The sequence below is a fragment of the Eretmochelys imbricata genome, chromosome 5, assembly GCF_965152235.1.
Source record: "Eretmochelys imbricata isolate rEreImb1 chromosome 5, rEreImb1.hap1, whole genome shotgun sequence".
NCBI classification, from domain to species: Eukaryota; Metazoa; Chordata; order Testudines; family Cheloniidae; genus Eretmochelys; species Eretmochelys imbricata.
In genome coordinates, this window is record NC_135576.1 from 16,346,904 (window position 1) to 16,635,261 (window position 288,358).

Below are 288,358 nucleotides of genomic sequence, written 5' to 3' on the forward strand. Positions count from 1 at the left end.
CCGAGCGGCTTTAAAACACGCCCCGGCCAGGCTGCAGCGGGGCGCCCCCGGAACCCAGCAGGAGCCCGGCTCGGGTGCCCGGGAAGGGCAGAAAACTAAGGCGCCGGGTCCCGAACCCCCCGCTCCAAGGGGCTGCGGCCGGCAGCCAGCCCGGGAGCCTCCCCAAAGCGCGCACGGGTGGCGAGCAGGGGGTTCCCCCGGGGTAGGGGTGGGGTGTTCTAGTCTCTGATGCAAAGGCCCCGGCCCCGCTCACCTTGGTGTAGAGCTGGGAGACCGACATGTCCTGGCCGGGACCCCAGCGGGGCGCAGCCCGGGATGGAGAGCGCAGTAAGCCGGGGGGGGGGGGGGGTCAGCCCCGGAGCATCCAGCCCCGCCGCGAGGCTGCTAGCGCCGAGGGTCCCGGCTCACACGGGGCCGGGCGACATGGCTGCAGGGAGCGTCCGCAAATCTCCGCTCCGGGGCTTCTCCCGCTGCGCAGCCCGGACGCGACCTTCGCACCCTCCGCCGCCGCGGCTGAAGTTATTTATCAATCGGAGGAGGAGGCGGGTGGACGCGGCAGGTCCAGCTCCGCCTCGCGCGCCGCTCCCAGCGCAGGTATGGGGAGGTGCGGGGCCGCCCGCTGGCCTGGCTCGGCAAGCTGCGAAGCGGGGCGAGCAGCGCGCCCAGCCCGGCTGCGCTTCTGCTCCCAGGTGCCGCGGGTGGGACCCTCTGCGTCCACGGCTCCCGGGCGCGCTCTCCCCGCACAGGGCAGGCACCTAGGTAAGGGCCGCCCCCTGCTGGCCAGAGCGCAGCCCCCTCCTTCCTCCCGAGAGGGCAGGGCGCCGCAGCCGCGCAGGCCCTGCGGCGTGTGGCCGTCCCCTCCCGCCCCCAAAGAGGGAGCCACGAGTGGGGGAAGCGGCTTGAAATAACGGGGGGCGGTTCAGTTCTTCGCCACGTGAAAAGTTTTCCTGCAATAACCCCGTTTCACGTGTTGAGGTCGCGTTTGGATCGCTGAGGATTGTCCCTGCCCATAGGTGCTGGAGCAAGGGGTGCTGCTGCACTCCCTGGCTTGAAGGGGTTTCCAGCACATACAGGGTTTACAGCTGGGTTCAATGGCTCTCTGCACCCCCTGCCTCTAGCAGAGACTGTTCTACCCAAACGGCACGCTGCTCAGCCTGTCCTGTGAAGTTCTCCCACTCACCCGGGACCGGTTTGGGGAAATTGTTTTTGTTTGTTTGTTGTGGGTCCACTAAATGTTATTGGGGAGGGTTGTTTGGTTGTGGGTTTTTTGTTTTGCTTTGTTGTTGTTTTGTTTTTTCTTTGGCTTTGTTTTGTTTGCTTCTTTGCTCACCCTCCCCCTATCATGGAACACCATGGTAAATAGCTGGAAATGAACCAATGATGTGCCTGGTCTAGCAAATCTTGCTAAAGCTGAGCTAAACAGTCCCTGCCTAGAGTGGCTTTTACCACTGCTTCCTAAGCATAGTTCAGTAGACAAAAAGCCTGATCCTGCTCTCTCCTAAATTGGTGTAAACAAACCAGGGTTAATGCCACTAAAATGAGTGATGTTACAATAGCATAAAACTATTGTGAGAGATGAATCAGGGCCTGCCCTTTAGAAAGTACCAGATTACATCAAATGGCATGTTATTAAAAAAAAAAATCCTGTGTGGGAAGGATGATACCTGTGAGATGCCCCCTAAATGATCTTTATACCCCACAGCCCACACAAATTACTCAGCTGAATGTTGCTGATGTGTCAGTTTTTTATACTAATGAACAAGGTAGTAATGTAGTAACCAGCCATCTATATATATCACAGCCTTTATCATGGTAAATTTATATCTAAAATGATCAGGATTCCTCTGCTGGGTCTAATAAGGTGCATTTGGGGGATCTAGTATTTTTAACCAGAATGCTCTCTCTTTCATTTTCTCCTTCCATCTCATTTGGAATTTTGCATATTTTCCCCTGATCACCAACCATTCTACAAGCAGTATAGGCCCACTGAAAACTGCCTCTTGGCTGCTGGATTCTATATTGAGCCAGTACTTTTAAGGAAGATTACTTTCCTATCACTCTTTCTTAAAATTACTAGTAAGTGATAAGTCTTTGCCTTTAAATCTCCGTATCTGAAGATATCCTCTCACAGGTCTCAGTCTTGGGTCTCATGCTCCCAGCACCAGCCATGGTTGAATTCCCCTAACTCTGCCTCCCTGGGTTAAAAGTCCTGTGTGTTAGTGGAGTTCTGCCCTTTCTCAGACTGGGAGCATGAGATCAGAGACTGAGAACCCTGTGATGGCAGTCTCTTTAAAGAAACTGTCAAGGTTCCTCCCCCACTCTGAATGCTAGGGTACAGATGTGGGGACCTGCAAGAAAACCTCCTAAGCTTATCTTTACCAGCTTAGGTCAAAAACTTCCCCAAGGTACAAAATATCTCACCCTTTGTCCTTGGATTGGCTGCTACCACCAAACAAATACTGGTTATTGGGGAAGAGCTGTTTGGAAAAGTCTTTCCCCCCAAAATACTTCCCAAAACCTTGCACCCTACTTCCTGGACAAGGTTTGGTAAAAAGCCTCACCAATTTGCCTAGGTGACTACAGACCCAGACCCTTGGATCTTAAGAACAATGAACAATCCTCCCAACACTTATGAACAATCCTCCCAACACTTGCACCCCCCCTTTCCTGGGAAATGTTGGATAAAAAGCCTCACCAATTTGCATAGGTGACCACAGACCCAAACCCTTGGATCTGAGAACAATGAAAAAGCATTCAGTTTTCTTACAAGAAGACTTTTAATAGAAATAGGAGTAAATAGAAGTAAAGAAATCCCCTCTGTAAAATCAGGATGGTAGATACCTTACAGGGTAATTAGATTCAAAACATAGAGAATCCCTCTAGGCAAAACCTTAAGTTACAAAAAAAGATAGACAGAAATAGTTATTCTATTCAGCACAATTCTTTTCTCAGCCATTTAAAGAAATCATAATCTAACACGTACCTAGCTAGATTACTTACTAAAAGTTCTAAGACTCCATTCTTGGTCTGTCTCCCACAAAAGCAGCATATAGACAGACACACAGACCCTTTGTTTCTCTCCCTCCTCCCAGCTTTTGAAAGTATCTTGTCTCCTCATTGGTCATTTTGGTCAGGTGCCAGCGAGGTTACCTTTAGCTTCTTAACCCTTTACAGGTGAGAGGAGCTTTCCCCTGGCCAGGAGGGATTTCAAAGGGGTTTACCCTTCCCTTTATATTTATGACAGAAACATTGTAATTCCTCCAGTATGGCACTGGAATAGTTCAGCAGGAACAGCCTGGGGCTTCTGCCCACTCTGGTGTTGCTGTGCAGTGGTGGCACGGCTCCAGGGTTGATCTCTCAAGTGGTTCAAGGATGGGCCTGTTCCTGACTCACGATGGGAGGTGAGACTAAAACCGGGCCTTCCTTGTTTTGGAAGGCGAATGTCAACAGCAGTCCTGGGTGTCAGCCTTCAGCTGGGAAGTACAATATGTTTTATGGCCCCATACGGGAGTGGCCTGAACTGATTCCACATGCTTTCATCAAAAGAGCTAAAGTTTTGGTAGCCGCACACAAATCTGGGCTCGTCGGACAACTGATTCCAACTCATCCTCTTCGGAAACAAAACTAAACTCCCTAGCTTGAGGGTTGTAATATGCAAGGTGCCACGTTCATCCCTGGTCTAAGCAAGTGCTACCAGTGGCTCCAATGGAGTTATGCCCACTTACTTTAAGATCACGTGTGGCCCAAAGAGCTGCTAGGTATGTCACCGTTTTGTCCTGCTGATAATCAGAGTGCAGCAGTAGCATCCAGAGTTAAAGTTTACTTCCTCTATTAATCCGAAAGGGAATGGCAGGTACTGTAAAATAGGGGAGAGGTGCTCGATGACAATGGAAAGATCTTCCAACTGCCTCCCCGATAAGAGGCCTGTGTGGCATTTCCTTATGGAGGGAGCATGGTTTAGTGGTTAAAGCAGCAGATTAGGAGGGAGAAGATTGGGGTTTCCATCCCAGCTCTGCTATTGACTCACTATGGGACCTTAATAATGATGTACCTAGCTCTCTTCTAGCACTTCTCATCAGCAGATCTCAAAGTAGTTTACAAAAGAAGTCAGTATCATTGCTATCATTTTACAAGATAGGGGAAACTGAGGCACAGATAGGGGAAGTGATTGCCCAAGGTCATCCAGCAGGTCAGTGTCAGGGCCAAGCAGAGAACCCACCTCTCCTAAGTCCCAGTCCAGAGCTCTATGGACGAGGCCACAGACAAGTGACTTAGTCTTTCTGTGCCTCAGTTTCCCCACCTGTAAAATACGGACACCTTTGTAAAGTGCTTGGAGCTCCTCAGATGACAGGCACTAGTTAAATGAAACTATTAGAATGTACTATTATTTGCTCAGGAAAGGAGCATAGACTACTGGCTGAACAACAATACCGGGAGTCAAGAGTTTGTGGTGCTGCTACCAGCTCTTCCACTGACTTAATGGGTGACCTGGGGCAAGCCACTGAGCTTTTCCATACTTCAGTTCCCTCCACTGTAGAATGAGGATAATAAGATGCATCCTGCAGAAGTGTTGTAAGGCTTAATTAATGGGTGGAAAATGCTTTGAGATCCTGGGAAGGAAGATGCTATGGAAGTGTAAAGTATTATTAATTTTCATTGCAAAGACTTTGCATATGGGGGCAAAGAATGTGCTTATTAGGGCTTGTGCTCTGCCACAGTTGTTCACTCCTTCACTAACTTACAGGGAATTTTCTTTAAATCACTGTAGATGATGTTTGCTGCATTGCCTCAGTATATTGTGCCTTTATTTAATATAATATTGACATTATCTCACCACAGCAAACATTCACGTTTACTGTCTTCTCCCTTAACTCCTCATCCCTTGAGGCAATGTAAATTCCTTTCTTTTCCTTAGCAGCAACACATCATCCTGTTCTTTAATCCTGCCCTTCGTACAATTGCTGCATCTGAGTAGTACACAGAGAGCCTTCACAGCATATCCTAATGTTTCTGCAAGGCTGGCAGCTGGGAAAAGTTGTGAGCACAGTAACGCTGCTGTGAATAAAGTCATGCAGGGGCTTCCCATCTCAAACAGGTTCTATCTGGAGCTTTTGTATGCCCTCTTCTGGGATGTCTCAGTGTCTGCAGCTCTCTCTATTTGGTCATTTTGAAAGGGATGTGTCTGTGGATGGCACTCTCTGTCCTTCAGCCTTTTGTATTATCCTGCAGGCCCCAGCTGCAAGGAGAAATGGCCACATACAGAGGCAAAACATGTTTTGAGAACTATGAATTTACATTCCAAAGAAGGGATCACAACACCACACCTCTGGCTCACAAGGTAGGAGTTTAAGACTGAAGGGACCAAATCCAACCACCCAGTGTTCCTGGGGGCGACGACAGCAGTAGCGATGGTCCTTTATGATAACCTGAGCAGAGAGTTGCGTGTCAGCGTGGCTGAGTTCTAGATTTATCTGTGCCACTCAAGGCACATCTACGTTACTGTTTTTTTAACCACTCTGCTAATGTGGCTGCAGCAGTGCAAACCCCTACTGTAAATAAGCAGCAGGAGTGTAGGTAGACTGGAATTGCACCAACATGGCTTACTCCACTCTGGGAATTAAACTGGGCAATATATTTGACTCATGCCCTATATTTATTTTATTTTTTTATGGTATTGCATTTTGCAATTCCCATGGAAATCCAGACTAATACCCGTCATCCTATTTGAAACTCTGCCTTAGATGAATTTGAGTACATTGCAGGTATACTACCAAATGCCCTCTCTAATGTAAACTCCACTTACTCTTGCTCCTTCATTAAATCAAATATGGAAAAGAAATATGAAATACAAGCATATTTAAGAACAAGAATTCAGATGAAGAGTGGGCAGAGAACGTCCCAGATGCAAAGCACAGCTATTCACAGGAAATATATATTAGTGCAATACATCATTTTAAATTGAGTTTATTATTCTTTAAAACTTTAAGGAAAAAAATCAGAAATTTGTCATAAAGTGCTGACTTGCAGGAAATTGTCTTTTGCATCTGATGTAGGAAGATAAAAATTTCTTTCCACTCTGGAATCAAACCTTTATGCTCATTTTGAGGATGTCTGATGTGAAGGTAGAGCTTTTCACCAAATGTGAAATAGTCATGGGTGAGGACAAACTCACAAAGTTCAGCCACCAGGTTTGCCGTGACATTATCAGGGATACTGTTCCTGATGGCTTGTAGTCAGGACATCAAGAATTATAACATTCAAAAACCAGTTGGAGAACACTTCAGTCTCTCTGGTCACTCGATTACAGACCTAAAAGTCGCAATTCTTCAACAAAATAACTTCAAAAACATACTCCAACGAGAGACTGCTGAATTGGAATTAATTTGCAAACTGGACACCATTAAATTACGCTTGAATAAAGACTGGGAGTGGATGTGTCATTACACAAAGTAAAACTATTTCCCCATGTTTATTTCCGCCCCCCCACCCCCGCTGTTCCTCACACTTTCTTGTCAACTGCTGGAAATAGCCAACCTTGATTATCACTACAAAAGAGTTCCCCCCCCACCCCGGAACAGCTCACCTTACCTGATCACTCTCATTACAGTGTGTATGGTAACACCCATTGTTTCATGTTCTCTCTGTATATAAAATCTCCCTACTGTATTTTCCACTGCATGCATCCGATGAAGTGAGCTATAGCTCACGAAAGCTTATGCTCAAATAAATTTGTTAGTCTCTAAGGTGCCACAAGTACTCCTGTTCTTTTTATGGAGTCCAGAGCCATCTGTATTGGGTCCTTATGTCTCTGCACATGCTCTCAATTAGAATAATAGAATATCAGGGTTGGAAGGGACCTCAGGAGGTCATCTAGTCTAACCCCCTTCTCAAAGCAGGGCCAATCCCCAATTTTTTCCCCAGATCCCTAAATGGCCCCCTCAGGGATTGAACTCACAACCCTGGGTTTAACGGGCTAATGCTCAAACCACTGAGCTATCCAATTGCTGTCAGCTTTCTTTTTCAGGGGCTCCCAACTGGCTGCTACCCTGGTACTTCCTCACAGGCTTGCCATAATATGGTAGGGAGACCCAAGTAAACCATTCTATCATTACCATTAACTGATAAAAGGCCACCGGGGGGTTGGGGGGGAAGGGTTAGGTTGTGCATGCCCCTGAAAAGCTCTCCCAGCAGCCAAGCCTCTTCTCATCTGCCCAATTCTGCAACGTGATCCCAGAAGGAAGGAAAGAAACCAACCCAAAGAGGTATCAATCCCCTGTTAATATAGTCCCCTGCTGTTTCTCATTCTGAAAATTCTGGTATTCTACAGGGAGAGCCCCAACAGATGTCAATTGTTACTGCCTTGTGTGGGGATACTGATGAGGGACCTGACACCAGTGGCACACCTTTTAGCTGCTCTAGATCAAGTTTAACCGGTTCCTACAAAGCATGTTTTGAGTGTGTTTCATTTCAAATAGCATCCTTTGGACCAGAATTTCCTGTCATGCTGGAATACTTGCCGACATGGTCAATTGCCACTCAGCAGTACAAACAAAATGCTAAGAATAGCAATAGCAGCAGGAGCTCCGCCAGGGTCATCAGCCACTGACAGAATCATTGATCTGACCAGCAATCTGAAATCTGATTCATGGTGCAGGTTTTTTTTTTATGGTGGGAAGGTTAAACAAAGATGCTCTTTTCTGTAAATAAAACTAATTTTGTTCAACAGTATTGGCATATTTAGATGGAACTTTTGTATGTTCAGTTTTGCTAACCAATACACTTCTTTCATGTTTCTTTCAATTCAAATGCAGCCGTTGACTCGCATTATCAAATGATTTCCTGTAACATATGTTTTGGCTTTACCTCATGGGCATTAAGACTAGAATTACGGCTCTCTGCTGCCTTCTCTAAAGTATCTATTTCTAATCTGCCATTGAAGTCAATGGAAGTTTTTTTTCCTCCTTTACTGTAATGGGAGCAGAAAAGCTGGGTTTTCTGTTTTTCCTTTAGTTGTACAAATATTTGGAACTGCTCCCTCCAGCTCCTACCAGTCCTGTGTACATATTGTGGGTGCTTTCAGGATGATAGCATGTTTAGAACATGAGTCGTGAGCAAGCCTTGAACCACATTCTACTGCATTCACGTGTCCAGTTCGCTGCAGGAACAGGGAAGATCAAAGGAACTAGAAAGGACTAAGAAGTGGAAATCAGTAGGACTAAGGAATTGAAATTCTTTAATATTGACATGAAACCTCACTCACTGCATTGTTCAGCTGGACAGAATTTTTAAGAGGCATTTAAATGATGCTATTACAGCGGTCAGCTTGAGCCTCTGCATTCAGATGTTCAGCTGACTCTGGTGGAGCTTACCCAGCCCGACTGGAATCACTTTAAGTATGCGATGCAGTGAAGGCACCAGACCCTCTTGTACTAGTCACATGATGCATGCCTTCTCCCAGAAGATTTTGGTTACACTGAGCTCCTTCCAGTTACCCAGTGGGACTTCAGGCTTTCTGCAGCTGAATCCACTACAGTCTGATCCTGTAGTCCTTGGGTAAAATTCATGGGTTTTGCCTGCAAGATTAGGACCTAATAGATCTCTAGGAGTTTTGACCCTCACCTTAGATTCATTTTAAATACTTGATTAATCTTGCTTCTGCTTCTGAACCTAACATTTGCACCGAGACAGTGAACACGGGGTTTCTATGTATCCAAGTACTTCAATGGCCCCCCATCACTGTAGCATCTCACAATCTTTAAAGTAGCTTTCATCACAGCACCTCTGTGAGGTAGGGAAGTTCTGTTATCCCCATTTGCCACAGTTGGGGAATTGAGGTTCAGAGAGACTTGACTAACTTGCTCAGGGTCCCATGTGCAGTCTGCAGCAGAGCAGGGAATTGATCACCAATCTCTCAAATCCCAGGCTAACAGCCTAGCCACTGAATTATCCTTCCTCTCTTGCTGGTTGCAGGATTCTCAAGTTTATGAATAATCCCTACCCCAGTTACACATGGGAAGCGTATTCTTATTGTACGTATCTACTGAAGTCAAAGCACTGACCAAAACCCAGTGTATACTCTACTTTTGAGTTAGTATTATGGGAGACTAAGCTTGGTGTATTGTTCTCTCTTCTGTCTGTAGGTTCACACAAAGTTTTGTGTGTGGAAATAGGGCAGGGTAAAATTGAAGAGATAAGTACCCAGTGCTGTAAACTGCCCCAGCAGGACTAAAATTGCAAAGCCAGATTCTGCTCTCATTTATACTGGTATAAACCTGGAGTCACTCCACTAAGATCAATGAAGTTATTTTAGATTCACACACCTAACTGAGATAAGAAACTGTCCTTTTCCAGTCCTTTCCCTGAGAGATAGATACAGATTGTTGGTTCAGTGCCCACTGTAATCTGAGAACACAAAACACATATAGAAGCATTTTATTCTTAACACATTTAAGGCTAGATTGTGTTTATACAGTCGTGGAGTTGTGCTGCCCCAGAAACACCCTGGAATGCTGCAATGGAAAGGATGCAAAAGCTGAAAGGGAATAATTGAGTTCAAACTAAAATTTGTTTTCATTTAGCTTTGACAATAGTTTTATGAAAACATTTCTGATCAGGGTTTGTTTGGTTTTTTTAAACAAAAATCTCCATTTTAGTGCTGAAAAAGTTCTCTCTTTCTATTCGTATACACACACACATATAATTGTAGTAGTGTGGCTGGAACAATGACAACCCCTTGGAGTGACCTTCCAGGCACCGCAACCTGACCATAGGTCTCCTGGGGGTGGCAGGGGAGGGAGGGGAAAAGGACTATCTCTGGAGTCCACTAAGGCAGGCTCTGGTCCACCAGCTAGTTGTCCCGTCAGTCTTATCCATGTCTGAGGATGGGGATATGGGGAGGGAGGGGGCTCAACCCCAAAATGTACAGTAATAAAAAGCAAATGTAACTCAATATTGGGCCAGGCCCCCGGCTTCCAGTGCACCCCTACCCTTTCCTTCCAGCTTGGTTCCCAAACAGCTGTTCCTCCCCAGTGGCTGCTCTGGCTAGCAGGACTATCTTTGCAAGTCTGCAAGCGAAGCTCGCTTCAGGCAGAGCTCCATCCTCCTTCCTGCGCAGTCAGCTCTGAACTGAACCAGGTTCTCTCCTTTTATTCCCCCTCCAGGCTCGGCATTGGTCGCAGGTAGAGCGGAGTGGGGCTAGTTGGGCTCATAGGCTCTCCTTAACCCCTTGTCTGCTGATATAGGGCCTCTCTGCCCCCTCATGCTATTACTATTTTTACTGATTTTTAGTTTCTCATCATTGTGAACAGTGACTAAAATATTAATAACTGAGCTAATTAATTCTTGGCAGCTGGTTTGTCCTGCTCTCATTGTAGCTCATTTTATGACTCGATGTATGTTAGGGTATGTCTATACTGTGGAGACTATATCAGCCTACTCCTGTACTGTAGATACAGCCTACGTGGACGGAAGGAGTTTTTCAGTCAGTGTAGGGCCACCTCCCTGAGCAACAGTAGCCATGTGGATGGAAGCATCAACATAGTTGCATCTACCAGGGGTCAGCCTAGCTACAGCCATCAGCCACCCAAGAACAACCCCACCCAATCTTTTGGGTCTGGACTGGGGTGGCTAGCCCAAGACACTGTAACATTCACATTGATTAGCATGTTCAGTACCAGGTTTACAATGGTGCCCATGGCACTGGGCCCACACTCAGAAGGTTCCCCACCCCACCGTACTCTGCCCTTGAGGCCCTGATCACATCTCACTCCTCTGCCCCCTACCCTCTATGTGAGTGGCAGGTGGGGCCTCAGGGGCAGAGAGGAGTGAGCAGGACCTCAGGGGCAGAGTGCAGGGGCAGGGCCACAGTCTGGGTGCCAGGGCCCACAAAAAGTTAATTCAGCCCTGAGCATCCTAGTTTGAGCAGAGCTAGCATGTGTCTATCAACCTGGGCTGCGAGACATGTCCCCAGCTGCAGTGTAGACATATCCTTAGAAGTCTGCTATCCATGATGAGAATAGATTCATAGATACTAAGGTCAGAAGGGACCATTATGATCATCTAGTCTGACCTCCTGCACAACGCAGGCCACAGAATCTCACCCACCCACTCCTGCGAAAAACCTCACCTATGTCTGAGCTATTGAAGTCCTCAAATTGTGTTTTAAAGACTTCAAGGAGCAGAGAATCCTCCAGCAAGTGACCCGTGCCCCAGTGTGTGGTGATACATTCTATCAGCTCTTCTCTAGTGGTCCAGGGGTTTCTGCACAAGCTAAGCACTTATATTAAAAACAAGATAGAGAAAATTTCCAGCCCTTTTGGTTAAAAAAATTCTAAATGTAACCCAATACTGCAGAAACAACATCGCTCCCCACATGAATGGAAGTCTCTGGACACAGCAGAACTGCTATGACTTCTCTACATGGAGGAGTGGAAGGGTAGACTGCAAACGGTAACTTTGTATGGACAAAGGGCTTAAGTGGCCACCATATAGCTCCACAGGCCTTACCTTCACCAGTAGGGAATGCACAAGAGACCCAACTGCTCCTACAGCTCATTAACAATGGTAGCAGTCATGGCTACAAAGCTATTCCAAACCGTCCTTCTTGGTTGCCACTTTTGGTTGGACGTATTCCTGGAGATTTCATCACACGACATAATCTTTATAATTAAAGATTAATCTTTCATTCCTTGAGACTGCAGGTCAATCCTGGAGGATTGGCAACCATATTGTCGTGGTAGACTTCTCTCTCAGCCCTTGTCCTCAGGCTGTGTGTGAAGGGAGGAAGGCAGCACTTCATTCCAAACCAGGTGCTACCTGCACCAGTCATCTGAATGGGGTTTTAGCTGTGAAGACTGTAATACTTAACTAGTTCACTGTGCCACATGTTTTAGTAGAAACATCCAGAAACTCGTGGACTGTGGATGGATCTAGAGCAGAGCGCTGCTACTTTCTTACCCGTCCCGCAATCTCACCACTGGTTAGGAGCCCAACTTTTCATTCACCCCCTTCTGGCCAAATAGGTCTTCATTCTCTGTTTTCAGCCTTTTGGGGGGCTGAGAAGGGTGTGTGTGGGCAAAGCGTATAAAGTGAATCTTTCCTGCCCAAGTTTTGCTCTTCACATTGATTTCATCCATCATCAGCTATGAGTGACTCAAAGAGCTCATTGGGTCTGTATTTGAATGGGTTCATATCGGCCTACAACAGGAAACTGAATAACTTGAGGCTTTTCTGTTGGCTGATTACTCCCTCCCTTCCTGGACTTCTCCAGACCATTTGAGAGTTGGAGGATGGATTGTCCAGTATCCTGTTTTATGACTTGAGGAAATGTGCTTCTCTGTTTAGGATAAAGTATCTAACAGGTTTGGCCTCCTGTTTTATCCATTCACGAACTGGAGAGCTGCCTTGTATATGGGAGCTGTGATAGAACATACCCCTGTATTCACATCCTACATGCTACTGTAATAATCATTGTAAAAAGTATGCCTTGTATCATTTGAAAACTCATAATTTGCTGATTGGTACCATCCTGATAAAATATGTGTGGCAACATTGTATGTAAAATTATAAGATTCCACTGTATGGCAGTGTTACCATATGTTCCAAACAGTCTCAAATCAAGGAATGTGTGCTTTGCTTAATTTGCATCAAGCAGGAAGGGAACCAAAGGAAGCTCAAACAGGTGAAGAAAAAGCAGCAGGGAACATCCTTCCCTAGAGACTTTTTGTCTCCTGGTACCCAGCTGGAAATGTTTTTCAAAATGGGGACTGAAATTATAAAATGGAGGGACAAACACCTCAAGGCCCTCCCACCCCATCCCCCTGTCCATTGATTCACTGCACCTGAAGGGATAAAATAAGTAGCTGTTGGACTAGGGAAGGGGTCCCACTCTAAGAAGTTCAGTCAGTACGATTGTTGAGAGCATGTGGTGAGAAAACCTTGCTTTGAATTTAACACAGTTTAAGTTAGACACTGGTTGCATTTTATCTTTAGTTTTCTTGTAACCATTTCTGACTTTTATGCCTTAGTACGTGTGCTCACTTAAAATCTCTATGTAGTTAATAAACTTGTTTTATCTAATCCAGTGTGTTTAAATTGAAATGCTTGGGAAACTCCATTTGGGGTGGCAAGATGTGTGCATGTTATTTCTATTATAAAAACAACAGACTTTTATATAAACGTGTATTGTCCAGGAGAGGGCTGGGACATACATTTCTGGGGGGAAAAATCTAAGATTGGGAGTGTGTTGGGGGTCACCCTGCAGTATTAGCAAGGCTGGTGAGAGCCAGAGTGTAACCAGGCTGGCAGGTTGCAGTTACACACAAACACTCAGGGTGTAGTTTGCATGCTGGAAGGCCGTTTGTGAGCGGCCCACGTGGGAACTCCTTCAGCAAGGCATTGTAAGGCACCCAAGATTGTAGCGCAAGGGTAGCACAGCTGCTCATTAGTCTAGATCGTACCTTGGTATGTCCCTTCCTTTAAGCTAAATACAACAGAAAAACAAAGCATTGTGTGTATCTCAGTTCATTATTAAAGCATAATCAATCATGAAGACAAACACAAGAGAAAATCCTATTTGTTTTAGTCCCAAACAGAGGAGCAGATGACAAGGCATTAGTAAAAATATACAGATGATGGAGCAGGATTTCCCCTAGGAAAGGACACATATCCCATGCCTACAGCCCTACCAAATTCATGGTCCGTTTTGGCCAATTTCACAGTCATAAGATTTTGAAAAATCGTAAATTTCATGATTTCAGCTATTTAAATTAGAAATTTCATGCTGTAGTAATGTTAGGGGTCCTGACCCAAACAGGAATTGTGGGGTGGTCACATGGTTATTGTAGGGGGGGTTGCAGTACTGCTCTTCTGCGCTGCTGCTGGCGGGGGCACTGCCTTCAGAGCTGGGCAGCCAGAGAGCAGCAGCTGCTGGCTGAGATCCCAGCTCTGAAGCCAGAGCTGCTGCCAGCAGCAGGGCAGAAGGAAGGATGGTATTGCCACCCTTACTTCTCCGTTGCTGCCTGCAGAGCTGGGCCCTCCCTCAGCAGCTGCTACTCTCCGGCCACCCCCCTCTGAAGGGGAAGCAGGTGCTAATTGGGGAGGACTTGTGGATGGGAAGCAAGAGACAGGGGAGAAGAGAAGCTTCCCATCAACCCACTGCCAAAACCCTTCTGCACATGGATATAACCATGTATTGACATTTTTCCAGTTTTTTTGCTTTAAGAATCTGACCATCCTGTTAGTAGTATGTTAGGGAGCGTGCCACTGGCCCCTGGGCTGCCTGTAGCTAGGTGTGGTGCTGCAGGTGCTCCCTGCCTCCATTTCCCCTAATATGCCATCAATAAGTTCAATGAGGCTTTACATAGGGAACAGAACTCTTTCTGAGGGGTCTAGTTTATTAATCAGTGCCCCAGCGAGACTACAAGCACACCTTCACCTAGTGTCTTAGCTGGGAGTCAGTCAGTTTATCTGTTCCCACCTGAGTCCACCTCTCCCCTCTATCTGGGTTCTTTATCAGCAGAGTTTTCTTGACTCTGCACTCTTCTCTGGAGTCAGGCCTCTTCCTACTACCTCGGTAGAATCCTTCCCTGGAGCAAGAGTTGGCAGAGATCCGTCAATTGAATCCCTTCTCTGGGACAGCATGTAGTTCCTGATGGGCTGTGCGTCCCACCACTTTTTGGGAGATCCTTTTTCTGGGACTAGGCTTTCTTGGAGGGCTGCCAGCTGTAACTTTGCCCTCAGAAATCTCTCCTCTCTAGAAGCACATCTAGGGTCGTTGCTTACATAAGCCTTCCTGATCAGCTGTCCTGGGAGTTCCCTGTCTCCAGGAGCACATCTCCTAGCTTCCCTGCTGTTATGGGCTCTCCCTATCAGCTTTCTTAGGAGCACCTCTCCTCAAAAACTCCCTGTTTCTAGAAACTCCCATCCCAGTACTGGTACCCCTTTATCAGCCTCATTAGCTGCCTGCCTGCCAGCCAGCCAGCCACATGTGTCTGGATTGGCTCATTTTCCCTTACAGGAGCCTGTCACAGGTAGGCTGGGCCCTGACTCCCCTTAAAGGGGTCAACCACCCTGCGACACAGCCTGATCCTCTGTATCTTGTGGAAGCAAAATAAAGTATTTGTGAACATCTAGGGTATGCAAGAAATGCAGGAGTGAACCTGCAGGTGGAGAATACAGGTGGAGAATACCCTTTTTGGAAGAAAGGGTGATTTTAGTCCTATTATGCAGTAAATCTATCCCAGCAACGATTTCACAGATCAGTTTTGGAGATCCTGAAGTTCCATAGATCCTTGTTAGCCACCAGGGTCTATAAAGATTTATATTTACTAGCCCTTTGAACGAGTCTTAGAAATAAAGTGGACACACACTACATATTTTTCAAAGATACTAAAAATGTACATCTAGTGTTTTTGTTTAAATATATAATTAAAATGACCCTTTAAAGGCTAAGCTATTTATATGGCCCAATTAAAGTTTCCTGAAATTCTTCTACAAATGTGTCTTTCTGTAGATTTTGAGGAATGCTTACATGCAGTTCATGTCATAGATGCTATTCATACACAATGTTTTATTTAAAATGTAAAAATTTCTGAATCTAAAACAGAGGAAAAGTTATTGTCTCAAAGAAAATCCAAAGGGGAAAAATTAACCCTTTGAAAAGGTGTCTAATTCGTATATATGCTCCTTAAAATGATTTGCATACAAAAACAGGGAAAGTGGAACCAGATATATTAATTAGTATGAAAAGTAAAAATTCATATATACTGTTTTAAATAGTCTAAAGGGAGCTGAAGTTGTATACATCACAATAAGTAAATGCTATACTTGCAGATTAGACAATTTTCTTCTCAAGGGATGGATTTCTGATAGTTTCATGTAGGGTCTTGATAGAATGTCTTTCATCTTTTCTTGGTAAACTCTCTCTGCTACCAGTCCTGATTCATATTCTCGCTGCTTCTCTTCTTCCTCAGCAATATGGGCCTGCTGCTGATAGGTAATCTGAGCCTGCAGCTGCTCCCGATATTCCTTTGCCTCCTGCATTCGTCTGCAAATGACATGGCGAATGTCTCATTTAGGCTATGTCGACACTGCCACTTTCAGCACTAAAACTTTAGTCATTCAGGGGTGTGAAAAAACACCCCCCTCAGTGACAAAAATTTGAGCACTGAAAAGTGCCAGTAATGTGGGCAGTGTAGACATACTCTTAGAAGATAAAGATAGAAAATGAACAGCTCAGATTTCTTGAGGTATCATTGATCAACCTTATGTGAAATACTGCTTAAAACTCCTACTTGTTATCATTAACTAGTATTCTAATGAACAACCACTACATTTTAATAAACTGTAAACTCTTTGGGGGCACAAACTGTCTTTACTGTGGCTTATAAATCACAGAATACAATGTCAGTGCTTAACAATGATCAATGAACAAACAATCATTAATCAAATAACAAGTTTTATGCTTTCCCCCCACAAAAATCTGTGTAACTCTTTATCTGTCTGTTACTGCGGTGAGGAGATGACAGAGGATTATGTGGAATATACTTAAATGTTAGGTCTAGGTTTTTATCTGGCTATGGTTCACGCCTGTAGCACCCTAATATCCAATTTTCCCTCTCTTGTTTTTAAGATAACTCCATTATTGTACTTTCATCTAAGAAGGCAGGCCAGAGATTCCTGCCATGGTCTTATGCTAACATTACTCTGAGAAATGGTTTGCGAGAAGAAATTGTGTTCTACGCCAAGACCTGCACTTTACCTTTGCTATCCTCAGGAGTGCTGTTTGAACAGCCCACCTACCTATCTCAAGTATTTCTAAAGCACCCATCACCACGGTACTTAAGTGTCAAGAGTTTCCTCAAAACCAGTGCTTTAATGAGATGCTGTGAGAGCCATGTGGCAAGACTTTGCTTTCTGACACTGACAACAAAACGCAGCACATCTATTTTAAGTGATATGGCCAGCACCTCTTCCTCCACAGTGTGCGACTGCCACCAAAGCCAAGAGATGGTCTGAGAACTTTTCTGTTAACCGTAAAGTTGTTGCCAAAACACCATGAAATGAAAGAGATATTGGCTCTGGAAGGGGCTACTCAATTACTTTCTCCAAATAAGCATCAGAGTGGGCAATAGTATGGAAATGGAATCATGTGGATAAAACATTATGGATAGTAAAAACATGAAACTGTAAAGGAAGGCCTGTGTACATGACATCTAGAACTGGAGTATTTCAGCTAGTGCTAAGTACTAGTATTCTTTCCTCAGGCAATGATAAGCTAGTGAGAATTTGTTCTGATGGTGTGGTCTTGTGTTTCAATGCCTGAATGCAGTCAGCTGATATTCTTCAAGGGTGGACAGAGATTTGCAATAAGCCAGAACATTCCAACTCTTATGCTTAAATAGCTAAATTAATCTCTCTAAAAACTCAGCTAATGTTACAAACCTTAATAACTTTTATTAATAGAATTTAAGGAATACACGTCTTAAATCACAGTGTATGGGTATGTACTTACTAAAAACAACCAGTAAGCTCAAGACAATTACACTTGGTGGAATACAACTGTGTATGAACAATCAGGTTTGGGTGGTTGCGTAATACCAATTTCAGTATAACATAGGTACTACTGAATAGTCAATAGCAAATTGGCTACACAGCATAGCACCTGCAGAGAAAATTTGCACAGAATAAAGCCCATTGCTATTACACTACTACTTCAACATGAGAATTATTCAATTCTGAAGAGTTTAAGACCCAACTTTATTACAAAATGTACTGACAGCATAAGGAAAAATACCTTAAATATTTTTCTTCTTCTATAGAATTGAGTTCTTTGATGGCTTCAACTAATAGTTCCTTGTCCTGAGCAAGTTCTTCCTGGTGCTTTGCATTTCTCTCCACTGCAAAAGGAAAAATAAATGCATTGCTAACCTTGGAAGAATGTAAACTTAAATCGAAATAGCTTATTCTTAATGGCAGGCTTGAGCCTTGCTGCTTCTGGAAAGGCACAAAAGCAACAGGAGAGATGTTGTCGGTATTTTTCAACCCACATCAGTCACTTAGAAGAGAGGATTTCACGTATACAATTTCAGAATGTTCTGAAATAAGGGCTTACTCCTATAATCTTTATTTGATTAGTCTTTGTTCCACTCATGTCAACAGGATAACTCGCATGAGTAAAGACTGTTTGTATGAGTAAGGCTGTACCACTGGGCCCTAATGCAATAGCACTGTTTTATCTGTTGTAATAATGTCTATGCATTGTGTGTCCCCGATTCCTTTGTGTGCCCCCCTCAATGCTGCATACCAGGGTCCCCCATTTGTCCCCCACATGCACTTGGGGCCAAATTCTGCTTTCAGGGAAAGCATGTGACACCACAATTGACTCTGACAGGACTTGCATTCACTTTACCATTGGCAATACTTGACTACAGACTAATTGTGCTGAAATTTCTTACACTTCTCTTCAATCTGCAGTCGTCTCGTATCCAGGACATCTTTCATTAGCCGTTTCCTAGCTTCCTTTTCCAATCTCATTTGCTCAGCCTTCTTAGCCCAAGACTTCTCCATCTCTTCCTCCAGCAGCTTGTCCATTTCTTTCTCTCGACGCTTCTCCTCTTCCAATTGTTGAGCCAGATATTCCCGATACATTTGCTGCTCCTTCAACAGCTCTTGCTACGAAATGTGGACGGGATATAGACTTTCAATAAACTAGTTCAAAAAGGCATTTCAAAAGTCATTTTATTCATGGAAAGCAGTGTCTGGTGACGGACTGGGAAAAAGACTGGGAGCACGTCTATGCTGCATCCGAGAGCAAGACTCCCAGCCTGGGTCCACAGACTTCCGCAAGTGCACTAACACCAGCTGTGTAGACACTGTAGCTCAGGCTGGAGCTTGGCCTCTCAAGCCACCCCACATACTTCAGACCCCAAGCTCCCAGCCAAAGCTGCACCGTATATACAGCTGTTTTTAGCGCACTAGCATGAGCTCCACTAGTACAAGTCAGTTGACCAGGGCTGGGAGGCTTGCACAAACATGCTCAGATGTAGCACAGACATGTCCAGATGCAGCATAGACATGCCCTTGGCTTCTTTTCCAAACTCTGCCACATCTCGCTGTCACATAATCACTTTGTGCTCCAGTTTTACACTGGTCATTCCATTGAGTTCAAAAAGAGTTATACTGGATTTACACTGATGTGAGAAGCGACTCACGCCCTATGACTGAAAAGTATTATTATCAGATCGTGGTGCACTTCATACCATCTGTAGGACAAGCTCATTGTACACAACAGGGGCTCCTAGCATCCCTCCACAGCCTGCATAAACTCCTTGTGCTACCCTCCCTCTATTTCAGGGACCCCTGCAATCCCCCACCCCTCCATCATGCTAGGGGTTCTGTGTGCTCCACACTCCTTCCTCCCCCCATACCAATGTCCCTCATTCCTCCCGCATGCTAAGGACTCTGTTTGCTGCCTCTTTGCCTGGTAGCAGGGGCCCTGTGTCCCTCCCAGGTTTCCCTTTCCCCCCATATCATTGCCCCCCCCACATTGGCAGCGGCTGTGTATTCCCCCTCTGAAGCTGATGGGTCTGCTGATCAGATGCAATGGGCTGTGTGTGTCTCTGGCAAGGTTTTGGTCTTTCAACAGCGCCTCTTCGGGAGGTGACGGAATTGTGTGCTCACTCTGTGTCCAGTCACTCAAGTGGGGTGCTCAGTAGCACTCTGAAGGGTATGGCTCAAAGTCCACTGGTTCCCTAGCACAAGGAACAGGATACAGGGCCCTTCACCTCAGGGAACTTAGGCCTTCTTTTAGGCAAGAGTGTAGGCTCTGCTCTCTTCCAGGCCTCTCCCTGGGAGGTGGGAAGCTCAGCACTCTGCTGTCATCCCAGAGCTGCCCAGGAGGTAGTGAACTTCCCCAGTGTCAAACCCCTCCTCCATTCCTGACATGACTTGTAGGTGTGGCAGGGCAGGCCACTCCAGCCAAGAGCAACTCCTTAACTCCTTCCTGTGTGATCCAGGGTTCGTACACCCTGTCACAATCCCTATTCCGCCCTGCCAGTTTTCCCATTCGTGCCAAAATTAATAGGATTCTGCCCCTTGACACCTACAACACTCCCTGAAATTTTGGAATTGGCTGGATTCAGTGTTCAAAAGTTATTGCATTACAAACAAACAGACAGAGAAATGCCATCAAGTTGAATGCAGGAACTCACAAACTTGGCCAATTACTGTAAAAATAAATTAAACCTGAATTTGAAACAAAACTCAGTTCAGATTATGAAATATTTCCAGTATTATTGCACCTAATCAAGACTGAAAACGTTTCTTTAGCATCGGAAGCATCATTAGGCTAAAATTAACATTTTTGATGAAATCAAGAAAAAGGTTTCTTAAAGCATAATGTAATATTTTGAATTAACAAATCTAGACAGTAAATTTGAACAAAGAAGAATAATTTGAGCCGGCATGATCCAACTTAGTTCATCTATAGCACTTTCTTCTGTAGATCTCAAAGCTCTTTACATTTTTTTGTAATCATGATCCTCATTTTGCAGCTGGGGAAACTGTGGCATTAAGAAATGAAGTAACTTGCCCCAAGTCACACAGCAGCTTTGTGGCAAAGCCAGGAATAGAACCCAGACCAGTGACTTTTAGTACAACAACCTTCTTTAAGTTGCTGGCAAGAATACTGTGGGAGTACCAGAAAGGTGGTTCCAAAGAGGATGGATCTAGACAGTTCTCAGTGGTACGAGATGACAGAACGAGGAGTAATGGTCTCAAATTGCAGTGGGGGAGGTTTAGGTTGGATATTAGGAAAAACTTTTTCACTAGGAGGGTGGTGAAATCTCCCCTTCCTTAAAGGTTTTTAAGGTCAGGCTTGACAAAGCCCTGGCTGGGATGATTTAGTTGGGGATTGGTCCTGCTTTGAGCAGGGGGTTGGACTAGATGACCTCCTGAGGTCCCTTCCAACCCTGATACTCTATGATTCTATGAGCCTATCTTCTAAAGACACTCTAGCCCTGTTTTCAAAGTAAACTGCAGTGCTTTTAAATATGAAAAAAACTCCTTACAACCTTATGGTAAATCATTAATAGAATACGCAGACTCATTCACACAAATACATACATTTTCTAACTGCATCGTTCAAAATTATTTTTTCTTTCAATTACGTGCCAGAATCTGAGTTTAGGACTCTGACTTTTTCCTATAACAGCCAATAACTTCACCAGTCTTGTCTGAGCCAGAAGCTTTGCAAAAACATCCCACTGTTAATAACACCAGTTCAGCTCCACCACTGCTAGCCATGCTGGGTACCACCAGTGTTTTAAGCACCAAATCATCTAACTTTGCTTTGAACTGGTCTAACTGACATGGTGCTTTAAATGCCAGTGGCAGACCTGTACCTTTTCTATACCAGGGTTCCCACTGTTGCCTAACCCCAGTGGAACTGAACGAATGCTATGAATGTAGGAAATATTTGCAACATTTCCCTAACATGCACTAGCTTATAAACACCTAAAGCAGAGTAAAGAGTACAGTTCCTTGCTTGGCTTTAAAGATAACCTGCAAAAGATTTTTTTGTTTCCAGGCAGTGGTGAATCGACTTGTTTTTACTTTAAGAAATAGCAGGTTTCTTGAACTCAGATGTTTTCAGGAAACAGAGATGTTTATTACAAGCTTTAGCACCTTAACTGAAGGAGACAGGTGTTGAACTTTAACAGAAACATCCTTTTAATACCAGGAAAGGAAACTGGAGATAAATAGTTGTTAAAAAAATAGTTGCGAACAGCCTGATTAAAAACAAGACTTGAATTTCTAAAGTAAAAAGCAAGCAGGATTCCCTTCCCTTTTTTCCTTCAGGCTATCTTTATAAATCATAAAAAAGTAAAAGCCCAAAAGCACAATGCAAGACTGAACCTTAAGTGCTAGTGACCTTGTAGAGAGACAGAGACGTCTGAATTCAAGTCAGCTTGTGCCATTTAAAACATTTCAATTGTAAACTTAAAACTACATATATGGCTAGCTAATAATTAAAGATTTTAAACAATTTTGTTAGTATTGTAATACATTTCATTTCAGCTAAAATAAGATTTATTTTTCTCTGCAGTTACAAACATCCAGTCAACAACATCCATGAAATTGCAGAAAGCTTAGCATTAGGCTTTCTAACCTCTATTCCCAGCCAGGTTGTGTAAAACCCCAAAAGAGCCACTGACTTGAATCCGATCTCACACCTATGTAACTCCACTGCGGTCAATGGAAATAGTCCAGATCAGGAGATCAGACATTGTCGCACAATTTGAAAAAGATCAAATACCCTTTTCCCTTACTTTTCTTTGCTTTATTCCCTCTGTGTCTTCCTGGGATTCATGGAAAAGTCGTTCTAGGATCTTCATGTCTAGAGCAAGTTCCTCTTGTTTTTCCCGATTAAGACGCTTCATCTTTGCCCGAGCTGAGTTAATCAACACGTCCCTTTGTTCCTTCTGTTTCTGTAATTTCTCCATCTGAAGTCGCTCATTTTCTAGTTTAAACAGCTTCCTTTCCTCTTCCTGCAACAATAAAAGAAGAGTAGCCAACTTGCAAGATCACTGTATAACTTCAACAACAAACAACAACAACAACAAAAAGATGGCTGGGATTAGTTTAATTGGAACATATAAGTGGGAAGATAAATATTGAAGATTTTGCTCACTGACGCTAGGGGATTTCAAATTTACTATTGTCATCTAATACAGTTGTTAAAGCGTGAACATTTTAGCATATTCATTAGAATTCAGGATTTTCTAATTATCATGTATGTTTCATTGCCAAGTTACTGGAGAGACTGGCACTCCCTCTAAACAGTTACGATGCACAATGATTCATATATTGTTGCAAATCAAGAGTAGCAGCAATTCATTATTTGTATATGAACACTTTCAAATTTTCACACAAAAGAATCTGTGTACAATAAATATTAACCATACCCATGTCTAATAATGGAGCCAACCTCTGCTTCCTGTTACACCACTATAAATTCAGAATAGCTCCACTGGAGACAGGAGTAACCCCAGTGGAATTGCACAGCATGTGTCATGGCATATCTACATACCCATTTGCACACATAGTTACCAACTTTGCATGTGTAAATGCCAGTTTTGCATGTATATTCTCTATCCATGGCTAAACCACTTGAGATAATCTATTTTATATTTGAGAGAGTCAAAGTGTAGACAGTAAAGTTCTGGGATTTAAGGAAAGAAATAATTAAATGTGTAGGATTGAAACCCTACAAATGTATGTTCAGGATTATTTAACCTAACCCATTTCTGAGAAACCAAAGAAAGAAAGTCATACTCTTAGTGACAATTCCTGTACATACCACATATGAAAGAGTTTGCAAACCTAGCTGCATCCAAAAACAGCATAACACAATTTGCATCTGCAATTAACATGCTTTGGAACCACGCTATAGTTCTGTTCAAATCAATGCTAAAACTATTTTGGTGGTAAGCTATAGCATGGTTTTAAGTAAAAAAAAAAGTAATTTCCTAATGTGAATAAAGACTCCAAAGTGTGTCCACAGAACTGTTACAACTGGTCCTCCCAATTTTCCCCATGTAGAATTATAGAATCATAGAACTGGAAGGGACCTCGAGAGGTCATCTAGTCCAGTCCCCTGCACTCATGGCAGGACTAAGTATTATCTAGACCATCCCTGACAGGTGTTTGTCTAACCTGCTCTTAAAAATCTCCAATGATTGAGACGCCACAACCTCCCTAGGCAATTTATTCCAGTGCTTAACCACCTGACAGGAAGTTTTTCCTAATGTCCAACCTATACCTCCCTTGCTGCAATTTAAGCCCGTTGCTTTTTGTCCTATCCTCAGAGGTTAAGAAAAACAATTTTGCGGGGAGCTGATAGTGGGGCTGCCAGTCCACCCTGGTTCCAAGCCCCCCACCAGCTAGCTCCAAGGGGCTGCCCATTCTGCAAGCAGTGGACAAAGCAGGCAGCTGCCAAACAATGTTTGATTAAGGGAGCACTGCGCAACTGTAAACAAGTATGTTCCCTAATTGATCAGCAACGTAACAATGAAACAACGTTAACCGGGATGACTTTAAGTGAGGAGTTACTGTACAGGATGTCAGAGAAATCATCTGAAAATAAATGACAACAATGGAATAAAGATCAAGGGTGGGACAGGATGAGGAGTGAATTAGGAAATACATCTCTAGTAACAACTGTAAAATTTGCCAACATATGATGGAGATGCTAATGCCAGAATTATTCACCCCATTTAGTCCAAGCTTCCTTAACACCAGCAAGCAAATTATCTGTTTAGGCATTTATCCCAAACTCATCACAGTAGCCAGAGTCCAAAACATAAATGTTTGTTACCCTTCTGCAACATCAGCCAAAGCCATATCAATCATCCCACTGACTGATATCCCATCTGCCAACACCAAGTGTGCTAATGTACAACACTCTTCGTTTAGGGGTACCCTCCTCAAAACAGATGCAGGATGCAGACAGATTAGTTTGCCAGCTACACTCTCTCAGGGCTCCAAAGGGTAGATTGAGAGTCTAGTATTTGATACACAGCATACACCACACTCTACTGCCAAAACAGGCCCATGAGATAGAACAGAGCTGTACAATAGTAACAATGCTGGAGCAGCTACTACCCAGGGTATTTAACCTCCCTGCTATCAACTGACTTCTCCAACTACAAGCAGTCTGATGCCTATGAATGGCAAAAAACTGAGCAGTAGCAGCTGTGACAAAGGACTGATCTGCATCCGTGCTGGATAATGTCTGCAGTGCACTGCATCCACTGTACGACAGTGTGGCATCATCATGTGATGGCAGCACAAAACTCCCAGACTGTTTATCCTCTGGAGGATATGGACATAGTTTTAGCAGGGTTGAATGTAGACATTCCAGAAGGGCTGAAGCCGGGTTCTGCAAAACACAACTCTACACCATGCATGTAAATCACGTTAAAGAGAACAGCACTTAGCAACCATTTTCTAAGAGCTACAGCTAGCACAGGTTGGTGCAGTAAGATGGACAAGGTCCAAGACCGCAAAGATAGCATGATTTTTCTCCCTAAATAATCAATTTCCATTGCAATGGCTAGTAGAAATTGGCTATACCGTGCCTATTCATCAATTCTGCCAATGCATTTCTGAACATTAGAGGACTTTAATATGAGGCGCAAAATTGTCTTTAAAGCAATGAAATACTATGATATTATTGGAGAGAGAAAACAGCTTTCAAATAATTTGTGGTAGGCAATCACATAAAAATGTTGATAAAACAAGGATACAAAGACCTACCGTACTTTGCTGTTCATTGCCTGTGCTAAACCCAAATGAACCCTCTCAGTAGGAGTAGCTGCAGACACAGTATTAAAAAAATAACGTTGCCAACTTCCACATCTTCTTTCATGGAAATGACTTTTAGAGCAGGCTGCAAAGCCTATCTGTTTTAATATTTTTTTCCCTAAAGAAGCACGTTGAAAGACAAGTGATTTTAGTCTGGCTGGGTGTGCCCTGAAAGTTGCCCTGGAGCAAACAGAAATTTTCCTGTGTGTGTTTTGAAATGACTGAAATGGTACATGGACTGTTTACTGCTACATGGCAGAGATTTTCGAAGAGACCAAAGGGATTTGGATGCTTAATTCCCATTACTTTAAATGGAAGACATGATTTATAATCTGCATCTATTATTATCATCGAGTGCTCAGTATTATTTGTATTACAGCAGTGCTTTAGGCCACACCCAGGTTCACTGTGCTAGATGCTGTAGAAATATAGGCTATTTTCAGAGCAACCTGAGGAAGCTGGATGCCCAATTTCCATTTTCTCTTTGAAAATTACAGCCATATACTAGTAAACAGCCCCTTCCCCAATGCTAGGTTCTGAACATTTCAGTCATTGAAACCCACACATAAGAAGATTCTATTCACTCCAGGGTCAATTTTCAACCACTCCCAGCCCAGTCAGACTAAAAACATTTATCCTTCAACCTGTTCCTTCAGGAACATTTTATTAACATAGCTTTGTAGCCTGCTGTGAAAATCAGCAGAAGATTCAAGTAAGGTGCACACTAATTTAAATATCTATGGAAGGTAAACCTTTAATTATGACCCTGCATTGAAAACTATATCAAATTACCAGTAATCGTGCCTCTTCTTCTTTCAGTCGCTTTGCCTCCTCTCTTTGAGCATCCAGTGCAGCTACCTGAGCATTAAGCACATTCAGCAATTCTTCATTCTGTTCGGATTTTTTCTGGAAGTCCTCTATCCCTCGTTTTTCCTTGGCCAATCGGTCCTCTTCCCAAAGCTCTGCAAATATCTGTTCCTCTCTCTTCTCTTGCTTCTTCAATTCTTCCTTAAGAACCAGTTGGGCCAGTCGGTCTGAACACACCTCCTTCTGATGTCTCCGACTCCATTGCAAACGAACCTCCTCACACTGTTCTCTGAACATATATATAAAGACAAAAAGAGTCATAAGATAATAGGCAGCTAGTTTGGTGACTTTTGATGGAGACAGAGTCAGGGTCCTATGATCTGAGCAGAAGACACAGAGCCAGAAATTGCTGAATTCTAAAACTGGTTCTAACACCAACACTTGCTAAGGCCTGGGAAAGTCACTAAGCACCTCATCCTGCACTGGCGAAGTCAACAGAAATTTTTCCATTGACATTAATGGGAGAAGGCACAAGTCCTTAAGCTACATGGCTCAGTTTACCCACCTGTAAAATACAGATAATATATAATTACACACATTCCAAATTTCTGTCTTAGCATTTGCTAATAACTCTGACACTGAATCACATTCAGAAACTGATCACCAGTGTTGGAATCTCTGTTACACTGTTCAGTAAGAACATACCAGATTTTATTGACCCTGGGACCTCTGGAGCCAAGGTGACAGCTGTCACACAAGAAACTAATCATACATGCTTCTGAGGATCACTGCTTTACATTGTAGGGTTTTTCCTTAACTGAACTAGTTGATGGCAACATTTTTAGTTAGCAGGGTTAGCACTGATGGCCTTGAGGGGAAACGTGAGTTTTAAAGAGTGATCTATGTGAACAGAAGGTGGAACACCTGGTGCACAGGGATAGGGACTGAAGGGAGGAAGCATGGAAGAAGGCATGAAGGTGAGGGTGGGAGAAGAATCTGGAAGGAGTGGTGCAGCAGCTAAGTTATTAGGGAGAACTGATAACCTCTCATCTAAGCCAACAAAATTGGGAATCTTATATATGTTCTCTGGGCATTCCAGAAGCTATAGATAACCATGGCCTTGATATCACATATGATAAATGAAAGGCATAGACATTTGAGGCCTTGCAGTAGCATGCATTCAGTTTAAGAGCTTGGACAAATAAAGCTTTTAGACATTGCAAGTCTGGCTGCCCACACTGATGTTGCTTTGTGTTGGCACTTCAAGTTAGCAGCAGTGCTCAGCACCTTTCCAGCTTGTTGGATGCTTTGGTTAACGTGCCTTACAACAACGTTTTAGTTCCAGTTGCCTTTTCTCACAACAGTCTTTTTTTGCTTTTCATAGAGCTCAGTATGGCTTGTAAGGCAGGTGAGAGGAGACTGAACAAGATGCAAGTTCTGTGATGATACAGAGATTCTGAGTATTGCATAAAGAAGTACTTGCTGATAGATCATTTTCCAGGAATTACACTTTTGATTGTGGGCAACATTTGAGTAGGTGGTGGAATATCCAGTTCTGTGAAATAGAATCACATCTCCTTTTCTAACAAAAATATTGAGTTTTAGACATTTAAATTATGACTTAAAAGGAGCATACAGAAGAACCAAACTATTTATTTCATATCCTGACTTTTTTTTTTTTAATTTTTATAAAAGTCCACAGATGCCTTGGATTGTGTTTAGTTATCTCTAGCACTCCAATTGATACCCTGCCTTAATACAGCTAACATGCCACCATCTGCTACCACCACATCTAGGGAGATAGCATGAGGGTGTGGTTAGGACATTGGACACTTCTTGGACTTAAATTTATTTCCTCCTCTGCAACGAAAGGATTTAGAATACTTCCCCTTTTCATATGCTGTTCTGAGGATGAGTTCAGTTCTATAAAATGCTCTGAAGGTATGAAATGCAAGGTAAAGGCTAAGAATTATAAATTAGGCTCACTGGCATCTTGCTGCATGTATGAAGTATTAAACAACTATACAATGCTGCTTCCAGTTCTTTTGCATTTTAGTTACAGTTAACAACCTGCATTTTAACTGTAGGTGTAACCTAATCTTTGGAGAGGCTTGTCAATGGAAAAGAAAGAACGATCAAAATGATCATGTGAGGTCCACCAAGCACAATGTATGGGCTTGTCTACACTACCACGTGGGGTTGATCTAAGATATACAACTTCAGCTACGTGAATAGTGTAGAATTTTGGGTAGAATTCAGTGACTAGACACTAAAAAAATCAGTATTAATGAGAAAATGTACTGTTTCCATAGTGTTCCAAAGGAAATGTATAGTTCTTGAGATCTGAAAGGTATTATCCTAAGGAAAACTATACTCCCTCAATACAAGGGGTTCAAAGTTCTCTCAGCCATAAAGGGATTAAAATTTTGTTATTTTATTTCATGCAATCTGAATTTAGTAGTTTTAAGTAATTTAGTAGTTTCATGCAACTTGAATTTAGTACAAATCTCAAGGAGAAAAGTTTGCCATGGTTAGAATTTTAATATAAAATAACTGTAAATTGATTGATTCCATCAAAATAAGTCCTTCAAAGCAGCTTTAACAGCAACATATGAACATCTGCTCCCCCAGATGGCTGTTTTACTTCTTCACTTTGCTGACCTAAGCCTCTTAACATTAAAAATGCAGACTGTATATAGTAATTTTGAGAAGACAGAAGCCAAATTTACTTCCCTCACAATGATTTATCCATGTAATGGATCTGAGACAAAATTGCTGTGATAACAGCCTTCTGAGTGAGATGCCTGTAGTGTTAACACAGGAAAGAGGGGAATACCATCTTTTTATGCAAACTCTGGCATTGTACATGTCTCTAAAATATATCAATAAGGAAAGTTCTCTTTGGCTCCAACTGATAGGATGGCGAGAAAGGGAAAATGGAATAACTCAAAAATTAAAGTTGCCAGTGATTTATTTAAAAAAAAGTTATAAAACCATATTTTAATAAATAACCAGGCCCAAAGCAGCAGAGATTAGCACCGCCCCCTAAGTTACAAGAATCTTTCAAAGCTAGATGGAAGGTGATATCACACTGTTGGACAGTTCTTCAAAACATTCCCCTCTTTCTACAAAGGTCATCTTTCCTAGGTTTAACTTCAGTGAGATGTCCTTCATCCAGGTTCCAATCTCATTTAGGCATCAAGATAGCTAGGATAAAATGTTTCCAGAGATAGATGTGATAGAAATAGAAACTGTTGTTGTTCACATTATTAATTGCTCACATTTGAGTTCATAATTTCTCACCAACACCCCCTGTGGTTTCATGAACTGGGTGAGAGAGAATATGAAGCTTTGCAGAACTACACCCATGAGAGTGATTATGGCTGAGGTACAACTGGCTATTACAAGCTTCTGAGAGAAGCCCAAGTAAAAGAACAGGCACCATCTCTACCCTGGCCATTGCACTGGCTCCCCAGGGAATCCAGGATAAAACTCAAGGCCCTTGTTCTTCTTCAAAGTTTTCCACTATCTGAGCCCAAAATATCTCAAGAATAACCTCTCTCCCATGACCAGACCCTAAGACAACAACCAAGATAATCTGAAGCAATGGAAATATTGCTCATGAGTACAGGGGACAAAGCTTTAATTCATAGTGATAGAGTACCCTACCACAGATTAGAGTGACATCAGCTTTTGAAGACTTCAGGAGGAAGAGACCCTTTCTCCCCACATACCATGACACTAACCACCTTCACTCAGTGGGGAAAAGAAAGGATAAAGAAAAAAGGATTCAAAAATACTAAGCAAATGCATGAAACTGGAAGAAAGAAGGAAGATCATAGAATCATAGAATATCAGGGTTGGAAGGGACCCCTGAAGGTCATCTAGTCCAACCCCCTGCTCGAAGCAGGACCAATTCCCAGTTAAATCATCCCAGCCAGGGCTTTGTCAAGCCTGACCTTAAAAACTTCCAAGGAAGGAGATTCCACCACCTCCCTAGGCAACGCATTCCAGTGTTTCACCACCCTCTTAGTGAAAAAGTTTTTCCTAATATCCAATCTAAACCTCCCCCACTGCAACTTGAGACCATTACTCCTCGTTCTGTCATCTGCTACCATTGAGAACAGTCTAGAGCCATCCTCTTTGGAACCCCCTTTCAGGTAGTTGAAAGCAGCTATCAAATCCCCCCTCATTCTTCTCTTCTGCAGGCTAAACAATCCCAGCTCCCTCAGCCTCTCCTCATAAGTCATGTGTTCTAGACCCCTAATCATTTTTGTTGCCCTTCGCTGGACTCTCTCCAATTTATCCACATCCTTCTTGTAGTGTGGGGCCCAAAACTGGACACAGTACTCCAGATGAGACCTCACCAATGTCGAATAGAGGGGAACGATCACGTCCCTCGATCTGCTCGCTATGCCCCTACTTATACATCCCAAAATGCCATTGGTCTTCTTGGCAACAAGGGCACACTGCTGACTCATATCCAGCTTCTCGTCCACTGTCACCCCTAGGTCCTTTTCCGCAGAACTGCTGCCTAGCCATTCGGTCCCTAGTCTGTAGTGGTGCATTGGATTCTTCCATCCTAAGTGCAGGACCCTGCACTTATCCTTATTGAACCTCATCAGATTTCTTTTGGCCCAATCCTCCAATTTGTCTAGGTCCTTCTGTATCCTATCCCTCCCCTCCAGCATATCTACCACTCCTCCCAGTTTAGTATCATCCGCAAATTTGCTGAGAGTGCAATCCACACCATCCTCCAGATCATTTATACCCGTCTTAAGAAGGAGGTCAAAAGATAATTCATTCAATCTGTTGACAGTTTGTGCTGGCTGTATTGTATTTTTTAAGGCACACACATAAAACACAGTTGAGAGAGATGGAATTCACTGCTGAGCAATGTTCCCTCTAATTTTTGACAGGCTGTGTGCGCAAAAAAATTTTTCTGTGCAAATTTTTGTGCGTGCAGTGTTTTGCTGTGTGCGCGGGGTTTAGGATCTGTGTGGGCGCACACACGCGCACAGCTTAGAGGGAACAGTGTTGCTGAGTTGTACTTCCTTTGTGCCAGCAAAACCAGTGGAAAGGGTTACATGCAGTCAGGGGAGAAGGTTTCCATGTGCAAAAGGTCCTCTCCTCCCCCAGGAGATCCAGCACAGAGGGCGAGATAGGAGAAGGAGGGAAATAGCCAGAGTTTTCTTATGTCTAGGGCCAGATTTAAGAGCAGATGACCCAGGTGACTGCCTGGGGTGCCAGGCTTGGGGGCACTAGGCTTGGGGTGCTGTTTTTGATGTTAGCAACAAAAGGGAAAATAAAGGGAAGTAAAATGTTTCAGGTATTCTGTTTGTGGATTCATTTTTCACTAACCAACTAGAATGTTCTGGACCTTTGTAGAATCTCATGGAACCTTCCAGACTTTTTGAGAACTACCTTAAACCTTTTCCTTGAACCTCCTAGAATGTTGTCAGCCATGCCCTTATGGGTATAGAAGGGGCACGGTGTCAGTCAGTCAGATACAAGAACGAAGTGAAGTGAACTGAGAGCCCAGTGAAATCATTGTGAACCTTGTTTTACTGTCTAATTGTGAAAGTGTACTTGTGTTTTAAGACTTGAAGAGTGTAAGTAGCGACTAATAAAGGACATATTTAATGAGACACCAGAGATAGCTATCAAACCCCTATCTATGCAACAATATAAAAGAAATACTGTTTTACTTCTTTTGCCGTGCTGAACACATAATTGTGACTTTCTAAGATGGCAGAACACAGACACATAGATGCTGACACATGTGGAATGTTCAGACGTCAACGATAAACATCTCTGTCAAATTGGACAACATCACCCACATTTGCAACACATGAAGCACTTGCTACTCCAAGTTCTCCAATTCATTCATGATGCAGAGCTGAAGGACACTTTTCCTAATGTGTGGATAGCTTTGAGGATTTTGTTCATGCTGCCCAGTCACAGTCGTGAATGCTGAGCGCAGCTTTTCAAAGCTCAGGTTCATTAAAACATATCTTCAAATCGGTGGTGGCCAACGAGAGACTGAAGTTGCTTGCTATTTTATTACTTGAAAAATACCATTAGCCAGTGTTTGGATCTCTCTGAAGCTGTGCCTCAGTTTGCAGGAGCAAAGGCGAGAAAAGCAACCTTTTGAACTAAAGGACTAGAGTTAACATTCTAAGGCTGTCACCGACTGTAACACTATTTAATACTGGTCCACAGCTCAATTTCTTGCTGTTAGTCCATTTCAGTTATTCTTAAAATTAAAAAGTTTCTGTAAGTTTATAGGAAATGAATATTTTTATTTGATTATATAGGACATGAATAAATACAGATTTACAGATTCTAGCATGCAAATTTATCATCTTATATGACAGGGATAAATTATGCATGCAAATCATGCATCAAAGTCGTGAAATAGAATACAAATGCAATAAAAAAAATGAGGTATTCAAAAGTTTAACAAATGGCGGGAGAGGGAGGTGCCGAAGATGCCCCTTGCCTGGGGCGTCATTTGGGGTAGGGCTGGCCCTGCTTTTGTTCCAGTGATTCTGTATCCCTAGAATGATCCATGTGGCCACTGCAACAAAGATGCAAATTAGGATAGCCCTGTGGGCTGCTCGAGTTTATACCGGGAGCCACACTGGCCCCAGGTAGTTCAAGAACAAGGTGGGGGCAAGGTCCCTCTCAGTGCAAATGCAAAGATCTACAGAAAACGACAATGGTTAGGCTGTCGCTGTGCAGAGACCACTGCCTGTCATGCTCACCAATACTATCTGATTGTTTATTTGTACTCCTGGGTCTGTTGTCTTGTCTTATATTTAGGCAGAGGCAGGAGCTACCTTTCTATTCCTTGTTTTTACAGTGCCTAGCACAACGGGGCCCAGGTCCATGACTAGGGTGCCTAGTGTTACAGTAACACTAATAATATTGGACAAAGACTGGAACTCTTCTCCTGGGAGGTTGATACTTCAAGTTTAAAAGTAGCTACTGCTTCCTGTTAATGCTGCTATGGGAACTTGCAACAAATAGGCACTTTAACCAGAGAAACTCTAAGATAGTTTGTATGTGGGGATCTATAAGACAGGAATTGTACCCAGGACCAGTACAGAGGTCCTGGGAGGAGAAGAGAAAAAGTAAAGATCCCAAGATAAAAGGCCATAGAACAAAAGGAGAAGAAAAAGTGAACATCAAAACAGAAGAGGTACCAAGAGTAGGATGGGAGTGAGGGAGAGAGAGGTAACTAAGTCCTACGAAAGGCTGAATGTGAGACAGAAACATCACTAGAGACGGTGCAGGAAAAAAGATAAATGATAGCTTTGCATATCACAATTGACTGTCCTACTGCCTCAGGTGCCATCAGAATCCTCTCCATCACATTACATCTTTGTAGGTTACACTTACCTTTTCATTATCCTATAAATGAGCTTAGTAAATTCTGAGCAACAGTTCAAATATATTAACACAATATGATTACCCCAAACCATGAAGTGACTAATTAAAATGCTCATACAGCACTGCAAGAGCTGTAGTACAAACAAAAAAATGCCCAAATCCCATGTTCCAGCATAACTATTTAGGAATAAATTATATGTGTTAAGAAATGTTTATTATCCAGTAAAAAGTTAATTTTTCATCTAAATATTTTGACTCAAGTGATAAGGGATGATTTGAGGGATGACAACCTTCTCTGATCATGCACAGCAAAGACATGCTGTAACTGATACAATCATCATTCATGGACAGAGCCTATTCTTTCATTTCCACTTTGGTAGTATTTTGTATTCCATTGTTCAAAAACTAGTCCAACTCCAATTGTCTTAGCTTTATGTTACTATCTCCAATGCTAGATGAATGGCAACTTTGTAAATCTAATTTTCTAAGGCCTTCCAAAAACAGTGACCCACTTCTGACACACAATTTGAACAGTTCACCATGCAGTTTACTTAACCGGGGTATGAAAATGGTTGCATGTGCAAACTACTAAGGCAGTCAGGAAATGTGACCTTGGAACAATTTTAAGATCAAAGTGAGTTTTAACAGCTTAAATTAGGAGCTGACAGAATGGAGGGATATAGTATAAATTGCAAGGGCCTCATTTTTGAGTCTGCATCTGAATTTGCACCTGCATATGTTGCATGAGCACCTATCCCAGCACACAAGATCAATATCTGAGAGAGTAAAAGGACATTTGTTTGTCTGAACTGGGTACTTGGACTTTAAGGAGGGGGTACGCTCAAGTCTTCCTTGATTTTCCTCTCCAGCTTCTATATGTTAGAGAGTAGGAGCTAAGGATTCCCGAACATTGACGTTTGAGAGGGACCCTTCAGAAAGAATTATAATTCACCTACATGTGAGTTATTTCCATCTCTTCCCCAGAAAACTAAAGATTTCAAAGAACTGAACTAGTTAGATTTATTGTGCCAACACCTCGGGGTGATGAGCACCTACAACACTCACTGACTTCAAAGGAAGGTGCAGGGCTCAGCACCCATGAAGATTTGGCCCAGAATGTTAGATCACGCTGTATGAGAAGGAAAAAAGTTAGATCCTTAGCTCAAAATGGCCAGTTATATCACTTCTAAAGAGTTGTTCAATGAATTTAAACCCTGATTTTTTTTGGATAGTTTCAACTTTTTCTCATTGAAACTCATGAAAGAATATATTCAGCTACACAAACCTATTTTTAGGCCACATTCACTTCTGGGCATTTACACACTGCATGTACCAAACTAAAATATAACTTTACATCCTATTGAGGAACCACAAAAGTGATTGAATTTGCAGGGTAAAGTGCTAAGACAGTCACATGTGAAATGATTTTTAGTCTTTATAAATGAAAGAAACTTCCATTGTTTCTGAATGTTTGAATCAAGGGATGGTCAAAGTGCAGCTCAATGTGGCCTGCTGCCGCCATGTTCGTTTAGAATAAAATGTGTAGTTTACACACAATAGGGAGTATTGCTTGCTAGGAGCTATCTTGATCTGGACCAGCATTGCAAGCTTGGACCTCTTGTCCTCACAGGCTGCACCTCTTTATTGAAAATAAGGACTACAATCTGCTCCACTGTATTCAAGTTAGGTGAGGCCCTTTAGCTCTTGGTAAGTAGTCAGCATGGCCATCAACTGGACAAAGTTTGGACACCTCTGTCATAAACCATGTTGAAACTTAAATACACATCAATTCAGTTATATTTATCTTTCCCTCCTTAATTTACAGTCTCCATTCCTGTCAGATTATTTACTTACCACTTTCAGTCTGAGAAGATTTTTTCACTGAGTTACCTGAACTGTTGCTCTCGCTTTAGAGCAACCAATTTTTGTCTCTCTTCCTCTCTCTTCTCTCTCAGCACTTTTGCTCGCTCTCTCATTTTTGCTTCTCTTTCCAGCATGGTTTCTTCCATTGACTCCATCTCAGTGAAATAGCTCTTTTCTTCTGCTTCCAGAAGTGCCCGAAGCCTGAAAGGAAGAAAATATTTCAACAAAAGCTAAACAATCCTGTCTGTTGAATGCTGCAGCTTTAGTACATTTACTATGAAATTATCCGATTGAAAGTTTTTAGTTAATCTTGTCTAACAGAATCTATGCTCAGAAGTGTGTGTGTGTGTGTGTGTGTGTGTGTGTGTGTGTGTGTGTGTGTGTGTGTGTGTGTGTGTATAATAGATTATACACAAACCATGAGAGACAACTAGCTCCCTCAATCATTTTCTTATCTGATGGCATGTCAGTTTAGCATACGGACAAAGCAATAGATAAATCTCTATGGTCATTTAGGGTCCACTCAAGCATTGGTATGAAAGGAATTATGCCATCAAAATTCTGATATCACCTGAGAATGGACAGACCCTTGTGCATCTCTGCTGGGTCTGTTGCTCTAAAAGATGAAGCAGTTAAAATATGCTGCCATTTAAAAAAAAAAAAAAAAAAGTAAGGGCATTGTTCAGAGATCAAATCCTTGGAAATCTGCTAGACAATGATGCTTGAAATGTAATTTAATTTTAAACATTACAATTTGTAAAACGCACGTGGTTAAATATGACATTTGGGCCAAAATATGACATACTTCAGAAGTGTTGTAATTCACTCTGGAATCAATGGATCTTAAAGAGGTGGGGAACAAGTCTACTGCCTTCTTGTGGAAGCCATCAGTACAAAAATCAATGCTAAAATAGACAAAAGACAAAATTGGAGCTCAAGTTCTCATTGTAAAAAGTGAAAACAAATACAACCCAAACGACTTGTTCTCCAAGGGGGTCACTTTCAGAGCTGGCATCACAAACCCTAGTGCTGGGGTCGGCTCAAAGTGCTGTACCTCAATATCGAAGGAAGTTCAGTGGCCAAGAGGGATGTCCTCCTCCAGTTGGCTGTAGAACACAAAGCACTCATCATCTTGCTTCAGGAAACATCCTTTATCACTGTTTCTCAACTTGTGCCATTATGTCTCACCTCCATCATAGGCAATATGGGATAGCATTCTACATCAGGGAAGGTAATCTAGCAACTCCAGTCTAATCATCAGGTCAAAGTGATGTCACTGAATGGTAGGCTATAAAAGTGAAGGACCTGACTCTTATTTATGTCTACAAACCTTCATCTGCCAACTGGCCAACTCCTATGTTACCCATCTTTTAAGGATCTTCTGTCCATTGTGGTGCTTTTAATTCACATCATTCCCACTGGGGATACACAGATGATGATATGGATGGTGTGAGGCTAGAGGGGGAATCAACGGTCGATATGCAGCTTTTATATGATCCTAAGCTGTCACCCACTTTCCACAGCAAACAATGAACCTCAAATTCTTTCCTCACCTCACTTTAAAAAACAAAAACAAACAACAGCTGGTCAGTACTCTCCAGTGGCCACAGAGCATAAACTGCTTGATATGCTTCCTCGAACCCAGCATCAGCCTAATCACAACAGGCACACAAATTCCAACAACAAGGGGCCTTTGGAAACCTCAGTGGAATTTCCAGAAAGCAGCATAGGATCCGTTTCATTCTGAGTTCAAGCTGTCTGAGTCTTTACCCACACAGCCCATAATTGGAACAACATCAGTGCAGTCTCCCAAGTTTCTGTGATAAAATTCTGGCCACCACAAAGAAATATATACCCCTCCACTCCCCCCAGGATTTTGTCAACAATTAATTCCTGGACAGTCATCTGATGCAACCAGACTGTATCAGGAATTTAAATCCAGTAAGAATGAATAGGTTTGTGACAAAAAGCAGAGACCTTCTTTATCTTCTAGCTCAAACAAGGCAAAAGCGATGGAAAGAAACTATCTCCAAATTGAACTTCACACTTTCCAGTTGCAAAGTCTAGCAAACTATTAAGAGATTGAGTGGAGAGTCTTGGCTGGTCAAGAAGGAATACCCAGCCACAGCAAACTCCACCACATCCCAGCTGGTAGCCAATTGCAGAGCTCCTAATCAAGACAAAGCTTTCAGTCACACAGTTAAAATGATGGTTCCTGAGAAATGGCAGGTTCAGGGAGCGGATATGAACCTGATGACTCCTTTTACTCATCAAGAGCTCAACCTGGCTATACATCAACTGCAGCCTAATAAGGCTCCTAGTCCAGATACCATTCACAATGAGTTTGTTTCTCAATTTTGGTCAATCAGCAAAAACTGGCTGCTTCAAATTCTGAATTGTACTGAGAATTGCAGTATTCCAAAACCCTGGTGCAGAGCAGAGGTCGTAGCTGTTCCCAAGCCAGGAAAACCATTGACAGACCCAGAGAGCTACTGACAGATTTCTCTGCTGTGCGTTAACGACAAGCCGATGAAGAGATTAATCCTGATGTGGATTAATGAGGTAGTCACTCCTCAGCTGCCTCGCCTTTAGGCTAGATCCAGATCAGGAACTTTATCTGACTCAAAATATAGAAAATGCATGAAAGTCTGGAAAGAAAGTTTGGGCAGTCACTATTGATCTGACAGCAGCCTATGACACTGTGTGGCATATTAACTTGCAGCAGCTTAGCAGTCAGCCTATTTCTTGTAGGCTAATGATGCAGTTCATCTGAGAAATGGTTCGCAGCTAAAACTTCCTCCTGTAAATTGGGCAGAAAAATCAGTCACCTTAAATGTCTCCATAATGGCCTTCCACAAGAGTCAGTTTTGGCTCTCATTTTGTCCCAGAGATATACCTCCAACTTCCCTGAAACACAAGCCGAGAAGTATATGTATGGTGAGAACATCTGTATTGCTGACACTGGAAATTATTTCCCCAGGATCAAAGGGAATCTCAGTCAGCGTGGATATGCTGACAATTTACCTCCAGCCATGGAGACTAATCCTAGTGAAAATAAGACAGTAGCAACTACTTTCCATCTAAACAATCGTCTTGCCAATTGACCGATCTCAATCTGTGTCCATGGATGACTGCTGACGTTCCATCCAGTTGTCACATACTTGGGAGTAAAACTCGACCATAGCCTGACATACCAGTCCCACTTGGAACACCTGCAAATGAAGATTTCTTCCCATACCACTTTGATATGAAAACTATCAGGAGCCTCCTGGAGAGGAGACCCTTCAGTCCTTCATTCATCTGTATTGGCCTTTGTGCTTGTTCCAACTGAATGCTGCTCTGCAGTTTGGGGGCACAGGTGTCACACTCAAGTTGTTGACACTGAACTGAATTCAGCCACTCATTATTAGCAGCCGCTTGAATTATAGACCAATTTTCAGTCTGTATGTGCTAGCACACATAGCTCTGCCTGATCTTCGACCAGTTGCCCTTTCTGTTAAGTCTACCTACCTGGACATCTGTGACAAATGAAACCAACCCATTACATCTCCCGTTGACTGATGCTCCATTCTCAGACAGGAAAAACACAGCACCAAATCAAAGGTCTGCTGGTATTCTGGGAAGGAATCACACCCCTGTGTGACACCACAGCTGATCACTACTCCCCTTTGCTATGTCAGCACATGCATTCTTGGATAAGAGTGCTACTGGCCCTTTACCATGCTCGAATGATCAGCTCTGCCAGAGAGCTGAAAACTACATTCTTACAGAGCAGAGAGCATCAGCGGGAAAGAGAGTCTAAAACAGTAAATAAATTTAGGAGTCCATCGCTGCACCTGCCTCCTTATCTACTTGATCTTAGATCCTGCATCAGCTCAACAGAGTACTCTGAGGATTGTCCAGAGTTGCTGCAACTATGCTCTGGCTTAGCCTGGTTTCTTCCCCATGTTGTGACTGGGAAAGCATTGCAGTCAATAACTCATGTAGTGATGGGTACTCAACCCAACATCTAGAGGGCAGTTTACAACACCTAGCCTCTCTTGATATAGAGGGCATCCTCTGGTAACGGAACTTGGACATTGAGCTCCGATGTCTGCATATGAGAGAAAGAGAGGTGGCCAATTTCAAACGAATTGTAAAGGCAGTATTACACATTTGTAGGTCTGTGAAAGTATAAGCGGCTTCATACTAGACTATTTTATGTTTTGAGGGGATGTTTTACTAAGAAAAGCAACAATAGGGTATAAGAAGTAAGAGAAGTGTCCACTTTACCTGAGACATTCTAACAATCACCTGTTACTTGCTTCTCCTGGTACAATACCTTTTTGCTCCCTGAACACATAAATTATATCAACCACTTGTAATATGCATCACCATTTACCTCTGTATTTGGCCCAAAAAGCACTGAGAGAACATGGGACTGAGAGCCAGGAACTCATAAATTTTAATCCTAGTTCTCACAATGACACCTTTTGTGACCTTGGGCAAGTCACTTTTTCTGCCTGTAAAATGGGGATGACACCACTTACTTACATCACAGGAGGACTTCTGAGGAGACTGGTAAATATAATATTAGTTAATATTTGTAAAGCAAAGTATCTAACAACAAGAATTTTTGCTCTAAGGACTCACTGGTGATGGACACTGAACTTCCTTCTCACTACACATGGCCCCTCCAAGTCAGGGTTAAGTCATGCTTGAAAGACAGCGTACGAAACGTGTACTACTAGTCACTGTGCAGTGCCTACTCTCGGAACGGACAGAAGATTAATCTTCAGGGCTATCAAACCAGCATTTCTCACAACACTGAATTCGCTTAATGAAAAAGATGTACACTGACTAAGAAATTAAAGCATTTGACTATTTTCTAGGATGATTCAAGTTCAGTTCTACTCCATAAAAACATAAAATGGCATCATGAAGTCTCGTGTGTATTGTTTATCAACAATTTCTGGACTGAATTTACTTACTCACTAGGAACAATATTTTTTTCTAACTGCTTGCCCTGCAAGTGGGCCCTGGGATCTAAAAGTTAAATTAAAGACTTTGTATTGGCATAACTAAGAACACAATTTGACTGTTGTGACACTAGTAAACCAGGTGTCAGCTCTTGCCATGGCTCAAATTCATAGCTGGAAAACAGACCAGCTCACTTGTATGTTAATACTGTTTGAGACAGATGATGAGCTTGTAAGGATGTGTTTAGACTCTATAAAATGGTTGTCAGTTGCTGCATGCATTAATCTTACTTCTTTTGTCTGTATCCCATGCTATAAGGTAATATGTAAGTTTTGTTTTATAATTGTAAAAATGTCTGCTCTGAGCTTGTGAACCTAGGCAGGAAAAGTGGTTTCCCCATCCATCCAGAAGAACTATCAAGACTAAATGGACCATCCAACACAAAGGCTCATTTAATGGCCTTCTTACACCCATGAAGGTTCTACATGTCAGAAAGCACATCCTATCAATTTGAATTCTGGAACAGATAGCTGACATGAAGATTTTTCATCTCTTTTCTGTTCGGTCTCTTTCAAGGGATGGAGCTAAGAATCAAAACACAGAGACCCCATGGTCAACCTGGGTTAGCCCTAAAAAGACAGTGCTTTTAGAACCCTAGACCGAACTCATTTGCATATATATGCTGCCTGCTTTAACCTGTAAATAACGACCTTGTTTCTTTTTCCTAGTTAATAAATCCTTAATTGGTTTATTACAGGATTAGCTACCAGCTTTATGTCTGGTGTGAGATCCAAGGTACAAACTGATCTGGGATAAGTGACTGGTCTCTTGGGACTGGGAGCAACCTGAATATTTTGTGATTCTCGGTGTAAGAGACCATTTATCACTAAGTCCAGCTTGCCCAAGTGGCAAGATAGACTGGAGTGCCCAAGAGGACTGTCTGTGACTCCATGCTAACTAAGACTGTTACAGTGATCCAGGAGTTAATATTTGTTACTGAGTTGGTGAAATTTAATTATATAATATACCACCACTTTGGGGTCTCTGCCCTGCTTTTGACAGTCTGCCCTGATGGTGGCACTCATGGTCATGAACCACTCCCAAGAGCATGACAGCCCTGCAGTTGGAAGTTTTAATAACTGTGTTGATACATGAGCCAGAATGCAGTTCACTCTCTTAGCCCTAAAGAACCAAAAAAGCTAACTGGAGTGAGGAGTGCTGAAAACATATTTTCATCAGTGAATTCAGCAGATATGACCCTAACACACTGATTTAGCGTGTGTGGCCACATCTGTCTCTAATGTTTGGCCCAGTAACTGTACAGCCTGCTATTTAACTGACAGCTAAATTAGTTCTCTTTTAGTGCAAGCAGTCTATGCTTCTGCCCTGGGGTCACCGATAAAAATAGCATTGCTATTTACATGGCCCCAGTTCATTACACACACACAGCAGAAATCCATTGAGTGATTTTGTTTTGGCAGTCACTATACTGAACATACTTGAAACTTTAAGTTATTAGGGCACGTTTCTTTTGTTCCCATCGATATTATTCTAAATCAATTTTGCTTGCTTTTAAGCATGGAAATGAGGATGAGAAGAACCTGAAATCCATTTATCAGTTGGCTCCAGCTTTTTGATTTGTTACCTCTCTCTTCTATCCTCAGTTCCTGCCAGGTACTCCTGCATTGTCTGATCGACCTTCTTCTGTACAATACTGTGAAGCCTTCTGCGTTCATTGTGATTCTCCCACTGACTGACCTGCAGACCTCTGTTGTGAACCTTTGTGAAAGCCAAGTATTCAAGACGTTCTTTTTCTTTACGTCTGCATTCCAAGATGAAACATTGAAACTTATCAGGTTTAGGAAACTTGGCCCTCTGTAAAAGAAAACATGTTTTTAACAATGGAAACAAGACCAATGGCTCTCTTTTAGTTTATCATCTCAAACAGGTAACGACCAATCATAAAGCAGGTATTAATAGGAGTTCAAAGTAATGTTAAATATAAAATTCAAAAACTACACTTTTCAGTAAATGCAAGCCACCATTCTAGGAAGGACTAGATAGCTCAAGGGATAGGTAATGGGATTAGGACCCATTCACCTCTAGGTCACAGAGACCATGGTTTACTGTGCTGACTAATACTGACTCACTACTTGGGCTCTGTCTACATTACAGCCTATGTCGGCATAACTTATGGCGCTCAGGGTTGTAAATAAACCACCCCGTGAGCGACATAAATTACACCAACATAAGCGCTTGTGTGCACGGTGCTGCAGCTTCTCCCACTGACATAACTTCTGCTGCTCAGACGTGGATTTTTTACGCTGATGGGAGAGCTCTTGCCCATCAGTATAGCGCACCTTCACAAGATGTGCTGTAGCAGTGCAGCTGTATCGGTTCTGCTGCCCCACTCTAGTGCTGTATGTATAAACATGGCCTCACTCGTACTCTACTTATCTACTTTTCTGTCCGCATCCATTTGTGTCTCTTGCCATTGACTGAGACTGTAAGCTCCTTGGAGCAGGGACCTTCCTTTATTGATCTTTGCTGGGGTCCTGGTCCAGGACTAGGGCTCCTAGTCGCTACGGTAATACAAATGAATAATGATAACGATAATAAGTTGCTCTCATCCGACAGCATGGTTGTGGCCAGTGACCCACAGCACCATAAACACTGCAAACCTCTGCAGGCAGCCCTAGGAGTAGAGTCCCGCTGCCCTTCGCTGTAACGCAGGGGAGAGGCTGAGTTGTCCCTGCCCCACACCGACCTGGCGGCTGTGTGGCCAAGTCCCCAGCTCTGGGGCCCTCCACCCTGCAGAGGAAACATCACATGCTCTGCGGTCCTGCCCTGGGGTCTCACCACTCCACCACGCACAGGGATTCCCTCCCCATCCCCCGAATTTCTTTAACCTTTCCCCCCCCCCCCAGTTTTGTAAACTAGTTACATGCAGTGTTGCCTGTTTAGTGATTGTTTGGAAATGTGAATTGAAATAGAAACGTTAATACACACTTTAAAAGCATATACAGTGTATGATAAAATATGTGTATCTGAAAAAGTATAACAGATTTGAAAAGTATAAACATAGACTAGCTTCCTTATACAGCTGTTGTTTTTTATGACAATGTCCGTGCATTCATTTCCGTGATGTTGGCCAACCTAATAATTTCAAATTATGATTTGTAAGCAAAGTCTAAATGAGCTCTCCTGGACAGCTAGTGATGAGCTAGGGGGAAAGTCTTCAAGACCAGATTGTATTTACATTCACACCTAATCTACCTAGGTATCCAGCAAACAGAGCTGCATTGGCCAAGTGATAGATTGGCTGAGGTTGGGTTACAAATCACTTGAATGCGGGGGGCGAGGGGGAGGAAATGAAATGTTCTTATTCTTGTTGTCTGAGTAGAGGGCAGTAGAACTGCACTTAGCCTATGCTGATTGAGGGCATCAAGAGAGAGGGTAGGGACAGGTGTTTTGCTTGATGGTCTGCCTGAGTCACAAGTACTATTTAACCTGCCCCTCTCCACTCTTTAAAGACAGAGCTGATTAGGCTCCATAGATAGGCTTTTGTTTTCTTAAGTAACCACTACAGCTGAAATCAGGTCTAAGTGCTTAGAACTGCTGTAGGACAGTGTTTCTGTGGAAGAGACGGCCCAGTCTGCACTAGCAGCGAGGTTCCCCCACCGAGAGCTCAGCTGAAATCACTGAGAGCTGGGTGGAACCTCAACAGACCAACTCGCAGAGGTCACAGTGGCAGGTGGCAGCAGAAGGTGACGGCGCAGCGCCATTGGCAACATTGCAATGGAGTGAACAGTGGCACAACGAACAACAGAGGCCAGAGCTAACGGTGAGCAGCTGGAGGAACGAGCAAGGTGCCTTCTTGCCCCCACCTGGGAGGTGAACTCATGTGAACGCACCTCTGAACTCCGAGACTCCACTGACCAAGGACAACACCAGTGAGTGTTAATGAGGCTGTTAAGAATGCTGGAGACACAACACAGTTCATCTGACCAAACATGGCTGTGGCATCATACACTCTATTTAAGCAAGATATATCACACACTACAAACTGGATGCCAATGTTAAGTGCATTGTCACTTGTTCATCCTGAAGCTGAACACTGGTTCTGAACAAGACCAGCATATACTCACTATCTTAACTGATTTCAGAGTAACAGCCGTGTTAGTCTGTCTTCGCAAAAAGAAAAGGAGTACTTGTGGCACCTTAGAGACTAACCAATTTATTTGAGCATGAGCTTTCGTGAGCTACAGCTCACTTCATTTATCTTAACTGACTGGCTAGAAGCATGTGGTGCAACAGTGAAAGACTCAACAGTTGAAAAAGTGAAGAACTCTCTCACCACAAAAAAAAATTTGCACACATGGCTGATGAATGCATCAATGCAAATGGGCATCAAGGATTAAGTCATTGTGTATGTTTTCTTGATGTCAGTGGTAGGCCAGTAGATGCGTTTCTAGATGTTCAAGTTATAGAAGACACATTGGCTGCATCTGTGACAACCCACACCTTAGAAGAGTTAAATGCTTGTCAGTTGGACCCCAAACAGATGGCTGCTTCTATATTTGATGGAGCTGCAAAATTCTCTAGAAGACATGGTGGAGTACAAGCTTTACTCAGAGAAAAGTGTAACCCTAATCGCTCCTATACACACTGCAGAGGTCATCTACTCCAACTAGTGCTAGTACGAGCTGTAGACTCTTCAAAAGACATTTAAAAAGCTATAAATTTAATGTCTTCATTATATTCCTTTTTCTGCAAGAGTCCAAAAAGACTGAATATCTTGGAAAATATAGAAGATACACTGGGACTCAAGTTCAAATTAGTCCAACCTGGGAAAACCCTCTGGCTTTCTCATGAGCAATCCTTGGCTGTTGTCTTAAAATTACGCCAGCCATTATTATTGGCTTTGGAAAGTATCTACCAAGATGGGATGGATCTAAGTAGTGAGGCTGGTGGATTACTTTTGTTACTACATTCAGAGAAGATTATTGTCATTCTCTCCCTTGTAAGTCTACTGTTGAAACCACTTGGGTCATTAAACAATGCCATCCAGGCATCTGCTACAACAGTAGTAGATCTTTGTCCAGCAATAGAAGCTACATTTGGATCAATCAGAGAGCTATCTATTGAAAAACTACTGGAAAAAGCAAAGACTTCAGTCCTTAAGTTGAGTAATGAAGGCATTTATATTGAATCCTTAAGTGAAAAGGACAAGAAGTGTTTGTTAAGACAAAGTACACAGACTTGATTCTTAAAAATCTACAACAGCGACTTATAGATTCTACTCAACCTCTATGTAGCTTTTACAGATCCCTGTCCTATAAAACACCAAGAGTTGAGTGGAGTGAGGCACAACCAGCAATGGGGCTGCCATGTGCTCAGGACAGAATAGAGAATTTGAACACAAAGTGGAATATCATACAACAAATTAATGAAGATTTTACTTCAACTTTCAGAGGCTCGTTCTCCTGCACATCTACCAATGTGATATGTGCCAGCAATGCCCCTCTGCCATGTACGTTGGCCAAACAAAACAGTCTCTACGTAAAAGAATAAATGGACACAAATCAGACGTCAAGAATTATAACATTCAAAAACCAGTCGGAGAACACTTCAATCTCTTTGGTCACTCGATTACAGACCTAAAAGTGGCAATTCTTCAACAAAAAAACTTCAGAAACAGACTCCAATGAGACTGCTGAATTGGAATTAATTTGCAAACTGGATACAATTAATTTAGGCTTGAATAAAGACTGGGAGTGGATGGGTCATTACACAAAGTAAAACTATTTCCCCATGTTTATTCTCCCCCCCTACCCCCGCACTGTTCCTCAGACGTTCTTGTCAACTGCTGGAAATGGCCCACCTTGATTATCACTACAAAAGGTTCTGCCCCCCGCTCTCCTGCTGGTGATAGCTCACCTTACCTGATCACTCATTACAGTGTGTATGGTAACACCCATTGTTTCATGTTCTCTGTGTACATAAATCTCCGCACTGTATTTTCCACTGAATGCATCCGATGAAGTGAGCTGTAGCGCACGAAAGCTTATGCTCAAATAAATGTATTCATCTCTAAGGTGCCACAAGTACTCCTTTTCTTTTTTATCATCGCTAGTGGCTTGACCCAATCTTTGTGCTATGTTTCCTGAGATGAAAGAAGTAGGAATTCATCTCTTGTTACTCCCAGTCACAACAGCTACATTTGAGCATGCTTTTGACTCATTGAATAGAATTTTGTGTTCTGAAAGAAGTCGCCTTCTGCCTAATCATGCGAATGATCTAATGAGCGTATCAATTGAAGGAATGGAAATACCGGACACACGAGTGGCCACCAAAGATGAACGCATTGCATTCAAGAAGTTCATTAACAGAGTTGTGCAAAATTATAACACGAAACCAAGAAGGATCAAGATGTAGTGCTTCATAGAAGGCTTGAGTAGCCAATTTTAATTTTTGTGATGATTTTAAAACATGAGTTAAATCTAATTAAACGGTCAGGAAACATTTTTCAGTTTTTACTGTAGTGCCACAGAGCCACCTTCAACCTCACAGTCTCACCCCTCATCAGCCCTGCCCCCCCCCATAAATTTGAACACCTCCCTCCATTTCAATGCCTGGGGAAAACACTGGCCACGCACCATAGTGCGGTGCCGGCACCCAGTGATGAACTGACAAAATCTTAACAACCGGTTCCTTCCTCACCCCACGAGGGGGTCATGGCCCACTCCCACCCCCCCCGGGACTCCTGCCCCATCCAACCCCCCGCGTTCCTTGACACCCCCCCCAGTCCCCTACCCCATCCATTACCCTCGCCTGTCCACCCCCAGAACTGGGCAGGAGGGTCTCATGGGCCACCGTAGTGGGTGCCCACCCTGCCCCTAAGAGCCAGAGGGACCTGCCGGAGGGGGCAAGGTGAGGAGTCCCGGCATTGCTTACCTGGGGCAGCTCCCAGGAAGCATCCGGCAGGTCCCTCTAGCTCCTAGGGGCAGGGTAGCTGCTCCCCACACTGATCACATCAAAAGTGATGCCTTAGGCACCGACTCCGTGGGTGCTCCGGGGCTGGAGCACCTACGGGGGAAATTTGGTGGGTGCAGAGCACCCACCGGCAGCTCCCCGCCCCGCTCTGTGCCTGGCCCCAGCTCACCTCCGCTCCGCCTCCTCCCCTGAATGCACCGCCCCGCTCTGCTTCTCCACCCCCAGCTTCCCACAAATCAGCTGTTTGCAGGGGAAGCCTGGGAGGGCTGAGAAGCAAGCAGCGGCTTCGCGCTCAGGCCCAGGGAGGCAGAGGCAAGCTGGGGCAGGGAGCGGTTCCCCTGCGCCCCCCCCCGGGCCCGGGTTACCTGCTGCAGCGCAGGTGGCCCTCCTGGTGCCCCCAGCTCACCTCTGCTCCGCCTCCCTGGGCCTGAGCGCGAAGCTGCCGCTTGCTTCTCAGCCCTCCCAGGCTTCCTGGGTGAACAGTTGATTCACGGGAAGCGGGGAGGGGGGGGCGCGGAGAAGCAGAGCGGGGCGTTCAGGGGAGGAAGCAGAGGCGGAGTGGAGTTGAGCTGGGGCCGGGCAGGGAGCTGCTGGTGGGTGCTCTGCACCCACCAAATTTCCCCCGTAGGTGCTCCAGCCAAGGAGCACCCACGGAGTCGATGCCTAAGGCGCCACTTTTGGCCGGTTGTTAACTTTAGAAGCTGTCAAGGTTCCTCCCCCACTCTGAACTCTAGGGTACAGATGTGGGGACCTGCATGAAAAACCTCCTAAGCTTATCTTTACCAGCTTAGGTCAAAACTTCCCCAAGGTACAAAATATTCCACCCGTTGTCCTTGGACTGGCCACTACCACCACCAAACTGATACTGGTTACTGGGGAAGAGCTGTTTGGACGCGTCCTTCCCCCCCAAAATACTTCCCAAAACCTTGCACCCCACTTCCTGGACAAGGTTTGGTAAAAAGCCTCACCAATTTGCCTAGGTGACTACAGACCCAGACCCTTGGATCTTAAGAACAATGAATAATCCTCCCAACACTTGCACCCCCCCTTTCCTGGGAAATGTTGGATAAAAAGCCTCACCAATTTGCATAGGTGACCACAGACCCAAACCTTTGGATCTGAGAACAATGAAAAAGCATTCAGTTTTTTACAAGAAGACTTTTAATAAAAAAAAGAAGTAAATAGAAATAAAGAAATCCCCCCTGTAAAATCAGGATGGTAGATATCTTACAGGGTAATTAGATTCAAAAACATAGAGAACCCCTCTAGGCAAAACCTTAAGTTACAAAAAAGATAAACAGACAGAAATAGTTATTCTATTCAGCACAATTCTTTTCTCAGCCATTTAAAGAAATCATAATCTAACACATACGTAGCTAGATTACTTACTAAAAGTTCTAAGACTCCATTCCTGGTCTATCCCTGGCCAAGACCCATACAGACAGACAGAGACCCTTTGTTTCTCTCCCTCCTCCCAGCTTTTGAAAGTATCTTGTCTCCTCATTGGTCATTTTGGTCAGGTGCCAGCGAGGTTACCTTTAGCTTCTTAACCCTTTACAGGTGAGAGGAGCTTTCCCCTGGCCAGGAGGGATTTCAAAGGGGTTTACCCTTCCCTTTATATTTATGACAGAAGCCCTTTTAGAACCGGTTGTAAAACGGTTCTAAATTTAACAACCGGTTCCAGCGAACTGGTGGGAACCGGCTCCAGCTCACCACTGCCTGCACCCAGCGCCGCTGCCTCCCCACCCTACCGCAGGGCCTGCGCCCACCAGGGGCACTGGAACAATGTGTACAGCGGGGCAGCCGAGAGCCATTGAACCCAGCTGAAAACCCGGGACATGATGGAAACCACTTCGTGCCCGAGGGTGCAGCAGCACCCCCCGCACCCCTCAGTTCCAGCACCTATGGCCCCCTACCCCGCGCCCCACACCGTGCCTCTGCGCCCACTCCCGTCCCCCGGCCCTGCGCCTGCGCCTCAGCCCGAGCGTCTCACCAGCGCCACTGAGTGCGGGGTGGGGCCCGTCACCTCCCGGGGGCGCTGGCTCCACTGGCCCAGCATCACTCCCCCGGCCGCCGCTGGAACCGCGGGGAGACTGCCCGGCCGCCGCCACTTCCGGGACGCGCGACCCGTTGCTATGACAATTGGCGGAGCATAGCGGAAGTGACCTCAGGAGAGAACGCTCTGTGAGCCGTCTCCTGAGGATCACGCGTCAGCAAGCGTGCGGCGCATGCCCACGAATGGGCGGCGAGAAAGCTCGGTTCGTGGGGGGAACACAAAGGCAGCAGTAAGCATGCGCATAATGACGTTGTGATTCGTGGTGGAAGCCCAGGCCTGCCGTGGTTGCTAGGTGCCCGCAGTCAGTGCTCAGGGACGCAGGGGGCGGGGCCACCACTGTCAGAGCAGGGCCTTCTGCAGGGCGGGCAGCCTGGGTCTCCTTCCCTAGCGCAAAGCTGCAGGCCAGACTGTCCTGTATGCCATGGGGCTGTGCTCCCCACACTACAGCAGCCTGCTTTGCTCCCCCTGTCTATCGGGCCACTGAGCCCTGGCCCCAGTTACACCAAGCATGTTCCCACCTGCACACACAGCACCGCCCCTGAGCACAGGGCCTGCCAGCCCTATCCCCTCGCCAGCACACATAGCACCCCCATATATGGATGCAGACCACAGAGCCCTGCCACCACCATTCACCCACCAGCCAACACACCACCACTACCGTGTATGGGGCTGTTGGGTCCAGGGTGGTGGTATCGCTGTACTCCCACCAACACACAGGGCTGTGCGCCACCACTCTGCTCCTGCCAGCACACACGCACATACTGCCACCATGTAGGATGCCACCAAGCCGGGAGCCTCGTCACCACCATGCTCCCATCAGCACATATGCTGCCACGACATATGGAGCCATTGCTGCTAATACCGTGCTCTCACAGACCCATGTGTTACCACTGTGTATGGAGATAGCACTCCTAGGGCACCACCACTGCTCCACTCACTACGAAAATGTACGTTTATGTGACTTGCCTAGAGTCACATAGTGAGTCAGTAGCAGAGTTGGGAACAGAACCTTTATGTCCTCTGATGGAATATGTTTTACAAGGAATGTAATTTTAAAAATACTGTAGCTCTGATCATCAACATTTAATACATATGGACATACATATATTTGAGAGCTAACATCTAGGTGCGCTTTAGCGTTATAAAATGTTTAGAATATTGCTTTTAATTTAGACCCTTTTTCTCTGTAGATAATGCCGAATCTGGGCTTTTTGTCAGTTCATGCTTAAACCAAGGTCCTACAGCATAGTGCTTGCTCTTTTCATTTCAGCTAAACCTCTTCTATGATGCGTTATTGACATCTAGTGGCCAAATGATTCATTGTAGTTGTGCAGTCTGGAAACGCACAGGATGATACGGTATATGAATCATAGAATATCAGGGTTGGAAGGGACCTCAGGAGGTCATCTAGTCCAATCCCCTGCTCAAAGCAGGTCCAATCCCCAATTAAATCATCCCAGCCAGGGCAGTATCATGAAGTAGTATCATGAAGTAGTATCATGGCACAGGAATGTAGAAATTACAAGATTAACCAAAAAAAACCAAACCCTACTAGCTTTACTATCCTCTTGCAAGGGCAGTATATAGTCTCCTGTGACATTATGAGTGTAATATAATATCTCATTGAAAGGTGACAGGGCCAGAAAGAGTTAATTAACTCACAGTCTGACCTGATCCTTGGCCAAACTTTAAAGATGGGTTAGGAAGATATGTAAATGATTAGAGATTTGAAATGCAAGTCTGCATTGTTAGAGATAGAAGGGTAGATGTTTGTTGAGGTCTTGTGATGTAAGCAAACAAGTCTTGTCTATTGTTATAGCTTTGATTCAAAGATCAAAAAAGGAGTATTAACATTTAGGAAGACACTTGAGTGAAATCGTATTATTGTCAACATGTCTCTCTGCAGGTTGTGGTAACCTGTAGCTGAACTGTTTAATGGATAAGTTACCCTGTAATAATTGCCATGATGTTTAGGAGAAGGAAAGTTAAGGCTATTGTTTTCTCAGGCCAAAAGGCTGCTAGAAATGTATAAAACCCTTGGGACATGATCCTTCTTCATCTCAGATCTGCTTTGGGTTTCAAGAAGGGGAAACCCTAAGCCATAAGGATTGAGATCCCCAGTCACCCTGAATATGGACATTGGACTATAACCTATGGACTATTTCTAAAAGGACTTTTGGCAACTACAAGCTCATCTCTGCTATGTGTCTGAACCTCAAGAATTGCATTCAAGTCTGTACATGTATTGATCTTTTAACCAACACTCTCTCTCTTTTCTTTTTTAATAAATTTTAGCTTAGTTAATAAGAATTGGCTATAAGCGTGTATTTTGGGTAAGATCTAAGTTATAATTGGACCTGGGTGTGTGGCTGACCCTTTGGGGTTGGAAGAACTTTTTCTTTTATACGATGAGATAAGATTTTCAGTAATCATCATCATATCTGACATGTGTGTCTGGATGGAGGCCTGAGGCTGGGTACTTTAAGGGAACTGCATTATTTGGACTTCTGAGTAACTAGTGAGGTAATACAGAAGCAGTTTTGTGCTGGCTTGGTAAATCTAAGTACTGGAATATCCACCAGCGTTTGGGGTTTGTCTGCCCTGTTCTGTTTGCAGTTCACCCTAACTGAGTGACCTCAGCTGGGCAGCATTGTCACACTCCTTAGAGCCCTTAAACCTCTAACTGCCAGAAGCCTGGACTGGACAATGGGGGATGGATCACTCAATAATTGTCCTGTTTTGTGGATTCCCTCTGAAGCCATCGTTAGAGACAGAATACTGGGCTAGATGTACCACGGGAGCATACGCTCTCCTGCTACCCTATTCTCAGGTCCTTCCTGTGTCTCTTAGTTCTTTTCAGTCCATCCTCATCCATCAACTAGGCACAGTTCTTTTTACTGAGGTCTACTCTAGAGTAATTAATTAGAGTTTCAATAACCACAGAGCTGGCTCAGCTGCTATTCCCCAGTTCACTGTCACAGGGTGCCTTGTGACTTAGTGGCTAGCTGACTGGGAGATCAGACAGATGACGAGAAAGATTAAGGTCTTTGGTTTTGTCAAGAAGCACTCTATCTTATTTTGAAGGAAGACTTTGTCCCTCTTCCACATACTCAAGCAGGATCTTCCTGTGGTTCTTCTATACCAGAGGAAAAGGGGCTCTCCAGCCCACCCACACCTTGGAGCTCAAATCTAGGGCCCAGGAACAGAGTAGTAGTTTGAGTTTTCCTTTCAAGTGTTCCCACTCTGCCTTTACCCATCATGTTCCCTAAGAGAGACCCCAGAGTACAGGTAAGCTTTCAACAGTTTGGAACAGTCCCAGTTTTTTTATTCTACCCCCTCATGAAAGGCACTAAAGCCTTCACCAGATGGAAATTAACTGTTCTCCCTGGATCCTCTCACTTCAAGAACGAATCAAAGACCTTCACAAGTAACAGATACATGGCTCCTTTTTGCTCCAGAGGAGAATCCAGACTCAGGGCCTGATTCCTCACTGCTCTGCACCTTGTGTAGTTATTTACAGCTAGTTCAAAAATCAAAATAATAGTGTTTTATACTTTTTTTCCACAGGTGTAAAGAAGTACACAAAGATTAGAGCAATAGACTTTAGCAGAGCAAATCAGTTTCCTAGTCTATACCCCCCTCTCTAAAGCCCTTTCTGGCCAGAAAAGAAAAACCAAACAAGGTCTGTAGGTTCTCCCTGCTCCAGGAGGAAACAGACAGAGCCAATTCCCTAGTTGGTGTAATCAATGAAGTTAATGGAGCTACAATGATATACACCAGCTGAGGATTTGGCCAACAGTCTTTCTATTCATTCTATAACTCCTTTCAGAAAAGAGCTTTCACTTCTTCCTCTGGAAGAGAAACAATGTCTTTTAAATTAGAACCAACCTTCTTCCCTGCCAAAAACATACCTGTTGTTGGCTCTCCATGTCCTTTGTGTGATAGCATGGCTGTTAATCCAATCCCAGCAGCTCTAACATCTGATTTTCTCCTTCCTCGTGAGGGTTCCAGGCTGAGTATCTCCACGAAGTGGAGTTTGAGCTCCCCTATGGCTTTTTCACCCACTCAGACTTTTAATGCTCCTAGGCCTCTGACAGGTAATATATTCCATCACGTTCTCATAAACCCTCAGTAACCGTGGCTGCAGGCAATATTTGATTGTACACTTGAGGAAATCATGCCTCCTGGATTCTTATGTCTGTCATCAGATTTGTGTGTGTGTATGATTGGCAGAGTTCCTCCCTACTGTGTGATCAGACCCACATGACTGGCTGAAAGGTCAGAGTGAGTCAGAAATTTTCATAAGCATCTATCTATGGGCATATACTATGTGTGTAATAGGGATTTCAACTTTTAATATCTCATATTGTTTGGTCATAAGAAAAAAAAGGGTTGGCTTCTACTCGTTTGGTATAGTTAATGCTTGCAGACCAGAAATATGCCATTTTGGGTCTCAGCTGAAGTGCACAAGGCCATACACAAAAAGCACAAGTCCATCCATGGAAGGGTGTGATATTTCCAATGATTAAGTCCATGCTCCATGGATTCTACTCTCATGGAGTTATGTTAAATTTACACTGGTGTAAGTGAGGTGCTGATAATTAATTAAAGAATTAATGATAATGATGTGCCACTGCTTCTGGAAGTAGCATCAAGTATCAGTTTTACTTCTGGGTTAGCTTTAATAAAGCAGTTACTTCTGTTGGAATCATCTGTGTCTTTCTGTGCTCAGTCCTCTTGGTGGCCCCACAACATGACAAGTGAGAGGAAACCAGCTGGATAGTGCAGTAGAGAATGTGGGGATAACTAGTTCTCCATGTTTAATCAACTCAGTGCTCATAAGAAGCTTAAAGGAGTTGCTGTGAGAAGCAGCAGCCATCCTAAAGCAGCTGGCTGAGCCTCAAATGTTAATTGCGGAGGCAGTTTTGGGATCTGTGAAATTGCTGACTTGGAAGAAATTGTTGATTGGGTGAGATGTGGGGCAATTAGTGGAAAAGTTCTAAATTTGACCAGGGGTTTGCTACAGTCTGAGTGCACTGATTGACGCTCTGATATTTGTGCCTACGTAAGGGGACTGTTGCCCCCTTACTAATATTCAGTGGGGGTGTTGTAGTTCCCAATACTAAAAGGGGGAAGGGTCGATGTGGAATCAGGACCTTGAGACTGCCAGTCTCTAGGAGCAATGGGGAGAGGCCAATGCTCCAGGTCAGCCTGAATGACAGGGCAGGCAGGTTAATTAGGGAGTCAGGAGGCTAGGGAGGTCCCATCCTCCGTGTGAGCTGGAATTGCCTGGATTAGACAGAGTGAGGCCAAGCTAAGGAGAAAGCAGGGGCACAAGCTGAGCTGGGGAGCAGAGCTGCAGCCCCAAAGCCAGAGGCACAGCCCAAAGAGAGCAGACTTACCCTGGGAGCAGAGCTACAGCAATCAGAACCAGAGGGGCCAGAAAAGCAGCCCACGAAGCAGGTCAGTGCTGGGAGCAGAGTCACAGAAGCAGCCTGCAGAGCAGACCTGTCCTGGGAGCAGAGCTGTAGCAACCAGGGCCAGAGAAGCAGCCCAGGGAGCTGGAGGCAGAGCAGTAGCCGTGCTGAGGCAGAGTGGAGCTGGAACTAAGACAAAGTGGAGCTGGAGCCGGAGCTGGGGCTGGAGCAGTCCGGAGCCGGGTGTCATGCGCAGCTGCGGAGAGCGAGGGGGGACCCTGGGCTGTGGGCCCAGCACAGGGAGACCCCTCAGCCAGGAGGCTCTGCAGGTCGGACTCGGAGGGGGATATGTAACCCTGACAGGGCGGGGGCAATGCTGGGAAGAAGGGCCCTGCCACCTAGAGCCTTAGAGTATGTGGCCACCACCAGAGCGAGTGTCCAACCCACAGTATCCCTGCAGCACAGCCAGGGCCTGAGAAGAAGGCCTGGGACTTACAAGGAACAGATTCCAGAGTAGCAGCCATGTTAGTCTGTATTCGCGAAAAGAAAAGGAGTACTTGTGGCACCTTAGAGACTCACCAATTTATTTGAGCATAAGCTTTCAATTGAAGTGAGCTGTAGCTCACGAAAGCTTATGCTCAAATAAATTGGTGAGTCTCTAAGGTGCCACAAGTACTCCTTTTCTTTTTAAGGAACAGATTGTTAACTGCCCTGACATTCCAGAGACACTGTTTGTGATGTTCCCTGCCACAGAGTGGGTTGATGTGTTGCCTTTAACCTTTCCCATTTTCCCTTATTCTTTTTAAAATTAATTGTTGATTAAATAACTTGCATTTGCTTTCAGTTGTATGTAATGGTTAGTGGGTTAGAGAAGTGCCCAGTGCAGAGAGAGTACCCCAGAGTGGGGACACCCTAGCTCCTGTCCTAGGTGACCACAGCAGGGTTGGGGGTCAAGCCTCCCAGGAATCCCAGGCTCAGCCTTGTTGGGGTTACGAGGACTCTGCCAGACAGGAGAGTGGGAGAGGAGTCCTCAACGACAGGGAGGCCACTGGGTAAAGGAAATGGCAGCAAGGATTCCAATCCTTTCGCTAGCCCACTTCACTGGGGTAGTGCAGAAGCCAGGAAAGTTCCCCAAAGTAGCGGGACTATTCCCCCGCTTACACCTAGTTTAGGGCAGCACAAGATCAATTTGCTTTGCTGGCATGCCCTGGGAAAAGTCCTGTCAGTCAAGCTTTCTCTCTTACCCTAACCATCACATGGGGATGAGGAAGATCAGCTGCTCTTTTCTCTCCCCTCACTGATAGATGGAAAAGCTACTATTCTCATCTCTCTCTCAAGCATGGAGGGGCACAGGATAACTAGAGAAAAGGGAATGAAAAGGAAAGGCGGGAGGAATGAATAATCCCAGCAATGTCAATATGATATGTATTAAATCATAAATACAATATGATGTGTCCTAATATACATTAGAGCCAAATGTGTTTGGAAGGTATTGTGACACAGTATGGTTTAGCTGGTAGTAATCTCGCTGCTGGGCTAGTGATGTTCAAGTTTCACATTAAGACGTGGGCTCCTATCCAATGCTTTTATTTCAGTGCAGTACTATGGGGATGGTGTAAATTAGAAATGTCTCGTCAATGAGACATTAACCTGGGTCCTCCTTGCTCACCATCTCTGTGGAGATTACAGATGTCACTTTTAGGAACAAGTAAGGTTTGTGCTTTGGCCAAAATTCCCTCTCACAACGAATCAGAGTTGAATGGCCAAAGTTGTGTGTGAGCTGTTGCAGAAAGCATCACTATGGTTGCTGTCGGGTTTGTCTGCACAGTGTATTAATAGTGTCTGATGGCTCTGTACAAATACTTTGGATATTTGGTTGTGAAAGATGCTACAGGAAACGAAATTCTATTTTTAGTGAAGTGATGCCCTTTGAAATGCAAGCAAACATACATGAATGCACTGATGAATGCAAATGCTGTGATGTTGCAGTTTAGTGTTTTATAAAGACTTCATACTTGTCAGTACGCAGAGTCCTTGGGTTATTAGCTAAATACAGTATTGCAATAATTTGTCTATTTTAGAAATGAAAATAAAGAAAAATTGCTGAGAAAACACTTATATTTTTACTACTGGGACATAAGTTGATGAATCTGTGAAACCAGATGGGAAACTTAAACTGAAAGAAAAGGAGTACTTGTGACACCTTAGAGACTAACAAATTTATTTGAGCATAAGCTTTCGTGACCTACAGCTCACTTTATCGGATGCACTGAATGATAGCTGAGGATTTGGCACAGGGAATAGAGGAAAAGTACTTTTTAAAAATGGCTTTTCCCCCTTGCTGAACTATTTAGTTCCTAATAGGCAGCCCTTACTGAGTCATGTCTTCCCTTTCCCTAAACAGGAAAACAATTTATTCCAGTTCCATTTGCTGGACAGCACATAGGTTTTCTGAGTCACCAAACAGTTTTCCTTTTTAGCCCTGAATTTTGAGAAAACCTGACCCTGAAGCTTCCACAGAGCATCCCTGGCTTGATCCTGAGCTCAGATATTCAGACAAAGTACCAGGAAGCTTGCAAAGGGAGTGTATTTTTATTTTATTTTACAAACAAAATAGTTCAAAGCATCAATTAATACTAGGAATTGAGGGCAAGATTTTTTATTTATTTATTTTAAATATAAGAAACCTTCTCTGAGCTAGCAGAGTATAATATAATTTGACTTTTATTAATATTAAGATTCCCCCCCCCTTATACTTCATTATGATAGCTGTTACTGTCAGATCAATTAGCCTCTGTCTACTTTTAGCTCCTTCCTTGGCACCTCTCTAATGCAAAGATCACAGTTTTCTATATGACAGCAAGTACATGGGCTGTCATTTACAACCATGTTTTCTGCCTTTTTGTAGAGCGTTGAAATTTTATATATAAAGAACAAAGAGACTTTCAGTCTGAATGACTTTCAGTTTAGGTTAAGATAAAAAAACCCAAAAGTAAAGTCTCTGGGAGAGAGCACTGTGTGGGTCTCATTTGTATGATTTGAACATAACATGAAGTGAGCTGTAGCTCACGAAAGCTCATGCTCAAATAAATTGGTTAGTCTCTAAGGTGCCACAAGTACTCCTTTTCTTTTTGCAAAGACAGACTAACACGGCTGTTACTCTGAAACATGGCTGACAGTGTCGTAGACAAACCTTTTGGAGAATTAAAGGTGCAGTTAACACAGTACCTTAACAATGACATAGCTATGTCCATGTCTAGAATTTGATCTTCAAATATTTCACAAAAGTAAACTTTAGTCTAAAATGTCATTTACCCTGCTCCCTTCCAAACTGGGTTACTAGGTGCCAAAAAGCCATTATCAAGAAAGAAGGCTATGCTGGTTAAAAAAAACAGCCTGTTTTAGAGGGGAAGTGAAAGCAGTTGTAAAAAATAAAATATAACCAGTAGAAGGAAGGGGAAGTTGATATTAATGAATATAAATCAGATGTTGAAAACTGACAAGGAAAGCGACTCAAGGAGAAATTTATGGCTATCAGAATTAAGGACAAGAAGAAGGAGTTTTTAAAATATATTAGGAACAAAAATAATCCAGACAATAATATTGGTCTGCTACTAGATGGATATGATAGAATTGTCATTAATAGTGCAGGAAAGATAGAAGTGTTCAATAAATATTTCTGTTCGTATTTGGGGAAAAAACAGATGGTACAGTCTCATCATATTGTGATAACATTCTTTCCATTCCACTAGTATCTCTGGAGGATATTAAACAGTAGCTACTAAAATTAGACATTTTAAATCCTCAGATCCAGATAAGTTTTGTCCAAGAGTTTTAAAAGAGCTGGCTGAAGATCTTGATGGACCAATTAATGTTAATTTTCAATAATACTAGGGAGGTTCCAGAAGACTGGAAGAAAGCTAATGTGTCAGTGTTTAAAAAAATAAACTGGATCACATGGGTAATTATAGGCCTGTCAGTCTGAGATGGATCCTGGGTAAGATAATGGAGCAACAGGCATGAGACTTGATTTATAAAGAACTAAAGAAGGGTAGTATAATTAATTCAAATCAACATGTGTTTATGGAAAATAGATTCTGTCAAACTAACTTGATATTTTTATGAGCTTACAAATTTGGTTAATAAAGGTTATACTGTTGCTGTAATAGACTTTTTAAAGTGTTTGACTTGGTACCACATGACATTGTGACTAAAAAACCTAGAATTAACATGACACATCTTAAATGGATTAAAAACTGACTAACTAATAGGTCTCTAAATGCAAATGTAAACCAGGAATCGTCATGGAGATGGTCAGTTTCCAGTGGAGCCCTGCAGGGATTGGCTCTTGGCTCTATGCTATTTAACATTTTTGTCAATAACCTGGAAGAAAACCTAAAATCATCGCTGATAAAATTTGTAGATTACACACAAATCAGAGGAGTGGTAAATAACACAGAAGACAGGTCACTGATTCAGAGCGATTTGCATTGCTTGGTAAACTGCGCACAAGCAAACAATATGCATTTTAATACATCAAAATATAAATGTATTCATCTGGGAATAAAGAAGGTAGGCCATACTTACAGGATACGAAACTCTATCCTGGGAAGCAGTGACTATGAAAAAGATTTGGGGGTTATAGTAGCTAATCACCTGAACATAAGCTCCCAATGTGATGCTATGCCACAAGAACTAATGTGATCCTGGGATGCATAAAAATCTTGAGTAGGCATAGAGAGGTTATTTTACCTCTATCTTTGGTATTGATGCGACTGCTGCTGGAATACTATGTCCAGTTCTGGTGCCCACAATCCAAGAAGGAGGTTGTTGGGGACACTGGGGCATGGCCACTAGGTAACTCGAGGGGATGGAAGACGACGAGTGTCGATGAAGCCCCCTCGCACTAGGCCCAAGTGTCCTTGGCCCCCCCTCCTGCCTGGAGGTACTCGCAGCAGCTCTGCGTACTAGGCCCAAGTGTCCTTGGCCCCCCGCGCCTGGAGGCACTCACAGCAGTTATGCTGAAGATCTGCAACAATATGTTGCAGAGTCAGACTGCCTGAAACTAAACAAGGCCAAACAGGGCAGATATGGAAGAAAAATGCTGAATAAAGCAGCTTTATGTATAGTTTAACAAATGATACAAAAAACAAGGGAACTAGCTGGTAACTGGATTGGCTGGCTATATGGATACTTAAGGCAGCTTGCTATTGGATAAGTATGCTGAAGAAAGGATGTATAAAAGTCTGTGTAACTTCCTGCTCTGTGTGCAGGATTTGAGATTCTAATCTCCCTGTACCTTTTTGAAGCTTCAAATAAACTTTTCTGCTTCTCCACCCCGTTGTGATTATTGGGTGAAGCACACCGGGTAGCGAACCAACCCCTGCTGTTGTTTTACCTCTCGGCACTGGGTGCTGGCAACAAGGTTGATAAATTGCAATGGGTTCAGAGAAGAGCCCCAAGAATGATTAAAAGATCAGAAAACATGCCTTATAGTGACAGACTCAAGGAACTCAATTTATTTAGTTTAACAAAGAGAAGTTTAAGGGGTGAAATTATTCCAGTTTATAATTACCTATGTGGGGAACAAATATTTGGCTCTCCAATCTAGCAGAGAAAGCTATAACATGATCCAATGGCTAGAAGTTGAAGCTAGACAAATTCAGACTGGAAATAAGGCATAATTTTTAAATGCTGAGAGTAATTCACCAATGGTTTACCAAGGGTCGTGGTGGATTCTCCATCACTGACAATTTTTAATATCCAGATGAGATGTTTTTTCTAAAAGATATGGTCTAGGAATTATTTTGAGGAAGTTCTATGGCCTGTGGTGTATAAGAAGTCAGACTAGATGATCACAATGGTACCTTCTGGCTTTAGAATCTATGAATCTGTGGAACAATCCTGTTTACATATTTTCAGTTAACTCTTCTTTTGTACAGCTATACAAATCCATGTAGCACTTTCCTAGATAAAGTTCCAGTAATGTACAACTGAAAAGCTCACACTAGATGCGTCATTTGTGCAATGAAGAGTGTGGTTCTTGGTTTAACAAATAGTAGCAATCCTACGTACAGCTAATCCAAGTTAGACTGACTTTATAACACGCCAATAGCTCAGAGATGGGCTATTCAGTTTACTGCACTGAATGCAGCACATATGATTACCTGCCATGTGAGCAGGTGGCATATGTGTGCATTCTGTGCAAAGAGGTCATAGTCCTCAGAGACTCAGTATAGGCTCTTGAGACCAGAGTGGCTGAACTGGAAGAGCTAAGGGAGACAGAGAGGTACATAGATGAGATTTTCTGGGATGCAGTAGAGCAGTCCCACCCGCAGCCTGACAGCCGCTGTGCTTTTGGGGAGGATGAAAATCTTGGGGAAGGAGAACATTAAACTAGAGCAGAGGGAAACAATCCTAGAGTTGGGACCCTCCTTCCAGATGATATCATGGTATCCTTTCACACTGAGGATATCTCTCCAGGGGAGGGAATCCCAGTTATTAGAAAGAGACAGGTAATAGTAATGGGGAATTTGATCATTAGAAATATAGATAGCTGGGTTTGTGGTGACCAGAACAACATGGTGAATTGCCTGCCAAGTGTGAAGGTTGCAAATCTCTTGAGACATCTAGACAGACTTATGTGCAGTGCTGGGGAGGAGACAGTGGTTGTGGTACACTTAGGTACCAGTGACATAGGGAAAGGTAGGAGAGAGGTCCTGGAGACCAAATTTAGGCTGCTAGGTAAGAGATTAAAGTTCAGGACTTCCATGGCAGCATTTTCTGAAATGGTTCCAATGCATGCACAGGGTCCGTAAGACAGGCAGAACTACAGGGTCCCAATGCATGGATGAGATGATGGTGTAGGGAGGAGGAATTTAGGTTATTAGGAACTGGGGAACCTTTTGGGAAAGGAGGAGCCTATACAGGAAGTGTGGGCTCCACCTAACCAAAAGGGAACCAGATTGCTGACATGTAAAATTAAAAAGGTCATAGAGGATTTTTTAAACTAAGGACTGGGGGGGGAAATATGACAGGTGTGGAGGAGCACATGGTTTGGAAAGAGACATTCATTAGGGGTAGATCTATTAACGGGGATTTTCTATATCCTAGTAAAGATGGGGTGATAGAAGTAGACAAAATACAGGTACGAACTGAATACAAACAGTCAAATGAAAAAGAATTCCATCCAATTACATCAAATCAAAGCAGACAACTAAAAAGTGACAAATTGTATAAGTGCTTCTATACAAATGATAGAAGTCTAAATATGAAGATGGGTGAACTACAATACCTAGTATTAAGTGAGGATATAATCGGCATCACAGAAACTTGTTGGAATGATAATAATCAATGGGACATGGTAATATCAGGGTACAAAATATATAGGAATGACAGAGTAGGTTGTGCTGTTGCAGGAGTGGCACTATATGTGAAAGAAAGCATAGAGTCAAATATACTAAAAATCTTAAATGAATCAAACTGTACCATAGAATCTCTATGGATAGAAATTCCATGCTTGAATAATAAGAGTATAGCAGTAGGAATATGCTACTGACCACCTGACCAAGATGGTGATGTTGATTGTGAAGTGCTCAGGGAAATTAGAAAGGCTATTAAAACAGAAAACTCAACATTAGTGGGGGACTTCAACTATCCCCACATGGATTGGGTACATGTCACCTCAGGATGGGATGTAGAGATAAAGTGTCTAGACACCATTAATGACTGCTTCTTGGAGCAGCTAGTCTTGGAACCCACAAGGAGAACTGGTTGCCAGAGGATGTTGTGAAGGCCAAAAGTATAACTGAGTTCAAAAAAGAATTAAATAAGTTCCTGGACGATAGGTCTATCAATGGCTATTAGTCAGGTCATGTCCCTAAACGTTTTGCTGCCAGATGCTGGGACTGGACAACAAGGAATGGGGGGTCTTGCTGATAGCCCTGTTCTCTTCATTCCCTCCGAAGCATCAGGCATTGACTACTGTCAGAAGACAGGAAACTGGGCTAGATGGACTATTGGTCTGGCCCAGTATGGCCATTCTTATGTTCTAAATTACAGGTTGTTTTTTCAAAGTTTCCACCACAGAAAGGATATAGGCAGAGGTGGCCAACCTGAGCCTGAGAAGGAGTCAGAATTTACCAATGTACTTTGCCAAAGAGCCACAGTAATAGGTCAGCAGCCCCCCATAAGCTCCCCTGGCCCCCAGCACCTCCCACCCACTGGCAGCCCCGCTGATCAGTGCCTCCCCCTCCCTCCCCAGACCTCCCAATCACCTGTTTCGTGGCATCCAGGAGGCTCTGGGGGGGAGGGATAGGAGTGAGGGCACGGCAGGCTTAGGGGAGGGGGGTGGGAAGGGGTGGAGTGGGGGCAGGGCCTCTGGCAGAGCCGGGGTTGAGCAGTGATCACCCCCCAACACGTTGGAAAGTTGGCGGCTGTAGCTTCAGCCCTGGAGTCGGTGCCTTTACAAGGAGCCGCAGATTAACTTCTGACGAGCCGCATGTGGCTCCAGAGCCCCAGGTTGGCCACCCCTGATATAGGGCATTATTTACTTCAGCGAAATTACACCAGGAATACATTTGGCCCAGTACATTTGGGCTGTGGCTTGTATGTTAAGTTTCAGCCTGAGAATGAATTATAAATCTCTGTTGTATTAATGTCCCTCCCAATTTTCAAATTTGTGTCCAAAACTCTTGACTCACTAGAGCTATTAAAATAAAAGCTTGGAAACTTTTTTTTTTAAAAAATAATGGGAAAAGTGTATGTCCCCTCCCCACTTTTCCTACTCAAATCAGCTGAACTCTTCAAACTTAAAACACAAGCACACTTTAAGGCAGAGAGCAGACCTGAAAAATTTCAGCCTGAAAGGTGACTAACCAAGTTACAAGCAACTGCAAAAGGGTGTTCAGAATGGAAATGTTTACTGTGCCTCAACAAGAGCTGCCCAATGCACTCCAGATATAATGCAGCTGCAAAAAAAAAAAAAAAAAAATCCCACAAAACTTACATGAGAAAGAAAGCTTTCTAATTTAGACTCCTCAGCACCTGCATAATAGTGAGCCCCCATCCATCCAGCAGGGATTCAATTTGCCCTGGTATAGAGGGTCTCATGGTGGGCTGCGGAGGGGTAATCACATGTGAAACAGGCATGGGGAAGGAAGAATCATGTAAGGGAGGGCTGGAAAGAAGGTAGGCCTTGGGATTAATGTTAAGAATCAATTCAGTAGCCCTAGCACTCCATGTAAACGGTGCAGGGGTGCTGTGGCTGGTTGCTATTTCAGCCATAGACCTTTAGATGAATGACTTGAATATCACCTGCTCTGATTTAAATATAGGGTTGCCAACTTTCTAATTGCAGAAGACCAAACACCCTTGCCCTGCCCCCTGTCCCACCCCTTCTCCAAGCCCTTTACCCCCACTCACTCCATCTCCCCTCCCTCCGTCGCTTGCTCTCCCCCACTCTCACTCACTTTCTCATTTTCACCAGGCTGGGGCAGGGGGTTGGGAGGCAGGAGGGGGTGAGGGCTCCAGCTGGGGAGTGCCGGCTCCAGGGTGGGATCAGAAGTGAGGGGTTCAGGGTGCGGGAGGGGGCTCTGGGCTGGGGCAGGAGGTGGGGGTGTGGGAGGAGGTGAGGGCTCTGGGGTGGGGGTTGGGATGAGGGATTTGGGTTGCAGGAGGGGGCTCCAGGCTGGGGACTGGGGCCAAAGGGTTTGTTGTGTGGGAGAGGGCTCCAGGCTGGGGCAGGGGGTGGGGGTGAGGGCTATGGGAATGAGCAGTTTGGGGTGCAGGAGGGGGCTCTGGGCTGGGGCCAAGAGGTTTGGAGTGCAGGGTGGGGGGTTCGGGCTCCGGCCTGGGATGCAGGCTCTGGGGTGGGGCCAGGGGTGGGGGGTTCGGAGTGTGGGAGGGGGCTTAGGGCTGGGGCAGAGATGCGGGAGGGAGTGAGGGGTGCAGGCTCCAGGTGATGCTTACCTGAGGCAGCTACTGGGAAGCTGCGACATGTCTCTGCCACTCCTAGTTGTATGGGTGGCCAGGGGTCTCTGTGCACTGCTGCTGCCCCCACTGCAGGCACTGCCCCTGCAGCTCCCATTGTCCACAATTGCCAGCCAATAGGAGCTGCAGAGCCGGTATTCGAGGTGGGGGCAGTGCGTGGAGTCCCCATGGTTGCCTCTATGCCTAGGACTCAGAGGGAGCTGCCGGCTGCTTCCTGGGAGCCGGGAAGGGAGCCTACCAGCCCCGCACCAACCGGACTTCTAATGGCCCAGTCAGCTGTGCTGACTGGAGCTGCCAGGGTCCCTTTTTGACCCTTTTTGAAGTGGACACCTGGCAACCCTATTTAAATATGATCTTTGCCTTGTAAAACTACCTTTAGGTTACAGTGATTATATTATTGTAACTTGTATTTTGGCTTGTATTCATGTGTTGACCTGGTGGAAAATTTTCAACTGGAATGTTTTTCCTTTGGAAAATATTGATTCATTGAAACTGAAATGTTCCACAGGAACATGTCAATTTTGATTAAATGTCTTTTAGAAATGTATTTTCTCTTTTATTTTATATTTATATATTTTATAAAATAAAATAAAGATAATGCAAATTAAAATTTAAAAATATAAAATAAAACACAAATGAAACAAAAAATCAAAATTTAAACATTTTAATCGACCTACAATGAATTTTTTTTTTTCAATTCAGGAATTTTTGAAATTTGACATTTTTTTTCCAGTTTGGTATACTTCCTTTGGTACACTTCCCCCTTGCAAAAATTATGGAATTTCCCATGAAAGAGAAATTCTGGTTCCCAAACAGCTGTATGAATTTCCTTTCTTTTCCAATATTTCAACCTGCTTCATTTCAAGGAAAAGTGAAATTGTTGCAATGTTTTTTCTTATTAATAAAGTAATCATGACTATATAAATTATGAATAATAATCACTTCAATAGCTATGGCTTCCAGACAGCGACTGGCCTGAGCCAAAACCCAGAATCTGAACAACAATGAACTTTGGAGATATTGGTATCCAGGTCTGAGTTTGGTTGCTTGGGTTTACCCCTACCTGCAGCAAAGAGTTTCTTTTCTGGAATCAGCCTTATTCCTGACCTCATTTCTAGGGTTATTCATGTCTCTTTAATTCTTCTGGAAAAGCTGATTTGCCTAACATAAGAAAGCAGTCAAGTGTAAACTTGGAGGGATCTCTGTGCCTGAAGGGAGCCTGGGATAGGAGTGCTAGGTACCCAGAGGCACATGTCACATTGTTATGGTCAGATTTCGTTATGGACAACATTCAATTCGAAGTAAAATATCCAGGCTTCATTTCTTCAGAAGTTAATTTAAAAGCCATATAGAGAAGAGGTACCCAATCCAGAGTGTGTATTACATCCAGTGTCATGATGACTGGTGTCGTGGTTGCAGGGCTAGCTGTATCTCTGCCCTTTTCTGGTTTCTCTGAGTGCACCCCCACAGGTGTCAGGCATCATGCCTTTACCTATCTTGGGGTGGAATTTTGCAATCCTCCCACTGTTAGACCAGTCTCTGGGCTACAGTACTCTGTGTATCAACCATGTTTACCCTAACCCAGCAGATCCATGTGAGTTTGAGCATCTGTGATTCTTCCTTTCTTGAATCTGTGACCAGTGATGAACAGAGTGACCAGATGGCTTTCCTAAACCCAGGCACTGTTAATTTTAACAGTAGGACCAAAGCATTTAGAGGAAAAGGATTTAAAAACAACCAACAGTCTGCACACAATGTCTGTCTTACCTAAAGTCTGAGCATCTCCTCATGGTAACCTAGGCAGGCCTAACTTCTTCAGATGTCACAGGAGGTCCCTGTGTCTCAGCCTGGATCGGTCCAGTAACTAGTATCCTCTCTTGAGAGTGTGTGTTATAAACCTGATCAAGTTCTTGTGATCTCCTGTGCTCGCAGGTCTTTTTCTGTTTTGGTATTGTCTCTTAAGTCTCATGTGTTTGCTGAGAAGTGGCTAATCTTGAGCCATTCTTTCCATTCCTGCTTGTTTTTCCTGACAACCCGTATTGAACTAAACCAATATATTTATACAGTAAACATCCCAGTAGCCAGGTTAACATACAGTATTCATACATTTATTACAGAGCAGTGTCAAATCTGTCACAACTGGATGTAACTGATTCTCCATCGCAGTTCACACCGTTGTAGTCCAGCTTCCTGACACCTTGGAGATGTCTGCAACTATACACAAAAAGTTACTGGGTGGACACTGGATAATCAGCATGATGAGGTAATTTCACCTAGTTACAGTGATGATTAGTGATTCATAATTAACTGATTATAAAGCCAGACCACTTTCTGATCATCTACTTTAACCGCCTGAGTAACACAGGCCATTTAAATAATTCCTGTTTGAACTAGAACATATCTTTTAGAAAAAGATCCAGTCTTGATCTAAAAATTGCTATTGATGGAGGATCCACCACAATGTAGTGCAGTGAAAATGTCCTAACAGAAGGCGCTGGATATGGTGAAATATATGCTCTCAAGCAAAGCAATGCTGAAGTCAACTGATATGACAAGGGGAGGCAATCTTAAATTGGAACAGTCCTGGGTGGGGACATCCAAGTCTTTTGTCATGGAAGGGGGCTTCTTAGATGGCGCTGCCTGCAGAAGAGGGCTTCTTTGCTTGACAGTGGCTTCAGCTCAGATTTCTTCACTCTGACCCTACATAAAATTAATCCTAGGGTACTTAAGGAACTAGCTGAAGCAATCTCAGAACTGTTCGCAATTATCTTCGAGAACTCATGGAGGATGGGGTGAGGTCCCAGAGGACTGGAATAGGGCAAGCATAGTGCCTATCTTTAAAAAAGAACAAAGAGGAACAGGGGAATTACAGACCAGTTATACAACTTCAATACCTGGAAATATACTGGAACAAATGATTAAACAATCAGTTTGCAAGCACTTAGAGGATAATAGGGTTATTATGAGGAAGAGCCAACAAGGATTTGTGAAGAACAAATCACGCAAAACTAACCTAATTTCCTTCTTTGGCAGGGTTACTGGCCTAGAGGATAGGATGGAGGCAGTAGATGTGCTAAATCTTGATTTCAGAAAGCCTTTTCACAGAGTCCCACGTGACATTCTCATCAGCAAACTAGGGAAATGTGGGCTAAATAAAATTACTATAAGGTGGGCGCACAACTTGTTGAAAGACCATACTCAAAGAGTAGTTATGAATGGTTCACTGTCCAACTGGGAGGGTGGGTGTATCTAGTGGTGTCTTGCAGGAGTCAGTCCTGGGTCTGATTTTTCTTCCTCCTCCTTGTAACAACCTTTTACATGCTTGAAAACTGTTATCATGTCCCCTCTCAGTCTTCTCTTTTCCAGACTAAACAAACCCAGTTTTTTCAATCTTCCCTCCTAGGTCATGTTTTCTAGACCTTTAATCATTTTTGTCGCGCTTCTCTGAACTCTCTCCAAGTTGTCCACATCTTTCCTGAAATGTGGTGCCCAGAACTGGACACAAGACTCCAGAGGAGGCCTAATCAGTGTAGAGTAGAGCAGAAGAATTACTTCTCGTGTCTTGCTTACAACAGTCCTGCTAATACATCCCAGAATTATGTTTGCTTTTTTTGCAACAGCATTACGCTGTTGACTCATATTTAGCTTGTGGTCCACTATGACCCCTAGATCCCTTTCCGCAGTACTCCTTCCTAGGCAGTCATTGTCATTCTGGGATGTCCAGGCCACCTGGCCAGTGGCTTGGCATGAGCAACTCTAAGGTTGGTAACTATGATAACAACCTTGCAGAACCTGTGTGTGTGTGTGTGTGTATGAATGAATGTGTGAATAAATATGAAATTGAATGGAATGTTATAGCTATAACTAACTGCTTACTAAAAAGAAAAGGAGTACTTGTGGCACCTTAGAGACTAACCAATTTATTTGAGCATGAGCTTTCGTGAGCTACAGCTCACTTCATAGGATGCATCATCGGATGCTGTAGCTCACGAAAGCTCATGCTCAAATAAATTGGTTAGTCTCTAAGGTGCCACAAGTACTCCATTTCTTTTTGCGAAGACAGACTAACACGGCTGTTACTCTGAAATCTGATAACTGCTTACTATGATTCTTTCTGTATTCACAATAAATGTGGTATTTTGCCTTTTCCCCTTTAATAAGATCCTGCTGGTTTTTATTTTATTGGTATAACAGTGTGGGGAATCTGATAACAACCTCCAAATATGTTTAAGGGCTCTTATAAAGAGGATTGTGCTCAAGTGTTCTCCATGCCCACTGAAGGCAGAACAAGAAGTAATGGGCTTAATCTGCAGCAAGGGAGATTTAGGTTAGGTGTTAGGAAAAAATTTCTAATGATAAAGGTAGTTAAATTCTGGAATAGGCTTCTGGAGGTTTTTTTGAACCAGGTGGACAAACACCTGTCAGGGATGGTCGAGGTTTATGTGGTCGTGCCTCAGTTCAGAGGGCTGAAGACTTTCTTGAAGTCTCTTCCAGCTCTGTGGTTCTGTATGGAGAGGGGTTTTTGACTCTATCAAGACTTTGATTGAGGTATCGGAGTGGAATGGGGAGAGGAATGGATGGAGAAGGAAGAAGTGCTATAAAATGAGGCGAGAGAGAATGTGGGGGGGGAAGATGGAAAGAGAAAATGAAGGAGGATAAATTAGGCAAGAACTGAGAGAGAGTGAAAAAAACCTAACAAAGGTGTGAGAAATAAACACAGGGAGGGATGCATAGAGGGAAAAGGCTAAAAGAGGTGGTGTGTCTTTTGCGCTTTACACAACAGAAATAATATTGCTCCCAAATATATCTGGATCCCAAAGAACTTCTACACACAAGCATGCAAGCCCTACTTAATAGATACTGCTACTTTGACTGGTTTCTGGCAACTTGTAAAACATAAAATGCAGTGAGCATCACTCCAGGGATCACAAACTATTTAAAGGGTTATTACCTGTGACAGGGTGACCGGCCCCTTTAAGAGTGCCTCACTCAGGAAGATCACAGACTCAAGAGTGGGTGAAGGACAAGAATCCATATGGCTAGCTGTATGTAAGCAGAGACTTGGCTCAGAGGGAGAGGCTTTCAGGATGGCCTTAAAAGTTCTGTTAGATTTGAGCCTTACTTAGTCTTGATCTACTCCTGCAAGTGTGGCAATGCTGGCGAGGATTATGTTGTGGTGGCACTGCTATTAGTGTCTATATGGTAAACTACTTAGTTGTAGTTGCAGAGCTAGTTTAGCAAGTTTACGGTAATCTCTTTTAGACTGTCAGACTACATACAGTAATAAAGAGGAATAGGGTCCTGATAGGACACTACTGTAAGATGTTGTTTTGCTCTGTACGCTAAGGAGCATGTGACTGGTCCAGCGAGTTGCAAACCACGTGATAGCTGAGCAGGCTCAGACAAGAAGCTGAGAGGTGTGGGAGAGAAGCTTACAGAAATCTGACACACACAGACTCTGCTGAATAGGCAGCAGAAGCCACCAGATCTTTCTGCACGCAGCTCGATTGCAAGGCCAGCAGGAAACATGGACTGTGGCGTGATCACCTCCAAGACAGTGCTGCTGCTACTCAGCCTCATCTTTTGGGTAATTTGATAGAAGAACCTCTAGTTTGATAACTTTCCCAGACTGTCCTCTGGCTGGTGCCACTACTAGCTTCCTGTGACAGTCCTCACCCCTTTCTCTCTTCACTGACCTGATTTAACTGCAGATGTTTTCAGATATTCAGGGACTGATCCTGCAGTTCTTACTCAGGCAAAATTCCCCACTGAAGCTGATGGGGAGATTTGTCTGAGTAGGAACTGTAGGCTTGGGGTCAGTATCTGTACTTCTTTTACTGTAAAGAACTTAGTATGCTACATGCTCTAGAAACAAGGTTAATTGTTACGCATTATTACTTCTTATTACTGCCTTGAGAGTGTTAACACTAATATGATCAACTGTCCGTTTTTACTGGGCAAATTAAAGAAAGATCAGAGAGCAATGAGTGACCGTCAGTACAAAGCAGATGTGCCTTAAAGAGGAACTGAAGGGGGATTTGGTATAGAAATGCACATTTAAGTCCATTGATCTACTTTTGTCTCACAGCAAGGAAGCAAACTTGCTAATGTAATTTTGTACACATAACTGTTTTTTTTTCCCAACTAAACTTTTAAAAGTAGTTTTATTAGCGAAACCAAGCGCAAGAGGCTATGTAAAGACAATGAAGAATGTTAACTATAGGCAGGTGGTTTCTGCCTCTGCCCAGAACTGGTCACTTCAGGGTAGTAAGGTAGAGATTTCATATCAGAGTTTTCAGTAATTAAGTGAGATTTTATGAAAGACAGAACGTGAGGACACCAGAGAGTTAGGGGGGCAGATACCCATCTGGTGTAAAGCAGCGTAGCTCCAGCTGAATATTGTGTGATATCAGAGACTGGAGGTGAACTGCCAGGTGGGAAGCAGACTTTCCTCCCTGGGATGTTGGCCATAGATAGGGCTTTCTCCAATTAATGCATGTTATACTATGGTGTAACTCCATTAGTGTTAGCTACACTCTATTTATTTCAGTGTAGGGGAGATCAGAACTGGGCACAAAGTTTCTTATTCTCTTAAAATCTTTAGATAAGTAATGGGCTTCAGTCTCTGAAAAATGATGTTTGTGGTTCATGACTTTATCTGAACTGTAGCTAACACAGTTATTGATCTCTTGCTTTAAACGCTATCACAAAGTTTTTCTTTAAAATTAACTTTTAATTCATGAGAATTTGTAAAATAATTGTTTTTAATAGAAAACAAAATCCTGTGCTCATTTATGAAATTCAGATCAATATAACTGAGTTTTAATTCATTCTAAACTCAAAGAAGAAAGATTTTGATTGATTAGTTTTAAAGAAGAAACATTTAAACGGTGAGGATATTATAATGTTGTACACATTATTTTATCCATTACTTTTGCAAATATATTGGTATCCATGCATGCTAGCCATTTCATTATGCTCTTCTCTGCTGGCTGGAACGAGAACTGATTTCCTGTGCCATAGACCGTATAACACTAAAAGTTAATGGAGATTACTAGGAAAATTAGACCCAAAGTATACACAGTTCTCAAACCCTGGTCGATGAACTCCTTTCTGGTGATCAGGGAGCCAAGCAATAAACAGAATGGGATGATAGAAGGGAAAGCAGGTCCATGAGAGGATTTCATTCTTATAAAATGGTGAATGGAATGAAATGGCTGGAGAACCCCTGCAGCATACTCTACAACCTAGGAAAAGCAGACAAAAATCTTCATATGCTACTTTATGGTTCCGGCTGCTGCACTTCATTTCTGCTCCAGCAGTGAAGCAGTTCAGATCTGTTAGTGCTGGAAGCACTTTCAAGTAAAAATGCAAGTTTCACTGTTCATTAGGCATTGATTTTTGGACTCTGCTGAGCCTGGAGTGTGTCTAGCACCCATAGCTGACACAGCTTCTTGTATACATTGATTTTGGGCTTTCTTAATTTACTTTCAATATGAAACTTAGAAGTTTGAGTGTAGCACACTTGATCATTTCATACGAATGAAATTAATTGAATGGTTATTTTCTGGAGACAGGCAGTCCTGAACCAAAAGCCCAGATCTGGACACTCAGTTCAGATCTAGATCCAAATGTTACATCCCAGGCATATTACCAGGTGTTTTTTTGACTTTGTATGGAGAACATTTAGTTCCGGAACCCAAGACAAATGCATGATATTAAGAGGATCCAATTAAGTGTTTAAGTTTCTGAAGTATGCTCAAATAGAAACAGTGCATTTGGCAGCTTCCTTAGTCTTGCAGCTCCTAAAAGGTTAGTGGACACATATAAATGAACTGTGCAGGTTGCAACATCAAAACCGTTTTACTAAATGGGGGGTTGGCTGAATGAGGGAGCAATGAATCGTGCACATTGTGTTAGGGGACATGACCACGTTTTGGTTAACCAGGACTTTCAGCCAACCGGTTAAAGAAACATTTGGTTAACTAGGGTGTGGTTAAATATGCTGTACTTGTGTACAAAGTCCTTGCTGAAGTGGTTTCATAGAGTATTATGATTTAGTTATATATCTGCTAAGTTTGTGAGTAAAAAATTACTTTGACTTTTAGAACCGTATAGTAGTTTGTCTTTAGCGTTTCTGAAGGTAAAATTGCTGTTAAAAACTGAGAAGTAAAAGTATAGCTGGATTATACAGTTGGTCTCATGGCAGCTGGAGTACTGGACTCCTCTGTGGGTTTATCAGTTTCCAGGGGCACTTCAGACCTCATTTTCCATAAGAATTTTCAGGCTTATAATTTTCTCATCATGTAGAAAGATCTTTGAATAGCTAGAGTTCAGATGCCAATGTTTGCCTCACAAACAGAACATGACATCTTTTTGAAAGTATTAGTCAGGAAAATAACAGGTCAGGGGAGGGAAATGGTTCAGGTTGTATGAATGTAAGTCAAGAAGACCTTGGTGTAAAATTTGTGACCACTACCCTCCACACCCTTTTCAGATCCCTTCACTGTTAACAGTGACCAAGAAGTCCACATAAAAGCTACAGCTTTCAGTCATGATTCTCTGCTATTTTTAGGGATAAAACTCATGTGAGTGTGACTGCAGTAATATAATTTAATGGCAGTAAAGATTCCAGTCAGTATTTTGGGACTTTCCTGCCAAGTGGGAAAGTTTGAGTAATTCAGTAATAGACTGAAAGAAATGAACCGGATAGATCACTTCATTCACAGAAGTGAGCTTTTCAGAAATAAACCCCTTTGTGGTGAGCTGTGCTCAGGGCTTGAAATGTAGCAAAATCAGAAGGAACTCAAGTCCCTTTGTTAAAGTGAAATAATCTATTGATGAATGTACATTGGGGAGGACAGAAGAGATGGAGAATTCCCCTTTTTGAATTAACATTCATACCTTCATTGTGATCATCAATGGAAACCAAAGCTTGGATTTCACAGGCCAAAGTGTCCCGCCCCCCAGAGACATGCATGAAACTCCCATTGACCGACTTCAAGTCATCAGCATTTCTAATGTGAAGCACTTTTCTTCCTCTTGGATCCTTCTATGGATATTTCTGTATTGTCAGTAGTGGGATTGGTGTGCAAATATTAGAGAGAGGGCAGCGTTAAGCATGATGTGTGAAAATGGGACTGACACTTTTGAAATATCAAATGTTTACTAAAGTTTTCAGCATGTGCAAGAGAAAGTGTCCAGATTGAGACTGTGATCCAACAAGCAGTTCAGCACTTGAAAGAAAGGAGGTCAAGAGCCCCGAAACCTGGTGTCTGGTTTTACAGTCCTGTTTTCATACAGTGCATAAAGTAGGAACCATTGAAGTGTGTTAGTTTGCTGTGCAGTTAATTATAATTGCTGTGTGCTGTTTCCTGTTTGAAGCATAGGGAAATGCTGCAGTACTTCATTGTAAGCAGATGGAAATTACCCCTGCTTTGAGAGGAACTACACAATATATGTAGCTCAGATTTACTCCTTTACTGTGTTTGTCTTTATTGGAACTCAAATAACCACCAGCAGCATAAACTTCAGTCTAATTTTGGCTGTTCTTAGGGTTTCCTTGCAGGTTTCTAGCATGTGAGCTTACAGTGCCACAGAGAAGCTCTCCATTCCTAGGCACAGTCTTAGAACATGACAACCTGTTGTATTTGGGTAAGAGAGTGGGGTAACTTGGTTAACATGCTAACTTGTTAATGATTACCATTGTATGTGTTAGTGACTTCAGCTCCTGCAGGGGAAATGCAGAACCTTGAATTCAGGTTTTGGCAGATAGGTGAAGGAGGAACTGATTTTTCAGCTTTTAGAATATGTTAATTTGCGATAGCTTGGTCTTTACATGTAGCTCTGATAATCATCTAAGAACTCCTACAGGATTTACAAACAGCATTTCAATTCGCCTGTAAGCAATACCTCTCTTGCCCAAGCACTGAAAAACTGCACATCTTACCCAGATTGAAAATGATTGTGGGAAATAATTCAACTTACGCCTACATAATAGAAGCTGCAGCTACAATGCCTTGGTAGGAATTACTGTGTAGAGGTGAACTGAAATGCTGTCTAAAAAATGCAGTAAGCCTTGTATAAGATCCCAGATCATTATCGTAATGCCTGTCTACATGTGACTATTACAAATAAAGAGATAACAGATTAGTTTCTCTTTTACTTACTTACCAAAAATACAGCATTAAGTGACTCCCCTAAAGGAGATGCTGATGTCAAAACACATACTGGTATTGCTACTGTGAAGGGGGAGTTTATTGGGAGTTGTGTGTGCTCAGCACCTCTGAAAAGCAGGTCACTTAGTTAAGGGCCCAACCATAGACTGAAATGTCTAACTTTAGTAGCTTAACATAGTCAGGGATACTGGAACAATTTGTATAGTGGGGGTGCTGAGAGCCATTGAACCAAACTGTAAACTCTGTATATGATGGAAACCACTGCAAGCCAGGGGATGTAGCAGCACCCCTAGAACCGCTAGTTCCAGCACCTATGAACATAGTTTCAAATTTTAAAATGTTTAATCTTAATTCTCTCTGCCTCAGATGCACATTTGTGAACAGAAATGATAATGTTGATCTACTTCACATGGGGTCTGGAGAGGTTCAATGTCTTTAAAACACTTGAGATCTTCTCATGAAAGGTGCTGTAGGAGGGCAAGGTAAATTACTATGACTACATCGGACCTTTGCTCAGCTCTAATTAGGAGTCACTTTATTTAACACAGCACCAGCACATCAGGGGTGAATTATTCTCAATTTTATTCCTAGAGGGTTGCACACTTGACACTCAAGCTTCTTCTCGGACCACCTGCCTTTTCAACCCATCCCCACAGCCAGGCCTCACTCCAACCTGTTCCCACAAAACAGGTGGGCCCCTTGGCTTCCCACTCCGACAAGTTCTCCTCCTCCCACTCTCTCTGCCTTTCTTTGCAGTAGAAATGTTGGACAACATACAGGACTTTCAGTGAAGTGGCCCGTGGCACTCTGTGGGCCTGGTTTTAGTGGAAATCAGGCTTTTCTGGTTTTCTGACTTTTTTCACCAGAACCAATATTGTTACACAGAATATTTGCTGAAATATTCTGGAATTAACTTTTGAAAATCACAGCTGGCCATCCTGTTACAGTGCCCTATGAAAGGCTATGAGAGCATATACTGAGTCACAGATAGTTTTTAGTAATGGTAGGGTGGGGGAGCTTCATTTGTGAACACCTTCCCTGCCCACATGACTAGTTCTGGGAAATGTTAAAATGCCTCAAAACCCTTCTGGCATCTTGACATTACTGAATTTCAAACCAGAGCTGAGAAAGTGCTTTGCATTTTACACTAGATGAATCCAATATATTTCTGCATAGAGGAGCTGAGCTATTTTTGTTAAGAGGATTTGTGTCCAGCATCCCTTTAGGGTCTGACCCTGCATTCTTTGTATACCCCAAAACATCCACCAAAATCCAGAACAGGTTTGGATGTGTGCAGGCTCGACTAAAGCTTACTCGAACGCCTCACTCCAAGACACCAGAGAGATTCTGAAAAAAATCCTCCAGAAGAGCTTCAGATTAAAAATTGAGTGAACAGTAAGGACCATGCAGGAGACTTTTGATAATGGCAATTGAATTTGCTTTTGTTAAGTGAGACAGTGTGGTCTGGGGGATGGGTCAAGATATCAGGAGAATGGGTTATTCCCAGTTTAGCTCTGGCTGACTTAGTGTCTGTCTTTCAGCAAATCCTTATTTCTTCATGCCTCTCTTTCTTCATCTGTAAGAATGGGGATAAGTGATATTCCTACATTATTAAAGCCTTTTTGAGATCCTTGGCTGAAAAGCACACTATGTCAAGGTTCCTTCCCCACTCTGAACTCTAGGGTACAGATGTGGGGACCTGCATGAAAGACCCCCTGATCTTATTCTTATCAGTTTAGGTTAAAAACTTCCCCAAGGTACAAACTTTGCCTTGTCCTTGAACCGTATGCTGCCACCACCGAGTGTTTAAACAAAGAACAGGGAAAGAGACCACTTGGAGACATCTTCCTCCAAAATATCCCCCCAAGCCCTACACCCCCTTTCCTGGGGAGGGCTTGATAAGAATCCTCACCAATTTGTACAGGTGAACACAGACCCAAACCCTTGGATCTTAAGAACAAAGAAAAATCAATCAGGTTCTTAAAAGAAGAATTTTAATTAAAGAAAAGGTAAAAGAATCACCTCTGTAAAATCAGGATGGTAAATACCTTACAGGGTAATCAGATTCAAAACACAGAGAATCCCTCTAGGCAAAACCTTAAGTTACAAAAAGACACAAAAACAGGAATATACATTCCATCCAGCACAGCTTATTTTACCAGCCATTAAACAAAAGGAAATCTAACACATTTCTAGCTAGATTACTTACTAACTTAACAGGAGTTGTGAGGCTGCATTCCTGATCTGTTCCCGGCAAAGCATCACACAGACAGACCAAGCCCTTTGTTCCCCCTCTCCAGATTTGAAAGAATCTTGTCCCCTCATTGGCCATTTTGGGTCAGGTTCCAGTGGGGTTACCTTAGCTTCTTAACCCTTTGCAGGAGAAAGGATTTTGCCTCTGGCCAGGAGGGATTTTATAGCACTGTATACAGAAAGGTGGTCATCTTTCCCTTTATATTTATGACAGATGTGTAAACTAGTACTAAATGTTGTGATACAAAAAGTACACTTGGTCTCATAGAAATAATCCTAACCAATTACAAGCCCTGCCCTATTCCTGTTGAAGTCAATAGCAGAGGAAACACTACATGCTTAGTAAGGGATGCAGTTCTTAAACATAAACATAGAACTATAGAAACTGAAGAGACCTCAAGAAGTCATCTAGTCCAGTGCCCTGCGCTCGGGCAGGACCAAGGAAACATAGACTATCCCTAACAGTTGTTTGTCTAACACATTTTTTAAAACCTTCAGAGATGGGGATTCCACAACTTCCCTTGGAAGCCTATTCCAGTGCATAACTACTCTTATAGTTTTAGAAAGTTTTTCCTAATATCTAACCTAAATCTCCCTTGCTGCAGATTAAGCCCATTACTTCTTGTTCCATCTTAAGAGGACATGGAAAACAATTGATTACTGTCCTCTTTATAACACCCCTTAACATATTGGAAGATTGTGATCAAGGCCCCCCCCCCAGTCTTCTTTTCTCAAGACTAAACATGCCCAGGTGTTTGGGGGGGTTTTATACCTTTCCCTATAGGTCAGGTTTTCCAAATACTTTCTCATTTTTTTTGCTCTTCTCTGGGTCTCTCTCCAGTTTATCCACATTTCTCTTAAACTTTGGTGCCCAGCATTGGACACAGTACTCGAGCTAAGACCTCCCCAGCTCTGAGTAGAGCGGGACAATTACCTCCCTTGTCTTATATACAACAGTCCTGTTAATATACCCCTGATTGAAATTAGCCTTTTTCACAATTGCATCACATTGTTGACTCATTCAATTTCTGATCTACTATAACCCCCCCGGATCCTTTTCAGAAGTATTACCACCTAGCCAATTATTCCTCATTTTATAGCTGTGCATTTGATTTTTCCTTCCTAAGTGTAGTACTTTGTACTTGTCTTTATTCAGGTTCATCATATCTATTTCAAACCAGTTCTCCAAGTTGTCAAAGTCATTTTAAATTATTGAAGCCCCTCCCAGTCTAGTGTCATATGGAAATTTTATAAGCATACTCTCCACTCCATTATCTAAGTCATTAATGAAAATATTGAATGGTATCGGACCCAGGACTGACTCCTGTGGGACCCTAGTAGATACGCCCTCCTAGCTGGACAGTGAACCATGGATAACTACTCTTTGAGTATAGTCTTGTGTACCCACCTTATGGTAATTTCATTTAGAACACATTTCCCTAGTTGGTTTATGAGACTGTCATGTGAGACTATGTCAAAAGCCTTCCTAAAATGAAGATATATCACATCTGTTGCTTCCCTTCTATCCACTAGGCCAGTAACACTCTCAAAGAAGGAAATTAGGTTGGTTTGGCATGATTTGTTCTTGACAAATCCATCGTGGCTCTCCCTTATAATCCTGTTATCCTCTAGGTGCTTACAAATTGATAGTTTATACTTTATTCCTGTATCTTTCCAGGTATTGACGTTAGGCTGATTATGTCTATAATTCCCTGGGTCCTCTTTGTTCCTCTTTTTAAAGATAGGTACTATGTTTGCCCTTCTCCAGTCCTTACACATACCAGTAGATCAAAAGAGTAAGAAGAAAATTTGGAGCAGACTGTGGATGGGAATGTGACAAGCTACTTGTGACAGTTGGAGTGATGTTAATTCTTTGCAGTCCTGATTTCAACACTTGCTAATAGAGTTGTCTCCATTAAATAGCCCATTTACCTTTTCAGGGTTAGTACATGAAACACGTGAGAACTTTATCTAAAAATACTATCAATAAAACAGTGATAAAGTTTTTTCCCCCTTTCAGTTGCGCGGTAGCAATGTTCCTTTCATTCATGTCTGCCTGAGATCAAAAAGTGTTTTGCGTACTTTAGGAGCAGGCGAAGTAGGGTAAATGTTCTGTAGGGATATGTAAACTGTTCCTGTGAAACATCTTAAAATCTTGACTAGGAGTGGCCATCTTTAACGAAGGGTGCAATCTTTAACCGCACAAGTGCGGTTGATTGTACTCCATTTTACACATCATTTGAATGTAGAACTCCAGGGTCTGCTCTGTGGCTTAGCCAAGAGGCTGCTAAAGCTAGTGAGGAAATGGTCTGGTGGATAGTTCGCTCTAGCGTGAAGGGCATTGGACTAGGAGTCTAAAGACCTGGATTTTATTGCCAGCTTTGCCATAGATTCACTGTATGGCTCTCAGCAAATCAGTTAAACTCAGGGTGAATTTGAGTGCCACTTGCTTTGTTTCAATGCCAGACTTGAGACACCTGGTGGCCTTATTTCTGAAATGGTGAGAATCTACAGCTCCACCTGAAGTAAACGTTGATGCAGGGGTTCAGTATTTATGAAAGTGAGACCTCAGATACCTCAAGTTGGCCATCCAAGAAATGGAAGCTCCCAAAAATCAGTGGGCACTTTCGCACAGTTTGCTCCAGGCTTCTCTGTGCTTTATTTCCTCTATCAATAAAATGAAGTTGATGATACCTTTGTAAAGTTCCACTTGAATCAGGGGCTAGCCTGTCAGTGCTAGGACCAGTCCTGTAGTTCATTGTCTCCTAAGAGGTGTAACAAGACCTCTGAAGCTCTAGCTGCTTCACTTTTAACTTTTGAAAATAGTTAATGGCTTTTAGTGAATTTAGAGCCTAGTGTTTCTAGTCTCAAAACAGGTTTCCAGTGATATGTTCATGTAAATATCTCTGACACAGAAGTTAGAAAATAATGAAAACACCTGGGTTTGTTCCTGAAAATCAGCCTGGATTTCCCACAACCCTGTGGCCATGACTTGTTGCTTTGGAGGCAGGCAAGGGAAAAGAAAACCAGTCACCTACTGTGCCTGGCCAGTTGTAGAGGGGCATATTTTCCAGGCCAATTGAAACCTGTGCCTTGTTTGCACAGGTCTGAAGAGTCCTTCATGCTTTTGTACAAATAAGCTCAATACATTTTTTTTTTCAGTTACCTTCCTACTGTACATTTTAAATGGGGGGACCGAGGTTTAATGAAGGTTTCAGCAGTGTTTGATCTTGGTTGGTTATTTGCATGATGTCAAAGGTAAATCTCTGCTGAAACTGCCAGTTGAAAGTCAGGAGTGCTGATTAGGATCCTATAACCCCAAACCAACCATTGCTAAATGTCTGAGCTTAATATCACTCATTCTACACACCCTAATTTCTTTTTTCCCCCATTCAGAAAATTGTGGGGAAACTAAATTTAATTCTTAGCCCTGATGATCCCATCCTGTGGAAAAACAATAGGAAAAGTTGATGAAAAAAGCTGGAGCCATGTGCTTCTGATAGTATTCACAAGGTTTGCAGGCTACGGATCTGCAGAGAAAGCAGAACAAAGCCATGTGTCTCCTGGGCAAACCCCTGGGATGGCCTTCCCCATGCTGCTCTCTGAAGCTCCCCTTGCCTTGAAGGTTGCGCTGTCATTAGCTACTCCCTCCACCCTGCAGCTATGCATCACCTGTCTCTCCAAGGGGGTCCAAAGCCATGGCGGGGAGTTAAATCTGCTGTGCTCTAAATGGCCGTAACCCTGCATGTCTGTCTGATTGGCACACTGAAGGCACACAAGCTTGTACTTCCAGCAGGTCAGAACTCAAATTATTTGCAGGGAGTACAGTGGGTCACACCCCACCCTGGAGAACTCTGAGTTCAGCGTTTGGGAAGGAATGCCCTAGACGTGTCAAGGACAAGCACTTTATGGCACCATGCCCATTCCAGATGGCAGAATTCAAATTCAAGACAGGAAAAGGGAAAGCAATCTACTATGTACAAGGGGGATGTACAGCCAAGAATGTGATGGTCCCACAATAGCTATTGGAGGGGGTAACACTGACTCACACAAAGCTACATGATGTGCGGGGAGCTTGTAGCTATCAGGACTGGCATACCTTGGAAGAGGAAAACAGAGAGGTTTATGAAGATATGCCTGCAGACTCTCGGGGAATATGCATAGATGAAAACAATGCCCCAAAAGTGGTGCTACTAAGAAGGAATTGGCAGCTGAAAATTAAGAAACCGGAAGGCATTGTGACACAACAGAATCAGTACTTCGGGCAGCCATAGACTGCAAAGGAAGTGCTTAAGGAAAAAGCTCAAGAAGGTACAGGAAAAAATGGATGGATTTTTAAACATGAGTAAAAAGATGTTAAGGCAGGCAGAAAATCAGAGGAGATTTTTCAAAAGTTCAGAATGTTGGCCTAGCTCTGCTTCCATTGACTCCCATGGTACAGCTCCCATTGACTTCTATGGGAGCAGAGTTAGGCCATCACTGAAGTTCTGCGAATCCAGTCCTGGGAGTGCAAGCAAAAATCTGGTGGGAAACAGACTAAGAAACAATAAAATGTAGCTGGAGCATGTGTGTATTGACAGTACAACAGCGCATAGACAGAACCAGGGAGACCAGTGCATCCTGCCTTCCGCTGTGGGTCACTGACAGGTGACAAAAAGGAAAACAAGTTGTTTTTGGAGGAAAATGTTGCATGAAACTGCCAACAGCCCAGAAGTCTGTGAGACGTTACGCCCCATATTCTTTATGGAAATATGGTTACGATATGAATATGGTATAACTAAGATATACTTTATGAAATATGGGTCTTGTAAGATATCACTGGAAAGGGGACAGGCTACATTGCTACAGGCTGGGGACCAACTGGCTAAGTGACAGTTCTGCAGAAAAGGACCTGGGGATTACAGTGGATGAGAAGCTGGATATGAGTCAACAGTGTGCGCTTGTTGCCAAGAAGGCTAATGGCATATTGGGCTGCATTAGTAGGAGCATTGCCAGCAAATCGAGGGACGTGATTATTCCCCTCTATTCAATACTGGTGAGGCCATATCTGGAGTATTGTGTCCAGTCCTGAGGCCTCTTTCAACCCTAGTCTTCTATGATTCTACTGTGTGTATTATGGATTAGAGAGGGACTCTGGTCATACTGTTTTGGAGAGAGCAGGTAATGGTTCCAATTCATTATTACCCTGCACCTTGTGTGGTCATTTATGCCATATCAGAATGGCAGCGTTTTACCCCCACTTTACAAATGACTGTCTGACTACACCAGGTGTAGGGCACTGGAGAAACAGCCCCAATGAATCAGATTGCACCCTGCCTCACTGATAATCAGTTTAGGAGGATTAGATTACCGTTGCTTCACCCTCTCTTAGCTCCATGTTCTCCACTCCAAGTAGGGGTTTTTTGGTTCTCAAATCATTTACAATCTCTCCTTTCAATCAGACTAATGCAGGGACGGGGTAAGAAAAACAAATCCTTCTGGCTTTAGCTGTGTGAACAATCCAAGCCATTATGGCTGGGGAAGCAGCAATAATCACAGCTTTGTTGTCTCTCAGATCAGCTGTGAAAGAAGTCTTCTGACAGAGATTTCATTCATCCATCTCTGTAGCTTCTTTTGTGGGAATGCTCATTCTGGGATTTGCTCTTCAAGTTTGAAAGAAGTATGAAGGAATTAGTTGAAGAAATTTTGGAGCCACTGGCAACAATATTTCCAAGCTCATGAATGACAGGAGAGGTCCTAGAAGACTAGAGAAGGGCTAACGTAGTGCCCATCTTTAAAAAAGGGGGAAAAGGAGGAGCCGGGCAACTATAGACCAGTCAGCCTGACTTCAGTATCTGGGAAGCTACTTGAGCAATGTATAAAACATTCAATTTGAAAATACTTGGAGGATGAATGGGTGATCACTAGCATCCAGCATGGATTTACCAAGAACAAATCATGCCAAACCAGCTTGATTTCCTCCTTCGACAGGGAAACTGATTTGGTGGATGTGGGAATGTGATGGACATAATATACCTGAACTTCAGCAAGGCTTCTGACACAGTCCCATATGACATTCTGATAAGTAAGCTGGAGGACTCGATGGAACTACCATTAAGTGGATACATAAATGGTTAAACAACCGCAAACAAAGTGTAACTATTAATGGAATTATGTGGACTAGAGGGAGGTCTCAGGTGGGGTTCCACAGAGCTCTGTTCTGGTTCCGGTTTTATTTAACATCTTTATTAATGACCTGGATGTAGGAGTAGAGAGCGTACTGATAAAATTTTCAGACGACACGAAGCTGGGAAGGGTTTGCAAACATTTTGGAGGATACAGCTAAAATTCAAAGGGATCTTGATAAACTGGAGAACTGGGCTACAGACAACAAAATGAAATTCAGCAAAGACAAATGTAAAGCGTTACACTTAGGGAAGAAAAACTAAATATCTAATACAAATTGGGGGATAACTGGTGTGACAACAGCGCTACTGAGAAGGATCTGGGAATTGTGGTGGCTCACAACCTCAACATGAGTCAGCAATGCAACATTATTGCAAAAAAAGCAAATGCAATTTTGCGTAGCATTAACAGAGGCATAGCATGCAAGTCACAGGAGGTGATAGTATCTCTCTAACTTGGCATTGGTTAGACCTCAGCTGGACTACTCTGTCCAGTTTTGGTCACCAATGTATAGAAAGGATGTAGAGAAACTTGAAAGGATCCAGAGGTGAGCGACAAAGGTGATCAAAGGGATGGAATGCAAGCAATATGAGAAAAGGCGGAAGTAACTGGATATGTTTAGTTTGGAAAAGAGGAGATTAAGGGGGAACATGATAGCGGTCTTCAGACACTTGAAAGGCTGCCATAAGAAAGATGGAGAAAAGTAGTTCTGTCTTGCAACAGAGGGCAGGACAAAAGACAAGGGTTCTAACTGCAGCATAGAAGATTTAGATTAAATCTCAGGAAAAACTGTAAAAACAGTAGGACAATGAAACAGACTGCCTAGGGAGGTTGTGGAAGTTCCTTCACTAGAAGTTTTCAAAGGAGGCTGGATAGCCATCTGGCTTGCATGGTTTAGACACAACGAATCCTGCTTCTTGGCGGGAGGCTAGACTAGATGACCCTTGCGGTTCCTTATGACTCTATGGTTCTATGATTCTGTGTTTCACTGGGGAGCCCTAGCAGGCAATCAAGGGAATACAAATCAGACTAGGGAGTTTTTGTGGGGGAGTGTTAGGTTGTCATGTCTTCCAAAATGCAGTCAGCCAATAATGCCTCTTCAAATAGCTACAATAGCTTTATGTAGATCAGAACAACAATAATAAAAATGAAGTAACAAAATAATCAGTTTGCTCAGTGAGAAGTTCTCTTTTACCAACTACGCCCAGCCTCACTTCATTCCTAAGTCTTGTCTAGACTTGGGATTTCAGCCATCAGTGGTTAGTTGCTGGTGTAACTGCACCACAGTGTGGACAGACGAAACTGGTATAATTGGAATTTGGACCATTGTGGTTTAACTTTGCTTTCAACCTAGTCACCCTTTTCTCTGGGGCTTCAAAATATTCACTTAATGACTTTAAAACCATGTATTTACCCATTCTTTCATTTTCAAGTGTCACTACACTTCCCATTTTTGCCTGGAAGCAGAACTGCAGAAATTCCATGAGAACAACCCAGCTCCCTGTATTTCCAGCATGACCAGAAGTAAGACGTAGAAGTTCCAGTGTGTGTTTTGAATAGTGGTTTACTTAGTGCTACTCTCAATAGGATTCATTTTTAGCACCTCGGGTGGAACAAGTATCTCAACTACCACTCCCACTGGCCAGACTGTACCTAGAAGATTTCCCTCTTCAGGGTTATCAACTAAGCACCTTTTTTCAATTGACATATACTGATAAATCACAACATACCTCCTTGGATTTTCCCAGAAATACTTAAACACACAATCTCAAGGAGTTTTAGAGAGCAAACAAGCCTCTTTTACCAGTTCCCAGACAAATCAGAAGCCAGCATCCTGTTGCTCTGCAGGCACACCCAGATTTAATTACAGTAAGCTGCAGAGCACAATGTCCCATAGCATTGCACCTTCAGCTTGTTCTGAGTCACTTCTGACTAATAGAAATACACAGCAAGTAAAAAGGAGAGGTACAAGTTACCAGTAACTATGCCAATATCTGTGTTATGCCTCTGACTATGCTTTGCATGAACTGGGATTGGGTGTGTGAGAAGATTTTGAAGAGTGCTCTGCACTGGCCTAGCTTTGCTCCTGTGGAAGTGGATGGGCGGGAGCAGAGAGAGGCCAATTCTGAGCGTGTTTGAAAATCCCAACCTCCATATTTAGAGTCAGACTGAGACAAGTGATTGTGTCGTTAACAAAATGTGCTGCACCTTCTCGCCTGACTCCTGCCTATTGATTAAGGCAGTTCAGAATTAATTAAGTATAATATTAAATTCTGGATTATAATATTGTACGAAAACTATAAAACAGCAAGCACCAAATTCACACACAGTTGTTGTGGTTTTGTATTTTTTAAAGAGAAATTAGGCAGAGGATGAATTAAAATCTTCCATGGGCCATTTTGCTCTGGCCCCCACAAAATACCCCAGGCCTTTTTGCCCTAACTCACCCTAGCGAGGCTGTCTCAGTATGCTGCTGTTACCAGTGTGGTTTTAGTTTGTCATATCTATTGCTGCAAAACTTATAAGGAAGACAGTGGAAAAGTACAATTTCCCTGAAGGATTTTCAGTTTCTGAATCTTCAATTTTCTTTGCATCCTTTACTGACCTGAAAGTGAATTAGAAAAGCAGAAACTTTGCTAAATCCGACATGTTCAAGAACACACAATGCTGGATACTCTTAAAGGAATTATTTCACTTGAATGACCTACTGCCCGGGTGGCTTTTAACTTTCCTGCACAGTGAGCTCTTGACATCCTTCTCCAATGAAGTCTAGTTCTAGTATAACCATCGGAGAGTGAAGTTTTTCTCTCTCCCTGACTAGGAACATTGAAATGTAAAATCTGAATTTTTTTAAATAAACCTGAAATTGGATTTTTAAAAAACAACTGGCTAATATACAAGTTTTACATTCAACCTTGACCAGATGTACTGCCAGTGTTTAGGGCCTGATCCAAAGCCTCTTGAAGTCAATGAGAGTATTTATATTGATGTCAGTGAATTTGGGACCAAGCCTTCACTACTTACCCCTCAATGCCATAAATGTGTAGCACTGGCTTTTTAGACCTTGTGTGTTACCTGATAGTCCTAGAAAACATTAGTCATAAAAATGTATGGTAAAGACTCAAAGCAAACACCAGCCATCAAATTCTGACTCTCTTCACTTCCTCTCTGCAGAATGAGTGCTCTGCTCAGCCTATATTTTATATTAGCCCAAGTGAACCTGCACAATTCCCTTCATGGCTTCCTGTGCAAGTTTCTCACGCCAGGACCACAACTATTCCAAGAAGGGAGAGTAGGTAATTGCCACAAATAGAGCTGGAGGCATGTGCTAGAATTGCAGACATCCTCAATTGACCCTTGATCCTCAAATACTGCCTTGTGGCTTAGCGCACGGAGGGGCTGCAGATCTCAACTCATAGGATTCTGGAGGAACCAGGATGGAACCTGTGGTTCCTCTCCCAGTTCCTTCACCATCATACTATGCGAAGGAACTACCAGAATTCAGCCCCAATGGAGCAGGGGTCTTGGAATGACATGGGAGCAATGTCTTTAATACACATAAAGAAAAGGAGTACTTGTGGCACCTTAGAGACTAACCAATTCATTTGAGCATAAGCTTTCGTGAGCTACAGCATCCGATGAAGCGAGCTGTAGCTCACGAAAGCTTATGCTCAAATGAATTGGTTAGTCTCTAAGGTGCCACAAGTACTCCTTTTCTTTTTGCGAATACAGACTAACACGGCTGCTACTCTGAAACCTTTAATACACATAAGGTTTAGTTCAACCCCAGTTTAATGACTCAGTGTATCTGATCTCAGTAATGTGTAGGTATGAGCAATGAACTATATAGCACCTGAGTTGTGTGGGATGAAAGGAGCTTTAGGTCTAAAATGAATGATGTGCCTTGCACTTGAAAATAAAGGCAGGACATGCAGCAGATATGGGGAAAGGAGGTTAACACATGGTGGAAACTATCAACATGTTTTAATACTAAATATAAAGGACCTTACTTTAAATTAATGTCAACTGGCAAACCTAATGGACCATAGGTTACACAGTCAAATCCAGGTGTTGCCTACATGACATGAACATGGTGGCTTTGATCCAGTGTCCATACACAGGTGCCAGCAACACAGAAATCATTGGCACCCTATTAGTGGTCTCAGCAGGGAGGCCAATGATTGAATGGAGGCATGAAGAATGAACTCTCACCTTAACCGGAGAGATGGTTTCTCCACATCAATTCTGAGACGTTGACAGGACACTGTGGGGAAGCTTTTGTGTTATGCCCCATGCTGTTGCAATCCTTTAGCTAAAGGAGTTCAATCTCCAAGACTGATAATCTGGTATCTTTCATCAGTAATAATATCACATACATTTATTTCATTTATTCTTTACAAACACAACTGTATGTGGACAGATGCACTAATCTGCTTCCTCGTGAAAAGCAAATACCATATTTCACTGGGCTGAGAGTCCGTTGTTCATGTTTGCGAGTGAGGCTTTTAAAGATAGCTGAGCTGTTCTGATGAATGGTTCTTATGTTTACTTTGATGCAGATTTCCTAGGTGGGGATTACTCTCCAGAAGGATTTCTTCAGATGTTTGAAAACTTGCGTGAGCATTGGCTTTTCCCTTTTCAGAAAAAGAATGAAATGATCTGTGAAGCTCCTAGAGATTAAATAATAGAGCAATTCTAGAAGAAAATCATCTTTAAAAACAATGCAGAACTCCATAGTGGCGGTTAAACACCCCCACAGGCTTTCAGAACTCTCCCACAGCGAAGTGCAATATTGGTGGGGGCGTGGAAGGGATCAGATTGTTGTTTCTTAGACAACAGCATCCCTGCGATCGTGATTGTCTCCTTTAAAAGTGAATTCCTCTGAGTGCAATTAAAATGAATGTGTGTCATCAGGAGTAGGGAGTGTGTGGTAACAGCTGAGCTGCTGGTGCACTGTTCAACTTATATGTCACCCCAGCAGAGGCTGCCTTTGACTGGGAGGTTTCAGAGAAGCAGCCGTGTTAGTCTGTATCCGTAAAAAGAAAAGGAGTACTTGTGGCACCTTAGAGACTAACAAATTTATTGCTGTATGCATCCGATGAAGTGAGCTGTAGCTCATGAAAGCTTATGCTCTAATAAATTTGTTAGCCTCTAAGGTGCCACAAGTACTCCTTTTCTTTTGACTAGGAGGTGAGTGATCCCTGGGTTTAGGTTGACTATAAGCTCACTACAGGCCCAGGGTTGCTCCCAGTGAAATTAGTAGCAAAGCTCTTGCTGGGACTTCAGTGAGAGCAGCATTAGGCCAAAGGACCCAGTTCTGTGAGGTAATGAGTACTTTGTACAAGGCGCTGAGCACCATCCACTCCCTTTGAACTCCGTGGGCCCCGTCCTGTTCCCATTGAGATCCATGGTAAAACTCTCATTGACTTTTATGTGGACAGCATCATGTCCATTTGAAGTTGTGGGCGCTCAGCACGGTCATGAACAGGCCCAGCCTCTGTGAAGGGCTTTGGAATAATCTGTGATGGTAATGGAATAATGGATGAGCTGTGGTTAAGAATCAGGAAACATTTTTTATTTATTCTAGTTCTTGAGCTCCTCAAGGTATCTACTATTGACTTGAAAGTCACCCTGTCGACATAGGACCCCATCGTGCTGAGTATCCACAACCCCCATTGGTATTAATGGATCATACGCCTACAGCATTTCCATGTACATATGGAGGATTGATCTATTCAAAGCAATGGAAGCTGAGAAAGCACAGCACCCTGCGTGACTGGGTCCTAGGTCGATATAGGAGTTCTCAAGTAAATAATAAGTGCCTCGGGGAACTTAAGGTCTAGATTAAATCAGACACATGACAAAGACAACACATGCAATTCTCACAGTGCTTTTTCATAGGTAAAAATACAAGAAACCAGCTTGAGAATGGGAGGTGTCCTCTTGGTCATGTTTTTCATTTAATCTAGACCTGAGGCTCCTTGAGGCGCTTGTTAATTACCTGAAAATTGTTCTGTCTGTGTATGCTGTAGTGTTGGGTTTTTCTTTATTTAATATGATAGCTAAACCTCTGGAATGCCTTGAACTCTGATACAACCGAACAATAATGCTGTACCATGAAAATGCTATGACACAGGAGTCATGGACTCACGGGCCCCAGGCTTCCTTGCCTCATCTCACCTTGAGAGGAACACCCTTCAGTGTGACAGCCCTTCTTGGGGGTCACACTCTCTCTGGGGTTAAGCCCTGTGCTCCAGCAGCTCCTGGAACCGTACCTCTCTGAGCCTTCAGCATGCCTGTCTCTCACCGTGGGCCCCCTCAGGGAGCCACGTGCTCTGGACTCCCCGGGGCCTCCACACCCAGAGGGAACAATGCAACCCTGATCTCTAGACGGCAGTGACTCTCAGCCAGCATAAAACAGAAGAGTTTGTTGAAGGTCCGAACTCAGCACAGAAAGTTCTCAGGTCCCTCAAGCCTGGCAAGTCTCAGTACAGCCCAACTGGTCCTGACCCAGTCCTGATGGGCTCTGGCTGTTCTTTGTCCCCAGTCCAGAAGCCCTCTCCTTCCAGCCAACTACCCTTTATCACTTCCCCCCTGAACTCCTCCTCTGTCCTTTGTCTTCTTTCCTGGCCTTAACAGATCACTTGGACCCTCTCTCTTCCGTCCTTTCTGCCCCACTGGTCAGAACAATTTGTATAGTGGGGGTGCTGAGAGCCATTGAACCAAACTGTAAACCCTGTGTATGATGGAAACCCCTTCAAGCCAGGAGGTGCTGCAGCACCCCCTGCACCCCTAGTTCCAGCACCTATGGCTGTGGCTGCCTTTCAGCTCACTGGGGCCCTCTCTCCTCAGCTCCTTTGTCCTCCCACTGGCCAGAACTGGTTGGTTGCCAAAATGGGGCAGCCTCTGGATCACTGTGTCCAGGCTGTTGTCCAGGGTCCAGCCTGCTAGGCGAGGTCACACCTGGTCCTCTGCAACAGCAAACACCCTCTTCCACCACCTTGTTAAACCAGCAACACACAGGGAAATCGAGTCACCCACACTCTTCATGCAAACCATTAAGAAAATAAGAAAATCCCCCTCTCCATCACAAGACCACAAACATAGTTAATAAACAAAAACTTTTAGAAATTCTTACATATTTCCGAGATTTAGCAGATCTACACATCCCAACTAATTTTGCAGGTCCAAGAGAGCTCAGCTGAGGCAAGAAGTTATTATTTATTATTTTATAAATTAGGTTTTTTTAAAATAATACAGACAATTGAAATAGGCGAGTCCCTATGAAAGATACCCTGGACTTTTTGTACTTGTTTATTGTGCTACTCTTCAACAATCCTCCTGAAAATTAGATCTAATGACTCCAGGGCAAATTCAGCACTGATACAAGCAGGAACAGCTCCCACTAATGATACTAGCTGTTGCATCTGCTGACACCAGAACTGAATTTAATCTATGTGTGAGAGTTTGGTTTAGTTGCTACTTTCAGACCCCTATGTTTTTCCAGGTCTTTTCATTGCATAGTGACTGCAATGAAAAGGCCAATATTTTCTGCATTTATTATCCCAGGAAGACATTTAACAAATAACCCTGAGTATTTTATTTTTGCATTTCAGGGCGCAGCAGCTGGTCTTGGCTACGTTGGGGGATATGTTATTAACACCTACAAGAATTATGACAGCTTTGTGCAGGACAAGTACGCCATGCTGCCAGCAGTGATCATCATTTGTGTTGCTGTAGTGATGTTTATCATTGGGCTGATCGGCTGCTGTGCCACTATCCGGGAGTCACGTGTTGGGCTAGGACTTGTAAGTATTGCGCATTCAGCCATGATCCGTTTCATACAGCGTCCCGAAAGCTGGCTAAATGAGGTGCGGGGCAGAGTCAAGCTCCACTGCAATATATTGGTTCTACTGCAGATGACGCAGCACTTCATTAAGCAGCCTTAGATTGGTACTACAATGATGGGACTGTGTAAAACCTAAATAGACTGATAGCCACTTTTCAGGCACGGAAAGAAAACTTGGAACATTATAAGTTGGGGGTGCCCAGAGCAGTGCTGTGTGGAATATAGCTCTTCTATTTCACAAATATTTGGTTTCAGTCCATTTGTTCTGCTTCAGCAAAGCAGCTTTAAAGAACCTAATTTTTGGCCAGGTCTACCCTTAAAACTTATGTTGGTTTATGATATTGGTCAGGGGTGTAATTTTTAGTGACATTTTTACATCAGCAAAATCTTAGCATAGACATTGTTATACCAGCAAGAGTTTGTTTGCCAGTATCACTTATTTTGATTGAAAAACTACTATGAGCTATACTGACAAAAGCTCTCTTTGGGTAGGGTAGGGTAGTAATAGTTTGTCGGGATAACTATACCAGCAAACCTTTCCAGGTGTAGTCTAGATCTTTGTGTTGAGCTTGTAATAAAACCTGTAACCAGGCATGTTTTAGGTGGTTTGCAGTTTGTGTGTAAACAGTTTCCACAAATCTAGTGCAAATTTCTGAAGCTGAGGACCAGTCTGAAGTCATAAATACCTGCTGCATCACTAAAGACCCTTCTGGGATAGAGGGCCCTGCACAATATCAGGGATGAGAGATTGGTTAATTTTGGCCAAAGGCACAAGGAGCAAACCCCCATTCTTGTAAAAAGTGCAATGGGATCCTCATTGTCCATGCAGCACAGAGGAAGACCTTGTGTTTTTTTAAAGGCATCATCAGAGAGATCCTCAGAGTAAATTATGTGGAATTCGGTTCTACTTCAGAAAAAATGAAGGGTTGAAAGAACCCTACTAGGATCTGAACCTCTGGTTTGCATGAGCTTCGAGTATTTAAGTCCTAAGGTATAGGCCACTAACCCAGATGGGTAGCTCAATCTCTGTGACATCACAGTGCAGTGAAACGTCTGTGTCATCCTGCAATATTAATGCATCACAAAGGATTGATATTGTGTATAATATAACAAATCTCAGGCTCATTAAGCACTCGATAAACTTGGTATGGAAGACATGGGACAGACTCACAGAATTTGGGACTGTCTTGAAAACTTGGGGATGATAGGCAATTCTGTTATTAGCTTTCAAAACTGGGTCAGCACACAAACTGGTGGCCGTGGTTCTTGGCTGCAGGGAGGGCCCAGGGGTAACCTGTTTCTTGAAGGTGGTCTCTCCTCATTCTTTAGGAGTAGGAATAAATTGAGCCTCATCTTCTGACTGACAGTTGTGGTAAAATGGATTGCTTTAGTTCACAATCTTTCCAGATCCCAAAGCACTTTGCAAAGGTGTGTACGTATTGTTGTCCCCATTTTGCAAAGGGGAGCTGGAAATCCAAAGCATTGAAGTGACTTTCCCAAAGTGACACAGCAAATCATTAGCAGAGCCAGGCATAAATGTATGTCTTTTGACCCCCTCAACCCTCAGTTCAGTGCCCCGAGTCACGTCGCAAGGGAGGGGATCTGATCATCAAGAAGTGCCAGGTTTCTTTTTTGCGCCATGGTTTCTTTATTGAAAAGCTTTTCCTGTATTAGGGAAAAGAAAACTGTCTCAATTTAGGCACATGGGCAGTTCTCGCAGTGAGGTTAGGGAAAATGAGCCATGGTGTAGGATTAGCTTGAAAGGTACACAGAACTGTCTGTACATTTAATGAGGAAATAGTAATGGTTACTTAGCTTTCAGTTCCTCAATAACAAGTACAGCGTTCTTGCAAAACTGACAAGTCTTATATACTAGCATCAGAGGATTTGGCACATTGGATTTAATGAAGCACTCGTCTGATCTTGTGTCTTACCTCTGGCAGTGACCAATGCTTGTTGATTGAGAGGAAGGTGAACCTGTCAGTAGCTACGGGTAGACCAGCCATCCTAACCTGGTCTGTAGCCTTGCTCCTCCTCAGGCCATTGCAAATGGCTCTTTGCATCAGGCTATAGCTGCCTGTGAATAACAAAATGGTAGTTTCCTGACCCACACTTTATCAGTCAGATCTGCTGTTCTATGGTACAAAACAAACAGCAGCAACACAGCTGCTGTGTTTTCTCAGGCAGCTCCGTCTTGTACCTGATAATTGGAAAGGTAGCAGCAGGTCAGCCATTTTCAATTAACTTTACCGCTCTTCTGTCTAAAAGGAGCTTTGCACAGTCAGGACCAGCTCCCCAGCTGGTGTAAATAATCACAGCTCCATTCATTTCAATGGAACAATACCAGTGTTCGCCAGCTGAGGATCTAGCCCTTAGTTTTGAAAATCAAGAACAGTTTGGCACCATCTGCAGGAGGAGCGTGACCTGTGTTGTCAACAGATGTTAACCACAGGCCCCTCCTGGTCCCCTCAAAGGGGGAAAAGGTTTCTTGCATAGTATAACCAGGAATGAATCCTTTGCAGAAAGTATGCCAGACTCCTCTTTCCAAAGTCTTGGGTGGTCAGAGACCAGAATCTTCCCGGTAGGGGTGGAGCATGCTTTTTTTGAATGAGTACTGAAGACAGTTTAGTTCTGTCTACCCTGTTGGCCAAACTGTTTTCAACTCCAGGAAGAGCCAAGGGCACTGTCACCATCCTCGAGGACCCCCTTGTGCTGTGCATGACACAACATTTCAGCAACTCTGCCTCTCTCGGCTCTTGTAGCTTTTCTCACAGTTCTCCCTCTGCATGGTTCTTATCAGGCACTTTCCACAGAGGGGGGCTCCAGACCACCTCTCTCCTAGATCTCCCTCTCCCAGCTGCACTGGGCTCCTTCCTTTTATTCCTCCCCGAGCTTAACACATCCTCCAACAGGCTGGGGCTAATAGAGATGTGAGACACTAGTTAACTCCTTACTGGCCACTGTGAAATTGATGCATCCTTTCACAGTAACCCATGGTTGATAAATGTTCCTAGTATAAATATACTTTTTGTGGTGTAGTTATTCTTTGAAATAAGTCTTTGAGATCCCATGAAGCCCTGATTATTAACCCATTCAGGTGTTATATTCTGATGCTGTTTCACAGAAATTTCTGGAGCTCTTTCTGTTTGGAGAGACAACACTGGATAATAACACCATGCTTTGCCTGGCTTGTTTAGCACTAAATTTGCATTTTGATTCAAACACTCTGGCCATCCTCCTTACCGTACCTCTCTTCTGATTTCAGTTCCTGGTCATTATCCTGATTATCTTTATTGCAGAAGTGGCAGCTTTTGTTATGGGATTCATTTACAGAGAAAAGGTAAGCTAAAAATTAGTACGTCTATTCTAATACCGAAGAAAAAGAAGGGCTCTCTGGGACAATCAGGGTCCAGACACTTCAGGGTGAGAAATGAGGTTCTGGACCCCAAAGAAAAAGCAGTTGAATCAACTGATTGTATATAACTTTATTGTTCTATAAAAATGTATTAAGTAAGGTATCATATAAAAGCTGGGGACACACTGGTCATGAATATCATTGTGTGATACATGTATGGATGACGTGTAAAGAGTTATGTATGTGTGCTGGAAATATGTTCTTAAAATGTGTTTGGGAGTCATACATTGAGCCTGTCCTAGACAAAGGAATGTGGATTCCCCTGCCTGACTAACATGGTTACAGGCAGAGGACAATGAAAGTATATTTACATGTGAGGTAAACAAAGCAAACAAACTAACAAGCAATGGCGGAAGGAGCTTAGTGAACTCACCGGTTGTCAGAGTCTGCATCTTCAGAAGCCCTCCTGGCTCTTGAGGCAGAGACAATGGACTTTGGGTAATATAATGGGAGCAAAAAGAGATTTTGTTTATCCATCACTTACGGGACATGGGATACAGTACCCTCTGGTCCTGTGGAAGGTGGATCCCCTTGCCTGGAGGGCTAGAGATGCTGCTAGCTTGATGTAAGTAAGAAAACTGCTAGGCAAAGATTGTAACTTGCTAAAATTAAGTTTTAGACACTAGAAAGTGTGTTGCGTTTTGTTTTGTTTGTAACCTGTCTCTTTTTCTCTTGCTAATAAACTTATTCTTAGTTTTACTGTAGACCATCTCAGTGCTGTTGTAGTGAAGCAAGTGTGAGTCCTCAACTAAACTGACAGGCTGGTGTGTACCCTGTCTCTTTGGAGGCAGCAAACTTAATTTCTATGAGTGTCACAGTGACAGGGACTAGACACTGCAGAGAGATGTCTCTGGGAGAACTCAGGAACTGGGGTTCACTCATTGTTACCTGCAAAGCAAGGTTTAGATTGGAAGAGTCTTGAGGAATTTGCTGCTGAGGTAAATAGACTGGTGTAGCAGGGAGCTGAGGCAGTTTAAATTCCAGTAAAACCTCACTCTTGCTGAGGCAGAGAGGTAACACAGTGGCTTACAGCTCTAAGTGTCCTGAGCAGAACGTCACAGTCTCCTTCTGTGAATTTGTTTTCTCCCACCCATCTTCTCACCTCTGAATCTTTATTCTCAATTCTTCAGGATAGAAGGGTGGAGAGTGAGTACAGAATAGGCCAGACACGTGCTGTGTAGAACGAAACCCTAAATAATGTGTGGATTTTTCTGAAAGAAGATGGAGATGGGTAGTACTTAGCTTAGGTATCAGAGCAACCTTCTAATCAGCTTGCTGTCATGAATGTTCACAGAAGAGGGTTCTGAAAGTCAATAAGAGAATTATTTATGTCCAAGAATGCCAGCAGGGTTAAGTGGCACCAGTATTTTACCAAAAGCATTACTTCACTTTTCATTGCACTCAATTTTGCTGGGTCTAGGAATCTTCTAAAATTTCCATTTTAGAAGCTTCTGAGCTGCTGTCCTGATACAGAATATGCACTGTGTTTTCTCATTTCAGGTAAAAACAGATGTGCAAGGCACAATGCACACAGTCTTCCAGAAATATGACGGGACAAGTCCAGAGTCTGGTGTTGTGGATTACTTGCAAGAACAGGTAGGAAAACTTCTGATCTACTGCTGAGAATGATTTAAAGATGTCCCGTAGACATTAAACTGTGCATGCAGCCTTTAGGGGGAAATCAGCCTGCTACTTTCTAAAACCTGTTCTGCAAAATGCTCAGCACTGTCGGTCCTTATTCACTTCAGTGGCAATTGAGAGTACTCAGCTCCTTGCAGGTTTGAACCATAGGGCCCTGATCCAAAGTCCATTTAAGTGAACGGACTTAAGAAAGACTACTATTGACTTAAATGGGCTATAGATCAGGCCCTAAATGAGTGTGCTTAAATGGTCGTCCACAGGAATTTCTTCTGCCTTAGGTCCTATGCTGCTACGTTTCACCATAGTATCGGAACTTTCCCTAATGAATAAATATTAGGAATTTTTATTGTACTGTGGAAATTTGGTCTGTTTTATCTACTGGTAGCTTCTTGATGTACTGAGATTTTTGTATAAATCCATCCTCCCTGGTGATTGTAGCTACACAAATAATATTACTAACAAAAGAAAAGGATGTACTTCTGATCTTGTTTGTGTTCTGTCTGTAGTTCATATGCTGATGAAGCAACTTCCCTTTTCCTCCTTCCATTATTTTCAGACTATGTACAGTAGCAGCAGAAGAAAAGTGCTGTAGGGGCCAAAACCTGTGCAGGGCTGAGAGCTCTGTACTCTGATTTCAATGGGACTGGAGGGCACTTGCCTTTAAAAAACAAACAAACAAACCCCACTACTGTAGTGGTCTAATTCACTACACCTTACAACAGTGTGACTGTGCTGTTTTGATGGATTACTTTAGAGTACTGTAATTTTTTTATTAGTCAGCATCTTGCAGAGACTTACCTGCATGACATTCCTAAGAATGGTAGAACTTAGCTCGGTTTGCATTCATTTAGTTACTTGTTGTTTCACAGCTTCGATGTTGTGGAGTAACTAACTACACCGACTGGACAACCACCCAGTGGTTTAATACCACTGGCAATAACAGTGTTCCTCTGAGCTGCTGCAAACAAGATATTAAGAACTGCACAGGACAACTGAATGAGCCACAGGATCTCAATACACAGGTGAGGATAAATTACCCTGAAACTGGAAACTGCCACCATGGGCTGTGATCTCATTAGATTCCTCTGAGCCAGCCAGAGGCTGAAGCTAGCAGAGCAGCTGCAAAAAGCAGCCCAAGCAGGGACTCGCAGACATTGAGGATCTCATCAGACTATTTTCTATGGTTTTTAGTCTAAACATTCTTTTTCCTGAGCTGATTGGCTCTTTGTTCCAACCTGTTCTGCCCCCTCCTTTCCTTTGTCTTTCCATTTAGCTAATCCCCTCCTTAGGCCTGGTCTGCACTGCAAAGTTAGGTTGCATTGCCTTGCATTGACCTAGCTGGGCATGTGTCTACACTTAAATTTGTCTCCCACTGATGTAAGCGCCTTGTAACAGCAACTCACTAACACCGCCTCGATGTATTGCGCTCGAAGCAGCACCTGTGTTGACCCTAACAGTCTCTAATGGCTGTCCCACAATGTCTAGCACTGACCACTCTGGGCAAAGCTGTGAACTCCACTGCCCAGGGGTCACAGAGACTGGAAGGCCCTGTCCTCCTTTAAAGCCCTGCAAATTTTGAAATACCTTTTTCTGATTGTCCAGCTTGGTGAGCACACCTAGCAGCTCTCCACTGCTGTGTGTAACCGTGCTGCTGACCATGGTAGCTACATGCTCTGGCTTGGGGTAGACAGGACGTACTGGGTCTGCTGGGCCTGTGGGGAGAAGAGACTGTGCAGGCACAGCTACGGCCCAGCCCTAGAAACGTGGACATCCATGAGCAGATTGCACAGGGGATGCAGGAGAAGGGCTATGACAGGGACCAGCAGCCGAGCTGTGTGAAAGTGAAGGAACTGCATCAGGCATATCAGAAGGCCAAGGAGGCCAACAGCTGAGCTGGTGCTGAGCCGCAGACCTGCCGCTTTTACAAAGAGCTGCAGGCCATACTTGGTGGAGACACCCCCTCCCTCACCCATGAAGACCACTGTGGATACCTCCGAGGAGCCCAACCACAGACCCCTGCCATGAACAGCGAGGATGAGGAGGATGGGGGACATATGAGTGAGGGTGTACAGCTAGGCCGCGAGACCTCTTTGAAGCCTCACTGCAGTCTACTCAGTCCCAGCAGTCGAGCATGGGCGAGCCCAGTGCGGGGAATGGAACCTCGGGTAAGTGTGTAATTGCATTTTCCATTACAATGATGTGATGATGGCACCCCCAACTTAACAGGACACAGCTATTGACTTTAATTAATTTACTCATCCTAGAAGAGGTAGCAGTACAACGAGACATACCCAGGGTACAATCTAGACTAATGAACAGCTGTGTCGCCCCAGCCCTCTAATGTGGAGTGCCTTTGCTGTTATTGCCTCCACTCCTGGACTGCTCACAAACAGCCTCTTGTAAATTACTCCCAGCTATGTCTGTGTGCGACTTGCAACCTGCTGGCCATACTCGGGCTTTTATCTGCTTGAGTTATACTGCAGGGTGACGCCAGCACACTCCCAGTGCAGACTTTTCCCCAGAAATGTACGTCTTGTACTGCCCAGTCCTCTCCTGGACAATACAAGCTCATATAAAGTCCGTGCATTTTATATGCACAAATCCTATTATCCCAAATGGAGTTTCCCAAACACTTCAGTTCAAACACACTGCCTTACATAAAACAATAAATCAAGTTTATTAACCACAGAGAGAGAGAGTTTAAGTGAATACAAGTAAGGAGGCAAAAAAGCTAGAAATGGTTACAAGAGAAATAAAGATAAAATGCAACTCATGACTAACATAACAAACTATGTTAAATTCAAAGCAAAGTTTCTCTCATCACATGGTCTCAACAGTTTTACTGTCTGAACTTCTAGGCCAGTACCCCTTTTTCTGTGTAATGGTTGCGTCCTTTGTTCCTTCTGGTGCAGTGAATCAATGGACAGAGAGTGAGAGGAAAAGGAGGAGAGGTGTCTTGGGGGGTTAGTCCCTCATTTTCACAGTGTTAGTTCTCTCTTCCAGTTGAGTTTCAGGAGACAAAAAGTCTACAATGGAGGATATCTTCTGCTGGTTTTCCCACCTTGTGCTTGATGACTCTCTTTGTTGCTTAAATGAAAATTAAGCACAGCACACATTCTTTCGTTTGAGACAGTCTTGTTTGTCAGCTTCTGTCTGGGCAGCACTGTGGTTTGGAACGTGTGCTAACAACACCATACAGTGGAATCTTATAACTTTGCATACCATGTCGCCACACGTTCTTTATCTGAATATATTGACCAACAAATTGAGTTTTCAAATGATACCTCGCAAGGCATACCTTTATACAAAGATTATTATGGTAGTGTGCAAGGGGTGTGTTGGGGATACACACTGTCACAACACAGAGGTAGCATTGTTATCTGCTTTTCATTCCCCTCTAGAGTTAGGCAGTCAGGGCTTGGGGTGCAGTTTGTTTATGTACACAAGGATGTCCCTGGAATCTTCCAGAGATCTCAGTGAAACTTACATGGAGATACTCTGCAATCTTCTCCTGAAGGATTCAAGGGATGACAGCCTTATTTCTTCCTCTGTGGTAGGACACTTTCCCATGCCTGTCAGCAGTACACAGGCTAGCAGCATATGGGCCCGGGTGGCTTTGGGACAACAGCAGCAACTGTGCTCTTGTCACCCTCAGGAGTGAGATATCAGTTAAAATCTCTACTTCCTGTGGAAAATGGTGCCAGTATTCAGTGTCATATATTCATTTTCATGCAACCAAGCAATTCCTTCCTCATTTCCCTCACCCTCTGGGCCGTTCTCACCATGGCTGGAGCTGTGAGTTGTGCCATGAACAAGCACGCCAAAGCAGAAGTGTCAATAAGCCTGTATTGTTTAAAACTTGAAGGAAGCAAGGGAAGGGAGTTTTGAATCTTTACTTTTGCTTTCCCATTGTGACTATACTGACAATGGTTCCTCTGTGTATTTTGTCTGTAGCTGCTGCCGTTGCAGCCTTGAAGAGTTCCCCTTCCACACCTGTGCAACGCCCGAGCAAGATAAGGAGGATAAAGAAAAGGACTCAGGATGACATATTCTATGAGATCCTGCAAGCCAGTGCTGCATCGGACTGTGAGCAGGGGGCCTAGAGGGTGAATGTTGCAGACAGTGTGGAGAAGGAAAGAGCTGACAGTAGAAAGGCCCAGGAGCACCATCAGGAAAAGGAGTGGGAAATGCATGAGGACATAACGGGGCTTCTCCATCAGCAAATACAGATACTTCAGACTCTTGTGAATCTACAGTCATGGGCTTGCCTCCCTTTGCAGTCTGTGGAAAATTCCATTAAACACCTCGATACACCTCCTCGGTACCTCAGCATTCCATGTTGCATCAGGGCTCCCTCCCCTACCACTCTGCCCCAGGGGACAGTAAGGACAACCACAGCTTCACAGACGCTGACCTGTGAAAGCCACGGTTCCTGTATGCGCAGCTAAAATGGACCTGAATGTTCTTTCCCCTTGTTAAAATTCTGTTCCATTAATTTATTAAGTTTTTAATGTGTTTGTGTTTAAATCACACAGATTTTTCTTTGCCCTGGTTTTGTTTCTCAAAAAATTCTATTCTTTGGAAAGTAATTAATCTTTATTAATTCACAGCATGTCACAAAATCATAGAAATGTAGGGCTGGAAGGGACCTCGAGAAGTCAAGTCCAGTCTATTGCTCTGTGGCAGGACCAAGTATCACTACTAGACTATCTCTCACAGGTGCTTGAGCAACTTGTTTTTAAATGCTGCAGAGTACCTAATGGTACTGAAACCACCCACTTATGTGTTATTGTACACGTTGACACAACTTATAGAACCAGTGACAAACACAGTGTAATAATCATAAATGGACAGCAAGCACCTCAAAATTAATAGCTGCATTGACAGTGTTCTATTCATAGATATACACCAAGCATCACACAACTCCTGACTGGCCCCAAAACAGCAGGGCCAGATAGAGCACAGTACATCACAACGACCTACTGTGGCTTGCTTTTAAAGTGCTCTTTCAAAACCTCCCTGAACCGTATAGCTCCATGTTAAGCTCTTCTAATAGCCCTTGTGTCTGGCTGTTCAAACCCAGCAGACAGCTGCTCCACCTCCATCCCGGCAGCAACATTCCCCACTTTGTTTCACAGATATTATGCAGGACACAGCAGGCAGCTGTAACCATTGGGATGTTTTTTCACTGAGATCCTATCTTGCAAACAAACCAGCATCCAGCATCCCTTCAATCTACCAAAAGCACATTCAGCAGTCGTTCTGCACCTGCTCAGCCAGTATTTGAATCTTTCCTTGGTGCTGTCAAGAAGGCTGGTGTACATCTTCTTGAGCCAAGGAAGCATGGGGTAGGCTGGGCCCCTTAGGATCACTACTGGCATTTCAACATTGCCAATGGTAATCTGCCGGTCAGGAAGGAAAGTTTCTGAACAGTCCTGGGCTCTTAAACATGCAAGCGTCATACACCTTCCCTGACCAACCAGCAGTGATGTTGATGAAACATCCCTGGTGATCCAGCAACACTGCGTAACCACAGAAAAGTAGCCCTTTCTGTTGATGTACTCTATGGCAAGGTGGGCTGGTGCCAAAATAGGGACATACATGCCGTCTATCGCTCCACCACAGTTTTGGGAACCCCACTGCCGCAAATCCATCCAATGTGTCCTGAACATTGCCTTGAGTCACAGTCCTGTGTAGTAGATGATGAATGGTCCTGCACATTTGCATTACAATGCCTCCCCCCCGCCCCCCCCCCCAGTGGATTTTCCAACTATAAAATTATTTCCCACTGACTGGTAGCAATCCGGTGTTGAAAGTTTCCACAGTGCGATCTCCACTCCACTTCTCTGTTGCTCCACTGTCAGTGCAGCTCTCATTCTAGTGTCTTTGTGCTGGAGGGCTGAAGTGAGCTTGGCACACAGATGCAGGAATGTGGTCTTGTGCATCCAAAAGTTCTGCAGCCACTGTTCATCACCGCAAGTCTGCATTATGATGTGATCCCACCAGTCAGTGCTCATGTCTCAGGCCCAGCAGCGGCGCTCCACTGTCTGCAGCTGCTCAGTGAACGCCACCAACAACCTTGAATTGGTTTTTGCTGTGTCTCACAGCAAACTGACCTTGACAAAACCGCTGATTCAGTTCTTCTTGTGGCTCTGAAAGTACCGGAGGATCATGCATCCTGTGCTTGCAACACTTATGACAAGAGTCCAGAGCTGTGTGGAGAGTGAGGAAGGCCACGAGAGTTCATGGGATTTTTTAAAAAGGCCTGAAAATTATGGGATATAGAGGACTTTTATGGGATGGAGACAGTTAGCTGCTGGGAAGCTGACCCCTTGCTCCTACTCATCCCTGCACAACTCATTTCTGCCCCACTGTGCAATGCCAACACTTCCTAAAAGACTGGATAGTGGTGGGTTGCACACTGGGATACCTGTCCATGGTGCATTGCACTATGAATCTGTATAAGCACTCCTGGTGAGTATGCACAGCGCCAACAAAAGGAACCAAGTATGCATGCGCACAAGCAGTCTACTAACTGCAGCGACTGTATGCTGACGTAACTTGTGTCAACAAAAACTTGTAGTGTAGACTTGGCCTTACATAACCCCACTGAAAGGATTTCAATAATAAAAGCACTAAAAATCACACAGGGCGACATTTGTAGCCATCACATTGTTCTCACATTTGAACCTCCAAGGCAACTTGTTAGAAGCTCGGACTGGATGACAGGGGATGGATCACTCAGAATTGCCCTGTTCTGTTCACTCCCTCTGAAGCATTCTGGCAGTGGCCACTATTGGAAGACAGGATACTGAGCTAGATGGACCATTGGTCTGACCCAGTATGGCTGTCCTTATGTTCACTCTGTATGTTATATCCCTTTCCCCTACCCTTTATCTGTCTTGACTGTTTAGATTGTAAGCTTTTAGGGGCAGGGACTGTCTCTCATTATGTTTTTACTCTGTCTAGCACAATGGGGCCTCATTCTTGGTTGGCCCTTAGGCACCATCATGATATGAGTAATAATATTTTCATAATCTGTGCCTGATCAGTACTGGATAGGAGACAACCTAGGAAAACCCAGCTGCTGTGGGAAGTGTGTTGGGGATTTGGTAGATGACCCTGCTACCTCACTAGTAAATCAATCCTTCAGCTTGGGAGCATTATCCTACCTACCCTAGATTTTACATCAAATTCTGGAATAAATTATGACATTCATTCAGTATTCATAGGGTTTAATTCAGAAAAAAATTGCACCCATCTTCTCCACTTTGGGACCCCACAAACCATCATTTTACGTTGTGGACACCACCACAGGCCTCATGGCTCTGTATGTGGCAACTTCCTTTATACAGTAACTGAATGGAGCCATATAGGACTCATAGAAACTACAGATGACAGAGTTATTAGCTTGTCGAGTGCATCTCCCGAGCAGTGCAAGAGCAGTAGCTTGTTTCAAGTCCATCAAGACTGCTGCCATTGGCCGCATGGGTCATAGCAGGGCCACGCAAGGTCTTGCCCCTGTGAGATTGTGTGCAAAACCTGCCCCATTGTATTGGATTTGATGGTTTGTTCTCAGTTTAATAGTGTAATCAAATGGCAGCTAAATCTTCCTTTTCTACATCTCCACAGGGCTGTGCAGAGAAAGTGGAATATGGGCTACAGGCTGTATTGAGCTATGCTATGCTCGTAATCCTAGGATTTGCCATCATAAAGGTATTTAATTGTAAAGACATACATTTCTTCCCCCACAGAAAATAGTGCCATTTTCCTCTCCTTGGGGCTCTCACTCCCACAATCCCTTAAGTCACTTTGCTGCAGTTGGTTGCTCTTTCCATGGCATTGCATGACATCCCTTTCCAGGGGAGCAAAAGCTGGGTAGATAGGAGGGGAGAGGGATAATACTGCTTCTAATAGCAATTTTCCCAGGGATTTCTGCTTGGAAATTGTTTGGGTCAGAAAGGAGGCTACAAGAACACACTAACCAAATCCACTGAATTCCCGCTGTATGGTCTTTGAATGGAGGGGCTTTGACAGGCTGAGGGAGAGGAAGAGGGAACATGCCAAGGAGCTGCTGTATCCCTACTTCTAAGTTCGTGCCTTGGTTTTGCACCAGTTTTCTCTTTTCTGCCTGCATGAACGGATGGGAGGATCCTGCCCAAAACTAGAAAAAGACTTGATGGGACTAAGTGGAAGGCTGAACCGTATTGGTCATTTGCTAAGAGATGCATTATTTATTTATTTATTTTTACTTTTTTTTTTTTTTTTAAATGGATGCTATGGCCCAGATGTAGCTTTTTTAAATACAAGATTTTCCATAACTTAAGACCAAATGTCTCCATGGAATTTTTTTTTTAAAGCTAAGGTTTTGTTTTAAAAAACACATAAATAGTCCTTTGTGTGGGAATCTGAGAATGAAATTGACTTTAAATTAAATACAAGCATGAAACTGACTAGCTTGTTTTTATTATTCAAACTGAGAGAAATGGGAAAAAAGAATCAAATTGCATAGAGTAAAAATTAGATTTTTTTAAACCTTTGCATTAAACTTTCCATACTTTTGAAGATTTGGTCCCTGAGTTTTAATCTGATAATTTCTCCTTTATCATTGTCCCTTTTATCATTTTTCTCTGAGATTCCTATCCTCTTCCCCATTGACTAGGGAGGACATATCAAAATCAGTGGCAGCAAAATGTTTTCTTAAAGTATATACATGCTATAAAAGAGTTGTAACAGTTGTTACTATTTAATGCCTGAGTCCTACACTTGGATTAATGTTGGAGCAAGGATCCATCAATGCAGATCTGAATGTAGGAGGAGGGCCTGATTTGGTGATAAAGTTTCCTTTTCCTAGTCCACTGTCAGGGCAAGATTGGCATCTTGAGTATACTTCCTAGCATTTTTTTCTAGTCAAGTCTCAAATTACTTCAGTGAAGGGGCTTCCACCACTTCCTTCTGATTACTCCACAGTCTGATAAATTTTACCTTCTCATCACTATTATTTATTTGTAATTGACTGTGGTCAGTTCTTCCATCAATCACCACTTCTGCTCTCTTCTAATTGTCGTAGCATAATATGGTTTTGTCTTTTATTGGCTACCTGTACATGCTTAAACGTATCGCAAATCTACATTCCAAACCCAGTATAGCCATAGTCACAGTAGATGCTGCCTAGGAATTAATGTTTCTGGAGTAAATTTATGGGGAGAACAGTAGGAGAAAATCCAGAGTCCATATCACTATTTAAAAGTGACCTTTAAAGACACCTTTAAACATCAATACATTTATTTTCTCAGTATTATGTTGTTAATAGGGGGGAACGATAGCTCAGTGGTTTGAGCTTTGGCCTGCTAAACCCAGGGTTGTGAGTTCAATCCTTGAGGGGGCCATTTAGGGATCTGGGGCAAAAATTGGGGATTGGTCCTGCTTTGAGCAGGGGGTTGCACTAGATGACCTCCAGAGGTCCCTTCCAACCCTGATATTCTATGATTCTATAATATACAATGCACTTGACAAATATGTAGAAGGCAACGTCCCCGCCACAGAGAGGTTAAATTTAATTCAAGCATAGATAAAACATACAATAAATTCAACCTCCAAAAGAAACAGTAAAGCTAAAGATCCCTTTTTTCCTTTTCAGTTCTTTGGAATGCTGAGTGTCTGTGTGCTCACATGCAAGAAGGAAGACAATGGCTACCAACCCCTGTACTCAGGGGTATTTGCTTGATAAGAAGATGGAAAGGTCATTTTTCATCGCTTCTTGATGATCAAATGGATTTGTATAGATGCCCCAAATGGACAATGTATTACCCTTTTGTTAAATACTGTATTTTATTTACGTGAGCAGAAAGAACACTGTTAAAATTTGGAAAGGTTTTAAGTGTACCATGTGAAATGACAGCTTCAGTGTGCAGTGTCCCTTGGTAACAACCTGATTTCATGTTCCTCGACTTTCTTTAGGGTTGTTTCACACTTGCATGTGTGACATTCCCTAAAACGACAGCAGATGGTGTGATAGACTCCAAAAAGAAACCCTACTTCTTGCAAGTTTTACATTTGTCAGACCTATTTGTAACCTGAAACTTATAGAAGAAATTGTTTTAAACCGTTAAACTGATAATGCAGCCATGGTGCATTCTAGACTCTTTTCAATATTTCCAACAAGAAATCACTCCCATGACAAATGTTCAAGCAGCAAAAGAAATATGTAAACAGAAGGTTTGAATATTCCTGTTTATAAGCATTATTATTCAAGGGTACATTTCACTGTGGTTGGCATGTTTTTTTCTCTCCAATTTGTAACTGGTGTAATTCAGTTTGCTTTAAAGACGAGCATTAATCATATCCTCAGACCAAGACATCCCTGAACTTTGGGCAAATTTAAAATCCAGATCTGAGGTTTGCAACTGTCTCTTTTGTCTACCAATGGGCTGAATCAACCCCTTGGATCTGAGTATCTCCACACTCTGGGGAAGTCTGAATTAGAAGTTTATCACTTAGGCCATGAAGTTATCACTCTGGTTCTTTTAATTTGAGATCAAGAATTTCTGAGGCAAGGCACTTAGTATTTCCCATTTTGATACTAAGTTCTAAAATGTTATCTGTACTGATGTTTTTCTATTTGTCTCTCTTATAATTAATTTTGAAGTCAGTGGGACTATTTACATGAATTGCTGCAGGATTGGTCCCACTGAAAATATGAGTCTTGGGGATATGTTAGAGTTGTCATTTAAAGTGGTGGCCTAATGGAAGTGGCTGCACAGAGGATTTCTTACTGTTAGATTACACATTTTCTTCATGCTTCTCTGGGTGACCAAACAATTTCAAGAACCTATTACATTATGGCAAACAATTCTGTATAGTACTCTTTTTGAGTCATTAGGATTTTTTGTTGTTCTTGTTTTTTTGAAGGTCTGCTGAATGTGATCACCTTTTGGGTCACATACAGCAACAAAAATCCCTCTTAACAGTTTTAAATGTCAACCTTGAAATTATTCTGTTCCTTGTGTTTCTTTTCTTTTTAAACCAGGGTGAGGGATTAGTCTGGATGATACAGACTGTTAGAAAAAAAACAGCAGAAATCCTCTTGAGAGAGGCAAGCATTTGCTATAGAAATAGAATAGAGTGTGTTTCTCTAAAGCTATGTCAAAAATGTATGGGCTGAATGTGAGCTTTTAGTCTGTTATCTTTTACTCATGAGATGGAAAGAGGAACTGCTGACTTAAGTATATTCCTGTGTAGATGTGTGTGTTAGGAATGGTGGGGGTTTTTTTTCGTTTTTTTTTATTTAAACATTTGGGTATTGTGGGCTTTGTCTTCTGTTAATGCCAAAACAAAAAACCCTTCTGGAATATATTTTAACCAATTAAGAAATGCCACTCATTACTACATTTCATTCCTTTTTAAAAATTATTTAGGCGAAAGATGTAAGCCAGGCCATTCTCAATGAGAGAAAACATTTCCTTTCCAGAAGTACCTGGGCTAGGGCAATGAAAGAGGCAGTCCTGTCTTATGCTCTGCTCAGTGAAAGAAGCCTACTAGTGCCTTGCAAAGCAGTGTTTGTGACTGGCTGGTGTGCGTGTGGATGTGAGAGACTGTGAGTGTGAGACAGGCTGGGGGGAGAGGATAACAGGCTGTGATGGGGGGTAGTCTGAGGGTAAGAGTGGCAGGATACATGTATTGTGTGCAGGGGCACCTGGCTGGGGCTGCAAGTGTGCTTGGCTGGAGTGTGTGTGTGGGGTGCAGCTGTGTCTGGCTGCGATAGATATGTGTGGGTATGAATGGTGGTGTATCTGGCTGGTGGTACAGATGTGCCTGGCTGGGGGAGGAGGGAGTAGTGTGCACTGGTGTGTCTGGCTGAGAGCGGGCTGGGGTTCCTGACAGTGGTGGGAAGGGAATGCTAGGTTCAACCCAGGGGTGGGGGCCCTGCCATGGGGCATCACCTAGGCTCAGCACTCAGGTCCCTGGCCTTATTGGAAATCCTGGAGGTGTGGGCACAAGCCCGGCCACGTCTAAAGGCCCCTCCCCCAGCCTTGCGGGAGGGACCACCAGACCCAGGAATCAACTGAAAACAGGGGACAACCAATGACTAACAGGGTCAGGAGTGAAGGTCACTTGGGTCCCTGGCAGCAGGCGGGGGGATGCTAGGCTGGCTCAGATACCAGGGCTCAGGCCCAGAGGGCAGTCCTGGACTAGAGTGTGGACAGAACATGGGAGCAACCAGACAGGTTGAGAAGAAAGCCAAGGCTGGTCCAGCGCACACTAACAAAGGGTGGAGGAGCTCCGCAATGCTCTCTCCGGGGAGGGGTGATGGGTGGTGAGTGCAGCCCCGAGTGACAGTGCCAGAAGCCAATGGGAGCTCCGCGGGCTGCACTGTGAACAAGCTGTAAAGGGACTACAGCTGAGGAGGTGGGATAGGGCCAGGCCTCGGGAGCCAATCCGAGAAATAAACTAGCTGAATGGGGTGGTGTCAGAGTGACATGGGCCAATCCAGAAAGGCACCTTAAGGGGGAAGTGAGACCATTTGGGAGCACAAGGGATAGATAAGAGGGTGGGGCCTTAGTAGCAGAAGGAGTTTGCAGGGAACCCTCAGAGACAGCAAGAGGGGTCTTATCCCTGCCAGGCCAGGGACCCTGAGCACAAGTAGTGCCCCCCTCCTCTCCCAGGTGTGATGGAGGCAGCCCCATTCTGCCTACACAGAAATCCCCCCCCACCAACAGTGAGGGTCTGAGAGGGAATACCTTTAAGGAATTTTTAAAAACTTTAGCATCAGGCTGCTGAAGTGCTTGACAAAACTCCTGGATTATTTCAGGAGCTACCTGCAGTGAAGGCAGATATCCTTGCTGAAGGTAGTGAATGCATTCAGAACCCCTTTTGAGATGAATTGTTTTTAACGTCACTGCACATTCTGATAAAGCCAATACTGCCTGTGCATCTGCCAGGTCAAAAGAGGGTACATACACAGAGTGTTTCTTGGCATGTGTCCCCAAACATAAGGGGAACTTTAGGTGGCACCCAGCAGCATTGCTAAGCTGAGGCATTTGAAAATCATGGATCAGGCTGCCTCCAGAGTCAGGGACTGGCTTTAAAAACAAAATTGTTTAAAATAAATAAAAATCTGGGAGGCAGTGACCATGAGTTGGTTGAGTTCAGGATCCTGACGCAGGGAAGAAAGGTAAGCAGCAGGATACGGACCCTGGACTTCAGGAAAGCAGACTTCGACTCCCTCAGGGAAGGGATGGCCAGGATCCCCTGGGGGACTAACTTGAAGGGGAAAGGAGTCCAGGAGAGCTGGCTGTATTTCAAGGAATCCCTGTTGAGGTTACAGAGACAAACCATCCCGATGAGTCGAAAGAATAGTAAATATGGCAGGCGACCAGCTTGGCTTAATGGTGAAATCCTAGTGGATCTTAAACATAAAAAAGAAGCTTACAAGAAGTGGAAGGTTGGACATATGACCAGGGAAGAGTATAAAAATATTGCTCGGGCATGTAGGAATGAAATCAGGAGGGCCAAATCGCACCTGGAGCTGCAGCTAGCGAGAGATGTCAACAGTAACAAGAAGGGTTTTTTCAGGTATGTTGGCAACAAGAAGAAAGCCAAGGAAAGTGTGGGCCCCTTACTGAATGAGGGAGGCAACCTAGTGACAGAGGATGTGGAAAAAGCTAATGTACTCAATGCTTTTTTTGCCTCTGTCTTCACGAACAAGGTCAGCTCCCAGACTGCTGCGCTGGGCATCACAAAATGGGGAGGAGATGGCCAGCCCTCTGTGGAGATAGAGGTGGTTAGGGACTATTTAGAAAAGCTGGACGTGCACAAGTCCATGGGGCCGGACGAGTTGCATCCGAGAGTGCTGAAGGAATTGGCGGCTGTGATTGCAGAGCCATTGGCCATTATCTTTGAAAACTCGTGGCGAACCGGGGAAGTCCCGGATGACTGGAAAAAGGCTAATGTAGTGCCAATCTTTAAAAAAGGGAAGAAGGAGGATCCTGGGAACTACAGGCCAGTCAGCCTCACCTCAGTCCTTGGAAAAATCATGGAGCAGGTCCTCAAAGAATCAATCCTGATGCACTTGCATGAGAGGAAAGTGATCAGGAACAGCCAGCATGGATTCACCAAGGGAAGGTCATGCCTGACTAATCTAATCGCCTTTTATGATGAGATTACTGGTTCTGTGGATGAAGGGAAAGCAGTGGATGTATTGTTCCTTGACTTTAGCAAAGCTTTTGACACGGTCTCCCACAGTATTCTTGTCAGCAAGTTAAGGAAGTATGGGCTGGATGAATGCACTATAAGGTGGGTAGAAAGCTGGCTAGATTGTCGGGCTCAACGGGTAGTGATCAATGGCTCCATGTCTAGTTGGCAGCCGGTATCAAGAGGAGTGCCCCAAGGGTCGGTCCTGGGGCCAGTTTTGTTCAATATCTTCATAAATGATCTGGAGGATGGTGTGGATTGCACTCTCAGCAAATTTGCGGATAATACTAAACTGGGAGGAGTGGTAGATACGCTGGAGGGGAGGGATAGGATATAGAAGGACCTAGACAAATTGGAGGATTGGGCAAAAGAAATCTGATGAGGTTCAATAAGGATAAGTGCAGGGTCCTGCACTTAGGATGGAAGAATCCAATGCACCGCTACAGACTAGGGACCGAATGGCTAGGCAGCAGTTCTGCGGAAAAGGACCTAGGGGTGACAGTGGATGAGAAGCTGGATATGAGTCAGCAGTGTGCCCTTGTTGCCAAGAAGGCCAATGGCATTTTGGGATTATAAGTAGGGGCATAGCGAGCAGATCGAGGGACGTGATCGTTCCCCTCTATTCGACATTGGTGAGGCCTCATCTGGAGTACTGTGTCCAGTTTTGGGCCCCACACTACAAGAAGGATGTGGATAAATTGGAGAGAGTCCAGCGAAGGGCAACAAAAATGATTAGGGGTCTAGAACACATGACTTATGAGGAGAGGCTGAGGGAGCTGGGATTGTTTAGCCTGCAGAAGAGAAGAATGAGGGGGGATTTGATAGCTGCTTTCAACTACCTGAAAGGGGGTTCCAAAGAGGATGGCTCTAGACTGTTCTCAATGGTAGCAGATGACAGAACGAGGAGTAATGGTCTCAAGTTGCAGTGGGGGAGGTTTAGATTGGATATTAGGAAAAACTTTTTCACTAAGAGGGTGGTGAAACACTGGAATGCGTTACCTAGGGAGGTGGTAGAATCTCCTTCCTTAGAGGTTTTTAAGGTCAGGCTTGACAAAGCCCTGGCTGGGATGATTTAACTGGGAATTAGTCCTGCTTCGAGCAGGGGGTTGGACTAGATGACCTTCAGGGGTCCCTTCCAACCCTGATATTCTATGATTCCTCCGCCTCAACCAATCCAGCTCTCGGGACCCTTCCTCTTCCTCCCCCCGCCCCCCCCCCCAAAACCCAGCTCCATTAACAGCTCCTGCACCTTCCCCCACTCCAAACCCAGCTCCAGGGATCCCTCCTATTCCTCCCTCCTGCCCCCGCTCGGGAGAGCCTTCCTCTTCCCTCCCCTGGCCCACCAAACCCAGATCCGGGGAGCCTTCCAGCTCCTACCCCTCGACCCCACAACCCAGATCCGGGGAGCCTTCCGGCTCCTACCCCTCGACCCCACAACCCAGATCCGGGGAGCCTTCCGGCTCCTACCCCTCGATCCCACAACCCAGATCCGGGGAGCCTTCCGGCTCCTACCCCTCGACCCCACAAACCAGATCCGGGGAGCCTTCCGGCTCCTACCCCTCGACCCCACAACCCAGATCCGGGGAGCCTTCCAGCTCCTACCCCTCGACCCCACAACCCAGATCCGGGGAGCCTTCCGGCTCCTACCCCTCGACCCCACAACCCAGATCCGGGGAGCCTTCCGGCTCCTACCCCTCGACCCCACAAACCAGATCCGGGGAGCCTTCCGGCTCCTACCCCTCGACCCCACAACCCAGATCCGGGGAGCCTTCCGGTTCTTGCCCCGCCCCATACCCAGCTTAGGCGACCCTCCCTCTCCCCTAACGGGCTCCTCCTGCCCTTACGACCCACTGGGCACCGACCCGCTTCCCCCGAACTGAAGTCCCCAGACCCGCGGCTCCACCCCAGCGCAGCCCGGCTCTGGGTCAGCTGCCGGGGCGGGCACAGGCGAGAGCTGCGCATGCTCAGAGTTCCCGCGCATGCCCCTGGAGCCGCCCCTGAAAGGACCGCGGCGGGTCTCTGGACTTCTCGCGCGACCTGCCGCGGCCGAACGCGGGCGGTTTGAACGGCTGCAGCGCGCGGGCGCGCCCCTCTCTCCTGCCGGTTCCTACGGGCCCCAGCCTCCCGCGGTGAGTCTGACGGGACGGGGTCTTGGGGCACTGTGAGGGGAGAGGCCTTTGGAGATGCGTGGGGCGGGGCCTGGTGAGGAGGCAGGGGAAATGGCTGGTCCCCAGCGTGGCTATGGGGAGTGCCTTGGGAGGGGTGAGAGGGGCTGGCGGGGAAGGAGGTGGTCCCCTGCATGGCTGTGGGGGGTGTGAGAGGGGCCCGGTGAGGAGGCGGGGAATGAGGGTGGTCCCCAGTATGGCTATGGGGGGGGAAGAAGGGGGGTGAGGGGCCTGGTGAGGAGGCAGGGGAAGTGGCTGGTTTCCAGTATGGCTATGGGGAATGCCTTGGGGGGGAGGGGTAAAAGAGGCCTGGTGAGGAGGCAGGGAGTAGGGGGGTGGTCCCCAGCATGGCTATGGGGAGTGCCTTGGGAGGGGTGAGAGGGGCCTGGGGAAGAGGGTGGGCCCCAGGAGCCTGGCTCTGGGTGGAGGAGCCTGTCTCTACTCTCCGCCTACCTAGGCAAGGGGCACAATACAACGGATCCCTCCCCTCTGCTAGGCACCCACTGTGGTAGCTTGGTACATCCCACCCCTTCTCCTTGTCCTGTTGCACATTCCTGCAGACTCAGGGAGGGTCCTTCCCGTGGGCTCTGTGCCAGCTGTCTTGTAAGCCATCTCTGGACAGGTTGAGGAGGAGGGGGTGGGCCTGGCTAGCAGCAGCTGTGATACAGGACCCAATTCAGAAGTCTTATGTCACACACAGATGTCTACATTGGTGTACATCACGTGCCAAGGGGTTGGAGAAGGTGTAATGTAAAGAAGGAGAAGAGGGTGCTCATAGTTTTACACTGCCCTCCCCTCATCGTCCTTGTTGCTTTCCCTGCCATTCAAGCTGCACTTCTAGCCCCTCTGTTTTAATCCCTTCTGTCTTCCACTCACTCACTGAGCTGTAATTTGCACATCAGACAGATATAAGATGGTAATATGCTTGTCAGGAGCTGCATCTTATGTATGTGGAATACCATATACCCATATGATGTATATTATAGTAGGAGCTTGGCAGTGTTGTAGTTGAAGTTAGACATAAGAATGGCCATACTGGGTCAGACCAATGGTCCATCTGGCCCAGTATCCTGTCTTCCAACAGTGGCCAGTGCCAAGTGCTTCAGAGGGAATAAACAGAACAGGTAATCATTAAGTGATCCTTTCCCTGTCACTCATTCCCAACTTCTGGCAAACAGGCCTGGGACACCATCCCTGTCCATCCTGCCTAATAGCCATTGATGGACTTATCCTCCATGAATTTATCTAGTTCTTTTTGAACGCTGTTAGTGTCTTGGCCTTCACAACATCCTCTTGCAAGGAGTTCCACAGGTTGACTGTGTGTTGTGTGAAGAAATACTTCACCAGGACTACTGTTATATTCTTCTATTTCCATATGGCCATAGCTTTCTGGAAAATGGTCTCTTTTGAGGATGAAGTTATCCATGCTGGGTATCAATCAGAGGGATTTTTTTTTTCTCTCCAACTTGGAGCTGTGAAAGTTTGAGCAAAAGCCTTTCAGCCATTCATGAGTTAATCAGAGATGAACTGCTAGTGTGAACCCCTGTTAGTTAGTAAAGTTTTCGGGGGGGCACTGAACATTATAGTATCACTAATCCCTTAGCCTACTGGCCCCCTAGGTGCTGAGTTTTGTCCAGCTCCAAAATATCCTTCCTCTCCCGCCTCCCCCACCCTTTATATTCCCTCCACAAGACTCCACCGCTAAGCCTGTGTATGCCCCCAATCTCTGGTCCTCTGTAGCTCCTCTCACCCCAAGTCCAATCAGCTGGATGAGGAGTGGGAAGTGCTGAGCCCTGCTGCACTAAGCAGCCTCAAACTGTTTCCTCCTCCTGCATGCTGACTCCTTCCTTCCAGGTGAGGGCTGAAAACTGGTGTGGGAACAGTGTCGTCCCCCCATCTCTCTCAGGATAGAAGCTGTGACAGTGATGACTTTCCCTTTCAAATTTTGCTCATGATATCTGTGGTCCTGCAGTGTCATTTACATCCCTCGGCCCAGGCTGCTTCCTGCAGCCCCCATTGTCCTGCAGCGGTGAACCGCAGCCAGTGGGAGCCGCGATCGGCCAAAGCTGCGGACATGGCAGATAAACAAACGGGCCCGGCCTGCCAAACGTTGCCGATAGAGGTCTATAAAATCATGAGTGGTGTGGAGAAAGTGAATAAGGAAGAGTAATTTACTTGTTCCATAATATAAGAACTAGGGGACACCAAAGGAAATTAATGGGCAGCAGGTTTAAAACAAATAAAAGGAAGAAGTTCTTCATACAGCACACAGTCAACCTGTGGAACTCCTTGCCTGAGGAGGTTTTGAAGGCTAGTACTATAACAGGGTTTAAAAGAGAACTGGATAAATTCATGGAGGTTAAGTCCATTAATGGCTATTAGCCAGGATGGGTAAGGAATGGTGTCCCTAGCCTCTGTTTGTCAGAGGGTGGAGATGGATGGCAGGAGAGAGATCACCTGATCGTTACCTGTTAGGTTCACTCCCTCTGAGGCACCTGGCATTGGCCACTGTTGGTAGACAGGATACTGGGCTGGATGGACCTTTGGTCTGACCTAGTATGGCCCTTCTTTATGTTTTCCAAGTTCTACTAGCAAAAAACTCAGGGGACCTTGTAAATTATATAACCCCAGTAGGTGAGATTCAAAGAGCATCTAAACTCCTCTAGTAAAGCTGGTAAAGCTTGAAAACTCCTTTATACTTAAAGCAAGCCCATCAATTTATATTTCAGATGCAAATGTGACCCTCCCCTTCCCTCCCCCCCCCCCCCCCCCCCCCCCCCCCCCGTTAAAAGTAACAAAGCCCTGTTCCTCCAAACACTATGCATCTGAATAGTCCCACTGAACCTGGTGAGGCTTCCTTACATGTATAAGTGCTTGCAGGATCAAAGCCTAAGGCTTGGTATACTCTGCAAAGTTAAGTCAATATAAATTACCTTCCATCAACCTATTTGTACATGTCTGTCTACTTAAATTTGTCTCTGCCTAACATAAATGACTTGTTACGGCAATGCAGTAAAACCATCTCTCCAAGTGGCATGGAGCTGAAGTCAACCTACTAAGGCACCCCACCACACATGTTTGAAATGCTTTTTTCTGATTGCCCAGCTTGGCAAGCACACCTAGCAGTGTTCCCTTGTTGTGTGCAACTGACTCTGCCAGCTCCATGTACTAGAGACACTCCTGGCTGGAGCAGGCAAGAAGTATTGGATCTCATGGACCTATGTGGAGAAGAAGCTGTGCAAGCACAGCTATGCATCAGCAGTAGAAATGTGAATATCTACTAACAGATTGCACAGGAAATGCAGGAAAAGGGTATACCAAGTATCAGCAGCACTGCAGCATGAAAGTGAAGGAACTATGCCAGGCATACCACAAAGCCAATGAGTGCAAAATGGATCTGGGGCTGAGCCACAGACTTGCTGCTTTTACAGTGACTTGCCTGTCATACTTAGTGGAGACCCAACCAGCACATTGCAGACCACCATGGATGAGACAAGAGACTCGCTGCTGTGAACAGCAGGGAGGAAGAGGATGAGGGGGCAAGACATGGAAGGGAGCTCGAACCATGCCACAAGTCAGGACCTGTTTGAGACTTTGCCATGGTCTACCCAGTTTCCCTAGCCAAGCATGGATTACCCCGATGTAGGGAAAGGGACCATAGGTAAGTGTATGCATGCATTTTTTCTTACAATATTTAAATTTAAAGATGGTGCCCATCCCATCCCAAATTTAACCAGACACAGGTATGGACTTTTTACTGTCTTACTCCTACAAGAGGAGGTAGTGGTACAACAAATGGAGGTAGGGTTGGCATCTGCTTTTCATGACCCTGTTGGGTTAAGTGGGGGTTAGGGGTTCAGAGCAGTTTGTTTATGAATATAGAGATGTCTCTTGACTCCTCCTGGGCTATCTTGATGAAACTTTCATGTTGGTGCGCTGCAGTTCATTCTCTAAGGTTTCTAGCGAAGGCTATCTTATTTCTTCCTTTGTGGTATGATGCTTTCCCATGCCACTCCGCGATGAGTTCACCTGGCACCATTGCAGTAAACAGGCTAGCAGCATATGGCTCTGGGCAGGTTTGGGACCCCAGCAGCAGCTGTGTTATGTATACCTTTGTTACCCTCAGGAGTTACATATCAGCTAAAAACACCACAGCCTGTGGAAAATGGTACCAGTATTCAGTGTCACTGCCCTATACTAGTGCCCATGGAAAAGGGACCAAACTTTTATTGTTTCATGTAACTGAAATTCCTTGCCCTTGGCCAGCCATACTCACTATGGCTGGGGCTGGAGAGCACTGCTGTGCAGAGGTGCTCCAAAGCTGAAGTGTCGACACGCCTTATTAAAAATTTTTGTGGGGGAATAAGATAAGGGAGTTTTGAAACTTCCCTTTCCATTGTGACTGTAAATCCAATGATACTTCTGTCTGCTTTTTATCAGCAGCTGCTGCTATTGCAGCCTTGAGAGATGCTCTCTCCACACCTGCAGAATACCTGACTCTGATGAGGAGAAGAAAGAAGAGTAGGGAGGACATGTTCAGTGAGAGCCTGCAAGCAAGTGCTGCATCAGACCATGAACAAAGGGACTATAGTGCCAAAATGGTAGACATGGAGAGGTAAAAAACAGACAGGAAGAAGGCGTAGAAAAATGAGACGATGCACCAGGGCATAATGGATTTTCTCAGGTAGAGAACACAAATGTTGCAGACTCTAGTTGACCTATAGGTCCAAACATCCCAGACTCCCCACTCTTTGCAGTCTTTGGAGAACTCCATGGTTGTTGCTCCCTACCCATACACCCGCCCCCCCATCTCATGACATCATGGGGTGCATCACTACCCCATCAGTTCACACTGTGGGACAGCAAGGAAAATCACAGCTTCCCATACTCTCACCTATAAGAACTACGGAGGCTGTATGCATAGCCACAATGAATTACATTTTTTGCACTGAAATGGACAGAAATGTTTGCTTCCTCTCCTATTTCATAGTCTCATTCTGTTAATTTAAGTTTGTATTGCATTGTTTGTTGTTTTTTGCACATTTCTTTTGCACTATTTTTGCCACTCAATACATATCTATTTTTGGAGAATAAAACTGTTTAGTTCACAATGGACATTGCAGAATGCATAGCAGTGATGACAGCACACAGTACTTGTAAATGCACAGAAAGCACCCCATAACTCATAGGTTCAGGAACACATCCAGTTGCATTTTATAAATTCAGCAAATGCTAAACAATTCCTAGCAACACCCAAAGCTCCAGGCCCAGAGATCAGTCCAGCACAGAACACTACTGTGCCTGACCATTCAATTGCTCTTTCAAAGCTTCTGTCAATCATGTAATGCCATGCTGAGCTCCTTTAATGACTGCTGTGTCTGGCTGTTCACAGTCAGCAGGCAGCTGCTCCACCTCTACCTTGGGGGCAGCTTTTTCCCCCCTTTTCCTCACACATGTTATGCATTACACAACAGGCAGCTACAGCAATTGGGATATTTTTCTCATTGAGATCCAAATCTTTTCAATTTACCCAAAGCACATTCAACAGTCATTCTGCACCTGCTGAGCAGGTAGCTGAATCTTTCCTTGGTGTGTTAAGGTGGCTGGCGTATGGTTCTGTGAGCCAGGAGAGCCAGGGTTAGGCTAGGTCCCCCAGAATCACTGAGTGAATTTCCATATCGCTAGTGATGATCTGCCAATGGGGAAAGAACATTATGCTGGCAGCTTTCTAAGCAATTTTTGTTACCTTAAAGGTAACTGTGACTAGCCCACGCTGATGTCAGTGAAGTGTTCCGGGTGATCCACCAGTATTTGTATGACCATAGAAAAGTAGTCCTTTGTTGATGTACCCTGGGGCAAGGTACCCAGAGATGGCAGATGCTGAAAAATGCCACATGGGTTTGTGGAATTTTTGAAAAAGGCATGAAAATTATGGGATATGGATGGGATTATGGGATGGAGAAAGGTACATGCTTGGAACTTGACTCCTAGCTTCTCTATAGATCTTTAAGTGAATCATTTCTATCCCACAACATATTGTGAACATTTTCCAAAAGGCATCACCCTGGATGGCACACGGGAATACTTACCCATTGTGCACCACACTTTGCATTGGCATAAGTACTCCTGGAGGGTATGCGCAGTGCCGATGCAAGCAGCCAAGTACGCATACAAAGTATGCAAACAAAGTTTGGGGGCTGTATGTATGTATCTATAATGGGAATGGAGCACAGATCAACAATATCAAATATTATGATGGATTTATGGGATAGAGAGTCGGAGCCATCAGCTGGCTGGCTTTCCATCCTCGTTGGCCTCACCTGGCAGTTGGAAGCAAAGACTATTACATCTCAATGTACTCGGTGGAAAAGCGGATCAGAACAGCAGCCTCATCGGAGAAAGGGAGAGTCCCAGCAGGCAGGGCCATGTCTTACCTGTAATGTATATAGAGAAATGATCGACTTGAATGTTTCGTGTTGGCTGCAACCCATAACTTGAACATTTTTTTTTCTTCTGACTCAGCTACTGATGATATGGAGAGGTGGAAAGAGAGACAATCTTCTATTTTCTTTTCAGCCATAAGCTCTAAAAACTATAGAAAAGGAACATTTCTTTTTTGTTTTCAATGGTTGCTTCTGTTACAAACATGGTTCCAAGGCTCCGAAGGACTGGATGAGACAATACCTTTGTGAGGGGCTTTTTATTTCAGTCTTTGTTCCTTTGTTTCATGGGGGGTCTAGGTAACTTAAGAAATGAAGTCAGGACTCACCTACAGCTCCATGCTTTCTCATCCTACTAAGTGACCCCTCTGTTACGTATCCTGTGCCAAAGAGCAGACTCTCTGGCAGGCAACAGGATCCCAGCTGGCCGCCTGGAGAATATCACACCTGGTCTTGAACAATCTGTGTGTAACAGAGAGAAGGGAGACAGGAAATCATCTGCTGTGCTTGCTGGCTTCCCTCTCTCGTTTTCCTTCTCCAGTGGAAGTACGGACAGAGCAAGCGTGCAAGGCAGCGAGGAGGAAGAGGGAAGGGGGTCGCAGGTGAGGAGAACAGTAGCAGCTTGGAACACTGACAGGCCATAAAGCTCTGCAGCCAGATGGAGGAGAAACAAGAAAATGAGCAACGTCCTCAGTGCCCTAAGGAAATTGGATAGTCACTGATGTCACTACTTTCTGTTCATGGGCACTTGTGTGAACCAAAGTTCGTAGTTTAGACCTGGACTATGATTGCTATAAACTGAAAGACAAACATCTGTCAGAGATGGTCTAGGTCTGCTTAATCCTGCCTCCTCGGCACAGGGGACTGGACTAAATGACCACTTGAAGTCTCTTCCAGCCCTACATTTCTACAATCCTGTGAAAGAAGTTAGAGGAAAAAAAATATTGTACTAACTTAGGAAAGCATTTAGCTATTTAAGTACGAAGGTCCACTTAAGAGTTACTTGACTGTCTAAAACTGGGAGCTTTGGGGTAGGTTGAGAACATAGCATATAGCCCTAACTGTCTTGACTACAGTAGACGTTAAAATGACAACTTTAAAAAAAAAAAAAAAAGACTTGACACAGTGTGATGTCAATGGGCTCAATGCTGCTAGAACCGGGAACAAGTATGGGACACTGACAGAGGAGCCAGGTGCATTCTGAATCTTATTAGGATCATCATCCTAATAAGTCTAGGTGTGGAAAATAAACCTTGGATCACTTCCAAAGGTAATTTTTATTTAGGGCCCCCATGTGTCTTCAGCGGAAGTTTAATCTGAAGAAATACAGTGTGATTTGGCCCTAATCTTAATTCACAAACACCACTCATCGCTTTAATATGTGAAAAGTTGGCCGTTTTGACTGTGGCATTCGAAAGGCTAAGAAGAGCATATGGGATTTGAGGCAGAATAAATAGGCATTCATTAAGAATATATATTCTAGGAATGATTGCATATTCAGTGTCAGCAAGAATGAATATATAGTAAAAGGTTTTGTAAGGAAACAGGAAGCAAGTCCAATAGAAATAACTAGGTGTAATTAGCAGTACATCCCAGATACTCATGGGGAGAGATTTAGTTGCATAGGAGTAACTATTCTTTTGTATACCTTGCATTGTGTCTGTATCCGTAATAAATCAGTTGGTCTTCTAATTTTATTCTAAATATATTTTCAGAGTTTTAATCCTTTCAGCAGTCTATGTAAATGCCAGTTTTTGAGACATCCCAGTCTTAAGCACACCACTCCCTAGCTAAAAACCCGAGGGAGACAGTGAGCATAGTGGTGTGCCATGAAGATTGACAGAATTGGGATCCTCTGGATCAAGGGGAGATGTGAATTCCAAAGTTCAGGGCCCCTCATTGTAAATACTCTGGCAGCTGCTTCCTCTCTTTTAAATAGGGTTTTGGTGTGTCAGAATAGATCACTGCGTTTGAACAGACTGACCATAAGACTGAGTCAGTAAATCCAAAGGCCATGTCTACACTATAGATTTTTCTGCCACTTTCACCAATTCCCTTTGTTTCTTTGGCTTAATCATAACCAATCTACCTGAAATTTCACGTTTGATTTTTATGGCAGGATAGATTTTTCCCCTCTCCCCTCCCACCCCCAGGAAAGTTCGAGGTAAATTGGGCAGTGCGTTTGAGAGATGTGGGTTTAAAAAGATGAACAAGTTTGGAGAAATAATTTTTGACTTGTAATATACAAAATAGTTTAGCCTAGAAACTCAAAATTTGTGTATGTGTGTTGTCATCCTTGGTGAGGAGTAGTGCCTTTGGCTACTTGAAGGATAAGTAGGGAAATTTTGTAGTTATTAAAAGTGGTTGATATATACATTTTTAAAACTGCAGAGTTCCAACATGTGCATGCTATCCATTATGCTTTAGGAAGCCCCCCCACGCACACACAATGAATCCTGGCTTTCAAGCATTTGTGTTTCTTAAACCCCAAGTGATTTTATTGAAAATTTTTTTTTCCCCTTATACATATTTACAAGTTTAACTCCTCTAAGTTTTTTGACTGGGAATCTAGGGTCTAAGATTTTTCCATCTGAATTTTCTTAAATAAGCTGTCTCTTATATGAGTGTGACATTTTACCAATTCTGTGGCAATATGTGAAAGACTTTTCAAATGTGTGAGCATAATATGAGTAGCTCTGCCAAGTATCATGCATGTTTGGCCAACCTATGCACTAGTGCAGTGGTTCTTAAACTTTTGTACTGGTGATCCTGTACACATAGCAAGCCTCTGAGTGCGATCCCCCTAAATATATTAAAAAGTGTTTTTAATTTATTAACACCATTATAAATGCTGGAGGCAAAGGAGGATTTGGGGTGGAGGCTGACAGCTTGCGACCCCCCATGTAATAACCTCACGACCCCCTGAGGGGTCCCGACCCCCAGTTTGAGAACCCCTGCATTAGTGTGTGTGTTATAAAACCAACCACACCAAACCCGTAATTTGCAGTTCTAGTTAACCACTAGAGGGAGCCAATACAGTCCCATAAATCTAAGGACTAATACTAGTATTTTATCTTTAGAGTTCAAGCACACAGATTTCTCTAGTTTACCATCTACCTCAGTATACTCCCTGCCCTGCTTTCAGTTTGCTCAGCTAAATAGTGTTTACTATGTCTGCTGCTTCAGGAAAAACTAGGTGAAATTCCTTTCACTTTTTGTCTAAGCAGTGTACATTTTAAATTCTATTTGCATAACTAGTACTTGTGTTGGAGTTCATGTTGATGTTAACATATGAGGATTCAGCAAATGCCATTGGTGAATATGTATATGTGAGGTCAGACCAATGTGAGAACTGGAAACACGGTTATATGTGGGACAGACAAGACTGTCCATGACCATTGCAGTCTGTAGCATACTTGTTTTGTGCTGTTCATGTTTTTTCACATAGTGTTAATGTGCCTTGCTTCAGAGCAGTTAGTGGTGACATGACACATCTTCTGCCACCTTGCCCTGTCATGGGCTGTTGCCTCCCAGTTGCTGGGGTGAGCCAGACATGCTTTCAAGTTTGACTTCAGTGTGTTTTTATATTGTTTGGGCATAAGCTTTTGTGGGTAAAACACCACTTCTTCAGATACATGGAGTGAAAATTACAGATGGAGGCATTATATAATGACACATGAAGGGAAGGGAGTTACCTTACAAGTGGAGAACCAGTGAAACACCATTTCTTCAGATGCATGGAGTGAAAATTACAGAAGTTACACAAGTTCTCACTGGTTCTCCACTTGTGAGGTAACTCCCTTCCCTTCATGTGTCATTATATAATGCCTGCATCTGTAATTTTCAATCCATGCATCTGAAGTGGTGTTTTACCCACGAAAGCTTATGCGCAAATAAATCTGTTAGTCTTTAAGGTGCCACTGGACTCCTTGTTGTTTTTGTGGATACAGACTAACACTGCTACCCCCTGATACTTTATATTGTTTGTACTGGCCACTATGAAAATGGGTGCCTGGCTTTAGCGGACCATAAATATGGCCTTGTGTGTGCTCGAATTGACCACATGAACAAGATGCCCGGACCAACGCAGCTGAACTTTTATGAGCATGCTTTGAATGCTAGATATCCAACAACATTAAGAATTTTGGTACTGGAAATCTTGTCCCACCATTTGACCTTGCAAACAGACCAAAGACAGCACATATGAACCTGTGATATGTTGTCCACATCTCACAACAAGAAGAGTTGGAAAAAGAATAGAAATTTAGCTTCGTGCTTATTTTGATACCCCTATCATTCCATCGGTGGTGTGACAGCATTCCAGACATGGAGCTGGCCTTGGATGTGTGTGTGACTGATTAAATATGACCATGTAGATCATTGTTGCTATTACTGTTATATAATTGCAACAAATCTTGTACAAATCATGTCAAGCAAGGTGTTTATGGAAAGGTTATGATTTGCTGAAGATGATTATGCTCTTTGTATGCATGTATCATTTTTGTATTTGAAGTTATGGGCATTGGCGCTCTACCTGTATTTCAAATATGTTTGCTCCTGGGGTAACACCCACCAGGTATTTAGCCTGCACATCTTGAAGGGACTATTCAAATTAAGTGGCTCATCAAGGAACACTTAACTCACAATAGATCATGGGAGACCCCAATATACACTTCATGGACTTTCCTGCTGTGACTAAGCAAAATCAGGCATGGACATGTGACTTGTCCATGTGACTCCAAACACCATCTTGCTACCTGTAATTTTCCACTAACTGTGCTGAGGGCATTGTTTGAAACGATGGATTTCCCTCCACATGGCAGAAGCTATAAAAGATGCTGGAAACATCTCAATTTTTCCTCTTTCCTGGTCAAACCTCTGGGCTATGAACTTACGCTAATGGGAGCATTCTAACCAAGGGACTGAAGACTTTCCAATGATTTGGAAGCAATGAGAGACTTGACTTAAACCAGCAGTTTATTCCATCACTGCTACAAGCCTGAACCAAGAACTTTGCAGTTATTATATGTATTTGATTCTTTTAACCAATTTTAATTCTTTTCTATCAGTAAACCTTTAGATTTTCAGATACTAAAGGATTGGCAACAGCATTATTACTGGGTCAGATCTGAGTTATATATTGACCTGGGTGTGTGACTGGTCCTTTTGACTCAGAAGAACCTTTCTTTTGATGAAATTGGTTTTAAAGAACCCCTCATCTTTAAGTCTAGTGGTTTTGGTGGTGATAAAAGGACTGGAATATCTAAGAAAACTGCTTTTCTGACTTCTTGTTAGTCAGTGTGGAGAAACAGAAGTTTACTTTTGTTGCTGGTTTGGTATATTTTATAGGAGAATCTACATCAGTTTTGGAGTAGCTGCCCTTTCTCTCAGCAGTTTGTCCTGAATTTGGTATTCTCAGTTGTGACCCACAAAGGCACGGTTACAATGGGATAGGTAATCTCCTCATCAATTGTGGCATTCTGTGACAGCATATTACCTTGGTAGCAAAACTTCTCCATGAACTTGAGAGGAGCTTTGTTGATCTTAAGGTAGGTATGAGCATCCCCTTGGCACAGGTTGGTACAGTACTTCAGTTTCTTTTTAGGCTGATTGTGAAACTGAAATGATCGATTACACAAGCAAAGTGATCGGTTATAACTTGAATGTCATCAGTTTAGTGAGCAAGCAATGCACAGTCATCAGCAAATAAAAGCTCCTTAATTAGTAAATATTCCATTGTCGTGCGAGCACAGAAGCGTTGCAGATTTGAATAGCTTCCCATCAGTGTGGAACTGGATAAATACTGTCAATGTGATGAAATACATCTATAGGCATTGTGAAAAAAAGGGTTGGAAAGGGGTGTGGAACTCGCATGCAACCTTGTTTGAGGTCATTGGGCACTAAGAAGGGGTTTGATATCTCACCATTTTCCATATCTCCAGCCATCGTCTCATCATGGAAGGACTGAATGAAAGAAATAAACTTTGCAAGACCTCCAAAGATGAACAGAAGTTTTCAGAGTCTCTCAAAACTTAGAGTCAAAAGCTTTAGTTTAGTCAATGAACACCATATAAAGGCCACGGTTCTGCTCCCAGCATTTTTCCTGAAGCCGAGGGGCTGTGAAGATCACGTCTATGGTGCTCCTTCCAGACTGAAATCCACATTGAGAATGTGGGAGGACGGTTTCCACAAGATAGGTGTTAAGTCTATCCAAAATGACCTGTGCAAGAATTTTCCCAGCAACAGAGAGTTGTCCTAGCGTCTTATCTTTTATAGAGCAGTGGTTCTCAGCCCACGGGCCACTTGTGGCCCAATCAGCACACAGCTGTGGCCCATGTGACATCCTCAGGGCCATACAGGTAGTATATATATTGTGTGGATGAGGTCCATACAACACAGAGAGCTGCATATGTGGCCTACAATGGTAAATAGATTGAGAACCAAAATGGATAAAAATCAATGATTTTTTAAAGTTTTTTTAAAAAAATTTAAATTGCTTTTTTCCCTCAAAGCATTTTATCAAAAAAAAAATCCGATTAAAGATAGATATACATTATAGCTCAAAGATATCTCATCATGGAATAGGGATTATAAATTCTAATTCTATAGTATGAGACAATATATTCATGTAGTGTTTAAGTTTTGTAAATGAGTTCCAATAGTTCATGGATTAGGGACCCAATCTTATGGGATTCCAGGGACTTCTGTATAGATTTAGGTTAATCTTTCTATCAGTGCTCAGTCTAGAACAGGGGTGGGCAAACATTTTGGCCCGAGGTCCACATCTGGGTATGGAAATTGTATGGCGGGCCATGAACCCTCATGAAATTAGGGGTTGGGGTGCAGGATGGGGTGAGGGCCCAAATTAGGGGCTGGGGGTGCAGGCTTTAGGGGGGGCTGGGGATGAGGCGTTGGGGGTGAAGGAGGGTGCTCTGGGCTGGGATGGAGGGGTTGGGGTGCGGGAGGCGGTCAGGGGTGTAGGCTCCACGAGGTGCTTACCTCAAGCAGCTCCCAGAAGCCGCAACATGTCCCTTCTCCAGCTCCTATGCGGAGGCGTGGCCAGGCAGCTCTGCACACTTCCCCATCCACAGGCACCACCCTGTAGCTCTCATTGGGAGAACATGGAGAAGTCTTCCTGGCTAATGGAAGCTTTGGGGGCAGCGCCTGGGGCGGGGGCAGCATGCAGAGCCCCCTGGCTGCCCCTACGTGTAGGAGCCAGAGGGGGGACATGCTGCTGCTGCTTCTAGGAGTCACACGGAGTGGGGCAAGCCCCACACCCCACTCCCTGGCGGGAGCTCAAGGGCCAGATTAAAACATCTGGAGGGACAGATGCGACCCCTAGGCCATAGTTTGCTCACCCCTGGTCTAGAAGATATCAGTGATGCGGTCATAAACATACAGCTACAGGTAGCATAAAATTCCTCCTTTACCTGTAAAGGGTTAAGAAGATCAGATAACCTGGTTGGCACCTGACCAAAAGGACCAATAAGGGGAGAAGATACTTTTAAATCTGTGGGGAAAGGTTTTTGTTTTGGACTTTGGGGTGCTCTTTGGAGACAGAGAGAGACGAAGCAAGTAATCCAGCTCCTACTGAATGATATATCTAAACCTACAGAAATAGTAAGTAATAGCAATGAAATGCATTAGAGTATCTCTTGTTTTAGCTTGTGAATTTTCTCTGTACTAAGAGGGAGCTTTATCCCTGTTTTTTGTAGCTTTGAAGTTTTGCCTAGAGGGGAATCCTCTGTGTTTTAAATATTACCCTGTAAAATTACCTTCCATCCTGATTTTACAGAGGTGCTTCTTTACTTTTTTTTCTTTATTATAAAGTTCTGTTTTTTTAAGAATCTGATTGTTTTTTAGGACACTAAAAACCAAGGGTGTGGTCTGTGCTCACCTGGTTTACCTATTTGGTTGGTAGATTACTCTCAAGCCTCCCCAGGAAAGGGGGTGAAGGGGCTTGGGAGGATATTTTAGGGGAACAGGAACTCCAAGTGGTCCTTTTCCTGAATCTTTGTCTAACTCACTTGGTGGTGGCAGCAGTACCCATCTAAGGACAAGGAAGGATTTGTGCCTTGGGGAAGTTTTTAACCTAAGCTGGTAGAAATAAGCTTAGGGGGTCTTTCATGCCTAAGCTGGTAGAAATAAGCTTAGGGGGTCATTCTCCCCACATCTGTACCGCAGAGTTCAGAATGAACCTTGACAGATGCTTAGTTTTACAGATCTCAAACTGGATTTGTGTCCCCAGAGATAACATGCTTGTTAACAGCAAAAATGTTTTAAAATTAATAAATAATATATAGAGATGAGAAATAGTTAAATAAAACTATTTAAATGTTTGTCTGGTGATCTCCTCCTCCTAATACAGCATAGCAAGAAAATCCTCCAAATATTAATGATAGTTCACAATGACTTCATAAATATCTGCTTCAATTACCTTTGGTAAATGAAATAACCAAACAATCATTCATTTTCTGATATAGCTGTAAAACTAATCTGAAAAGTTTTCAAAATAAGTCACTTTAAAAATGTATAGTGTGTACTTTCTAAAAATGAAACCTACATCTGAGTTGTGAAGAATATGTATTAAGGTTATACCAACCAACAAGAATGCACTTTTATGTAGAAGTCCATGATTAAATAGTCTTCCTGACTAGTGATTTAAATCAAATCCACCCTGTTGAGAACTAGTGTTATAGAGGTAGACAACGTTGGCATCCTTGAAACCGTCTGGCACTGACTTCTGCTCCCAGGTAATGCAGAAGAGCAATGTGAGGTGCCTTGTAGTATGGTAGCTACCCTGCTTATAGATCTCTGCTGGAATGCCATCCATTCCAGGTGTTTTTCCTTGTGACATCTGCTTGATTGCTGTTATGGTCTTATACAAGATAGTGGCTAATGCAAATTCTTTTAGTCAGTGTTCTTGAAGAGCATTAATTGCTTCCTCAGAAATATGGAAGGGTGATTAGGAAGCGAATTGAAATGTTCTGACCACCGGTTAAGTATATCCCTTTTGTCGATTGCTGTCCACTGTCATTGTGCATGGAGGGGTCAGCCGGTTGTACTTGAGGCCATACACAGCACAAAGTCCATCAAAAAACCTTGTACTTATAATGTGGATATCTTAAATGTACCAATGGGTTTTTTTTTGGTTTGTAGAGCAGTAGTGTAATATGGCCTCTTCAGATTTGGAAGATTTATGCTCTCACATCAACACGAAGATTTCAACTATCAAAAAGACTCTTCAGTTAAGAAACATGGGTAAGAGAGCTCAGTACGTGTTTTTATATTCCGGGGAGTGTATCTGGGTATGTGAATTATATTTAGTAAAGGATTTTCCATCAAGAATTGAAGATCTAAATGCTCATCTCAAGATGATATTTTACTATTATGTACAACTGTGGAATAATTTTTGTTGATGCAACAGGGTCACGATTCACCACCGCTGGCACCTCCTGCTGGTTGCTCTGGTAATTAGCTAGTCAGCTGAGCAGTGCCCTCTGTGCGTGGTGTCTCGCCCGTTGTCTGCTCTGCTGGTTTGGGACCCACGTTGCTTCCTGCTCAGCAGCATTCCCTTTAGGACACTGCCCTCCAGCAGTGCCCCGTACTCTGTTCTCACCCCCTTCTTGGGGGAGATAACGATAGTCCTTCATCTTGCACCTGCCTCAGTTGCCAACCACAACCCCAAAGTCTAGCCCCTCACCTCAGGGACAAGTTGCAATCTGTCTCAGCCACACTCCTCTGTGGCCAGGTGCAATGCAAGGAGGGGAAGGGGGGAATCCAGGCCCACCCGCTACTCTGGGTCCCGACCCAGGGACCCTCTAGCAGCAGCCTCTCTGCCCTCCTTCGCTCCCCTCTTGTCCGCCTATCTTCCCTGGGCCACTTCCCCGTTGGCCCTATGCACCTTCTCGACCCTCTTTAGCAGGGGTCGCAGCCTGGCAGGTAACTGGGCTGGAGCTCTCCTCCACTACACCCGAGCCTGCCCAGCAGTGCTCTGTCCAAGGTGCTATCTCCTTACCTCAGGGGCCAGTCCTCCTCCCTTGCTAGTCAGGGAGAGATTGCCCTCTCCTTTGCCAGACAGCCTTTATATAGGACCCAGCCTGGCCCTGATTGGCTGCCTCTCCCTTTGGCCTGATTGGCTCTCCACAGGCCCTAGCTGATTGGCTGCTGGTCTGCGCAGCCTCTGTGGCTTGTTCTAGCCCTTTTTCTCATGGAGTGGGGCAACGACCCCACTACACTGATCTTCTTGCCAAAGCTGTGTTCTCTTTTGGAAATGTACTGTGTAAATCTGAGGAAACCAACCAAGCTCCTACATGAGACCAAATTGCATGTTTCTCTGTGAAAAATGCAAGAATTTAGTGTTTGTGTAACATGCCAGTCTCCTTTACCTACCTGAAGGGGCTGGGGCTCTCTGAGTAGATGAGAGGAGCTTAATAGACACAGAAGATGACAAAATATGGAGGACAACCAGAAAAAGGCAGGGCAAGAGTGTGGAATCAAAGGAACAATAACAGGGAACTACAGGGGATACCAAACAGAACCTGGGCAAGTGAATGGATCTAGTCTGACAGCCTTTTAGACTGATGGTTTATCCACAGAACAGATACAGCATGGCCAGTGGCACAGTAAGCTTTCCCATACTGCCCCACCTAAAATGCATCTACTCTAACCCCCAGGAGATCACCTGTAGGCATAAAAGAGTAAGTAATTGTCTGTGCATGATAAGTCCTTGGCTTCTCTGTCAAACTTTGAACAGAAGGGGCAGTTCTATTGCTGTGGGTTTTTTTTAAAATGTTAATACTGCATATGGTTACAGAAAGCAAAAAAAAACCCCAGCATCCTTAAACAGTACAGGTATATGGATAGAAATCTGACCTCTCTCTGTCAAACTAGTTTTTCCACCATCCTAGATGTTGGAGGTGAGGTGAAATGTGGCCATAAAGTGATCGTTAGAAACTTTAGTGAAAGCAGTTTCAGTGAAGTGGAGACATCAGAAGCCAGAGGGGCAAGGATGGAGTTGGAGGAGAGGAATTCAAGGCAGTGGTTGTAGACAGTGCATTCACTGAGTTCAGAGATGAAGAGTAGAAGATAGTCTGGGCAACATCTGTAGAGGTATGAAGGATCCAGGATCCATTATCTTTTAGGAGGGGAAGACCTTAGCTTTCCTATAGTGTGAGGAGAAGGAACCTGTGGGAGTTAGAGGTTGAGAAAGGTCAGGGAGGGCTGGAGAGAGGGAAAAAGGGAAGTCTCACATAGAACTTTATTTTCTTTAGTGTGAGAAAGTGCAGTACTTTAATTCTTTAGTATCATAGAATTGGCCATGAGTCGAAGTTAAGCAGAATTCTTTCTGACTCCAAGCTGGAACAGAGAGGCCTTGAATATGTTCTTAAATAGGAGATGATAATGATTCTAGCCCTTTTCCTTTTATCTAGGGAAAATTTACCAAAATAAGTAGTTATATTTAGGAATATCAGCCATTTATTAATTGATAAATTTGTATCTCACTGTTTGGCTTTTTTCTTTATGTAAATAGTTACATTATAGATTGGGCTGGTAGTACTGCCTATTATTAAGTTTGCCCATCACTTCCCATAGTAAAACCCTGTTTTCAGTTGCTTATAACTCTGAGAAGCTTTAACTGTTTGGGCTGAAATTTTTCCTGTGGGGCGTCTGCCTCAAGCTGATATTTTTAGGACAATTTTCAGAGCAAAATATTTCAACTATATCTGAGAACAAGGCTAGGGGAAAATACATTGTTTTCCTCATGTTCAAACACTCTTTAGACCGACTTTTCTTTGAATAGCTCTAGTGCCCCCCTGTTCTGGAGCAGGAGGACAGCCTTTGTGGCAAGGATGTGTCTTTTGCCATCCCCATGAAAATATGCTCAAATTTGGACAAATTCTAAGCCTTCGATAAATTGCAGTTTGCCAGTAGTGGAAAGCAGAGAGGCAGATTGGATGAGGAGTCAGGAGAACTAACTGGACAAGGAGACTGGGGACAAGATTCCTGTACTACACAATCTGGATTCGTCCCCAGCGCGGATTCGTCCTGTGTGCTGAATGAGGCAGGGGTCCTGTGGAAAAAATGGTACTGTAGAATCTCAGAGTTACGAACACCAGAATTACGAATTGTCAGCCACAAACCTCATTTGGAACTGGAAGCACGCAATCAGGCAGCAGCAGGGACAAAAGCAAAAAACAAATACAATATTGTATTGTGTTAAATGTAAACTACTAAAAAAAAAAGACTTGACAAGGTAAGGAAACTTTCTGTGCTTGTTTCATTTAAATTAAGATGGTTAAAAGCAGCATTTTTTCTCTGCATAGTAAAGTTTCAAAACTGTATTAAGTCAATGTTCAGTTGTAAACTTTTGAAAGAACAACTATAATGTGTTTTTTTTTTTAGATTTACGAACATTTCAGAATTACAAACAACCTCCATTCCCAAGGTCTTCGTAACTCTGAGATTCTACTGTCTGATCATCTGATTATAGACTGGACCATAATGGATATGCCAAGGGGGCCAAATTCAGGTTGCTCAGGCAACCTTAATTCTGGCATTTCATAACTTTTGAGTGCTTGACTTTGCAACTTTAGTAGTGTTCTTTTAACACGGGTTTATGTGTGTGTGAGATATTGATTGATTGATTTTGCAGTGCGTTTTAATGTTTTGCTGAGATCTAACTCATTCTATTTCCAGCTCTCATCCCCCTTGCTAGGATGGCACTGAGCACTTTAGGCCACAGAATAATAACCCCTGTTCAAAGAGAACAGTGCTTTCCATTCTCTGCCAGAAGGTTGGGAACTATGATATGGAATTTCAGGGAGTAGGGAAGGAATGCAGAAAATTTTTGGAGATCGAGATGGGAGATGTGTATAGTGCGAACCAGACACTTGTGGGTTTTTTTGTTTTTGATTTTTTTTTTTAAATTTTACGTGCATGCTCTCTCTCTCTCTATCTGACAGGTCAGGAGCCATCCTTGAAATCTGTGCTCTGTAAAATAGGGCATGAGATGTTTCTCCTCAGTGGTCTCCTGAATAAAATGGAAATAGAAGTTGAGCATCAAGAAAAACTAAAGAATTCACTCAAGGTAATCTTATTTTGTTCTGCTTGTAGCATCCCAATATATAAATGGGAAGCTTTAAAGGAATCTTTCAGACCTGTCCAGAATGGTTCCTTTCTGGGTCGTTAGGTGGTATGTCTTTGAGTTATGAGAATGTTATAGCAAGTGAGTTGAGCAGAGAAGTATAATGCATTCATTGCAACAACAAAATATTGATCACTGTTGTTTTTGCATTTTGGGCCTGAGCCAACGGGCTTAGGCTCAGGCCTTTCTTCCCTCCTCAGACTGGAAATATTGCCTATGAAATAGACTCTTCTTTCTTCCTGGCACAGCTAGCCACATGCAGTCTTATTCTCCTGCAGAAGAAATCTGCACCTGAACTGAAATGTGTGTCCATAATTGTCCATGTTATCTGCTCAAACCGTTATTGAAGCCAGGATTTCTGAAGCCAACATGGCAAGTTGTGTGTTCATTTGTATGTCATTGCCCAGAATATTCTTTCATTTTACAACTATTTGCTAGCACTGTTATCTGGGCTCTGACAATGAAATGATTTGTATACACTTTGCCCTCAATTCATACATCAGTATTCACTTGTTTGTGACTCCTCCTGTGACCTTTTTAATGGGACCTTTTTTAGTTGCTCTTATTACATATCTCCTCTAATGAGCATAGTTCTAGTATGAAAATACTGTCACATTGTTTTCCTTAAATTTCAGTGATAGTCAAACTTAATTACAGGAGAATTACAAGGAAATGGTGAAAAAAGAAAAGGAGTACTTGTGGCACCTTAGAGACTAACAAATTTATTTGAGCATAAGCTTTTGTGAGCTACAGCTCACTTCATCGGATGCATCTGATTTCATGAGCTACAGCTCACGAAAGCTTATGCTCAAATAAATTTTTTAGTCTCTAAGGTGCCAAAAGTACTCCTTTTCTTTTTGCGGATACAGACTAACAAGGCTGCTACTCTGAAACCTGTCTTTATAAAAGGAAATGGTGAAATCATGTAAGGAAAAAAACTTTAGGATGTGAAGAGACAATGGCAGCCTGACACCAAATCAGAGCCAGATAGTAATGTAAAATATATCCATTGTGTAAAACTTCTGTACCTTTCTGTCATACTTCCCCATGCCCTGAGATTGGTTTAGTAAGTCTGGCAACCCTTGGGTATCCTGTCATGTCAATCAAGTGATTGAAACTGAAATCTTATTTACAAGAGAGTTGCTGGCAGTGTTGGTAGGAATATGATTCTCTAAAAGCAATTAGTTGCTGTGGAAATAATCATGTCACACAAAATTATAACTTCAGGTTGAGGGATAAAGAGCAGGAAGAGACAAAGCTTCAGAAACAAATCTCCTGTTTGCATAAAACTGTCCTTAGTAATAAAAAGTCAGGAACAACAATGAAATTATGACAAACGAGCAGAATTGATTCTAAATGTTCAGAGCTGTCTTTGGGTGTGACCTCACTAGTGCCCTCACCTCAGAAGTTTGGCTTCTTTTGCATGCTAATGAGATGTCCTTGGAACTCCTTCCTTGACTCTTAATTGCAGCCAGCTTTATTCTTCCTGTCTTCTCTCTCTGGCTAGTGGCAACTAGAGTTTTATTTGCTACAGCGGCCACCTTCTTTTTAGGTTTTTCCCCCCCACTGGATCACTCTCAGCTTCTCTGGCTCAAGTTATTTAGAATGAAAAGCAGTTAAATTTCTAGGCTCCACTGATTGCTTCTGGGGAGTTAGAGTGTGGGTCTATAGTGGAGAAACTGCAAAGTTCATTAATCACATTAAGGCATATTTGTAAGGGTCATTCTCGCATCATCTAGGTAGTAAACAGAACCATTTCCATTGCCCCATTTTTGGTAACTAAAAATACTGAAAGAGTCCAATATTCTTCTTTTCAGGAAATGCAGGAGTCTATTGAGAGGGACTATAATGAAGCACAGCACCTCCGTGAAAATATTCCTCCCCATCTGCCCAAAGCAATCCCAAAGTGGTGCGTATTACTCAAATAGGCAGATTTCCTGATGACACTGGCAGTGTAAAAATCTGTATATCTCTGCTCCTAGTACTAGATATTAACTGCAAATCTTTGCGATTCAGTCAAGTTCTATATATTAGTAGCATTCCTGTTAGATCTAGAGTGCTAATGCTTCTTACCACATACTGTATTTGTGCAGTGCTCAGAGCACCAGAGTTGTGGGAGTGGTCAAAGCAAAGGGCATGATGGAGGGAATGTTGCAAGAGGTGGAACAGTGTCCAAACAGTGGTGGGGAAGTCAGAGCAGTTGGGAATGGGGAATGTAGGGGATTGTTGTCGCAGTGCAAGGAAAAGTGGAGTTGTAAGGAAGGGGTCAGAGACCTTCCCTTCTAAAAATGTATGCACTGACTTGATTTAGGTTTTACCACTGTTCCTGCACCCTCTCCCCAATTCCTCAGCCCATGGTCCTATGCTGACATCTGTCTCTCCATGGAGAGGAAGTCTGAGAAGGGAGAACTGGGCTGTGAGGGGCAGGCATAGACACAGGAGACAGGATGATACAGGAAAAGTGGAGGTGTTCACATTCTGCTGAAAGGGTAATCATTAACAAGGAGCCAGAGGCAGTGGTGGGGAAGAGCTGGGCTATGGTACATGGAGATGCTGATAAATTTTTTTATTTTTTTTTTTAAACCAGGGAAATGAAATACCCCCAAAACTTTGTTACTGCAGAATTAAGGTTGCCCAGTACTGCCTCATGCCCTTTCAGAAAATGGAGAGTGGCTAAATTTAAACCTCTGAAAACCAGGAAATGAAGAGTTTAAGGTGTGCATCACCCCCATAATGCAACCTTAACTCTGTCCTTTTTAAGAGATGCCCCAACACACCAGTGGCACAAATACTAGCACTCTACCCTAACAGATGCTACAGAACATTTTGGGGACAGAGCGTATGAGCAGTGCCCTGCAAATCTGCGGATATCCACGGACCCCGTTTGTGGATAGCAGAGCAGATGTGGATACAAATTTTTTATCCGCATAAGGCTCTGCATATGAGCACTGTAGGACAAAGTCTAACATCTTCTCTTTGCTCAGGCAAAACTCAGGTTTAGGTCAGATGTAGTGAACAGGAGCTACCTACATACAACCCTTGAACCTGCTCCACACAAACTACCCCAGACTTGTTAAATGTTTCTACTCCTTCAGCCTTGCCCACCAGATTCCGTCTGAGACATTGCCTTCACTTACCTCTCATTAAGCTTCAAAGACCGCTATCATGTATGCCACCAGACTGCTGACAATCCCCATGACAAGAACATACTCTGTGTCAGTTGAAGTGCACAAATCTACAAAATCCAGCACTGAAATGGGGCATACTTGATTCCGTAAGTTGCACTTGCATATCTCATCATATCACGGTCACAGCTCTGCAAAGCTGCTCCAGTCAATCACTCCACCACTCAATGAAGTTACACCCAATGAAGCTGGAGTCCATGCAGACAAATGTTGCAGTTCAAATCTGATGAACACAGTGCAAAATTGGCATGTTCTTTTAGTCCATCATGTCTACTTATTAAGTTGTTATAGATTTTTATGGCCAGAAGGCACCATTAGATCACCTGTCTGACCTTTGATATAACACAGTCCATAGAATTTCATCCAATTACTCCTGTATTGAGTCTGTGTTTGATTAAAGCATATCTTCCAGAAAAGCATCCAGACTTGATTTGAAGACCTCAAGAGGTGGTGAATCCATCAGTTCACTTGGTAGTTTAACCTTTGCACCATCCTTAGTGAACCATTCCCAGTGGCTATTGCCAGCTTCATGAGATTGTGTTGCCTTAACTTTGTGTTTCCTGGTTTCCAGAGGTTTAAGTTTAGCCATTGTCTAAATTCTGGAAGGGCAAAAGGTAGAACTGGGCAAACTTAACCCTGTGTAAACAAAGTTTTTGAGAATTTAATTGCTAATTCAGCAGGTGACACTAATCCTCTTCAGTCAATCTGAACTAATACTCCAACAGGTTATCTTCGTGGTGGGGCATTGCACTGGTGGAGGTGCCTTCTTTTAAATGAGACATCAAACCCAGATCATCAGCTGCATTGATATTACACTCCTTTGCTACCGTCAGGACATAATTATAGAGTGCTGTGGCTTGCCCACTGTCTCATACTGTTAGCCACTGGGACCAAAATTGCAAGTCAGTCTTTCATTATGTAACACTTCAACTTTATTTTAATGATTTTTTTTTTACGTTTACGTGGCAACTTTCATTCCACAGAATACCATAGCACGTAGCAAACAATACATAAATCGCATTCTCTTCATATTGCTGCCCGGAATGTGTAGAACAGAGGCAGCCAAGTGACTGGCATGCAGTACAACTCTGGGGAGAAGGGAAACAGATTTTACCTAAGGATATTGATCTGAGGAGCTTGGTGGGGCAGATTTTTTAAAAGGTACCATGGGTTTGGTAAAGTTCACCCAGAGAAACTGTGGCTTTTCCGATCCCATCCAGGAGAACTACGCAGTACGCTGCATGAGGTTCAGTTTATTTGCATCACAGGATAAACGGGTGATTCAGTCTTACCAAGTTTTGAACCTGTGTTTCAAAGGGGTCTGATGACGAGACCAATAAGTGCATAACCTGGCTCGTGTTTTTGAGCCACAAGCAAATGGTGAAAAGTAAGGCCTCTCACGTTCTGTGGAATACAGTGGTATGTTGAACTTGTAACTGAGCCTGGTAACAGCCTCTCTCTAACTGAAAAATGAAGAGGTATAATGAACAGTCAATTAAAGTACATATTATTGCAAACGCAGTAATTTTGTCCTATCAATCAGTGGGAGAAAAGGAATTGTAGATTTGTGTGAGTAGAGATCTTGTAACTTGTTGGTATGTTCATAACTACTGATTATCAGCTATTTTTATACTTAATTTTCATTCATTTTACAGCACTGTGGGACTAACTGTGAAGTCAGAAGAACAAAGTAAAGTTGCAGAACCTGAATGTGTAAAGAAACCTGCGAAAGAGCCAAAATTTATTAAAGAAGCCCCTTTAATAACGGCACAGGAATTTGAAGGTGTTCCTGCGTAAGTAAGCAAGAGTTTTCCTAGATGATGCCAGATACAAATGGGAGCCAAATTTAGGTTTTGGAAAAATTAGCTTTTACAAAACCAATGAGTGACTGGAATGCTTTATGAAATGTTTAAGATTCCAGTGGAAATGGTGTTTACCCCAATCACCACAATGCTGCAGTATTTGAGAATCATAAATGATATTGATTAGTAAGTAGAATTGGTCAAAACTTTTCATAGTTTCTTTGCTTAAAAAGGCTTTTTTCCAAAAATTAGATTTATAGTAATGTCAACACTATTTCATAAAAAATTCTATTTTTATGAAATATTCCGTCATACTTTTACTCTAAAATTGTATCAAAATTGTGTTTAAATTCATTATAGAAACTTTTTGGGCTTGTTTAGTCAGGCAGTTAGTGCACAGCAAGCTGGGATGTAAATCTATAGTGCATTAGCATGCCACGTATAAGCTGTCCATGTGAACCCGCTACCATGCACTAAAAGTTTCTTAGTGTGCTTTGATCCGCTCTGCTTTGAAACGGGAGTAGGTCAATGAGCACTAGGGGACTGTTAGTGCACAGTAGCAGGGTCCACTTGGACAGCTAGTATATGGCATGGTAATGCACTGTAGATTTACAACCCAGCTTGCTGTGCACTAACTGTTTGACTAGACAAGCCCCTTTGTTTCTTAAAAACCACTGTTTCAGTAAGAAAACTCAGTTCATATTTGAGTGTCTTCTGCATACTCCTACTTGTGGTTTCAAGGAGCTTGCACTGTGAGCTTTCAAAATCTTCTGGTGAGCAGCATCAATTGGGGCCACTCACTCCTCCTTACTCATCCTTTACAGATCGTTCCAAAGGTATAAAATGGGGAGTAGCTCCAAATGCCTTTCAGTTTCTTCTAGGCATTAACGGTGCAGTGAGTGTAGATCACACTAGGTATCCACAGCTCTTACATGGTGGTTTTTTCTTCAGTCCATTCGAGGCTATTTTTGTTTTACCGTTAGATTGTCAATTAATAAACTTTTCTAAATACAGAGAAAGATGCCCATACAGCATGGGAATAATCTGATGCTGTGAAAGCAGAAAGGTCACTTCACACCCCTGCTCTCCAGGGAAGCTCTTTAGACCTAGTCAAGTGAGTCTAGCACTGTAAATTCAGATTCTGCTTGGCATAAGTGGCAATGAAGTCCGTGCATCTGTCTTGGTTGAGTGTTCGGTTTGTGCTAGAAGGGCACTTCTTGACTCCAGAGAATCACTGGCCAAAGTGGTACTAGTGACCAGATCCATTTGGGTTGATGGGAGTCGAATATTGAGTCCTAGCACCAAGGACTCTGGAGAACAGCATGCTCAAAGTGATTCTGTGTCGACCTTGTGCTGTGCAGAGGTCCCTGGATCCATCTGGGTCAACTGAATTTGGTAGCAAAGATGCAGCACTGTCATCTCTGGAGAACCAACTTTGTTTTGTGAGCAACATGAGCAGATGAAAGTTCCTGGATCTGCCAATTCAACCAAGACAAGTGCTGAGGGTCAGATCAGTCAAAGTGGCATTGAGGTCTCCAGATCCATCTGAGCTGACCAAGTCCAATGCTGAGGACTTGGCACCACTGACTGTGCTTAATATAAGCATCACTGCAGTTCCTGGATTCCTCTGTGTCAGGTAGGGTTCTGTACAGTCACCTTTTAAGAACCACCTGCTAAAGTGGTTCTATGGCGCTGATATAAGTAGTACCAAATGTTTTTGGTAAATAATTTTTAAATAATGATTAAGAAAATGAAAAATTTCAATTTAAAAGCTCCATGACAGTTTGGCAGAAAAGGGTCCATTTCAAACCATGCAAAACGGAAACAACTCTGAATTTTTTTGTGAAACAGTTTTTCTGATTTTCAATCCTTTTCCACTGGTAATTTATTATAAAATAAAAGGGCAACTGACTATTTGGGTTTTGTTGTCCCAGAGGAAAGAAGTAAAAAACCCCCCAGATAGAGAAATTAATTTGATGAAAATTCAGTTATGATAACCTATAGTGTTTTAATACGCATGTAGAAGCTTTTCTGTAGTAGTACGATTTTTTTTTTAACATGACTCTCACTATTAATCCTTTCGTTGGCAAACTAAAATTGCTTTTGGTCATGAGGCTCGGTTCCAGTAACTGCAAAGCTTCCCTGAGGCCACATGATTTTGCTAAAGCATTTTTCAAAATAACAGCTATGCATGGTGCTTTACTGTCATGGAGGGATACTGCTGGGGAGCTGCAGGGTTATTTTCACATCTGAACTCTGGAAGGTAGCCCAGACCAAATACTGAACAGTCTGTGGAAGGCTTTTTCCAGTCATCTGCATCCAAAAGACCTAGTGTCCTGAACTTGGAACCACTGTTCTTCTGTTAAGTGCAAGAAAGGCTATTCATACAGTGTTGTTGCTGAGATTTCCCCCCATTAACTGGCTGTGCAATAGCACCCTCTGGTGTTCTGAGAACCTGCTGCTGTTTTTCTTCAGATATTACTCTTGATTACCCATGTAGCTTCTGCTTAAGATGCATTGTTCTCTTGTTTCTGGTTTTTGGTCTTGGTAAAGAAATACCTGGTTACTAGACATGTGGCCTGAGCATAGGAATGGGAATCAGAACCTCCTAAGTTACAAGCCCATCTCTGACACGCACGCGCACACACACACTCTCTTTTGGTGGCTGAGGACAAAAGATCTAAAAGTAATGAGTCTGCAGAGAGAGAAAATATTGTGTTTGTGCCTTTTTCCCTCCCACTACATTGATGCATAAAGAAAGCCAGAAAGTTTATTCATTTGTTCGTATGTTTAAATTTCAGGTATGTTAAGTCTGGTGTTTCTGTCTTTTGCTGCAAGATTTTTGGGCAGCCTCAGATTTATGAGTTGTCTCAACCCTAAATTGAAGAAGCAGGGGTGCTAAATTATTCAGAAAGATCTTTTTCTAGACATTTACAAAAAAAGGCACAGACCCAATAATTTTCCTTGGCAGGTCACCACTAACCTTTGAAGTGGTGGTTTCCCTCCCCTATAAAATGGGGTTAATAAATCTGCATCTCATTGGGCAGGGTGAAGATGATTATAAAGTGTTTTGAAGATGGAAAGAGCTGAATAAATGCAGTTTCCATTCACCATTGGTCAGGGCGGAGTGTGTTTATGTATGTTTCTAAAGTACCGTATGCATTTACAGTCCAATACAAATGTTTGATAAAATAGAAATATTTTTATTGATAGGCTTGGTAGAATTCAATTTTTATCATCAATTTGATGGAAAATATCAATGTTTATTTTTAAACTTTTTTTTTTATTTTTATCAATTAAAATTTTCAGTTGTGCAAAATTATGGGTTGTAAGCATTTTTAATTTTTTTTTTTTGTTGATTTCCGTTATGGAGTGGGGCAGATAATTATTTAATGACTAGACACTGAGATTCAAAAACTTAAAGCTTATAACAATTAACAGAATTTCAACATCACATCAAAATATATAAAGTAAATATCTTTAAATCAAACTGTAGTAAAGTTCTCAAGCAGCATTTTTCTTTCTTTGCTTGTCTGTAAATTTCGATTATTATTGATGGAAATATGTTTAAGTCAGTTTGTGTGTGTGTGGTGAAATCGATTTTTACTGACATTTACCAATACAAATCTAAACCTTCCAAGCCTATTTATATAGCACAACAGATGACAGTTCATGGGGCGGGGGTAATTTGGGTCACTGTGAACAATTTCTATTAATACAAAAACATTCTTCTCTGTTTGATAGTTTTATAATGTGTAGCTGGGGAAACCATCAAACTCACTATTTCACTTGGTACCTAATAATTGGGACTGGAATCTCAGATGAGAGCTATATACACTGAGCACTCTGCTTCCCGCATGACTTTAAAAACACATGATCACCTTTGAATTGGAGGTTCCTAGTTTGTCTTAACACTTTGCAATATCAACGTGCATATCAGGCTTTCCTGTGTCCAGCCCTATTGTGCTCAAAGAGTACTTCAAAGGGTCATAGACCAAATTAAATGTCTGGGATGAATTTAAGTAGTTACGTCTGCCATTGTGGTGATGGTAAGAAATTTATAGAAGCTAATCTGATATTGCAGCTTTAAAGAATTTTAATGAATAACTTCTCTGTTAAACAGTAGTAGATATCACAGTGATTCAGGGTTCAAAGTCACATCACGTCTTTCACTTGGGATAAAGTTTCCATCATCTCTATAGAAAATTAGTGATCTGGAAAGAATACAATGGTGTTATGGTAATGATACAGTAGTTATGGCTGAGATGGTATTTTCATTTCAAATGTGTATTTGATTGTAACTTTCTCAGACTATTAAATTCTTGGTCTGAAATGTATTCTGCTTGGCCCCAGCTCAGAGGGGTGCATATGTGGATATGTGTTTATTGGTGGTAGATGTGTTAGGATGAGACACTTAAATGTAGGTATGTGTTTCATTTCCAGATAAAAGTACACAGTGACCTCTCTATAAAGAATACTTTTGGGTGGGGGGGGGGGTTGAGAGGGGGCAGGGATTGGACAAAGAGGAGGCATGACTTTAATGCTGTATAACCCAGTGTCAATATCTATTGTAGCTAAACCAGACCATTCATTTATCAGTGAGAGGACATGTTTCTGACTGTTGTGTAGTGGCCAGGAATGACCACATGACACACATAAGAATACCAACCCCTTGAATAAGGAATCTTTAACTGTGCCAGAGGTTTGCGAGCACCAGGACTCCAAGAGACCAGCTCTGTAGAATTGTACAGCTGTCTTGGAGTTTAGTATGACTGTTGCCATACTTATAAAATAAATTTTGTTGAAGAACAAAATATTTATTGAATCCTGCTGACAACAGCATACTTGCTATCACTTTACACTGCCCTGAAGCCCTATAGTCTCCTCTTCGTCTCCTTAGAGGAAGATAGGATGTTTCAAGGGTTATGTGCCGAGGTTATTTCATTCCTTCATATATGGTCATGTGAGGTCAGGGGGCACTGAGTGCTCAGTACATTTGAAATTAGGCCACTTATTCGGGTGCTCAATGCGGATGTAGGCTTAGCCCTTAGCATACAACATTGTTGTCAATTTACTTTAATACACACACACACACACACACACACACGATTCAGGATATTCAAATGTAAGGGAGGCTTAACCAGCCTTTGCTCTTCTTCTCTGTGTGGGCATTACAGCATGCATTCATTACAAGATCACACAACATGGGAAGTAAATAATAAAATACTGTGAAACCTGTCTGAAACAACTACTCAGATGATTGCCTGTTGTAGACGGGCCTTGGTACAAGTTTTGTAATGGAAAGAAGCTGACCTTTTACTTCTCCAGCAAGACAGCATAACTAAATAGAATGTTTGTACTGTTGTGTTGAAATTGCACATTTTCTGTACAGCCTTAAACAAACAAGCAAAATTCTGCATATGTTGTGGGATCATGGAATGAAAGATCCAGTTGCACCTACAGGGGGCAGACTTCAGGTTTGATTCCTCTGCCATTAAAATTTCAACCTTTATATTGCAATTAATGTAAAACAAATACATGTCTGTATACTGCTTTCCTCTAAAGCTGTTTGACTGTTTTTAATTTAGTCCTCTGCCTCTCAGAAGAAAACCATCATTATTAAAAAACATGTGACAGACACCTTGGCCAGAATGACATTTAAACTGAACTCTCAAATTGTTACAGTGAAATTCTGTGAATTAATTTTGGGACACTGTATATCCCAACTATAGGTTTTGAAATATATTCTAATACGTAAATTAAAGTCCAAATGCTTTCTTGCACTGAGATACCCTCAGCAGAGAAGTGAGGAGATGTGGCATATTTACACAAACACTTAGTTTGGAGCAAGCTGGGGTGAAAATCTACCTTGCATTAGTGTGCCGTGCTCCATGTGTCTGTGTGGGCCCTGCTGCTGCACACTAAAAGTTCCCTAGTGTGCTCTGATCTACTTTCATTTCAAAGCAGGGTAGATCAAACCACACTAGCAAACTTTCGATGCACATTAGCAGGGCCCATACAGACACTTCAGGCTTGTCTATACTGCCCTGAAGTTCAGACTATGGGGCTGTGAATAAATGTAGCTCTGCTCTGTGCACACTGCAGATGCAAACTAAAAGTTCCTAGTTCATGTTAACATAGTTCTTGTCAAACTGGTCTACATTAATGTGAACTAGAAACCCTTTAGTTTGCTTCCACAGCATCCACATAGGGGAGTTATAGTGCAGCACTGTTCACGTTGCTATTCCTATCCTCTTGGTCCGAACTGAGGGCCAGTGTGGACATAGCCCTAGTGTTTCTGTAGTGCAAGGTAGGTTTACACCTATGGTTGCCGCAAACTAAGTGTTCCTATAGACTAGCAATCAGAGGGCTAGTTAGAGGCCCCTGATTCTCTGAGCCAATCTGCCCCAGTTCCATTGTACAATAGAGTAGCTTAGTATCTGCTCTAATATACACCAACTGGAATGGACCCCAGAGATTATGCCAGTAGAGGATTGCTGGTTCTGTGACAGCTGAGAGCTCCTGCAGGCTGTGGGAATTATCAGCTAACAAGATCCAGCTGCTTTTCCAGCTCTGTTATGTGTTGTTATGCAGGAGATATTTTTAGGGCACTAATTGTCATAGTATAATCTGCACCGCCTTGATATTTTAAAGCAGCAGATATCGAAGATATGGGATGTATTTGGGCACAGATTTAAAAGTATCTGGATCATTTAGAATATCTTACTTCAATGAGAAATGTACATGTAAAGTTAAAACTTCTGGAATAAACTTCAAAGCTAGGTCAGTGAAAGTGAAATGTAAAATGTTTTTCAGTGAAAGTAAAATGTCTCAGTGTACTTTAAATTCAAGACAGATTTAAGTGGTTCCTTGACTTTTCTCAAGCTTCTTAGGGGTTGTGACATTTTTAGGCTCTTGGTATACGTTGTAAGTCCCCATTTTCAGAGCTTGGTAACTGAAGAAAAAATATTTTCCGCTCTCAAACTTTGTTTTTGGTGACTTGCTGTTGGAAGAATTTGTTCCTCTGATATAAATGGTAGATTAATTGCTTTCTTTGAGGAAAGTAGTGTTGTGGGGTTTTTTTACTGTTCATGATAAATTGTGGATTAAAAGAAAAATGCAATTGTAATAAATAAATGGCTTTTTTTGTTTTTAAATTAGACTGTTATGCCTGATGCTTGTCTGATGTTAAAAGAGAACTAATTAGGCATAATATAATACTGTATACATAACCACTTTTGTTGGATTCTCGTAGCTTTGAGGTTTAACTTTATTAAAGTCAATGGAAGAATTTCAATTAATCTGATCTTAAAAATATAATAGTTACCTTGATTCAGTTAGGTTTCTGCTGTGTCTGGATTTTAGCAATGGTCAGATGGGAACATAAGAGGATTAGGGGATAGCTTGTTCCTACCTACAGTTGGAAGGATCAGGCAGAGAAAAACTCTGCAGAGTTAGTCTTGTAATTTGAGAAATTCTCCCTCACAGGTAAAGAAAAAAGCAAATAGGATGTATAGTAATAAAGATACAGTCAATGAACATAAACAAGGTATTGTTCACAATCACAAACTAGAAAAAGTCCATCTAAATATAGAGTACATAATCCTCCTACAACTGTGCTCTCTGTTATTTGCACACCTCCACACCAAATGTGGCTGAACTATATATACATACACACCAGTGAAATGCAAAGTGTTGTGGTATGTTTTTCAATGAAAAATAATTGTATGAATGTAAAATAAGTAGTTTTAGTTATACAACTTGTGTATGATTTTTATAGAGCACAATTTATCTTTACTTACGTATTTCCTTATTTATTCGCATAGTATCTCCTCACCATAGGCTTGTGGTTTGCTTCTGGTTTTTGTTTTTGTATAAACACAATGCCATTGATTGGTACATAACTGGCTACAAGTAATTTAGGGACAAGTTAATTTGGAATCAGAATATCTGTCCTGATTCTGGAAACCTGGCACCTAATATAGATCAGTCCCATGAACAAAATAATTCTGACTTGTTTTCTGCTCTCTTTAATGTTGGCTGTCACTTACTTTTCAGGTGTGACATATAGTAATACTGTTTCACGCTTTTGTGCCATTAATTTCAAAATACTGATTGATTTGCCTTCACTCTGTTTTCAGAATGTTCTACTTTTTTAATCTTCTAAAGATTTAATTTCTGTAGTCAGATTAAATTGATGGAGTACTGCTTCTTTTCCAGCATTTGTTTCATATTTAATCTGCTTGTCCTACAGCCTTCACTGTGCTGAAGCACTAATAGTAATAAAAGCTCTTCAAAACTAGATTGTAACTCAGACACTTCTCACAAATATATATTTTTCTACATCCTCCTAAAACTGGTACTGAACAGAATTAAAAGTTAAATCCAGTCAAGTTTCAGGGTTCTCTGTGGGGAACACATTGTGGAAGGAAATATGACTCATAATGACATAGTAATTAATGAAATGGAATTAATGTTGGCTACTGCTAAAACAGCATGTCTGTTGCTTCCCATCTCATTTTTTATTTAGCTGTGCATGCCTTACTACCTTCTGATTAGTCTAGAGTGTTCTGCAGCCAAAAATCTTGGCTATTATAGTGTTTAAAATAGTAAGCTTGTCAATGTTTCAACTGCCTAAAACAGAAGGGGTAGGGACACATTCTATATTTCTCTTTATTTTTTTTTTCCTTCATGCTTTTGGCCTTCAGGACCTGGATGTTACCTACTGGTAGTTCTGCTTGAAAGTTCATTTAATGCAGATGAAAAGAACATGCTCATTCTGTACTCTTCATCTGCGTGGAAAACTGGATGAGAATCTCACTCCCACTTCAGCCCCTTTTACACAGGGTAAAGGGGCCAGAGCAGCATAAAGAAACTCTCTAAAAGCTGCAGACCTGGCCTGGGAAGAATTCCTTGGTTCAGAAATTGAAGCAGACAACCACACACTGTTCTCTGGAGACTCCTTTTGCAAGGACAGGCACTGAGGGTGCAACTGAGGGTTGGAAGGGTGTGTTGGAGTTAGGATCACAGCAGATAGTTCTGTAGAGATCTTGGGGAGGCTGCCATAACTTAGACACTCTAAATCAGGGGTTCTCAGGAGGGTCGTGAGGCTATTACGTGGGAGGTGCTGAGCCGTCAGCCTCCACCCTCAAGCCCCGCTTCTCCTCCAACATTTATAATAGAGTTAAACATAAAAAAATGTGTTTTTAATTTATAAGATGGGGGGTCGCATTCAGAAGCTTGCTGTGTGAAGGGTCACCAATGCAAAAGTTTGAGAACCACTGCGCTAAATGATGCTGGGGGATGCGCCACAGCTGCTCTGGATAGCCCCAAACCAGTAGGGTGTAAGGCTGGTTTAAAGCCACCGTAACCTCTACCTCCCTCTGGGTTGTAAGTTCTGTGTTGTGCCTCTAAGATGCATAGTTCAGAATCTCACTTCTTTTCTTTAATGGCTGTCTAGACCATAAGGCAATCAAGATGCTAAGAACAAGTTTCACTTGGCCTTGTGCATGGATATGTAAAACTTTGCTATTTCAGTAACAATTTTAGAACTTTCCTTTTGGTACTAGCTTTGAATCATCCGTTAGCATCTTAATAATATGTTGAAGTCAAGCATTTTAAATTATAAACATATATTTACATCACCCATTAGTGAAAATTATAACTTCGGGTTGTGAGACTTTTGTATTCAGTGTCCATGAATCTATTGGCAGGGAACATATGCACAGTAGTTTAAATAGTGTTTGGGAGGGTTGGGGGTAGGAATGCAGGTATTGCATAGTTGTGTTATGACATTTCAACTTGTGTGATTGATTACTCAGCATTTTACAACTTCTGAATGGTTTATGGTAAATCATACTTGTTTGGTAAAATATAGCATATATATATATCATGCTGTCCACTACAAAGGATAATGAATGTGGAGTAATGTGTTGCCAGCTTTTAAAATGTAAAACAAGTGGGACACAATACTTAGTGTTTGGGCTGTGTTGATAGAGTGAAAATGGAATCTCATTTTTTGTTTTTATGGTTAATGGGTTAAAACAGTGTTTGTAGGTTACGTGGGAAGGAATTATCTTTAAGATATGAGTTTTGAAAAGATTTCCACTTCAGCTGATGGATGGCATAGTGGAACCACATACCCAATAGCAGAAAAGTTAAGGGCTCAATCCTCCTTTTGTTGAAGTTAATAGTAACAGGATTGGACCTTTAGTGCACAGTTTAGGTCTGGTTCAACAGGGCTGAATCAATTTGCAAAGTTTTGGAGAATTAATTTGTAATTACAGAGAGGGCAGAGATGATTGTTGCTGTTAAATAGTAGCTTTATTTTTTTGAACTTGCAAAACAGCAGGTAAATATGAAAGTATTTAATGCTTCAGCGGTAAGTTACATTGACGGCCACCATTCTTCTGGGCTTGTGCTTTATTTTCACAATTCATTTATTCATAACTGTAATTTAGATATGAAGGAGAGTGAATGACAGTTTTCCAAAATAGCCTTATGTGAAAAAGTTATGGCAGGGCAGTTTCACAACACACATCATTTCAAAATATGCAATAACAGCTGAAAAATCACCCACATAAATTCTCTATATTTTTTTTTTCTGAGTTTAGCATTGGCTTTTATTGCAATAGCTTTCCAGTTTACCTTGTATTAAGTTGGCTGTCAGTCAGCCCAGATCTGTCTTGGATTCGCTGTTTTTTATATAAATGTCTCCCAATTTGTATCAGTACTGTTTATTTCCTCTCCCTGAATATATGACTTTATGAATACTGAATAGCCCCTAGTTGCAAGCAATTCATTGTTCTAATATCTCAATATTATTTTGTTTCTGTCTTCCTGTATTACCTATACCTCTAGCCTGTTGTCAGCAAATCTGATCATGGTTGATAGAAGTTTTACAAAGTATTTTAAAAGCTTGTAAGGGAGAACTCTATATCCAGCTCTAAAGTTAGGTGGCCAGCACGATTAAAAACAACCATAACTTACAAGTAAAGTAACTACCCCTAGAAAATTAGAGAAGGAGACCATTTGGTCTCCAAATTGCAAACCATTATCTTTTAAAGTAAATTAAATATTCTAGTTGAATTATTGCTTGCCTTGTTCTTAAGAAGATATGCTTGATTTAGCTTCTGTAGTTGCATGAGCTGGGTATTCAATAATCACAATCTTTTCTTTTTATTTTAAAAATGTTTCTGGCAATCTTTGGGCGCTGGATATTTTTCACTCCTTAATGTAACAATTTTTTCATCTTGTTTAGATTTTCTCTTTTGAGTTATGCTAAGTTTTTTTTCAACATAGCTATTAAAGGGATCAAAGAAATTGATCAAAATGAACTGTCTACTTTTGTATTTATAAGTACATGAGGAAATTCTTAATTGGGTGTGACTTTTAGGAATTAGGGCTCATTGGAGAGAAAGAAAGGGAAATAGACTCAAAAGGCACTCCAAGTCTGTGATTTCCTTCTTACCAGTTTTTAATTATTATTTTTTTTCAGGTACATGCGGGGTCGTTTAACATATGATCAAATTAATGGAGTTGTTCAAGATTTGAATAAAGCAGTGGTCAGCAAGTATAAGATCTTACATCAGCCAATGAAATCTATGAGCTCTGCTGTCAGAAATCTCTACCACAGATTCCTGGAAGAAGAAACCAAGGATACTAAAGGTATTCTTTTTTAATTTATGTATGTATGTATTTATAAAACTTTTGTTCTTGTTCGAGTGCTTGCTCATATCCATTGCATGCTTGATATGTGCATGCCACATGCACAATTGCCAGAGATTTTTCCCTTAGTGGTATCTGTAATACTGGCTCTAGCAGTATAAGGGGTGCTGCCAGCTCCACACCCTCTCGGTTCCTTAGCGATCACCTCAGCCAGAAGGGTCTCTGAGATCAAAGTCCTGACATCAGAACCCCCGTATATGGTGTTCTTGAAGGACCAGGTCCAGCTGCGCCCTCATCTGGCCTTCCTACCAAAGGTGGTGTTGCAATTCCACAATAATCAGGACATTTTTCTGCCTCTATACTTTCCAAAACCTCACAAGACCGCTGAGGAACGTCAGCTCATACATTAGATGTTAGGTGGGTCCTGGCCTTCTAGATCAAAAGGACTACGCCCTTCAGCAAGTCTATGCAACTCTTTGTGGCAGTAGCGGAAAGGATAAGAGGGCTGCCGGTGTCATCCCAAAGAATCTTTCTTGGAAAACCACATGTATCCGGGTTTGCTATGAGCAGGCGAAGGTTCTGCTTCCAGCCATTGTGAGTGCTCATTCCACGAGAGCTCAGACTTCGTCAGCAGCATTCCTTGCGCAAATACCAATCCAGGACATCTGCAGAGCCGCAACATGGTCATAGGTTCATATCTTTGCATCCCACTATGCCATCACCCAGCAAGCCCATAACGATGCCAGTTTCAGAAGAGCAGTGTTGCAGTCAGCACGTCCATAAACTCTAAGCTTGCCTTCGATGGTACCGCTTGTGAGTCACCTAGCATGGAATGGACATGAGCAAGGACTTGAAGGAGAAAAACCGGTTACTAACTTTTTGTAACTTTTGTTCTTTGAGATGTGTTGCTCCTGCCCATTCCATGACTCACCCTCCTATTCCTTTATTGGAGTTATCGGCAAGAAGGAACTGAGAGGGTGCAGAGCTGGCAGCACCCCTTATTCCAGCGCATACGCGTATAACTCCAGAGGTGCTAGAGCGGTCTTACGGACACCACTAAGAGAAAAATATCCAGCAACTGTGCGTGCAGTGCACACACACCTAACATAGAGTGGACATGAGCAACACATCTCAAAGAAAAACTATTACGAAAGATTAGTAACTGTTTTTTATCAGAGCATCTAGATGCTGTAGCAGAAATGTACAGGAAAGGTTTTCTGAAGAGACTAGTGATTTTTGGGTGCCTTCATTTTTTGGTTGTCCAACTTCAAACACCTTAAAAGGGCCTTATTTTCAGAAGGTAGATGCTCATTGGTTTCAGATAATTAGGCCCTTCTAAGAATTTTCAATTTGGGTGCCCAAAAATTGAAGCATTCAAAATCTCTAGTCACTTTTGAGACTCTTAGACATGTTATAAAGCAGTCTCAGATGGTGAGTGTCTAAATTTATCAATTGCAGATATGTCAAGATGGTTAATAATCTGTGCACAGTTACCATACTTGGGCTTAGGGAAACTCCGCTGACAACGCCCTGCTGGCACCTTCAGGCACTATCCACAGCAGAAGACCAGCAAATCTTACCTGCCACAATGGGACATGGGTAGAAAGGGGATTTCTCAAATAACTGCGTCCCAGACCATTAAGGACTCTCAATTTGTAATCAGTATATATTACACCCTCCTTATGAGAAGAGACTCCAAGAGCTTGGCTTGTTTAGCCTAATTAAAAGAAGGCTGAGAGGAGATACGATTGCTTTCTATAAATACATCAGAGGGATAAATAGCAGGGTGGGAGATGAGTTATTTAAGTTAAGTGCCAATGTGGACACAATAACAAATGGATATAAATTGGCCATCAACAAGTTTAGGCTCAAAATTAGGCAAAGGTTTCTAACCATCAGAGGAGTGAAATTCTGGAACAGCCTTCTAGGCTGGGGGAGCAATGGGGACAAAAACTTAACTGGCTTCAAGACTGAGCTTGATAAGTTTATGGAGGGGATGGTATGGTGGGACGGCCTACAGTGGGATGAGATCCATCAGCGACTGCCAGTAACAAAAATCCTCAACGGCCAGAGATGGGATACTAGATGGGGTGTGCTCTGAGTTACCACAGAGAATTCTTTCCCAGGTATCTGCCTGATGGGTCTTGCCCATATGCTTTGGGTTTAACTGATCGCCATATTTGGGGCTGGGAAAGAATTTTTCCCTCAGGTCGGATTGGCAGAGGCATGGGTCACTTGCAGGTTTAAGCTAGTGTAAATGGTGAATTCTTTGCAACTTGAAGTCTTTAAACCATGATTTGAGGACTTAAGTAACTCAGCCAGAGGTTAGGGGTCTATTACAGGAGTGGGAGGTTGAGATTCTGTGTGCTGCAATGTGCAGGAAGTCAGACTAGACGATCACAATGGTCCCTTCTGACCTTAAAGTCCAGGAGCTTATGAGAATAGGCAGCCAGCATAGAACCAAGTTATCATGATGTGACCGAGGGACCCCTAGGTGTCAATGGGCTGAGGGCACAGTGGGTGCATAGAGTTTTACAGGGATCCCCTGTGTCGGATATATGCATAATAGTTTACTGAAGGGTGCCATGTGAAGTCCCTACTGAGAGCCTGTATTCACAAGTTGTCATCGTTGTAAAGTGTATGTACAGATAATTTAGTATCGCTACATAACTCCTTAATATTATGTTCTTAAGCTCTTGGAGTTAAGGCAGGTCACCAGGAGGTGACATACCTTGAAAATGTTCCTTTCAGGCCGGAGGTAACAGATACAATACACAATACTCAAATGGCCAGACAGAGAGAGAGGTATGACTCTCACTGTATGCCTATCTCCATACTGAGGCACAGGCAAAATAAGAGATTGTGAAAGCTACAAGAAATGAAATGTGCAAGATTAAACAAACAGCAGTTGTGTCCAGTTTATGAGTAAAGACAAAGGGTGGGACTAGTATATGTTTGGGGGGAAAGAAACATACTGAATTGTTCATCTAGGAGACAAGCTGACAACATGTCTGTCTCATGAAAGGAGAGTCACAGTGAACCGGACTATAAAGCGCTGCAAGGATTTTGGATGAGCGTTACTCTACAAGACATGAGCATATCTAGTTCAGTGATACTCAGACTGAGGCTCACATGCTGCAAGTGGCTCTTTAGTGTATCTCCTGCGGCTCTTTGCAGCACATGATATTAAAACACTGTGTGATTTAATTATTAACCAATCTAAGTTATTAACCAGTCAGGATGCTTTTACTATGTTATTAACCATTTAAGTTACTAACTTGCACTAAGTTATTCATTTATTTGCTGTGAGAATAATATATATTCACACTACTGTGGCTCTTTTGGGTAATGTTGATTGCTGATTTGGCTGCTGTACCAGTGAGGTCTGAGTATCACTGATTTATTTAATAAAGTCTGGGCTGTAGAATGCGTATTATGATTTTATTTTATATGTAAACAAATGGTTGTTTCCAATACTTCTGCTTGCTGCTGGAATAATAAAAATGTAGGACTGGAAGGGATCTTGATAGGTCCTCTAGGCCAGTCCACTGCACTGAGACAGGACTAAGTATTATCTAGACCAGGGTCTCAAAGTCCTGGCCCACATGCCATCTGAAGCCTGAGAACCTCCCCACTGTGGCCCGCGGAGGAGAGACGCATGCAGACACGCTGCTGACAATGTCTGCTGCAGACGCTGCCACCTGCAGCTTCCATTGACTCGAGGAAAGGTACAGAGATACCATCATTAGTTGCAGGGCAGAGTGAGCCATGGAGGCAGCATTACTTTTTTTCCACAATGACTATAAACAAGTCAAAATACTGAACACAACTTTCTGATGCACACCTTGCTGCAATCCTGAAGGTTTCAACTGCTCAGTCACTGAGGCCAAACATCAATAAACTGAGAGAACTGAACTGGCAGGTGAAGAATTGTATAAAGTTGTATGACAGTTTTATTATTTCTAAGAAATTCGAAATAAAAAATACAATATAAACGTTTTCTTTTCTGAACACCATCTTCAGTGACGTTATTGGCCATCTGGGAGGATTTGAGGACTGGCACTGGCCCTAAGGTAAATTGAGTTTGAGAACCCTGATCTAGACCATCGCTGACAGGTGTTTGTCAAAATCTCCAATGACGGAGATTCCACAGCCCCCCTAGGCAGTTAGTTCCAGTGCTCATATATCCTTACAGTTAGGAAGTTTTTTTCCTAATGTCTAATCTAAATCTCCTTTGCTGCAATTTAAGCCCATTGCTTCGTGTTCTGTCCTCTACTTATACCTGATTTCACTATAAACCTATCTACGTTCTGTGGGTTAAGTGAAGTGGTGATCTGAGGTGGAACTGGTAAACTAGGGTCTTTGGAAGCAGCAAATCTGTGTCGAGAGACCAGGGGCTGGATGCTCCATAGAGATGCTCGGAGGGTTTGGTGGTTGGAATGTGCATATCACTAACCTGTAGAGTGACAGCAGGGCCTGCTAGGCCTAGAGGGGATTGCTTGTGTTGTCTGTAGCCAGTGGAGTTGAGGAGCTGATCTTTGGCAGTCACAGAAAAGGGCTTTCTCCCACTAAGGGTAGGTGATAGTGAGGTGCGTCGCAGCCCTGGGTACTCCTGGGAAGTGTCACACATTGTCCTAGCAGCCCTCCAGTCTTTACCAGCAAAATCTCTAGAGTCCTTAACAATCTACCTGGAGGTGACAAAGGTATAGATGGCAGTGGTGAGGTCTGTTTCTGAGGAGTCCAGGACATCATTCACTGGATAACCTTAAATGAAAACAGGCCCTACTAGTCGCTGCAGATAAAATGGACAAGGATCAAATGTTTGCTGCAATACGTATCAGCAGATACTCAGACATGTATTATTTGGTTGTTTTGTTTTTTAAAAATACCTAATCAAACAATAGGCCTTCAGTCCCAGCATGCTGTGCAGTAGACTTTGCTGAGTAACCATGTAATCTTATTGCTTTAACCCTCGACCTGTCTTACTCCTTTGTTGCATCATGACATAAATTTAGCCCAATCTGGCAAATACATTCAGCGCCCATGTGGATGTAGTTGCAGAATTGGGGCCTTAGACTGTAAACTCTTCTGGATTGGGGCTACATAATCCTATTTGTATTTGCACTGCCTGGTGGACTTCTTTATCCAGCATCTAGAAGTATTATTTAGGATAAAGGATTTGTGGTCTGGCTGGATAGTTTCATGTTTCAATTTCCCCATAACCAGGCTTCCAGTGCAAACAAGTATAGCAACAGCTATTCTTCATCTTCATGTTGTGCTAAAGAAATAAACTGTCTTGCTAGATACTACAGTTTAATTTAGAATTTGATGTATAAACTGAATTTGAATTTGTGACTATAAATAGCTTTTATGACTAAAGTAACATTATTTAAATTCTGTCCTCAATCTATAAAAAAGCTGATTTAAGACAGAAATGAGCTTGAACCACAAAACAGATCTGGGTCTGCAGTTGTGGAAAGTCAGTGGCTAGAATGCAATGGCTTTATGGAAGCGGTTGGGCTGTCATTTGAACCTTATAAAATACACCCTTCTGTTCTATTGAGTTCAGTATAGGACTAAAATGAAACAATGTCTGCATGGTTTACAATATGGTCTTAATTGTAGCCACAGATTTTTTAAGATCTATGGCACTATGCATCTCTAGTTCAGTGTCTGACAAATAATTTCAAACAGCAGCAGCTGTAGAGTTTCAGTGGCAGAAAATCATGTTTACCTCCAGCATTTAATTTTAGAAAATGGTCAGGACCAGAACTCTTGTGACAAAGTGTGATGCCAGTGCACCACTTGGGAGCTTCCTGAACGTATATTTCATTACCAAGGTGAAGTGATGGTGGAAAGAGATTGGGGTGTTACATTTTGAAATGTTAAATTAATCCTATAAAATATGTTTCCATCTCAATGTGGTATGTTTGTTCTCCAGGTGAATTTTTTATCGTGGAGGCTGATATAAAAGACTTCACACAACTGAAGGTGGATAAACGCTTTCACACCATTCTTAACATCCTCCGGCATTGCCAGAGAGTGCGGGAAGTCCGTGGTGCACGACTCGTCCGTTACGTTATCTGCTAATATGGTTTTGGACTTGATTTTGCCCAGGTTGAAGGGCATAAATATTTGTTTGCCTTCAGAAAGTCAGAAGACACTATACATAGAAATTCCCTACTCAGCTAATTTACTTTCTAAATGACAGAAATGATGAACAAATATCTAACTCATTGATCAGGCATCCACATTGAATTACAAGTCTGCTTTCATGTGCATTCATTCTCCAGGATTAGAAACATCTGAAGGTCCTGAAATGTTTAAAGTTGTTTTGATTTGAATTGTTGAGTTAGGCTGTCGTTTGATTCTGGTGTCTTGTACTGGCCTTTACTCCCATTTATAAATAACCAATCCAATGTAGAAATGAATGTAATCGACACCCCGGTGGTTGCAGTGGTTTCATGAGGTTGTCAGGTAAAGATGTCTTAGCCACCCTACAAGTGATGGCCTGAAAAGCTGCATTCTCAGCAGTGTAATACTGCTTTTGTGTTTATAAAATGGAGATTGTCTTTAACAATGGGTAATTGTTTGGGGATATGCATTTCATTTTGTTAATGCATCAAACTGATTTTCACTCTTCCACTTTGTATAATCTTTTTCTTCTAATCCTAAAATTGTAGTTGGGGTTTCCAAAATGAGCCAGGCATGCGTTCTGAGGTGGATAAATGCTTCCAAACGTGATAATGATGGTTCTATAATCTACTGGTTTTTCACATTTCATCAGTCAGATATGTTCAGTCCAACCCATTTAATCAAAACAAATACTAGAACCATGATAATATAACTGAATTTTTTGCTTCCATTTTGAAAATATTTAACACTGACAGCTTTTATTCTAGAACATTGCTTACCCACTAGCTTCCATATAACCAATCTTAGAATAGATTTGTTTTTGCAATAAATTCCAGTGTTGCAGGCAGTTAAAGATGTTTTTGTTTGAAAAAGTTTTGACAAAGGTTATTTTCCTTCCTTGAGCCTGCACCTGTTGTTATACTAACCAAGTAGTCTAAAATAGCTTTTTTTGTATGTTGCCAGTAATAATGAGATAGTTTGAAGAGCAGAAGACCCTGACTGAACCTTTAACTATTGAAAGGTCAATAAAGAAGGCTGGGTAAGCGCTCAGTAGGGCTGGATTTGTTCACCACTGGTTCAGCTGCACCTGCTGCTGCTAACGATGTCATTTTTCTTGTCTAGACCAGATCTGTTGGTTTCACAAAGAAAGTCTTTTGAGGGGAGGAGGAGGAAATCTAATGGAGACAGTATACAAAATAAAGTTGCATTATCTTTGCCTATTCACATTTCTTAACCTCTTAATATTCCTGCCAAAGTTTGTTCTGAGAGACAAGGTAGGGTGAGATAATGTTTTATTGGACCAGCTTCTGTTGGTGATCGAGACAAGTTTCAAGCTCTGGTCAGAAAGCTTGAAATCCTGTCTCTCTCACCAACAGAAGTTGGTCCAATAAAAGATATTACTTCACGCATCTGGTCACTAATATCCTGACCAACACCACATACAAAGTTTGTTCTGTTCAATCATTATCACTTTGGCTGCATTACATTTTTATTGTATTTGTTTTGAACTGCGTAAGCTTGGTTACCTTGCCATACTAGCTTTTTTTACTATCTCTAATGCTTTTAACACTTGTTCTGGGGAATGCACACCTTCTGTAATTAACAGGATATTAGTGAGTAGCCTTCATTCTGTTACTCTGGGTTTTTAATTTCCTGAATTATTTTCCCTGAGGCTGATTCTAAAAAATTTCCTCATTATTTTAAAATCCCTTTTCCTGAAGTTGAGTGCTTCAGTGCTACCTCTTGTGACAAAGCTCTGTCCTTGCCTCCGTGGGTCCCGCGTTTCCTGGTGGATTTCGCTAGCCTCAGAGGCTCACTGTGACCCTCCACATAACCCTTCTCTCTCTAGAGACAAGGGTCACAGTCTACTGACCCATTTTCATCATAAGCCAGCAAGGGAGGTGAGGAGAAGTTACCCTTCCTTGCACAGTCTCTGTTGTCTCCCAGTCTCAGTGATTAATCAGGGGACAAGGGGAGGAGCCCGGGTCCACCCTCTACTCTGGGCTCCAGCCCATGGACCCTAATAGTATCAACTATGGTAGCTGACCTTTTAGAAACATGACATGTACAATTCCCTGGGCTACTTCCCCCCACAGCAGCCCTCAATTCCTCAAGCTCCACTTCACCCTTACCTCAGGGCCTCCTTCATTGTGCCTGATATGGTGTGTACTACTCAGTCTCTCCAACAGCACAACTTCCTCCCACAGCTCCTGACATGCACACTCACCTGACTGACTGGGAGGCTTTTAACTAGTTTCAGCCAGCCCCTGATTGGCTTCAGGTGTCCCAATCAACCTAGCATTCTCCCTGCCTTTTGGAAAGTTCTTAATTGGCCCCAGGTGTCTTAATTGACCTGGAGCAGCTGCCATTTCACTCATCCTGGTACCAGGGATTTGTTTAGCCTGGAGCTAATATATCTATCTCCCACTACTTTTCTGTAGCCATCTGGCCTTGCCCCATCACACTCTTTAGATTACTTTTCTGTTACTCTCTTGAGGAAATATAACTGCTATTTCATAGTCACTTTACTCAATGGCAAAACCATAGTAATATTCTTCTGTAGGCAGTTCACATGGAATTGTAGGCTGGATCAGGGACACCAATGCATTACACCAATCTTGTCTCTTAACCTTCTCACGATTTCTTGTTTCTACACTCAAATCACTCTTTTTACTGTGTTACAGGGGTAAGTTATCTGAAGTCATTCTTGAAGTACAAACACCCAGCTTTTCCCAGTTTACATGTATTTACCCCTTTCTTGATTTGGTCAGCACTCACCATATCTTTCCTCTTATTTCCATCCATTTGGCAGCAACATTAAATGTTACAGTGAGAATCTTTGTATAGCAATCCTAGCAGATGGGTGAGATGGCATAGTATAATTCGTTGCCCAAAAACTTCATTAATGCAGAGTTAAGGTTGCCTGGTGCTAACTTGTGCTTTTCCAGAATGTCAAGTTCACTGACATTTAGACATCTGAAAATCAGGAAATAACACAATTGAGGTAACACAAACTTAAACCCCTGTACTTGGAAACAGAGTTACAATACACACCAGCCTAACCCCACAACCTTACCTCTGTCCTTTTTGAGAGACATCCAACCCACCCTGACTTACTTAATAGCACTTTACCCTTTCATAGGACACGGAGCACTGTGGGGAGAGAACAAAGATTAAAACACCCTATACTCCTATACTCTGTCTGTTAGAGGAATGTTGCTTTCTTGTGGCTGACCCATACAGAATAAGGTACCTAATTAATGTTTGAGGGTCTCAGATACTGCAATCAATACCTTTTGAAAAGCCTATAAATAAACTATTCCTGCTGTTAAGAAAGGATTCTTTCAGAAAGCAAAAGACCTAATCCCACTGCCTGTGTGAGATTTATGATTGTCTGCCTCAGATGGTTTCTTTACAGTAGGATTTCATAAATGGGCATCAAGACAAATTCAGGTTTCAGAGTAGCAGCCGTATTAATCTGTATCTGCAAAAAGAAAATGAGTACTTGTGGCACCTTAGAGACTAACAAATTTATTTGAGCATAAGCTTTCGTGGGCTACAGCTTACTTCATCAGATGCATTCAGTGGAAAATATAGTGGGGAGATTTTATATACACAGAGAACATGAAACAATGGGTGTTACCATACACACTGTAACAAGAGTGATCAGGTAAGGTGAGCTATTACCAGCAGGGGAGAAAAAAACCCTTTTGTAGTGATAATCAAGGTGGGCCATTTCCAGCAGTTGACAAGAACGTCTGAGCAACGGTGGCGGGGGGGAGGGGGAGGAATAAACATGGGGAAATAGTTTTACTTTGTGTAATGACACATCCACTCCCAGTCTTTATTCAAGCCTAATTTAATGGTGTCCAGTTTGCAAATTAATTCCAATTCAGCAGTCTCTCATGGAGTCTGTTTTTGAAGTTTTTTCTGTTGAAGAATTGTGGCTTTTAGGTCTGTAATCAAGTGACCGGAGAGATTGATGTGTTCTCCGACTGGTTTTTGAATGCTATAATTCTTGACGTCTGATTTGTGTCCATTTAGTCTTTTACGTAGAGACTGTCCGGTTTGGCCAATGTATGTGGCAGAGGGGCATTGCTGGCACATGATGGCATATATCACATTGGTAGACGTGCAGGTGAACGAGCCTCTGATAGTGTGGCTGATGTGATTAGGCCCTATGATGGTGTCCCCTGAATAGATATGTAGACACAGTTGGCAACGGGCTTTGTTGCAAGGATAGGTTCCTGGGTTAGAGTTTTTGTTGTGTGGTTGCTGGTGAGTATTTGCTTCAGGTTGGGGGACGGTCTGTAAGCAAGGACTGGCCTGTCTCCCAAGATCTGTGAGAGTGATGGGTCATCCTTCAGGATAGGTTGTAGATCCTTGATGTGCTGGAGAGGTTTGGAAAAGCTGAAGAGTGACTTCTCCCAAACGCGGTGCATAAATGGCTCTCCCATGATCTACCCAGCTTCTTGCTACTATTGGTTTAAAAGAGCATAGACACCCACACTCATGTTTCTGGTGGGCTTTAGTTTTTGTTTTGTTAATAACACAAGCAAATGTCTTAGAACTTGAGAGACAAAGTGAACCAGTCAAACAAGAGAAGAAAAATCCCATTCAGTTTGCCATTCTGTTGTGGTAAAAATGCCTTTGGTTAAACAGAAGGCTTTGATGGCAGGTGAATGTTGAAAGTTTTCATGTAAGTATTTCATTCAATATGCAACCTCCTGTTACTTTGGGAGCTTGTGGGGATGTAGCAACTTGAGCACCTATTTCTTTTTGTGTGGACAGGGGGAGGGAATAAAGCGAGTATTTAATTTGCATTAACACTGGGTGTCATAAACCCCATATCATTAATACTAATAAATAAATACAGAAACCTGTGATAGACTGTACATGAGGGACCTTGAGAAATTAAAATCCCCACCTTTTCAGGGTTAGGGGTAAAGATCTTGGCTCTTACTTTTAACAAGCAAGTGAATGCTGGAAGTAGAGTCTTTAAGGATGCAGAGGGCTTCATGCTATGCAGCTGACTGCAGGATTGGCCCTGAGATAACTCCTCCCATGGGACTACTCACACTGGGTAGTAGGTGTAAGTGTTTGCAGGATCAAGCCTTCAGTTAGCTGGATAAAGGGGCAAAGTTACAAGTTTCTATAAAGTTTTTTCCTTTTATCCCCTCTCCCAGAAGAGGTGTGCATACTTTCATTTATTTCTTAACCAAATTACAAAACTGTTCAGCCACATAAAGATAAATCCTGCCTTGAGAGCCACTTCCAGTTGGCAACACTCACCCTAACTTTCAAGAATCCCCAGGTTTCCCCAACTATTGATCTTTTTGCTCAGTTTATACTAGACTTTCTTTCTTAAATTCCCATCACCTATGTAACTTCACAGGGGATAGCAACGCTGGAAGCTGTGGATTATTCATCAGGCTCTTACTTTTTAGAAATACATTGCTCCATCAATAGGGGATAGCATGGCTCTTGGACTGGTAATGGTATGTAGAGCCTTTTAACTCCAGTTCACCAGTTCAAATCCAGCTCAGGTCAATGGTGACAAAAATTTGTTACTGTTGGTGGACTATGTGAAACAAGTTCGATAATCTCAGCTCAGCACCGAGAGGACAAGCATCCAAAGCACAAAATGTGCCTCTAAAATTGACACTGTCTGACAATCTTGCTGATGTTCTTGCGAGACTGAGTGTCAGGAATTGGCCTGCAGCAAAGCCAGTCTGGAAGCAGGGCCTGCACCAGAGCCAGTCTCTGGGCTACCTAATGAACATAGCTGGCCTGTAGTAGTCTGCTTGGTTGGATACACCACCTGATTGGCTAGAAGAATCAGCGGCTACGTTCCCTCTAAGCTGCACGGACCTGCCACGGTGGGGAGAGGCGCCCCGCCCCGCCAACCCCAGCCCGGACCTGCACCCTCCCCCAGCCCCAACACGGACCTACCCTAGATTTGTCGCATCCAGGGGTGAGGAACCCCTCCCTCAGCCCTGAGCTGCTGCAGCGAGAGAGGGCTGTGGGGAGTCATCTGTCCCCACTGCAGCCCAAACCTCTCATCCCTGGCCCCACCCCAGAGCCCGCGCCCCCTCCTGCATCCCTCATCCCTGGCCGCACCCCTAGCCAGAGTCCTCCCCCTGCACCCCAACCCTTTGCCCCAGCCCTGAGCCCCCTCCCACACTCTGAACCCCTTGGCCCCACCCGCACCACCTGAATTTTGTTCACCAATATGAAGGTAATGTGTGTGATGAATTGGGAATGTTCTTAATGTATTCTCTGAATACTGTGTGGGTGTCTCAGTTTCCTCTATGCAGTTCTTAAGTATCCAGGCGGTGGGATAAGGGTGTGTGATTGTGGCAGAGCCCTAGGGGGCCAATGTGATGGTGTCTGCACAAAGAATGGCTGACACCCTGTCTCCTGGCAACTGATGGCCTGGGCGCCTCCTCTGCAAAGGTGCCAACTGAAGGTGTTGGAGAACAAAGTGATCAGGTGGCCTCCTGGCACGGGAAAGAGACAAAGAAGAGGAGGGGCCAGAGAGTTTCAGTTTGGAGCTGGCTGGGGAAACTGGGAGAGGCTAAGATGGAGCTCTGGCCTCCTTGCCCCCCAGACGGACCTGACTGAGGGGTCCTGTTCTCTGAACCTATAAACTCTGTTTTAGACCGTGTTCCTGTCAGCTAATAAACCTGTTTTACTGGCTGGCTGAGAGTCACGTCTGACTGCAGAATTGGGGTGCAGGATGCACTGGCTTCCCCAGGAGCCCCGCTTGTGTGGACTTGCTGTGGGAAGCACACGGTGTGGACAGGGATGCTGAATGCTCCATAGTCAGCCCCAGGAAGGTCGAAGTTGTGTAAGCTTCTTGCCCTGGGGAGAGTCCTGACTGGCTTTGTATGGAGTAGTTCCAGAGCATCGCCTGGTGACTCTGTGACAATGTGTCACACATCATTTCCATATTGGTGCACATAACAAAACTCATTCCACACATGAACGTAAAAAATTAGAGGGAACACTGGTCAGCAGACCAGTTCTTAAGCTCTGCAGCAGTTCAGTGGTTCCTCAAAGCGTTCACCCACAGTTGTTAGCTCCTGTGTCTGCTTGTTCCTAGCCCTGCTCCTGCCTTGGCCCCAGCCTTACCCCTGCCTTGCTTCATTCCAGGTAACCCAGTCCTGACCCTCAGCTCCATTTCCTGGCTACAGACTCCTGCTCCAACCACTGCGCCAGATTGCCCATGTCCTGGTCACTGACACTGAGGACTGAATAGCAGAGACTGGAACTTCTATTAATTGTAACAACCCCAAAAAAAAAGCCTTCCTGTTTTTCCTCTTCTGTTTTCCAGTGTGTCCCATCTTGCCAATGCCTACTTTTTCCACTGTGAGCTCTTTGGAGCTAGGGCTGCCTTTGCTTTATTTTGCTTGTGCAGCGCTGAGCCCGTTAGTGATGCGTAACAAATAGCCTTAATGGCTTCATCGAAAATCTTCCAGATTTAAACTGAGGTCATGATTTCTTCCACAGTCTGCTGACCGCATCAGTGATTCACAAGGATACTGAACACATATGGGAGTAAGTAATAACTAAAAGTTCAGTAACTACATAAAACCCAGATTCTACCCTGGATCTTTATGCACATCCCCCCTTGACATCAGTGGGAGTTGTACTATGGATTGAGGGGGATTTGAAGTCCTAAATTTGTACTGCAGCCCACAGAACGTCATTAAAATAGAATTTGGCCCTTTCCACTGAGTGCGTTAGGAGCCCCTGCTTTAGTCACTCCTGTGACTCACCCAGTGTGTAATTCTGAGACAATCGTCCTCTGGGTTGTGGAGAAGAGGGAAGACCTAAAACAATGACTTTCAAGTAAGCATTGGGAAACTGGCCTATTTTGTCCCTTAAAGCTGGAATGGGTTAGGTCAGTGAGACTATCCTGCTAATACCTGAAGAAACCTATTATGTGTTCAGTAGAACTCCTTGTGAGTTGATCAATGTTCGAGTTTAATTTTTTGTAACAAACAAAATCCTCTAGCAACCCAAAAATGAAGGCAACATCATGATTACTCTACATCTGTTTACAATGGCTGTCTCAGTCTGACTCATCATTGCTGGTGAAGTGTCTCTCACTGTGTTGAACAGCTGCATTACAATTACAGACTAATATTTTATATTTGATATCTGTGCAGCAACTGAGAGACCTAAATAATTACATTTCCCTGTGGTCTAAACAGAACAAGTAGGTGTCAGATGGGATGCTTTGTAAACATGAGCTGTTCCAGTTTAAAAGATTTGTTGGCATAGCGTTGCGAGCTGTGCATTTCCATAATAGAAACTACAGTGCTACTCATTAATAGTTCAGCTGAGGCTCAGCAAATCAGATTAACCTTTGGAAATGCACTGACTTTTTTATCCTACAAAGCCTTTAGTTTCAAAGGAGTGAAATGACACTAAGATGCTGGTACTAGTGAAACAGACCTCTGTATTTCATGTTAGGTGGCACTTTAAAGGGACACTGATTTTAAAACCAATTTCCTTACCCATGTTACTAATAGTCTTAGCTCAGTAAAACAAAATTGAAACTTTTCAGTACCAATGCTTAGTGGAAAGCAGAGAGTAAACATTCATTTCTGAACAATGAAAATAAGTGAGTTTCGTTTTCTGGCTCTCCTGCACCAGCATAATGCTGCAATGTCTGGGTTCCAAACGCTTTAAAAGGGAGTATTCAAATCCAGACAGGATGTCTGCAACTCAGCCAAGGTACCTTGAGACCTGGAGAGATTACTGCTAGGTGTGAAAGGAGAGTTTTATTTCTGTGTCTGTGACCCAGAGACCTCTTGGTGCCCAATGGCAGAGGGCATAAGGAGTGCATAGGGATTTAGAGGGATCCCTTGGGTCTGATGTCTACATAAGAGTGCACCAAAGGGTGACGTGAGGTCTCTACCAACAGTCAGTAATGCACTGGTTGTCCTAATCCGTGCAAGATGTATGTACAGATGATATTTAAGGATGAATTTATACTAAAGCTATGTTCTTAAGGTATTTAAATTAAGACAGGTCACCAGAAGGTGATAAACAGATTTTGTTCAGACTGGGGTAAGAGATGCTTGCCTCCCTGACTGACTATTGCATACTGTGTGTCTTACTATAAGTCTCTTTTGATACAGAGCTGCCAGATAGGGAAGATTGTGAAGTTGACAAGAGATCACAAAATTTACAGGAGGAAACACACAGTGCGGGACAGGGAAGATGCATGCACGTCCCTACAGGCCCTTCCCGCAGCCCCATTGGCCAGGAACAGCAAACCGCAGCCACTGCGAGCTGCGGGGGGCCATGCCTGTGGACGGTCAACATAAACAAAATGTCTCGCAGCCCGCTAGCGGATTACCCTGATGGACCGCATGCCGAAGGTTGCCAGCTCCTGCTCTAGAAGGCGTATTATGATTTTGTTTCAGATGTAACCAACAATTTACAATATTTCTACCTACTTGCTACTATTTGAATCTCTGTTCTTTGTTAAATAACCGTATGGCTTTCACTATAAACAAATCTCAGTGCTGTGAGCTGAGTGGAGAGGTCACCTGATGGGAAATGGGTAAGCTGAGATGTACTGTTCACAGATTTGCTATTCTTAAAGGAATGTCCAATTGATCAGGGACTGGACACTCCAGGGAGACATTCAGGTGTCTTGGAAGTTGGAGAGTGCCTACTGCTTACCTGCAGAGGGACAGCGGAGCCTGTGTAGGGGAGCGCTTGTGTTGCCTGTGCCTGGTGCAATCAGGAAGCTGGCCCCTGGCAGGCACAGATAAGGGCAGTGGTAGTGAGGTGCCTCCCAACCCTGGGTATGCCCAGGAACCGTCACAGCGTCCTACAGCACTTTGCAGCTATGCTGAGACTCCCAGTAAGGATGCCTGGTGGGGTGGTTTTGTAGTGTGTCCACTAGACAATGGATTTAGAACACCAGCTCATTTCATCCAGGCTCCTGAGCAGCCATCAAGCTGAAACGACTTTTGGTAAACGCCAACCAGGAGCCCTGTTCTCCATACGCTCAGGATACAATTGGCTCCCTTTGACTACAAAAGCAGGGGGTTACTCTTTTATGTTGTGGTGGCAGCAGGAGAATTAGGCTCCCTCTGCTAGATTTGATTGATTTTATATCTGAAGTTGCATCCAAATTCCTGCCACATCGATCAGTGACTGTGTGTCTCCCTTACTCCCAGAATAGAGAAAGCATCTGATTTGTATTCCTGATCTGCTTTTGTTCTCAATTACAGCTGGGCGAAGTGTACTACGTAAACCTCCTCAGCGCTCAGACTGAGAATTTTTTTTGTTACAGTTAAAACCTAAGGTGCTCCTGATTTCCTCAACCTAGTCTCTAATCAGTACATCGTGCTTCCTTAACTCAGCTCAGTCTGGCATGTGGATGTCCAGTTTCTAGTGCTGTTATATTAACTTTCAAATGTCGTCCTCTTCACCTCAAGAGCACTCCCAAAATAACAGCAAAGAAGAGATCCCTTTAGCCTTTATCATCTGCCTCTCCTTCTCTGTAGGATCCTGTTGGTGAGTGTCTTGGCGGTGATAAATACTATTATCCAGAAGTTTATACAGCTATAAGATAAATATTGAAGTAAGAGCCTTTAGTTGGTAACTAATCTGCTTCCTGCAGGAAAGAATGTGATTGACTTTGTAGTACCAGAAACCTGGCAGAATATAGATCAAAGATTTGAGAACCATTTGAAAAAGTATAATACAAGAATGAAAGAAATATGATTTTCCATTTCCAAACTGTCCCACTAGCTCCTCCATTGAGTCAGCATCCAGTATAAAAGGCTATGTCTATACAGTATTATTTTTTCCCCTCCTAACTATTTGAATAGAGACGGGACTGAGACTTGGAATATAAGTCCTCAACTATGTCCTTTTCATTTCAGTCATTTTCCCCAGATGCCTATCAAATCCAGCCCAGTGCAGTCATGACAGTGCTGGCTGGCTGGTGACTTATATATGTTGTCTAGTAGCCTCAGCTTGTGTGCTGATGGGCAGCCTATGGCTGAGATTGTGAGCTCAGTTCAGTTTCTAATGAACAGGATTTTAAGATCACCACCTTTAATTGGAATATTTGCTGGCAGCCTCAGCAACCAGGACTGAATGGCAGGATAGCTTCAAAAATATCTTCTACCCCCTACTGGAGATCCCTCCGTGCTAGTGTTGAGGTAAGCTGGGGGCTAGCCTGGAGAAAGACTTGGTGAATGCAGTGCAAGCTATCTACAACACACTGTATCGGCACCTTCATCCTGGGTATTTATTGGGAGGAAAACTACTCCAGTTCTCCTCTATCAGAATTTTATATCACAGGATAATAGCAAAAACAGACTTATTGTTCATGCATCTCATTCAAAATCCCTTTGAAATTCATCCCAAAGCGAAGAAGTGACTTGATCACAGTCTGAGTATCTAAATAGGGGATAAATATTTAATAATGGACTCTTCAACCTAGCAGAGAAAGCTATAACATGATCCAATGCCTGGAAGATGAAGCTAGATAAAATCAGACTGGAAATAAGGTGTACATTTTTAACAGTGAGAGTAATTAACCATTGGAACAATTTACCAAGGGCCACCATGGTGGATTCTCTGTCACTGACATGATTTAAATCAACACTGGATGTTTTTCTAAAAGATCTACTCGGAATTATTTTGGGGAAGTTCTATGGCTTGTGCTATACAGGAGGTCAGACTAGATGATCACAATGGCCCCTTCTGGACTTGGAATCTATGAATCTCAAAGCAAACTGAAGATGTGGGTCACTTCTAAGTACTACCTTTTGGCAATGATCAATAATAATTTGCACTCATATGGAGCCTTCATCCATAGACCTCAAAGTGCAAGACAAAGTTGACATGCATTGTCTCCATTGTACAGAGGGAGGGAGTAAGGTATAGCGAGGCTAAACGGCTTTTCCGAGGTCACAGCGAATCACTGGCAGAGTTGTGAAAAGACAGGTCTACCGACTCCAAGATCAGTCCACTAGACCAGGGGTTCTCAAACTGGGGGTCAGGACCCCTCAGGGGGTTGTGAGGTTATTACCTGGGGGTTTACAAGCTGTCAGCCTCTACCCCAAACCCTGCTTTGCCTCCAGCATTTATAATGGTGTAAATATATAAAAAAGTGTTTTAAATTTATTAGGGGGGGTCGCACTCAGAGGCTTGCTATGTGAAAGGGGTCACCAGTACAAAAGTTTGAGAACCACTGCACTAGACTATCTGTTCCAATTACAGGTAAGCACATGTCTCTCCAGGCAGCATCAACCCAAGACAACCTCAGCCACAGATCTCTGTGCTAAGTAATAGATTTTTCTTTCTTATAATGAAGTAAGAAATGCAGGTTATAAAACCAACAGAAGAGGAACGCAATGGAGTTTTTAATTCAAACTTGAGTAGTTACCTTATTTTCATAGCTTTTATAAACTCATTCCCTTGTGTCCCATGCATCTTTGAGAAATAGAATGAATAAGGATAGATATTAAATTTAACCACGTATATGAAATCACAATGCATATTTTCATTCTAGCATTACATAGCATCAGACATAATTAAAATCAAATTGTTTTTATAATTTGCTCACTCAATTTTCTAGATTTATGCAATACTTCATTTTCTCTCTCTCTCTCTCTTCCACCCCCTCCCCCGTAAATGTGTTGCTGGGGCTAGTTATTTAAACATTCCTGAGTAAATAGGCTATAGACCGTGAAATTCTTCAGCCTGTTCGGATAATTAAATGCCGTGAATGTGATCTAGATTGCTTGGTGACCCCATAAGCTGGCTTCATGGGAGGAGTATCATAAAGAAATATTAATCCTATCATTACTCTCAATTGATCTCAGTGCCTGGGACAGAACTTGTTTGTTGGATTATAGTAGCTGTTGCAAAGTGTAAGCTGCTTAACCAATTTAAATATTCCCCCCCCCCTGGGAAATTGCAGTGATCTTAATAGGGTTTTTTTAATTAAATAATATGCTGAGTCTATTACAGGTTGGAAATATATTTATTGTCGAATGTTTAGTCTCTCGTTCTAGCATGGTTTTCTTCCACATGCTCCCTTATTCCCTTTGAGTAATTGTGGGGTAAGGGGTTTAAGGCGTAAAGTCCCCACCATTCCCATCGTTGAATAGCATAATTTTGGACACTGCGACTTGACTTTAAAGTTGTGTTATTAAATGTCAGGATAGTTGCTCTGTATCTGCTTTGTAGAATGCATTAACCTGTAAGAAACTCTGTACAGCTGGACTTACGTTAACGAAATAAAACAACTGGCTTTTCAGATGGAGGGATGCAAAAATAGTCCCAGTAAAAATATTTTCAAACTCTCTCTTAAATAATCCTAAAATAGAATCTCTGTACAATATATGGCATGTACTGACTATAACGTGGGGCAGCGTGGCATGGTTTTATCGGTGCTCTGGGTGGCAGTGGTGAATGATGTGGGCATCTCACCACCCTTGGGGAGCATTCAGGACTGATGTGACCATCAAATAAAATAACAATTATAGCACTTTTTACCAATAGGGCTCAAAGTGCTTTACAAAGGAGGTCAGCATCATTAGCTCCATTCAACACACTGGGAAACTGAGGCACATAATGGTGAAATGACTCGCCCAGTGCCCAAGCTGGAAATAGAAGCTAGATCTTCTGAGTCCCAGTTCAGTGTTCTATCCAGTAGGCTGCACTGCCTCAACCTTTTGCCTCTGTGCCACACCACCTCATCCACGTAAGCCCTACAGGCAGCACCAATGGGATTTTAAAGTTCCTATTAATTGGAAAATATTGCAGTAAAAATGTGTGTATGTTGCATGACAGCATCATTATTGCAATGACGCAAATCCTCTTGCACCTAATGAGAACACATGGCTTCAGGCAGGTTAGATTGCAGCATGCGTGCTAAGCCTCCAGAACAGGTGGGGGAAGTGCAAAATAACCATTGCACATGGCATAGATGTTTGTAACAGTGTATATGTGTTCCCTACATCTGTCAACAATTCAATGTTCCTCCATGTTTGCTTTCCCCTAGTCAGGTAAAATTTAGGAATCACTAGACACATTCCAGGATTTCCTCTCCCAACTTGATAAATAGATAATAAATGAGAAGAATAGCAATGTCACTGAGTCATTAAAATCCTATGAATGAAAAAATATGCCCATTTTTTTCCTTTCATGACTTTGGACTATTAACTGGTGTTTTTGTTCAGTTATGTGGAGTGTGAATAATATGCTCGTTAAATGCTGGTGCTTTGGGGCTGACATTTAAGCAGACCTGCTAGTGGCAGTGGAACTGCTGATAGAACAATTACCTTCAGAGTGAATCTTTCTTATTGCTGAAGAAAGACCATGGCAACACGTCAGCTAGGAGCTTTGTGTGTATAAATGTGTTTGTATACACTCTAATTAAAATTTAAACAGGCTCCTGAGCTAAGAGAGCAGCAGCAGCGAGCTGGGGCATCCAGGCTGATGCTAGAGACTGCAGAGGGGCCTGCAGTAGATTAATCAAGTATAAGAAAAAACTGTTCAGGGAGTGTGAGCTTGTACCCGGTACTGTGGGCCCTGCCTAAGGGCCCCAGACACCATTTGACCCTTCCTCTCTCCACTGTGTAATAACAGAGCTATTTAGACTCCATTGAGTGTCTTGTTCCACGCTGTAGAGCTGAAATCACTGATACCTAGGTCTAAGTATTAGACCTACTTTGGGACGGTGTCTCTGATGCAAGAGACTGCCCAGTGTGCACCAGCAGTGAGGCTCCCCCACTAACAATTGAAATCACTGAGAGCTGTGTTAAGTGGTGGGCACTGAAGGCGCAAGCGAGCGGCCAGCAGGGCGGCTGGTGGAGAGGCGCGGTGAGCGGCCAGCCAGGCGGCTGGTGGAGAGAGGCAGAGTTGAGCCCCGCAGAGGGGGGCGGTGAGTGAGTGCCCGAGCAGCGGAGCGAGTAAGGTGCCTCCTTACCTCTCCCACCCCACCCAGGGTGGGAGGTGAAGTCTGCAGGTGCACCTCTGAACTCTGGGTCTGCACTGTCCAAGGACAGCAACTGTGAGTGGGGTGCAGAAAAGGGACAGGCACATTAAAGGGACTTTTAGGTCGCTGGACTTAAGAACCAGAGGGGAAAAGGACACTGCCCAACTTACTTAGGGGTGAGTCTTTTGCTCATGGTTTATGTTTATGAGCCCTGTTTGTGGTGTTTCCCCAAATTAATGCTGAGTTACTTCCCTCTTTTTATTAAAAGTTTTTTTGCTACACTCAGACTGTGTGCCTGTAAGAGGGGCAGTATTGCCTCTTAGAGGTGCCCAGGGGGTGGTGTGTAATTGTCCCAGGTCATTGGGTTGGGGCTCAAGATGGTTTTGTGTTGTATTGTTGAAAGGGAGCCCCTAGATACCAAACCCATCCCTTGTTGCTGCCAATTCTGACTGGCAGTAAGGGTTACAGAAGTTTAAATGATTATATGGCAAAAGGAAGACGGCAGCCACCCAGAGTGGTGAAAGAATAGTCCATTGATTAGGGCACTAGCTTCCGTCTTGGGAGACCAGGGTTCAAGCCCTTCTCTGCCTTAGACTTCCTGTGTGACCTTCAGTAAGTCACTTGGCCTCTCCAGGCCTCAATTCCTCGTCTGTAAATGGGGATAACAGCACTGCCCTATCTCGCATGGGTGTGGTGAGGCTAAATACAATGAAAATTTGGAGGTGCTCAGATAGTGTGGTAATGGGGCCACATGCATATCTCCAACTGTAAGCTCCTTCGGGAAAGGGTGGTGCTATCCTTTGTACAGGCTGAGCACTCTGAGCATAGCCTAGAAATATCAAATATTGTCACAAGAGACCTTGGAATTATTAATAATACTTCACACTCCTGCAGCAGCCATCTAGTTTAGCGAGGGTCTTAGAAGGATTCTGTCATTCTGCTATTTTTATGTGAAGAGTTCAAACTGTTTTATAAAGGTGGATAATTGTTGTTGTTATCTCTGCTTTACAGATGGGAAACTGAATCACAGGGAGGTTAAATTACTTGCCTAACGCCACCCAGGGAGTTAGTGTTCAAGCTGGCAATAGAAACCATGGCTCCTGACTGCCAGGCATGTGCTCTAACCATTAGACATCTTGCCTCCAAAAATGTGTTCATGCTGACAATACTGCATTTGCTCCCATGAGCCATTGCCTCCGAATGAATGTTTCTACCCAGGTTTCGAGGCTGCTTTGATATTTTGGCCCCACATTTCCTATCACAGCTCTCCTTTTCCTCACTAAGCCACTCACCAGCAGGCATTCATGTTTCGAATCCACCCAGCTCTGCCCCTCGATGAAATCACTGGACAGTGATGAAAAACAGCAGCCCCAAGACCTCCTGACATCATGGATAGAATTTTCCTTCATATTGTCACATAACAGGAATAGTGGATGCTTCATAATGCTGACTTTCTCTGTATAGTTAAGAAACCTCATTTTCCTTTCCAAATGCAAGGAGCATGTCTTTGACCTACCGTTTCTAACACAAAGGAGCCATATACCACAAAAAAAAAAAAAAAAAAGCTCCCTCCCAAGTCCCTACCAGAACACTCCATTGGAGAGAGGATGAACCACATGTGACAGGAATCAGTCTCTTCCCTTAATGCTCTGCAGGAAGGCACTCAGATACCATGGTGATACAGTTGCAATAAAAACCTGTATAGAATAGAGCTATTTCACTTGGGAACTTTCCTTCTCAAAAAAATTGTAACGTCTAGCTTTAGCCAGAAACAGGTCTAAAAATGACACTTCTCAACTCCTACTTTTCCTGCAAAAGCTTTCTCCTCTGCAGTTCATCTCATCTTGAACAGCAACAAACACATTTTATCTTCCTTGCCCGCCCCTGCTCTATTTCTAATTTCTTCCCACTGCTCTATCATTTCTTAGTTCAGCCATGTAACCACTTTATTTATTAGCTTTATAAAGCACATTCTGGAATACTGTTTGCATGAAAGTGCTCTGCAAAATGAAGCTATTTTTACTGGGGGAACTATAAAAGAGTGTGACTGTTAGCACTGGAGAGCCAATACAGCTACAGAAGAGCGAACTGGGTTCAACTCTGCCTTGTGCATCAACAACAAAGGATTGCAAGATCTTTGCTACCAATGATGGGGTAAACGGCAGAAAGAACTCTGCTAGATTTTTTGGGTCCTAGGTGGAGTTTGGAGCCCTGACAGTTAGAAAGAATATCATGTTTTGGCTTATAAACTGAGCGAATTTGATTTGGAGTCATTGAGAGAATGCAAATACGTCATGTACAGAGAGCCACTTTTCAGAATACTTCAAAGTAAAATGAATGTAGTACTTGCAGGTTGGACAGCCAGGGAAGTGAAAGGGCTTTGTTTGTTCCTAGCACAAGTACAGTAAAGGCAGCAGAAGCTGTATCTATTTCTATACCTTGCCCTCCCCTTGTCATCCGCTTCTAGTTGTGAGGGTTTTGTTTGTTTCCAAAGTGGAGAGCTCTGGCTTTCTGATGCAGAGAGGTACTGATTTCCTCTCAAGAGAAGATTGAGGTTGGTTTGGGTCAAAAAGAAGAGTTAAAATGGTTGGAGTGGACAATTGCCCCTTTATTTCTTTGATGGTCTGTGAAGACAATTTTTGGGGGGTATTTTGAAAATACCACTCAAAAGCAATGGGGAGGAGAGAGAGGTGACCAAGTGAGGGAGGGTAGCATAGCTGATCAGGCTTGTGTGCACTTCGTCCTTTTCTTGCCAGTGGCTTTATCTTTGGGAGTTTCTTTACATCGGTGGCTCTCAACCAGGAGCACATGTATCCTTGGCAGTACACAGAGGTCTTCCAGGGGGTACATCAACTTACCTAGATATTGGCCTAGTTTTACAACAGGCTACTTAAAAAGCACTAGTGAAGTCAGTACAAACTAAAATTTCATATAGACAAAATGAGGAAGTAAACAATTTTCCAGTGACATTTTTGTATTTTTATGTCTGATTTTGTAAGCAAGCAGTTTTTAAATGAGGTGAAACTTGGGGGTCTGCAAGACAAATCAAACCCCTGAAAGGGGTACAGAAGTCTGAAAAGGTTGAGAACCACTGCTTTACACAATTCAAAAACATTTTAAAAAAATCTACCAACTGTTCATTTTAATCCTACCAGCAGGGAAAGAAGACAAGCAGATTGTTTGTTCCTTCTTTTTTAACGCTTGGGAAGTTCTCAGGTGGGACACTATGGTGGTAAATACCTCCGTAGATATTGTGGACAGATTGCTTATTTTGAACAATAGAGGTATTGACCACCCATCCCAATCAAGTGATGTTATGCTACTGAACTGTCATCATTACAGGAGCTAGTGATGAAATTCCCTACCCCTTTAGCCCCCGCTCCAGCCCCTTTACACCAGGTAAAGAGGTCAGAGCAGCAGAAAGAGGCCCTACAAATCCCAGTGCTGGCTGAGGGAGGAACTGGCATAGGCACTGTTTGAAGATACCCATAAGGCTGGCTTCCAAGGAGCCCCTTGCAAGTCCTGATGTAGGAGATGTGCAAGGGTGGGTGTGTCATGGGCAGGGCTGCAGCAGGCAGCACTGGAGATTGTGGACCACGCTGCAGCACACAGTGCAGCCCAGGCAGGCTGTTGTGATATATACAGGCCTCTCAGGTCTGGAAATCATGCCAGGGGCTTCTCCACCCCACACAGTAGCCCAGGATTGGGAGGGCACAAAGGTGGTGTACAGGCACCTGAGCCTTTCTTCCCTCTCCTTGGGCTGTGAGCTCTCAGAGGCACAGCACAGAATCTTACCCTAGTGCCATACTATTTTCAAAGGCGCGACACCAGTTTACACCATTTGAAGATCTGGCCCACAGGCTTTACATCAGCGAGAAAGCACATGAGATTAAGGGCTGCAGGATCAGGCTCTTTAAGTCTTTTATTCCATACATTTACAAGCTCTGAATTCATTTAGGTGTGAGGGGAAAAGGAAATGTTACTAACAAAAGCTGAACTAATTAGGAAGTCTCCTTTCTCCCACTCTATCTATTTTTAAGCATTAATATCATCAGACTAACCTTTGTGTTGACCTGAAATAAAAGCAATCTGTTTTTGAAAGAGAGGAGCTATTACATGTACCGACAAAGCACTCCTAGCCCTAAAGGGGAATTTGGATTGCTGGTTTGATGCTACCACTCCAGTGGCAATGCAGACTGTGACTGCATAGCACAAAGGGGCTTGTGACAAAAGAACTTAGCTGGTGAGTCGTAACTTATTCATGTTTTCTGAACTTGGATACAGCCATGTAAGGCCCAAAAGGCTAGAGCGCGGGTACTTAAAAGTCTATCCTTCAATTTGCAGGAAAGCATTCTTATTTGAAGCAGCCTGATTCTGAAAACCGCTGTCAGCAGGGAAGCTCTGGGATTTTGGCATTTCTTCAGCAACACACGGAAGTTCGTTTAGGAATTCATAGATTGGGCTTGTTGGTAGCAAGTTGACTTAATGCAACAAACTGCCACCAACAGAGCACCGGTTTAAGTCACAAGTGAAAGTGCTTTTGTCTCAGTCTAACGTACAAATATCCATATCACAATGCTGTCATGCAATGGTGGGGCCTGGCCTAATGGGGAAGAGCAATAGACTGGGACTTGGCTGCTCCAGGTTTTGTTCCTAGCTCAGCCACTGACCTGCTCTCTGAACGTGGGCAAGTCGCTTTGCCTCTGTTTCGCTTCCCATCCTTGTCTGTCTTCTCTATTTACATTGTCAGCTCCTTGGGACACAGACTGTATCAATCTGTGGGTGTACAACACCCGGCACAACTGTGCTCTGTCTTGGATGAGGTTTATAATATATATAGCGACCACAATGCTCCTTCCCCCTAGAGTGTAAAGACAGGGCTGAATAGACTCAGCGGAGAGACTTTTCTCTCTCCCCAGTGATCACTGTAGTAGAAGTTACTAACAGCTGGTCTAGGGTAGAGCCCTAGACCTGGGGTGAAGACGGTGTTGTGGTGCGAGGCAAAGCAGAGGAGGTGGCAGCAGTGAATTAGAGTTGTAATCCCTAAGAGCAGGGCTAGATGCTCATGAAACTGCATGACTGGACTAGACCAGCTGAGCAATGGCGTATTATCGCCTAGGCTGACAAATCTGCAGGGGCGGCAAATTTATAATAGCAGCATTTGTGTAATCGTGGCATTTTTGCACAAGCCCACGGTCTGTCGGAGGCCTGTGTCGTTGTTTGTTCATATTGTAACTGCGCACCAAACTGAAGCATCAGTGGCGCCGCAATTCGACCAATCATAGCGCGTTTTGAAATTACCAATGATGACGCAATGCCATTTAGTCAACATACTCGTGACAATCCTAATAATATGACCGGAAGGAAGAAATTAAGCAGCTCTCAGTTCAAAAAAAATGCAACACAAAAGAAAGAAGGGGAAAATGAAAAGGGTGAAAAACTATTTGAGGGCTAATCTCAGTGCAGAAAAATTAAACTCCCTTTCTCTCCTGACAATTGAAAAGGATCTAACAACTTCTCTGGATTATACAGAATTAATAAATTTGCCGCTCAAAAGTATAGGCGTAAACAAATGTAACTACTTACTACTCACATACTTTTATTTCTTTTATTGTATCTACATAAAATAAAACATAAATATTTGATATACTTGTAATTTTATTTATAATAAAACTTGCAAATGTTCAATTATTTTAATGATATTTAGGTTCATTTTAGTTCAAATGAATTTGTAAAAAAACTAAAACAAGTTCAGATGGGGGCGGCAATTATTTCAGGGCCTAGGGGTGGCAAAATCATTAATCCGCCACTGAGGCTGAGCTGTGAATGACACAGCAACCTGGTACCTCGTACCCAGCAGTCGTAGAAGTATGACTAGAGCTATGCTGCTCCAGGCAGTCATGGTTCTATGTGACCAGAGTGGTGAGACGAGAGATGCCAAAGCAGGATCAGAGGCATTGTGGCTAGCAGCAGCAAGAGGTAGCACCACATCTGCAGGTGAGACATAGTGAGAGCAGGGGCAATGCTAGAATAATTAGCTCGGGGAAACGAAGGGGTGATGAAGACCTTATTGAAGCTGGCTATGCCTGCTGTTGTGAGCAGCCGCAAATTATCTGTTGACAACTCTCTTTCAATCAAGAGACTTAAACAACTTTTTTTCAATAGCCATGAGAGCCAAGTCCCTTAACCGGTCACTTGTCATGCAGTTCCTCGGGTACTCTTTCGCCTGTCCAAGGCATAAGAATGTTCTTTTACATGCAGCACTTGACAGAGGAATACGCACACCAATCACACATAAGGTATGCAGTTTATAGAAGGCAAGTTTGTATTTGTCCAAGAAAATTAGCAGCTGCAGCAAACTGTCAGTCTTGGATTTCTTCTGTTCTTCACAGTGTTCAATTACTTTTGGCAAGAGTTTTATCTTGGTCTCCATACTGTCTATATTGCAGCCATAGTGTTCTGTGAGTGGCTTTAATTTTAGAAAGTCAAGAAAGTTCTCATCCTTTGGGTTGAGGCAGTTGAGACCAATAAAAAGATTTATTTTCAGAAAATCTTTTGAAGTTCTCCAGTTATCTGATTAAGCACTAGCAAAAAGGCATGTTTCCTGAAGTCTCCTTTGTCTAAAAGGGGATGTTCTTCACTTGACACCACTTCAGTCAAAATGCTTTCCTGAAGTTTTTTAGGCAACTTTTGTACACACCTGTGAACTCCCCAAACTTCAGGTGGCTTCAAATCATTTTCTGAAGCTATGGTAATGGCTTCACTTGATATTTCATCAAACACCTCTTCTGAATTTCTCCTGTTCAGAAATTCGCTGATTAGTGTCCACAGACAAGTCTGGCTGAGACAAGTCATATTCAACTGCTTGCAAGTAATCAGATACAACTTTAAGAAGTTGAATTTTTGTGAACATGCAAAGGAGGACAATAGAATCAAAGTCTAATACTGAATGAAGACATCATGCACCCACTGCCCTGTCACCGCTTGGTATATCTTGAGATAGTACAGTAGGTGTTACAAGAATGGATGAAATTGTCTTTTTCACAGCATTACAAGCAGAAACTTGGCATGCCCATCAAGAGTCACAGAGCTTTTTCAATTCTAAGACTTTATTTCTGGGTTGCACTTTTAGCATGTATAGCTGATCGAGAGAGAAAATTGTACAGTTTCTCTAGGATAGTGAAAAAATTCAGTGCATGTTTTTTTCCTTTGCATATATCAATAATAACTAAATTGAGCCTGTGGATGAAACAGCAAATGTATCATGCTTGAGATACTTCTTCCCGTAAGAGAGCTAGAACGCCATTAACATTTCCACTCGTAATGCTGGCACCATCATTGTCTGGGCAATACAGTTCTGTATATCAATACCACACTGTGACACTCTGTTCTTCATGTACTTAAAGAGAGATTTTACATTAAGTGACTCGGCAGGATGGAAACCAAGAAATCTTTCATATACTAATTTCATGCTAATAATATCTCAATGTAACTGACACTTGTTCTACTTTGCTAATGTCTTTAGTTTTATCAACCATTATAGAGAAAATATTTGCCTCTTTCACTTCTTGGCTTATGCATTCAAGTACCATTTCTGACATCATGTGAATTATTTCATTTTGTATTGACAAATGGGTGTGTTTTGCATTGCATGGTCCACTTTCAATTGTCTTTCGTACCTGATTGTTGTATTTTGCTATTAGAGTCAGGAGCTCTAATGGCAGTTTCCCTTGTTGCTGCTTTCACTGTTTTCTTTTTGAGCAATGACCCGGACTACAGTGAGTTGCAGGACATGGGCCACCACTTCGATATTCATGAAGTTCTCATGCACTAAAGCAAAATATGCATCAGTAACTTGTGACTGAACTGAAACACCATTGCCTTTTGACTGACAATCTTTGACTAAAGCCTGTAACACTGGACAATTCTTGTGATTCTGACTATTTTCATGCTGTCAAACCACTCTCTTCTGAAACTTTTCCACTCACTCTTGTATTTTGTTTAAGGATAAGACCTTACCTGTGGTTGTTTTGGGCAATGCGATTCAATTTGGTCCTGGTGGACTCTTACTTCCTGAGCTTACTTTATTATCAGGTGGGTTGTCTTCCAGTTTCCATTCATGGTAACATATCAGCCAGTCATATCCTTCCATCTCTTCTTCATCTGATGAAGAATCTGATGCTGAATGTGTCACTTCTATATAGGCTACAATCTTCTTTGTCATTATCTAAGGTACAGAGTTTGGCAGGTAATACTGGTAGAGCACTCTTACTGATTTTTCCCAAAGTAAGCCTATTTCTGAAGTGGAGGGTAAGTCTTGGCAATTTTCAGAGTACTTGTTTTACTTTGATGCACTTTGTTTGTTGAAAAGATCAGAAATTGTTATTGATCGTTTGCTTGACTTTTTTTTTTAACAAAGAATTTAGCTACTTGTATTCAGAAACGGGGGCCTCACAGGTAGGAACCCAGGCCAACCCCCTTTTGCAGGCTACTGCATTGGACTAGTCTAGGCCAGACCTCCTAGGCCAGCTTCCTCTTCCTGGCCGAGTCCATGCAGCAGGAAGGAGTTGCGGGGGGGTGGTGCCAGCCCACAGCCCAAGCCTGCAAGGGCAGATCACCTGGAAAAGAAAAGGATCCATGTATTGCACCTCCTGCCATGGGCGGTGGGTGGACCCCCCGCCCTCTTCGGGGAGGCTATTTCTGCCCCCTCTGCATGAGGCCCCACCACCTGAAACCAGAGCCCTGAACCCCCTCCACCCCATGACCAGAGAAGCCCTGGGCTGGCCCCAGCCAGCTGACCGACCTGAGCCCTGGCCTGAGCAGCCCTGGCCTGAGCAGCCCCGGCTGCGCCTGCAGGTCCAGGGCCAGAGCAGCTCCAGCTCAGCAGCCCGCAGCAGCAGCTGCAGTGGTCTGTTATACCCACCGCCCATGCCCCCTGCTTATGGACTTGCTGTAGGGTGACCAGATGTCACAATTTTATAGGGACAGTCCCGATTTTTGGGTTTGTCCAGGGCAGGGGCCAGGCAGCTAGGGGGTCTGGCCTGGCCAGAAGCAGCATCCCTCCCAGCTACCTTCTCTGGCTCCTGCTTGCTGGGGTGTGGAGAGGAAGACAGAGAGCGTGGGCGTGGGTGTGTCTGTCTTTGAAGTGCAGCCACGTAGCCTTTGGGGATATTCCCCAAGCAAGCAGGGACACAGGATGGTCAGCAGTCTGCATCTCACTTCTGCTGGTGTGTGTCCTGTAGGCTTTCAGCAGCAACCTCCCTGCTCTCTGAGGTACGGAACTACCCGCTTGTATTTCACTGATCACTCCCACTGTCACAGTATTGCCAGCTTCAGGAGACCAAAAATTATGAGATTGGCCCCCCCAAATCATGAGATTTTAATACAAGATTATATTTGTGCTTTGTAGGTCAGTCTCTTGGTTGTTTAACTCCCCCACCCATCCACAGGGTGTGTGCATGTCACAGCATTGCCCACTCTCCCTTGTGAACTAGATAAGGTGACTGTTGGCCCCTGCTCACCCTCAACCATCTCTTTTCCAGAAATTAATCCTGTCCTGCAGCCCCCATCAGTTCTGTCCCCACTCAACCCCCCTCAACTTAGCCTCCCTTCAGTTCAGTTCCCCAGTTCCCACCATCCCATCAGTTCAGCCCCACTACCCCATTGGCCCCCACCACCCTCCCTTCACCCTCCCAGCGCTCACCCCACCTGCTCAGAACCCACCATCAATATAGCCCCCTCATCCTATCAGCCCTCACCCTACTCATTTCAGCCCCCCTGAAACTCTCAGGCCATAGTTCAACCCTCCCAGCCTGACCTCTGCTCCTCTTAGGGTTCTTCACCCTCCCCAGGCTAGGGGGGCTGCAGTGGGGTCCCCTCTCCCACTTCCCAGGCTGGCAGGGAAGTCCTGGCAGCCCAGGACTAACAGCAGGAGCCCCGGGGCTGGGGCTGACAGTGAGGGTCCCGGCCACCCAGAGGAGAGGCTCCCGCTGTCAGCCCAGTGTGGCTGTGGCTTCTGCTGTCCGTCCCAGGGCAAGCTGCCAATGGGAGCCCTGGGGGTGATCTGGCAGCGGGAGCCCTGCATGCACAGCGATTTCTAAGTAAAATTCATCCTGACTCATGGTGTGGGGATAGAACTCTCAAATGTCTGAGAGTTCTATCACGAGTCAGGCTTCATTTTAGTTAGAAATCGTATCTCTTGTGAATAATTCACGAGAGTTGGCAAGTCTGCAGCCACAGCTCACATACTATAGTAAGGGAACAAACCGCCAGTGCTGCTCTTTTACTTCTCCAGTTGGCTGGAATAGCTGGAGCAGCAGCAGGAAATATTGAGGGGGACGGGGGAAAAACGCGCTTCCTCTTGTTGTCATCCCTAAGCGAGAGGCAGCGAAGCGTCAGCAGTGAAACGAGAGACTAGGAACAAGGCATCTCTTCCGAGCAGCCAGGGCACACCGTGAACTGGGTGCAATGAAGTGAAGGGGGAAGTGGCATGTTGAAGGGATATTTGTCCATTAGACAAACTACAACACGGGAAAACTGAGGCAAGGGACTACTGCTCAAGGTGGTATGGGGCAGGAGCGATGGAAGCTCCCCAAAAGCAGGGGAACCACTAGTGCCCAAACTAAGGCCCTGCCCCCCGAGGCTCCTCCCCACACTGCCCCTTCACTCCTCACCCCCGCTCTGGCACCACACCTTCTCCCTGAGCCTCCGCCCTTGCACCGCCCATTCCCCCCAGGGCCCCACCCCCACACTGCCATTTCCCTGGAGGCCCTGTTCCTGTGCTGCCTCTTCCCCCAAGACCCCACTTGCTCCTCTCCACCCCCTTCCCCCCGCCGCTCACCCTTACAGCTGGTAAAAAGTGATGGGGCCGTGGCCCCCAGTCTCCCCGTTCCGGTGCCCCTGGCATGGGGTGGGTATTTTACTTATTATTTGCACACATTTGAGTCATTGCTGCATTTCCTCAAATTAGTGCTGCGTTCCCTCTTCCCTTAATGAAAGTTTTCTTTGTGTTTACACAAAGACTCGGTGCTTGCAAGTGAGGAAGTGTTGCTCATTGCCCAGGGGAGTATTTCGTTGTCCAGGTTTCTGGGTGGAGTCTCTAGCTGCTTTTGTCTTGTAATTTTAAGAGGAACCCCATGATATTGAACCTAGCCCTTCTTGCTACCCACAACAGCTGGCAGAAGGGCTGCATTTCCTAAATCTGCTCTAGTGCCTGGCTACCACTTAGGCAACACCATTTTTAAAGCTCAAGCACAGAATTTTAGTACAAAAAACTCCTGCGGTGGATGCTGCTGTGTTTTGCTAGATGCCATGGGGGAACAGAAACTGGCTTATAAAACTGTCTCTTTTATGATAAGTAAGAATAAGATTATGTCATGGAGGTCATGGATTCCATGACTTTCAAAGACCTCTGTGACATTTTCCGCTACAGCCCTTGGGCGTTGGGGCTGGAGCTGCCGCGGGAGGCAGGTGCTGGATCCCTTGCCCCAAACAATGGGGCTCTGGCTCTCATCCCTCATCCCACCCCATCCAGCTTCAGTTGTCCCCCCATCAGCACCCCCTCCCCATTATTTTTAGTAAAAATCACAGACATGTCAGGGGCTTCCGTGAACTTTTGTTTATTGACTGCGACCTGTCTGTGACTTTTACTAAAAATAACCGTGACAAAATCTTAATCTTAGTGATAAGTAGTGTCCTTGGTTTTTAGCCCTGCCCTAATAGGGATGGATGTTGATTTTGCTCTACCAAGCAGTCTGTTCAGGAATTGATCTACAATGGAGCAAGCTGATTTAGATGAACAGATTTCCAGCTGCAGCAAGGACTGTAATTTGGTCAGCATATTCATCTTCCCTCAGAGGTGCCATTGTTGCTAGGCTAAAGTGGCTCACACCTCAAAATGCAGAGCAGGGTGTGGAATTAATATTTTGCCCATTAGCAAATCTAAATGCAGACTAAAGGGCATCTTTCTTTGAAAACCAATTACTGTAGTAAGATTTTATTTTGTCTTTATACCTGCCCAAATTAAGTTGACTAGCATGTAAATGAGTCATGAGTTGATGAAGTCTGGATTCTCCAGCACGATGGCTGTGCATGAAATAATTTTTTTTTATGTTATAGGTATTTTATGTCATCCTCTCCTCCCCTTCAAATGTTACTGATTTATCTGCAGTTCTCCTCTTAAAGATTTTCCTCAGGACCTAAGGCAACAAAGAAATAGTTTAATTACTCCTTGCCAGCTCTGCAGGCTGCTTATAAAACAAAGCATAGTACTGCAAACTTGTAAATATTGACGTTCTGGCAGTCAGAACTCAGAACCATGTACAAATCAGCTTGCTTCCAGCTTAGTTTTGCAAACTCAAGAGGCTTGAATAGCTCAGATAAGAGGTGGATAAGCTCAGAACACTAGAGTGTTAGGCCATGTCTACACTGGCACTTATGTTTTCAAAACTTTTGTCACTTGGGGGTGGAGGGGGGAACACCCCCTCAGCAACACATGTTTTGCCGGCATAAGTGGTAGCATGCACAGTACTATGTTGGCGGTAGAGCTTCTCCCGACATAGCCACCACTGCTCACTGAGGTGGTTTTATTAGGTTGCTAGGAGAGCTGGCATAGAGCGATTACATGCGTGATCTTGCCCGGGCGCAGCTGCATTGGAACAGCCATGCCGCTGTAAGCTCACTAGTGTAGACAAGGTCTTCGTTGGAGATGGGTGAACCAGTTGAGATAAGAGACCCTGAGAGACACTGCTTGAGACTCCCTTGAACGGTGCAAGCTCATTAATTAGTTCACCACTTCTTCAAAGGAAAATGGACATGCACCAGCCTTCATAATCTGAGGTGAGATTCCGCAAGCACTTCAACCAAAACCACACTGTTTTAGGTAAAATATAAAACAGAAATATTAACTACAGAAAGATGGATTTTAAGTGATTATCAGTAGCTGGCATAGAGATCAAAATTGGTTACCTAAGAAATAAAAATAGAAACACAGTCTAAATTCCAACTTTAACAGACTAAGCAAGATTTAAATCAAGCGGTCTCTCAGCCCATAATGCTTTACAGAAATATACTTATGAGTGTAAATATGACATAACTGGAATATGTTTTATGCTACATATGCCATGTAACATATCTCTGTAAAGGTTATGATCTACTGAATCTATTCATCCTATTTGTACGCATGTATCATGTTTGTATTTGAAGTTATGAATATTGGCTGTGTACTTGCTTGATTTTTAACTAGCCTTAATAAAGCATTTGGTCAGCTTCTTGAGAAAGGAATGGGCAAATTAAGTGCCCTGTCAAGAAACAGTTAGCGAACAGTGGATGTTGGAAGGCTCCATCCACATAAGAAGTCTTCCTGGAGACATTCAAGATACCATAAAAAAAAGAACAGGAGTACTTGTGGCACCTTAGAGACTAACTAATTTATTAGAGATACCATGATACCAAGATACCATGTGGGCAATGGCTGCTGCCTGTAAAAACTGAGTCATGCATGGATATGTGACTTACCAATGTGACTCCAAAACTCCAACTTGGAGCTGGACTTTGCATAGGAGAGAGGAGGGGGTCTCCACCCACAAGAGAAAGTCTATTTAAGCCCCTGGGAGACAGCCTCTCCACCCCAAAGGATACCTGAAAGAAACTGGAACAAAGGACAGTAACTACAGGGGGTGTGAGTGATTGCTGGACCCAGACTAGAAGGAGACTAGTCTGTAAAAGGAAGCTAACTGGAATTCCTCTGAGGGTGAGGTTTTTATCTGTATTCAGTTTTCTTACTGTATTAGACATAGACTTGCGTGTTTTATTTTATTTTGCTTGGTAATTCACTTTGTTCTGTCTGTTACTACTTGGAACCACTTAAATCCTACTTTCTGTATTTAATAAAATCACTTTTTATTTATTAATTAACCCATAGTTGTATTAATACCTGGGGGCCCAAACAGCTGTACATATCTCAGTGTTATAGAGGGCAAACAATTTGAGTTTAGCCTGCAAAAGCTTTATACAGGGTAAAACAGATTTATTTGGGGTTTGGACCCCATTGGGAGTTGAGCATCTGAGTGTTAAAGACAGGAACACTTCTTAACCGGCTTACAATTAAGCCTACAGCTGTTAGGGGACGTGGTTCGGACCTGGGTCTGGGTTTGCAGTAGGCTAGTGGGTCTGGCTCAAACCAGGCAAGGCACTGAAGTCTCAAGCTGGGAGGGCAGGGAAAGCAGGGGCAGAAGTAGTCTTGGCACATCAGTTGGCAGCCCCAAGGGGGTTTCTGTGATCCAACACATCACATCCACAATGCCCTGTTGCTTAATAGAATGCTAGTAAAAATGATTGGCTCTCCCTTTAGCGCCATTATCACTGTGGAGAGCAGGGTGGGTGAGACACATCCATCAGGATGGTACCTGTCACCTAAATCCTGCAAGGAATTAGGAAAGAGGTACCATGTACACTCATCTTTTGTGAGACAGAAGAGTGTATTGCAGCATCCTCTATTTCACAGTCACTCTGGGGTCAGGAGAAGCAGCATGTGGGACTGAGCTCATTTTTTCTCCCTCTCGTTTCTTACCAGAGCAATAAAACAAGGAGGCTGTATTCCACTTTCATGTCCTGCCACCAAATCCATTTGTTAAAGCTCTGGTTAGGTGAGCCCTGTGGTTTTCACAGTAACACGAGGCAAGGTGAGTGTATTCAACCCCTCCCTTGGTGGGAGACCCTACAGGGCAATGTGCAGACATGTGCCAGCAGAACTGAGCATCTTCATCAATTATTGGCACCACAATGAGGGGAAGCTGAGATAAATTCAAGCCTTGCCTTGCCTGTCTTTCAGGCTCTTTGCTAAATGAAGATGGACTGGTGTGACGTTATTGACTTGAACTGGAACCATATAGATCATTGTTGCAACCAATGTCCTGTAGTAGCACCAAATTTTATATAAAGGGGCTCAAATGAGGTGTCTAAGACAAGGTTATGGTTTGCTGGTTATGATTATTCTATCTGTATATGTGTATCATTTTTATAGTTGAAGTTATGAATATTGGCTCTATATTCTCTGTATTTCACACTTATGCTATGCTTCTGGGTGACACCCCAGACAAGTTGGTGTCAGCTCTGCCTGGCCTGCTTGATGGCCCATTAAGGACCATCAGCTATACAACTGACCCACTGAGAGAAGGCAGACATGCCTTGTGACTCAGCAAGGTATGCAGGGACATGCCTATGGACAGAACTCTGAGGTTTTCCAGGCCATGTGATGGACAGCTTGTCTTTGGAACAAAGAAAGAAAGACCACACGGCAAGAGAATATAAAAAGCTGCTGCAGCTCCTCCATCTTGTCTTCAATCCTGCTTCTTACCTCTGAACGGACTTTGCTATACTGAAGCTTTGAATCAAGGACTGAAAGACCCACCCCAGCTGTGGATATACTCCAGAGACTTGATTTGAACCTGCAGTTTATTCTACCACTGCTGCAAACCTGAACCAAGAACTTTGCCATTACTGTATGTAATTGATTCCATTTAACCAATTCTAGCTCTCATCTATATCTTTTTCCTTCTATGAATAAACCTTTAGATTTTAGATTCTAAAGGATTGGCAACAGCGTGATTTGTGGGTAAGATCTAACTTGTATATTGACCTGCGTCCTGGGGCTTCGTCCTCTGGGATCGAGAGAACCTTTTTTCTTTTACTGGGGTACTGGTTTTCATAACCATCTGTCCCCATAACGAGTGGCACTGGTGGTGATACTGGGAAACTGGAGTGCCTAAGGGAATTGCTTGTGTGACTTGTGGCTAACCAGTGGGGTAAAACCAAAGTCTTCTCTATTTGGCTGGTTTGGGTTGGCTTGGTGTGCACAGAAACCCCAGCCTTGGGCTGCAACTGCCCTGCTTTAAGCAATTTGTCCTGAATTGGCAATCTCAGTTGGGTCCCACCAGAACCAGCATTGTTACAACTGGCTTTCCTTTTATTCCTTAAATAAAAGGCTCTGTTCATGATTGAGGCATGCGTGAGTGTGGTATTGATCTCATGCGAAGGGTGAACAGCTGTAATTGCCACATGTTTTCCAGATACTTGCATGGCTTTTTATTTCTTTTCATCAGTTATTTTGTGCCCTGTGCTTGAAACTGAGATTTCTGTTACACAGCAGAAGCCGAAGGCAGTGAATTCCATGCAGGCATATTTGAGGCACTTGTGTAGGATGAGAAAAGGTGGTAGACAGCTGGTGAAAGACAAGAACATTATGAAAAATGCATGAAATGAACAGATTGCTAGAGTCTGAGCTATGCGGGACCCTCCTTCCCAAGAAGATTTTTTGATCTTTCCATCCCAGAGCTGGACTAACAGAAATCATCTGCAATGTACAGCGCACGCAACCCCTCTTCTCTCAAGGGCTCCTTCCTCTTTCTCATTCCCAAGAAGTGTAAATATTAATGGCTGAATTTCTTTTTCTCTGATTTCTGTCATTTGCAGTCAGCTAGCAGAGACAGGATTCTGAGACTGAGGCAGCTCAATATACATTTGAATCTTTGTGGAGGAGGGGAAGAAATATCACAAGTGTCCTAGCCCACGTAATAGCACCATGCATGGATTTCAAACCACAATACAGGGTTCCTGGGTACCCAAGAGTTTGCTTGGAGTTCCAGGTTTGCATGAACCCATAAACTCAAATGAATTCAAGTGAAACTCACTGGCTTCATGTGGCAGGGCTGACTTGTTCCTGTCTAGTTCCTAGCCCACAAATGGCTCAGAGGCCTTCTCGTAAAACACCTCACGTTCTTAGTGTTCTTTCCTGCCACCTACATAGACTATGCCACAGCATATTGCACCATGGAGTCCTCAGCTCCTGAGTCAAGGAGGGGAGAGATCTCACATACTCTACCCATCCCCTGTGCCTTTTGTACCCTCTGGGCTACGGAGTTAGCTAGCTCTTTAACTTGCTCCATCCCATCCCAATCTAGCAATGGGGCACAGTTCCCATAATCAAGGGTGCTCTGTGGCAACTCATTGGAGGTACGGTGGTCAGAGTGCTGGCTCCGCTGCTGTTGCCCAGCCCTCTGTCACACTTCATGATGATATCGGAAAAGGCAGAAACTTGCCCGTACTCCCAGCAGTCATGAATGTGTCCCTTTAGTTGTCTCTGGGACAGAGGTGGGGAAGTGACCTCCTACCCCTCCAGACATCTTCTGGGGATGGGCAGTAGCCTCTCTCCCCTTTGCCTTCCTGCTTCTGCTGGAGACCTGCTCCCCCAGAAATCCCAATGTAGGGGGCCTGCCTGCTCCTACACCGATAGCTCTGCTGCTGATGCTGTTTCAGTAGTTCTTGCCTCTCTTGGGTTGTGAGGGAGGCCCCAGGATACACCATGGCATTAATTTCAGAGTGGTAGCCGTGTTAGTCTGTATCCGCAAAAAGAACGAGGAGTACTTGTGGCACCTTAGAGACTAACAACTTTATTTGGGCATAAGCTTTCATGGGCTAAATCCACTTCATCAGATGCATGCAGTGGAAAATACAGTAGGAAGATAGAGATATATATACAGAATTTTTTTAGCCACTTGCTAGCTGGATTGCTCCCTGTTTCTGTCTCTTCAGGGAGCAGCTGGTAGGCTGGCACCCCCAGGTATTATTGCACATGTCTTGAAGGAACCTGAGGAATTAAGGGGAGGGACAAGTAGGACATTCATTCCCTCAAGTACCCTTAACAGTAAGCTTTGGGGCTCTACAGGTCCACCCAATGATACCTTGAATAGCCATGCAGGGAGAGTAGATCAACTGGAGATTCCTACCTGCACTCCCCATTCTAGACTTCTGGAATGAAGAGTGCAGGTAGGAGGCCACCAGATTCTGGATTTAAGAGGGGTGCTGTTTGGGTGGGTCAGGGTCCTAAGCTATCCTGCCCTACCTTAAGTTCTGTTCCAGGTTTGGATTTTGGGGCAAAAGGCTCATGCACACACCTCTAGCGACAGTCCATGACACAAATTATGTGGCATTTGTACAGTGTCATATGGTAGTGGGCAGCCTATCTGGCGTGTCAGAGCAAACCCATGCTCCTTTTATTGTTATTGCTTTGTCAGCTGCAAAATGTTCTGTGCTGCCTGTGAACTGGACTGTATTCCCAGGTGCGGAGTGCACTGCATTACAGGTGAGCTGAATGAAATGCTGTTCAGAAAGGGAAGGTACAAGTCAAAGCACATAGAATCATTGAATATCAGGGTTGGAAGGAACCTCAGGAGGTCATCTAGTCCAACCCCCTGCTCAAAGCAGGACTGTGACAGGTGTTGGTCGGTCCTCCGAGCCCCTAGGGGCGATGGAGAGCTATGGTCTCCGTGGCAGGCCTCAGCCACACCTTCTGGGCGTTGGGGAATTAGCAGGGAAGGTGTGCCGGCCGGAGTCAGTCGCGCACCCCTCAGGCAGGGGAGCGCCGGGGTAGGGGAAAGCAGGCCCACCCAACTCCACTGCGTTCCAGCCCAGGGCCCTGACAGTGGCGGGAGGCGAAAGTCCCGCCGCTGGGTCAGCAGGGCCGTCTGCGCCCGCTGACCAAACACACCCACCCCACGGTGTAGTTCGGCCCCTGGGCTACTTCCTACCCGGTCTCTCAGGCGGGCCGCTCCGGTCCCTCCATCTCCTGCGGGGATTCCGCTGCGGGCCGCTCCGGTCCCTCCATCTCGTCCGGGGATTCTGCTGCGGGCCGCTCCCGCTCCCGCTCGGTATCAGACTCCCGCTGGCCCGGGCTGCAGTCAGGCCCCTCCAGGTCCTCTGGGTATTCAGCGGCTGGCAGCCCGGGTTGCCACAGGCCTTCCTCCCAGTCAGGTTCCTCCTTGCCCAGGGCTTCGCCTGGGTCAGCAGCAGGATTCATAGATATTTAGGTCAGAAGGGACCATTATGATCATCTAGTCTGACCTCCTGCACAACGCAGGCCACAGAATTTCACCCACCACTCCTACAAAAAAAACCTCACACCTATATCTGTGCTATTGAAGTCCTCAAATTGTAGTTTAAAGACCTCAAGGAGCAGAGAATCCTCCAGCAAGTGACCCGTGCCCCATGCTACAGAGGAAGGCGAAAAACCTCCAGGGCCTCTTCCAATCTGCCCTGGAGGAAAATTCCTTCCCGACCCCAAATATGGCGATCAGCTAAACCCTGAGCATATGGGCAAGATTCATCAGCCAGATACTACAGAAAATTCTTTCCCAGGTAACTTGGATCTTACCCCATCTAAAACCCATCACAGGCCATTGGGCCTATTTACCATGAATATTTAATTACCAAAACCATGTTATCCCATCATACCATCTCCTCCATAAACTTATCGAGTTTAATCTTAAAGCAAGATAGATCTTTTGCCCCCACTACTTCCCTCGGAAGGCTATTCCAAAACTTCACTCCTCTGATGGTTAGAAACCTTCGTCTAATTTCTAATCTAAATTTCCTAGTGGCCAGTTTATATCCATTTGTTCTTGTGTCCACATTGGTACTGAGTTTAAATAATTCCTCTCCCTCTCTGGTATTTATCCCTCTGATATATTTATAGAGAGCAATCATATCTCCCCTCAGCCTTCTTTTAGTTAGGCTAAACAAGCCAAGCTCCCTGAGTCTCCTTTCATAAGACAAGTTTTCCATTCCTTGGATCATCCTAGTAGCCCTTCTCTGTACCTGTTCCAGTTTGAATTCATCCTTCTTAAACATGGGAGACCAGAACTGCACACAGTACTCCAGGTGAGGTCTCACCAGTGCCTTATATAACGGTACTAAAACCTCCTTATCCCTACTGGAAATACCTCTCCTGATGCATCCCAAGACGACATTAGCTTTTTTCACAGCCATATCACATTGGCAGCTCATAGTCATCCTATGATCAACCAATACTCCAAGGTCCTTTTCCTCCTCCGTTACTTCTAGTTGATGCGTCCCTAGCTTATAACTAAAATTCTTGTTATTAATCCCTAAATGCATGACCTTACACTTCTCACTATTAAATTTCATCCTATTCCTATTACTCCAGTTTACAAGGTCATCCAGATCCTCCTGTAGGGTATCCCTGTCCTTCTCTAAATTAGCAATACCTCCCAGCTTTGTATCATCTGCAAACTTTATTAGCACACTCCCACTTTTTGTGCCCAGGTCAGTAATAAAAAGATTAAATAAGATTGGTCCCAAAACCGATCCCTGAGGAACTCCACTGGTAACCTCCCTCCAACTTGACAGTTCACCTTTCAGTAGGACCCGTTGTAGTCTCCCCTTTAACCAATTCCCTATCCACCTTTCAATATTCCTATTGATGCCCATCTTATCCAATTTAACTAATAATTCCCCATGTGGCACCGTATCAAACGCCTTACTAAAATCTAAGTAAATTAGATCCACTGCGTTTCCTTTATCTAAAAAATCTGTTACTTTCTCAAAGAAGGAGATCAGGTTGGTTTGGCACGATCTACCTTTTGTAAAACCATGTTGTATTTTGTCCCATTTACCATTGACTTCAATGTCCTTAACTACCTTCTCCTTCAAAATTTTTTCCAAGACCTTGCATACTACAGATGTCAAACTAACAGGCCTATAATTACTTGGATCACTTTTTTTCCCTTTCTTAAAAATAGGAACTATGTTAGCAATCCTCCAATCATACGGTACAACCCCTGAGTTTACAGATTCATTAAAAATTCTTGCTAATGGGCTTGCAATTTCTTGTGCCAATTCTTTTAATATTCTTGGATGAAGATTATCTGGGCCCCCCGATTTAGTCCCATTAAGCTGTTTGAGTTTTGCTTCTACCTCAGATATGGTGATGTCTACCTCCATATCCTCATTCCCATTTATCATGCTACCATTATCCCTAAGATCCTCTTTAGTCTTATTAAAGACTGAGGCAAAGTATTTGTTTAGATATTGGGCCATGCCTAGATTATCCTTGACCTCCACTCCATCCTCAGTTTTTAGCGGTCCCACTTCTTCTTTCTTTGTTTTCTTCCTATTTATATGACTATAGAACCTTTTACTATTGGTTTTAATTCCCTTTGCAAGGTCCAACTCTACTTGACTTTTAGCCTGTCTCACTTTATCCCTACATATTCTGACCTCAATAAGGTAGCTTGCCTTACTGATCCCTCCCTTCTTCCACTCCCTATATGCTTTCTGCTTTTTCTTAATTACCTCTCTAAGATGCTTGCTCATCCAGCTTGGTCTACAACTCCTGCCTATGAATTTTTTCCCCTTTCTTGGGATGCAGGCTTCCGATAGCTTCTGCAGCTTTAATTTAAAATAATCCCAGGCCTCCTCTACCTTTAAACCCATAAATTAGAATCATAGAATCATAGAATCATAGAATATCAGGGTTGGAAGGGACCCCTGAAGGTCATCTAGTCCAACCCCCTGCTCGAAGCAGGACCAATTCCCAGTTAAATCATCCCAGCCAGGGCTTTGTCAAGCCTGACCTTAAAAACTTCCAAGGAAGGAGATTCCACCACCTCCCTAGGCAACGCATTCCAGTGTTTCACCACCCTCTTAGTGAAAAAGTTTTTCCTAATATCCAATCTAAACCTCCCCCACTGCAACTTGAAGCCATTACTCCTCGTTCTGTCATCTGCTACCATTGAGAACAGTCTAGAGCCATCCTCTTTGGAACCCCCTTTCAGGTAGTTGAAAGCAGCTATCAAATCCCCCCTCATTCTTCTCTTCTGCAGGCTAAACAATCCCAGCTCCCTCAGCCTCTCCTCATAAGTCATGTGTTCTAGACCCCTAATCATTTTTGTTGCCCTTCGCTGGACTCTCTCCAATTTATCCACATCCTTCTTGTAGTGTGGGGCCCAAAACTGGACACAGTACTCCAGATGAGGCCTCACCAATGTCGAATAGAGGGGGACGATCACGTCCCTCGATCTGCTCGCTATGCCCCTACGTATACATCCCAAAATGCCATTGGCCTTCTTGGCAACAAGGGCACACTGCTGACTCATATCCAGCTTCTCGTCCACTGTCACCCCTAGGTCCTTTTCCGCAGAACTGCTGCCTAGCCATTCGGTCCCTAGTCTGTAACGGTGCATTGGATTCTTCCGTCCTAAGTGCAGGACCCTGCACTTATCCTTATTGAACCTCATCAGATTTCTTTTGGCCCAATCCTCCAATTTGTCTAGGTCCTTCTGTATCCTATCCCTCCCCTCCAGCGTATCTACCACTCCTCCCAGTTTAGTATCGTCTGCAAATTTGCTGAGAGTGCAATCCACACCATCCTCCAGATCATTTATGAAGATATTGAACAAAACCGGCCCCAGGACCGACCCCTGGGGCACTCTACTTGACACCGGCTGCCAACTAGACATGGAGCCATTGATCACTACCCGTTGAGCCCGACAATCTAGCCAGCTTTCTACCCACCCTATAGTGCATTCATCCAGCCCATACTTCCTTAACTTGCTGACAAGAATACTGTGGGAGACCGTGTCAAAAGCTTTGCTAAAGTCAAGAAACAATACATCCACTGCTTTCCCTTCATCCACAGAACCAGTAATCTCATGATAAAAGGCGATTAGATTAGTCAGGCATGACCTTCCCTTGGTGAATCCATGCTGGCTGTTCCTGATCACTTTCCTTTCATGCAAGTACTTCAAGATTGATTCTTTGAGGACCTGCTCCATGATTTTTCCAGGGACTGAGGTGAGGCTGACTGGCCTGTAGTTCCCAGGATCCTCCTTCTTCCCTTTTTTAAAGATTGGCACTACATTAGCCTTTTTCCAGTCATCCGGGACTTCCCCGGTTCGCCACGAGTTTTCAAAGATAATGGCCAATGGCTCTGCAATCACAGCCGCCAATTCCTTCAGCACTCTCGGATGCAACTCGTCCGGCCCCATGGACTTGTGCACGTCCAGCTTTTCTAAATAGTCCCTAACCACCTCTATCTCCACAGAGGGCTGAAATTCTTCAGTCCAATCCACTTCCCTAACTAATTTCCTTAATTTTTGAAAGTCAGCCCTTTTGAAATCAAAAACCTTAGTTGCAGATTTATTTTTGTTAATCCTTCCATTCAGTTTGAACTGAATTAGCTCGTGATCACTTGAGCCAAGATTATCCCCTACAACCATTTCCTCTATGAGGTCCTCATTACTCACCAAGACCAAATCTAAAATAGCATCCCCTCTAGTCGGTTCAGCAACTACTTGCTGAAGGAATCCATCAGCTATCGCATCTAGGAAAATCTGAGCCCTATTATTATTACTAGCACTCGTCCTCCAGTCTATATCTGGGAAGTTAAAGTCTCCCATGATCACACAGTTTCCATTAGTATTTACTTTATTAAAAACATTAAAAAGGGCTCTATCCATATCCAAATTAGATCCCGGCGGTCTATAGCACACCCCAAGCACTATCCCAGGGGAGGCTCTAATAGTTTTCTTCCCCAATTTAATTTTTGCCCAGACAGACTCAGTCATATCCATTTCATCGCTTCTTATTTCTTTACATTCTATCTCATCATTGATATACAGTGCTACTCCACCACCTTTACCTTTATTTCGGTCTTTCCTAAACAGCACATACCCTTCAATACCTGTAGCCCAGTCATGACTACTATTCCACCAGGTCTCTGTTATACCTATAATATCTGGTTTCACTTCCTGCACCAGTAACTCTAGTTCCTCCATTTTGTTACCTAGGCTCCTTGCATTAGTGTACAAACATCTTAATTTTTGCTGTTTAGCCTCACTCACATTCTGTACCCTATTAGGCACGGTTATTTTACTACCAGTATAACCTATTAGACTTGTATCTACACTGCCCTTCCTCCTACCTACAGCTGTATCCACTCTTACTTCATTTTCTTTCCACTCTATGCTTAATTCTGGCGTGGAGATTACCTGGACATCTCCCAACCATCTCCCCCAAATTCCTAGTTTAAAGCTCTCTTAATCAGTTGTGCCAGCCTCCATCCTAGAAGTCTATTTCCTTCCCTACTCAGATGAAGTCCATCCCGAGAGAACTGTCCTCTATCCATGAATGCCTCCCAATGGCCATACATCCCAAAGCCCTCCTTATAGCACCACTGCCTAAGCCATCTATTGATAGTCATAATCTTGTCACACCTTTGTTGCCCTTCTCTAGGAACAGGCAGAATCCCACTAAAGATCACCTGAGCCTCAATTTCCTTAAGCGTCCTCCCCAGCCTAGCATAGTCTCCCTTAATACTTTCCAGCGAGAATCTAGCCGTATCATTTGTTCCCACATGAAGGATAATTAGGGGATTCTTTCCCGCTCCCTTTAGAATCCTTTTCAACCTCAGGTCTACATCCCGTATCTTAGCACCCGGAAGACAGCACACCCTCCTATTTTCTGGATCAGCTCTGGTTACAGGCCTATCTATTCTTCTCAGTAAAGAGTCCCCAATCACATAGACCTGCCTTTTCCTAGTGACTGTGCTATTCTCCAGTCTATCCCCTGTTCCCTCTGGCTGCAAGTTCTTTCCATTCCCATTCTCCCTTGTAATCCTTTTTAACCCATCCTGTATCCTCCTGGGGCTCATATTTGGTGTAATCTCCATTAACTCTTCCCCTTTTCCTATAGGACTAACCTCTCTTCTCTTCTTCCTTGCCCTGTCACCTTCAGTGACTACCTGCTGAGCCCCTTCCTCATTTTCCAACTCTGCAAACCTATTCTTAAGCTCTATTTCTCCTTCACTAGCCCGTCTTTTCCTCTGCCTAGTTCTTTTAGTCACATGCTTCCACCGACCACTTTCCTCACCCAGCCTGTGTCTGTCTCCCTCCCTGGTGCTCTCTTCACTGCACTGCCCTTTGTACTTCCTCGCCCACCCTTCCCCTTCCGGGGATTGGTGGAAGCTTGGCCTGGCCCCGCCCACTCAGGCTGAAAGGGTGGCTCTGGTTCGGAGGGGAGCCACCTTGGCTTCCTACAAGGACCAATCCCCAATTTTTGCCCCAGATCCCTAAGTGGCCCCCTCAAGGATTGAACTCACAACCCTGGGTTTAGCAGGCCAATGCTCAAACCACTGAGCTACGCCCTGCCCCCCCAGAGACCGAGGAGCAGTTCAAGGACAGCCAGCTGAGCAGAGGAGCCGGATGCCAGCCCTTAGAAGAATTTAGGATGGCTGAATGCAGAATTAGCTGCAAATGGAGCGGAGCAGTGATTTCTATGACGTGAAAAACAACAAAATACGTTCAGACCCTTGTTCTGCCAGATCATACAAAACAAACATGTTAAATCAATAATTACATGGGCAATCTGCAAGGAACTTCTGGGTGCAGCAGGAAGTGGTGTTGATGACTCAGCAGAGGGCTTGTTTCCTCTGGCTCAGGACTGAACTACATACCTTACCATGGTGTTAGCAAGCTCTGTGCTACGGGAAGCACCTCTGGGGTGTGATATCTCTGGTAACTGCTTAGGGCTAAGTCTGTTCTTGGTCACACCAACGTAACAGTTCTACTCTAGAGAAACACCACTGCTTTCATTTACACAGGGAACAGAATTTCCTAACTTAAGTCAAAAAGAAAAGGAGTACTTGTGACACCTTAGAGACTAACAAATTTATTTGAGCATAAGCTTTCGTGAGCTATGGCTCACTTCATCGGATGCATTCAGTGGAAAATACAGATTTATATACACAGAGAACATGAAACAATGGGTGTTACCATACATACTGTAATGACAGTAATCAGGTAAGGTGAGCTATTACCAGCAGGAGAGTGGGGGGCGGGGGGAACCTTTTGTAGTGATAATCAAGGTGGGCCATTTCCAGCAGTTGACAAGAACGTCTGAGGAACAGTAGTGGGGAGGGGGTGGTGGAATAAACATGGGGAAATAGTTTTACTTTGTGTAATGACACATCCACTCCCAGTCTTTATTCAAGCCTAAGTTAATTGTATCCAGTTTGCAAATTATTCCAATTCAGCAGTCTCTCGTTGGAGTCTGTTTTTGAAGTTTTTTTTGTTGAAGAATTGCCACTTTTAGGTCTGTAATCGAGTGACCAAAGAGATTGAAGTGTTCTCCGACTGGCTTTTGAATGTTATAATTCTTGACGTCTGATTTGTCAACCTCAAATGATCAAAAACCACAAGGCAGGCCCCAAGAAATCATGAGATTTAAAATAATAATACAAGTTGGGTTCTTTTTATTTGCCTTCTGTTCTCTGAGCCATTCGGGAATACCATGTGAAATCCAAGTTTCCCTCCCTTCCTCTGCTGGATGGTTGCAATCCTGACCTTGAAGTCTTCTCCTAAACCAGAACCACCATCTAGCGAAAGGCAACTGACTCAACTACCAGTGGTGGCTGAGAAAGCAATTACGCTTCATTTCCTCTAGCTGCCCAATGCTGAAGACAGGAACGTTGTCGAGTTTGTATTAAAACTTGTTTGTCATGTGGTGTGGGTTCCAGGGAACCTTGCATCAGTGGCTACATTGTAAGGTCTGAGGCCTTCTTCTGCAGTAAAAACGGCAGTCTGAGTAAGAGACAGCAGCCATGAGCTAAGTTGCAGAGTCAGGTCCTCAGGTTCCATCTCAATTGCACAAAAACAATGTAATATCGGGCTGTTAAGAAGGCGCTCCTGTCCTAATAGTACCCATCATCACCAGATTAAGAGACAGATCTTAAGATGTTTAAAGAAAGCATTGTTTGATAGCATTCCGTCTGGCAAGAAACCCACTTATCAACATCTGTGGTTGTGAAATCCATACTTCTCTATTGTTTTGCTTTTATGGCCCTTACTTCCCTATTGTTTATCTATGTGGTCTCTGTCTGATTCTTTAATTGTTTCTGTCTGTGGCATAACTAATTTTGCAAGATTTAAATCAACTAAGGTGGTGGGGTCTGTTGGTTAAAGAATTGTTTCGTAATGGGCTAGGATTGGTGGAAAATACCATTTTGTAGCACGTTAGTGTAGAATGATTGGTTAAGGTAGAGCAAAGTAGGATCCAAGTTTTAACAATAGAAACTGGGGTCCAAAAGGAAGTTCTTTGGAACCTGATTCCAGAACACAGCCCAAGATCAGACCTGCCAAAAGCATCACACCCTGCCAACCATACTGTGCAGAAGTTGGAGCCACAGACAACCTCATCCTGACCGGCCACCTGAAAAAGTTTGTCTGTCTTATTGGAAGTTGGGAACATTGTATGCTTAGCGTGTTTATTCTGTTTTGGTGACTGTTAATAAATAGAGGTTAAGAATATTACTGTGTAAGGCTCTTTCACTGGGAAAAGGCCCTGCAGAGCCCTGAGTCCACCGGGAGTAGGTGTTAGCCTTGAGCCCATGGAGAGGTAAAATTGGGTCCCTTATTTCCTGAGTACTCAAAAGACAGGATGGTGGCGGGGGGAAGAGTGTGCAGGTAACATCTGGAGTACTGTGTCCAGTTTGGGGCCCCACACTACAAGAAGGATGTGGATAAATTGGAGAGAGTCCAGCGAAGGGCAACAAAAAATGATTAGGGGTCTAGAACACATGACTTATGAGGAGAGGCTGAGGGAGCTGGGATTGTTTAGTCTGCAGAAGAGAAGAATGAGGGGGGATTTGATAGCTGCTTTCAACTACCTGAAAGGGGGTTCCAAAGAGGATGGCTCTAGACTGTTCTCAATGGTAGTAGATGACAGAACGAGGAGTAATGGTCTCAAGTTGCAGTGGGGGAGGTTTAGACTGGATATTAGGAAAAGCTTTTTCACTATGAGGGTGGTGAAACACTGGAATGCGTTACCTAGGGAGGTGGTAGAATCTCCTTCCTTAGAGGTTTTTAAGGTCAGGCTTGACAAAGCTCTGGCTGGGATGATTTAACTGGGAATTGGTCCTGCTTCGAGCAGGGGGTTGGACTAGATGACCTTCTGGGGTCCCTTCCAACCCTGATATTCTATGATTCTATGATTAACATCATGGGACCCCATGCTATTCTATTGCAGGATATTCTAAAAATGGCAATAGTACTGTTTTATGGAGCTGTGAGCACAGTAATATGGGCTCTCAAGAAAGCTGAGTTAGAGAGACCATCTTTTCACCACCTTCCCAGGTAGGTGGACCAGCACCCAACTGTTCACTTACCAATGTCTATCTCAGGATATCAGTTTTGCCTTGCTGAGCTCCAAATTAAGATACATTAACATACCTCCAGAAAATGCATAGTACTACCAATTAAAAACTTTTGTAAGGGAAAAGACTATGTTGGGTCAGGACTATTGCATGAGCTCTCAGAGCCCCAGATTAATTCCATCTGCCAATATGAACCCACTGCATACTCTGGGGTGCGTGGTTGACTTTAGACACTTCTGTTGCTTATCGCACTGCTTGAATTTTCTCATGAAAGCAAGTGGCTGCAAAGTATTATGTAAGAATTGCAAGTAAAATCTGTCTGTACTTAATTTGTCAAGCTCTGCAGAAATCATGTTCCAGCTATGGTAAGTCAGTCAGTTGCCCAGGCATTACTTTAGCAAAATGACCTACCTGTTTGGAACTCCTGCCGCAGGTTCGGTATGACTAATGTGCCTGAATATGCGGTGAGAGACATGAGCAGCAGGACAGGATTCTCAAGGTGACTGGTAATAGAAGGTGTAAACTTTCACCTCAAAGCAAGCCCAGGACTATGAGATTGGTCAGATCAGAACAGACAATTGGGAGCTGCTGGAGCCTTTCCCAGCTGCGCTGAGGAGGCAGCCGGATGTGACACTACTGAAAATAGCCGTGTAGATATGGGAGGCACTGTTTGGTACGTAGAAAGCTGTGGAAGGTGTATAATTCAAACCTGGAACAGAACTTAAGGTTGGGCAGGATAGCTTAGGACCCTAACCCACCCAAACAGCACCCCTCTTAAATCCAGAATCTGGTGGCCTCCTACCTGCACTCTTCATTCCAGAAATCTGGAATGGGGAGTGCAGGTAGGAGTCTCCAGTTGATCTACTCTCCCTGCATGGCTATTCAAGGTATCATTGGGTGGGCCTGTAGAGCCCCAAAGCTTACTGTTAAGGGTACTTGAGGGAATGAGTGCCCTACTTGTCCCTCCCCTTAATTAAAGTCAGATAAAGCCAGTGCTTGGCATAAGCAGACTATGCAATTGCTTAGGGCCTCAAGCAGCTCAAGGGGGCCCCCTATTCACTTTTTATTATAAGAATTTGCCTGTTTTAGTATTGGGGGGGGGATTTTCCTGCTTAGGGTCCCCCAAGGGGCTAGCGCCGGCTCTGGTTCAGATGTGTCTTTACTCTATTTGCCTAAGCAGTGCCTCACAGTCTGCATGCTATGTATACCTGTGCTAGGTGGGCATGCAGTCTCTGTACTAGTCTACACACAGCCGCAAACACAGACCTAGCCTTGGTTGCTTTCTCCCCACACGCCCACAGTGCACCTCTCCAGACCTAACAGGAACAAAATAGAGTCTACAGGACAGAGCAGTCCCGGCTTACAAACTCTCACAGCATTAGCCCTGCTTTTTCTCTCTCATCCCATAAGAGAAATAATTTCACTCCAGGGAAACAACCCTAGGAAGCAAAAGGCTTCCGATTACAGGGTTCCTTCTGTGTTTCTTATTAGCACGACAGGGCCCTAGTTTCCAGCTCCTATTGCGCCAATGGCATGAGATCCCCCCACGATTAGTTTCAGAGGGTTGAGTCGCTGAGGTCGGATATAATGTGCTATGGGTTCCAGGGAATTTAGCATCAGTAGCTTCATGTGACCTCATGCTGGTTAGGTTTCCATAAGATGCAATATTTAAACAATAACTTGTTTGAAAATAAAAGAGGTGTAATAGAAATTGGGGAGGAGAACTCACCAGAACTGCAGGATGTTGGGTCACTACATTCTGATAACTTCATCTGCCCTCCTCTGTCCCCCTCCTAAATGAAGTACAGGAGGAAAAAAACTCAAATTAAAGGTTGACTGACTTTCCATGCCATTCCACCTTGAAACAACCGGTCTCCTATCCTGTTGGTCTCAGGCATTATTTCTAATTCACCCCTCTTTGTAATACATAGACACTGTAAGTAACAAGAACAGGAGTATTTGTGACACTCCTGTTCTTTTTTGCTGATACAGACTAACACGGCTGCTACTCTGAAACCTGTCATTGTAAGTAACAGTGCACCAGACTGGGAGGTTTTGCTTCAGAGGGATTGGTGCAAATGTTTTCTTTCATTTGGATCCACTTGGGTTCACAGTTTCTGAGTTTTGGTTTGAATTATAGGTTCAAATGACACAACATTTCAAAGCCAAGCTTAGTCAGAGCTGCTGAGTTCTGCCTGGTTTTACTCCATCATGGAATGTAAAACAGGAATGTTTAGAGATGTAGGAATTGCCACGGTAGATCAGACCAGGGATCCAGCTAGTTCAGTATTCTGCCTCTGACATGGCCAGCACCAGCCAAAGGTGCAAAAACTCTGCACTTTTTGGATAACCTATCCAAGCAAAGTTTCTTCCTAACCCCCATTAGTTAGAGGTCAGTTTATGCCCTGAAACAGAATGATTTGCAACCTTTCCACAACTCTCTCTTTAGTCTTGAAAAGAATATTAGAATTATAATGGTAATCCATGTAAATTTCCAGTCCTTTACAAGAAAATCCTGCTAAGCACTTGGCCCCAATGCTATCTTATGGCAAGGAGTTCCATGGGCTTTGTGTATGCATGTATGAAAAGCAAGGGAGGGGACAGAACTTCTGTTTTACACCTCCTCTGAAAGTAACCAACTCCCATAGCTGACACTACAGCACTCTGACACTACAGAGTTGAGGACCATGTAAGTATTTAAATAGCTTGGTAGCCCTATGACAGAAGTCGGATTTTTCCGTAATATTTTTATGAATGATATGCATGGGAGTGATCCATTTGGCTTAGTATTGCTCTCCAATAGGTGCAGAAAGGGACTGCTTCTCCTTGGGCAGACCAGGAGGCATTTGTTTCCTGTAGCTCTCTGGGGTAATATGAATAACCCATCACAAGGCTAGATAGAATCAACACATATCAATGCAGGATCCGGGAAAGACCGTGGGAACCCCAATGACTGAACAATTGACTCTTAATAGCAGGAGGATCAGGCAGGCATAGTTTTGCAGCAGAAGAACAATGGACTGGAGGTGACAGGAAACTTTGATCAGAAGTGAGGTCATAGGGACACAGCAGATCTGGGTTGGGACTAGCGGGGGAATGGTCTGACTATTCTGGGGAACTTTCCTGACTTATACACAACACCAGTGGAATTGGCGAGCGAAAGGATCTGAGTCCTCGCTCCCACTCCCTTTACTTGGAGGCCTGCCTGACCTTGAGGACTCCCCTTCCACTCTCCTGTGTGGCAGAATCGTTGTAACCCCAACAAAACTTGGCCCATGATTCCTGGGAGGATCGACCCCACAGTCTTGTTGTGGTCACTTAGGACAGGGGTTAGGGTTAGGGTCTTTTTGCATCGGATGTTTTCCTGACCCACTGATCATTACATATAGTTCAGAGCAAATACAATTTATTAAACAACTAATAAAAAAATAAGGAAAAAATGGGAATCCAAAATCATATGGTTAGAAGGAACCACAAGGGTCATCATTCTAATCTAGCCCCCTGCCAAGATGCAGGATTTGTTGTGTCTAAGTCATCCAAGACAGATGGCTCTCCAGCCTCCTTTCGAAAACCTCCAGTGAAGGAGATTCCACAGTCCCTGGGCTCTTTGTTCCATTGTCCCACTGTTCTTGCAGTTAGGAAGTTTTTCCTGAGATTAAATCAAAATCTGCTATGCCGTAGTTTGAACCCATTGCCTCTTGTCCTGACCTCTGTGGCAAGAGAGAACAACTTTTCTCCATCTTTCTTATGGCAGCCTTTCAAGTATCTGAAGACCGCTATCATCTCCTCTTTTCCAAACTAAACATACCCATACCTTCAGCCTTTGCTCATATAGCTTTCATTCCATCCCCTTGATCATCTCTGTCGCTCGCCTCTGGATCCTTGCCAGTTTCTCTACATCCCTTCTATACTTCGGTGACCAAAACTGGACACACTACTCCAGTTGAGGCCTAAACAGCATTGAGTAGAGCAATATAATCACCTCCCATGATTTGCATGCATCCGATGAAGTAAGCTGTAGCTCGCAAAAGCTTATGCTCAAATAAATTGGTTAGTCTCTAAGGTGCCACAAGTACTCCTTTTCTTTTTGCAAATACAGACTAACACGGCTGTTACTCTGAATCCTCTGTTAATGCAACCTCAAATTGCATTTGCTTTTTTTTGCAACAGCATTGCATTATTGACTGCTGATGAGGCTGTGATCCACCACAACTCCCAAATACTTCTCAGCAGTGCTGCTGCCAAGCCAGTTTCCCCCCATTCTGTATTTTGTGCATTTGTTCTTTCTTCCCTAAGTGCAGCACCTTACATTGGTCTTTGTTGTATTTCATTTTGTTGTCTATAGCCTCTAAGATCCCTCTGAATTTTCGCTCTTTCCTCCAAAGTATTGGAAACTCCCTCCCCCCAGCTTTCTGTCATCTGCAGACTTGATCAGTATGCTCCGTATTTCTACATCCAGGTCATTCATAAAGATGTTAAATTACACTGGACCCAGAACAGAGCTCTGTGGAACCCCACTTGAGACATTCCTCCAATCCAACATCATTCCATTAATAGTTATTCTTCGTTAGCAGTTGTTTAACCAATTATGTATCCACTTAATGGTAGTTCTGTCAAGCCTGCATTTCTCCAGATTACTTATCAGAATGTCATATGGGACTGTGTCAGAAGCCTTGCTGAAGTCCAGTTATATTATGTCCATCGCATTTCTCCCTATCCACCAAATCAGTTACCCTGTCGAAGGAGGAAATCAAGCTGGTTTGGCATGATTTGTTCTTGGTAAATCCATGCTGGATGCTAGTGATCACCCCTTCATCCTCCAGGTATTCGCTTATTGAATGTTTTATACATTACTCTAATAGCTTTCCAGGTATTGAAGCCAGGCTGACTGGTCTATAGTTCCCCGGCTCCTCCTTTTCCACCTTTTTAAAGACGGGCACTACGCTAGCCCTTCTCCAGTCTTCTGGGACCTCTTCTGTCATCAATGAGTTTGTAAATATTATTGCCAGTGGCTCTGAGATTTCTTCAGCTAATTCCTTCAATACCCTCGGGTGAATAGCATCCGGCCCCACTGATCTGAATTAATTCACATTGGTCAGAAGATCTCTGACATGTTCTTTATTTATCCCTGATCTGCATCTTTTCCCCTTTGTCTACGGTAACTTTGCTAGTCATCCGGTCACATGTTATTTTTTGTGAGAAGACTGAAGCAAAGTAGGCATTCAGCAGCTCTGCATTCCTATCGTCTTCCATTACCAGCTCACCTTCTCCATTAAGTAGTGGACTCACACTGTCCTAGATTTTTCTTTTTTGTCTGATATATTTGAAGAACTCCTTCTTGTTGTCTCTAACATTTCTTGCCAGCTGTAACTCATTCTTTGCCTAGGGAAAGGTTAAAGGAGACAAGTAACCCCACTCTATGGGCATGGGGAAACCACAAACAGCTGTCTCTGGAATGTAAGGAAAGTTCACAGTCTGTTCCTCACATTAGGGTTGCCAGGCATCTCGTTTTCAACTGGAACGCCCGGTCGAAAAGGGACCCTGGTGGCTCTAGTCAGCACCGCTGACCGGGCTGCTAAAAGTCTGATCAGCGGCGCAGCAGGGCTAAGGCAGGCTGGTTGGAGTTTGCAGTGAGAATCAGGAGTGCTGGAGCCTGAAGGCTGTCTCAGAGGCAATGAGGCTGCATGGCCTATGCTTGAGGAAAAGAGTGATCCCTTGGGGGTCTGGCACACTAAAGGGGTACTGCCAGGAGACTGTCTAAAGGCTGGGTGTCATAGGGTGGCTGGCCCCTGTAAATGAAGTAGGTCCAGCAACCATGTGCCAGAAGAAGTGCTTCCAGTTTGGCCAGTTAAGAGGTTGGGGCAGCAGCTGGGGCTATAAATGATCAGAGACCTGAGAGTCAGAAGACTGGAGGAAGTCCCTGGGGAAAGCTCCTCCAGGCCCTCTGGAATTGTCAGGAAGCCAGTGCAGGGACTAGCCTGCTGACCTTCAGAGAGCCATGGCTGGAGAAGGTGGTTCCTGGGGGAAGACTGAAGGCAAGAAAGCCTATTCTGGCTAGTCCAGATTTTGACAAGATATTTGAACTATGCAGTGATGCATCTGACACAGGCCTAGGAGCGGTATGGATGCAAGCAGGGGAAAATAACAAGAAGCATCCCATTGCTTTCTGAAGTAAAAAACTAACACTCACTGAACACAATTATTCTGACATCAAAAGAGAATGTTATGCAATTAAGTGGGCAGTCAAGCAATTAAGGCCTTACCAGTTTAACAGGACCTGTTCAGGGTCCTAACAGACAATTCTCCATTAGTATGACTACACAGAACAAAAGGTATGAGCTCCAGACTGTGACGCTGGAGTATAGCATGCCAAGAGTATGATATGGAAACTGTACATATTCAGGGAAAATAAAATGTGGTAGCAGATGCCCTGTCCAGACAAGAAGGACCTGAGCTGATGTCTACAGATGAGCCAGTGGCTGACCCTAAGTTAGAGGAATGGTGTGATCCAGGGACCCCTTGGTGCCAACTAGCAGAGAGTATAAGGGATACATAGGGGTTTACAGAGAGCCTTTGGGTCAGGTACACTCATTATAATTCATCAAAGGGTGGCATGTAAGTTTTCTATCGCTAGCCAATAGCTTACATCATAGTCCTTGGGAAATGTATGTATGGGTAATATTTAAGAAGTTATGTATCTATATGGGATAGTATGTTCTTAAAGCCTTGATGTTCAAAGTAGGGCACAAGACAGTGACAGGCCTTGGACAGGTTCTGTTCAGGCAGCAGGTAGGAGACGCTTATCGCTGTCTGCCTGGTCAGGTGTGTATTATTATACCTTGTATATATCACAATGGAGGCATATTTGCCTTACTGAGCCTGATGCTAATGAAGAGATTGTGAATTCACATGAGAGAAGATCTGCAGGAAAAAACAAAACCAGCAGCGGGGGGCAGGACCTGCATACGAGTAAAGACAAGGGATTTTGGGGTAAAACTGGGGCTGCTAAAGTACACCTGGGATCCTTCACTGAGGAGACAAGCTGAGAGCATGGATTGTTCCATGAAAAAGGGACCACAGCCTATCTGGCTGAAAACCACTGGTGAGCAATAGTACAAGCCATGACAGGAACTAGTTAAGGAAGTCTAGGCTCTGGAATGCCCATTATTTCATTTATACATAACCATTTGTCTCCAGTAGTTCTACTTGCTGTCATTTAAATCTCTCCTCTTTGTTAAATAGACTTTTACTTGTTTTCACTACAACCATATCTAAGTTCTGTGTGTTAAGTGGAGTAGTGATCTGAAGGGAAACCGGTAAGCTGGTGTGTACGGCTTCCTTGGAAGCAGCTGAGCTGTGAGTATCCAGTGAACCAGGGGCCGGACGCTCCAGGGGGACACTTGGAGGGCTCAAGGGTTGGAGTGTACCTGTTAAAACCTAGAGAGAGAGAGAGAGAGAGAGAGGCCTGCATAGGCCTGGAAGGGAGCGCTTGTGTTGCCCTTGGCCAGTGGAGTTGGGGAGGTGACCCCTGCTAGGTACAGATGAGGTTTCCTCATGCGAAGGACAGGTGGTAGTGAGGTGCCCCACAACCCTGGGAAACTCTGGGAAGCATCTCACTGGCTGCTGCCTTGGTGAGGATGATCTCCCAGCAGAGAGGCCATGGGGGTTCCTGCTGGAAAAAGTGGGATTCCACTCCAGCTGGAAGGGCTGGGGTGGCTGTTCTGGCAGAGGGACAGAGGAAGACTGACAGAGTCCAGGTGTGGCAGAAGATGCTGGAATGTGGTATGTGTTAACACCAATGGCCCAGAGGATGTACGATTTTAAGGACTATTTGCACCAGAGTGATAAATGTACTGTGTTTTGGGACTTATGTTTTGGGCTATTTGAACTATGTTTGTATAATACACCAGCCAAGGAGGGGTGTTACTGCGGCAAGAGAGTCTGGTGTAGAGTTACTGGGGACTCAGAAAAGAGAAACTGAGGCAGATGTGCCTGTTGCATTGTGACCTGCTGCAGGAGGGTGCTCAGTGTAGGGTTGCCCTATGAAAACTGGGGCACAGCACAGATCTTGTCCATCCATGACAGGCCCTTACCCCTCTTTTGGAGCACTGGTTAAACTATGATGGAGGAGTCACCTAGTGAACCACCAACAGCACGTTTTGCAAAACCTACAACTTCCCTGGTGGTCTCCTGCCCAAGTTCTGCTAGCCTCCACCCTGTTTTAGCTTGCAAAGGCTGAAAGCTCCTCAGCTCAAGGTGGCAAGGAAACACAACATAAAGCTGAGTGCCCAAACAACTGTCTCATATTACTGACAAATCCTCCTGCCCTCATCTATTCCTTCAAATGTACATTAAGGCTGGTACAAAGCCACCCAGCTTACTTGGGGTCTTAGGGAAACCGCACCCATTCTGAAGCAGCCTATGGTATGTTATGCTTTAATTAATGAATAAAATAATCTATTAAAAATGAGAGATTTTTGTATTTCTTCCCCCTGGATTTTCCATACATCTCCCATGTGAGCAACATATCTAAATGGCCAGGAAAACAACACACTCCCCTGCTTTCTGTGCGGGGCTTCGGGCTTCAGCTCTGTCTCCCTGATCTAGCAAAGCACTTACACACATGTGTAACTTTAAGCATGTGAGTATCCCCTTTTACTTCCCTGGAACTATATGCGTGCTTAAAGCTAAGCATGTGCTTAGTGCTTTGCTGAACCAGGGCCAGAATGCTCAGCACTTTGCCTGACTAAATCCATAATAATGAGCCCAGTTATTTTTTTAAACCAGACTGATGCAAGGCACAGTTGCAAAAGAAAGTATCTTTTTTCCAATATAACTTCAGCCTGGACTGTAAAATACCAGTTTTAAAAGAATCCTATTGATTGTCTTCCTGTGGCCTGATTTTTTATTATTGATGTGATTGCTTAGGGTAATCCATAATGTGTCTGACACAGGGGATTGACTTCTAAAATCCTCTTCTTCCAACTGTTCTCTCCCATATGCTTTCCCTTTCCTTCTTCCCTGTTCCTCCCTGTTCTTGTGTTGCTTACATATGATTAAATAAATAGGCCCTATCAAGTGAGATTGTAGTGAAAACTGGTTTATGGAATAGAAGCAACGAATAGTTTAAAGTAGTAATATTGTCTGACACAGAGGTAGGTGGCGATATCAGATATTGGTGGTTAGCCTTGGTTCTATTTAACATCTTTTAATGGACAGGAAGCAGGGATAAGCAGCACATCTACAGTCACAACTGATGGTAAATTGGGAAGTGTTGTGGTTGACGGTGAGGGCAGTGAAATAATCTCACAGGAACTAGAGAGGGTAGAAACGTCTTCAGGAAACCAAATGAGTTCTGACCTGAACAAATAGAGCCTAATACATCTGTGGGAAGCAGAAACCTGCAGTGCAGAGAAAAGCCTAGGGATGGAAATAGGCAGAAAATTGGATATAATTTTGCTGAGCAATATGACAGCATTAAAATAATGCTGTTTGGGGAACTACACTGAGGCATGAGCAAGTCTGTGATAAGACCCTCTGAATAAGACTCTAGTGAGACCACACCTACAACACTGCGATCATTTCTGGGCACTTCAGTGCCAGAAAATGGGTGACAAATCAGAGAGAATTCAGCCAAAACTAAGAAAAATTATAAAAAGATTTGAGGGATTGATCCACGAGGAAAGGTCACTGGAGCTAACTCTGTATAATTTCCTAACAACTAAAGCGAGGATATGGCAACGATCCACAGGTATTTGAAGGTACCAATATTAGTCACAACAATCTTGTGTCTGTTCATAGGATATTTTAACCAATAGAAGCATAACTCCTCATGTTAATTCCAGCTTGAGCCATGTGCCGTACACTATCAGAGAGTAACCTTCTATTATTGGATTAATATACTTTACAAAGCACATATATAACACTTTCACATCTCAAACTCCGATGGAAAAAGTAGTACATGCAACATGGCTTTTCCTTTGCTTGGATTCTCTATTTTCTGGCTCCTGAAGCTGTTTATTTGTACTGCAAACAGCAAATTGAAACCAATGTGAGTCTTTCTGTTGACTTCAAAGTGGTCTGAAGAACGCCCTGAATGATTTGCCCAGGGTCACACAGGAAGTCTGTGGACACAGAGCTAAGTCCCAACATGCTTTCTCTCCACTAGCTCTTCTCACGTGACGGTTTATGTAGGCATCATGATAGATGTGAGTCTGGCAGAGGAATTTATGTGAGCCATGTCCTTCTTGTGTGTTTCTACTTGTTCGAAGCTGGAAGCATGAAAGGCTACCCAAAGCCTGCCTGTGCCTGGCAATTGCCGAATAACCCAATTTCTGTAATGGCAGTTGAGAAAACAGATGCACCACAGCAAAAATTCCTGCATAATGAGACACTCTCCTTTTTGTATCTCCCCAGCTTGCCTACAGAAGTGGTATGAAGCAGAGAACAGCTGCTCTGCTGGTGGTTTTCTCTTTCAGGCACATGCACACAAATTCACAGTAATTACCTGTAAGATTAATGATCTTAAAGGCCAGTTACAGAATATTTTTTAAAAATTTATATCAGCATCGGGAAAATGATTGTAATCTAATCATACGAAGTGATTGCTCCAGGGTGGCAAACTCCCTCTGGACAAATTGTAAAAAGAAAAGGAGGACTTGTGTCACCTTAGAGACCAACAAATTTATTTGAGCATAAGCTTTCGTGAGCTACAGCTCACTTCATCGGATGCTTCCTTTTCTTTTTACAGACTAACACGGCTGCTACTCTGAAACCTGGACAAATTGTGGCAATCTGATTCTCATGGACTTGCAAAGATGCCTGTGTGAAGTGCAAGGTTTTTTGATGTCTGTGAAAATGGAGTCTCCTGAACTGTGGTAGACAGAAAGCTTTTTGCTTTGGCAGTTTTAGGTCAGGTTAATAAGGGAAAGAAGTCTCCTGAGGAAGTTGATGAAAAGGTGCTGATGGCTTTGGAAATCAAAGCCTTGCTAGAACCCTCTCCTTTCAAATTAATTTTTACTTTGAATTGGGAAAAAAATCTAAAAATCTCTAAATGCCGCTGAATCCTGTAAACGTCACAGTGCTTCTGCTCTCTGCATCCACTTGGCTGGCTGCTCATGATCGTTAGTTAGTTACTTCGGCATCAGCATTACATTGAAATGGGAGGCAAGAAGAAAAGAGAAAAATAAACAACCCCACCTAAACATGCACACTGGAGACTGTGGGTGAGGCTAGGCATATCATTATTTATTATTTTGCAGGAGTGTCTGGGGCAGTTCATGGACAAGGTCCCCATTGTGCTTGGTGCTGTACAAACACAGAACAAAAAGACAGCCCCTGCCTCAAAGAGCTTAAAATCAGAGAGATGGGGGAGCAAAGGAAGTAATGAGCCAATAATGGTCAGCATGATAGATAGCAATCTCAGCACTCCAGCTTCTGAACCACTGCCAAGTTGGTAGCTATCATGGCAAAGGGATATTACCATTTCGGGCATACTTGCTGCTGCCTTTAAATGTTGTTTGGTGGATGGGAAGCAAAACTGAAATGTAGCGCTATTCTCTCTCTGGCATTCCTGGGTTTTGGTTGAAATTGTCCTTCAGGTCCTAGGATACATGCATCCTTGTCCCCGTGTGTTCCTTTGGGATCACAGCTCGAGCACAGTCTAGCTCGTACCCCTCACCTGCCATTCTCCTTTCTTTGTTACGGAATTTATACCTTCTGATCATTCTTATATAGAAATAGTGGGCTCCCGGGATTGAATTTCCTTCTCCCTGTTTTGTTTTCATGAGAAAAAAAGAAGGGACGTAGGAGAATATTTATTAATTTCCAAGTTGTTCCATGGGTTGCACAGCTGCATGTCCCCACTGAAGGGTAGGGTCTGCACAAGGTTCAGAACTGGATGGTACTTCATAATGTTGGTCCTTTTCAATATTGTGGACTGAGTTGTTCACCTGGCTTCATTCTTGCTTTCTTGTGTGCTCATGTGGATTTTGAGGAGCTTTGTTAATTGTATGCAGTTGAGATAAATCCCGCCCTCTTCAGAGGTGAAAAGTCTGAAAAGGAGTGTGCAATCATCATGACTGCACTGCCGGGGCTGGGAATAGGAGACAGGTTGAGGACAGGCTGTGCAGGGAGGGGCTCTGCTTTCTCCTTGGCAGAGGAGGTGCATGGCCAATCGGCTTGCAACCTATAGGTGAGAGCCTCACCTCCACTTTTATTCAGGATAAAAGGCACTAACTGTAAAGCCCCTCAGGTCCAAAAGCCAGGCCTGTAGAGCTACTGTGCAGCTGACATCTCCATGCTGCCACTCGGCAGCAGCTATAACTAGCTTGTGCACCACTGCCTATAACCCACTGTGGACACTGACCATGGGAAGTCCCCAAGGGGTCTGACAGGCAGCAGCCTCATGACTCCTGATTGATTCCCAGCCCTATATGAACCTAAGGGGCGCTCCAGGAAGTGTCCAGGTAACAGTGCAGACTTCCTATAGCTGCAATGACTGTGCCTTGCCCTGACTTGATTTGGACTTTGCCTCCTGTAACCTGACTCAGACTCTGGCCCTTGGTATTGACTCTGGCCTGGAACTTGACTACGCACTCTTCTGCTACTCGGGTTTGCCCCTGCTCTGACCCTTGGTCCTGACTGCCCTGGTTGGGATCCTAACACTAAAAGCCATCCAAGGGAGGATTCCTCCAGGTGGGCACTGCGGATGGTCGCCATAAGGCTGCCTTCTGAGGACCCTGTAAACCGTGGCATGTGCTAAAGGCTGGGCTTAGGGTGGAAGGGGAGTGTCAGGCAGGGCTGTAGCTTGATGGAGATTCCACGCAGCTCTGTGGCCTGTATGGTAGCCCAGAGAGGCTACCATAACTTAGAGTGGACCCCCAGTGCTGTCTAAGGTACACCAGGGTCCTCTCTAGCTCTTAGAATGGCCCAGGACCACGAGAGCACACAGGTGGCTTAAAGCCACCATAGCCCCTTCACACCCTGGTCTGCAAGTTCTGCCTTTCATGTACTTCATTCATGAGTAACATGAAAGGATGCTATGCTTCTAAAACTAAACTGCCTCTTTGTTAAGAGAACTATTTACAGAGATGCGCAACTGCAGCTCGCATTATAACCAGGTGCACACAGACTTCCTGGTGCTTCCTCCAAACTCTTCTATCCTGCCACCTTTGCTGCTCCCTCCACATTCCATTCACGTTTCAATGGTACACGTTGCTACACGAAACTGCACCTCTGGGAAGCACAGGACAGCATCTCAGTCTGTGGTGTGTGTCTACTTGCTCTGTGCATAGGGGGTCACTGACCAATAACCATGGTGGAGTGGCTGCACAGTTGTTCCGGGCCCCCTCCATGTAGGCTGCGGAAGAAAGATTATTAGGCCTTCTGTGCAAAGCCCACATGCTCAGGCTTTGTGCAGGGACTGAGTATGGGCCACTTTATTTGCAATGGTAGCATATATAAAACAAATGAATTGGCTGCTGACACCAATTTCATTGCATTTAGTCATCCCTGTGAACTTGATTTCCAGGTGCCACATCTATTTAGATCCTCAATTATTCTTTGAATCAATTGCACCTAGTTGTCCGCTATCACATTATCTAGTCCTGGATTCACTATAGCTCCTAGATATCTCAGACCCTTCTTTATCCATTTAATTTTCCATTCTTTAAAGAGCACTGAGGGATATAGCATAGAGGGTGGTAATAGATTTTATATCTTGACACTTTTCACCTTGCATCATTTAAATTTAGAAGAGACATGGTATGCTTTGGATCTGTAGGTAAGAACAAGAAATGATTTCCATATACTTATATTTGGTCTTGCTCACCTATTCTTCTTCCGATGTCCTCCCTTACAGTCTTGTAGCGCTATAGACTGAAGTTATACTACAATTGGGATGGATAAGTGTGCTAAATGCACACTGGCAACTTTGTACAGATCTAATGACACTAATACCTGCGTGTGAATAAAGATAAAAAGGTTCTGAGAGTGGATCACATCATACAGGGGGACTAAATTCACTCAACACTGAAACACAGCTATGCTTGCTTTTTTTCCCCCAGCACACCAAACTACAAAAGAAAGAGACGTGGCCCCCGTGCCAATCAGCTTAATTGTAAATTTTAGACATGATACTATGAATGTAGTAGGGAGGGGCTAGGTTGGGAAGAACAAGGGTTAGAGCAATATGCTCGTGTGGTTGTTTAAACAATTGTGTTGTCTGGGTGAAACAATCATGACATGCATGTGCCTAAACTGAAGAATCAGAGCAATTTCTTCCATTCAAGCTCAAAACCTTTGAAAAGTAACTATTCACTTGGAGGCCCTGGTAAACTAACAGGGCACGGCAATGAGTAGAAAGCAGACTGTTCTCCAGGGCTACCTGATAAGATCACATCCTTTGAGAGACTTCTCTCTAGTAGATGCAGAGTCGCTGTTGGAAAGCCTTAATGCTATGCTAGATGTACAACTGCTTTATGTAACAACCTATACACACTATATCCAGCACTGATTATTTAGGGCCAAGAATGTGCTCACCTCTGTAAAAGACACAAAATAACAATCTCTGGCCAGATTAGCTTGCAATCTGAAAGACAAATACACAGAACATAGGCTGTGCTGGGAATCCTCCTACCCCCGTGAGTCTTTTCTTGGTAACACCAGTGCAAACTGAAAGTAACTCCAGTGACATCAGAGGTTTAATACCAGTGTAAATGCAATTAGATTGAGGCCTTGAGTGGTGAGTTACGTCATCATTTATGTCACTGCTGAATTTGATCCAGAGAATTGCCTGGGAGTTACACCCTCTTACGTTTGGCTGGAGTTTGGCCTATATTACCTACAATAAACCCTAATTAATCAAACAAGAATGAAATGGATACCATCTATTTTGTGCTACATACCACCACACAGAACCTGGCAAGTTCCCATGTTTAGCTGAATCCCATTCAAATTCCATCTCTTAGTCTAAGGCACCCCAGTAACAGATACTAAACATTTAAAGTGTGGCTACAGTTGTCTTGCTGAACTTTCTCTCTTCGCAGAAAATATTGCATCTAATATTGCTTTGTCTCTCATTTCACTTCCCTTAGGTGAAAGTCTTTAATAAATGAGTCTCCCAGGTAGTGCACTTTTCAATAATAAAAAAGTATATGCTTTATTAAACAGTATGTTTTTGTTCCCCACGCCAAACCAATGTGTGCTATGCTGTGTCTAGAAATATAAATGAACCTTTACAGTGGCAAATTTAGTTAGAATAGGAAGCATGGACTTGGGGAATAGTCCTGGATTAAGAGCAATCAGTTTTATTGGTTTAAAAAAATATTTATTTTCCTTTAATAAAGTTTAGGAACTTGAGGCGATCTTTAAATATTTAATACTATTTCTTTTTTTCCAAGCCTTGATTTAGATAACCAGTTATTTGGCAAGTTAAAAGCAAATGAGAGACTTTTTAAAAGTAGACTAGGTAAGGCTACCACAATACAGCGATCTCTGTGCAACTCTCTGTATAGGATGTCAGCAGGGTCTGAGCTTCCCGGTTGGTTAGAGTACATGCTCTCCAGTTCTATGTGCTTGATTGCACCATGCCCCTTTACTCAGGTTTTGTAGCAGTTCATGTGTGCAAACATCACCCTTGCAAAGCTGATAGAGAACTAAAAGCTAATGTACTCAATGCTTTCTTTGCCTCTGTCTTCACGAACAAGGTCAGCTCCCAGACTGCTGCGCTGGGCAACACAGCATGGGGAGTAGGTGGCCAGCCCTCTGTGGAGAAAGAGGTGGTTAGGGACTATTTAGAAAAGCTGGACGTGCACAAGTCCATGGGGCCGGATGCGTTGCATCCGAGAGTGCTAAAGGAATTGGCGGCTGTAATTGCAGAGCCATTGGCCATTATCTTTGAAAACTCGTGGCGAACGGGGGAAGTCGGGGATGACTAGAAAAAGGCTAATGTAGTGCCAATCTTTAAAAAAGGGAAGAAGGAGGATCCTGGGAACTACACGCCAGTCAGCCTCACCTCAGTCCCCGGAAAAATCATGGAGTAGGTCCTCAAGGAATCTATCCTGAAGCACTTACACGAGAGGAAAGTGATCAGGAACAGTCAGCATGGATTCACCAAGGGAAGGTCATGCCTGACTAATCTAATCGCCTTCTATGATGAGATTACTGGTTCTGTGGATGAAGGGAAAGCAGTGGATTTATTGTTTCTTGACTTTAGCAAAGCTTTTGACACGGTCTCCCACAGTATTCTTGTCAGCAAATTAAAGAAATATGGGCTGGATGAATGCACTATAAGGTGGGTAGAAAGTTGTCTAGATTGTCGGGCTCAACAGGTAGTGATCAATGGCTCCATGTCTAGTTGGCAGCCGGTATCAAGTGGAGTGCCCCAGGGGTCGGTCCTGGGACTGATTTTGTTCAATATATTCATAAATGATCTGGAGGATGGTATGGATTGCACTCTCAGCAAATTTGCGGATGATACTAAACTAGGAGGAGTGGTAGATACGGTGGCAGGTAGGGATAGGATACAGAGGGACCTAGACAAATTGGAGGATTGGGCCAAAAGAAATCTGATGAGGTTCAACAAGGATAAGTGCAGGGTCCTGCACTTAGGACGGAAGAATCCAATGCACCGCTACAGACTAGGGACCGAATGGCTAGGCAGCAGTTCTGCGGAAAAGGACCTAGGAGTTACAGTGGACGAGAAGCTGGATATGAGTCAAAAGTGTGCCCTTGTTGCCAGGAAGGCCAATGGCATTTTGGGCTGTATAAGTAGGGGCATAGCCAGCAGATCGAGGGACGTGATCGTTCCCCTCTATTCGACATTGGTGAGGCCTCATCTGGAGTACTGTGTCCAGTTTTGGGCCCCACACTACAAGAAGGATGTGGATAAATTGGAGAGAGTCCAGCGAAGGGCAACAAAAATGATTAGGGGTCTGGAACACATGACTTATGAGGAGAGGCTGAGGGAACTGGGATTGTTTAGTCTGCAGAAGAGAAGAATGAGGGGGGATCTGATAGCTGCTTTCAACTACCTGAGAGGTGGTTCCAAAGAGGATGGTTCTAGACTATTCTCAGTGGTAAAAGATGACAGAACGAGGAGTAATGGTCTCAAGTTGCAGTGGGGGAGGTATAGGTTGGATATTAGGAAAAAACTTTTTCACTAGGAGGGTGGTGAAACACTGGAATGCATTACCTAGGGAGGTGGTAGAATCTCCTTCCTTAGAAGTTTTTAAGGTCAGGCTTGACAAAGCTCTGGCTGGGATGATTTAATTGGGGATTGGTCCTGCTTTGAGCAGGGGGTTGGACTCGATGACCTCCTGAGGTCCCTTCCAACCCTGATATTCTATGATTCTATGAACTACTAAAATATCAAGAAGCTAGCCTATGGCCTCACTCTAGTTACCCTGTGGGGCTGGCACTGCTCCCCACTGAAGGCTATGGAAGTATTGCCACTCACACTTATGGAACAGAAGCAAGACCTTAGGTGGCAAAGCTTAATTCTCAAAATCCTGAGACTGGCCAGCAGCCTAACCCTGATCTCAAACACACATCCATGGAAGGCAGCGTTTTCTCCTGGGACAGCTAGTCCCTTTGAATGTAAATTCCATTTAGTGTCAAGGAGGGGGAGGAATTGTGTAGGGTAGTGAAAGGGGTATATCTAGGAGTGACAGATGAAACTAACAAGGAAAACTGCAGGTATTATCAGGGCAATCATCCTGGTGGTTCCATCCACTGGGCACTAGAATAGTCTCCAAAGGGAAGCTCCATAGTTTGGAACATCCGAACCCAAACTTTATGACACACTTTGAAACATACGTTAGGGAACCAACCTTCACTGGCAGGAGAATGGAACCATAGATCAAGGGTTCTCAGACTTCTGTGGGGCACGGCTTAATGAATGGTTGTATGGGTCACTTTTCCTTCCACTTTTGATCACATGGACCAAATCCTTCCCACACCTATTTTGATCACATAATACCCCTGTGGCAGCTGCAGTGGTTATGGAAAAGCCATGTTAGGAAGGTAAGTAGGTATTGTTAGCTGTCTGCAATGGGACAAGAGTTGTATCCTTTCTGTAAAAAGTTAATTGAACTGCATCCATTTGCTTGACTCTTTTAATCTCTCACCCTCCCAACTCGTTTCCCTCTCCCTTTTTCTGTCACATGGTTCTCTTCTCTCCCTCTGCACATATTCCCTTGTTGCTTGAACCCCTTCTGCCCATGTACATGTACTTTACCATTAGAGTCTCTTCTCCACTTATCTGCTGGCCATTCTACCTAGCCAACTACTCGTCTTCTCTATCTCCTGCTTAGGCAGGGTTCTGCCCACGCTGAGTTCACCCCAAGATCAAGGCCTAAGTTTTATCGGGCAAGGCTTTCACAAGTGACTAGTGAGTTTTGTGCCTACCTTGAAACTCCTTAAGTTTTCTGGGTGGTTGGTGTTTTCAGGGGGTTTCACTTCCTGAAAATTGGACCTCTTCTTATGCGCAGAAAACTAAAGCACCCCTATCACTAGCCACTCCTATAAAAACGTGCATATGGGTCCGTCTCCTTGGACAGGAGAAGATTCAAGTTCATATCTGGCATGTGTTGTTCTTGATCAGCCGCCCCAAAACTCCAGGGTCAAAAGTTTGTGGATTGATCGTAATATTTTTTATGCTGATTCCTGGAATGTTTTTCTGAGCAAAATGTATTGTGCTGCTTTTTTATGAATACATTCTTATCAATTTCCGGAGTCTGTGATCTATGTCTGTGGCAAATCAATGTTTCAGGAGTCTGTGACTAAACTGGAGGGAACTGCCACTACTTCTAACTCAAAGTCTAACACAAAGCTAAAGTTGACCCCCAGAGGGGCGGGATTAACCGCTCACATCTTGGTTATAGTCTTGGATATTCTCAGAGATTCTCTTTCTCATGAAGGTCCTGAGTCTCCAAAGCACTTAAGTACATGTTAAAATCCCATGTTTAAGTGCTTTACTGAATGGGGCCTAAAAATCATGCAGACAGCTGAAGGGGAAGCTAAATCAAATTACTGCAAGAAACCCAGGAGTTTTAGATTTGTTACAGCCTAGGTAGCAGAGGCTTTTTCCATCTCTGATTTATAGGATTCTGTGATCCATTGAGGAGTCTTAATGGAAAAGTGCACAATACAGTATATTTACAATGTGAAAGAATAATTAAAGGGAGATACTTTCCCCAACAGCCTAAGTGAAAGAAGCATCATCGTTCAATAGTTATTGATCCCTCTCCACTAATTGTATGGCTTTTTTAGAGGTTAAACAGAACCTGTTTAGTCTTCTGTATGGAAAGCAGTGAGGGAAAAAAGGGAAATGGTCCAATAAACTGAAACCCATGGCAAATTACACAGCAGGAAATGAAGGAGTCTAAACTACTTTTTGAGGTACAGCAATGCATGAATGACTACTCTTATGTTTCACTGGGCTAAGACTAAAAATATTGTCCCCAGCTTGTTCATCTAAGAGCAGGAAGTTATTAAAGTGGTGCTTAAGCCCCCGCACATAATCGCTTAGCAGGCAGGTGTAAAAATAATCAGAGGTAATATCATGCAATGGGAGTATTAAAAACGATGAATAAAAAAACCTAAGACAACTATTTTGTGTGCACTGAACCACCTGAACAAGCCACTTTGGCAATGGAGGGTGAGAAAGGAGGTTGGGTGGCTGATTTGTACGAACTTATTAACTTCTGGGATCACAGCTTGGAGCCCACTTGAGGCATCATTTGATAGGTGAGTTGGTTATTGTGATTGGTCAATAGCTGCTTATTTACAAACTGCTGTAGGGAAATGAAGCAGTGAATCTATTCCTGCCGGATGTTGATTGCTCTCAGCTCCCCTGGAGCTGAAGAAGATGCTCAGAATCTCACAGGAACCAGGCTATTACCAGTTACCACTCAGAAGGTGCTGCATAAGGGCAGTATTCTGCAGATATTTATTGCCACGCAGAAGGCTTAGAGAGCAGTCCCATGGGTTCTCACAGTAGCAAGTGCTACACATGACAGTGTTTGCTGGACTGAATCCTGATGTTATCAAAATAAAGAGGCTTCCTTTTGAACAGCATGGTTAAATGGCAGTAACTTAGAACAACTGTAATTAGCTCACTAATCATTAAACAAGCAGGTGTAATTAATGAATGTACAGTATTTACAGTACAGTCTGCTGATGAATCTCAAACTGACAGCTGAGACTGCTGCATATCCAGGCTTTGGCACCTGCAGCAATTAGTGGTATCATTACGCATACTGCTTCTATATATTTCACGTGGCAAGTTGAGAACCCCAAAGGGACCTACAGCCAATATTGCAGGGAAGAAGACTTCACTGGGGATCTGCAGCCTACAGAGTGTCACAGGCTGGAAGCAGAATACCAGTGGAGCATATTTCAGTCACAAGCTGGGGAGAGGAGAGGTGATGGCACCATAAGTGACTTAATTAAATACTATCTAGCCTGAATTGATAATGGCTGGTCTGTGCTGCATATTAATGTCAGAGGAATGGTGCCTCTTTTAAACCAGAGAAAATCGAAGCTCTTGAAAGGTGCTTGACTGTTTACACAGGATTTGTGGTGATTGGTGAGAAAGGAGCCAGACTACTTGATCAAAGCACCTACATTAACATAATTTCCGGAAGCATATGCCAATAATGGAGGCTACAACAAGCCATTTTTCCCCCACCCTGCCACAAACGTGTCTTATCATCTACTCTCCCTCTTCATTTTGCCCAGGAACTGAAAACAGCAGAGAACAGGCAAGTCAAAGACAAAAGGGCTTGCCCTAGCCTGGCTTCAAACCCAACAAATGAACCCTTTTAAAGAAATAAGCACTGTAACTGAACAATTGTGGAAAAATTACAGAAAGAGAGGCTGTTTCTTCTGTGTGTCCTTTAGGTTTGTTCCCACTTCTCTGCCAGTTTCAAGGTTTACTGGCTTTTATTTGGGTCCTAAATTTGTTTTGTTGTCTCTAACAGTTGTGCCTACAGTATTTTATTCAGAGGATGAAACTTCACCCTTGTGCCAAGGGTGAACACAAGTTTCAGTGGGACTTAAGTATACAGACCTGGTCTTTGGTGTGGAAACAAATTTCATCCTCATTGTATAATGTCATTGCTACTGCTACACCTACTACAAATCATATGTATTGGACCATATTCTGCCTTCAGTTACACCCATATGACCCCACTGATGTGGCACAGATCATATGCATTTTCCATTGACTATGTCAGGCAGTGTTTGGCCCATTGTGTTTGTATGAGTAATTATAGTACCTTTTTTATTCAGAGGGATTCCCGAGTACTTTACCAGCCGTATTGAACTTGTAAGCTGCCATTTAAAATGCTCAGAGGTTTTTTCCTGTGCCTATTTGCAGGCTGGGGGCTCTGTATGTGAACTGGGCCTAGCAGCAGCCAACCTGCCTAAAGTAAAGTGGGTGAGTTGTGCCTTTCTGTTTCAGGGAGCAGTCTGCTTTGTTTCTCTCTGTTTTGAGGTTTGTGAGCATTATCATTCTGCATTACGAATGTACCCTTCTGCCAGGTGTTACTGGCAGCAGAAAGGGGTGGGTTCTATTTTCTAGGGGTTTCCTTAAAGACTATATTAACACCGGCTCAAGCCCCCACCCAGAAACCTGGGAAACTGTATCTACCAGCCTAGGTGCCCCGATGGGCAATACATCCCTACTTGCAAGCATGCAGTCCACTGCTTAAAACAGAGAGAACTTGACTAAGGGGGGAAAACTGGGTGGTGGTGGTGGGGGGGAAGACAACAGAATAAATGTAAGAAAAACAGATATTAATAAATCAACAAATTCTGTACGGTAAGACTCCTGCTTCCTGGGTTCCTTAACCATCATCCCAACCTCAAGCCTCCTGGCAACTGTCTGCTGGTGCATTCTAGCCACTTCCTCATCACCAGCTCAGTGCTGCTTGGGGGACTCCACCCTCTGACCCAGCTGAGGTGAGTTCAGCTTTAACTGGTGGGTAGAGAGGCCCACACCACAGTCCCTGTGGCTTTCTCTGTGGTGTCTGCTCAAGCTGTCCCAGTTCTGCTCCAGCTATCGCTGCTCTGTGCTGTCACCATCACTCTGTGCTGTCCATTGCCTCAAATCTGCCACCTGTACTATCTATTTTCCCCAAACCACCCTTAGCTCTGCCCATCTACTCTTCTGCAGCAATCTGAGTGCTTTATAGATGAATCAGGAATATACTTCAGGGGCCTCATCACCTGAAAGCCACTCCAACTGGACAATAAACCCCCTTTTCTCTGCTCTGTCCACGCTCCCTTGCCCAACTGTGCCTGATCATAGTCTCTGCCAAGTCCCAGGCACATATGATGTCAATGTCTTGTCCGTGTATTTTCCAACAAGGTCAAAAGCACTTTATTGCCCCCAAACTCAAATGAACTGTATTGTAACCACACTGTCCCCAAACTGTCTCCTAAATGAAAATGCAAACGAGGCCTGGCTCATTCAGTCAATTCCCCTGACCCTCCAACAGACACCAGCAGAGAGCTTCCTCCCCACAGGAGCCCCTGCTCATCTGCATTTCTTAAGCAAGTCTGGGCTGTTCTTCTCCCATTTCACCAACAGATGAGAATAGAGAGCTCTTTACTCTCTAAGGCTTTGGGCCACAGGGCTTACATAAGAAATAACAGTGTCGGAGAAAAACAAAGCATTCTTTTGAACTTCTCTGTGTGTCTGCTGTGAACATAACAGTTACAAGTCACAATGTGTAAGAATTCCTGTCTTCTCCCTCTACTGAAATACAGCCAGGGTTGGGGGTGACTCATCAACTGGTTTACAGACCCCCACAAACACTACACGACCGGCAGGGAGCAAAGACTTCCCTTCCACGTTAAGGACACTTGGAAAAAAATCCAAACTAGATTGCTGGAAGTGAGGCACCTAAATGGAAGTGTCTTGATTTTCAGAGATGATAACTTTTCGCACTCAAGTTTGAAATTCTAAGCCACTATTTCAACTGTGAACTCCTGCTAGGTTCCAGAGACTTGTCTTCTATGTAAATGTAACATATTGTTAACCACTGGGACAAGACGTCCCCAAGCAGATCCCCATGGGCAAATCCCTCAGCTCGTGTGGAGTCACGGGAAGGTTTTGACTAGAGGGACCTAGCTGCAGGATGGGGGTTTAAGTGCTTGGTGGGTGGAGGGGGAAATAGATTCTTTCCTAGACTTCCCTATTCCACATATGTACCAACCACATGCTACGCATAAAATGTTAGCCCTCACACAGTATTTTTAGCTTGCGACCCAATGTTTAATTCGTCAAGTGTCCTATTTATCTGCAAATTAAAAATTACATGACTATATAATCCATACTTCTTAAAAACTAAAAATAAAACAAACTGAACCACATTAAGAGGATCTCAGGAAATATCTCCCCTGCCTGAGGCGGATCCCCTGAGTTCTCCATGCATGGACTTCCCATTGAGGTGAATGGGGAGTTTCATGTGAAGTGTTTGCAGGATTTGAGCCGAGGTAACTACAAACTGGTAAACTGCAGCCAGTTTACACTCCATGGCTGAAACTGTGCTGTGGTTCTGAGATTTTTATCATGAGCCTTGCAATATTTTTTTGTAAAGGCCCAGCAGCTGGAATCAAGAGGTTGCATCAGAAAGTCAGCTTTCATTTAACCAAACAAATTTAGCCCTCAGAGAAAAGCTTGAATGTGACCCGAGAGCACCCTACAGGCACAAAACTCCAGGGCAAATAAAGATCCTCAAATTTATTTATTTATTTTTAAATCTCATGATTTTCTGAGGTTGAACTCATGGTGTTTCAACATTTGGGGTTGGCAATAGTGTGCATGTGAGAGAGACAGAAGATCATAGTCCCCTGACCACATGCAGAAGGGGTAGAGAAAAGCTGGTCTTAGTGCTGCTACCTGATCATCTAAAAGCAGCTGGATTTCTAATTAGATCTTCAATCTGTGCAAGCAAGGGCACATGCCCTCAGTCAAAGGGGCTGATCTAGACTTTGCCATGTCCATTGATCGTTTCCTCTGACCTTAAGTACCGTCACCACCTCACTCTTGAGCTTTAACCACCATAATTTTCTCCACGTCCTAATGATGGTTCAATAGTTAGGGCACAAGTCTAGAAAATGGGACGTGTAGATTCAAGTCCTTGCTCTACTATAACCTTCCTGTATGACCTTGGGCAAGTCATTTAACCTCTCTGTGCTTCAGCTCTCAGCTATGAAAGGGGGTAATAGCACTTCCCTACCTCATAGGGGTGGTATGAAGATAAATACATTAAATATTGTGAAATGCTTTGAGATTTACTGATGGAAAAAGTACATCATCAACTACAGTTCCTGGACTGGAAATGCAGGGATATAAAGGTGGGTATCATCAGCGGAGGTGTTTTACTGTTATCTCCTCACTGATCTTCCTCCCAGCTCATACCTTGTGCACAGCATTGCCAAGCCCAGCCATTCAAAACACCATGAGATTACCTTAAAAGTAATAAATGTGAGGTCCTTTTTTGTTTGTCTCCTGGTTTCTGAGCCTTTAGGGTTCGTAATTCAAGCTTTACTCCATAACCAAAGGCCTAGAAACTTTTATTTTAGAGTAAGTTATTTTCTCATAATCATGATTCCAGGAGGTGAGACTTTAATGGAAGCACCAACCACTGTGAGACTAGTGATAAAGTCAGAAGAGGTGGAGATACTGGGGATGTGTTGAACAGAAGGGATATTGGAACTGGATCCTGCTGTGCCTACATCAGGGAGCTTGCTTGGGTTGCTTCTCCGAGAAAGAAGAATGAAGCTACCAGAGGGCAACTGCTTTGTCTTCCTCCACCCCCACATCATCTGCCAGTGAGTAAGCATCACCTCATGATCCCTGGACTGAAAGGTGGCTGATAGACCTCATAAATTAAGCCTGGGTCTTTATCCAGCACCAGGAGAGGATGCTGGACCAGTGCAGCAATGGCTGTCTCTGCGACATAACCAGGTTACAGAGTAGCAGCCGTGTTAGTCTGTATCCACAAAAAGAATCCGATCGTCAGGTGTGGGAGATGCGTGGCACTATGAGAACATGAGAGTTTTCTTGCCACAACCTTTACTATGATCTGAACCAGCATTAGGGCCCCCTTCTCACCTTGCCTCCCTGCTCCCCGTCCCTCCCCTTTGAGGAAGTTAATCCATGCCTGTGCTTCATTGCGATATTGTAGCTGGCTTCTGAGCAGAGCAGAGAAACATCCTTATACAGGGCTATTGCTCCACCGCCCCCATGTGCCTGTTCAGAATGAAGGGTCTGACTCAATAAAAGGGGAAGGGAAAAGTACACTACCAGGGGCTGAGACAGCTACTGAACAGCTACAGCCAGAGAACAGAGAGTTTAGGGACTGGGATGTGGGAATTCCTGACTTCCCCAGTCCCACCCCAAAAGGGGAGGAGGATCTTGTAGTTAAAGGACAGGACTGGGAGTCAGGACAGCTGGGATCTTCCTAACTATGCCAGAGACTTCCTGTGAGACTCTGGCAAATTACCTACTCTCCCTCTGTTTCATTTTCCCCTAATCTAACATAAAACCTCTCCAGTTGGCTAGAGGGATCCATATACTAATAGCATCAGAACACCTTACACCTCCAACATGGGGCTAAGGCTACTTCCCTGTGTCCACTCATTGCCAAGTGTCTCAAGGCCCTTGACTGGAAGGCTCCGTGGAGAGCAAAACCAGCTCCTGTCACCAAGTCCCTTTGGCCAGTCACACCAGTGGAATCAACATCCACATCTGGCTGAGTCGTTTGTTACTGGGTCTGTGAGTTTTCGGGCTTTTATTCTTCCCTGCAACCGCGGGATGCGTTATTTCCCCGGGGGCGGGCTAGCTGGTGGCCCTGCCCTTGGTGCCAGGGAAGTCCAAGGAGCTGGTGTAAATGAGAGCAGAATCCGGCCCAGCCGATCCGAACAGGGTGACCAGATGTCCCAATTTTACAGGGACAGTCCCGATTTTGGGGTCTTTTTCTTATATAGGCTCCTATTACCCCCCCCCCCGTCCGGATTTTTCATCCTTGCTGTCTGGTCACCCTAGATCCGAAGGCGGGGGCGCTGAAAACCCACCTATGGTGGCTGCCCTGGAGCGGGGCTCAGGCTGGGGAAGACCGAGCCGGGCAGCGCGGACACCGTCTGCAGGGCGCTCGGCGCGGCTCCCGCGGGGGAGCTGCAGCGGCAGGTGGCCGCCGCGTGACGGACAGGCCTGCCCTGACGTCAGGCGGTGGGCGGGGCCCCGGGAGGCAGAGCTGCGGGGGCCGAGCGGGGCAGATGCGCCGGGTTGCTCGGGCTCGCTCTGCGGACGGAGGGGCAGGAGCGAGGCGAGCCCCGTCCGAGGAGGCGCGCTCCCGGCTGGGCTCGCGGCGGGTGCTTCTCTCTGCATGGGTAAGTGCCTGTGCCAGGGATGAGCTTCCCCAGGTAGCGGAAGGCACCGGGCGGGCTCGGGCTGAGGGGCTGCCCCTCCCGCAGTAATGAAAGAGGCGACCACAGGCAGCCCTTCCAGCCGCGGGAGGGGGGGAATCCGCAGGAGCTCGCGCTGTTCCCCAGCAGCTCGCGCTGTTCCCCAGCACCTGAGTCTAGCTCGCTTGCTCCTGGAGCCCTTTGATTCTAGCCCTCTTCGGGGTTCACTGCTAGGTGGGAAGCGGACCTTCTCTGGCTTTCATGCCTCTGGCCTGGCCCCCCTCTCCCCCACCGGGACAGGAGTGGAGATGGGGAGAGAGCTAAGCAAGGATGATGACATGAGTTTCCCTGGCGGGGTCTCTACAGTGCAGCGCTGTAGTCCCTCCTCTGCCCCAGTGCGATGGTGGGTGATGGGGCTGCTGTATTTATCACTTTGTGGGGGCAAATAGTCCAGTCGGTCCTCCCCCCCCCCCCCGTGCTACACTGGAGACGTGCTATCTGGCTGTGTGGACAGTGGTCTCTGTGGAGAGGTGGTATTTCCCATTCCCCCGGGAGAAAGGACTCAGAGCCCACTCCTTGGTCTGTGGGGTGCAGCGCAGGAGAGGCTGGATGGAGGGAGTGTGTGCTGGGGGCATGGCCTGGCATGTTAGGGGAGAAGGGCCCCATCATTTTCACAAGCTCTGTTTGTTCCATGGAAATCCTAAATACATTTCTCGTGTTCCTGCTCTAGTTACAAATGCTGCTGCTAACAAAAGGCAAAAATAGCATCAGAGCACCTGTAGGATGTGCAGTAGTGGCTAAGGGAGGTGATAACTGGTGTCTTTAAGCATGCTATCTTGCGAGAGGCATTGACGTAAAAGGCTTGTTGGGGAATGATGATGATGAGTCTACTGGCACCACATCCCTCTATTATAATATTTCTTATACTCTGCTTCCAATTCTTCTGTGGGCTGTCATCCCCTTCTGTGGGCTTTCATCCCCTCGATTCCTCTCTTCCATAACTCAGTTAACTCCACTGAATTCAGTGGAGTTACTCTTGACTTATACTGCTGTAAGTGTGTAGCGAATCAGGCCTTTTGTGGTTCCTCGCATACACTAAAGAGTATGAATACTCCTGTTTGCTTGACTGGCAAATGTCTAAGTGGTGTGTGCATGAATGAACGGTGACTTTGTGAGTGTAGCATTACCTCAGACATTTCATTTGCAGGCGCTTTAGTACTTCTCTGGCTGTGTAGGAAAGGCACATTTTTAGAGTAACGGATGCTGAACTATGATGTGGTGTAAGTGATCCACCAGTTCGTAGCTGTACACGGTTACTATTATGGCTCTTAATTGCCCCAGTGAAGGACTCAAACTGTCAGCCATCTGCACCTGAAAGCTGTTGGGTGTCAAGTATTCTCTGTACTTCTGGGAACAACCGTGCACTGATGGGATGGACGAGATGACCTACTATGATCTATCTATCTATCTATCTACTAAATTCCAGTGGTGGTTCTGGGCTCTGGAGCTAAACATGATTATAGCTAAGGCATACTTTTGGTCAATTTGGGAGCTTAAAATTAGATACCGAAATAAATTGGGTGATTTGTTTTTTACAGGGAGTTACAGGTGCCTGACAGTCAGATAAGTGACCTAACCGTAGTGTTGTTTGATAATACTAGGCTTAGTCTTTTACACCTCCTCCTCTTTGCCGTGTCTCTGGATGTGTAAAACTAATGATCGGATCCTCTTAAATAAATCCTCATCAGTGACTTGCAACATGGAGCTGATTTCTGCTGCTGCCCTTCATGAAAGATCCTGGCTGCTTATTAATTATGAGCAGCACTTCACACTTTCAAAGCATTGTATGAATATCAGTTAAATGACAAGACCCTGTGACAGGTCAGTATGACAAACCTCATTCATGAGGTGGGGAAGCTGTGGCTTTGGAGAGATGAAGAAGCTTGTTTGAGGCTACGTGGTAAGTCATTGGCAGGGTTGGGATTAGAGCTCCTAGAACATAGTTTTTCAAACTGGAGGGCACCTCCCCACTCCAGGGGTGGCAATGAGTTTATCAGGGGGGCGTGAGGACCTGATGTGAAGTAGCACATTCTCACAGTTTATCAGGGGGGAGATGGTGGAGACAGTGCCCCTGCCTGTGGGGAGGCAATGCCAGCAGCCAGCATGCACATGGAGGTCCCAGGGGGAAGGGGTTGGAGAGCAAGCCCTCCCCCTGCAGTGCCTGTTACTGGTCTGGTGTGGAAGTAAGGCCCTGGAGGGGAGGGGTTGGAGAGTTAGGCCACTCCCTCCGAGAGCCTGTTACTGCCCAACCCCTCCCACTTCACACCCTGCTCTGCCTGAGCCCTGGGTACTGGGCTGGTGGTATCAGGCAGCAGGATCTGGGCCGCAGCAGCAGAGTGGAGTCAGCAGGCACACCCTGGTAGGCATCGTGGCCCACCACAGGGAGGGAGGGGGTGCAGCAGGCTGGGTGTAACCCCCGTAGCCCACATGTTGGTTATAAGGGAAAAGAAAAGAATAAGAATGCAGAAACGCAAGATACCTATAGGTCCAGGCCTATAAGACAGAGGTGGGCAAACTATGGCCCGGAGGCCACATCCAGTCTGCGGGACTGTCCTGCCTGGCTCCTGAACTCCCTGCTGCGGAGGCTACCCCGGCCCTCCTGCCCCGCTGTGCCCCCTCCCCTGCAGTCACGCCGCCGCCATGCTGCCAGCGCTCTGGGCGGCGGGGCTGCGCGCTCCTGCAGGGCAGAGCAGCGGCGTGTCTAGCTCTGGCTGGGCGGCACGGCTGCCAGACATGCTCTGAGCAGCATGGTAAGGGGGCTGGGAATTGGTTAAGGAGCAGTCGGGACAGGGAGCAGGGGGCGGTTGGATGGGACAGAGGTTCTGGGGGGTGTAGGGGATGGGGAGCAGGGGGGGTTTAGGTAGGGGGTGGTGTCCCGGGATGTGGTGAGGGGGTGGGGGTCCCGGGAGGGGGCGGTCAGGGGACAAGGTGTGGGGGGGGAGGGGGTTGGATGGGTGGGGAGTTCTGAGGGGGGCAGTCAGGGGCAGGAAGTGGGAGTGGTCAGATGGGGGGGCAGGCTGTCTGGGGACATGTGTACAGCCTTCCCTACCCAGTCCTCCATACAGTTTTGCACCCCGATGTGGTCCTCGGGCCAAAAAGTTTGCCCACCCCGCTATAAGAACTAGTTTAAGTGTTTAGCATAAGAGTAAGCCCCTGCAGCCTTAGAGGAAGTAAGTTGCTCTATAGTGTTAGCTTAAGTAAGTAAACTAATAGTGACCTTAAGTCACAAGATGACATAAGACTTTGTTTTGCTTGTTTTGCAATATTGGAAAAAGCTGAAACTAAGCATAAAACTACTGACAGGTAACCGCAAGATATTTTGTGGGTAAATATCAGCAGATGCCTAACAGCAGGTAGCTATGGTAACTAACTTTTATGTATATGCTAATGAGTTTAAACTAATTAATATACTAATCTGAAGGATAAGGGCACCCCAATGTTATGAGGGTGAAATATGGTGAAGAAGGGAGGAGTCACTCATGAATTTGGATGATGGTCTATAAAGGATCTGTCTCAACCCTTCTAGTCCTCCCTAAGGATAGAGTGAGCATACACATGTAATGGTGCTGGACATAACTACAGGATTGTATTACTTCGTCTTACTTGTTTGGATTGTTTATTTATAGGACTAATCATAGTAATAATACAAATTCTGCAACCTCAAATGTTTTTTTCCTGAGTGTGAGTGTTGTGGTCACTGCTGTGTACATTGGGGCTCCCACCTGAACAGTAATTCTGACAATACTCGGCCCAATCTTGGGACAAAAACCTGCCAAATATTGGAGTGTTAATTGGGAATTTTAAATGTTTTAAATGGCCCATGTAATTGATACCTAATCAATAGATCAGGCAACATGGGAGAGTGGGAGCAAGGGAGTTTGGGGGGAGCAGAGCAGGGGGCTTGGGCAAGGGTCTGATGGGGAGAGGAGGAGAAAAAGAGTGGGTTGTGCACATGGGGCATGAATCTCTGAAGGGGGTGGTGGTGGTGCAACAAAGAAGTTTGAGAACCTCTGTCCTAGAACTTCTGGTACCTAGTCCCATGCTTGTTTGACTAGACTGGGCCTTTTCTGAGTGTATCTGAGTAGAGTTCTGAAGTCTCCACAGTACATGTATGATTTATATATTGAGAGGGCATGTCTTTCTGGAGGCTGTGGGATGGATGTTATGAAGAGAGATATCTGAAGCAGGGTGATTTCAGATAACAGGAGGTTCAACAGTCCTTTCCTTCTTCCTGGTATTCACTCTGAGTTTCTGCATTTAACAAATCTGGAAACTCAAAGCAAAATTCAGCCTAAAGTGACAAGTTTTCAGTGGATTTTGGGTGGAAACCACTGAGCTTTGCATGGCTCCTACCCTGAAACCATTCCTGAAACCCAGGCTTGTTTGTAATGTGGCTGAGGATTGAACTGGTTGAAACTATAATAAAGAACAAAATTGTCAGACACGTAGATGAACATAATTTGTTGGGAAATACTCAATATGTTTTTTGTAAAGGGAAATCATACTTCGCCAATCTATAAGAATTCTTTGAGGGGGTCAACAAGCATGTTGTCAAGGGGGATCCAGTGGATAAAATGTATTTAGATTTTCAAAAGCGTTTGACAAGGTCCCTCACCAAAGGCTCTTAAGGAAAGTAAGCAGTCATGGGAGAAGAGGGAAGGTTCTCTCATGGATCAGTAACTGGTTAAAAGATAGGAAATGAAGGGTAGGAATAAATGGTCAGTTTTCAGAATGCAGAGAGGTAAATAGTGGTGTCCCCAAGGAGTACTGGGACCAGTCCTATTCAACATATTCATAAATGATCTGGAAAAAGGGATAAACAGTGAGGTGGCAAAATTTGCAGATGATACAAAACTGCTCAAGATAGTTAGGTCCCAGGCAGACTGTGAAGAGCTACAAAAATATCTCTCAGAACAGGGTGACTGGGCAACAAAGTGGCAGATGAAATTCAGTGTTGACAAATGCAGAGTAATACACACTGGAAAACATAATCCCAACTATACGTATAAAATGATGGGGTCTAAATTAGCTGTTACCATTCAAGAAAGAGATCTTGGAGTCATTGTGGATAGATCTCTGAAAACATCCACCCAATGTGCAGTGGCAGTCAAAAAAGCAAACAGAATGTTGGGAACCATTAGGAAAGGGATAGATGATAAGACAGAAAATATCATATTGCCTCTATATAAACCTATGGTGTGCCCACACCTTGAATACTGTGTGCAGATGTGGCCATCCCATCTCAAAAAAGATATACTGGACTTGGAAAAGGTTCAGAAAAGGGCAACAAAAATGATTAGGGGTATGGAACGGCTGCCTTATGAGGAGAGATTAGTAAGGCTGGGACTTTTCATCTTGGAAAAGAGCCGACTAATGGGGGATATGATAGAGGTCTATAAAATCATGATTGGTGTGGAGAAAATAAATAAAGAAATGTTATTTACTCCTCCTAACACAAGGACTAGGGGCCACCAAATGAAATTAATAGGCAGCAGGTTTAAAACAAACAAAAGGAAGTATTTTTTTCACACAACGCATAGTCAGCCTGTGGAACTCCTTGTTGTGAAGGCCAAGACTATAACAGGGTTCAAAAAAGAACTAGCTAAATTCATGGAGGATAGGTCCATCAGTGGCTATTAGCCAGGATGGGCAGGGATGGTGTCCCTAGCCTCAGTTTGCCAGAAGTTGGGAATGAGCAACAGGTGATGAATCACTTGATGATTACCTGTTCTGTTCATTCCCTCTGGGGCACCTGGCATTGGCCACTTTTGGAAGATAGGATACTGGGCTAGGTGTACCTTTGGTCTGACCCAGTATGGCCGTTCTTTTGAGGATTGTTGACAAGTCAGAGAGAGCCTGGTGAGCACGGCCTGCCTGTTGGGTTTGTAATAAACCCAGGTAAATTTTGTCTGGTTTCACGTTTTGGACAGTTTTCGTTACGAACCTATGTCCCTCTGCACCTAAACACCTGCAGACACAATGCACTGCAATAATATAGAGTCCTAAGCCAGAAGGGCCCATTGTGAGCATGTCTGATCTCCTATATAACACAGGCCATAGAACGTCCCAAAAATATTTCCTGGCGCAGATCTTTTAGAAACACATCCAATCTTGATTAAACCATTGACAGTGATGGAGAATCCACCACAACCTTTGTTAAATTGTTCCAATAGTTAATTACTCTCACCATTAAAAATTTGCACCTTATTTCTAACCTGAATTTGTCTAGCTTCAATTTCCAACCATTGGATTGTGTTAAACCTTTCTCTGTTTGACTGAAGAGCTCATTATTAGATATTTGTTCCTCGTGTACTTATAGACTGTAATCAAATCACCCCTTAACCTTTTCTTTCTCATTAGGCTTGGAAGGATGCTAAATTGTTAGTCGTTGGTAAGCGTCAATTTCACGTGATACGCAGCCATTGACAAAAAAAAAAAATCCTTGGATAGTAGTAGGTAAGCACAGCCTCCCCCTGACCTAGTGCCTGCAGGAATCTGGTATCCTGGCCCCTCAGCTGTGCAGGGAGCCCTCTGCAGCCCAGCTGCCATGTCCCCGTTCGCTCATTCATCAGCCAGAAGTACTGGGGTCCATCTGCTGCTCCCGGGCCAGAGCTGTTCAGAAACGGAGTGGCCTCCCCCATAGCCAGGGACTCATCCTCCTTGTAGTGGTCCCAGCACGCACCTTCCTGGCTGGGATAGGAGCACTTAGCGGGACTGGAACAGTGGCAACCAAGTAACAAAGGGCAACAGTGGCTGCCAAACAGTATTGGAGCTGCAGATCCGATTGGTGAACACAACAGTGCTCTGGGATCGAAGTTCAGAAGGAGTACGAATGCAATGACATTTGTCGTGTGGCCTCAATTGCACTAGTAGAGTAGGGGAGGCCAAATTTGTTGTTTTATATTAGTAACGAGTCACAAAAGGAAAACCCTAGAGCAGTGGTTCCCAAACTTGTTCCACCACTTGTGCAGGGAAAGCCCCTGTTGGGCCGGGCCGGTTTGTTTATCTGCTGCGTCCGCAGGTTCGGCTGATCGCAGCTCCCAGTGGCTGCGGTTCGCTGCTCCAGGCCCATGGGAGTTGCTGGAAGCGGCACAGGCCAAGGGACGTACTGGCTGCCGCTTCCAGCAGCTCCCATTGGCCTGGAGCAGCGAACCACGGCCACTGGGAGCCGCGATCGGCCGAACCTGCGGATGCGGCAGGTAAACAAACTGGCCTGGCCCGCCAGGGACTTTCCCTGAACAAGTGGCGGAACACGTTTGGGAACCACTGCCCTAGAGGAATATTTTAGTGAATAGCCTGACCTCCAATTTAAAACTGTGAATAAGTCTGGAAAGGGAGATAAGGACATTTTGTGCTGCAAAGTTGGTAAAACAGAAATCTCTGGAAAGATCAATAGTATTGCTGATCATCTGAACAGTAGATCTCATTTGACAATAAAAGAGAGTCAAGCAAAGGTAAGCCAGGCTTTGATAGAATCGTATTTAGGAAGAATGAGAGAAGGAAGAAGCTGCAGATTTTCCACACGATCTGGTACGTGTATTGTGCTTTGAGCCAATTCCAATGAATACTGCCCATGGGGTTGGAGCTTTTTATTAGCTCTGCTTCACAAGTATGCACTAGCAATGTGCACTTGCCCGGAACATCAATAGCTGGAAGAAAAATACCCACCTGAAGTTTTTTGCTCACCACCAAGCTACAATAAAGGATCTTTTGAATGGTCGGAAATTCTCTTTAGTAATTGATTAAACCCAGAGTTTTCCAGACTGCCAGCAATTAACATCCTTGCAGTGTTCTACAGTGACAAAAATAAATCCATGAATACGATTCTATTGAAATGTTCTGTTGTTGTTTAGTGCAATGCAGGGGTCATGTCAATTTGGATTCAATTTGTGTTGTGAGAATACAGCCAAGCGTGGGAATACTGTGTGTCAGTCAACAGTGACTCCACAATATACATGCCACGCTTAGTAAAGGACTCGAAAGAAAAATATCCACATCCACTGCACATTCCATGCATTGCTTATCTTCTGCGTATAGCCATTGATCATGCGATCAACCCTGATGCATTCTACAACATGAACAAATTTGCAGTACATTTTCTGGTGAAATTTAAACATGCCAACGGGCAAGGGGTCTTTTAAAGTTACCTTTCAACAATGTGAGCATGCGCCCTCTCATGTTGTGCTGTTGTGTTTAGTTTTCCTGGGTCAAGGCAACAAAATCATTCATGTGCATTGGGACAGTGTGATGGACTTTCTTATTGAAGAAGCGGTAGGATTCACCTCAAAGAAGGCAATGAAACTATATCAGGTGGTCGAGGATGATGGAAATCAGCAAGAACAGTACTGCAAGTTACCTTGTCTTTGTGTATTTTTTGGGGGGGAGGGAATCTACAGTGTTCATTTGCAAATGGAAACAAATACACCTTTCATACATTGCCTTGATACGCTGCTTACCTATGACTTACAAGTTCCTGCTGATGTACCTTAATGCCTAAAAGAAGTGGAACTCAGGTCAGTGGGCTCCAAAAGGCAATTCCTTTCATCTGCAATGCATACTTTCTCATCAGAATTTCAAAGCAAACTGAAGGCAGCCATAACCTGGAATGTATCAGACAGACTCTAAGGAGCTGGATCTCTTTTTGCGAACTGTCAAGTGTTTGATCCATTTGTCACACCTCGGATTTCTCACAACTTTAGCGACTATGAAAATAGTCTGCCTATTTTCCCTTGCAAGGCAGAAGAGTTCAAGCACGATTTTGATTTGTGCATAGAGTATGAAGTGCCTTGTGATGACAGCCTAACTGGAGAGGTTGAAACCCCGTCATTGCCTGTCATATCCGGTGTGGCATTGCGGGCACTTGTAGTGCCCGTAACTTCAGTGCCTATGGCAAAATCATTTAGTGTGTTCAGAAAAGGTCAAGACAAATATCGCATGCACCTCTCAAAGACCGACTTCAGCAGCTCAACATTTTGTACTTTCAAAAAGGATATAAGCTTAAATTTGGAGAGCTTCATGGGCAGCAGGTGGTATAGGCCAGGGGAGGCTCAGCCTCCTCTGGCACTGCCGTGGCCTCTGCACCCCTGATTGGGGGGTTTTGGAGGGAAGTTTTTTATTTATTGTGCCCCATGCAGGTTCCGGGGTGGCTGAGGAGGCGGTATGTGCTACCACCTCTTCAGCCACCCTGGAACCTGCATGGGGCACAGCAAAAGCATCTTCCGGAGAAAAGAAACACACACTTTTTTCTCTGGGCAGCTTGGAGTCTGGGGAGGGGAGGCGAGGCCTGGAACTCTGTGCAGGGGAGCTTGGGACTCTGGCCTGCTTGGGGCTCCTCTGGCCGAGGGGAAGGGTGGGCAGAAGGGGCAGCGCCGGGGCTAGTCTCCCCGAAAGGGGCCTCCACCTGCCGCCCCTGGAGAGCTTTTGAAATCTGAAAACATCTGCTGGTTCTAGCAAATAATTACTAATTCCAGTACCTGCAATAAAAGGCCCGAGATATTTTATTTATTTATTAGCTCGAACCTCCTAGCGGTGGGAACTGAAGACGTTATGGACAAAGCTATGTGATTTAGGTGTGTTACAAATAACACTTAAACTTTCTGATTCTTAGTATCTACTGTCATTAAATAATTGTCTGCCACTCACCCCTTAATTTCCTGCAGTTGTGAAAAGTCTAATGGATAAAAATAAAAAGCTTAAAACTAGGGCTGTCGATTAATTGCAGTTAACTCATGCGATTAACTAAAAAAAATTAATCACGATTAATCGCACTGTTAAACAATAGAATACCAATTGAAATTTATTTAATATTTTTGGATGTTTTTCTGAATTGAAAAATACTTTTATCATTTTACAGTGCAAATATTTGTAATAAAAAATAAATATAAAGGGAGCACTGTACTCTTTGTATTCTGTGTTGTAATTGAAATCAAGATATTTGAAAATGTAGAAAACATCCACAAATATTTAAATAAATGGTCTTCTATTATTGTTTAACAGCACAATTAATTTTTTTTAATCGCTTGACAGCCCTACTTAAAACCCATAATTTTGCATAATTGAGGAAATCAAAATAAATAAAAATGCTTACAATAAAAATTGATCTGAAATTATGATGAAAAAAAGACAAATCTAATTCTGCCAAGCAAAGTATCGTATTGGCACATCAGTCTCCAATGTGCAAGTATTGCCAAAGAGGAAAAAAATAGATGGGACCCAAGGATGTCTGCTGGAAGTAGGCACAGCCAGCCTAACACAGAACTTAGTATGCCTGCACTATGTAACCTCTGTCCATCGCTCATTAGAGAGACAAGCTGGATGAGGTAATACCTCTTACTGGACCAACTTCTGAGAGAAGGTAAAATATATTACCTCACCTACCTTGTCTCCTGAATCCTGGGACCCACATTGTTACAACACTGCAGACAACAGTGGAAGATATCCATTTGTCATTGTCTGTTCCTGTTTTGGTGGCAGATTAATCTGTACCATGATACTGTCCCTGCCATCTTTCTCTTTTCTCCTGGGGCTATATACAGTTTTCCTCATTGCTTTTTGGTTCAATCTCCTTATCAGCTTTGATCATTCTGAAGAAATGTCATTCCTGCACTCTCTGATTTTGAGTACAAACAGAAAATGTCTGAGGAGATGGGGAAACTTTTCTAGTGAGCCATGGAGTCATAAGCATCACGCACCTTTCACACGGAAATGTGGGCTGTTGATTTTTTTTGCCTTCTGCCCTCCCACAATACAGCAGCAGGCAACATATTGTTTTAGGACCAATCCATTGTCCCTGTACGCAGGTCTATCTAATCTGTGTATCTGAAAAAACGTTCCTCACTATTGGTAAAGAATTTATCCTCAAAACACCACTGCAAGACGTGGAGGTAGCATCTTCTTCATTTTGCAGGCAGGGAACTGAGCCACAGAATGAGATATCCATGGGAGTTTATAGACAAATTGAGAACTGAACTCAGGTCTCCAGAGTCCCATTTTAGTGCCTTAATCATAAAATAATCCTCCTCCTAGGATGCTAGCTAATGGGAGTTCCTATGGAATGTCATGTTTCAATCATGCCCTATTTATATTCTAATGACATGAATATGACCCCTCAAAGATGCAGAAGGAAATTAAGACATGAGCAACAATCCCACCCTGATTCTGCTAACCCCCAGGGCCGCAGTGATAGATACACCTGACTATTGGACTTTATAGGTAGAGGCTGAGGTCAGAGGACGTGCACAAAAGCCACAGCTGAAAATGAAATAAGCTCCTCAGTATATGGGACTGTGATGTTCAAGGCTGGGTATTGTTCGGGGCTTTTTTCATTAAGGCAGTCACTGCTTCGTTGCACTGCCATATGAAGTGGCAGCATATGAGACAATGTGACATCAATCAGCACTCTCCAGCTGTTCTTTAGATTCCTCACTCCTTCCACACCTAATCTTTTGCCAATTTCTCATTTATTTTAAAGATTTGCTTGGGGGAAATGGTACAGTTCCAAGGATGCTGTGAAGCTGCACGTTTACCAGACAAACGAGAAAACGTTTTCATCAGGCTGTTTTTGGAAGAGTTCCTCCAAATTGCTCCTCCTTCCCCATTCATTTCTAGTTAGGAGTTGGCACTCCGCATTTAAAAAAAAAAAAAGTAAAAATTCAGTTTTCCAGGTGAAACTGACGAAGTCCACTGTTCCGGGCATAGGCACCAACTCCGTGGGTGCTTCGGGGCTGAAGTACCTTTGGGGAAAAAAATATGGGGTGCTCAGCACCCACTAGCCACAGCTGGCCACCAGTCAGCTGTTTGGGGGCTGGTGGGATGCACGCAGAGGAGGATAGAGAGGAGCCAGCTGAAGGTGGGCTGGGGGGCCTTAGGGGAGGGAGCTGAGAGGAGTGAGCAAGGGGTGGGAAGAGGCAGAGCGAGGGCGGGGCCTCTGGGGAAGGGGCAGAGTGGAGATGTGGCCTCGGGGTGGAGCGCCCACCTGGAAAAATAAGTCAGTGCCTATAGTTCCAGGTGAAGGTCACTGATGTTATAGGGGATGAGCTGACCCAGTAACTTTCATCCCACAGATCTTTTCAATGCTATCTCTAGAGAAACCAGAGATAAGTCCTATTCAGTCATCTAGCAGAATTGTTCCCTATAGTCTGTATTCTACAGTGCTTTGTCCAGCGTAGCTTTAAAGGACTCAAATGATGGGATTTCCACTTCTTTCCTGGGCAGATGGCTGCACAGACTATTAAGAATTTTTTCTGATATTGACCCTTTGCCATATTCCTTCAAATTGCTCCCGGTTATGTCCATTAGGACCAACTAAAATGATTCCTCTTCCCCTGCCTTCTTCTTGGTGCTTATTCGCTTCAGAGTGTCCTATGTCTGTTGCTTAAATCCATGGTATTTTTATAGTTTGAATGGCTGTACTAGTCTCTGGGCAGAGTACTATGCCTTCTCTGGCACTGCTGAGCCAACATGGGCTAGATCTAGCACTGGTTTATGCTGGTTGCTGGTGCTGTAAGGCCATGTGTAGGGCCTTGAGGTGGAAAGCCCACCAGTGAGGGTTTGTGGAGGGGCCCACGCAGCTGGGAAAGGAGGGATGGGCAGTGATTGGAAAGGGCATGGATCCAGTGTATTCCCTCAACTGGCAGAGCTCTTATGGTGTTCCAGATGCATACTAAAGCTTCCACTCTATCAAAAATCCTGAGTGAGATCAGAGGCATCAACTCCTCCTGCCCTCCCCTCGGGTAGCTCCCTAGCCACACACAATGGCATCATTGTCCTGGTCCTGTCCTAAAGGATTACAATCTAGGTTGCATTTGGGTCCTGTAAGAGTACCTGAGTTTCAGGTTTGGACTCCATTATAACTGTCTATGGTGTTTTGTGTTGTTTATTTATTTAATTAATTTATTCTTGCTCTCTTTCAATTCTAGGGGTTTGTCCAGAGCAGTTTCTCTGTTTTATTTCATGTTGTCTTGCCCAGGTATTTTGCTGTCTTCACCCTTCCAGGATGCTGCTAAACTCATCTGGGTTTCTTTGTGGGAAAGAGGTGACTGCATTGGCAGTGGGTTTGTAGGCCCTAGGAAGGCACAGCTGGAGTCTTGAGCTTTGATTATCTTGTGGGCAGTATAATAACTGCAGAATGGTGTAGGTGGGTACCTGAAAGTCTGAATTACTTTTACTGGAGACTATAATTTTTGTCATTGTGTGATAACAATTTGTATCTTAATGGTTTTAAGACTTCAACTTTTTGAATCTCAATGACCATTCATTAAATAAATTGTCTGATTTCCCCCATCCCCATAAAATTGAATGAAAATGTAAATAAATTAAAAAATGCTTAAAACCCGTAATTTTGCTCAACTGTGAAAATTTAAATAGATAAAAATTAGAATATTTTAAAAATAACCATTGATATTATTCTTTGAAACTATTAAAAAAAAATTGAATTTTGCCAAGACTAGATATGAGGTGCCTACATCTTGGGATTGGTGCCAGAGAAGCCATGATAAACAAACATTCTCTGTCATTGTATCTCTCTGGTTTTGTAAATAGCTTTGACATATATGGCCAAGCCCATGTAGAACCAAATTGAGTTCAGTTTGCCTTACTCCATGACCCCTCTTCTTGTTCCTGCTCTGTCTGTCAGTTTTTCTCTGACAGTATTCTCAATGCAGTGAAACACTATTATCCAGCTCAGTGTGGTATAGAGGGTGATATTTAAAAAAACTGGATACACCATATGTGAGTTGCTATTACCTTTTATTGTGATGTTTTCTATAACTAGAATGGCAAATATTGCAAATAGCTCTGTAAGCCAACTGCTATTACATGAGGCATATACAGCTATGTGACTGAATGGGAGGTGTTATGATTCTGTTTCTTATGCACTATACCATCACATATGATTCTTTCGGTCTGCTGAGGGAGTTGACAAGGCTGTTTTATAGAGGGAGCACACTCTCTCTCTCTCTCAGAAACAGTTCTGTTAGTTCTAGGTTTTATTTGTTTTGTTTTTAGTCATAAATCATTCTGACTTGAGAGTATGTGATTTGCTCTGTTTAATGCTGCATGTGGCAAATGCCCAGCTTTTACTGACCTCCACTGAAGTGAATATGATGTAAACACATGATATAGTTTAAGTCAGCACTTAGGCACCTACCAGTGTATTATCTATCTTAAATTTAAGTTAGACAGACATAGCTTGAATAAATAGAAATGTTAAAAATAATCGTTTTCCTGTCTGTCTATCTAGATACTATAAGACCCTCCTCCCCAGAGTATCTGGGTGACAACCCTTTAGCTGGCTGGATCTTCCAATAGTGAATGCTTTGGCAATATATCATATTATGTCCTTCACTTACCTTTTGTGGGCCTCTATGTTTGCTCCTGCCTATCCACCGCTAACTACAGTCTTCAGGTGTGTCTCCCACTGCAGTTAAAAACCCATGGCTGGCCTGCTGGCTGACTCAGGCTTGTGGGGCTTGGGCCACGGGGCTGTTTAATTGCAATGTGGACGTTTGAGCTTAGAAGGAGCCCGGGCTCCAGGAATCTGCGAGGTGGGAGGGTCCCAGAGCTCAGGCTGCAGCCCGAACTGCAATATCTACACGGCAATTAAACAGCCCCTTAGCCCGAGCCTCATGAGCCTGAGCCAGCCGTGGGTGTCTAATTGCAGCGTCGTCACACCATGTATTATGCTCCCATTGCCACTGGCACTTGACAGCACTCGTAACAGTGGCTCAGATCCTGAAAGGTGTTTAGGTTCCTAATTCCCATTCTGAGTTAGGCACCTAAATATCTTTCAGGATCTGGGCCAACGTCCTTGAAGTCAGTAGCCCTAGAGTTGGGTAAACCAGTTCTAACCCCTCCCATCCCCTTCCCTCCCCCCACCTCCCCCAGCGGTCTCCTGTTTGGAGCCACAGTCCATTTTTAGAACCAAACCTTTTTTTGAGGCTCTGAAATGCTTGGGTGTATCTCTCACATATCCATCTAGTTTATCATAGGTCTGTGCTATTCAGAGTTCCCACAGGATAAGTAGCCAGAAATACCAGGCGTCTCATGAGAAAGCCTTTTCTTATGAGGTCTCCAGCTTGTTTTTGGAGACCAGCGATATGGATACATCTGAGAAGGATCCAGACTCAAATTCTCAACTCTTTGTGGTTTACTCATCACGACTAACAATGACCTAGTCCTACATGGCGTTGAGAGCCTTCTAAGAGATGCTGAACACGCTCCCCTCCTGTTGTCCTCAGCGGGAACTCAGCCTCTTGGAGATTGGGCCCAATGTTCTTGATAATGAAAAACAGCCTTTTGTGAAGTTTCATCCCTATATACCTTTCCCTTGTCCTGATATGCAGCCTGGCTGTGAGTCAGGCCTTAGATGGAGACTGAACTCCCAGTCAAATGCCCTTCACCACTGGTCAGACTACAGGAAACTGGCCTGGTCTATGCTGGGGGAAAGGATCAATCTAAGATCTAGAGTAGATGCGATAAATCGCCCCCCCCTTCCCGCTTGATCGATTGTTGCCCGCTGATCCAGCAGGTAGTATAGACATACCCATAATGAGTGTATCAACCAACCTCAAACTGTTCAGTTCCCTTGGGGCATTGAAGTGCCCCTCACTCTGAGGCAGAGATCTCCCCCAATGCATTCCTATTCAAAGATGTGTTTATGCAGAGGAACCTTAATGCTTAAGGAGAATATTTAAATCATTACACCATACAAGCCACTTTACCTTATTTAATGTATAAAAATAAATCACATATTGAGCCAGAGGTGCAGACTGTAGAATGGTAGGAATCCTTTGCAAATGGCCAGAGACTCTGTGTTTAAAAATACAACTGTGATCTCATTTTAACTTCCTTTTAAGAAATATTTAAAACAAACAAAGAAAAGGAATTGTGACCTTGTTAAAGCAGGGAGCTAGGATTTCAGAGTTAGGATTATAGTTCTATTCTTGTGCTGTGGGCAACTTACACAAGGCAAAACTTCCAAACTTGGGTGCCCCAGATGAGCAGCTGAAATCCATATTTAGACACCTAAATAAAAGTGCCCTGACTTTCAGAGGGGCTGAAACACCTTCCATTAACATTTGCAATTCAGAGTACTTTTGTTTAGGCATCTACAGTGTGCCAACTTTGGCCTTAACCTGTGTTTCTCTTAATCCATCTTTGAAACGAACACGCTATTTTCCTACTGCACAGGGCTGTTGTGAGAATCAGTTAATGTTTGTAAAGTGTTTTTGAGATCTCTGGATGGAAGGTGTTATAGATATACAACTCACTGAGTGTGTTTGCCTGATTAGGAATATGTTTATTTCTTCGGGTGAAACTCACCTTGTGCAAAGGGCCATGCTCCATTTAAGTCCTCCAAGTGTCGGGTTAAGTGGAATTTAAGTAGGGCATAGACCTGTATGAGGCTTGAGCAGAGAAATAAATCAGGGTTCTTGGCTGATGGGTTGGGAGCCAAAATTGGGTCGCTCGAATGTTTCAAAGGGTCGCATGGCAGCTCTTGTGGCTCCTGTCCCACAGGACTGGCTGGGCTCACCTCCCTGCTCCAGGCACTGCAAACTCTGAGGTCCCAGCACCACTCAGGTTTAGCCCTGCCATCATGATGACAGGAGTCCAGGTAAGCTGAATTTGCTTTCTTGGGGCCAGGATTTCATCCAGGATCTCCAAGGAACCTTCAAGCTACATACCATAGAGAACAATCCTCCACTGGTCCCCTGGGGGAATGGATTAGATGGTTTTAAATTATTTTTTCCACCTCTAACATCAATTAATTTTAAAATGCTGTTATCTTTGGAAAGGGGAGAGTGTATTCCTACCCCCCAAACTGCTCGTGAGCCTCCAGCAGTTCTTGTGGTTTAGAATATCCACGTGCCTCATCTTTCATCTTGCATATAAAAAAGCTGGGGGGGGACAGGGAAGCCAAAGCACAGGTCAGATCATGCTTGCAAGCCATATGCAAATCCAGCTCATTGCTCTAGCTTAAGCTCTATTGATTCAAGGAGGAATCTATTAGTTCTACTCACTAGTGCTGTTCGGGAAGATCATACGAGCCGCAGGAAAGGCGGGTTCATTGTGAGGTGAGACAACGGAAGCAGAGTTCCAGTAATAGCTTTCAACAATTAATCTCTGCTTCAGGAGTCTTTCTGGAATTGGCAGGTGCAAAGTGCCAGGCTTAGCACGGTTTGCGTCACAGCAAGACTGTGGGTAGAGGGAAGTAGGAGTGCAAGATTCATACACTGCTCGTTTATTTGGTCAGTTCTCCAGGTTTGCCGCTCCTAAGATGCGGGAGAAAAATGTTCTGCTGGTCCCATAAAATTCACGACCAAGCTGCATGTGGTGGAAATTCCTGCTGCTTGTTGTCTGAACACATCCGTTATGGGCTCCACCACTAAATCGACTCTTTCTCTGCCTGAAGGGCCTGTAGGGAAATACCATGCTCCAGGTTTTGGGACTCTAGCACTAGTCTGTGATAAAAGGTCCTTCTTTCTCCTATGGTGTAAGTGAATTTAATGCTGGTGAGAGGTGCTAGCTCACCAAAAAGGCACAGCATATGCCATCTGTACCCTAGCCAGTTGCCTGACTTGCAGCAAATGCTTGTAGGTGTGATTTGGTAGTTCAGTCTCTCCATATCTGATCAGGCCCAGGCCTAATGTAACTGCCAACTGGGGCCAATTAGTGACAACTGGGGTGGTGTTCTTGTGTGATGTATCCATGGGGAACTAGTCTGAGACAACCAAGCCCACCTCGCACGGGCCAGTCGACGGCCATCCCCGGGTAAAGACTTTCACTTATCGCTGAGCTGAATTGGAGCCAGTGGCCTGCAGATGAAAGGCCATGTAGTCCATTAACTCACCCCCTGGGTCATCCAGGCCAGTGGAAGATGAAAAGTTTGAAATGTTGAATAGTTATGTTTCGAGTAAAGGCTTCAATAAAACCCTTTCATGCTGTGAGAAGGCCAGAGCTAAAATGCAAATGTAAAACTTAGCCCAGTCTAAAATGAGAATGTATTCCTAGGGGGACGTTAAGGATGGCTGGCAGGATGGCTGTCAGAATCTCCACCTCCACCAAAAAGAAAAGGAGGACTTGTGGCACCTTAGAGACTAACCAATTTATTTGAGCATGAGCTTTCGTGAGCTACAGCTCACTTCATCGGATGCATGTGAGCTGTAGCTCACGAAAGCTCATGCTCAAATAAATTGGTTAGTCTCTAAGGTGCCACAAGTACTCCTTTTCTTTTTGCGAATACAGACTAACACGGCTGTTACTCTGACACCTCCACCAAGGAACTGGGAGTGCTGCTTTCTCATTGTCCAAGCCAAGCTCTTCTGAATCTGCCTCAAGTGAGGCTGATCCCAATGTTCAAGTGAGAGTGATGGGCAGGGAGGAAGTGCTTTGTTGCAGGCCTGTCTGCCTTCCTGGAGGGAATTTTGTGTCTTCCTTGAGCGCTTGTGTTTGTGTATGTGTATGTGCCATATGGTCCTGTGTAGAATAAAGTGTATGACCCTGTCACAGATGTCTGTACAAGTGCTGAAACTGGCCCTACTGTCCTTTGGGGAGTTTGTGACAGATATTGCAGCCACATGCAGTATCTGTGAGAACCATGTTGTATTACATTTTATGTATTCTCTCTATTGTTGTGGATTTGGGATTGAATTCAGCTCCATCAAGGAGGGTTACAGTTCCTCCAGGAACTAAAAACTGTGTGTCTGTCTGGCTGTCCATCTCTCACTGGGACCATAAACAGCTCCAGAAAAGTACCACCTGTGGGGTAGTTTGTGTATACTGGTTCAAACAGGAACGTGACTTCTGGCATGAAAAGGCTGAGTTTAATCTGACATTTGTTTGATTCAATAAACAGACATGATCTTTTTCCCAGGAGGACCCCCACCCTGCTGAACTATTGGAAAGCGTGGAACCTGCCAGGTCCCCCATAGGTCTGATGGGTGGCTTCTGGTATGTTTATACTCCGGTATGGTTTTCTGTGTGTGCCTTTGTCCTTAAGGAAAGGTCCTTTGCTTTGGAAGAGCTGTTTGGGTCACTTGTAACCGTTGAGAGACATTGGTCATAGCCCTTGGAGAAAAAAAAAAAGAGATGTTAGTCAGACATGCTCAAAGAGAATCACAGTGAGTGCAAGGGGACTGCCACCTAAATCCCAGGTCTGGGGGGAGAGGAACACTGATCTTTTCCCAGAGAAAGTTGGCAGCTAACAGCCTGAGACCTTGAGCGGGCATTCCTGAAGCAGACCACAGGGGTGGTAGGTGGGGGGAGGGGGTTTAAAGGTGCAGTTACGCTGAAACTTTGACTGTTTCTTTAATGCTTATGACAGGTTTCAGAGTAGCAGCCGTGTTAGTCTGTATCCGCAAAAAGAAAAGGAGTCCTTGTGGCACCTTAGAGACTAATGAAAGCTTACGCTCAAATAAATTTGTTAGTCTCTAAGGTGCCACAAGTACACCTTTTCTTTTGAATGCTTATGACGCTGCTGCCACCTTTCCTGCTTCCTGCCATTCAGGGAAGCCCCTGTGGCTTTGATTTTATGATTCTAGAGTGTACCAGCCTTAGAAAACATTTCCTCTTTTGTATCATTTGCTAATATTGTAATGAACTGGTTTGTGCATTTGCACATCTGTCCTCTGCTACAGGAGGTGAGAAGTACTCAACTGTACATTGTAGATCATATACTGCTAATAGCTTTGGAGATGTGCCAAGAGGTGGAGCCTATATTGATAGAGCAGGAGGATCTCAGTTCTCCTGATGATGGTTCTGTTCAGTTTTGAGTGGCCATGGTGTATAGCATAGTGAAAACCATGAAACCATGGGTGGCTACGGATTTGTTACAATCAGTAACGTCCCAACAGAGTCGGGTGAAAGAAAAGTTGGATTTATTTGCACACAACAGCAATAACATCAAAAAACCAGGAATGTGATAAAATAAGCCAGGAACAATAGGTACAGGAAACATAAAGCCAGTATCAGATAGTATTAAGATATCGTCTATTTTTTAGATTCACTGCAGGAGAGAACAAATTCTTTCCCCCAAAGCTTCCCCACTTACAGAGAACAATTTATGTCAAAGCAATTTGATCCTACTGGCTGTTACTTGATTCACAGACCTTCCGTACGAGTCTACTCTAAGGTGAAGGTCACCTCACTGTGATTCTGCAAGATTTATGGATTACAGAATTTCCACTTCCACGTGGGCACTGGGAGTGATGCTTTCTTATTGTCCAAGCCAGTCCGGGAGATGGGGAGTGGGCCTAGGCTATGCTGGGCTGTTACAAGATCACTGGAATGACAGCCCTGGGTTCTGAAGCTGTGCCCACTTGGTTGGAAGAGATTGCACAGCTACATGCTAAATATGCCTGCATTTGCAGGTGACAAAAGGCTCTGGGAACAGCGAATGAGCAAGGGCAGAGGGAAGAATGGAACAGATGGAAGTGGGAGAGGAATTACAGAGCAAAAGCCAAGAGTGTGATCAATCTTTTATCACATTAAAGATGGGTAAAAAATGGTAATCAGAATGACAGAACTTCAAAGCAGGGGTGTCACCTAATTAAACTGCTGATCCCAGTATTTATTGCTGGTGGATGTGAATTCCATAAAACTTCTCAGTAGTTTGAACATTTTTCCCTTGCTGCGAATCCCTCTCCCAACAGAGCCTCAGAGTCCAATCTAGTCATAGACTGCTGTTAACCCCAGAAGAAGCCTTTCCTGTTTTCATACTTACGTGGAGATACAACTGCCCAGTGAAGTTGAGTGAAGAAAATGTCGAGTGCAGGATGGAAAACAAAAGAACTCTGTTTTCTCCTCTGAACTAACTTTGCCCATGTAGCTCTTAGCAATCCTGGCAACCTGAACTGCCTGTGATAGCAGCAGCAGCCTGCTGAAGCAACCAAGGGACAAATATGAATTTTGTGTTGTTAATTAGTACATTTCAATAGTTTATCATGCAAGAATAACAAATTGGGGGATTGGAGGTCAGCGGGAGGGAGAAATCCTGTAATGACTTTGGAGACACTTACGCTTTGGAGTCCAGTGTTCCATGACTTGCCAGAGCAGTGAAACATTTTGTCCACAAAATATCTTACCGGTTCTAAGTATCGGAGAGGTAGCTGTGTTAGTCTGTATCCACAAAAACAATGAGGAGTTAATTTGGGCTTGAATAGGGACTGGCTCACTGCAAAAGCAATTTTCCCTCTCTTTGTATCTTCACCTCCTCTTCAATTATTGGGAGTGGACCACATCCACCCTGACTGAATTGGCCTTGTCAGCACTGGTTCTTCACTTGTAAGGTAACTCCCTTCTCTTCATGTGCCAGTATATGTATGCCTGTATCTGTAATTTTCTCTCCATGCATCTGAAGAAGTGGGTTTTTTACCCACGAAAGCTTATGCCCAAATGAATCTATTAGTCTTTAAGGTGCCATCAGACTCCTCATTGTTTTTACTGATTCTGAAACTCTTTTAAACGCTGATTCTTCACAAACCATTCGAGAAGGGAGCTTTTGATATGTGAGTGCCAGTAACAACAAGCAAATTCATTGGCACTCAACCACCAGCACCACCCACAAACCTGCTGCAGCCTCAACCTCCTTCAGTGCATTGGAGGACCACTCGCCAGCATCCAGGGACAACTCTCAAAGCATGTGTTTGGCCTGCACTGGGGAGGAGTTCTGTGCACTAGACTGGTGCTTGCAGCATAGTGTAATATATTGGGTGAGGAATTTATATGGTCTTCCTCTTGTGGGTGGCCTGAGCAACTATAGCAGCCTACTACTTCCTCTATGCTAAAGGAGCTCTCTTGACTCGGCGTCTAAAGGCTGGTGGGTTTGGTAGTTAAGATCTGAGTACTATCACTGCTGATGGCCGTGGTGTCTGTGAGTCGTCACGGTAGCGTTCTGCCCCAAACACATGCGATCCAGTGGATAGCCGAGATAGCAATTCGCTGTTCAAGCAGTCTGTTGTCTTTGCTCTCTACATAATGTTAGTAATATGAGGAAACCCCACGGAGCCAGTTGGATTCCAAATACCCACCTTTATTAACCATACGCAAGGCCTAGCTACATATGTAAACTGCTGCTCTAAAAGGGTTCTAGTGGTTACTGCAGCAGAAGACAGGGAGGCCCACCAGAAGGCTGCTAACTATTTAAAGAGCTATTACCCAATTCCTATCCACTACACACCTCTAATTTATACAACATCGTCGTACGAACCTGACAACAAAGAGATGGTGACAGGTTAAGTGACTTAGAATCTGTGTTTGCAGTATTGTTGTAGCCATGCTGGTCCCAACATATGGGAGAGAGAAGGTGGGTGAGGTAATATCTTTTATTGGACCAACTTCTGGTGGTGAAAAAGACAAGCTTTCAAGCTACACAGAGTTCTTCTTCAGGTCTGGAAGCAGTGTGTCTGAGCTAAATACAAGTGGGGACAATGTTAAGCAGAAGGGGTAATGCATGTTAGAGCGGTCACTTGAAATGAAGTGGGCAATTGGAGGTTCGATTGTTAAGCAGGGTTTGAAGTGGGTAATTAAGTGTAGCAGGCGGTGTGGTGTGTTACAAATTGTTGCAATGAACTATAGAATCAGCGTCCTGGTTAAGCCAGTGGTTTTTGGTGTCTAGCAGAATTATGAATTTAAGTTCCCTAGTGCTCTTGCTTTCCACCCCACATTGGACCCCATCTGAGGTATCATCAAACAATTATAACCCACATTTGGGAGGGACCACATCCTGAAAGAAATCTTTCCCAAATGCCCACTTCTGGCCTTCAAACACCCCCTCACCCCAACCTCACCAAACTCATCCTCAGAAGCAATACCAGGACATACCAACTCAAAACAGCACCAGGTCCTGTCGGAATAACAGAGATGCAAAACCTGCAGCTATAGCTCCACTGCTACGATGGTCTAAATGCCCTACAACACACCTTTCAAGATCCCTGGGTCTATACCTGCTTATCACAGCATATGGTGTACCTCATCCATTGCATCTAATATCCCAATAACTGTCTGGGTGAAACCAGACAATCATTACACTCTTGAATGAACTCTTACAGAAAAATGATAGACAAAAACATCATATCACCTGTGAGTGAAACGTCTCATAAAACGTTCACACCATTATCCATATCTAATCTTTCAGTACTTGTCCTCAAAGTCTTTCCAAAGGTGAGCCTGGGAACTTGAACCCTTTATGCGTAACAAATTAACCCCCAGTTGTCCACTTCATATCAACTGACTGCCTCCAGCATACATTATGCCTTCTGCTTAACAATCTGTCCCAATTTGTATTGAGCTCAGACATTCTGCTTCCTTCACCATACCTGAAGAAGAGCTCAGTGTGGTTCGAAAGCCTTCCACCACCAGAAGTTTGTCCAATAAAAGATACTTCCTCATTTTCTTTGTCTCCACTATATGATAAATGCTAGCTCATTAGCAAAATGCAAATGCCATAATGACCACTCTGCTAAACTTTGTCATGATAGCAGAGATGAATGTGCATCAGCAGTGTTAATCAAATTGGTAGGAATGTTCACAGTGCTTGAAAGTCCTCATTATATATGTATCAATAAAGTGAAAAGATGATTCCACACTCAGGAAAGGCTTAAGGTCTTTGTCTCATTAAATCATTAGAAATGCCACGATGCTTATATGAAAAAGAGGTTCTAATGATTAAAAAAAACACAAACTTGAAAGTTAATCAACAGTCTGCTCTTCAAATGAAGTGGAGTGGGCTGAACCCAGTTTAAAAAGAGAGAAGACTTTTAAAGTAAATGACACTTTGTAATGCTTGCAACATCTTTTCATTATCCAAAAATGTCATATGTTTTTGCTAATTTCAGAGGCAGGGCAGAGATTCATGCAGGAAAAGAGCAGCCGGGGGAAAAAAATCTGAGTTTGAAGTTTGGAAAATTTGTCTTTTTTCCCCTTTTGAATAATATGGGCTATTTTAGCTTATTTTATCTAAACTAAGTGTTTAACAGACTGAAAGGGGGAAAGCAGCCCATAAACTGAAATCAAGGACATTTGTCTATGTGTTATTTCATAGAGCACCAATCCCTATGTATTAAGGCTGTTTGCTCACTATAAAGGTTGGCAGGTGGTCTATTCGAGTGCTTAGGGTTTGAGCCTGGAAGTCTGGATTTCCCATCCCTGGGTTCTGCTTCTGGCTCTGTTGCTCCTTCACTGTGATGTTGAACAGTGCTCCTATGTACCGATCTATGAAAAGAGGATGCAGTCAAACTCCTCTTAGCTAAACCCCCCAGTATCTGAGTTTAGGGTTATGTTCTGTAATGTGCAGGGGTGCTGGAACAATTTGTTTAGTGGGGGTGGTGAGAGCTGTTGAACCACAATGTAAACCCTGTATATGATGGAAACCTCTTGAAGCCAGGGGGTGCAGCAGCATCCCCAATTCCCCGAGTTCCAGCACCTATAGTAATATGCGTTGATTACATGGCAAAATTTATCCTCTGTCTGAGCCTCTTAATAATAACAAATACATGGAATTTATTGTGATAAAGAAAAGCAGGTTTCCTTTGCCTTAATACCGACTCTGTAGCCTTCCTTGATCCCTGTAATGTACTGTGAGATCTGCAGATGAAAGGTGGTGTGGAAATCCAAGGTATCCTCATAAAATAATAATAAAGACACAGACACAGAGAGAGAGAGAGTGAATCTTCAACTTGGATTTTATAAAGCAAACAACTAAGCTAGGTTTTCTTGGCAAGATTCCTCTGCCAGCAATGGATATGCCACCTCCCACTGGGGCCAGAGGTTGAGTGAGATTATGCGTGCCTTAATTGCTCCGTTCAGATCGCCATGTTATTACTGTACATTGAGGCAGCAGGGATACTATTAAGCTGTATTCAGCTAAATATAAAACATTTGCAGGTCAGATCCTCTGCTGCTGTAAATGGGGAAAAACTCCACCGACGTCAGTGGAGCTGCTGCCCTTTACGCCAGCTGAGGACCTGGTCCGGTATCTACAGGGTCTAATAAAAAATTAAAAGCAATTAAAAAACAAACACAGAAACTTAGACCACACCAGAATTCTGACTTCAGGCTGCCGTGTCATTCCCCACCCCGCTCTGGCTGACAAAGGGACCAGGGTTGCTCGCTGTTCAGAGGATCCCCTTAGGGAGGATTATATCTGCTGCAATAACCAGGAGTCTCGTGACACACCAATTCCTTACTTCTGTGAATTGCCGTCTGGCCCTTTGAGGTATATGCTCTTCCCCACTTGCGTCCTTTGCAGTGAGACCAAGCTTGTGCGGTGAACTATTGTGCTCTCTGTTCTCAGAGAACTTTCCCGCAGAAGATGTGCTGTGGTGCAACTTGCTGAGGGCCTTTGGAGAACAACAGCCCCTTTGTGGGATGAGTGGGTCTGCAGAGGTGGGAAGGAGCCATTGTGCTAGAAGCAGGTATAGTTACTCCCAGGGCTCCTGGGCAGCTATGGCTCACACTGCCATTGCTATCACCTCTCCCAGGGTGCAGCATATGCTTCTCTATCCCATTGGGGCCACCTCTGAGAGCTGGTATGGAGGAGGGCTGGGCCGTGGGCTGTTGACACTAGCCCATAGCTATTCCCTGAGTGCAAGGGTTGGGATTGCATCTGGCCCCTCTGCAGGGTGCTAAAGGGATGTCTGCACTACGTTGGAAACCCAGGTCTCTGGGTCCCGAGCTTGTTGGCTCACTATTTCCAACCCTGCAGTGAGGGTCCATGCTGCATGGCTAACCTGGGTTTACAGTTGCATGACCCTGGTCTCACAGCTATGCAAACGTGTCTGTACTGTGCTATGCAGATGTTCTGAGTCGGGTCTGCAGCTTGAGCTGTGTCCACCCTGCAAAATGACAGGACTTGGACCTGAGCCTCAGCTGGACTCAGGCTCTGATCCAGCCCACTAGCAGGGTCCTAGGACCTGGCTCCCAAGTGCTTTCTGAACCGAGTCAGACTGATTTTCTGTGTGGACAGAATGGGGGCTGTGGCTCAAAGCTGACTCAGAGCTCAGGTTTCGCATGCAGTGTAGACATACTCCAAGGGGAAGGGGGAATGCTCTTCTACACTCATTGCTCCCTTCACACCCAGGCACAGTCTAGCCATATGACAGTTAATGCTCCCTAAACATGGCTCTTGAGGCCCATTGTGATAAGGTCCCTTCAGGACAGGGCAGGCTGAGGTCCCTTTCCAGTGTATAAAATAAAGAGTTAGCTCAGGAAATCAGCCTGGGGCAGGATCTGATGAAGGTCATTCGAGCAGCCCCTTCAGTAGTGACCCTAGTAAAGGAACACAGATCAGAAGTATAGATTGGGCCTGATTAGGCCTCAGCTGGAGTACTGTGTCTGGTTCTGGGTGCCATATTTCAGGAAGGATGTGAACAAATTATAGAAAGTCCAGAGAAGAGCAACAAAAATTATTAAAGGTCTAGAAAACATGACCTGTGAGGGAAGATTGAAAAAATTGGGTTTGTTTAGTCTGGAGAACAGAAGATTGAGGGGACATGATGGTTTTCAAGTACATAACAGGTTGTTAAAGGGAGGAGGGGGAAATTATTCTCCTTCACCTCTGAGGATAGAACAAGAAGCAATGGGCTTAAATTGCAGTAAGGGCCATTTACATTGGACATTATGAAAAACTTGTGAACTGTCAGGGTGGCTGAACACCGGAATAAATTGCCTAGTGAGGTTGTGGAATCTCCATATTGGAGATTTTTAAGAGTAGGTTAGACAAACACCTGTCAGGGATGGTCTAGATAATACTCAGTCCTGCCAGGAGTGCAGGGGACTGGAGTAGATGGCCTCTTGAGGTCCCTTCCAGTCCTATGAGTCTATGATTGTGTCTGATTTTCTTGGTCCTTGTTTTTCTCTTGTGGCCAGTAACCTGAGAGTTGACCTTGTATCCTTTGAGTCTTTGCAATAGTTAAACTGTGGGATCCAGATGAACGTGAGTCTCTTCCACTCCTGTGTCCAAGGCTGAGCCCTGACCTGTCCTCTCTGACCCCGCAGCCCACTCTTAATGTCACAATTACCTCAAAGAAGCACAGTCCTTTCCCTCCCTCTCCCCGTGGCAGGCTTACCCCAGAATAATACCCAAGGGCATTTGCGTCATTCATTTCTCTAGGAATCTAGTGGCACTGAGGTGGTGCTCCCCATTTTGGGTGCACAGGGGACTGGTGCCTCTGCTTAGCTCTTATGAAGATTAATGGGACTTACAAACATGCATCAAGGACAGAATGAGTATACCTCTCAATATGTTAATGCATCTTTTTTTGCTATTAGATACCCTTGTTTTTAATGACCTTTTATTGGTACAACGATGTCAACCTTTTCTGTGGAACACAAGCTGTGTTTTCTCCACGATTCAGTATTCAGCAAATGCAGTAACCTCAGGGTCACACAAACTTGTACCCTGTGTTTCTCAAAGGCAAAACGTAGCCTCGTTCAGAGAGGTGGGCACAAACCCTCTGCATTACCAAAGCCTCACTTAAGTCTTTTATGCAAAAACTGAGCTGAATCTCAGCCCAAAGAAATCCTTTTGTTCCAGCTCAAAAGAAGGTCCTTTGATGCAGCCTAGTCTCCTTTTTATTAATTATTCTGTTAACAGCTGAAATGAAGCAAGACAATTCATGAATTAAATCTTTAATATAAAGTTCTATAAGGCACCCCTTATTGAAAAGTCCTGTGAAATTAGTAGAAAATAAGAACTTGATTATACTTTTTGGTCAACGTGTGGAAGTTAACAGAGAATTGTATCCCTGCCTTAAAATTAGCTAGAGTGATTAAAACACCTATAGAATTTAATATAGAATGAGATCCTAGCTCTGTTTAAGTTATTTGTGTAGAATCCTAACACATTTCTGTAGAATCCTATTACATTCTAAAGGAATTTTTTCATAAGGGACCTGACTGACACACACTCTATGCCCTGGTCTACACTAGGAGTTGAGGTCGAATTTAGCAGCGTTAAATCGATTTAACCCTGCACCCATCCACATGACAAAGCCCTTTTTTTTTCGACTTAAAGGGCTCTTAAAATCTATTTCCTTACTCCACCCCTGACAAGGGGATTAGCGCTGAAATCGGCCTTGCCGGGTCGAATTTGGGGTACTGTGGATGCAATTAGACGGTATTGACCTCAGAGAGCTATCCCAGAGCGCTCCATTGTGACTGCTCTGGACAGCACTCTCAACTCAGATGCACTGGCTAGGTAGACAGGAAAAGGCCCGCGAACTTTTGAATTTCAATTTCCTGTTTGGCCAGCGTGGCAAGCTGCAGGTGACCATGCAGAGCTCATCAGCACAGGTGACCATGATGGAGTCCCAGAATTGCAAAAGAGCTCCAGCATAAACCGAATGGGAGGTACGGGATCTGATCACTGTATGGGGAGAGGAATCCGTGCATCAGAACTATGTTCCAGTTTTTGAAATGCCAAAACCTTTGTCAAAATCTCCCAGGGCATGAAGGACAGAGGCCATAACAGGGACCCGAAGCAGTGCCGCGTGAAACTTAAGGAGCTGAGGCAAGCCTACCAGAAAACCAGAGAGACAAATGGCCGCTCCGGGTCAGAGCCCAAAACATGCCGCTTCTATGATGAGCTGCATGCCATTTTAGGGGGTTCAGCCACCACTACCCCAGCAGTGTTGTTTGACTCCTTCAATGGAGATGGAGGCAACACGGAAGCAGGTTTTGGGGACGAGGAAGATAGCTCACAGCAAGCAAGCTGAGAAACCGGTTTTCCCGACAGCCAGGAACTGTTTCTCACCCTGAACCTGGAGCCAGTACCCCCGAACCCACCCAGGGCAGCCTCCCGGACCCGCCAGACAGAGAAGGGACCTCTGGTGAGTGTACCTTTTAAAATAGTATACATGGTTTAAAAGCAAGCGTGTTTAATGATTAATTTGCCCTGGCATTCGCGGCTCTCCTAGATGTACTCCCAAAGCCTTTGCAAAAGGTTTCTGGGGAGGGCAGCCTTATTCCGTCCACCATGGTAGGACACTTTACCACTCCAGGCCAGTAGCACGTACTCGGGAATCATTGTAGAACAAAGCATTGCACTGTATGTTTGCTGGCATTCAAACAACATCTGTTCTTTATCTCTCGGTGTTATCCCAGGAGAGTGATATCATTCATGGTCACCTGGTTGAAATAGGGTGCTTTTCTTAAGGGGACATTCAGAGGTGCCCATTCCTGCTGGGCTGTTTGCCTGTGGCTGAACAGAACTGTTCCCCACTATTAGCCACGGGGAGGGGGGAGGGTTGAGGGGGTAGCCACGTGGTGCGGGGAGGCAAAATGTGACCTTGGAACGAAAGCACATGTGCTATGTATGTAATGTTAACAGCAAGGTTTACCGTGAAAGAGTACCTATTGTTCTATAAAATGTCTTTTTAAATACCACTGTCCCTTTTTTTTCCTCCACCATCTGCATGTGTTTCAAGGATCACAGGATCTTCTCCTTCTCAGAGGCTAGTGAAGATTAGAAGGTGAAAAAAAATGCACTCATGATGAAATGTTCTCTGAGCTCATGCTGTCCTCCCACACTGACAGAGCACAGACGAATGAGTGGAGGCAGACAATGTCAGAGTGCAGGAAAGCATAAAATGACCAGGAGGAAAGGTGGTGGGCTGAAGAGAGGGCTGATGCTGAAAGGTGGTGGCAGCATGATGAGAGGAGGCAGGATTCAATGCTGAGGCTGCTGGAGGATCAAAGTAATATGCTCCAGCATATGGCTGAGCTGCAGGAAAGACAGCTGGAGCACAGACCACCGCTACAGCCCCGTGTAACCAACCGCCCTCCTCCCCACGTTCCATAGCCTCCTCACCCAGATGCCCAAGAACGCGATGGGGGGGGCCTCCGGCCACCCAGCCACTCCACCCCAGAGGATTGCCCATGCAGCAGAAGGCTGGTATTCAATAAGTTTTAAAGTGCTGTGTGGCCTTGTCCTTCCCTCCACCACCACCACCCCTCCCAGTGCTTCTTTCCTCCACCACCCCTCCTGGGCTACCTTGGCAGTTATCCCCCTATGTGTGTGATGAATTAATAAAGAATGCATGAATGTGAAGCAACAATGACTTTATTGCCTCTGCAAGCGGTGATCGAAGGGAGGAGGGGAGGGTGGTTAGCTTACAGGGAAGTAGAGTGTACCAAGGGGCGGGGGGTTTCATCAAGGAGAAACAAACAGAACTTTCACACTTTAGCCTGGCTAGTCATGAAACTGGTTTTCAAAGCTTCTCTGATGCACACTGCACCCTCCTGTGCTCTTCTAACCGCTGCGCGTAACCAGCGGCCAGGCGATTTGCCTCAACCTCCCACCCTGCCATAAACGTCTCCCCCTTACTCTCACAGATATTGTGAAGCACACAGCAAGCAGTAATAACAGTGGGAATATTGGTTTTGCTGAGGTCTAACCAAGTCAGTAAACTGCTCCAGCGTGCTTTTAAATGTCTAAATGCACATTCTACCACCATTCTGCACTTGCTCAGCCTGTAGTTGAACAGCTCCTGACTACTGTCCAGGCTGCCTGTGTATGGCTTCATAAGCCATGGCATTAAGGGGTAGGGTGGGTCCCCAAGGATACATATAGGCATTTCAACATCCCCAATGGTTATTTTCTGGTCTGGGAATAAAGTCCCTTCTTGCAGCTTTTGAAACAGACCAGAGTTCCTGAAGATGCAAGCATCATGTACCTTTCCCGGCCATCCCACGTTGATGTTGGTGAAATGTCCCTTGTGATCCACCAGTGCTTGCAGCACTATTGAAAAGTACCCCTTGCGGTTTATGTACTCGCCGGCTTGGTGCTCCGGTGCCAAGATAGGGATATGGGTTCCATCTATGGCCCCACCACAGTTAGGGAATCCCATTGCAGCCAAGCCATCCACTATGACCTGCACATTTCCCAGGGTCACTATCCTTCATATCAGCAGATCTTTGATTGCATTGGCTACTTGCATCACAGCAGCCCCCACAGTAGATTTGCCCACTCCAAATTGATTCCCGACTGACCGGTAGCTGTCTGGCATTGCAAGCTTCCACAGGGCTATCGCCACTCACTTCTCAACTGTGAGGGCTGCTCTCATCTTGGTATTCATGTGCTTCAGGGCAGGTGAAAGCAAGTCACAAAGTTCCATGAAAGTGCCCTTATGCCTGCGAAAGTTTCGCAGCCACTGGGAATCGTCCCAGACCCGCAACACTATGCGGTCCCACCAGTCTGTGCTTGTTTCCCGGGCCCAGAATCGGCATTCCACTGCATGAACCTGCCCCATTAGCAGCATGATGCCTGCATTGCCAGGGCCCATTCTTTGAGAGAAGTCTGTGTCCATGTCCTCATCACTCTTGTCACCACACTGACGTCACCTACTCGCCCGGTTTCGCTTTGCCAGGTTCTGGTGCTGCATATACTGCTGGATAATGCGCGTGGTGTTTAATGTGCTCCTAATTGCCAAAGTGATCTGAGCGGGCTCCATGCTTGCCATGGTATGGCGTCTGCACAGAAAAAAGGCACGGAATGATTGTCTGCTGTTGCTCTGACAGAGGGAGGGACGACTGATGACATGGCTTACAGGGTTGGCTTACAGGGAATTAAAATCAACAAAGGGGGTGGCTATACATGAAGGAGAAATAAGAACAACTGTCACACACAATGGCCCCCTCAAGGATTGAACTCAAAACCCTGGGTTTAGCAGGCCAATGCTCAACCCACTAATCTATCCCTCCCTCTGGTATTTCAGGTAGGACTGAATCTCCATTAAAGTTTTCAAGGTGCCCCTGACAGACCTCACCAAAATGATTGTCGGCCGTTGATTTCACGGAGGGAGGGAGGGAAGGAAGGAGGGGGGAGCAAATGAATACAAAACAAATCTGGTCTATTTCTTGTTTTGATCCACTCCATCTATCTTTTACATCTTTGGCTAGCAGCAGACGGTGCAGTAGGACTGCAAGCCATCCACATCTCCTGGCTGCTCAGCAGAAGATGGTACAAAAGGACTGCCTGCAGGACTAAAGAGAATGACCTGGTCGAGTCACTCCTAATTTAGTCCCTGCGCCCATGTCTACCCAGGCGCTCCTGACCGACCTTACCGAGGCGGCCAGGAGCATCTCAGACATGACCTCAGATGGTTTTCAGGCCTATTGCACCATCTGCTGCCACAAGGCAATGGGTTGCTGCTGCTGTGTAGCAATGCAGTACCGCGTCTGCCAGCACTCAGGAGACATACAGTGACAGTGAGCTGAGCGGGCTCCATGCTTGCTGTGGTATGGTGTCTGCACAGGTAACTCAGGAAAAAAAGGTGCAAAATGATTGTCTGCCGTTGCTTTCACAGAAGAAGGGAGGACCTGACGACATGTACCCAGAACCACCCGCGACAATGTTTTTTGCCCCGTCAGGCATTGGGATCTCAACCGAGAATTCCAATGGGCGGCAGAGACTGCGGGAACTGTGGGATAGCTACCCACAGTGCAACGCTCCGGAAGTAGACGCTAGCCTCGGTACTCCTCCAAGTTAATGCACTTAGAGCATTTTGTGTGGGGACGCACACAATTGACTATATAAAATTGATTTCTAAAAAAACCGACTTCTGTAAATTCGACCTAATTTTGTAGTGTAGACATAGCCTACGTAACTCCACACAACAGGTTTACAATCTAAGTAACTGCTGCCTTCTGTGAACTGTTTGGGGCATGGAATGTCTTTTTGTTCTGTGTTTATCCTGCACCTAGCACATTGGGGTTCTGGTCCATGACAGGTGCTCCTAGACACTACAGTAATAAAAATGATAATAAATAGGCTTCCCACCTCGCTATCCCAGCACGTCTCAGTACTGACCTGGAGGGACAACCTATCAGTCTATTTCAATGTACATGTCCATTTATCAGCTGACACACATGGGTGCCAGTTTGTGCTGGTTTTTGTAATATTTTGTAAACAGCCATCAGCTAGTGGTAACTTGTCATCACTATTGGCTTGAGCTGGATTTGAACTGGTAACCTAGAGGTAAAAGGCTATCCGTTCCCTCAAGTTCAAAATTTCTTTTTGGCTTGACTCCTTATTGCTGGTTCTCTCTTATTTATTTGGCTTTTTAGCTTAGCTTCTGGATGCAGCTGCCCATCCTGGTTTCCTAAAAGACTACTTTGAGAAAATGCAGCCAGAAATATAGCATAGTGCAATGAGAATATTAAATGCCAAATGACCACTGCCTATCCTGCTGACCAATAGTGTTTCTTTGTTTACTTGTAGTCCCCAGTCTGTATTTATCAGTTGTCTCTAGCCTTGTACTTAGATTATAAACTCTTTGGGGCAGGGACCATCTTTTTGTTCTGTGTTTGTACCATGCCTAGCACAGTGGGGTCCTCTAGGCACTATACTAACACAAATAATAAATCATAATAATAGATGTAGTGGACCAGTTTACTGCTCATGTTGGTCCTGTTCTGCAGCTAAACAGAGAACCTTTTTCTAAAGCTATTTGTTGATCTAGCACTTTTCACAATCTCATTCTCTATGTGAAAGAGAGAGAGCTGGACAAACTCTTTCAGTGAACAGTAAATTAGCATTTTTTAGGGCACCCAAACTATTTGTGAATTTGAGTCAAATTAGGCAAATATTTTAGCTGAAAAAAGTTAATTTTCCACCTTCCAAAATGTTTTGACATTTTGGTGTGAAAAACTGAAAAATAAATAGTTTTGGTTCAGAATGAACCAATTTTTTTTTTCAGCCACCAAACTGAAAAAATCAATAACTTGACATATAAAACAAACTAACTTTCTTAATTACATCCAGCTAACAACTTTTATGTTAAATCTCAGCACAGTCTGGATACTAGGGTGATGGGTATAACAAACAAAACAGAATGTGACTCTAAAGGAACCAATTATAGAGGCTGGAAAACTGGTTTTATTGTAACAATATAGGCAGATCCCATAGTTGTAGAGTTCCTGCCAGATCCCACTCAAAACAAGGGGTCCCAGAATGTATCACTGTCTGCATTTAAATCCCAGTGTCATAAGTTTTTTGCTCTTTTTTTTTTTAATGTTGCAAATGTGTCATAATTAATATGTGATGCAGTACCACTAAGTAGAACTCAGAAAAGGATTTTTTTTCTTGAAACTTCTTTCAGCAGCATTTCAAATGTAATTGTTTTTTGCAATTAAAATTTAAGACTAGAAGGGGGAGAAGCAGATGGGAACTCACTGCTTAAGGCTTTAATTCATTTTGACCTCCCAAGTGTCTTGTGCAAAGTACTGACTGGGCATCTGAACTCCTATTTGAATGAGTTATTTTAGTCATTGGACTTGTGTGATAGTTGTAGAACCTAGACTGTGAGCTTCTGGGGGCAGTGACTGTCTTTTTGCTGTATGTCTGCATGGGCCATGTACAATGGGGCTCTGATGCCTGCTAGGGGCCCTAAGGTCCAGTACAACTGAACAACAACATGGAAATGTCCCCCCACAAAGATGAAATTGAACTAAACACACGATACCAAAATATCTGAACGCTCAAAATCCAAATCAAAATTTCACAGATTGAGCCTCTCTTCAGTGAAATAGTCAAAGACAACTGACTGTGTGCAAAGCACTTAGGTTCTGGGAGGGTGCCTGATCCCACTTACAATGAAATCAGTGGGAGTTTTGCTTGATGGGGCTCCAGGGACCTAACAAACAGGCAATGAAAGAACAGTTGTTTTGGCAATTCTTGTTAGACCCTGAAACCACCTGAGCTACAAAAAAAAAAAAAAAACCTAAAAACCCACTACACCCATGAAATTGATTTCCTAAACCAAATGGCAGATGCCTAAATGTTACTGCCCCTTTAAACTCTGAACAAACCCAACCTTCTGATCTTTCCCAGTACAGTTTGCAAGGACAGCACCTTAAATGACTCCATCTCTGCTTTGCAAATAGCTGCCCCATTTCAGAACTCAAAGTATGTTTCCATGTGGCAAGATCTAATTCCAGACCTATTGAGTTATCTAGTTGCCTCTTTAAACCCTCTAAGAGAATCTCTACCCAGTAAACAGAACAAGCAATAAGAAGATGGTTAAGGGGGCAAGGAAGGGAAGAGGCCTGAATTCTAGCTTTTGTGGGGAGCAGGTGTGACGAGTTGGGTCACAGAAACCCCTTTGGGACTGCCACCTGATGTGCCTTGACTACCTCTGAGCCTGTTTTCCTTGCCAGCTTGGGACTTCAATGCCTTGCCTTGTTTGAGCCAGACACGCTTGCCTGCTGCAAACACAGATCCAAGTCTGAACCACATCCCCCCAAGTTGCAGGCTTAACTGAAAACAGCTTAAGAAGTGCTCCTGTCTCCAGCACTCAGATACCCAGTTCCCAATAATTGTGACAGATCCTCTGCCCGGGAAGCTCCGTCCCCTCCTTCTGGGGCCCACTGACTTCCTCAATAACGCTCAGAGAGGCTTCCAGTTATGCAGCACCTGTGGCTTTATTTACACACACACTTCTCCCACCACCAGCATTGAACTGCTTACAGGGTTAGGTCCCTCTTTAGCTAGCAGTCAGCCTGCAGCCAGGTGCCTCACCTTTCCCTCTAGCTGCCCCCTTTATCCTGGCTCCCAGCCCTTATAGCTGCTGGCTTGTTAGGCCCGCAGCTGGGGCCAATCCCCAGACCAGGCATCTATTTCTCTTGATTGGAGCTGGCTGAGCAGGGGCTAATTAGGTGCTTTTGCACCAGCACCCTGCTACAGGGATCTAAACCCCAAATAAATCTGTTTTACCCTGTATAAAGCTTGTACAGGATAAACTCATAAAGTGTTCGCCCTCTATAACACTGATAGAGAGATATGCACAGCTGTTTCCCCCCGCCCCCCGGTATTAATGCTTATTATGGGTTAATTAATAAGTAAAAAGTGATTTTATTAAATACAAAAAGTAGGATTTAAGTGGTTCCAAGCAATAACAGACAGAACAAAGTAAATTACTAAACAAAATAAAACACACAAATCGATGCCTAATCCAGTAGGAAACTAAATGCAGGTAAATCTTACCCTCAGAGATGTTCCAATAAGCTCCTTTGACAGACTAGCCTCCTTCTAGTCTGGGTCCAGCAATCACTCACACCCCTGTAGTTACTATCCTTTATTCCAGTTTCTTTCAGGTATCCTTTGGGGTGGAGAGGCTATCTCTTGAGCCAGCTGAAGACAAAATGGAGGAATTTCCCTAAGGGCTTATATAGTCTCTCTCTTGTGGGTAAAAACCCCCTCACCTTTCCTATGCGGAATCCAGCTCAAGATGGAGTTTTGGAGTCACATGAGCGAGTCACATGAGCAAGTCACATGTCCATGCACGACTCAGTTCTTTACAGGCTGGTGCCACATTCCCAGGAAAGCTCAGATGTGGATTGGCGTCTCTCAAAGTTCATTGTCAGCTTAAGTGTTTCTTGATTGGGCACTTACTGAGAATAGTCTTTTTTCAAGAAGCTGACCAAATGCTTCACTGAGGCTACTTAAATTCAAACAAGTACATAGCCAATATTCATAACTTTGAATACAAAAATGATACATGCATACAAATAGGATGAATATATCCAGTAGATCATAACCTTTGCAGAGATATGTTACATGGCATATCTAGCAGAAAACATATTCCAATTATGTCATATTAACACTCATAAGCACATTTCTATAAAGTATTATGGGGTGCAACATCAGAGCAGGCTTCATTATTACTAGCTGGATAGGAAGGGAAAGAGGCCCATGTCACCCCTGGTGTAACTCTATGGAAGCCAGTGTAACAAGACCAGAGATGAATTTGGGCCAAGAATTTCGGCGACTCCTGCCTATCTTCTTTGTGTGTTCACAGTGTCTATATCATCAGGGAGAGATTCCAGGTAACGCTGGCCTGGATCAAATGAAAATACAGGGCCCCAAGCCCATTTGTGTGCTCTGGTGGTTCGGAGGCAGGAGTGGAAATAACCTCCAGAGAATGCTGGCACCTTCTTAGTGGCTGGATTGGCTGATCTGTGTGATCCTGCTTTGATCCACCTTGGAGGTACCTCAGACCACAGGACAAGCTCAGTCATTGGGAATGGATGATCAACCTAACACACTTCTATAGAGATCAGCACCAGTCTAATCTTTGGTCTGAGCTATTTGAATCTTTCCAGCTAGCTCTACTGAACAGCCTGGGCTTTCAGCATGTTCAGAATCTAAAATCAGATGGGCCTGTTGCAGACATTCCTTATTTTCATAATGGGCACCCTACCATGCAAAAAAAAAGCCCACTGTAAATTAGCATTATCCTATGGGTCTCTCAGTGCATTCTGGTGTGATCTTCCTACTTAGGCCTTTTTCCTGCAATGGGATTTGTGTGGGTGTGAACATGGCTGTGTGGCGTCCCCTCGAACATTGAACTTGGTGGGATGTTGCTCAAGGGTAAAGGTCTGCCAGTGCAGGTCACATGGCAGGATTGGGCCTTGGACTGTAATCTCCCCAGAGCAGGGCTTATGTCTTCCTTTTGTGTCTTGCTGTTAAGGCATGCTCAGAGCTCTGCTTCCCAAATACCAATAATCAGATCCCCAAACACCCCTGAACTTCGGGGTGTTTAACATTTGAATCCGAATGTTGCAGCTTTATCTTTTATTAGAACATCCCCCCAGATTTTTAATTTCCCCCAAAGCAAACTTCGTTCATCTATTTAACATCAAAACAGTAAAGAACTGCAGGTTAGATGCATCCCAAGTGCAACTCCATTGACTTCAGACAAGGAACACCAAGGATGAATTTGGCCCAGTATTTCTGTGCAATGCTCTGGCTGCTGTGGCTCTTACAGGGCACTCCTCTATTTCTTTGCCATATCTCTGCATGGTAGGTTATTTACAGAAGTGGTTTCTAAAAATAGCCAGCTGGATTGAGCTGTGTCTTCTCTATCACCCCACATAGCTGCCAAACTCTGCACAGATGGGCTGCTCCGTTCAGAGATGCTCTTTTACAGAAGGTTATTCCACATAATCTCATTATTCCTGTAGGTGATTGTGCTGAGCTGCTGCTGAAGCTTGTTCCCAGCATAACTTTTTATTCTCCACATGTCAGGTCGATAGTTAAGTCGCTTGGTATGTGCTTTGTCCTGGTTCATGCTATTTTGGGATCTGGACTTGTAATACTTTTATTTTGAATTCTCTGAAGAAAATTCTCCCACATTATTCCTGACACGGACAAGCTGCTACCAGCATGTTATTTTCATTGCCCTTGGCATTCAGGACTGCCAGCCCCACACATTCAAGAGTCATGTGTCAGGCCCCAAAAAATCATGAGATTGGCTTAAAAGTCGTGAGAATTTAAAAAAAAAATAATATGGTCATTGTTTTCTTGGTTTTGAACCTTTAATTTAGGGTTCATGTTTTCCAGTGCCTCTCTCTAACCACGAGGGATAGAAATGTAGGGTTTTTTTTAAAAAAAAAAAATGAAAGCTGAGACTCTCTCCTATTCATTTGACTCCAAGAGCTGAAGTTCCAGGAAAAGCACCAAATAGTGCCATTTAAATTGCAAAAGTCAGCAAAACTACTGATCTGTGTTTAATTCTCATATAGGACCAGACGGCCACCTTTATTCATAGTGAGTAGTACCAGACTCCTCCAATAAATCCCATTTAAAATGCATGGAACTACTTGTGGAGTAAGACCTTACTCGCGCTGAACAGCGGTACACAGTCTGGCCCATAACGCCTTTGTAAGCTTCAATATGGATGGCAGCCTGGAGCTGCAATGCTCTGAGGAGCTGATGTGCTCAGCCAACAGGTAAAGCTTAAATCTCTTTCATTTGCAAGAAGACAAATGACTGGGAAGCTGGAGCAGGCTGGTGAAGTGCCCGTTTAGCCATGTCTCCTAAGTGACTTCAGGGTTCCCCAAAGCTGTTGGCTGGAAAGCCCTGGAAGCCTGTTTGTACAGCACAGGTGACATGTCAGTACAAACCTCCCTGTTCTACCCAGCTCGTGTTCCTCACTTGTGCCAAGGACGAGAAGCTTGTTCCTGGAAGGAAGTCTCCAGGGTCATTCATTCCTTGACCTCTCTCCTGAGCCCACAGGCAATGGTATCAAATGAAGGTTATCTATAAATCCACCCCAGAGAAGTATTTTATTTCTATAGCTCTTAAGTGGTACATGGTACTGGACAAACACATTAAAAAGGACAGGTCCTTGCCTCCAGAATGGGAGTCAGAAAAGGGATGGCGAGCAATGCCAAGCAAAGCTGGAGGAGTAGGGACTGATATGGGAGGTAAGAGCATACACATCGCATTGTTTCCTGTTCTTTCTTTTGTTTTTTATCATCGTGTTTGCTTGTTGAAATATATTATATTTGTATAGAGGGAGGAAAGTCGGACAAGTGGGTGACAGTTTGGGCTAGCAGATCGAGCACTTGGACTGAGAATCAGATAACCTGGGTTCTATTCCTGGTTCCTTCACTGACCTGCTATGTGACCTTGGGCATGTCACTTCACCTCTCTGGGATTCTGTTTCCCCTCCCATCTGTTGTCTCATCTATTTAGATGTAAATTCTTTGGGGCAGCAACTGTCTCTTGCTTGGTTTGTACAGTGTCTAGCACAAAGAGGCCCCATTATTTGTTGGGCCTCTAGGAAATACTGTGATACTGCTAAGTTTCGGAGTAACAGCCGTGTTAGTCTGTATTCGCAAAAAGAAAAGGAGTACTTGTGGCACCTTAGAGACTAACCAATTTATTTGAGCATAAGCTTTCGTGAGCTACAGCTCAATAAATTGGTTAGTCTCTAAGGTGCCACAAGTACTCCTTTTCTTTTTGTGATACTGCTAAGGAAAGCGAGGAGTTGAAGAGTTAAGGTATTGGCATTTTGTGAAATGGATTGTGCAGACAAATGGAATTTCCTCTTTTTTTTTTTTAAGGCATATCTTTATTGTGATGTTTATAAGATGAGCATGCAGACCTGCGAGCCATAAAGCGCAGCGCCCCAAAATATAATGCAATACAGCATGAGCTTTGTCAGTGAGTAACAGGATAAAGGGTGTGATTACAGACATTGCTTTCGGAGACACAAATGCAAGCACTTAGTGTTTCTAATGATATCAGGCGCTCATCTTGCAGAGATTGCTTGTAGTTTATAACACGTTTCTGTTTGTCGGAAGGTAGGAGTCAGTAGACAGAATTGCTGTATTCCATTTCTCTACCTGCTGGGGTAATAGGGAGAAAGCAGCAAATGCTGCTTTTATTTCCTTTGGCATTAGTTCTCTGTCACAGGCTGCATGGTCACTGTGAAAAGCCTCTGGGGCTGTTTCTACATTACACTTTACCCCCCTAAGTGAAAGACAGAGAGAGTTTCTAATTAAGGTCCTGGGGAGTGTTCAGTCTTTTAGGCTACCGCACCTGAGGTCAAGAAATTGTCCTTGTACGTTCCTTAGATGCTAAGGATGGATATTTGGATTGGTATTGTCACCATTTTAACAATAATCTTTCTATTCTGTATCTAGTGATGATGAGTCTGTTCTACTGGAGGAACATTGCCCCAGTTTAGTAACCTAAAAGGAGTGCATAGGAAAAGAGATCTAGATGGCACAGTAGTTTCACACACTAGCCTTTCTTGTATGACGATGTATGTTGTGTTCCTTCAATGTGTTGTTATACGGGTTACAAGTAAAATGAACTGTGTAGTCTCAGTTCTAGTATGAATGATTTTAGCCTGTGTTAAAGGGCCAGATCCTGATACTGTTGCTCATATTGAGTAGTATCTTATTCTGGGAGTAGTCCCATTGAAATCAATGCCTGTGCAGTAAGGGACTACTTGTTGTGAGTAAGGCTATGAAATTCTGGCCCTAAGGGAGCCTGATGTGTTCGTCTCTGCATAGGAGCGCTCTAGGAGGGATGGTCTGGCAGTAGTGGGCTGGCAGAGCTGTTTCTTTGGAGAAGCTTATGTAACCCACATGCTTACATGGCAGCATTTAGTGGTGCAAAGAAGGGAAGAAACGGGGGGGAGAATACTTAGTCCCTTGTTTTGGGGGGCTCTGAGTGCTTGCAGACTTGCCAGAGCCATGCAGGATGACTCTGCTGGATGGACCTGAATTATCTAGAAATTGGGTGTGGTGGGCACTCAATGTGTTCATTAGCTGTTTGAAGTATTTGGGTGACTTCCACTGTGGGCAAGCAACCTGGTAGTGTAACCCACACACCTCCTGGGTGGGGTGTTCTGTCCCATCTAGTGGCACCGAGACCACTTAGAGAGAGAAAAGGAGTCTGCTCTACAGCCTTAGCTAAGAGTCAGTTGGCTTTTAGCTCATGTGGTAGAAGCTCATGCACTAAGCTCCAGAGGCCCCAGGTCTGAGGACGACCGGGGTCTGTCGGTGTTACAATAGCACACCCAGAGTCACTCTCCGGGAAGGGAACAAACAGGAACTCAAGGAGACAGGGAGGAGTTTATAAACAGGAAGAGTGGGAGCCAGACTGAAGGGCTGAATGATGTAACAGTGCAAGGACTAGAAGGGTCTGCTGTAAGGATTGTGCTCCAGGGACTTTGCCAGGCTTGTTGGATTAGACTGCAGGCTCCCTCGCTCCATTGGAGAAGAGGACTAGAACTGCAACAGGCTGTGCCAATTGCAGATTTCTGTTGCAAAAAATCAATGGGGGTTTGAAGGAGATTGTGGGACGAGCACTTGGTTCCCAACTTGAAGGAGCTGATGCGCTCAGCATTCCACAGAGACTGAGAAGGGTAAATCTTCCTAGGAAAGAGCCTTGTGAGTGGGGTTGGAGGGGAAGAGGAGGGGAGGGGAGGGGAGATATATGTATGTGCGCACACATAATTCTGTTTTGCACGTGAAGATGTGATAATCACAGTACTCAAACTGGGGGAAAATCCCCTCAAAGTGGTGTGATTAAGAGTTGTTACTGACAGTATTCACAGTGGCTGCAAAGGTTTAGAAGAACAGAATATATGAATGGCCATACTGGTCAGACCAATGGTCCATCTAGCCCAGTATCCTGTCTTCTGACCATGGTTCCTGATGCTTCAGAGGGAATGAACAGAACAGGGCAATTCTGAGTGATCTATCTGCTGTCGTCCAGTCTCAGGGCTTGTCTACAATTCAAATGCTACAGCGGCACAGCTACCTACCTCCCATCCCCAAGAGGCGGTAATGAGGTTGAAGGAAGAATTTTTCTGATGAACTGTCGCTGTCTACATGGGGATGTAGGTCAGCGTAACTACGCCTCTCATGGGTATGGATTTTTCACATCCCTGACCAACGTAGTTAAACAGACCTAATTTTCTAGCGTAGATCAGGCCCCAGCTTCTGACAGCTGGAGATTTAGGGACATCTGGAGCATGGGGTTGTGTCCCCTTACCATCTTGGCTCTAAGGAAGATGTGGACAAATTGGAGAGTCAACAAAAATGATAAAAGGTTTTAAAAACCTGACCTTTGAGGAAAGGTAAAAAAAAAACAACAACAACTGGGCATATTTAGTCTTGAAAAAAAGAAGTCTGAGGGAGGGCCTGATAAGTCTTCAAATATGTCAAAGAGGTGGTGACATTTGGTCTGCATGTCCACTGAAGGTACAAAAAAGTAGTAATCGGCTTAATCTGCAGCAAGGGAGGTTTAGGTTAGCTATTAGGATAAAATATCTAACTATAAGGGTAGCTGAGCACTGGAATAGGCTTCCAAGGGAGGTCATGGAATTCCCATCATTAGAGGTTTTTAAGAACAGGGTAGGCAAACACCTGTCAGGGATTGTCTAGGTATACTTGGTCCTGCCTCAGTGTAGCAGGCTGGACCAGATGAGCTCTCAAGGTCCCTTCAAGCCCTACATTCTGTGACTCAGTGATTAGCGTAGTGCTTTTCCCAAGCCTCTTACACTTACACCCAGCCTGCCTACTAAGTGCCTGGCTCTCAGTTTCCCATTATCACATGCTCCTAAAATGTTATCAAATTAATGTCTGAAAAAAAATAATTTGAAAGGACTTGCATCCCCCATTTCTGTATTTAGAAGAGAATGTTGCTCTGAAAAGAGGAGGAATGTCTCCTCTTGGTACATTTGAGCTTGGTGGTGTTTGGTGTTAATGCATATTTTGGACAGAATAAAGCTGTCTAGTGTTAACCTATTTAAATAAATTTTTCTATTATTTTCTATATTAAGCATGTTTAAACTAGTGATGGGTGAATGAGTTCCAGACATTATAAAAAACAACTAGAACCAGTGCCCCTAGAGGTGAGGCCTAAACTAAGATTCTAGATCTGACCACTTTCAACATTGGGAAAGTTCAGATCTAAACTGCATCATAAAAGCATCCAAACGGAATCCCTGAATTTTGCTCATCATTATTTACAACCTTTACATGCAGCATCTTTGATATTCCTGGAATTTGAATTTGTGCAAGTTCTTGATGGTATCTCAGAGGAGTAGCAGAAACAGTGCCTGATCCTCCTCTTGATGTACACCAGTGTTTCTCAGGAAGAACTTTACTGAAGTCAGCTGAGTTGCACTGGTGTGAGATCAGAAGTAAGCCCACAGTATCTTTTATGTTAGTCTGCTCCTTCTTGGGTATGCACAGTATACAAATACACACACACTGCTGGTGGCATTTCTTTTTTGTACTAAAAGGCTGTAGATACCAATCCAAGATAGCAAAGTGATTTGCCTTGATTAGGCATCATGTTTTCACTCATACTAATTCATAAGGAGGAGATTCCCAAATAATCCATTAGTTAATAAAAGAATTCCACCACTTCAATAAATTTACTCTTTTTAGAAAAAAAATGAGTGTATCAAACCAAAAAAAACTTATGGTTGGTAGAATTAAACCCAGCTGCAAATGGAGAATTATAACACATGTAACAAAAGATTGTAGCTATAATACCAACCTGTTTAGGGATAGATCATGTCTAGTTTTCTATGAAGTACTTGGGAATGCTATAAAATAATAAAAGTGAGGACTAGGACAATGAGAGTAAGAATTAGCTTGCTAAAATGACCAGGTAAGAGAAATGTATGGATCTCAATGGATGATTGTGAATACATCACTAGGTTGGGAACTGGGGTTTCCCAGTTTAACATCCCATGCAAATATTTTATTTGGGCTGATTGCAGAAGGCACATTGGATAGCAAGGTCATGTAATGAATAATTTTTTCAAGGCATTATCTGGTTTTCCTTTTGGAATCTATGATTTTAGACCAGCATTTCATCTTCTTACATTATCTCCCAGTGGAAAAGTGATCCTGTCCCATTTCTGCTTTGTGTTCAGGTGATCTGACAAGTCACACCATGGTTGAATTGTTAAGATTGTCTGACTGTGGGTCTGCTGAGTGACTATCACTTCTACACTATTTCAGGTCTATTTAAGTCTCCGTGTGCCTTGCATTGCTTTCCATTCATTCCATGATCAAATTAGTGTTGTCTAATTCCCTCAGTGTAATTTGGCCTGACCATAAGCACAATAATTTAAAAAGAAAAGTCCTTCCCCCATATAAGCAGGTGTTAGGAGAATATCCAGTTGGACCATACTGAATGGTATCGCTGTGCTTTTTGTTGGAGTGTTCATTTTCTGTATTTGTGCTTAAATCGAAATAAATTGTAAATATTCTACCAACATTCAGGCCATGATACTGGACTGCTATGCATGCATCCACTTTTAGGTGGAGGGTGTCTTGTCTTGCAGACGTTAGTGGGTGGGGCATTTTGGTACTGGATACCTGGCGGAAAAACCCTCCTACAGATTATTCCATGGCATCTTTTAAATTTCACACAGAGCAAATAGGACTGTTTATTTTTAAGATCTCATCTAAAGGAACTACAAACATTAAACTGCATAGAATTCAACTTCCCTGTCACAGAAGGGTAAAGGTCTGGATTGACCTTGTGGGCAACGATCTGTTACAAACCTGACTTATAGGCTATTAGCTCTTATCCAAGATTATCTTTCCCTGAATGCCTTGTGATCTTTGGGGACTGCCAGTTACAAGGATTAAAAACTTAAGACCTCACACCTGATGATGCTGACCAGAATAGCTGTTGCTTCTCCCAAGAATCCTAGTATGAGAGAAGGAAGAAAACCTCCATGCTGGCAAAACTAATATGATCTGGTCCTGGATAGCTTGCATGTTACTGAAGATGCAGCTCTTGCTTACATGGCATCCTGCAAAGCAGAATTGTCAAGGCATGAAGGATCCCAGAGGAACAAACTGTTTTGCTGATTAATTAAAAAGCAGGTTACACTAGTGCACCTGTGACACCTAAGAACATAAGAATGGCTATGCTGGATCAGATCAAAGGTCCCTTTAGCCCAGTATCCTGTCTTCTCACAGTGGCCAAAGCCAGGTGCCCCAGAGGGAATGAATAGAATAGGTAACCATCAGTGATTCATCCCCTGTCATCCAGTCCCCGCTTCTGGCAAACAGAGTTTAATCATTGATGGACCTATCCTCCATGAACTTATCTTGTTCCTTTTTTGAACCCAAGTGTATTTTGAATCTGGTGTATTGTGCTTTGCTAGCACACCAATACCCAGGAAAAAAGAAGCAGAATGGTTCCTTGTGCTGCTACTTCTCTGCCTGTTTAGGAAGATGAAAAGATGAAGATTAAAAACAAGCCAAAACCCAAACCTGCAAAACCCTGTGGGAGCTCATTGATTTGAGCCAGTAATGAAAAATACTTCATCACTGCCTAGCTGTAGTTTAATAACAGAACCATTATTATACCAGTAATTTCTCTCAGGTCTCCTACCCCCTCCATAAAGGTGATTCACATTAGAACATGTGGGGCAGAAGAAGCTGGAGCATTATGGCGGTGTTAGTATCTATACTGTGGCAAAGTGCCTTGTTCTCCTCAGCAGATTCAGTCCTTTTTAGCCTTGGAAACACCAGCTTGGGCAAGACAAATACTTACAGGTAGCACAGGGTCTGGTTATTCCTTTCCCTGATCATGCATGGTTTAGCCTCCCTTCCTAGAAGGGTTCTATGTCTTGCTGCCCTTAGCCTACTAACAGCTTCCCTCCCTTCCACTGGGGGGGAGGGTTTAAAAAGGTCTCCAGCAGTTGGAGCCAGCTGAACCTAATTAGCTCCCTAGCAACCCCTTTTCCAGCTGAACCTTATTTCCCCCTGGTTCTCCTCAGTGGATAGGGAGAGGCCTTTTAATCTCCTGGGACTAATTACTATCCCTCCCTTTTTTGTAGCTGTTTGTCCTGGGTTTACCACAATAGCCTCTGATTGTTCTGCTTTAAACAATCCCTGCATAATAGGAGATGATTCTGAATGGGGGGTGGCTTTGCTTGTCACAATAAGAAAGAACTTAACTCAGTGAGGAGTTCAGCACAATAACCCTCTAATTATGCAACTTCCTTTTGTATGGATCCAAGTGCCATTCATTGCCAGTGCCTTAGCGCACAGTCTTGTGATTCTTTAAGGGGCCTCGGGACAGGACGTCTATGATGGGAAACAGTGGTGCAGAGGTAAATGAGGACAAGCTGCACAAGAACAAGACTTGTTCTTCAGCAACATTTGGAAAACTAAGTTGTCTGCATCACTGATTGCATTCATGGTATGATGTGGGGAGGTGCTACCTCTCCCCTGAAACTTGACCCAGTCCTGGGGAGTGGATTGTTGTCTGGGGCTCAGTTTTCCCCTTCCACTGAAATCCAGTCCTTCTGCTGGTCTCCCACTGTGCCCTCATTTGTAGCCCAGTTGTACAGCCCCAGAGTATTCTGCAGAGCAGGAGTAAGTGCTGGGCTGATGCAGCTCTTCCTCCTCACCTCGAGGTGGCATAATTTAGGTGGTGGAATCTCCTTCCTTAGAGGGTTTTAAGGCCCGTCTTGACAAAGCCCTGGCTGGGATGATTTAGTTGGTGTTGGTCCTGCTTTGAGTAGAAGTGGGACTAGATGACCTCCTGAAGTCTCTTCCAACCCTAATCTTCTATGATAACGTGCAGCTCGTCTATCATAATGCTGTGTGAGGAGATGGGAGACGCTAAGGAGCATGGCAGAGTAAATGCAGACAGGCTACTCTGGTGGGAAGGGCGGCAGAGGAGAGTAGTAGAGTTAGGAAAGAGGCAAGGTGGCTGCATTTAAGTAGGGCTAGATTCAGGCCAAGGCCCTGAGCTCGTTGATTCATACGAATGTCAGAATCTCAGATTTCATTTGAATAAGGGGAATGCTCTAGTCCTCGTGGTTGTGGGGAAAAGCTTTAAAATGTGAATCAAGTGCAAACCAATGCTCTGATGTCTGCATACAGCCTGATAGCTGTGAGATAGGGAAACTGCCCAGTTCTTCGCAATGGGGCATTCTTGCCAAGACCTGGGGAAGCCAATTCAGGGGTTGGTAGGGGGCAGGGGTTGAGTGACTCCGGTAGTGGGAATTCCATAGGAAAACCTTCTGCTGGTTCCTACTAGTTCTTGTTGGTAAGTAGGTTTTGGAATAGAGAATCAGGCCCGTTAGGCGACAATTCCTGGAACTGCTGGATTTGCTGTTTGCTCCTATGGAGCCATCTTGTAGGGAACAGGAGAAAGGAAAAGCTGCAGGGAATTTGCCCACCTCTCATCTGCCACTAGCACCTGCATCATCGGAAACAGAAAACTGTCAAAATCTCTGAATCATGCACACAGCCAGTCTACTAGAACACCCATTTGTTATTATTTCATTCACCTTCCCTCACGCTGCTTGCCTCTCTTACCAGTCGTCATGAATATAGGGGGAAGGGTAGCAACCTTTATGTATCCTTAGCAGCTGTACTGGATTGCCTTACCTGTAAAGGGTTAAGCAGTTCAAATAACCTAGTTGGCACCTGACCAGAAGGACCACTGAGGGAAAAAAATACTTTCAAATCTGCGGGGGAAGGATTTGTTTGTGGTTCTGTGTGTTGTTCCTTCTCTGGATGGAGGGAGAAGCCAAGCAGGTACAATATCTCCTGAAAAATATACCTGGAATAATCCATTTAAAACCACAGAAAGTGTGAGTAGGGCAAGGAAATGCATTAGGTTATCTTTTGTTTTGGCTTGTTAATTTTCCTATGCTACAGTGGTAGTCTCATTCCTGTTTTTGTAACTGAGCTGAGCCCAGAGGGGAATCCTCTGTGTTTTAAATCTTTCTATTATTCTGTAAAGTTACCTTCCATCCTGATTTTGCAGGTGTGATTCTTTTACTTTTTTCTTTATAAATAAAATTCTTCTTTTAAAAACCTGATTAATTTCAGTGTCCTGAAGACAAAGGGTCTGGTCTGTGCTCACATTGCTAAGGCAACTGGTTGGTATTTTTATTCTCAAGCCTCCCCAGGAAAGGGGGTGAAGGGGTTTGGGGGATATTTTGGGGGGGATAGGGATTCCAAGTGACCCATCCCTGAATATTTTGTGTAAATCACTTGGTGGTGGCAGCAATATCAGTCTAAGGAATTCGTGCCTTAGAGAAGTTTTAACCTAAGCTAGTAAAATATAAGCTTAGGGGGGTCTTTCATGCGGGTCCCCCATCTGTACCCCAGAGTTCAGAGTCTGTGTGGGGGAACCCTGACATATGTTCTGTCTTTTCTAGTCAGACTGCAAGCTCTTTGGGGCAGGGAAAGTCATCTATTGTGTTTGTACAGCCCCAGCTGGTGGAAGCTACCACAGTACAACTAAGCAGGCAAGGTGATGGGGCAGGAAGGAAGGCTGTTCTAAAGGCCTTTGGTTAGGAGAAGGAGAGGACAATTAAGTGCTGCTGGGGAAGTGGAGAAAAGGGGGAATTAAATTTTGTTACGCTCCTGCCAAGATCAACCCAGGCTGTTTTTTTAATATAGCAGTTTATAAAGAAGCTAATAAGCTGAGAGCATACAACAAGCATACCTCATAGTCTTTCCCAGAATACCCTCTTTGCTGCCTCAGCCCCATTTTGCAGCACATTAGTTAGTTTAGGGCCCAGTCTTCTTGTCTATTCAGGAGTAAGGGTTTGCAGGATCAGGACCTTTTAGAATACAAGGTCCCCAGGCAAGGGATAGGCCTTTAGTTCTTTAATTGGCTCCTATGGTGCTGTGTTAATAATAACCATCATGTGGCAACACTCACAGTTTAATTATCCATCCAACTAGGGAGAACTCCAGACTTCCAACAATTCCAGCAAAAATAAAAGGCTTATTTGTTAAATAGTATTTATCTGAGAGTGCCTTTGGATCCTGTACCTTATATAGGAAGGAACCCTAGCAATTCACCAGGCATAAATAAACCACATGGAAATTTTTGTTGAAGGTTGTCTAACAGCATAAAAAAAAAACCCATATCAAAGAAGAAAAAAATAGAAAACATCACAGACTCCCTAAATACCGTAGACTGGCACAAGAATCTAAGTACGCCAGAGAGACAAACGTGTCACTAAAGAACACAGCAGGGTGAATTTAAAGTGATTCTGTAAAAGAGTCTGAACAGCAACATGGGAGCAAATCCTGAGTGCTTTGCTTGAACACTGTACTCAGTGGGATTGTGTGTGTCTATAAAGTGAGCAGGATCTGGCCAGCTTGCATGACTATATTCATGGATATTTTATTTTAAACAAAAATTGAAAGTCATTTCCATGCACTGTTGAAACCCAGATATAATTGTTCATGCATTAGACCCATAAAGTGAAACCAACCAACATCCAAACAGTGTGAAGGACACAAAGTAAATCAACAGAACAAGTAGCTGCTAGTATTCTTTATTTGTGGTAATATGGTAGGACCAAATGGCCCCAGTTGTAGGCTCTTGCCATGCTAAGTTCTGTGTAAACAGAAATTACACATAGTCCCTACCCTTAACAGCACTAAAATATAGAAAGTCAGTGAAAAGTGTGTTAAAATGTTAATATCTTTTCAGTTTTGATAATGTGATTAAACCCATGCAAAGAAATTTCTTAGGTTATTTTTGTCCTCAGAGTGCTCCTTTAAATATTCCTGGTAAATTTGACTGTATAGTTCCCATTGTCATTTTCTTCTTCTTTTTATTGAAAAAGATGCAGTACGCTCTTCTAATGGTCTGAACACTGGATTGGGAGCCAGTGTGCCACAAAATTGATGCCTGTCCTTGGGCAGGTAGAAGACCAAGATTCTCCGAATCAGGTGTCTAAATCCACACGTGGGCACCCAAGTAAAAATGGCCTGATTTTCGAGGTACTGAGCACTCACCACTCCTACTGACTTCAGTGGGAGCTGTGGGTACACAGCAGCTCTGTCAGCAAGCCTTATGTTTAGATGCCTACACTGAAGCACCATGTTTTGAAAACTACTTATGGCCTTAAAAAGAAAAGGAGGACTTGTGGCACCTTAGAGACTAACACATTTATTTGAGCATAAGCTTCCGTGAGCTACAGCTCACTTCATCGTAGCTCACAAAAGCTTATGCGCAAATAAATTTGTTAGTCGCTAAGGTGCCACAAGTCCTCCTGTTCTTTTTGCGGATACAGACTAACAGGGCTGCTACTCTGAAACCTGCTTATGGCCTTAACTCCTCTGCACATCCATTTCCCCATGTGCAAAGACGGTATAAGGATGCTGACTGTTGTGTTGCTGAATTAGTTTGTCTGTAGAGTACTTTGAAGGTGACGAGTACTTTATCAATACTCCGTATCATTATTATCCAGTGTGTACTGTTTATGTTGTGGGGTATTATTTTTTTTTTTTAAGATTCTCAAAGGCTGTTGCAAGGCAACGAGACTGCTTGTGACAGCCAATGGTCAGACTCTGGATGTCTCACACAGCAATTTAAAATCAACCCATTCCCCAAACAATTAGGAAGAACCAACTGGGGGGAGTGCAAGTGGGCTGTGGTACAAACCTGCCCTCCTTTCAGCTCTGACAATTAGGACATTATGCAGCTAAATCCCTTGCTATTCCACAAATGCAAGAGATTGAAATATAACTATGTTCCTGGGTGACAAAATACCCTTAGAATCTATGACTCCTGCGCCGTTTTTACAGGTCCTGGAGAAGGTTACAGGGAACCATGCTGTGATAGCACTGGCAATGAACTAATAGATCCAGTAGGTCTCTTCTGTCTCTAATTTCTGATTCTGTGATCATGCTGGGAGCCTGAAGCTGAGCTAGGAACTACAGTGATGTTCTGTAAGTCATGTGTATTTATAATTTATATAATAGCTAAGATTTATGGTCTGCAGATATCAAACCTCTTTCTAAAGGAGGGTATCCTTATCCTTATTTTATAGATATGGAAACGGAGGCATAGGCAGATTAAGTGACTTGCCCAAGTTCCCCCATCGTGTCAGTGGCAGATGTAAGAATAGAACCCATCCGTCCTGCCTCTGAAACCTTTGCCCTACCCTAGGCCCTGTTGTTTTCTGTATTTCTGCTCTCCCGTTCTTGCCTGCTTTTTAAAGCATCACCAGTTTAAATGGGAGGTTGCCTCACTTTAGATAAGCTATTAGCAGCAGGAGAGTGGGGTGAGAGGAGGTATTTTTTCATGCTTTTTGTGTATATAAAAAGATCTTTTACACTTTCCACAGTATGCATCCGATGAAGTGAGCTCTAGCTCACGAAAGCTTATGCTCAAATAAATTGGTTAGTCTCTAAGGTGCCACAAGTACTCCTTTTCTTTTTGCGAATACAGACTAACACGGCTGTTACTCTGAAACCTGTCATTAATCTGTCAGTAGTCTTTCCGGGCATCCAGGTGCCATTTATCATAGGAGCCTTTCCTGTGCACACTGCGGAAGGAAACCAGCTCTCAGCACCTATCTCACTGATCTGGAAGATGACAAGACCTTTTCATGTAGACTTGTAACTGGTCACAATAATGACAGAATCACTTGTCCTGACATGGTGAGGTGGTTCTCCTCCTGCCAGGGTTGGTTATATCCCCTTCATCCTCGACGTGGTGCTTCTCCTGCATGTGATCTCTGTCATATCTGGAATTTCATAAAGTCTGAATGCAGAAAAATATGGATGGGTGACGTCTTCCCAGCAAAGGGCCATAGTGACAACTGGCCACATGTCCTCCTGAATCTGAGGGGCCTTTCTACTGCACTCCCCCCTCACCAACCCACCAGCCACAAGCTTGCCTCCTCATCATGTCCACCTGCTGGATAGACTGACTGTTCAAAACAGACAGCCCTACTATGGCACTGCATTTTCCCTAACGCTCCCCCAGAGTGCTTTTAAATGGGTGGCAGTTGTATGGCCCAGTCACTCTTTAATATCTGATCATAATCTCACATCAGTTGGACTCCAATTCCTAGTTCAATTTAAATGGACTAAGTATTCCATCATCCACAGCTAAATGGCATCTCTGCTGCTTTGATGATCATTGTAGGTTTGCTACAGCGACTTTCATAAGGCCACTGAAATGATGCTTTTTCCTTACAATGGGCTTTGGGAATCAAGAAGAGGGAAAGTAGATGTGCCATTACTGTTATGCTCATGGACCCTGACAGAGCTGGCCTCCTGAAACTCCCATTGTATTAGGCTAGGCACCTCCTAGGATCAGGCCCTGCATTAGTTGTTGGACCGGGTAGGCAGAATGAAATGGTTGTTGCCTACTGTGGTATCTGTGCCTTAACCTTCTGGGTGGAATTGTCACATCTTTTACTGCCTGGTCCTGGACTTCCTCACCTCTGGGGTTTCCTCCTGTATTAAAGGGCAGCCATATGAAAATCACAGATGGCCACATCCCTCAGGCCGCTGGTGCTGCTAAGATAGAGAACCTGTTGTGTGTTTGCCTTCCTGCTGTAGTGCAGTATTCTGTCCGCTGTTGGCACTCTGCCCTAAGGGCCAAATCCTGATCTCCATAGGCCAGGGAAAGGGGACATGCCGTGGCAGTGAGGAGGGGAGCATTGCATGCCACCCCCCCCCCGCAACCCACAAGGCTGCTGTGTGGGTGTCACTGCTTCCTCAGGGCTGTAATAGCCTCTGCCCCTGCTGCAGCCCCACCACCATCCATAGGATTGAAAAATGGAATCAAATAAGCAGGGGTCCATCAAGCATGTCCTGGGCGGCCATAGTGCCATGTTGTCCTCTGTCATGGCAGAAGGTGCTTCCATGCACCCTCTGTCTGGGCTGTCCTATTCCAATCCCACTGTGCAGTGGAACCACAGTATTTCCACTACCTGTCAGGCATTCTTTTATTGTGGTGGGCAGGGTAGGATTTTCCCCTAGGTCCATGGTGTTCGCCTCATAGTAGATTCTCCTTGCTCAATCTATAGATAAAAAGTGCTACATAAGAGCTAGCTGGTAGTATTATTATTACTCTTTACCATTTTCCTTACCAAGCCGGCTTCCTGAAGGAGTAGAGTTGTATTTATACAGCCCTTTCTGATCCAAAACCCAGCCAGCTGCTGAACAGTTCTGTTCACGTCAAACCCAACAGGTTCACGGTACCCAATAGTACCTGACAGTTCCAATTATACTCTCTAAACTTTCAGAACACATGTTCACACTGAATCTTTGTGCATTGTTCTCACAGACGTTGATGCATCTGGGGCAGATGTACAACTACTGCAGTATATCCATGGACTGAAATTAAACGGTTTCTTTTTTTCATAATGCACACTGCATTTGACTGTGCCAATTATTAACAATTACGCTGACAAGGAAAATGTTGATCTCCTTCCATTTTACATAAAATATTCCGATGGGCTCAGGATGGTGACTCTCTCTTCTGATCACGCTTTTGACTCTCTCCCCTCTTGATTTATTTGGTGGTGGTTCTCTTAGCACAGTGTCTCATCCACTGACACCTGGCCACAGCTTCCTTGCTTTAGTTAGCACCGTTCACCATGGGTTCAAAGCTCAAAAGTGGCCTCAAACATGAGTGGCGTAAACCCTACCCATGGAGTGGGAGGGAAATACAGAGAAGAGAATCTAAACTCTAACTTGTCTTATTGGCTAGTTACTGCAAATTATGGGTCCAAATTCTGGCTTTAGATTTGTACACAATTCCCCCTGAAATCTGGAGTTGTCCTAGCTCACATTCAGTTCCCATGCCTCTTTGCTGAAACTGCCAGCAAAGGTACATGCAAGTTTGGATGACTGTTTTTGTTATGCAGGCACGCATGCATAGGACACTAGACTAAGGCCTTGTCTACACTTACCGGGGGTTCGACGTGCGGCAGTCGATGCAGCGGAGGTCTCCTGCCGACTCCTGTACTCTACCTGAATGAGAAGTGCAAGGGGAGTCGAAGGGAGAGTGTCTCCAGTCGACATCGCGTAGCGTGGACCCCGCGGTAAGTAGATCTAAGTATGTTGACTTCAGCTACGTTATTTAGATCAATCTCCCCCATAGTGTAGACAAGGCCTTAGACTAGGAATTCACTGTTTTTCATAGGTCACTGACCCTTCTGTGGCACTAGGTCAACTGGCCTGGATTTGAACCAGAAGCCTAGGCTTCATCTCTCTTTGCCAATCCTGTGAACCACCAAATCTTTCTCCTCAGGTTTTAAGCTACTGAAGCCTCCTTTTTGCAACCTTCACAGCTAAAACTCTGATACATGTGTAATTTCTTTGCCACATGGGCTTGTGAATTGTCCTCTTCCTTGTTCACCTTCAGCATCAAGGTGCCATCTTTTCAGGACCTTGGGACTTGATTTTTTTCCCTCTCCCTTTTCCTTCTTGTTCAGGTTTTCCCCATGTGACTTTACCATGCAAGTTTGCAGTGTTGTTATATATAGTGTTGAGATATTACATCACCCACCTTGTTTTTCTCTTTACCGTGCAAAGCATCCTATTTGCTTTGGATTATCCATTTAGTTGCAATATTTGATTTCCATGCTGAGGGCTTGACATTAAAACATCCACATTTAGTAGTAGCCACACCGTGGCATCTGAGATGCTGCATTTTGTACTCTAAATAAAGGGGAAAGAGGTGATAGCCAAATTACCAGTCTGGTGACTGTTGGAAAATGTTTTTTAGTGGCTACCAGGATCCTGCTTGCACCTGTTTGCACCTTGCATCCTAACTTTGGTTTGTTTTAGTGCTGTGTATCTTTCTTTATCCATTCACTAAATCTCTATTTAAATACTGACTCCACAGTGTCCAGGCTTGGTACAATTCTCTTCTTCCAGGAGGTCTGTGTTGACTATTCATTGTAGTAATTTAAAACAGAGCTTAATGCTTTGTATTTGTCTTATTATTACTTTTTAATTTCTGCTAAAGGACAGAAAACAAAAACAGTATCATGTACCATGCCCTGGTGTTTGCAGAAAACCCACTGTTAAATCCACAATGAAGTAAAAGGACGATCCTGCTGTTAAATTAATGGGACAATTCTTGTGATTAAGGGCTGTGAGACTAGACCTAAAGCTTGCATACAGAGTGCAACAGGAGCATATCCCATGATGCTAAAGCCTCTTCTCAACTTCACCCAGTTTAATTTTTCTCTCTCCTTTTTGGGTCATTATAAACACTGAATGAAATCTAGTCAGTCACAGCTCATGATCCCGACTTTCTCACTGTGATTTCACGCCTGCATGTACTGCTTCACTTCAAAGAGCCTGTGAAACCCCAAAACATTAGGATGTAACTTGTCAGTTAATAAAGGGACTACTACTGGTACATACAGTGCTAACCAGCTGAAGGTAGAGTCAGTGCAGGGTTGGTTAGACAGACCTGAATGTTGCTTTCAGGACATGTGTTGCTGCTGTGTTGTAAACAGAGCATGGTGGAAAACCGGTTTTTCTGACCCATGAGAATTTTCTGAGATTTTGAAAAAATTTCCCATCACAAATGGGTTGAACAGTCAAAAATCTCAATTTTTTTCCGCAAACCGGTTATCCAAATAAAAAAAATTCTGATCTAGTCATTTTATTTTGATAATTTTGCAACTTCTTTTTAAAAATGTTAACCTTTTTAATTTTTACCTTTAAAAATAACTAACATTTCAAAACAAAAAGTTTCAAACCAAAAAACCCAAAACATTCTGGGTAAAAAAAAAAGACAAGTGGAAATGGGAGGTTGTCAATTTTTTCCAGTTTTTTTTTCTAATTGGGAGATCCCTTTCCCATGAACAGTTTCTGTTTTGACAAATTGGCATTTTCCAATCAAAAAGAGGTTTGTGGAAAATTCCCAGACTGCTCTAATTGTCACTGGACACTTATATGGCACCCGCCAACTGTTCATCTCAAAGTGCTTTACAGATGCTGATTAAATCCGTGATGAAAGCAGCTGGTGATTATTACATAGAAGAAAATAATCTTAGTTAATGACTGACTCAGCAAAAGAGCCATGTGATGAGTTAGCAAGTGCTCATCTGCAATCCCCTAATAACCCAACATATTGTTGTTGGGGGAAGGGAGGGGTTATATGGTTTCAGCACTGTTGGCCTATAGTTGGCCACATGTAGATGGTACCTAACCCTATTTTAAGCAAACTAAAATCTTGGACGGAGCAAGGCTGCAAAAACTGTTTGAGAAGTTGGGTATTTGGTATAGAGGACTGGTGGCCTAGTGGGTGAGGCATGAAAGTAGGAAGGAGGGGTGCTGGATTCAATTTCCCAGCTCTTCCCATGTGATCTTGAGGGCCTCACTTCTGCACCTCAGCTTCCCCACCTGCAAAATATGGATGATAATACCCACCATTGTAAAGCATGCTACAATATATATAGTACGTGATGAAGCTGTGGGGCTCCCTACACAGACTCTACTCTGAATAAGACATTGTTTTGCTTGGGCTGTATTATTTGTTTATAGGACTGGTGCCACTTTCTTCCTGTTGCATAGATCTGTACTGGGATCTGTGCTGTTCAACATACTCAGAAATTATCTGGAAAAGGGGTGAACAATGAAGTGGCAAAATTTGCAGACGATACAAAATTACTCAAGATAGTTAAGGCTAAAGCAGACTGCGAAGAGTTACAAAGGGATCTCACAAAACTGGGTGCCCAGGCGACAAAATGGCAGATGAAATTCAACGTTGATAAATGCAAAGTAATGCACATTGGAAAAAAATATTCCCAACTATGCATACAAAATGATGGGGTCTAAATTAGCTTTTATCACTCAAGAAAGATCTTGAAGTCATTATGGATAGTTCTCTGAAAACATTGACTCAGCGTGTAGCAGCAGTCAAAAAAGCTAACAGAGGTTTGTAATCCTACAGTGTAATGGGGCTGCCACTTACTGAGTGCCCCTCATTTCCAGAGGTCCCTCTGCAGCATCCACCTGTTCTCCCTCTTTAGGGCCCCTTCTGAGCTCTACTCAGTCTCTTGTATGAGTAGACCCATTCTCCACGTGGAGCTGGTTTATCGACCACCAACTGTCCTGCATAGTTCTTAATATCTCAAAAATCAAGTGCAGCAAGGTAATCCAAGAGTTCGCACTTATCTCTGGCTCTTCTGCCACCCACATGGAGCTCTTTTCTGGCCAGCATCTGTTCTTCACAGGGTCACCACTCCTAGCCATTTCTAACTGGTGCTCAGCCTTCCAGCTCCGGCTTCTTTCTTCTCCCAGCATCTCCCCTATTCTGAGGAAGAAAGCAGTTTATATATTGCCCTCCACCAGAGAGCTCTCTTGACTGGCTGGAAGTGAAGGGAGCATTGCCTTCACCCTACACTACAGGGCTTTTGGTTCCAGGCCCTTAAAGGGACAGTGTCCTGGGTTTTTTCCCCCTCCATCCAACTACTAATTCCTGAATACCATTTCTTCGGCCTTTCTTCGTTCTAGCTTCCTGGAATGGGATCTTCTGGCCACATCTACTCTTAAAGGGCCAGTGTACTCCATTACATGCAGTGTAGAACAGTGCTGATCAATCTGATTATACCTGTGTATTCACTGGCTCAGCACAGGTAGGGAGTGTTACCTTCCCCCTCTCCTTCCCCCCCCCACTTCACCTTCTGCTTGAGAATATTAGTTTGAAAGCCCTGGAGGTAGTTTGTGCAGTTAGATGAAATCCTAGACTTGTCTAAAAGACTGCTACACTCATTTGGTGTTCCAGTCCTTGTGATATTGACTCCTTTCAGTGGATTTCAAGACTTATTGTGCCTCCAGGTAAATCTGCATCTCCGCCTCCAATAGAAGCCAATATTTATTCACACTTATATTTACAGGGGCAGGAATTGGAGTCCCATAGTACCCAAAAAGTGACCTACCTATGTTCACACAGCAGCCCAGGTGGTGGTTTGTAATAAGAAGACTGAAGGAACCATACTCCCTGCTCCTTGCTCTAACCACTAGTTTATCCTGCTTCTCTGGAGTATAATTTCTAGAAGGAACTACTGCACTAACATGTAATTCTTAAGGTAGAACTGTTCCGCTTGAGACCTTCCAGCTGAACATGGCCAACAAGTTGCTTATCATTTCAGCAGATGTTTCTCTGTTTTTCCTTTTAAAAGCCAGTGGAAGTTATTAAGAGATTCTCCCCACCTCTCCTGGGAGTGTATGTTAGCACAGCTGAAACCCAGAAGCTCAAGTAGGCTTCGAAATACAATTTTATGCTTTTGAGACCCCACATTAGGCTGTCTTTGCTCACCTCATTTGCATTGGATTCTGGCAATGGGGTGGGAGCTCTCTACTAAGTGAGACAAAGGAACAACTGGGTATTCTGCGCCTGTCAGGAATAAATAAACAGAACTGGAGGGCTACCAGGTGACCTTTTGTCATGCATTAAGAGGGCTTGAATCCTAGGCTCATGCTCATATCAGTTTGTTTTAGCTTGTTAATGTCAAGGGAGTTTGAACATCCTCCGCAGGGTAATGCTGCATCTGTGTAACAAGGATTCTAAATGCTACATCAAAGAGATTCTCTGATTGTCATCTGCAGCCCCAGAGGGGACCATGCAGACATCTGAGAGGATTCTAAATAGCACCTGAACTGTCCTGTAGTGTGTGCATTGATTGGGGTGGGTGGTCTCTTGGCTTTTAATAAAACCAGCAGCCACAGGTCAGAAAATAACAAGAAGTCTTATCATGAGGATAGGCAGTACCACGGATCCAGTGAACTATTTTAATAGTAGACACCCCTTCAAAAGATATAGGGCTGACCTGCTTTAGAGTCATTCTGTGGTGTCACGTCAAACAATAAGATTTTATTTCACATACTGGCTCTCTAGCTAGTACTATTATAAAAATATTCTTTGGTATGGGGGGAGGGGAGGTGGGGATGTTATATTCTTTCATCTAGTACACAAGTTTGCAGAGAGAGCAAACCCAATTTATTATGAGAAAAATAAATGAGCCAGACACTGACAATACAAGAAACTAATTGGCCTCTCTGCAAGAAAATGGAACCAGAGAAAGCAATTCCAGCAGCACTGCAGAAATGACACCTGTCTTGTCAGTTCTGTTTGGCTGTATGTCAGAGGTTTTGCATGCTTTTCTGTTTGCATTGAAGCAGAATGAGTTTGAGTTCTCACTAAATATACAAGGAAATGCCACAAACATCTAAAGTCTCTTGTCCATATACAGAAACCTGCACTGGTTGGTTTTGAAAGGCATCGGGTGACTAGGGGTGGGATCTATTTTCCTGGAATAGAGCAAAAGCTAGATTCTATTGTTACATCTGTTGTGCTAGATGGTCTCTTTTTAACGTGGGTCATAGGAAACAGGGCTGCCTGACAGCTACTGGCTACAGACTGCTTATTTTATCTAATGCTGTAATTGATAATGCTGTATCTGATGCAATCACTCTCATTAGTTGGTAATATTATTGCTGGTAGCACAGGGGAAGGGTAGATGCATTGGTTTGGTATTCCTACCCCCAAAAAAGTGTGGGGTTTCCCATTGCCCTTTGTTTTGAAGTTTGCAATTCTCTGGTAGTCGCCTCTTGATGTTTTCCTTAGATGCCAAATCTCACTGGTTACAGATGCATCATTCTGGGTTGTATTTCTCAGTCTGTATTATGTTAAGGAATGTGGAAGGATGTATCCCATCACTGCTGCTATAGAAACATGGGAGAATTTTGATGCCAGGGTCTAGAATTCAGACCTGACCTTGGACATCATGTCAAGAAGGGCAGTTTGAAAGTGTTTGCATGCTGGAAATTCCCATAAATGAGTTATTGATTAGCTCTCCCTTTCTTAAGGTCATTACATAACTGAGTGATCTTATCCTATCAGTGCAAAACTCGGACAGTTACCTTATGGAATCTATATTCCTACTACTTTTAAGGTTTTTTTAATTGTCATTTATGACATTAATAATAGTACATTGCATTTACATCATGCTTTTCATTCTAAAATGCTTTCTAGTCGACCTAACTCTTACCCACCTCAATAGCACTACTCACATGAGTAAGTCTGCAGTATCAGTCTCTTATTTAGGACCTTTTCTCATGTTGAATAGTACCTTAGGCCATGATTGATTGTACTGAACTCAGTGACACTACTTGTGAAGTAAGGTACTGATCAATATAAGTAAAAGTTTCAGAATCTGGCCAATAGTATATATCATCTTTGTCAGTTTAGGGAATATTTCACCTTCCACTAAAATACATCCATTCTGGGGTGAAACATGGCAGCTGTTCAAGGGCAGACAGCAAGACTGCACTATCTGTCTAGGTATTGTTATGAGCTGCATTGCTGTAATATCTGAACATTTACACAAGAGTCTGTTATCCATCTGAAACTGAAAGGGAGGATTTTAGGTTTGGGTTTCCTGATTTGAATGGACTAGGACACCTAGATTAAGACTCTTGATTTATAAAAATGGTGCCAGGGGATCTGAAAAGACCTGATGTTTGGTTTCAATAAAAATTAGTAATAAAGATTTCTCAAATATGCAAGACCATTCTTGGTTTTCCTCAGGGTTCGGCCTAATCACTGAGGAACTTCTGAGGAGACAGAAATTCTGCAGTACACTTGCTAAACTAAACTTTCTCAAACAGAATATTAGAAAGGAAAATGCTAATTATTCTGTAGGTATTGCAAAAGAAATGTACAGCTACACGACAAGTGCTTTTGTACTTAGTCTAATGGTGGAAAGTACTTTAGAAGAATCAAAGCAGTTTTTGGAAGGTCTATTTTGGGAAATCTAATCATCTGAAATTAAATCTGTGATGCTACTATTTCAAAGATCAGCTAAACATGCCTCTAGAATTTACATCAGTACAATGAATTTAAAGCTAACCACTTATTCTTTTCCCCCCTTTTAACAGAGGAAATTCTAGAGCTTCTTGAGCCATCATTTCTCCAGGTAAATTGTGTGGGGTAAATGGTATGGTGACTGACTCTTCAAACAATGTTATATAGACAGAAGAGGGAAGTGCATATAGGACAGAAGGGCGCTTGAAGATTCTTATTAGAGATGGGCTCCAAGCAAAACCCCAGATCCATATAACATCTAAAAAAGGAGGAAGTTCCTATCTGGATCCAGATCTAAACACTTGGGCCTATCTCTAATTATTAAAGTCCAGGATGAACCATAGACTGTCCCGTAGGACACAGACTAATTAGCTGGTCAGTTTAGGGATGTTGTGGGCCTTGTGGGAGTGCTGAGAAGGGGACATTTCAGACTTGGAGGAAGAACAGGTAAGGAATCATTGGAAGAACCAGTCCTGCCCTGTTGGGAATAACACCATCTATGGCCTGTTGAACCTGAGCCACTGCTTCTTGCAGTTGGTTTCCAATCTCCGCCTTGTGCCAGGAACCTGCAATGGGAAGATGAGTCACATTGGGAGATCGGGTGAGTAAGAATTGGCAAGGAGGCAGTAGGGAGGCAGAGGCAGCAGCACAAAGGGAGCATAGTCAGAGTTGGAGAGGTTGGGTACATGGGTTCCTAGGAGACAGAAGAGATGGGAGGGAGGGAAGCAGGGATCCTTCTGTCTAGGAATGAGAAGACAAGTTTATTGGGACAGAACAGAACACTGTCAGTGCCTTAAGGGATAAAATACTACAGAGCTAAGCAGCAGTAGTATCCCCATTTTACAGAAGCACATTGTCCAAGGTTACATGCCCAAGCGAGTCCATGGGAGGCCTGGGAAGAGAACTCAAGAGTTCCTGGCTCTGTCTGTGTTGAGACAAACAGATCATGCCTCTCCCGTTAACTTCTGCCTTCCATGCTTGAATGAATGTTCTGAGTGTTTTGTTCCATGTTGCAGTATGAGATTCCAGCTGAGAAAAAGATTTGGGGGTTTTGGTCGTTAACATAAACTCCCTGTGCAGTGCTGTGGCCAAAAGAATTAATGCAATCCTTGGATGCATAACTGGGAGTCCACAGTGGGAGTAGAGAGGTTATTTTATTTGTCACTGGTGTGACCGCTGCTGGAATACTGTGTCCAGTTCTGGTGTCCACAATTCAAGAAGGATGTTGATAAAATGGAGTGAGCTCAGAGAAGGGCCATGAGAATGAGTTAGGGATTAGAAAACATACCACAGAGCAATAAACTAAGGACCTTAATCTATTTATCTTAACAGAGAGAAGGTTAAGGGGTGACTTGATTACAGTCTACAAGTACCCACATGAGGAACAAATATTTAACAATTGGCTTTTCAGTCTAGCAGAGAAAGGTATAACATGATCCAAAGGCTGGAAGTTGAAGCTAGATGAATTCAGACTGGAAATAAGGCATGAATTTTTAACAGTGAGAGAAATTAACCATTGGAACAACTTACGGAGGGTGGAGGTGGATTCTCCATCACTGACAATTTTTAAATCCAGACTGGATGTTTTTCTAAAAGATCTGCTTTAGGAATTATCTGGGGAAGGTCTGTGGCCTGTGTTATCCAGGAGCTCAGACTAGATGATCACAATGGTCCCTTCTGGCCTTGGAATCTATGAGTATTGAAAGGATGACCACTGACACTTTGTTTCCAAGGAGACTAAAGGACTTTATTCAGGGTATGTAATCCAAACAACATCTACTAAATCAAAAGGCTCATTTAACATATAAATAAGCATACACATATGAATAGTCAGATTTCTGTCTCAATGTATTTTCAGTATAGATCCCTGTCTGAGTGTCGTAGGATTTCAGGGGTGGGGGTTGTGGGGTGTTTTTTTTTTTGTGCTTTTATTATATTTTCTTATTTGAGGATTTTTTAAAGGGCTAGATGATCTCCATGCAACACAGTGGCAGGGAAAACTTCTTGGCTCTGTCAGAGTAGCCTCATAACGCTTCATTAATAGAGGCCTTGTGAGCAGCAGTGAGATGATTAGCAGAATGTTAGGCCCCATCGACTTAAATCCCATCACTGACCTTGATCCTGATGCGGCGGGAGAGGGGTGAGTCTGTTGGTCAGGTTCTCTAACAGTCCAGTTATTTTATTATTGGTTGTTTTCTCTGAACTTTTTTCCAATCTTTGTTATACCAAAGTATGAAATAGGAAGATAAAACAGAGGTGTATAGGAAAAAGAAAATATCAGAACAGCTTAAGTAAGTATTCAACACATTCTAGCCATTCACTAACATTGGGGTAAGCCATGTGAAGTCAGGGAAGGCCTTCTGACAAATCTGCATGAGATAAGCAACCATTCAGGTGGTGTGCAGGACTTCCAGTTGCACTGTGACTACACAGAGGTCCTGAGTGCCCAGGTGTGGTCATTCACTCCACACTTGGCCACCCCACATCTGAAATGGTTGAGCTTGCTCCAGCGAGAACATGGCAGCTTGAAGCCAGGCAGTCTCTCATCAGGCTGAGTGATGAGGAAGGAGTTTTTTACAGAGGATGCAGCTTGTTCCCCACAACGTGGCAGCATCCCAAATAGAGCTGGTCAGTAACATAGCCCAGGTTGGTCTTTTGCTGATGGGTCAGTGGCAAGGTGCCTCTCATATATCTTTGAAAACTGGGAATTGTGGTATCTTTTGATTTTGTCAAGGAGGTTCTTTGCTGCGATTTAACACCTGATGTTAGGAGGCAGGATATTGGAGAGAGCTGGTAGCCGTTTGTTGGTTTCATAGTCCTTGTTGTTATTCTCCTAATATGATTCAATTATACATCAATGAGTTTTGTGTGGGAAGAATTGAACACAGTATTCTCCAGCAGAGTAGCAGAGAG

The 288,358-nt window shown here is 43.8% G+C and overlaps 3 protein-coding genes across 6 annotated transcripts; 2 read left to right on the plus strand and 1 right to left on the minus strand.

The window, feature by feature from the left end:
- Positions 1-14,358: 14,358 nt before the first annotated feature.
- Positions 14,359-49,457, minus strand: CFAP53 (cilia and flagella associated protein 53). Its single transcript, XM_077816215.1, has 8 exons — positions 49,379-49,457; positions 42,035-42,264; positions 35,458-35,631; positions 26,158-26,461; positions 22,329-22,547; positions 18,456-18,672; positions 17,795-17,897; positions 14,359-16,045 (listed from the first exon to the last, which is right to left on the minus strand). Exons 1-8 carry the CDS (start codon positions 49,442-49,444, stop codon positions 15,820-15,822), a joined length of 1,539 nt encoding a protein of 512 aa, XP_077672341.1. The 5' UTR covers positions 49,445-49,457; the 3' UTR covers positions 14,359-15,819.
- Positions 49,458-70,275: 20,818 nt separating this feature from the next.
- On the plus strand, positions 70,276-107,782 carry LOC144264811 (tetraspanin-36-like). The gene is made up of 7 exons (XM_077816671.1): positions 70,276-70,435; positions 91,061-91,252; positions 94,559-94,633; positions 96,209-96,304; positions 97,219-97,371; positions 103,982-104,065; positions 105,990-107,782. The coding sequence occupies exons 1-7, from the start codon at positions 70,376-70,378 to the stop codon at positions 106,074-106,076; spliced, it is 747 nt and encodes a 248-aa protein (XP_077672797.1). The 5' UTR covers positions 70,276-70,375; the 3' UTR covers positions 106,077-107,782.
- A 4,763-nt stretch (positions 107,783-112,545) lies between these two features.
- Positions 112,546-157,013, plus strand: SKA1 (spindle and kinetochore associated complex subunit 1). Of its 4 annotated transcripts, XM_077816675.1 has the most exons (8): positions 112,546-112,671; positions 128,307-128,408; positions 132,113-132,237; positions 134,112-134,203; positions 137,135-137,272; positions 148,779-148,948; positions 152,972-153,021; positions 154,890-155,039. In XM_077816675.1, the coding sequence occupies exons 2-8, from the start codon at positions 128,321-128,323 to the stop codon at positions 154,917-154,919; spliced, it is 693 nt and encodes a 230-aa protein (XP_077672801.1). In that variant the 5' UTR covers positions 112,546-112,671; positions 128,307-128,320; the 3' UTR covers positions 154,920-155,039. The 4 variants fall into 4 exon arrangements, with proteins under 4 accessions (XP_077672801.1, XP_077672798.1, XP_077672799.1 ...); XM_077816672.1 differs by lacking the exon at positions 152,972-153,021 and having other exon boundaries at positions 154,890-157,013; XM_077816673.1 differs by lacking the exon at positions 152,972-153,021 and having other exon boundaries at positions 112,549-112,671; positions 128,312-128,408; positions 154,890-157,013.
- Positions 157,014-288,358: the final 131,345 nt, after the last annotated feature.

Bases quoted from the DNA above. Each gene is read 5' to 3' on its own strand.
- LOC144264811 (XM_077816671.1), top strand. From the start codon at position 70,376: ATGGACTGTGGCGTGATCACCTCCAAGACAGTGCTGCTGCTACTCAGC. The intron at 97,372-103,981 runs GTGAGGATAAAT...ACATCTCCACAG, and splicing joins CACAGGATCTCAATACACAG to GGCTGTGCAGAGAAAGTGGA. The intron at 104,066-105,989 runs GTATTTAATTGT...TTTCCTTTTCAG, and splicing joins TAGGATTTGCCATCATAAAG to TTCTTTGGAATGCTGAGTGT.
- SKA1 (XM_077816672.1), top strand. From the start codon at position 128,321: ATGGCCTCTTCAGATTTGGAAGATTTATGCTCTCACATCAACACGAAG. The intron at 132,238-134,111 runs GTAATCTTATTT...TCTTCTTTTCAG, and splicing joins AACTAAAGAATTCACTCAAG to GAAATGCAGGAGTCTATTGA. The intron at 148,949-154,889 runs GTATTCTTTTTT...TTTGTTCTCCAG, and splicing joins AGAAACCAAGGATACTAAAG to GTGAATTTTTTATCGTGGAG.
- CFAP53 (XM_077816215.1), bottom strand. From the start codon at position 49,444: ATGCTGGGCCAGTGGAGCCAGCGCCCCCGGGAGGTGACGGGCCCCACC. The intron at 26,462-35,457 runs GTAACTCAGTGA...ATATATGTTCAG, and splicing joins AAGCGAGAGCAACAGTTCAG to AGAACAGTGTGAGGAGGTTC. The intron at 16,046-17,794 runs GTATTTTTCCTT...TGTCATTTGCAG, and splicing joins GAAGAAGAAAAATATTTAAG to ACGAATGCAGGAGGCAAAGG.